The 288,358-nt window shown below is 43.9% G+C and overlaps 1 protein-coding gene and 1 non-coding gene across 2 annotated transcripts; both read left to right on the top strand.

The window, feature by feature from the left end:
* The first annotated feature begins 50,166 nt into the window (after positions 1 to 50,166).
* Positions 50,167 to 195,945, top strand: LOC124622941 (ankyrin repeat and SAM domain-containing protein 1A-like). Its single transcript, XM_047148731.1, has 9 exons — positions 50,167 to 50,280; positions 61,306 to 61,309; positions 65,329 to 65,670; positions 104,177 to 104,292; positions 121,182 to 121,574; positions 172,867 to 173,121; positions 179,183 to 179,341; positions 190,098 to 190,235; positions 195,541 to 195,945. Exons 1-9 carry the CDS (start codon positions 50,167 to 50,169, stop codon positions 195,943 to 195,945), a joined length of 1,926 nt encoding a protein of 641 aa, XP_047004687.1.
* A 44,469-nt stretch (positions 195,946 to 240,414) lies between these two features.
* Trnas-cga lies at positions 240,415 to 240,489 on the top strand. The gene has a single exon. It is a non-coding gene; the product is annotated as a tRNA-Ser (tRNA).
* The last annotated feature ends 47,869 nt before the right edge of the window (positions 240,490 to 288,358 follow it).

The following is a 288,358-nucleotide window of genomic DNA, read 5'->3' as shown; positions in this document are numbered from 1 at the left end:
AAATCCGAGGAGGCGAATGACAGTGAGCCAATGGTGCAGCAAGTCGTGTATTTTGTCAACACATAAAACTCATAATTATTACAGACTGGCGACCTACCTCGACATCTTATGGATAGCACTAAATATCCACGGACGGACGACGAGTCCGTTGTAGCTTTAATTTTGTTTACGGGCCACTGTGTAGAGTCATGATTAAAATTCAAAATGGTTCAAATGGCTCTGAGCACTATGGGACTTAACTTCTGAGGTCATCAGTCCGTTAGAACTTAGAACTACTTAAACCTAACTAACCTAAGGACATCACACACACCCATGCCCGAGGCAGGATTCGAACCTGCGACCGTAGCGGTCGCGCGGTTCCAGACTGTAGCGCCTAGAACCGCTCGGCCACCCCGGCCGGCATTAAAATTCAGAGAACAACGTTAGGTAACTGAATCAGCTTTCATATAACTCAAATGAAATAAAAATTCTGTTATTATCAGCTTAATATCAGGTAAGTCCTGCATTGCGGTTTGTTTAGGCTGTCTGTCATTCTCGTGTTGTACCGAAGCACGTAACTGAATGGAACATGTCCAACTGTCAATCTGTTCCCTATATGGTCACCCAGTTACTTAATTCTTAGTGCGATGAATCGATAAAAATGATTTGTGCGGAAAATACGTCGACGATGTGTAGCTATGGTCCTGTAGCAAGTATTACATGACAGCGTCGGCGACGGCGTCATCAACCACGAATCACTAGCTCAGCTCATCTCGGGAAGAAGAAAACTGCTGCCTGTGATCGTCTCGAAGAAAACATCCTGATACCTCCTGAAGTTATTTAACCTCCTAGAATGTAAACCGAGACGATCCGACAGCGAAATGAACTCCGCACCTCGCAAATCACGAGCTCTTGGTATTAATCACTGCCGCCATGTCACTTTTAAAAACGTAATTCACTATGGAAGACAGAGAATATGTGCACCTTAAGGTACATAGGCACAATGACTCTATTTTCTAGTGCGATAGTGCAGATACGCGAGGAAAAGCACATGCCTCAGAACTGGGTGAACGCCTGCAATGAACCATATGCGCGATAGCGTCCACGCGCAACCTCAATTCCGAATGATAACGTATTTCTGAGTGAAATTTAGTTTCGTTTCATTACATTTCAGTTTCAGTGTGATTATGTTGTTTCACGGCACTATTTCAGGTGTACAAGAATAATAGAATAATAGAATAAACATCACTTACTACTTTATCTACTGTTTGTGTTGGTGCTTGTAGCTAAGTCGGCGAGTGTCGTGCCAGAGGTCCTAGGACCGAGTTCTGAGCTTGAAATATAACATACTATGTATTAAACTATATGAAAGTTTTCAGAAAAGTAACTGAGATAATACTGACCTGTCCAAAATTCGAAAAAGTAATGCTAGAGGAGGATGTTCCGTTACAGCTTCCATAATAAGAGTGTAGTGCTGAGTTATTTATAAGATTTGTGTATATCATATTTGTGTTAGCTCGCTATAAAGCGTAACCTGTACGATATTTTCAAATAAAGCACATTTTCTTTTCCGAAAATATGGCTATATTCTGGCCATTTACGTAATTATATTTTTACTTTAACATTCGTCTTTAGTAAAATTTAGTAAATATAGCTCGAACTCATTCACAACTACTATATAGTCAGAATTTATTGTGCGGAATGGACGGTGTTGTCAGGTGTAAATGGCTTCAATTTATTTCAAAACTTTTTCCTTTTTCTGTCGGCACATTTACTTCACAATGGCTACATTCTTTGCTCCTTTACGTGCAAGCGCTTTTATGCTCAAGTGGTAGGTGGTGAGGCAACAATTTTCTACTGTTATATTTATAATAAAAAGTTTATTGCAGCCAAGTGGCCTTAAAAATCGAAGTTCAATGGTAATAATAAACGAAATTAGACATTTTACGCACTGTTATCTGCGTAGTCACTTATTGACCTTATGCTTCTGGTACAGAGTTCTATATGGTAATGTTCGCAGATTTGATGGCACAGTTTACACTCACACATTGAGCTTGGTTAATGATATGATGTGTTGATGCAAATAGGGTGGTGGATACCGTGGACTGCCATTCTGGTGATCACGTGTCTCATTTTGAAGTTTCCCTTTGTCCATGTTCGGTCAATCACGGCGCCTGTGCTGTAAAATTTTGGAGGCACGTCTTCCCTTTTTTCCTTCAATGTTTTAAGTAGAATTTCTAAAGCGCTGCTGCTGGGTAGCACCAGGTTTGTCCGCAGGTACACAAGTCTGGATCGTGTTGTTTTGGACACTCCTGTTGCTTTCTTTATATACACTCCTGGAAATTGAAATAAGAACATCGTGAATTCGTTGTCCCAGGAAGGGGAAACTTTATTGACACATTCCTGGGGTCAGATACATCGCATGATCACACTGACAGAACCACAGGCACATAGACACAGGCAACAGAGCATGCACAATGTCGGCACTAGTACAGTGTATATCCACCTTTCGCAGCAATGCAGGCTGCTATTCTCCCATGGAGACGATCGTACAGATGCTGGATGTAGTCCTGTGGAACGGCTTGCCATGCCATTTCCACCTGGCGCCTCAGTTGGACCAGCGTTCGTGATGGACGTGCAGACCGCGTGAGACGACGCTTCATCCAGTCCCAAACATGCTCAATGGGGGACAGATCCGGAGATCTTGCTGGCCAGGGTAGTTGACTTACACCTTCTAGAGCACGTTGGGTGGCACGGGATACATGCGGACGTGCATTGTCCTGTTGGAACAGCAAGTTCCCTTGCCGGTCTAGGAATGGTAGAACGATGGGTTCGATGACGGTTTGGATGTACCGTGCACTATTCAGTGTCCCCTCGACGATCACCAGTGGTGTACGGCCAGTGTAGGAGATCGCTCCCCACACCATGATGCCGGGTGTTGGCCCTGTGTGCCTCGGTCGTATGCAGTCCTGATTGTGGCGCTCACCTGCACGGCGCCAAACACGCATACGACCATCATTGGCACCAAGGCAGAAGCGACTCTCATCGCTGAAGACGACACGTCTCCATTCGTCCCTCCATTCACGCCTGTGGCGACACCACTGGAGGCGGGCTGCACGATGTTGGGGCGTGAGCGGAAGACGGCCTAACGGTGTGCGGGACCGTAGCCCAGCTTCATGGAGACGGTTGCGAATGGTCCTCGCCGATACCCCAGGAGCAACAGTGTCCCTAATTTGCTGGGAAGTGGCGGTGCGGTCCCCTACGGCACTGCGTAGGATCCTACGGTCTTGGCGTGCATCCGTGCGTCGCTGCGGTCCGGTCCCAGGTCGACGGGCACGTGCACCTTCCGCCGACCACTGGCGACAACATCGATGTACTGTGGAGACCTCACGCCCCACGTGTTGAGCAATTCGGCGGTACGTCCACCCGGCCTCCCGCATGCCCACTATACGCCCTCGCTCAAAGTCCGTCAACTGCACATACGGTTCACGTCCACGCTGTCGCGGCATGCTACCAGTGTTAAAGACTGCGATGGAGCTCCGTATGCCACGGCAAACTGGCTGACACTGACGGCGGCGGTGCACAAATGCTGCGCAGCTAGCGCCATTCGACGGCCAACACCGCGGTTCCTGGTGTGTCCGCTGTGCCGTGCGTGTGATCATTGCTTGTACAGCCCTCTCGCAGTGTCCGGAGCAAGTATGGTGGGTCTGACACACCGGTGTCAATGTGTTCCTTTTTCCATTTCCAGGAGTGTAGGTCGCCTTCACTCTTTGTAGAGCCGTTAGATTTTTCACTGTAAGATGTGGTCCGATAATTTCTGTGCCGTACGTCAGTCCTGGTAAGATTTTGGTTCTGAATAGAGCCATTGCTGTCTCTAGGCTAAGGAATCTGATGTATTGTATTTCATGGATTGTCATTATTGCTTGCGTTGCTGTCACATGTTTTGTGAAAAATTTTCCATTGTTTGTACTGTGACCCTTAGGTACTTGAAGTCTGGTACAGTCTTCACTTTTCTCTCGCATATGAAGATCTCAGCTGATTCAGGTGCTCTTCCTCCAATTCTGAGTACCATTATTGCTGTTTTCGCCACATTTATTTCGAAGCCGTGTTCGACACACCAATCTTCCACATCATTTATCGCTTCTTGTAACTTTGCAGTGTCCTTTGCGCCTATTACAATATCGTGTGCATATGCAGATGAGATTACACCCTCCATTTGGGGTATTCTTACAGTTTCTTCCGCTGCAAGGACAAATAACAGAGGACTCAGTGGGTATCCATGTAGCACTCCGTTTGATTGGAGTATCGGCTCCGATAGGGAGATGTTGTCTGAGATCCTTATTTCGTTCCAGCGCAATATTGTGCTTATCATTCATGTACATATATTGATTTCTCCCGGGGTTTCCTCTAGCTTTTTGGTCATTAATTTTCTGTTTATGAAGTCAGTGGCTTTTATAAACCACATAAAGTTTTCCTCTGTCTTCAAGGTCTTCCCATACGCTCTTTAGCAGGAGTTCTATTGCAGTCAGAGTTGATCTTCCCTCCCTGAATCCCATGTGTTTTTCGGAGAGGTATTCATCGATTGTTTTCTTTATTTTTTTATATTATTTTTGTGGACCTTTTGAAAGGTAAGTTTTCCAGAGTTATGCATGTGTATTTGTTAGGGTCCTTGGGGTCTCCTTTCCCTTTATATAGCACTTTTACTATTGGCTGTCTCCACTGTTCTGGAATGGAGGCTGTTTCTGTGTACTTATTGTAGAATTTTGTCCATATTGCCGTTAGTATTTGGGGAATGTCTTTTAAATATTCGCTATAAAGTCTCTCAGGGCCTGCATATTTTTTTGTTCTTGGTGCTGTGAATGCCATCTTTGATCTCTTCTGTGGCCAATGGGACCTATTCCATGGTTGTTTGTGGCACTGTATCCTCTCTGCCCTCTGGCCTCCCTCTTAGTCCCTCCTTGTTCAGTATGTTGTCGAAGTGCGTCTCCTATATTTTCAAATCGATGCTATGTGTTTCAGCTAGTTTTCTGCGGCGTATCGCAATATATGGGTCTTTTTAGTCTTCCATTACTAGTTTCTTTCCTTCTCTTGCCCAGAATGTTCTCTTCTTTTCTTTTAGCCTTTTCTTATAGATATTTGCTTTTTCGTCGTAATTCCTGAGAAGTATAGGGTTCTGTGTGCATAAATGTTAATTTTATTTTAAAATTATGACTTATTCTTCACAATAAGCTTCATGGAGAGAGCATGTATGTTGTGAGGCTGATAGTATTCCTAGTTTTTTATATAGCTGTCGACGTGGGGTTCATGGATGCGCTCTACATAATTATTAGCCTTACATCACGTTTCTCTGCAGTGAATACTTTTTGCTGCACGAAAGGGTTTCATCTGATATTAATGAGTAAATTAACGACTTTGCGAAGGTTTCATCAACAAAATCAGCAGTTACATATAGAGCAAATGCTATTGAATCCAAGCGTTTCTAGGAGATCCGTAATTTGTGATTTTCAGTTCTTCATCAATACACGCTCGGAATTTTGAAAATAAAGTTTTACAAGTTTCCTCTCCTCATACTGTGTCGCATGTGTGAGCAATTCTGCTTTGTACAGAACTAAATGAACTCTGTTTTTCTAAGTTAAACGATAGGCCATTTAATGAGAACCAATCAACTTTCTTCTGAATACTTCATTTATTGTTCCTTTAGTTGTTGCACCTCTATTGGGTCGGAGTATCATGTTTCGTCGCGGACAGAGTAACTCACCGAAACAATAGCAAAGTACACGTGCACGTTTTTGTAAAACAGAGCACGACAACCTCAAGGGAAGTAATGTGCTTTAATGTGCACTGTTTATTTTCGACTACGTGCAGAGCCGGTCGGAGTGGCCAAGCGGTTCTAGGCGCTACAGTCCGGAACCGCGCCCGCTACGGTCGCAGGTTCGAATTCTGCCTCGGACATGGATGTGTGTGTTGTTCTTAGAACTACTTAAAACTAACTAACCTAAGTTCTAGGGGACTTATGACCTCAGCAGTTGAGTCCCATAGTGCTCAGAGCCATTTGAACAATTTGAACTACGTGCAGACGCCTTCGTTGCGCTGCGGAAAGCGCCGACCTCAAGTGGATGCATCCTGACAAGTTTATTCGTGAACACTCGCATTAGCTTAGCCTCATAAGGCTCTACGCGTAGAAGGAAGTAGGCCACTGGCGAGGGCTTATCTACTGGCAATGACGGGCGACAGGCGTAAGGACAATGGCAGGCGGCGGTGGCGATAGCGTTGTGGCTTCATGCGCACCTCAGTTCAGGTAGTGAGCGAGCGGTATGTTCCTTCTACACCTGACCGGGCTGTCGCCGACCGTCTTTTGCAGCCTGATGCTAAATCGCTTCTTCCTCTCTACAACAGGTAAAGACTGTATAACGAGGTACTCCAAGTTAATACTAAACTAATTCTGTTAAATTTTGGTTACACGACAAATCGCGCAAATTTGAGATGTCGATGTCGATGCAACTAAATAAGTTTGTACCACTCCACCCCCCCCCCCCCCCCCCCCCCCCCGTGCGTATTCAAGTACAGATATATGTAAACGGGCAGAATACGCCGCTGCGGTCGGCAACTCCTCTATAAGACAACAAATGTCTGGTACATATGTTAGATCGGTTACTGCTGCTGCAATGGCTGGCTATCAAGATTTAAGGGAATTTGAAAGGCCGGCCAGTGTGGCCGAGCGGTTCTAGGCGCTTCAGTCTACAACCGCGCGACCGCTACGGTCGCAAGTTCGCATCCTACCTCGGGCATGGATGTGTGTGATGTCCTTAGGTTAGTTAGGTTTGTGTAGTTCTAAGTTCTAGGGGACTGATGACCTCAGGTATGTTAAGACCCATAGTGCTCAGAGCCATTTCGAATTTGAACATGATACACGCGACGCACGAACGGTTGCACACAGCACCTCCGAAGTGGCGATGAAGTGGGGATTTTCCCTTACGACCATTTCACGAGTGTACGTGAATATAAGGAATTCGGTAAAATATCAAATCTCCGACATCGCTACGGCCAGAAGAAAATCTTGTAAGAACGGGACCAACGACGACTGAAGAGAATCGTTCAACGTGACAGAAGTGCAACCCTTCCGCAAATTGCTGCTGATTTCGTGGTGCCGCGCGGGGTAGCCGTACGGTCTATAGCGCGTTGTCACGGTTCGCGCGGCTCCTCCGTCAGAGGTTAGAGTCCTCCCTCGGGTACGGGTGCGTGTGTTGTCCTTAGCGTGAGTGAGTTTAAGTTAGTTTAAGTAGTGTGTAAGCCCAGGGACCGATGACTTCAGCAGTTTGGTCCCATAGGAAATTACCACAAATTTTCAAATTTTCATGCTGAGCCATCAACAAATGTCAGCGTGCGAACCATTCAACGAAACATCATCGATATGCGCTTTCGGAGCCCAAGGCCCACTCGTGTACCCTTGACGCCTCCACGACACAAAGCTTTACGCCTCGCGTGGGCCATTCAACACCGACAGTGGATTGTTGATGACTGGATACATGTTGCCTGCGCGGACGAGTTTCGTTTCAAATTGAATCGAGCGGATGAAGGTGTACAGGTAAGGAGACAACCTCATGAATCCGTGGACCCTGCATGTCAGCGGGGAACTGTTCAAGCTGGTGAAGGCTCTGATGGGACCCCTGATACGTCTAGTTACGACTCTGACAGGTGAAACGTACGTAAGCATTCTGTCTGATCACCTGCGTCCGTTCATATCCATTGCGCATTCCGATGGACTTGGTCAATTCCACCAGGACAATGCGACAACCCAAATGTTCATAATTGCTACAGAGTAGCTCCAGGAACACTCTTCTGAATTTTAACACTTCCGCTGGCCTCTAAAATACCCAGATGTGAACATTATCGAGCATATCTGCGGTGCCTTGCAACGTGATGTTCAGTTGAGACCTCCATCCCCTCCTTCTCCCACGGATTTATGGACTGTCGCGAGTAATGAGGATAATAAGTAAGGAGCACAACATTAGTTGCGTTGGATAAGCTAGGAATCTGGGTGTGGCGTGAGGCGTGCTAGGAAAGTCCGTGCAGCTGCGATTATCACTGTGCGGATGGCGCAGTATTCTGCGCATCTACTTAGTAAGCAGGAGAATCTGGTTTGAATCCTGATATTGCACAAATTTTCAACTTCCCCAATTGATTTGATTCAGTGTCAGCTCGCAGTCGATGTTTGTAATTCCTTTGTGTCAAAATACGTGTGGCTTGTAATTGAGAACAACTTCAACTGGAACTTTCACGCGGAAAATGTAGTGGGGAAGGCGAAGAAGAATGCGTTTTATTGCCAGAACATTTAGAAGGTGCAACTAATTTGCTAAAGAGATTGCCTACAGTCGATTGTCCGTCTTCTTATGGAATACTGGGATCTGGTATGGGATATTCACCATATACGATTGGCGGAGGACATCGAAATAGTTCAAAGAAGAACAGCTTTATTTGTATTATCGTGTAATAGGGGAGAGAGTGTGTGTCACGGATATGATAAGCCAGCTGTAGTAGCAATCACTAAAACAGAGATTTTTCCGATGCAATGAAATCTTTTCATGAAATTGGAAACACCAACTTCCTCCTCGGAATGGGAAAATATTTTGTTGTGCCCCTCTTCCATACGGAGTAATGAATCATCGTGATAAAAAAAGAAATCATAGCTCACAAGATTTAGGTGTTCATTTGAAGACTGTAAATGTCACACATTCTAAATACCAAATAACAGGAGAATCAAGAAGCAATCTCTCTCTTTGTGTACATAACCTACTGGTATCCGAAAAACTGAGAAGATACCCTGAGACTACAGAATTATGTTGCCCATCTCATCACTGTATGAAATAATGAGACAAATTACAAAACAAATAAGTTATTAGGAACGTTCTGTGTGCCACACCAAGAAACTGACTGGGTCTAAATGCCAATAAGAAAGCTTTCGTTCCAATAGCCATCAATACTGAAGCAAAACGGTTTATTTGTGATAATACAATTGATACAGCAATAATGTTCTGATTATTAGAACTGTAGTCACAAAAATCATTTCTCATATTTTTTTAAATTTTTAAAGAGAATAACAAAATGAAATTCATGAAAAAAATCTCTCTGAATTGTTTTTTGTGTCTTACAGAGCTACATTCTAGGAATTAGCTGTTACGAAGTTTACTTAGAACTCTTTGTGATATTGAGGAAGGAATGGCAACATCGTCAACAGGTCTTTCTGTTTTGCAGCTGATAAACATGACTAATCTTTCAGATGAAATACGATATGGCATACACCGAACATGGTCTTTCCTCTTTTGAATACATTGAAATTCTACAATCTTCCTTCCAGAATAAGAATTTTTAATAGCTGTTTGAGATGGATTAGTGGGAGACACTTCTCTCATGTTGGATTTGGAGATCTAGCACCTTGCATTGACAACAATGTTTCAGCAGCATCTTTAAAATCAAAGAATTCAGTTCTTTGCATTAGAATTACATGGAATCGGTTCATAACTTCAGCTGACTCAACTATCATGTAAATCTTGCTGAACAAAGGCCTTGCTTATCTTTCTTCGTTACTCTATAATAGTTAAAACGCCCTCCCAGCACTAAAAGCTGTACCTACTCACCAGAAACTTGTATGATACCTCTTCACTTAACGGGAATATCATCAAAAACGAAAAGATGGGTACTCTTTCGCGTGATGCGCCATGTAATAATGTGTGTTTGAAACGTTGTGACAGTTGAAATATATCTAGGGACATGCAAAAGAGTCTTGAAATGCATTTTATGAAACAATAGCACTTAGAACGTTTGTCATTTCCAATCCTCTACATCTACACGTATATCTACGTACATACTCCGCAAGTCAACATATGATGCATAGCGGAGGGTACCTTGTACCACAACTAGTCATTTTCTGTCCTGTTTCACTCGCAAATCGAGCGAGGGAAAAATGACTGTCTATATACGTCCGTACGAGCCCTAAATTCTCTTCTCTTTGTGATGTTTATGCGAAATGTACGTTGGTGGCAGGAGAATCGTTCTGCAGTCTTCGCCAAATTCCTACTCTCTAAATTTCCTGAACAGTGTTTCGCCGAAAGTACGTCATCTTATCTCCAGCGACTCCCATTTCAGTTCACGCAGCATCTCTGTAATACTCGCTTGTTGATCGAATCCACCAATAACAAATCTAGCAGCCCACCCGTAAATTGTTTCGATGTCATCCTTTAATCCGAACTGGAAGGGATCCTAAACACTCGAGCAGTCCTCAAGAATGGGTCACACTAGTGTTCTACACGGGGTCTCTTTGCAGATGAACCACATTTTCCCAAAATTCTTGCAATAAACCGAGGTCGAACATTCGCCTTCCCTACTACTGTTCTTACATGCTCGTTCCACTTCGTATCGCTTTGCAACGTGACGCGTAGGTATTTAATCGACGTGACTCTGACAAGTAGCACAGTACAAATGCTGTATTTGAACATTAAAGCATTGTTTTTCCTACTCATCTGCAGTAACTTACAGTTTATTTACATTTAGAGCAAGCTTCCATTCTTCAAGCTGATTAAAAATTCTGTCTGAGTCATCTTGTGTCCTCCTACAATCAATCAACGACGAAGCTTTCCTGTATAAAACGGCATAATAACAAACAACCGCAGACTGCTGCTCACCTTGTCGGCCAGAACATTTACGTATATAAAGAATAAGGGCACCCTATAACACTTCCGTAGGACACTTCTGACAATATCCTTGTCTCTGATTAACATTTGCCGCCGAGGACAACTTACTGAGTTCTGTTACTTAAGAAGTCCTTGAACCATTCACAAACAGCGAGATGGCAAAAATCATAGGATAGTGACATATACAGATGGCAATGGTATCGCGTGCACAAGAACTGTGTATCCACGGAGCTGTCATTCCTACTCACATGATTCGTATGATTCCATTCCGGAATTGTTAGGGAATTCAATATTCGGAGACCCAAAGTGTCAAGAGTGTGCCGAGAATACCAAATTTCAGGCATTACCTCTCACGACGGACAATGCAGTGAGCGACGACCGAGAGCAACGGCGTTTGCGTAGAGTTGTCTGTGCTAACAGACAAGTAACACTGCGAGAAATAACCGCTGAAATCAGTATGAGACGTACGACGAATGTCTGCGTTAGGACAGTGCGAAATGGGGCTTTAGCAGCTGACGACCGACGCGAGTATCTTTGCTAACAGCACATCACCTGCAGCGCCTCTCTTGGTCTCGTGACGACTGAAAGCTGTGGCCTGGTCAGATTTCAGTTGGTAAGAGTTGATGATAAGGTTCGAGTGGCACAGAACCGATGAAGCCATGTACCCGAGTTGCCAACAAAGCACTGTGCGAGCTGCTTGTGGCTCCATAATGGTGCGGGCTATGTGTGACCTGATAGTCAAAGGAAGGCAGGATTCGGTTACGATTGTGGACGGGGCTATAATCAGTTCCTATTGGTTGCCTTTTACAGTTACACACATTTATTTTTAAAACAGTAATTCCAGACTCAACAATAAATAAAAAAAATGCCACACGTTATTAATGAAGGAATAAACAACTGTGTAAATAATAGAGTTTTCAATGCGTCACAGCTTAGCAGATCACTATAAAATACAGATGCAGCTAATGTTTAAAAAAACAAGCCACTGTGATCACGGCTGAAGGCCTTACACGCCAAGAATGGCAATAAATTAAAATTGTTTAAGAACTCGCTGCAGTTACAACTTACAGGTATTGAAATATTAAAAAGTAAGTGGCCACAAACACAGCAGAAGGTGTCAGACGCCAGGAATGGCAGTAAATAAGGTTTTAAGGCTTACTGCTAAAACACAAACATCGTTTTTTTTAAAGGAAATGACCTCAATCACGGCTGAAGGCCTTACACGCCAGGAAAGGAAATTATATAAAAAATTAGCAACCTGTTGTAGAACAGCAAATACAAGCAAACGTTAATTAAAAGAAACAAGCTACGTGAGTGTGATAGACCCCTTTCCTCGAACACCAAACGAGTGAAATAAGATGATGGTAACCTTCTAACATAACCCTTACACTACCCGATTATTTCAGAAGGTGACCGGAACTATTAACTAAACATACATAAACTTAATGTAGGCATTACAAGCTATGGTAATAAATAATACAACAATGAAACACAAGGACCAGTCACAGACGGTGCTCCAGGAATCGAACTCTGAGAAGGTCCGGCAACAAAGTCTTTGGCGAGCAATGGGACAGGCAGCCAAGAGTCGCATTCACTTCAGAAGATGATAACTGAGACTAGTGGCAGTCTAACAAATGACTAATGACAATCTTGCTGAAGCTACCTGACGTCCAGTAAACCAAATGCAAGAATGGAACAACATGCCAAAGCCGGAACTGGCTGACTGCACTACGCCTCCAGAATACTGTGCATGGAGCGCCCAGAACGAGAAAGGAATCACTACCACCAGACTAGAAGAATCACAAACGGCCTACAATCAAGAAAGCTGTCAAAACTACACGCCTTACCGGGCAGCAGCGGCAAGGCTAGGAAACGTAAACTGCTGTTACATACACTAACCCCCAGGGCAGGTAACTGTGGCGTTAGCGGCTACTAGGCAGGAAAAATACCGCAGGTTGAACTTAACAAATTGTAACAAGCTGAACGCAGTACATAGTAATAAGAAGTCGAGGAAAGCTAATCAGATCCGCCTTCCCCAAGCACTCCACTCGGTGCTCTTCGCCTCGGCGACACTACGAGCAGCAACACGAACCCTAGTCACTGGAGAATCGCGAGATGTCACTATGGTGGAGGTTTCTCTACTTGAACTGAAATGCGCTCACCTTAAAGCCTGCAAGATCTGATTTACGACGAAGTCGTGCACCCTCGTGACCTTCCATCCGGCAGCCCATGCGCGCCCCCAGCGGTCCAGGCGTGTGCTCGCACTGCATGGACCTGGTGAGTCCCCAACTGCCGCACTCACACGACGCGGAAAAACAACGACGTCGCCCCAAAGATAGAGCAACAGTTACTACATATCGATAACCGCCGCTGCTGCCACTAACGGACAGGCAACTCTTGCGAAACGAGTGGCGCCAGTCAAGACGAAAAGAAGACAAACAACTGCAACCATGCCAACTAAAGGATGCGGTCTGGCCTCCAACAGAGGGTGGAAACCTACAAACAGCACCAAAGTAAGCCGCAGCACGGTTTACTATATTTACCTGGAATGGACTGGGTCGTCTAGTCCACCTGAACAGATCATTGGTTGGAAATGGTTATGTTTGGTTATCTGGAGACCTTCTGCAGCCATTGATTGATTTCATATTCCCAAAAAATGATGGGATTTTTATGAACGACAATGTGCCAGGTCACCGGGCGACAGCTGTTTGGGATTGGTTTGTAGAACATTCTGGACAGTTGGAGCAAACGATTTGGTCAATTACATCGCCCGACATTAATCCCATCGAACATTTATGGGACATAATCGAGAGATTAGTTCTTGTACAAAATCCTACACCGGCAACACATTTGCAATTATGGACGGCTACAGAGGCAGCATGACTCAATATTTATTTAGGGAACTTCCGACGACTTGTTGAGTCCATGCGATGTCAAGTTGCTGCTCCACGGCAGGCAAAAGGAAGTCCGACACGATGTTAGGAGGCATCCCATGAGTTTTGTCATTTCAGTGGAAGATTTCCTTGAAAACAATACAGAACCTGTATTTATCGATTCCGACACGACTAGAATCTGTCTTGAACGCCAACAGGTTACCTTCGCCTATGAGACATGGTAATTTTTTGTGTTTTTGATGTTTCCATATTTTTATCTAGTGCCTGTAAATGTAAATGCAGAGTAATTATGTTGACGTACATAGCTTCGGATTAATGAACTCTCACCGCGATGAAGAAAACATAGTTTTGATTACTGAGGTTGCTACGAGCTGGGCTGTATGGCGGTGTTTTAATTGCCGCCGGCAGCGGCCGTTAGTGGCTCGGACCGGAGGAGCGTCCGGTGCTGCGGCCATACGGCATTGCACGCAACGGGGACAGTCGCGCGCGGCTGCGCGTGTGTATACGCAATGCGTGCGTACATACATCATCGGCGACCGGCGTGGACAAACAGGCGGCGTGTGCACAGGGCGGCAGCTGGGCGTTCCACTGGTCCGTGCCGTCTCGCCCGCTCCACGTCTCGGCCGCTGCTACAGCCGCTGCCGCTGCCGCTTCCTGGACATTGTCTACTGTGTCCCGGCCTGCGGCTGTGTGCACGGCAGACACCGCCGCGGAGCGCCGGCTGGCCGTTCCCACCCCGTTCAGGTGGGCACCGGCTAACCACGGCCGAGGATGCTTCCCAAATACCAGCCCTGAATTACGCACCGCGTTCCGCTGTACCGACTACAGTGGAGAGAAACTTCGACCCTTAGAAAATGTCGCAGATCACCGTGCAACATTCCCAAATACCAGCCCTGCATTACGCACCGCGTTCCGCTGTACCGACTACAGTGGAGAGAAACTTCGACCCTTAGAAAATGTCGCAAATCACCGTGCAACACGAGTCAGCTACAACACTGCTCAGAAAGACTTAACACTGAAGAGCCAAAGAAACTGGCACAACTGCCTAATATCGTGCAGGGCCCCAGCGAGCACGCAGAAATGGCGCAATACGACATAGCAAGGACTCTTCTAATGACTGAAGTAGTGCTGGAGGGAGCAGACACCGTGAATCCTGCAGGGCTGTCCATAAAACCGTAAGAGTACGAGGTGATGGAGATCTCCTCTGAACAGCAAGTTGCAAGGCGCACTAGATATGCTTAATACCATTCATGTCTGGGGAGTTTGGTGGCCATCGGAAGCGTTTAAAGTCAGAAGAGTGTTTCTGGAGCCACTCTGTAGCAACTGTAGACGTGTGGGATGTCGCATTGTCCTGCTGGAATTCACCAAGTCCGTCGGAATGCACAATTGACATGAATGGACGCAGGTGATCAGACAAGATGCTTACGTACGTTTCACTTGTCGGAATACCTAGAGGTATCAACAGGCCCATATCACTCCACGCCCTACACCATTGTACAGCCTCCACCAGCTTGAACAGCCCCTGACATTCGGGGTCCATGGATTCATGAGGTTGTCTCCATACCCGTACACGTCCATCCACTCCATACAATTTGAAACGAGGCTTGTCCGACCAGGCAAAGTGTTTCCAGTCAGATTATATTAGATTAGATTTACTTTCATTCCAATTGCTCCGCAGTGAGGAGGTCCTCCAGGATATAGAATATGTCAGAAAAACATTAATACGTGACAAATATTTACAACTCAAACAACTAAGCTAATGTACCATTCCACAGGTCCCAAGTGGAATGATCGTCATTTTTTAATGAATACTATATGAAAGAATCATTTTACAAACACTAATGCACTGAATTTAAAATAAAAATAGTTTTTCATTTATAAGATAATAAACATGTAATACAACTACTATAATACTCATTTACAGTGAACACATTACTGCACTGAAATGGTGCAGAAGCTAGATTGTACTTACACACACACACACACACACACACACACACACACACACACACACACACACACACACACACACACACACACACACTTACTTACAATGAACACATTACTGTAGTGAAATTGTGCAGAAGTTATATATATATATATATATATATATATATATATATAGATATATATATATATATATATATATAATCAACAGTCCAATGTCTGTGTTGACGGACCCAGGCGAGTAAAGCTTTGTGTTGTGCTGTCATCAAGGGTACACGACAGGGCTTTCGGCTCCGAAAGCCCATACCGGTCATGTTTCGTTGAATAGTTCACTCGCTGACACTTTTTGATGACCCAGCATTGAAATCTGCAACAGTGTGCGCAAGATTTGAATTTCTGTCATTTGAACGATTCTCTTCAGTCGTCGTTGGTCCCATTCTTGCAGAATCTTTTCCGGTCGCAGCGATGTCGCAGATCTGATGTTTTACCGGTACGCTCGTGAAATGGTCGTACCTCAGAGATGTTGTGTCCCACCGTGCGTGCTCCGACTATAACACGACGTTCAAACTCATTTAACTCTTGCTAACCTGCAATTGTAGCAACAGTAATCGATCTACCAACTGCGTCTGACGCTTGTTGTCTTATACAGTGTTGCCGACCGCAGCGCCGTATTCTGCCTGTTTACATATCTCTGTATTTGAATATGCATGCCTATACCAGTTTCTTTGGGGCTTCAGTGTATTTATGAGATGAATAAAGTACCATGACTTATTAACTACCGGGTGGAAAGAATGGGAGCACGAGAGCATGTAGCCAGGGGTGTCCAAGCGGCAAGCGAGAGATGTGGGGCGTTTTGGTGTGCGTCACAGAATGTGTCACTACAGGTCTTACCAGTTGCAGCGACCATCTCTTGCGGGAAGCGAGTTATTACACTGCACAACAAAATTACCAAGTTATTGCCTCCCAGTGCGATGAGTGAGTTTAAATTATGCACAGAGGTGTCTGCAACCTTCGTCTATAATAATTCGGAAGTGTGGCGCCCTACGATGCCACCCTCGGTCTCGGCAACACTTTAAACAGCGAGGTGTCGACATACGCGAAAAAAGGGCCACAGCTCGGATGTTTATGTGAGCTGTAATATGGGTTAATGATGTCACATTGGTATGAAATTTCACCACGGTTCTGCCCAACGCCACCGGGGACGTGTTACACAAAGACAAGGGCGTTACAGTCCCTCTTCCTCACATGTCACCCCTTCTTTTAACGTCTCTCCGATAGAGAAGAACCGCGACAGCCAGCCTTCTAATCACTCGTTTTTCTTGTGGGTAGCCGAGCAAAAGAAGCCAGACACACTGTGTAAAATTGGCTTTACAGCCATCATATTCGATTACAAGAAGCTCTTCTTAGAGTAGATGAGAAGGTTGCAATGGCAAGATGACGCAAAATTGATGTGACATACCGCTCACAGATGGTTTTCTCGGTATGAGTATTGCGAGAACGACCGCCTAAGTTGTCCTTCCCCGCCATTGGGTGCTGCGTTCGGAAATTTCGCGCCAAAATGATAATCTTCTGTTATTAACAGTTGGCCGTCCACACGTCTCGTACAAATTTATTCGCTTGGCGCCGGCAGCGCCAACTCGGATTATGAAACGATCCCTTGGAAAAATTAATGAATTACTGTACTGGTAAACCCCTTACGTTATTTTATTTTCAAACAGCTGACCAAAACTGAACGTACTTAGACATTTCTCTCTTTACTTATTCTGATCGTCACTAAACTGACACACAATATTTTTAGCACAATGCAATCTGACTTTCAATACTCCCTACAAAAGAATGGCCCTGACTAACAATAACCTATACCTTTCATTAATCACTTACCTCACAAAAATCTTCGTTACTCGAACTACTGCAATACAGCGAGCGCCAATACTGCCAGCTAAATAAAAGATTCTAACTACAGAAGGCACTAACTACTGATAGGCATAGTTAGCAAATGAAAGATTTTGATAGAGAACAAACAATGTATTTACCTTAATAGTGTTCTAAAGTCATTGTTGTTGTTGTTGTTGTGGTCTTCAGTCCTGAGACTGGTTTGATGCAGCTCTCCATGATACTCTATCCTGTGCAAGCTTTTTCATCTCCCAGTACCTACTGCAACATACATCCTTCTGAATCTGCTTAGTGTATTCATCTCTTGGTCTCCCTCTACGAGTTTTACCCTCCACGCTGCCCTCCAATACTAAATTGGTGATCCCTTGATGCCTCAGAACATGTCCTGCCAACGGATCCCTTCTTCTGGTCAAGTTGTGCCACAAACTTCTCTTCTCCCCAATCCTATTCAATACTTCCTCATTAGTTATGTGATCTACCCATCTAATCTTCAGCATTCTTCTGTAGCACCACATTTCGAAAGCTTCTATTCTCTTCTGGTCCAAACTACACTCCTGGAAATGGAAAAAAGAACACATTGACACCGGTGTGTCAGACCCACCATAATTGCTCCGGACACTGCGAGAGGGCTGTACAAGCAATGATCACACGCACGGCACAGCAGACACACCAGGAACCGCGGTGTTGGCCGTCGAATGGCGCTAGCTGCGCAGCATTTGTGCACCGCCGCCGTCAGTGTCAGCCAGTTTGCCGTGGCATACGGAGCTCCATCGCAGTCTTTAACACTGGTAGCATGCCGCGTGGACGTGAACCATATGTGCAGTTGACGGACTTTGAGCGAGGGCGTATAGTGGGCATGCGGGAGGCCGGGTGGACGTACCGCCGAATTGCTCAACACGTGGGGCGTGAGGTCTCCACAGTACATCGATGTTGTCGCCAGTGGTCGGCGAAAGGTGCACGTGCCCGTCGACCTGGGACCGGACCGCAGCGACGCACGGATGCACGCCAAGACCGTAGGATCCTACGCAGTGCCGTAGGGGACCGCACCGCCACTTCCCAGCAAATTAGGCACACTGTTGCTCCTGGGGTATCGGCGAGGACCATTCGCAACCGTCTCCATGAAGCTGGGCTACGGTCCCGCACACCGTTAGGCCGTCTTCCGCTCACGCCCCAACATCGCGCAGCCCGCCTCCAGTGGTGTCGCGACAGGCGTGAATGGAGGGACGAATGGACACGTGTCGTCTTCAGCGATGAGAGTCGCTTCTGCCTTGGTGCCAATGATGGTCGTATGCGTGTTTGGCGCCGTGCAGGTGAGCGCCACAATCAGGACTGCATACGACCGAGGCACACAGGGCCAACACCCGGCATCATGGTGTGGGGAGCGATCTCCTACACTGGCCGTACACCACTGGTGATCGTCGAGGGGACACTGAATAGTGCACGGTACATCCAAACCGTCATCGAACCCATCGTTCTACCATTCCTAGACCGGCAAGGGAACTTGCTGTTCCAACAGGACAATGCACGTCCGCATGTATCCCGTGCCACCCAACGTGCTCTAGAAGGTGTAAGTCAACTACCCTGGCCAGCAAGATCTCCGGATCTGTCCCCCATTGAGCATGTTTGGGACTGGATGAAGCGTCGTCTCACGCGGTCTGCACGTCCAGCACGAACGCTGGTCCAACTGAGGCGCCAGGTGGAAGTGGCATGGCAAGCCGTTCCACAGGACTACATCCAGCATCTCTACGATCGTCTCCATGGGAGAATAGCAGCCTGCATTGCTGCGAAAGGTGGATATACACTGTACTAGTGCCGACATTGTGCATGCTCTGTTGCCTGTGTCTATGTGCCTGTGGTTCTGTCAGTGTGATCATGTGATGTATCTGACCCCAGGAATGTGTCAATAAAGTTTCCCCTTCCTGGGACAATGAATTCATGGTGTTCTTATTTCAATTTCCAGGAGTGTATTTATCGTCCATGTTTCACTTCCATACATGGCTACACTCCATACGAATACTTTCAGAAATGACTTCCTGACACTTAAATCAATACTGGATGTTAACAAATTTCTCTTCTTCAGAAACGCTTTCATTGTCATTGCCAGCCTACGTTTTATATCCTCTCTGCTTCGACCATCATCAGTTATTTTGCTCCCCAAATAGCAAAACTCCTTTACTACTTTAAGTACCTCATTTCCTAATCTAATTCCCTCAGCATCACCCGACTTAATTAGACTACATTCCATTATCCTCGTTTTGCTTTTGTTGATGTTCATCTTATATCCTCCTTTCAAGACACTGTCCATTCCATTCAACTGCTCTTCCAACTCCTTTGCTGTCTCTGACAGAATTACAATGTCATCGGCGAACCTCAAAGTTTTTATTTCTTCTCCATGAATTTTAATACCTACTCCGAATTTTTCTTTTGTTTCCTTTACTGCTTGCTCAATATACAGATTGAACAACATCGGGGAGAGGCTACAACCCTGTCTTACTCCCTTCCCAACCACTGCTTCCCTTTCATGTCCCTTGACTCTTATAACTGCCATCTGGTTTCTGTACAAATTGTAAATAGCCTTTCGCTCCCTGTATTTTACCCCTGCCACCTTTAGAATTTGAAAGAGAGTATTCCAGTCAACATTGTCAAAAGCTTTCTCTAAGTCTACAAATGCTAGAAACGTAGGTTTGCCTTTCCTTAATCTTTCTTCTAAGGTAAGTCGTAAGGTCAGTATTGCCTCACGTGTTCCAGTGTTTCTACGGAATCCAAACTGATCTTCCCCGAGGTTGGCTTCTACTAGTTTTTCCATTCGTCTGTAAAGAATTCGTGTTAGTATTTTGCAGCTGTGACTTATTAAACTGATAGTTCGGTAATTTTCACATCTGTCAACACCTGCTTTCTTTGGGATTGGAATTATTATATTCTTCTTGAAGTCTGAGGGTATTTCGCCTGTTTCATACATCTTGCTCACCAGATGGTAGAGTTTTGTCAGGACTGGCTCTCCCAAGGCCGTCAGTAGTTCCAATGGAATATTGTCTACTCCGGGGGCCTTGTTTCGACTCAGGTCTTTCAGTGCTCTGTCAAACTCTTCACGCAGTATCATATCTCCCATTTCATCTTCATCTACATCCTCTTCCATTTCCATAATATTGTCCTCAAGTACATCACCCTTGTATAGACCCTTTATATACTCCTTCCACCTTTCTGCTTTCCCTTCTTTGCTTAGAACTGGGTTTCCATCTGAGCTCTTGGTATTCATACAAGTCGTTCTCTTATCTCCAAAGGCCTCTTTAATTTTCCTGTAGGCGGTATCTATCTTACCCCTAGTGAGATAGGCCTCTACATCCTTACATTTGTCCTCTAGCCATCCCTGCTTAGCCATTTTGCACTTCCTATCGATCTCATTTTTGAGACGTTTGTATTCCTTTTTGCCTGCTTCACTTACTGCATTTTTATATTTTCTCCTTTCATCAATTAAATTCAATATTTCTTCTGTTACCCAAGGATTTCTACTAGCCCTCGTCTTTTTATCTACTTGATCCTCTGCTGCCTTCACTACTTCATCCCTCAAAGCTACCCTCAAAAGTCATTATATATATATATATATATATATATAAGTTCATGACATCCAGTCTTACAAATTTACTCTCTCTGATGGACACACGTCCACATCCTCCGCTCTCAAAACTCCGCCACATCACTCCTTACATCCACCACTGCTGGCGGCTCACCTCCAACTGCTCAACGCTACGCGTTGTTAACATCCAACTGCCCAACACTACAACAATGCAAACCAGCCACAGACTGCACACAGCACAGTCAGTGATTTTCATATAGAGCGCTACGTGGCGTTACCAACATAAAAACCTAAACAGCCTGCTTACAATTACTTGGCTTGTCGCCGGGCGCTTGTCACCTTTCCGTTGCTGACAAGCTTCAAACACATTGACTTTTGCGAGCTTTAATTTTTCCGCAAAGTCGAATTTTCTTTTCAAGTAACTTCTCTGCAAGTTCTACACTGTTATAATAATTATCCATGTAGAGGTGATGCCACTTTCCATAAGAAGGTGTCAGTAGTTCCATCACTATTTTTCCTAAAAGTTGTCCGGCGCCGAAATATATCTTGAATGAAGAAATGTATCCCGTACTCGAATCACACAGCATCCCAATGAGTATGCCATATTTCGTAATTTTCGACGGATTGTACACTATAAAATTTAACTGTCCGCAGCACGGTATCATTCCTTATGATTTATATTAAACGTTTCTTTAAACTTTTTGGAAAAATAATCAATTACGAACTGCACGGTTTCTGTCTAATTCGTCTGATTCATCCGAATCAGTTGGCAACCGTAGCGTTCGCCGAATTCTTCTTGGACGTATTTCACTATCTTCCGACGATTATGCTTAACTTTCATTTTTTTTGTTGATATCCAATGTCTTCTTCCCAATCGGCCAAGTCGTCAAGAACGTCAGACAAGACGACCGCGCATTCATCGTAAATAATCGTATCGTCTCTTTCGTCTGCCATGATGAAAGTGCACAAGTACTTATAAAAACAAAAAGCTTGTTGACGTGTGTAACTTATTGTTGCCTAAACGAAACACCAACAGCATGAAAAAGATAGGAAAGTGCTGTCGCTGACCACTGCGCGAAACTATGCTCACGACTCCACTGTGGTGTCGCCGGCCGTTGACTGCTGTTTCGCTCACGACACCAGTGTGGTGTCGCCGGACTGCAAAGTGTTAATATTAGAAAAACTAAACAGCATATTTACTTGCATTTCATATCGAAGCATCTCTCAATAGCGTGCTATCATTCCATTATTTCGCAACTTTTAATAACCAGCAGAATAATAAACAACTGTTAAACGAAAAGGCAGACGAAGCACTTCGGTGATCTTGGGATCGCGCCTAACTTGGATGGCGGGCGAAGTGGTTCGGCTGTAAGATCAAAACTGGTTCAGCAGTGTTGGAGAACACACGTGTTGTCTGCCGCGGTCGGCATCAGGTTAAGACTTTATTATCAATGTATGGTTATTGAGACATTTATTTGAAAATAGTGTGATAGTAATTACGAAAATACGCAGTTCATTATTTTGTTGAACAATGGAAATTATTTGTGACTCTATAGTGGAATGTAATTGTACAGTTTCTCATGTGATGCTAGTGAAAAGCAAATGGCATCCCGTATAAACAAAATAATTGAAAATTTGATTATTCACATAATATCAGTTCCTTGCTAAGAGTTTCTTACAGCCTCAAGATAACGGATTCACGACCTAGGTGCTGTTTTCTGCGCAGGGTACAACAATTATAGAAGACTGCAGGTTGGTGAACATAGAACTGATACATTCCACTCAGGGAGGTGGAAACAAATTGGCACCTCGCATGTACTGCAATCTTAGTCAAAATGAGATCAATGACACATCGTCTGTGGTAACACAGAGGAGGTATGAAGGGCAGAAATTTTCGAGGGAAGGGGTTATCACACTCTCGTATATATCTCCATCACTCTCCCCCTCTCTTTTTTTACTTGCTGTAACTGCCGACTAGAAATGACACGAAAAGACCTCAGGGGGTGCTGTAAAGATCGTCAGTGAAACCACTCCTGTCCGTGTTGCGTTGATTTACACACATTTCACGCTCGAAAACAGTGCGAAGAGCAACAGGATGAAGATGTTCTCGACAACCCTTGATAGTGCTGACACCCTCGTACTTTCCAACCCTCTAAGGAAACTGAAGGGTGCACGAACATTCGGCGTTATCGAACCCCTTTGGAGTGGAGTGTGACCGCAGGTTTTTGCTCTCGTGTAGAGGCTGAACAGAACGACGACGGGTCCCTTCAAGACCCATCATTGGCTGTCCAAAACATCTGACAATTTAAATTACATTACTCAGAAAATTTGCATTCTTTTTAGTAACTGAATCACAAGAATGAGATTTATACAGCAAGTATTATCTAACGTCACTAAAAAAGGATAAAAATCAAATTATCAGATTGCATCACCCGAGTTCGAGTTCTCGGTCAGGCACACAGTTTAAATGTGTCAGGAAGTTTCATATCAGCGCACTCTCCGCTGCAGAGTGAAAATATCATTCTGGAAACATCCTCCAGGCTGTGGCTAAGCCATGTCTCTGCAGTATCCTTTCTTTCAGGAGCACTAGTTCTGCAAGGTTTGCAGGAGAGCTTCTGTAAAGTTTGGAAGGTAGGAGATGAGTTACTGACAGAAGTAAAGCTGGAAGGACGGGGCGTGAGTCGTGCTTGGGTAGCTCAGATGGTAGAGTAGTTGCCCGCGAAAGGCAAAGGTCCCGAGTTCGAGTCTCGGTCCGGCACACAGTTTTAATCTGCCAGAAAGTTTTTACATACACCTGTGTTAACAAATCTTAGAAACATTACAAAAGGGAAATATCTAACTAGCCTTTACATGAAATCTGTTTACGTACATTCTGGGTTCAAAAATGGTTCTAATGGCTCTAAGCACTTTGGGACTTGATATCTGAGGCCATCAGTTCCCTAGACTTACATCTACTTAAACCTAACTAACCTAAGGACATCACACACATTCATGCCCGAGGCAGGATTCGAACCTGCGACCGTAGCAGCAGCGTGGTTCCGGACTGAAGTGCCAAGAACCGCTCGGCCATAGCGGCCGGCTTACGTTCTGGGAATACTCATCACTTGGAAATTATCAGCCAACTCATCTACGCTAATGCGTTGGGAGGACAAAAGTCATAGATGTTTATCATCTTTACCTTGCTTGCGAGAAGATTTATGCCTCCACGTTCCTATTTCCAATAATACACGTACCCGTAATTCCTACATTATAATCTAACACTTGGTGGCTTCCCAGAGCACACCACAAAAACTGTCTACTCCATCCTCTTTCGCTCACCGACAGCTACCCACTACTGTGCGCAAAGCGTTCTCTTACTAGAACACTACAATCTCAGGCCAGAAGCAGTATCTTTGGCTCTGCGGTCGTGCCCAGTCAACGATCCGCTTTATAAAGCCTGTCAGAGACATACATCGTATATAATATAATAGTTACATTTTAGTTTACATTTGTACTATTATCATATCCGGGTGCTGCATACAAGTGTACCCCACTAGACTCCTTTCAGTTCGACCATGAATTCATTTTTCTGGATGACAAAGTGAGACGGCATCGAGCAGTGTAGGTAGGGGAGCTTTTGGGACGAGAGGATGTTCGGCTAATGGACTGGCCTACGCGTTCCCCCAACTTAAAGCCCATTGAGCACATGTGGGCCGCGTTTGGGGGCCTATTGCAGTTCGTCTACGTGCAGACCATCCATGAGTTATCAAACGCGCCTGTAAAAGTTTGAACGCTCTGCCACAAGAATTCCTAACCAGTCTTGTGATCAGTATGGGAGCATGTTGGCGAGCACGCATTGCCGTCCGTGATGGCCACACACTCTATTAAGAACAACCTCCCACCTTTTCTAATGTCCACGGAACTCACGCGAGCCGGCCGGAGTGGCCGAGCGGTTCCAGGCGCTACAGTCTGGAACCGCGCGACCGCTACGGTCGCAGGTTCAAATCCTGCGTCGGGCATGGATGTGTGTGATGTCCTTAGGTTAGTTAGGTTTAAGTAGTTCTAAGTTCTAGGGGACTGATGACCTCAGAAGTTAAGTCCCATAGTGCTCAGAGCCATTTGAACCATTTTGTATCCACGGAACCAACCAACCAACTCGCGTACGCGCGCCTTGACCGTGACATCGCTGGCCACAGTTCCTGTCGCGGCCGTCGGCGTCTCAGTGCGTTACCGCCGACGGAAGAGGTCGCGCCATGGCTGAGCTCGGGGTCCGCAGCGCCCTCTGCCTTTCGCATATAAGGAGGAGCGCTGGTCCCGAGACGGACAGTCTATTGTCGATTGTCTATCGCTAGCCTTTCGTGGAGTTAATAGCGGAGCCATTGCAGTGTGATATTTGCTATTGTATTCGACTAGGCTCAGTAGACGGATTACTCTTGGATATTACTTGGACTTGTATTGCTGGTGCACGTTTCGTCAGAAATAAAGATAAGTTATCTCTTCATTAGCTGGCGCAATTCTTGGCATTAATTATTTTTCGGCCAACAGACATAGCTACATCCTGGTCACTACCCACGCTTTATACAACTGGTGGTGGCTGCTCCAAAAGTACCGCCGAGGACCTTGGGTTAGGGAGCCGTCACAAAAACAATAGTGCTCAGATCCATTTGAATCATTTTGACTCACGCGAAACGCGGTGACTTCGGTGTAATTATTGTCTTTGGATAAAAATGACATTTCTTTTCGTCTCATTGCGTATTTATTTCAATTAACCCCTCTACCACACTGTAACAAATGGTTCAAATGGCTCTAAGCACTATGGGACTTAACAGCTGAGGTCATCAGTCCCTTAGACTTAGAACTACTTAAACCTAACTAACCTAACGAAATCACACACATCCATGCCAGAGGCAGGATTCTAACTTGCGACCATAGCAGCAGCGCGGTTCCGGACTGAAGCGCCTAGAACCGCTCTGTCACAGCGGCCGGCCATACTGTAACAGTGCGTTCTATTTATGATTGAAGTCTCGTCGAGCTACCTTACTAGGCAGTGAAAATTCATGCGAAAGACACTAGCGATTGTTACCAGTCACCATCACACGCAAGAAGATATTCAGTTACAATATCCATGACGATATCTAGATCTTCTTTCATCCCGCTCTACGTTACGCAGAGTTCGTGTTTTTCATGTATGTACTTTATCTGATGAAACTATACGGACAACCCGTATGTAACGTGGAATTGACCACTAGGTGTCACGAGAGAGAGATCCAAAGGACTTAAAGAACACGGCGAGTATTGTGCTGTCAGTAGAGAAGGACTAACAGCAGAATCGGCAAGACAGCTCAGTGAATTCGAACGTGGATTAGTCATCAGATGTCACCTGAGCAACAGTAGCTCGCCTACATAAATGTAACGTTACAAATTATCAATAAGTAAAAAATTAACCACCCAATTTTATTTACTTATTTAATTTTATTTCAGGAGAGAATTATACTTTTATGACCATCCCTTCCACATAATCTGAAGCGCGTAACGAATTGGTATGGACATGCATATTCACAGATATGTAAACAGGCAGAATACGGCGCTGCGGTCGGCAACGCCTGTATAAGACGACGAATGTCTGGTACAGTTGTTACTGCTGCTACAATGGCAGGTTATTAAGATTTAAGTGAGTTTGAACATGCTGTTATAGTCGGCGCACAAGCGATGGGACACAGCAGTTCGAGGTAGCGATGAATTGGGGATTTTCCCGTACTGCCATTTCACTAGTGTACCGTGAATATCAGGAATCTGGTGAAGCATCAAATCTCCGGCATCGCTGCGCCGGAAACAGATCCTGCAAGAACGGGACCAACGACGACTGAAGAGAATCGTTCAGCGTGAGGTGTGCAACATATTTCAGTGCTGTGTCAACAAATGTCAGGGTGCGAACCATTCAGAGAAACATCATCGATATGGGCTTTCGCAGCCGAAGGCCGACTCGTGTACCCTTGATGACTGCACGACACAAAGCTTTCCGCCTCGCCTGGGCCCGTCAACACCGACTGTTGATGACTGGAAACACGTTGCCTGGTCGGACGAGTCTCGTTTCAAATTGTATCGAGCGGATGGACGTGTACGGGTATGGAGACAACCTCATGAATCCATGGACCCTGCATGTCAGCAGAGGTCTGTTCAAGCTGGTGAAGGTTCTGTAATGGTGTGGGGCGCGTGCAGTTGGATTGGTATGGGTCCCCTGACACGTCTAGATCATACGCTGACGGGTGACACGTGCGTAAGCATCCTGTATGATCACCCGCATCCATTCATGTCCACTGTGTATTCTGACGGACTTGGGAAATTCTAGCTGGACAATGCGACACCGCACAAGTCCAAAATTGCTACAGAGTAGCGCCAGGAACACTCTTCTGAGTTTAAACACCCTCGCTGCCCAGCAAACTCCCCAGACATGAACATTATTGAGCAAATCTGGGATGTCTTGCAACGTGCTGTTCAGATCTCCACTCCGTCGTACTGTTACGGATTTATGGACAGCCCTGCAGGATTCATGGTGTCAGTTCCCTCCAGCACTACTTCAGACATTAGTTGAGTCCTTGCTACATCGTGTTGTGGCACTTCTGCGTGCTCGCGGAGGCCCTAGACGATATTAGGCAGTCGTACCAGTTTCTTTGGCTCTTCATAGTAGATGCTGTTCCGTTTCAGTACATAAGATGCCAAAAACACAAATTCTGTTGCCCAGGAGTTTTTGTTGTTGTCATGTGTAGTGAGACGGAACGCCATCCACGTTGAAAGTGTAGTTATAAAAGTTTAATTATCTCCTCGAAAAAAGGAGACGCTCTACGGATGGCGCGTATATTAGGGGTGTAAAGCTCTCTCAGGCGCGCGCGCGCCTGCACACACACACACACACACACACACACACACATACACACTTACGAATAAGTGCCCAAAACCGCTAACCATTATGCACTTGGGCATTATTAATCAGTATTATTGTTCCGTAATCTTGTATAAAGTGATAGAAAAATATGTGGCTTGAAAGGTGGAATTATTTATTTATTGCACCAAGCGGTCCCATCTTGTAGTTTATTGAGAAAATAAAACAGTACAAACGAAACAAATGATGATGTTCTCCCTCTCAAAGAATTTCGCTCAAGAAATATCGTCAGTAACAATGGAAATATCGAATAATAGATATCCCTTCGTACAGCTGTAGCTAAATATAGCACTGTAGTAGAATGCCCGCTGCTCGAGTTTAAATGAATGTGTGTCCCAGGTGGAGAAACTAACGCTTACTCATGGAGGTTATAGGGCTTTTCAAAAATATATGCAAAGCTTTGCTGTATTAATGTACGTTTTATTGCCGTACGTGCCTGAAACATGTCTGATAAGCCGTTAATCGTTTGATTTGTGTCTCGCCGATACATTCCACGCAATTTCAATCCCTAGTAGTACGTGAGTTGATGCCGTGGACACACGTCGCTAGAATCGATTTATGCCAAACAGCGATATCGCGTGCCCTCCTGTAGTGAGCATATATTTGCCCACTGCGACTCTGTTTGCTGTTGTGACCATATTGTAGGCACCTACAGCGCTCTATTACCGTGACAACGTACGGTTCTAGGGGCAGTCTAATTCCGTGGATATAAATTGATCTTATTTAAACTTGATGTCGCTTCTATTTCGTAATGATTTAATTCCCCTTCCTTTGTATTATCATATCCTAAGGCACATTCTCAAAATAACGGTAAGAGGACAGTAAATCACTTTTCTGAAGACAGTTAAACTAATAGTCTCTGAGACAGACTTCCTTATGGAAGTCGGTACTTGAATGATTTGAAGAGAAATTAGTTGCAGGTTTAAGCCAATAACTCCTCATTTTCTGTAGCGACAACTTAAAAGAATGTGTCTGAATTAGCGTCTGCTTCCGGCACAAAGTACGTTTCCTTTTTATTGAACTGGAATTGCATTTTTTGATTAATATTTCAAAAATACCTACACTCCTTACTGCTGCAGCTAAATGAAAAGATAGAATCTAGCTACAAACAACGGTAGTTATGAAACTATTTATTACATTAGTATAACAATAACAGAGCTTATATGAGTGAATTATGTCAATGTAAATTGATTACTGAAATTGAAAAGCGAGGTAAATTAGAAGACATTATTAGAACCTTACAAAGAACCAAAAAGAGATCGCAAACAGGGCAGGATAAATAAAAATGGAAATATGACATCATGTGTGGAAAAGAAACGGAAATAGTATGTAAAGGAGTTATATAAAGAACAAAGACATCACAAAATCCAAGGACTGGATAATGACTTTAAATGTTATGAGATGGATCATGGTTCAAGCACAGCGATAAAAATGTTCAAATGTGTGTGAAATCTTATGGGACTTAACTGCAAAGGTCATCAGTACCTAAGCTTACACACTACTTAACCTAAATTATCCTAAGGACAAACACATACACCCATGCCCGGGGGAGGACTCGAACCTCCGCCGGGACCAGCCGCACAGTCCATGGGAACTGTAGCAGTAACTAAGCTGACTGACTTTATGGCTAATTTCATTTCGAGGGCATTCCAACTGAAAAGTTATTTGAAACCGTTCCAGTCCCTTTATCAAAGAAACAATACATACACAGTAATTATAGGACAACTAGTTCCTTATTCCACCTTGCAAAGATTGTGTGTCGTCTTATATTCAGGTCTCAGAGAAAAATGAAGACAGGGGGAGGACAAATTTACATTCACGAAAGAAAAAATAAAGGAAAGGATTGCATTAGGTGTATGAAGATCTTACGACATACTATTTTAGGAGTTCACAGGGATATGTTGTTGTTTGGTGAAGGGAATTTCACCCAGTTCCCTGGAGTTTCCTTCTGGAAACCTTGAAGGACGTTTGTTGTTGACTGGAAGGATGGAATACAAAGGCACTGGGCAGAGGACAAAATGTGGCGGTAATGATTGGTAAGAAGGAAACAGATAAGACGATCATGGGAAGTGCTGGACAAGGATCTTGTTTGCCACGAATGCTCTTGAAATACAGGGTGTTTATAAATGATTATCGTGGTTTTAAAGCTTTATAATACTTATTACATTAAACATAAATGATATGTCAGATGAAAGAGCAACTCAAACAGTTTTACCAAGAACCTTATGAATGTTCAATGTGAGCGCCATTTGTCTCTGCATAAGAGTCGAGGAGGTGAGATCCAAATACAGATTGGATTTCTGCCTCGTATGAAATGGGTAAAAGTTACTAATTCTTGGGAACAAACTCATATTGTTAACTACAAACGGCATTAAAGAGAATATATATCGAACTCCGAGACTTCTGAACACGGGGCGATAAGAGGTTCGCGAACTTACACCACAAGTTATTCGAACTCCCCATTTCTGAGCCAAAAATACCCTTTGTCAATGGGAAGAGCTACCCCTAGATTTGATGTCATATGTTATAGGAAAATGAGATTAAGCAGAATAGAGTATTTTTCGTGTTGTACTATCACTAACGCAGAAACTCTTCTAATGGTAAATATAGCAGCGTTCGGTTCTTGAACAAGGTCCTGTACGTGAGCTTTCCATAAAAGCTTATCATCGATCTGAATACTTAGGAATCTGTACTATTCAGACTCACTAATAATATGCCTATTCTGAGTAATCAAGAAGTATGTTTACAGGGTGAGTCGCGTAACACCCCTTTTATTTCGTGAACGGCTACACGTATCGAAATGTGATTTTCCTAAATCATAGAGAGTCGAGAGGTGCGTATGTTTTTGTTTGGTTAATGTCTTTAGCGCTGATATCAACCGAGATCGTGAAGTAAGTACTTTTTTTTAATGGAACCTTATACTTTTTATAACTGCATTCGATAGCTCTTGAGAAGCATTTACAGTGATATAGCGTTTGTTAATGTTAACGTTGAAACCTGTCTTAGAAAACCTAAATGGCTCCAAGCACTATGAGACTTAACATCTGAGGTCATCAGTCCCCTAGACTTAGAACTACTTAAACCTAACTTAACCTAAGGACATCACACACATCCATGCCCGAGGCAGGATTCGAACCTGCAACCGTAGCAGCAGCGCTGTTCTGGACTGAAGCGCGTAGAACCGGTCGGCCACAACGGCCGGCAAATCTGACTTTAAAAAATTCGAGAAATGTCCTAGAATGTGAGAGTACGGGGCCAGAAACGGCATTTGCAGCGCAGACACTGGCGAGCAAGCATCTCGGACATGGCTGCGTTCTTGTTTACCGTGCCTGCGCTACGACAATAAAGCTTTATTTCCCCATGAGCCAACTTATGACCTAGGTGCAGGTTCATCTACGAATGTCTTATATGGATTTACGGCATGGGCTAGAATCTAGCGCATCACAAAGTCACATTTGTGTATATTCCCAGATTTACGTGAGCTGAAACAGAGATATCACTTACTCATGGGCTAGAATCTAGCGCATCACAAAGTCACATTTGTGTATACTCCCAGATTTACGTGAGCTGAAACAGAGATATCACTTACTCATTATTCAAAAATAAAGAGGTCTTATACGCTGCAAAAAGCAATTACTGTATTAAACTTCTAAATGTTAGAAGGAAGATTTGACCTATCTTTTCCTGTACGTGGCTGTATGCTTCTCAGAGGTAAAATACACGCTGTCGGACAACTGTCTCTACCTACACTGTTCTAAATTATACCATATGGGATACATTCGTTGAACTAAACATTTTATGAAAAACACTTTAGTGACAACCTGCACGACGCAAAATAAATATTCTTCTTAACGAAACGTCGTTTCACGATGAACGTAAACGCATAATGTCAGTGTCTCCAGCTACTTGCAATATACGCTGTCGACTTATTTGATACTGCAGTGCGATTTCGTATACACATAAATGAAGCAAACAATTTACTAATAATGATTTGGTAACTACCCAAATCACATAATATAATCTTTGTCTTCCAAAAAAATAACTTTACCCTTTTTTAAGCATATGTTCAAACTGTTGACCATGGACTAAAAGGCACATTTGGATTCATCGTTCGAAAGAACGAGAACGATGAACAAATGTAATTACGGAGGATGATATGGCAGAGCATGGACTGGCTATTCGCCAACAGACATCGTCTGGCGTAGTTGGGGCTTCACCACAGACTGCGTTTTTTGGCGCTCTCAGAAAAAAAAGTTAAAAAATGTTAAAATGTGTCTGAATACCTAAGAGACCAAGGGACCAAACTGCTGAGGTCATCGGTGCCTAGACTACTTAAACTAACTTAAGCTAAGAACAACACACACACCCATGCCCGAGGGAGGACTCGAACCTCCGGCGGGAGGGATCGTGCTATCCGTGACAGGGCGCCTAAATTCCGCGCGGCCACTCTGCGCGGCTGAAGTAAGGTTCCATAATGTAATTTTGTACGATGACGCGCGATACGTTTACGCCCCACGGCCGTTGATGTTGCACCTGACAGCGTCAGTGTGTATTTTCGGTTGCCCAGTAGTGCATGTTACGGAAATTTACTTTAGCGTGGTTTGTGAACGTTGCTTTATCGGTAAGGAGCACACGTTGGAAAAACATATGGGCGTCTCTCAGTTGTTGAAGGGCAAACAGACAAAATTCTGCACGACGTTCGAAATAACGGTCGTCGAGTGCCTGATGTAGTGACAGATGATAAACATGGACATTCTGTCGATGCAGATGTGCATGACACTCGCCTGGGTGATTCCACATTCCTTGACAATATGTCTCGCACCACTGTGCGAATTCATTAGCGTCCTAGCCAGAATTCTTTCTTCGTGTTGTCTGTCAGTTGCAGTCTTCTTTCTTTCTCTCTTTTTGATGTTCAGGCAGCGTCTTGTAATTCGCGCAGTTGCCTGACGCGTGGGACATTGGCGATGGGGATGGATAGCCCTATACCGCCGTACGGCATTTCGCTTACATTCACCATATAAAAGTAGTATATCGAACTTATCTCACTGGTGTACATGTCTGCACGCAGCGAATGTTGAAGCATAAATGAGCGGCCTGCTGTGCAGACACGCAAACAGGCAAATGTGTTGTTGACATTCTGACAGAGCACAGCACGAGAGCTGTGCTTGGCGGTGTTTGCACCGCTAATGCCGATTCCGGACAGCGTGCTGTCAAATTCTCGAACATTTCTCGAAGTTTCACGACATGTTTCAACATCAACGTTGACAAGCGCTATATCACTCTAATTGTCTCCTCAAGAGCCGTCAAACGCAGTGATTATTTATATATATATATATATATATATATATATATATATATATTATATATATGCTTCAATATCTCCTCTGTTGATACCAGCGCTAAGAACATTAACCAAACAAAGAAATATGAGCCCCTCGACGCTCTAAGATTTGCCGAAAACCACGTTTCGATAGGTTCAGGGGGCCGCGCGGGATTAGCCGAGCGGTCTTAGGCGCTGCAGTCATGGACTGTGCGGCTGATCCCGGCGGAGGTTCGAGTCCTCCCTCAGGCATGGGTGTGTGTGTTTGTCCTTAGGATAATTTAGGTTAAGTAGTGTGTAAGCTTAGGGACTGATGACCTTAGCAGTTAAGTTCCATAAGATTTCACACACATCTGAACATTTTTTTGATACGTTCATGAAGTAAAAGTGACGTTACAGTTTACATTATATATACAGTTTACATGATATATAACAGCGTTAGTCCCAGGAATGACCCCTCAGGCAATTTCCACAATTACCACTTAACAGTGGCCTAATCAGACTCCACGTCATGGCCGTTTTTTGTTCTTACTATGGAGAACACCTGTTGCTATCTGTTTTTAAAGCTCGAGATGAACCAGCTGTGAGCTAATCCTCTTATTTCAAAAAGACTGAACTTCTCCAGTAATATTTTGTGATCAACACAATCAAACGTCTTAGCACAATCAAAGATGAATCCTAATATTCGCAATTTTTTGTTTAATCTATCAAATGCCTCATAGATAAAAGAGAACTCAGCATTTTCAATTCTTAAATCATTCCTAAAGCTAAACTATACATTTGACAGCAATTTGTGTGGACTTAAATCATAAATTAACCATCCATAAAACCTTTTCAAAAACTTAGCGAACAGTAAAATTATGTAGATTATTACTTCCTTTTTGCTAATAAAGTGGTTCCACTAATGAGTACGTTAATCCTTTGGGAAACTAAACGTGCCTGTAAGAAAATTTATAAATTTGGCTGGTCAGTGGGGATACGCAGCGCAGTGCAGTGCTTTATCGTTTACTTCCACCTGTGTCGGTACTCGCTTTTAGTCACGGTGCAGCCTGTTCGACGCTGGCGTTTTACTGTGCACTAGACGTCGCCGGAAGTCGGTCTGCTGCATAGTGCCGCCTGCCAGTGACGCACTATCTCGAGCTCACGCGAGTCGCCGTCTCCGTCAGTGCACAACGGCGCTTTTTCCACGCCTGCTCCTCGCATCGTAATGAAGACAGCAACAAGGCCGGCGTAGCGCAGCGACAGGTCGGAGTTCACACGCTTCCCCTTACGCCGAGCCTGTGGGACCCACAACTGGAGTTCCGGCAGCAAAAAGAGCGCGCCTGACGTCACCGCCGCCCACGCGGCATCACAGTGGCGACACGTGCCCCTGCCGACTGTCAACTCCCAACTCCCCCCCCCCCTCCCGGCCCCCAACCCCTGCCCCCCCCCCCCCAACCCGAGGCGACGAACTCTGTTGTCACACGAGGGTTGTTGACCGCGGCGGTACGCCACTGAGCCAGCGTCCTATGTAGGTATGCGCGCTTCTGCTCTGGCACCACCTTGCTGACCTATGGCCAGAGTCCGAAGTTACGATATTGTTTGGATTAGGTAATATTAGATCGCTTTCTGAGATTACCATTGATCGACTAACGACAGCCGGAGTGGCCGAGCGGTTCTAGGCGCTTCAGTATGGATCCGTGCGACCTCTACAGTCGCAGGTTCGAATCCAGCCTCGCTCATGGATGTGTATGTTGTTCTTAGGTTAGTTAGGTTTAAGTAGTTCTAAGTTCTAGGGGACTGATGACCTCAGATGTTAAGTCCCATAGTGCTCAGAGCCATTTGAACCATTTTTTGATCGACTGACGATCCTCCGCCAGTATAACAACCATTGTATTGTATTGTATGTGAACTGGGGACCTAGAAACGACAAAGAGGCTCCGTCTCCGCCGCAGCCGCAGTAGTCCCCAACGCTACCACGACTACCACAGTCGCCGGCCGCGGTGGTCTAGCGGTTGTAGGCGCGCAGTTTGGAACCGCACGACTGCTACGGTCGCAGGTTCGAATCCTGCCTAGGGCATGGATGTGTGTGATGTCCTTAGGTTAGCCCCTCCGCCACCCCACACCGAACCCAGGGTCATTGTGCGGTTCGACCCCCGGTGGAACCCCCCTCCCCTACCCCTCCTCGAGTCTAACCCCTACGTTTGCGTGGTAGAGTATTGGTGGTGTACGCGTACGTGGAGAACTCGTTTGCACAGCAGTCGCTGACATAGTGTAACTGAGGCGGAATAAGGGGAACGAGTCCGCATTCGCCGAGGCAGATGGAAAACCGCCTAAAAACCATCCACAGACTGGCCGGTTCACCGGACCTCGACACAAATCCGCCGGGCGGATACGTGCCTGGCAACAGGCGCTCCTTCCCGCCCGGAAAGCCGTGCGTTAGACCGCGCGGCCAACCGGGCGGGCTTAACAACCATAATCGTACACAAAATAAAATATCGTGTCTTAGCTTGGTATTCAACTTTCTATTGCAGCATGCTGATTCGTAAAACGCGAACCTTCTCTTTGTAAGCCATCAGTTACCACATATGGTATAAATAATGTGGATCTTTAACATTATATTATTACATTTCTCTCCGCTGCGAGTTATTTTACACTAAAGTGCCAAAGAAACTGGTATAGGCATGCGTATTCAAATACAGAGATATGTAAACAGGCAGAATGCGGCACTGAAGTCGACAACGCCTATATAAGATAACAGGTGGCTGGCGCAGTTGTTAGATCGGTTATTCCTGCTACAACGGTAAGTTATCAATGTTTAAGTGAGTTTTAACGTGGTGTTATAGTCGGTGTACGAGCGATGGGACACAGCATCTCCGAAGTAGCGATGAATTGGAGATTTTCCCGTACCGGCGGAGGTTCGAGTCCTCCCTCGGGCATGGGTGTGTGTGTTTATCCTTAGGATAATTTAGGTTAAGTAGTGTGTAAGCTTAGGGACTGATGACCTTAGCAGTTAAGTTCCATAAGATTTCGCACACATTTGAACATTTTCCCGTACCGTGAATATCAGGAATAGTATCTCCGACATATCTGCGGCCGGGTGAAGATCCTGGAAGAACAGGACCAACTACGACCGGAAAGAATCGTTCAACGTGACAAAAGTGCAACCCTTCCGCAGATTTCAATGTTGGGTGATCAACAAGTGTCAGCGTGCGAACTATTCAACGAAAATCATCTATATGGGCTTTCGCAGCCGAAGGCCCACTCGTGTAGCCTTGATGACTGTACGACACAAAGCTGTACGCCTTCTCTGGGACCGAGCGAGGTGGCGCAGTGGTTAGCACACTGGAGTCGCATTCGAGAAGAGGACGGTTCAAACCAGTCTCCGGCCATTCTGATTTAGGTTTTCCGTGATTTCCCTAAATCGTTTCAGGCAAATGCTGGGATGGTTCCTTAGAAAGGGCATGGCCAATTTCCTTCTCCATCTTTCTCTGTTCGGAGCTTGTGCTCCGTCTCTAATGAACTCGTTGTCTACGGGACGTTAAACACTAATCCCCACCCCCTTCTCGCCTGGGATCGTCAACACCGACATTGGATTGTAATGACTGGAAACATGTTGCCTTGTCGGACGAATCTCGTTTCTAATTGTATCGAGCGGATGGACGTGTATGGTATGGAGATAACCTCATGAATCAATGGACCCTGCTTGTTAGCATTGGATTGTTCAAGCTGTTGGAGGCTCTGTGATGGTGCGGACGTGTGCAGTTGGAGTGATATGGGAATCCTGATACTTCTAGTTACGACTCTGACTCGTGACACGTACGTAAGCATCCAGACTGGTTACCTGCATCCATTCATGTCCACTGTGCATTCTGACCAACTTGGGCAATTACAGCAGGATAATACGACACCTCACACGTCCAGAATTGCTACAAAGTGGCTTCTCATTTTAAACACTTCCGCTGGCCACAAAACTCCCCAGACATGAACATTATTAAGCATATATGGGATGCCTTGCAACGTGTTTTTCAGAAGAGATCCCCACCCACTCGTGCTCGTGGACAACCCTGCATGATTCACGGTGTCAATTCTCTCCAGCACTACTTCAGACGTTAGTCGAGTCCATGCAACGTCGTGCTGCGGCACTTCTGCGTGCTCGCGGAGGCCCTACACGTTGTTAGGCAGGTGTACCAGTCTATTGGCTCTTTCAGCGTATATTGTTTGGCTACGAAATTCACTGTAAAATTTCGTTTTTGCGTGTTTTGCAATCGAACACCAGCTCACTTGTGTGTGCATCATGCTGCCGCCTCACCTTCACTTCCCAGCTTCATTTGTCACTCAAGACGAGGAATAAAATATATGAAAACGATCTAAAATTGTATTTATTGGCTTTCGCGCTTGATTGAAAACAGATACGCTCTCATTAATTTTGTTAGTAGTTATTGAGATGTTTACAAGGATAATAAAATGAGAATTCAAAAAACCAGTTACATCAAGAGTCAGCAAGCATTGCAGCAACAACACACAAATAACTATTCGTATTTTGCCATCGAAAATATTCAAGTTGTTTGTATCGAAATAAACAGAAGTGAAAAAAGAAGCACACAAGCTTGAAGAGGAATACGATACCACTCACAGACAGTAAAGTTACAAAGCATTTATTAAAAAATCTGTGAAACCTTATATGACTTAACTGCTAAGGTCATCAGTCCCTAAGCTTACACACTACTTAATCTAAATTATCCTATGGACAAACACACACACCCATGCCCGAGGGAGGACTCGAACCTCCGCCGGGATCAGTCGCGCTTCGCCTAAGAAAATTACCTAACTCATTCATACGGAAATATAGTAATATCTGCATGGAGGAGTGGTACATAAATAATACATATAGCAATAGAACATACATCCTTAAAGTGTATCTGGTCTAAATTTGTTGACTGTATGCTTGCGACTACGCTGAGTATTTCCCGCACCGTACTCAAACATCCTGCATTTGTCGGGCAACTTCACTGCAGTCCATCGACGCTGATAGCGTGACTCCACCGCCGTGATGTCCTGATGAAAAACTTCATCAATTTCTTCAATGACTGAAAGATGAAATACTTATAAGATATTGCATGAATAATAGCTTAACATTAAGAATAAAATTCGGTGAATGGCTTCACCTACATCAACATCTGTATCTATACTGCACAAGCCACCTTGCGGTGTATAGCGGAGAGTACTTTGTGTAACACGGTCACTTGCCCTTTTTGTGTTGCCATCGCGAATGGTTCGATGAAAACTGAAAATCTGTGGCAAAATTTGAAGGGGTAGAGCGAAACGGCTTTTGCATTTCAAATAGGCATGAAAAATTGCACTCGAATACATAAGCCACCAGATTCAGATCCGTCGAACATGGAGTCATCCAAATACAGTAAGTCTAATTTTGGGAGCACCGTGACTATACGGTAGTAGTCGGGAGTGAGTTCAATATTCCTAGTATCCACAACGGACAGACAGTATCTCTACGTATTATAATAATCTCATATTTCAGACAACTGCCTCCATTACGTAATACGACAGGAGATGCGCGAGAGAAATATTTTAGACCTTCTAGCTGCAAAAAGATCTGATCTTTTCTAAAGCGTCATCAAAGAGACGAAGATTTGTATCTGTTGTGCTTGTTTGGTGGAAGTGATTGACATTCACCAACTTTCTGGGTAAGAAATTGTCAGAGATCACTTAGTTCAAGCCAGCCGCTGTGGCCGAGCGGTTCTAGGCTCTTCAGTCCGGAACCGCGCTGCTGCTACGGTCGCAGGTTCGAATCCTGCATCGGGCAGGGATGTGTGTGATGTCCTTAGGTTAGTTAGGTTTAAGTAGTTCTAAGTTCTAGGGGACTGATGACCTCAGATGTTAAGTCCCATAGTGCTCAGAGCCATTTGAAATTTACACCACTATCTGGCAAATGTAAAAGAGTTATAACTGAGGCTCAAAAATATCTTAAACTTTGCTCTAAATAAATACGTTTACCCTCCTTGGTATAACAGTGCTATTGTGAAAAAACATTCCCATACCCTAGTTATAAAAGATAATACAGGCAAGCTAATTAAAAAACTTAATGGCAACTCGTGCATCCGTAAAAATTGGCTACACATGAAACTTTCGTCAATTTGCACAATCGTTTGCCCGCAATACACACGTACCGTAAAATGTGAAGAAGTTCTGGTTCTACGTATATTCAACGTATACATGAAAATTTTTCTTACAGTCTTTCGTGGATGAGTATGGTGTTGCAATTGGAGAAAGCAGAAGACTTAAACATTAAATTCCATATTTGAAAATACTTTCACTCATGAAGATACCTACTGTATCGATGTGTGACCATTCCCACACTCACAGAGCTATTGAAATATGCGCTTTCGGCACTGAAAAATAATTAAGAACATTCAAATTGATCAAGGAATCTGATCCTGACAGAATGTCTGTTAGATTTTGCATTGAATACGGCACTTAAGTAGCATCTTTCTGAGCTTATGTTTATCGCTAATCCTTCGAGTATCGACCAGGTCTTCACGCAAACAAAAGAGCGCATATCATTTTCGTTTGTGAGGACGAGACAAGGAGCGCGCTGAGTTACAGGCAAACATCGCTAACATACCTGTATACTGATTTATGTGGCACCAGTGGCTCTCTCCAACCGTGAGATACGAAGTTTTTCATACTCACATCCACACTCTAAATGGCCAAGGGACTTTGCTCCTACCTAAGGGGATTGCCTTTTCGGAATGTTCACTGCATTCAACAATATCAAATTAAAGTGGGGCGCTTGAACCTACCGATACGGGACGTCCGCTATGTGCCGGTAGCTACTGATTTTGTGGCGTCTGAGGCTATACACACAGAAACCGATAGAATAGAACGATTATAATTATTTTTATCCTATACAGTTTTTTATAACGTAGGCTGCGGTGACGAAATGATGTTTTGAGGTCAAAGTTAGGATGGCAGGTAACTGCTTCAAAGTGATGATGAAATTCAGAACTGTAGCGTAAACCGAGGTCTGGGTTATGATGGAAGATGATTGGTGCGAGCTGTGATGTTTACCACTGCTGTTTCAAATGAAGACATTTGTGTTTTGTCTAAATATGAGTAAAATCGCAACGCAAAACCTATGTAAGTAGCAGTTTTCAATCTTTGACCTTCTCTCTTGTAAGGGCATCTACCATTTCGTTGTGCCGAATTTCTGAGTCAGGTTAATATGACGATTTTACTTTCGTTTTTGTCTTTCACTATTAAAAAATGGTTCAAATGGCTCTGAGCACTATGCGACTTAACTTCTGAGGTCATCAGTCGCCTAGAACTTAGAACTAACTAAACCTAACTAACCTAAGGACATCACACACAGCCATGCCCGAGGCAGGATTCGAACCTGCGACCGCAGCGGTCGCGCAGATCTAGACTGAAGCGCCTAGAACCGCTCGGCCACTCCGGCCGGCGTTAGTCGATCAATGGCAATCTCAGAAAGCGATCTAATATTACCTAATCCAAACAATCTCGTTACTTATTGATACATAACCAACACGGTTTCAGAAAATATCGTTCTTGTGCAACGCAGCTAGCTCTTTATTCTCGTGAAGTAATCAGTGCTGTCTCAGATCGATTCCATATGCCTAAATTTCCAGAAGGCTTTTGATACCGTTCCTCAGAAGCGACTATTAATCAAATTGCGTTCATATGCAGTATCGTCTCAGTTGTGTGACTGTTTCGTGATTTCCTCTCAGAGAGGTCACAGTTCGTAGTGATGGACAGTAAATCATCGAGTAGAACAGAAGTGATATCTGGCGTTCCGCCAGGTAGTGTCGTAGGCCCTCTGCTGTTCCTGACTTACATAAATGTTCTAGGTGATAATCTCAGCAGCCCCCTTAGATTGTTTGCAGATGACGCTGTAATTTACTGTCTAGTAAAATCATCAGACGATCAATTACAATTACAAAATGATCTAGAGAGAATTTCTGTATGGTGCAAAAAGTGGCAGTTGGCACTAAACAAAGAAGAGTGCGAGGCCATTCACATGGGTACTAAAAGAAATCGATTAATTTTGGGTATACGATAAATCGCACAAATGTAAGGGCTGCCAATTCGACTAAATACCTAGGAATTACAATTACGAGCAACTTAAATTGGAAAGACCACATTCATAATATTGTGGGGAAGGCGAAACAAAGACTGCGCTTTGTTGGAAGAACACTTAGAAGATGCGACAAAACCCACTAAATACACAGCCTACATTACACTTGTCCGTCCTCTGCTGGAATATAGCTGCGCGTTGTGGTATCCTTACGAGGTAGGATTGACGGAGGACATCGAAAAACTGCAAAGAAGGGCAGCTCGTTTCGTGTTATCGCGTAGTAGGGAAGAGAGTGTCACTTATATGATACGCGAGTTGAGGTGGCAGTCACTGAAACAAAGGCGGTTTTCTTTACGGCGAGATCTATTTACGAAATTTCAATTACCAGCTTTCTCTTCCGAATGCGAAATATTTTGTTGACACCCAACTACGGAGGGAGAAATGATCGTCATAATAAAATAAGAGAAATCAGAGCTCGAAAGGGAAAGGTTTAGGTGTTCCTTTTTCCCACGCGCCATTCGAGAGTGGAATGGTAGAGAAGTAGTATGAAAATGATTCGATGAACCCTCTGCCACGAACTTAAATGTGAATTGCAGAGTAACCATGTAGATGTCCATCCCGACCGCGGCTATGGGGTCACAGCACCAAGTTTCGACACCTGAAGATGGGCACATAACAGCTGGAAACCGGTTGTGTGTTAAGTAAAGGAACCTTACAACTGTAGCGGTATTTTCAACCTCTGGTATCAGCAGAACAACGCAATGTGTCACTCAGCTCGCAATGTTCGTACGTGGTTCTAAGAGCACCAGGGTCTGTTAATCATAGTCCCCTAGCCACGAAGCTGTCCGAGAAAATCTGTGGAATCACTTCTGTCGGGCTGTTCGCGCCATGATGCGTCAACCGAAACACCGAGCGCAGCTGGCCACGGCATCTCTGTCTGCACATTGCAGAACCTCACTGACTCTTTTCCTGTACATCTCGAAGCGTTCCGCGCTGCAGAAGGTGATTATTCGGTTTTTGACTGGTGGCCACATTAATGCGACTGAACAGCGTACGTAGAAGTCACTGGAGGGTCTCAAATCGCTGGAAACATGCCGTTACAGTATTTAACATAACGTATACATAAAACTTCCGTGATTTTTTTTTTTGTAGAACTATGCATTAAATTTTCTACATGCATATAATTCTTTTTTGAGGCCAAATAACTTACCTGTAATGATCATGACTACATCTTTAATTCAATACCAAGCTTGAGGAATTTAGTGTAACGCATCTGTAGTATGACGCAACGTGAAGTCCCACGTTTAAATGCACGTGAGGGCAGATATCGTTGCGGAATGGCAGCGCGTCATCGTTAAGACAGAGCCATCGCGTTACGGCGCCTCATGTCAACTGCGCAAGCGGACAATCTTCTCTGTGAAAACTAACACATTAATGGCTCGCAGCGAACACCCAAGAAGAAATGGGAATCTTGTAGCGTTGCTCTTGGGGGGGGGGGGGGGGGGGGCGAAAAGAAAAAGAATTGTTATTTTATATTTTTTTGAAAAATGTCGAAAAAGTGAATATTTTGGTGGGTCACTTGGCAACAGAATCAGGGCTTGATTACACTATTATAATAACATACGTTGAGCATTAAATACCTGAATAAGAGCAGCATATTGATATATTTGAGATCGTTCGGAAGAAACATTATCATTTCTGTGCATTTTTATAGTCGCGATGTAGTCATACCCGGAACAACACTAAGGGACCAGAAGATTTATAGACTTTAAAAGAAATGCAACACTACACAATTAAAAAAAGAGTTGGTTCAGAAATAACAGGAAAGCGATAATGTTCCTTCTGCCTCATGCTGCGTTCGGCCCATCAGCGTAATCGTAATTTCTGGCGATGAACTAACACAAAATAATTGTCATTCAAGTAAATAAGGTGATGGAAATCATCCAGGTTAATTTACTAAAATAAGCACACTTATCATTAACACACCTTTTTTTAATGCTACGTACCTTTTCATATTAAATTACAATGGATGATCATTGTGGTTAAATACTTTATACATAACAGTCAAAATGTCCCCTTAATGCTGTCTGTTCGTAATCAGTTACAAGAAACTACATGTTTTCTGATTGGAAAAATAACAATTAGCATATTCACTCAATATTTTCACATGAAATATAAAATACCGTTGCGGAACACAGCAAGTCCGCGTCCGCCTTTCATAGAATACAAACAGTAAAAGGTGAGGCGCCTAATGCCTCATTTGTCTTGAAAAAACAGAATTCTTTTTTATATCGTTAATCGATACATGTACATAGAGATTTACAGGCACCGCGCAAGAACGGCAAAGATAAAGAATAATAGATTCTGTCGCTGCTATGCGATGGTTCATTTCTTTTACTTTACAATTGTTCGATAACTTTAGGCCATCAGGCGTGTACTATTGAGAGTATATTAATGTTTGTTAGGCGAAAATTACTAATATTACAATCTTTAATGAAGACACAAAGCACTTCTTTGCCTCCTATCAGACTCTGTTTGCATTACTGCAACAACTGCTGCTTCTTTTCCTACGATGCTAACATTTTTTACTAAGTATACGATTTTCGGAGGAAAAGTTCCCGTTTAGAGACGCTTTTTGATGGGACTGATGAAGGCGGGAGCAATTGCAAATCATCTACCGAGAAACCGTTCTACATAAGGTTTTATTAGTTGCGGTGCATTTTTATGATGTTTTGCATAAATTTAAATATGACATGAATGAATTATTCGTTTATAAAAATTCTTTTTCATCTGAAAAACGTATAATAACTTATAACAGTTCGACTGCATAATTTTTTTACGAAGAACACACTGTAAATTCACATCGGCGTATGTCACAAAGGACTTACACATAGACACTTTTACCTTTTAGTAATTTTAATCCTTCGATGGATGATCCTTAATTGATGAAGTATTTATTATCTCAACGACAATTATTCCCGTTGATAAGAGTACACATTTCCTAATAGCTCTCAGTGTAATGCATCACAGCAAGAACGATATTTTCCCATCCTTGTTCCAAATTTTTTAAATCTACGAAATATTTGCATCACTAACTGTATCCCCTCGAGCCCTGCTTTTCTGGAACAAATAGATAACACAGTCTTCTTTGAAAAAGGGCAGCTGGTGAATTCATCTCACCAGTTAATAAAATTATAAAAACATCGGGTCACTAATTTGAGCCGCGTCTGACTACTCGTCTTGATGAAAACAAAGAATGTACCACAAAATGTTTGCAGTGGAAGTGTTTATTGTGGTTACTTGCATACGAAACATCTATATGTTTGAAATAATAATTGCCCAGTGTACTAATATTCGACAATTGTACTAGGTTGTATTAGAATAACCAAATATTTAATGAAGTCAGCTTCCTCACCTTACGTGTACCACAGCAGTCCCGCTTCGCATAGATTACTGTGCTCCGCTGCTTCTAGAAGAAGGCCGCCGAATTAGATACACAGTTATATCTCGTTCGCAACGAGTAATTATTTAAGAGTAAACATTGTTTAATTTGAATTTATTTTGGTTTTCATATTTAGTGTGCCTATACTGCTTTTTCTTATAAACAACACATGTTATTTGAAATTCTGATAACTGCCTAGATTTTCAATGTCATAAACATAGAAAATTCTATTTAAATTTTCTTAATATTATAAGTTTCTTTTAAACCGTCAGCTACTAGTTTCAGTCGTGTCCACTCTCACCATAAAAATATTAATAAATCGTATTTCTGAACATTTTTCTGTGCTAGTTGGAGAGCCCCGAAGTAAACAGAAATTTTCCGAGGTCTAAAGTTTAGAAGCCTAATCAGACAATCTTGGTAACGCGAATTGTTTCAAAACGGAGAAACTACTGATTCATTCTTGTGTCATTATGTTCCTAAATCAGTTAGTAAATAAACAGCGGAAAGAGCTCAAAACACGTTAGTTTCGGTTTGCTTACATGTAGCACAAATCGTGCCCTTGACAAATTTAATACATTCTTTCACGTTAAAATCAGATATCTTTCAATTCTATCAATGAGTGAGAAATGTGTAGGGTAGTGAGTATGCGGATTTGTTGTCACTCTTGTAGAAACTATTTTCACTGTTGTTGTGGGAAGAACGCTGTGAAAACAAAAGAGTCTCTGTCCTGGAACAGCAGAATATGCATCAGGAACATTTTGATTGAAAAGCAGGAAAGGGAAGTCTGTGCCATTAAGGTACAACTGGAGTAAACGAGGGAAACAGATCTGGACCAAGGGAGATAGAATGGAGGAGGGTAGGTCAGAACTGGTAATCGGTAGGAAAACAGGGAAAAGGAGAACTTGATTTGACAGTTGATTATGAACACTACAAAAGGTATCATCCACTATTACATCTGGCATCTGAGTTGTGATGACTTTGCGTCGTACAATTTTGAGAGACACCATGTTTGTATTATGTTTTCTCTACGGCATAAATGATGACAACGTCGTTTATAAACATTCCTGACTACTTATGGCTCCGTACCAAGCCCTACATTCCGTAAGTTGGGATTAATCCTACTTACGTTTCGCGGAAGTTCACGCCTGGAAATTCTTTACGTATTTCTGCAATTTTTTCTTGTTTTTATTTTGCTTTAATACGAAGCAGTTGTGAAATCTTTGTGGATAATTAACGTATTCATCGTTGAGAGGTATATATATGTAGTGGCGTAGCAAGACAGCCACGCCACTCGGAAGTAGCCGAAAGGCACGCGTTAAGCTCACGCAGGCTGGCGTGAGGTCTGAAACAGGATACGTAATGAATGCTATAAAGAAAAGTACGTAGCTTCTGGAATACTTAACTTTAATCCATAATTGTAGAACATCGCTCTTGATGATACATGCTTCACAATATTAATTAGCAATTGAATACGGCGCCTTGCTAGGTCGTAGCAAATGTAGCTGAAGGCTAGGCTAACTATCGTCTCGGCAATTGAGAGCGTATTTGTCAGTGATCCCCTTCTGGCAAAGTCGTCTGTACAACTGGGGCGAGTGCTAGTACGTCTCTCTAGACCTGCCGTGTGGTGGCGCTCGGTCTGCGATCACTGATAGTGGCGACACGCGGGTCCGACGTATACTACCGGACCGCGGCCGATTTAAAGGCTACCACCTAGCAAGTGTGGTGTCTGGCGGTGACACAATATATATATATATATATATATATATATATATATATATATATATATATATATATATATATATAAAATCGTAAGTTCCTTTTTGCTATGTGTAGCTGGTGTCAGCTCAAACAAATAGTGCTCATCATGTGTCCTTTCGATAGAGCGGTCCCAGATTAGTCTAGTGCGATACTTGTTTTATCGATATGTGTTAACAGAACAGTAAAACTCGAAGAGTAAGCAGCGTCCCACCAAAGACGGCACTGCCACGACCAGCGCTGAGTTCTACCGCAAACCAGGTGGCGCTACTGAGTCGCTACTGAACTGCTGCTTATTCTTCGTGTTTTACTGCCCCTGTTAATACACATCGATACAACAAATATCTGACTAGACTAATTTGGGAGTGTTGTATCCAATGGGCCCGTTAAATTCCTCTTAAAAATCATTTTGTTTGAACAGGAAACAAACCCAAGCTTTCTGTCGACATTGGGCGTCGCGTGAAAGACGTGATGAGCATATTTGTTTGGCCAGATTCCAGCTACACAATGCAAAAACAAAATTGAAAATATCTGCTGAAACGCCGAAGAAAATGCACCTGACGTCTCTCATGAGAGACATGTACGCTATTATTACCTATTCTGAGTCAGCACGATTGATCGTAACAATCGTGAATAACGGAATACCGAAATTCATTTCGCAATAACCTATGCCTTCTTCTCTACAGAGACCTCTGTCTTCACTAATGTTTTTTGATATTGGTTGATTTCGAACATTAACTGTACACTTAATTTGTTAAGTTTCTCTGTTGTACTGTATTATTATTGATACGAGTTTATTTTTCTCCAGTTTCCCCAACATTTATCAGATTCACCCGAACCAAGACTTTGTTCCGCGTATAGAGTTCCAGACATTTCTCCCTACGCTCCACGTAGTTATCTGCTACCAGCAAAGAGCTTTCATTCGAGAAATATAGTTTATACTATTTTTGTTTTTGGACGACACAGTCTGTTATTTCCATGAAAATGCACGAGAAACGCGTTATGGAAATACTGCTTGTATCCGTTCCAGGCCGATTTAATTATGCGCTCTAGAAGACACACCTTTGTGTTAACTGCGACGAAACTCACACTTAAAGCAAGAAGCTACATGGGCAGCAATCTTCTGTAGTGGTAAAGTAGGTTAATTTCGGCGTTCTGACCATAGGTGGGCCAATCGGACCCGACCGACCGCCGTACCATCCTCTGCCAGTGGCGTCATCGGATGGGGTACGGAGAGATGTGTGGTCAGCACACCGCTAACCCGCTTGTTGTCGGGGTTGTTGATGCTGAAACAGCTACTAATCGACCGAGTAGCTCCTCAGTTGGCCAGAGGCGACTGAGAACACTCCGTACCAGTTCTCCCACCAAGAAAAAATCCCTGGAAGTACTGGGAATCGAAGTTGGGTCCCCTTATGGTATACAGCTGCAATGACCACGCATCTGCGGAGGCGGACTCTTAACATTAATGTAGTGGAAATAAGAGAGACGGTTATTCTCAGTTAGGTACAGAGTATTTCTACGCGTCTGAGGACATAACTAATTTTGCAAAGGCATCTGTTGAGAGTAGTGCTTGCCTGAACTGGGTTAAATTTTCTTTGTTTTTTAGTTGGAGTGAAAGAAACGAGTAGAATTTTTTTTTTCCCTTTCAAAGTGAAGGTCAGTATAGGGGATTTCAAGCAAAGAATATAAGTAGTTGGCTCATGTGATTACTCTGTAATGGAAATATACAGGATGAGTCAGCTGCCCCTACCGATCAGTTTTATGCAACCTGCAATGCGTTCAAATACCACACACGAGTTTCACATTCTATAGCTCCTATACACAAACTTCCAGTCTTAGAGAAAAAAAATGGATAGTACCTTTTTGTAGAAAATTTAATGTAGGCCGCTGTTATCGAACTATTCAAGAAAAACGTACAAAAGTGACCTTCAAACGTGATTTTCTGAATATTTTGGTAAACATTTTTGGAAAGCAGTGATCAATTAATTGTTATATTTTGACTAAAGTTCAGTCTTGATCACATCATGTATGTTTTAATAATATAGGTAACCGGTTTCGGTTCTTTCTACAAAACCATCATCAGACCCATGGCTCCCTTAGGATGGTAGGTGGAGCTCTCCTCGCTGCTACGCTGCTACCATCCTAAGGGAGCCATGGGTCTGATGATGGTTTTGTAGAAAGAACCGAAACCGGTTACCTATATTATTAAAACATACATGATGTGATCAAGACTGAACTTTAGTCAAAAAATTTTCTGAATAGCTTGAAAACCATGGCCTCCAGTGAAAACGCATCCCAGTACAAAATTTAATTACATTAAATTTCCTACAGAAAGTTCCCATTCATTTCTTCTGTAGGACAAATAGTTTGTGCATAGCGAGTAAGAGAATACGAAAATCTCATACATAGTACTGGAAGGTGTTGCAGATTGCATAAAATCGATGGATAGGGGCAGCTCAACCACCATGTATATCCTTAGGGATGTGAAATTAACTGTACCACCCTTGGCTTAAGTTTAAAATAATCAGTGATTGCTGTGTGGCAGAAGGCAGGTAACAATAACGTATCAGCCTCTCCAGTCAAATTTACCATTCGCATTATTTAGTAGTGACTTGACCAAGAAATAATCAGCGACTGACATTTCCTCATCTGAACATCGCCACATACGTCCAACATAATATAAATATATGTATATTATTTTCTTAAACAATGGGACATTTAGCATGGAATAATGACAATTTTATGAAAAGGGTAAATAGCCACTCACCATATAGTGGAGATGTTGAGTCGCCGCAGACAGGCACAACAAAAAGGCTGCTGGACAAGTAAGCTTTCGCCCAAAACGCTTTCTTCTGAACTAGACGCTCAAACGAGCAAATACAACTCACACACACACAAAAACTCTGAGACAGTGGTTATGAGTGTGTGAGTGGCATTTGCGTGTATGTGTGCGCTTGTAAGTTGTCTACTTCAGATGAAAGCATTTCGGGCGAAAGCTTCCTGTCTAATTTAGAGGAAGGCCTGTTTACCAAAAGCTTACTTGTCTATCAATCATTCTATTGTGCCTGTCTGCGACTCAACATCTCCACTGCGTGGTGAGTAGCAATCTATCCTTTTCATAATAATATACTATTTTCTTCGTCGACAGCAGAAAACATCGTTCCAAAAATAAATTGAAATTAGTTCCAATTCTCGGCTGCGATATAGGTTTTTGGGAGGTTACCACTTGGTCATAAAATGAATACTGGAACTGAAAATCACTCCAAATTATTCCCAATTAGAAACCCGTCTGCACCACTCCCAACGCATAGAACGAAGTTCTGTTACAGTTTGCCCAATTCTCATGGGTAAGAAATGAATGTTGCATAAAGAGGGAAGTTAGTTGGAGGCACTTAACAATAATTTGTTCTTTCTCACTGTCAAAAAATCAGTAATCAGAGAGGTCCTCGGGAAAAGAACGGCGAACAAGAGCTTATATCATTCTCAAAATAAGACGTAGTCAGCTGAATTTATACATATTTTTCACCAAATTATTTCCGTTGATTGCTCTGCGTCCAGTGGGAGTGGTACTGTATAATTATAGCCATTTCAGTTCGACGCTCGCACAGAAATTCAATAGTGTCTCGAGGGAGAAGGGAGTGTGCGGTGGAAAAATCGGAGATCATGCCGGAGCTGTGCAGGGGAGACAGAGTGGCGAGCAGTGGTTGCCAAGGAGCACCTGCTTCCTGGCCGCCGGCGGTCTCCATGGAGACGGCGCACGCCAGAGCGCGCTGCTCGGTAAACATAATATAGCGGCCCGCTGACATTATTACCTCGGACTGGTGTACTCGTATTGTGGGCCTGCCACTGGCCGCAGCCGCCGCCGCCGCTGCCGCCCGTTGTATTTACCTGCTGGCTTTTTCGCTTCTCTCTGTACTCGTGTCTCCCGTCCGTGCCGGCGGGAGAGGAACCCCACGTGTGTGTGTGTCTGTGTGTGTCGACGCGACGCGTACACGTGACGTTGCATTTTAATTAAAAGGGACCTTTCTGTGCGTGCTACGTCCTGGCGGACGGGCGGCGTCCGGTGGTGGCGTCGCAGCCGCCGCCGCCGCCGTTGCCGCCCCCCGCCCCCAGGCCAGCCGGCCAGACGCGGCCGGGTCCGGCCCCCAGCCCCCGCCCCTGACGCGGACGTGCGCGGCGCGTTGCGGCGCTGCGCCAGTGTGGAGCGCTCGGCGGCCCTCTCTCGTACGGCGCGGCACCGCGTCCTTTCTACCTCGCAAAAATTTCGGACGCGCGCCACGAAAAGTTGGAAATTAATAAATTAAAACAGCAACAGATGCCGCCAAGCGTGAAGTGCGCAAACTATGCAGATTACATTCTGGGGCGCGCGGCGTGGCGTCGCGTGCAGGTGGGCTGCTCCTGCCCGGCGCCGTAATTAACAGAAAACACAGCGGCCTGGTCTGTTTCGCTTTTTGTTGGCGCTGCTGCCTGCTGTGTCTCGCGCCCTCCTCCTCTGATTCTTCCGTCCCTCTCTCTCTCTACGTCTCTCCCTCTCTCATTCCCTCCAGCTCTCCCTGGGACTCACCCCTCTACACCGAACGTCGCCGCCAGCTTTAATGTCAAATTGCAGTGCTCCACTAAGAACACTACCCATTTCGCTCTCGTCTATTTGGCAGCACTCTACCGCTTCTAGCATGGAATGAAGAGTAGCTAGAGGAGGGGAACAGCAAACTGCGAGCTTTGGAAACATCTGTAAGTTTGGTGCGTTTGTCCTGCGGGACATAGAGGCGGGATAAAGTCCTAAAACTGTTTCGAACTGGACGTCAACGGTATGGAAGATGACGACACCTTCAAACGGTGGTGTACTCACACTACACGGAGCCTCAACGCAATGGCAGTCTGCTTACCCCTGACCCAAACTGTGCTAGTGAGATCATGACATACCATCTGTGATACAAAAAGTCGGAATAGAGTATCAGAATTAAAAAATTAGCAGTGATAATTTTTACAGTGCGTCGCACGAAATGTCACCATTTGTTTCGGGCATAATTTACGAGTTTTACTAGATATCCCATTGAGCATCTCAGCAGCAATAGCAGTGGAGATTGCAGAACCAAAAGAGTTACGAAAAGACGCGTAATTCACGATTCCGTCGCTAGGAGACCAGTGTTTACAACATGGCCGACAACGGATGACTAACAACGCAAAAGCGATCAGCAGTTGTGTTACTTCTTCACGAAATGAGAAGACCTGTTGCGACTCTAGCTGGTTTAGACAATTCATCCCACTTCCCTGGGGCACTCCTGACGATACCCTTGTCTCTGATGAGCAGTCGCCATCGAGGACAACATACTGGGCTCTATTATTTAAGAAGTCTTCGAGCCACTCACATTTCTGTAAACCTATTCTTTCAACAGTCTGCAGTGTGACACCGTGTCAAATACTGGGTGATCAAAAAGTCAGTATAAATTTGAAAACTGAATAAATCACGGAATAATGTAGGTAGAGAGATACAAATTGACACACATGGTTGGAATGACATGGGGTTTTATTAGAACCAAAAGAATACAAACGTTCAAAAAATGTCCGACAGATGGCGCTTCATCTGATCAGAATAGCAATAATTAGCATAACAAAGTAAGACAAAGCAAAGATGATGTTCTTTACAGGAAATGCTCATTATGTCCACCATCATTCGTCAGCAATAGCTGTAGTCGAGGAGTAATGTTGTGAACAGCACTGTAAAGCATGTCCGGAGTTATGGCGAGGCATTGGCGTCGGATGTTGTCTTTCAGCATCCCTAGAAATGTCAGTCGATCACGATACACTTGCGACTTCAGGTAACCCCAAAGCCAATAATCGCACGGACTGAGGTCTGGGAACCTGGGAGGCCAAGCGTGACGAAAGTGACGGCTGAGCACACGATCATCACCAAACGACGCGCGCAAGAGATCTTTCACGCGTCTAGCAATATGGAGTGGAGCGCCATCCTACATAAACATCGTACGTTCCAGCAGGTGTTTATCAGCCAGGCTGGAGATGATGCGATTCTGTAACATATCGGCGTACCTCTCACCCGTCACGGCAGCAGTTTTGCTGTCTAGCGCCATCTGTCGGACATTTTGTGAACTTTGCTTTTTTTTTTGTTCTAATAAAATCCCATGTCGTTCCAAGCATGGGTGTCAATTTTTACCTCTCTGTCTACATTATTCTGTGTTTTATTAAGTTTTCAAATTTATACTGACTTTTTGATTACCATGTACTTTAATGAAATCTAGTAATATGGAGTCTGCCTGTTGCTCTTGATCCATAGTTCACAGGTTATCGCGTGCGAAAAGGGCAAGCTGAGTTTCGCACTAGCGATGGATTCTAAAACTGTGAGCTTTTCCCTCGCAAGGGAATATGTTATATTCGAACTGAGAATATGTTCAACGATTCTCGTACCCTTCTAATATCAAAGATGGTAACAGGTTGAAAGTCGCACCGATTTCGTTCATTCCATGCTACTAACACGTTCAAGACGAAATTTACATGTTCCACTAAATTTTTTGCATATATCGTCGTTGACATTTACATTCACTGGAAGTGCCGTCAGTTACAGTGAATCTCTTTACCTCACTATATTATCTGCATACGCCGCGGATGACAGATTACCCGCCCTGATAGACGGTCACGTTAGCGCGCCTTTTACGGGAATCGGGTGGGCGCGTCCTGAGGAGGAGGATATTAGTTCAAATGGCTCTGAGCACTATGGGACTCAACTGCTGAGGTCATTAGTCCCCTAGAACTTAGAACTAGTTAAACCTAACTAACCTAAGGACATCACAAACATCCATGCCCGAGGCAGGATTCGAACCTGCGACCGTAGCGGTCTTGCGGTTCCAGACTGCAGCGCCTTTAACCGCACGGCCACTTCGGCCGGCGAGGATATTAGTGTTTAACGTCCCGTCGACAACGAGGTCATTAGAGACGGAGCGCAAGCTCGGGTGAGGGAAGGATGGGGAAGGAAATCGGCCGTGCCCTTTCAAAGGAACCATCCCGGCATTTGCCTGAAGCGATTTAGGGAAATCACGGAAAACCTAAATCAGGATGGCCGGAGACGGGATTGAACCGTCGTCCTCCCGAATGCGAGTCCAGTGTCGCGCGTCCTGCACTGGATAGAATCCACCTCACTGATTAACGACGAGACTGCTGCGCCGGAATCCTGGATGTGGTTTTTAGTCGGTTTTCCACGTCCCAATAAACGAATACCGGTCTAGTATCCACTTCCCCCGCAGTTATGTAAATTCTCACTTCGTAATTGTAAGTGATCTGACCGCGATCCGGTTGTTGGGTATTGGACCTTAGGGATAGAGACATACTTCACAACGATCACATAGAAATTTTAACTGCACCCTAATTGTACTTGAAGAGACTTTTATCATTTACTACAAAATCAATAAAAAATCCTTTAATGTCATTTATTCGGCTTTCAACAACAGAAAACACACCTAACCGTATCACTCTCATTCACTTTCATGAAACTGGCAAATACCAAAAATCATTCATCCTGAAATAGTCACGGGCGATTCAACATGCCTATTTCAACGAAATGCTATTATCAGTTCACTATTAAACACTTTTATCTTTATCAAATGGAAGTATACGGTTCTAGAGACCTTCGGAAGTATTAGACATGCAGACATGTGTATATATGCAGACTGGAGAGAGAAATGGAAATTTGTACCAAGGCGAGGGTTAGAACCAACGTCTCCTTCTCACTGGGTAGATGCGCCTACGCGTGGGTTTCAAGGAAGACTCCCCCGTGAGGTGCTATCGGGTTCAAGTCCCGGTCTTGGTAAAAATTTTCATTCGTCGCTTCCATTTTTATCGTATTACGAGTATATACTTTTATTTTACTTTCCACTATTGCTGTCTCACGACTATTTCAGAACATGTTCGCTCGAGCGACTCTACCCTACTGCTGCCTACGCGCGCTCGCTGATAACTAAGGTTGTCGATTCGACACGACCATGTCCTGCCCGCCGGAAAAGGTGGGGGAATAGAGAAAGTACTAGAAACCGACGGAAAGTACTAGAATTTAAGGCTCGCCAGCGAGCGCCTGCTGCTATGACGCTCGCTGGCAGTGAGACCTATGACGGTATTCTTACAGTTACACTGCATGCAAACACTTTAGAAAATGTACTCACTCTTTAAAATGAGATTTAGTTTGGACGCAGACTGATGGGGTACACTAATTCCTTGCTGGCGAGAGTAATGGAGCCATGAAGAGCTTCTGACCACCATCTACCGCTAACAGTGCCACAACCCATACAAGAATTCTAACGCCACAGAGATACGGGAAAAGGCGAAGAAGGAGAAGAGGAGGAAAAAGAAGAAGAAGAAGACTGTGATTTTGTGAGGTTATTATCGTGTGCTCAGCGTACCTGATCAGTAAACAGATCGCTCCACCCACGAAATCCTGTGAAATTACTTAATGAAAAGTCTCGAAATAAGCAACTTCGCGGCCCCGTCGTCATGGTACGCGTAGTTGCTTCCCATTCTCACGATACTCACACGGTCCTGCCGTAGCGGGTGACAGAGGTAGTAGGTGCGGATTCTAAATACGGCCACAGCATTTGCATCTGTTTTGCAACAGAGTCTAAACCAAGCAAGACGAAGGCGGAGATTGCCGCTGAGGTGCCAAAGTCGAAGACGTCTCGGCTAGCGTCTGAGATGAAGTGTGTGTCTCTGCTCGCTATTATAGAAATTGTGCTGGCTCCCCCAGTGTCGTAAACTCTCTAGCCAATTACGGTAAAGATTGCGAGCTCTGACCCACAAAGAATTCAGGAAAATGTTACCAAAATCCCTTCTCTTACGTACTTGATTAACCAATGGTGGTGAAAGTCTCTAAAAAGCACGTTTATAATGAATGACTTTTTTGATTAATATTTATCAGTTACAGAGACACCAGGCGTTGCCCAGGTATTAGTTAATAGCTGTGCACCAACGCCTGTACCACGCAGCGACTTGCCTTTTACTTAATGTTTCTGACATCGTATCTAGTGAACTACTAGTATATGTCGCAAAAATGGTTCAAATGGCTCTGACCACTATGGGACTTAACTTGTGAGGTCATCAGTCCCCTAGAACTTAGAACTACTTAAACCTAACTAACCTACGGACATCACAAACATCCATGCCCGAGGCAGGATTCGAACCTGCGACCGTAGCAGTCACGCAGTTCCAGACTGAAGCGCCTAGAACCGCTCGGCCACCTCGGATGGCTATATGTTGCAAAACGATATAATTTTGTATTTTCTTTCAGTGCTATATGTCCATACTTTCTGCAACATCTTTACAAACACAGTTAGTAGTAAAAAATTAGTAACGTGATACGGCACATGTGATACTTTACTACATTAAAAGCAGAGAATCTGTAAGGATAAACTCTTTTGCTTTTTCATTTTGTAGGACATGTCAGAGAGAGAAAAAATCGTAGAGGATTGAAATTATGTGTAAAGTCTATTGCAAGTCAGTACGTACTCTCATTCACAAATTCTGGGTGAAGAAAGTCCGGGAATTCACGAGTCGCGGGCTACGCTTTTTTGTCATCCCCACCCCCAACCCTGTGATAGGGAGATTGGTCTAACCCCCACAGCGATTGTTACCTGACGGTAAGGTATATGTGTAACAAATCTGATTGAAATTGGTCCAGTGGTTTAGGAGGAGATGTGTAACGTACACACAGACACACACACACAACCACACACACACAAACACACACACACACACACACACACACACACACACACACACACACATACACGTACACACGTGTATATACAGGGTAACAATTATTGAACTATATGAAATGAAATCGTCATAACTTCTGAACGGTTTGCATTAGGACGTTCAAACTGCACTGTTGGCCACGAGGCATGATGGGAATTAGTATGCAGCATGCACGGTTTTGTTTAGCGACGAAGTCCGCTTTCATTTGGATGGGTTCGTCAATAAGCAAAATGGACACATTTGGGGGACTGAGAACTTGCATTTCGCGATCGACAAGTCTATTCACACTCAACAAGTGACTGTGTGGTTTGAAATGTCCAGTCACGGAATAATCGCTGCGATATTCCTTGATAGCACGGTGACTACCGAACGGTACGTGAAGGTTTTGGAAGATGATTTCATCCCCATTATCCAAAGTGACCCTGATTTCGACAAGATGGGGTTAATGGAAGACGGAGCTTGACTCCATCGAAGCAGGAGAGTGATGACCTGGAGGAGCACTTTGGTGACCGCATTCTGGCTCTGAGGTACCCAGGGGCCACTGACATGAGCCTCGATTCGCCGCCATATTCACCCAATCTGAACAGCCATTCAGGAGGTCATTGACAGCATCGATATTCCGACACTTCAGCGGGTCATGCAGAATTTCGCTATTCGTCTGCGCCACATCATCGCCAATGATGGAAGGAGTATCGAACATGTCATAACCCAAACCCGAATATCTGTAGTGACGTTTACAAATAGGATAAAGTTTGTGCACGCCGTAGTTTGTAAATAATTTACGTCTTTTTCATATAGTTCAATAATTATTGTAGTATGTATGGAGTCCCAGTTTACACATACTCTCCATGAGGTCTTTACATACAATCTCCTCTTGCAATGAGTTACGAAACATTACTAATCACTGCACAAACGATGCGTCTGCCAAAGATTGCGCTAAACCAACGATAGCTGATGTAATTTAACAACATAACTGATCTACAAAATACGTTTTGGGCTTTAATATAAGAACTGCAAACTCATCAAATAAATATTTGATATTACAAAGCGAGATGTTTAACTTATATGTTATTTGAGCAAAATATAGAAAAATTATAGTTTGGAGTACATTAATATTATCACTAAACGTCTAGGACTCGACCTTGCATCTGGAACATCAGATTAAATGAGGAAAAAAATTTTTAATTATTTACACAAAAGCTGTAAATTATTTATTGGCCAACGTGTTTCGGCCAACGGCATTGTCTCAGTGATAACACCAGTTCCCGTCAGATCACCGAAGTTAAGCGCTATCGGGCTTGGCTAGCACTTGGATGAGTGACTTTCCGGGTATGCTGAGCGCTTTTCGCAAGAGGGGTACACTCAGCCCTTGTGAGGCCAGTTGGGTTACTTGACTGAGGAACAGCGTCTCCGGTCACGACAACTAAGAATGGTTGGAAGAGTGGTGTGCTGATCAAATGCTTTTCCATATCCGCATCCAGTGACAGCTGTCGCCGGACGGTGACACGACACGGCTGTCGGCCTGTGATCAGACGATGCGCACAGTGCGTGAAAAGTGCGTTGAACATGACTGCCACACTCATCTTTCGCCGCCCAGTAAGTCAGCCATAGTCGAGCATTGTATCAACACAATACATTCCATAGATTACTCTGCCACGGAATCTTGGTCTTCACGAGATCCTTCTGGGACTCAATTATTAAGGAATCGGTAGAAACACGTTTAGCGTAAGATGGTGGTTTTCAACTAGATAAGGCGTGGAACCCGGTACTGCCTTTAAATTCTTCAGGAAGAAAACATTTTATGACCAATGACACGTCTAGCGACATTTAATTTTATTAATTTTGACATCTGCATTTTAACTCCGCGAGTGCGCATTCCGACAGAGAGCGTGCATGCAGTATTACATTACGCATGCGCCTGCGCGCCAAAGATGGAGTAGTAGTCCAAGAGAGCGCGGAAGTCGACGGAGGTCACTCATGTAGCGGGTGCCTTTGCGCATACTTCTTCGCGCCTATTTCTAATATAAAAGAACAATCCCTAGTGCAAAACACTCACCTGAAGACGGCGGAATGGTTATCAGCCGAAATATCGCGCAAGAAGTCGACGTTATCAGGCTGCATGCACAAAACCTAAGGGACTGCTATTTAAGCCAGGAAAATTTCTTTTCCTTCTGTCTGTAATAATTCCGAGATTCCGAGACAGCTAATTTCATCCAGCCGTACACGGTTTCTCGCCCAGGCATACATTTAATCGTGCAGTAAATACGCCTACTGACGCACCATTAGCTTAACTCTTTTTTTATGTTTTCTTGTAATAATACATAACTGACGATAGGAATATCATACGCCTACTCCTTTTTTTGTGTTTTCTTGTAATAATACATAACTGACGACAGGAATAACTGAAGTGCTTCATGTGTATGTCACGTTTAAGAAATATATGAAAATGAATAGCCATAGCCAATGGTTTGTATTATAGTTCAAAATTTCTTTCAGTCATTCTCAATAACCAGCTTCATATGAAATAAAGTGAAATCCACCTATTTCACTTGTTGCTGTTCTAGAGAATTACAGGGATGTGTTGAAGGTATTTTAAATCCGTCAGTGCAACAACAAGAAGGTACATGTTTTTGACACCATACGCGTTTCGTTTTATTGATATAAAACTAAGTTACTGATATACAATGAATATTTACAGTTTGACTTGCTTTTTAAAAACAGTTCGTAGCAAAAGATATTGAGATGCGATTTTACTAATGGTATTTTATGACCGACATCTTTTGTAAGGAACTGTTTTTGAGATTTAGAGAGCGAGACAAATTATGAATATGTTTTATCACAAATCATTGATTACGTTTTATCTCAATAAAACTAAACGTTTGGTGACAAAAATACGAATATCTTGTAGTTGCATGAATTTAAAATAATTTCAGTAATTTTAAAGCGACTACGGACACTATGGCCGCAAAAATGAAGAAATTCTAGGGCTGTGTTTGCCGGTCACTATCAAACTGTTGATTGTCTACAGGTCTCTGGCTTTCTGAAGAGAGCTGCCCTAATTTCGTATAAATGATAGCCCTTTTTCACTACTCTTATTCCAACGTGACTCAATTCCAAGATAAACGTCTGCATCGCATCAAATATTTTAAACATTTATAGCACCAAAAAGCAGTATGGAATCGAAAGAACATGTAAAATCGGAGTAGTAATGGCGAATGGAAGACTTGGATTTGTTGGCAAGGTTCTGGGAAATTCCAGTGCATCTCTGTGGGAAATAGCAAACAAGGTTCTGGTGCGGCCAAATCTAGAGTACTGCTCTAGCGTTTATTTTTTTCGAGTAGCCATGTCAACAGACATGTAACGAATACAGAAGTGCCGGTATAGCCAGTACGAAAGAGTAACAAAGGCGTTCAGATGACGTAAATGGGAATCTGTGAAGGAAATGCCACTGTTCTCGCGACACTCTGTTGGATAAATTTGGAGAACACCCGGCCGAGGAAATCTGTGCAAAAAATGCTGCTGTCTTCATCGTATTCCTCTCGTGGGTATCATGAAATAAGACAGGAAACGTAATGTCTCTTACCGAGACGTATAGACCCTCATCTTAACTCGCGTTCAAATATGAGAGTAATACACTCCTGGAAATGGAAAAAAGAACACATTGACACCGGTGTGTCAGACCCACCATACTTGCTCCGGACACAGCGAGAGGGCTGTACAAGCAATGATCACACGCACGGCACGGCGGACACACCAGGAACCGCGGTGTTGGCCGTCGAATGGCGCTAGCTGCGCAGCATTTGTGCACCGCCGCCGTCAGTGTCAGCCAGTTTGCCGTGGCATACGGAGCTCCATCGCAGTCTTTAACACTGGTAGCATGCCGCGACAGCGTGGACGTGAACCGTATGTGCAGTTGACGGACTTTGAGCGAGGGCGTATAGTGGGCATGCGGGAGGACGGGTGGACGTACCGCCGAATTGCTCAACACGTGGGGCGTGAGGTCTCCACAGTACATCGATGTTGTCGCCAGTGGTCGGCGGAAGGTGCACGTGCCCGTCGACCTGGGACCGGACCGCAGCGACGCACGGATGCACGCCAAGACCGTAGGATCCTACGCAGTGCCGTAGGGGACCGCACCGCCACTTCCCAGCAAATTAGGGACACTGTTGCTCCTGGGGTATCGGCGAGGACCATTCGCAACCGTCTCCATGAAGCTGGGCTACGGTCCCGCACACCGTTAGGCCGTCTTCCGCTCACGCCCCAACATCGTGCAGCCCGCCTCCAGTGGTGTCGCCACAGGCGTGAATGGAGGGACGAATGGAGACGTGTCGTCTTCAGCGATGAGAGTCGCTTCTGCCTTGGTGCCAATGATGGTCGTATGCGTGTTTGGCGCCGTGCAGGTGAGCGCCACAATCAGGACTGCATACGACCGAGGCACACAGGGCCAACACCCGGCATCATGGTGTGGGGAGCGATCTCCTACACTGGCCGTACACCACTGGTGATCGTCGAGGGGACACTGAATAGTGCACGGTACATCCAAACCGTCATCGAACCCATCGTTCTACCATTCCTAGACCGGCAAGGGAACTTGCTGTTCCAACAGGACAATGCACGTCCGCATGTATCCCGTGCCACCCAACGTGCTCTAGAAGGTTAAGTCAACTACCCTGGCCAGCAAGATCTCCGGATCTGTCCCCCATTGAGCATGTTTGGGACTGGATGAAGCGTCGTCTCACGCGGTCTGCACGTCCAGCACGAACGCTGGTCCAACTGAGGCGCCAGGTGGAAATGGCATGGCAAGCCGTTCCACAGGACTACATCCAGCATCTCTACGATCGTCTCCATGGGAGAATAGCAGCCTGCATTGCTGCGAAAGGTGGATATACACTGTACTAGTGCCGACATTGTGCATGCTCTGTTGCCTGTGTCTATGTGCCTGTGGTTCTGTCAGTGTGATCATGTGATGTATCTGACCCCAGGAATGTGTCAATAAAGTTTCCCCTTCCTGGGACAATGAATTCACGGTGTTCTTATTTCAATTTCCAGGAGTGTATGTCTTAAAAATCGTAATATTTGTAGGCCCCTGCAAGTCACTGTCCGTCATGCAGTGTATAGTGGTTCGCGGAATATGCATGTAGATGTATATGTAGGTACGACGTATTTTGGAGTAGAAATATTTGTTGTGCCACTTTGTTTTGCAATTTAATCTGTAAGCGCAACACTAGTCGTATGGACACCCCACCGCCAAAGTACTTAGGCCGCGCGCTGCCGATGAGTGTCAACAAGACGTGTATGGTAGTCAGCCAGACACTTATTTGCCCATCTGAAAAAAAAAAACACTGACTTCAAAGTCTTTATGAATATGTCACGATACAGTTGTCTGTGCTCCATCTGGCAACAGTGTGTTCTCACACACTGATTTCAAAGCATGAGAAAGCACTGACTTCAAAGTCTTTATGAATATGTCACGATACAGTTGTCTGTGCTCCATCTGGCAACAGTGTGTTCTCACACACTGATTTCAAAGCATGAGAAAGATTTTCACGTTGAAGCGAAATGCACCTAATAGTTAAATATGAAAAAGAAATGAAGGAAGAAGAATTAGGTTGCAGAAATCGAGAAGTGTCTGATTGCTTTATGTTAACACTTCATCCTACAGTATGCGGATTAATTCATTTTTCAATTAATATGTCATTAATGCTGCGTAGTAATCAGATTCAAGGAAACTTCTGAAGATCATAAGATAATGTTACACTTTTCATCGAGTCTATGAAGTCTGTACATTGTCAGAAACCGGTGGAAAAAAACCAGCGAGTGGGGCTTGTTGCTGCAATTTAGTCGTGATTAAGGTCCAAAAATCTGTCATTTAAGTTCTGTTTCACCATGTAGAGAGGCACTGCAAGTATCACCAACATAATTCTGACAATGATGGTATGTAATCCACGTAGAATGCACTTCCTGTGTCTTATTCACACTTCTGTTGTGAGATTACATTACATCATACATGTACGAGGAATAAACGTGTGCGCTCCTGAGTATTCGAGACCTGTAGCTGCGCTTACTCGTCTTACACTGAGTGTGTATTTGCCTCCGTAACTTGACTTTGCGTATATTCAGCACTGACGTCAATTGAGACGAAATAGTCTGCTAGGTTTACAAACAGACAGCGCAGAATCGACGGCTGTCCGCCACACACCGTTGGGTGGCTTGCGGAGTATCAATGTAGATGTAGATGTAGATGAAAGCAACCATGGCCACGCCGAACAAATTTAGAAAGACGGAACAGTTTCTGCCAGTGATACGTAGCCTAGACAAAGTCTTCATGCATGTTTTCAGCGTCGAATATTTTTGTGGAGTACCAAACAGATATTACAGACGTGCTGAAGTTATTGTGGTAACAACCATTGGCTGAAGATCCTGAGACGATTACTAACAGGCAAAAGTCAGTAAACGGTCACGAAAACCTCAGCGATTTTATATTCTAGAATTTTTAAGTTTTCTTTCAGTATCCATCATTTGCATTATTAGCTGATTCCATAAATATTGTAGTTTGTTACTGTACCTCTTTTCCGAAAAGTATAACGCCCCTCTAACGTTTTTAAGTTCGTGCAGACGCAGAGACGGCGACTTGAATGTAAGTGGTTATACATCAACAATTTGAGTTGATAGAAGTGGAAGAAGAATGTCGTCAGTTAGGAAGTTCATAAATATTGCCTCGGCACTTAGTGCAATCATAGGGCTGCTACACTTTTAAAGTGACACATGAACATTTACGGCGTTACTCAAACTCGGATTTCCGGTTTTTCATGAGTAGTCGTCTTAAACGATACGCTACATTAGAGGTTCCCAAACATTTTTGTCTCGTAGACCACGTGCCAATATTTTGTTTTGTTTTGTTTGGGTAGTTCGGGTAGACCCCGTGCCTTTCGTAGTGGAATGTTTACAAATTGATCAACTTCAAATGTTTCGTTAAAAACAACAGTCGAGATCGCCGTAACATTCGTTTGTTATGACAGTGTACGATTGTGGTATCACATGAAAACCGAGGAGCCGCCTGCACCAGCGTATTGTGCTGATTCGTAAATTAATACACTTCTGATGGGTTTCTGTCCCATCAAATGCAGCGCCAGATACTCTTTCCACTACTCGGAGAAGAACAAGGGGTAGAACTTTACAGAGTGGAGTTAGAAGAATAATTAATAATGTCACTGAAGGTTGCGAGCAGGAGAGCGAAAATAATTGCCCCATCCTCTATTTTAGCTGATCAGAGGAACAGTGATGTACACAGGAGCACGCTGTGAGTAATCGGAATCTTGGAGGCAGCCTGCCTAAATGGGATCCACTCTCCTGGACCCCCATTTACATCTAAAGCACCGACACTTTTTTCCGTTGTTAAGGAGTCCTTGCATGTCGGAGTCGATCTCTGGGGTTCGATATGGACCACTCCTGGAGTCACAGAACTACCTGGTTCAAATTACCATTGTCAGTCGGTGGATCCCTCATAACTTCCGAGCATTTGTACGTAGAGGTTCTTCCAACAAGGGTAGGCCCTAGCACCATTGCATGGAATATACAGAGGTCTATTCAGAAAGAAGGAATAGATTTAAAATATGTATTGCTTCCAAATTACAGAAGATAGAAGCACAATCACAACGTTCCTGGAAAGAGAAAAGTTCAAATTTTTATGCGTTTAATGTGAACACCATGAGAAATTCTCTGAGCGCGTCTGACGTTACATGAATGACACCATTCCAGGACGCTGGGTTGTAAGAGGAAGAGCAGAAGACGAACTTAATCTCCGGTGGCCTCTCAGATCTCCAGAACTCACACCTTGTGCATTTCATCTGTGCGGTTACGTAAAAGGCCGCGTTTTTATCTCCCCTATGCCTCCGCTCTTGAACGTCCGCGACATTGCATTGCTGAAGCTGTGAATTCGATAACGAAAGACCAGCTGCTTCGTGTGTGGCAGGAAATGAGCCACCATTTTGATATTTGTAGTGTATGACATTGTGCTCGCATTGAATGCATAAAAATTCGAACTTTTCTCTCTCCAGGAACGTCGGAATTGTGTTTCTATCTTCAGTTGTTCGGAGGATATATTCCTGACCCTTGACAGTCAGACCGTGTCTACGTTATCACTCTGTGCAGTGAAGCTACTATTGTGATAAGAGCATAGAAATTCTTCCAATCCATATGAGGCATACAGCAAACCAGTGCTTAACAATATTAGTTGAAAACAGTCTTGGTTGCAATTTTAGTTTTTTATTTTTCAACGACGCGTTTCGCCTTATTTAGGCATCTTCAGGTTATCTTTTCTAGATGGACGCGAGAGGCATTATGCTTACTACCTGAGCCTCCATCTTACTCTGTTACTCGCTCCTGTGAACGGGAACGCGTTATGCAGATCTCGGTGCCTCTCACGTCCATCTAGAAAAGATAACCTGAAGATGTGTAAATAAGGCGAAACGAGTCGTTGAAAAATAAAAAAACTAAAATTGCAACCAAGACCGTTTCTAACTAATAGTGATAAGAGTATATTGCTATCACAGTTTAATTAATTTTAGGCAATCGGACTGTTTAACTAGTAGCAGAACTCACATTCGTTGGTTGGTTTCCTTTTTTCTGGCTATATAAATTACAGATTTTGTGGTGTGAGAATACTTCACGGCATAAAAATGTTTCTTCATTATTTTTAATTGTTACTAAACAATGCGTGCATCTTTGAACCACTTACACACGTTTGCAGCTCCCGAAGGTAAGGTTAGTGGCCACCCCTGCCGCACAACTGGTGCAGCGGTAAGACGCTGGACGTGTTCAGGACAACGGTTCGGCAGTACAGATCGCCGTCCGACCCTGAAGATTTAGGTTTTCAATGATAGCCCTAAGTCGCTTAAGGTGAATTCTGGGATGGTTCCTCCGAAAGGGCACGGCCGATTTCCTTCTTCAATCCGATCTTGTGCTCCATATTCTGATGTCCTCCCTACACAGCCCCTTTAAAGCGAGGGAGATTTCTTGCAGGTGTTTCGCGGCACGGCAGGACCGCGTTGACGAGGGGCTGTCGTGTTGCAGGGCTGTACAAGGGCTCGACGGCGCAGGGCGTAGAGTGCGGGACGCGAGCCGAGCGGCCGCGGACGCTCCGCCGCCTGCGCAGCGTGTACGAGGGAGGCGGCGCCGGAGGCGGCGTCGGGGGCGGCTCCGGGGGCGCCGCGGACGCCGGGGCTACCGCCAACGGCCGCGCCTCTGGCGAAGACGCTGACAAGCCCAGTGCCGGCTCGCTGTCCATCTTGAGCCCGTTCGACGAGCAGGAGGAGTGGGCTAAGATCTCGGAGATCATGGCCTCGTTTGGCACCGGGCTCGTCCGCGAGTCCGTCTTCGTCAGCGATCTCGAGAAGGAGTTTCAGAGCAGGCTCGGTGAGTTAGCCGCGCCAATTACTTCCGCGTTCCGTCTTCCGTTCCAGACAGCAGTCCACTTTGCACCCGTTACGTATTTCTTATTATGGAGATAGAAAAACTGGTCAAAAACTGGTCACGAGATGTGAGACAAGGGGGCAAATAACACGAAATTATGACGTATTATCCGCAAGTCATAGTTCTTTGGTCAGAAGAATATCGTAGATGTCCATGTCTTGTAGGATCCTAGACCATGTTGTAGGCCAAACACTGCGACCTTCCTGGTGAAATGTACAAGTGACAGAGGTTAATTTCTAACGTCCCTTCAACGACGAGGTCATGAGAGACGGACACGATCTCGGGTTTGGGAAGGAATCGGCCATGCCCTACCAAAGGAACCATACAGGCATTCATCTTAAGCGATTTAGGGGAATCACTGAAAACCTAAATCTGGATGGGGATCTGAACTACGTCTTCCCAAACACGAATTCAGTATCCTACTACAGCTTTTGTATTGTCTGGGAAAAGATGTAGCACGTGCTTGCGTAGGTGGGTGCCTCATCACATCTAATAGCACTGATCAGAACTCTATACAGTAATGACCCCGCAACTGTGAAGACAAGTGCCATCACGTCTGATTTCTTCAGCATGTCTGAAAGGTGCCAGACAAGGTCCACCGCTACGGCCGCAGGTTCGAATCCTGCCTCGGGCATGGATGTGTGTGATATCATTAGGTTAGTTAGGTGTAAGTAGTTCTAAGTTCTATGGGACTGATGGCCTCAGAAGTTAAGTCCCATAGTGCTCAGATCCATTTGAACCATACTCTCCCCTCGCCTGTACATCTCTTGACTATCTCAAGTCTAATATTAACAATCTCCTGTTTGTGGATGACACGTGCTTGTAGCCAGCAGCAAAGAAGAACTTACTCAGCTATTGACAAAAGTCAAGAACTTAAGTCTGTCATGAGAGAGAGATGAGGTCCCATACTCTGAAGAGCATAGGGGACGGTGCGGGAGATACGCACCGCTGTACTACACAAGGTCCTACTGGAGATGGTTTGCCATAGCCTTCCTCCGATAGTAATGGGGATGAATGATGATGATGATGAAGACGACACAGTATCACCCAGTCTTCTCGAGGCAGGAAAAATCCCTGACCATGCCGGGAATCGAACCCGGGACCCCGTGCGCGGGAAACGAGAACGCTGTCGCAAAACCACGAGCTGTCATATGGATTAGAAATCAATGTCAGAGAGTCCAAACTCCTCGGAGGAGGACCTGTCCAACTCACAGGTCATTGAAAGCAACTGAAAGTCATACATTCTTTCATCTGTCTTGGATCAGCCACCTGCGACACGGTAAGTTGTGAAGATGAGATAAGAAGTCGAATTGCAGGGAGAATAGCTATAAAGCAACTCACCAAGGTCTGACAGAACATGGGGGATAACAAACAGTACAAAGATCTTGCCGGTTGTGACTCTCGTATTTTCCATCTTATTTTACGGTTGTATACAAGGGTCCTCAAAACCAGAGACAAGCAAAGTATTGCCGCATGATGCTGGTATAGGATGCTGTGGATAAAATGGACCGAAAGAAGAAATGGGAGGAAACATCGAGGGCACAAGCCGAACTCAAGAGCAGCCAGCTGGTGGATGGATCAAATCAAGGTCTCTAGACTCTTCGGTGTACGCTAAGAGAAGCTGGTAACCACCCGGAATTGCGACTGCGTTTAGTTCATGGGGTCACGACGCTCAACAGTTAGTTTAGCGACTTGTGATTATGATGATCTTACCACTGCGCCACTTCTCCCGGCGAGCTAACTATAGTCTTATTTCAAAGAATCTCAACAGATTCAGGGAGAACCGCTCATTCGAACACGGTTTACTTTACTCTTTCACGATATATTGCTAATAGTAGATGCAGAAGAATAAGAACATTTCATCTTCCTGAATTTCCGAAAGGCGTTCGTCACATTTCATCGTCTACAGCTACCCAAGATATTATCACACGGATATCTTGAGAGGTATTCCATCTGGTCGATGAATTTTACTTTTAGACCTAGTATATTGTTCTGGACAGCGAATGTTCTACAGATACGAAAGTTACAGCATAGGTCTTCAAAAGAAGCGTAATATAACCTCTAAAGTTTTCAATACGCATAAACGATTTATCAGATAGCATTGGCAGCACTATAAGCGCTTTTGCTAATGATGCTGTTGGGAGTAGGGAAGTGTCGTCTTTCGGCGATCGTAAGGAAATGCTGAAAGTCTTGCATAAAGTTTCCTCTTTGTAAAAAATTTTCCGTTCTATTGAGACAGGTTGCTACGCAACCGATTTCGAATTATTTCAGAATAAAAACAGTCTATGTTGCGATGTTACACTACTTTGACACAATATGATGACAGCCCAAAAGGGTGAAACGCGTAATTGAAATCTCAATAACGCGTTCCACTCTTTCGGGCCGTCATCAGATTGGGTAAAAGTAGTTGGATATCTAACCCATCCGTCATACGGCTTTATGACAGATGGTTTCCATATCCAGCTACTCTTACACAATCTGCCCCAAAAGCGTGAAACGCGTTATTCAGGTTAAATAACCTCGTAACCAAAACTGTTTTTATGTTGAAATAATTTCGTCTTTGTGTTAGGAATGACAGTTCTCTTTGAACACGAATAAATGAAGTATAATGCCTATAACAAAGAGGAAGCTCCTGGTACTACTCGAGTGCAAAATCAGTGATAAACAACAGGAGCACATGTCGAAGTGATATGAAATGAGACGCGCACGTATTAAGGAAGCCGAATGGAACGCACCTGTGGAAGTAATCGAATATAAGACGCCAGTCGACACAGTCTACAATTTTATTTCAATTGTCTGGAATACAGGTAAAGACGACAGCAGACGGAAAAGGATTCAGACACTCGCTGCTACTATCCCATCAGGTCAGCGTACCCCTTACGAGAGTCTAACAGTGATGATAGGCAAAATTAAATGGGAAACTCTGGAAGATATTCGATGTAGTTCTCGCGAAGCCTTGTATGTTGAGTTTAGAGAAGCTATATTTGAAGAGTACTGTGCGAGCATTGTGCTGACACCAACGTATATGTCGCTTAGAGATCGTTAAGATTAGAGAGATTAAAACGCGTACGGAGGCATATAGAAACTTACGTTTTTCTTGCTCAATAAGCGACTGAAATAAGACAGAAAAATGGTAGTACAGGAACGATATACTATCCACCACTGATTTGGTGCGTAATTTTGTGACTGAAAATTTTAAAATGTTCTAAGACGTCCAGTTTTCAGCTTTTGTTTTGTTTACGTTGGATCCTTAGGCCGTTTTCAACATTGTCAGCAGTATGTGGACATCGTAGAACATTTAGAAAATTTCAGGTACAAAATTGCATACCGAATCACATCCATACAAGACAGATAGCGAATACGCTGGAGTTCTCAGTGCCTCCGATAATCTTTGGCTTAAACCTCTTATTTCGTATTATTTTCTGCTGTCCCGTCAAAAACATCATCTCCCCAAAAAGTTGTTAAATTATTCTCTTTTCATTATGATTTACGTAATCTTTAGCAGTAGTAATAAGCTTATATTCTTAGAGTGTAATTTTGTTTCTCAATGCATGATACCCGTAGAGTAGAACTACTTTAAGCAAATGTCTATGGCCACACAGGATGTTTATTTTTTTATGTCAATACCTCAGTTAATTGAAGATACGTTTGCAATGAAACCAAACAACTTAGAGAAATTTCACCATATCTCATCCGTTATTATTATTATTATTACCACTGTGTGCATCAATTACAACAACAAATCCAATGCAGATTTAACAAAGACATATACATGAGCAACTACTTATAAAGATTAAATACCACAGACTACACATGAGTGTCTGAAGAGTCAATCCAATGGAACACCTCGTATGCTTCATGTATTAGGTCTACAACTTTGCTTTCGCCGTTTTGCAGTAGACGGCACTAGTGGTATGTAGTGGCGCAAGTCGTAGGTCGTTAGTGCCATACAGTAAGCTTAGGCATTTGAGACTATAACGCCATCAAAATATTAGTCGATTTTTGATTGAATCTTAAAGTTATTCTCGGCTAAATATGTCAACTTACGAGCCCAATTCTCGTCATCTGCGGGAGGTTTTAATTTTCTACTTTGATATGAAGAAATCTGCGGCTGAGACTCATAAAAAGCTGGGTAAGACCTATGGTGAGACGCCTGTTAGTGACAGAACTTTGCAGAAAATGGTGTCCTGCTTCAGGAACTGTGATTTTGACGTTGAAGACCGGCATGGTTGTGAAAGAGAGAAAGCGTTCGATGCTACTGCAACCGACGGGAACAATCGCAGCAGATCGTTATCGAAAGCAGTTGATGCGTTTAAGCCGATCACTGAAAGACAGACGGCCACAATACAGCGATAGACATGAAAAGATGATTTTGCGGCATGACAGTGCTCGACCCCATATCGCAAAACCCGCCAAAACATACCTGGAAACGTTGAATTGGAAAATCCTACTTCACCCGCCGTATTCTCCAGACATTGTTCCATTTGACTACCAACTTTTTAGTTGAATGTCACACGACCTGGCTGCCCAGCGCTTCCTGTCATATGAACAATTGCAAATTTGGATCGATGCATGGATCTTCTCGAAAGACGCCCAGTTCTTCCGCCGAGGGATTCGTATGTTGCCCGAAAGATGGAAGAAAGTAGTGGCCAGCGATGGCCAATACTTTGAAACGTAATTTTTTTGTAAGATGCTCGCAATAAAGCCTTGAACTTTGAGAAAAAACGGCGGAAGCAAAGTTGTAGCCCCTGTAGATTCTTGATCACTACAGGGAATGGCCTATTAAGGACACTCAGTTACAATTTGACTCTTCTCTGAATACTGCCACAGTCACATGGACTGTCAGTACAAAAACTCCACTTTTGCATGTTACATTTGCAGGTATCTTCTCTAGTCTGGTTAAGCTGTACCCACACCCCCCCTAGGATAATGAAAGCCTGGAACTTCAACAGTTGGGTTGTCAATAAATTCATTGTACAGCGTATTCGTGGCTTGCCACTCACGTTTCCATTCAGTGTCACTGTTGACCCAGTGGAGAGCATTTGGACTCCTTCTTCGTTATTTGCTGGTCTTTGAGGCGTTTCCTAGGCAGCGAGAGTTAATTTTCGTGAAGCAAGATTGACTCATTTTTAGAAACTTGCTAGCGAAAGTTATAGAGAGCCACTTTTCGACGAAATCGAACTATACAGATGTTTGATAGTACTGGCAGCAAATACATAGGTGTAAATCTGAGTCTGCCACTAATGGTTCTCATAGAGGCATTCAAATGAACATCAGCTTTCTTCACATGAGCACCACGGAGTCAAACTGCTGCACAATATTCTGCTGCAGTGTATACCAGCGCAAGGGATGCTCCACCGAGAACTGATGTACTCGTATTTACTCCCCATGTGCTACAGACCTGCTCATGTGCTACCTGCCAGCGTCCTGGCCAGGTTCACTCTTGTTTGTACCTTCTTACAAGGGAAAGATGGCCCACTGGATAGTCCTTGAAAAACTGAAGACAGATCAAGCATGAAAACAGGAAGAAGGTGTACTGAACCGTGGGAAAAATAAGCGAAACACAAACTGTGAATCGTCTTAGATTAGCATGTGCAACATTGAGCGACTCTGAATGACCGTGGCGTCGCGGTCATGCGGTCACGGTGTTGAACTCACGGTGCTGAACTGTAAGATGGGAGATCCGGGTTCAAATCTCCCTCACATCCAACCTTCTCTCCTTTTACAAAATTAAGAACTGTCCGTCCGGTCATCGACCTGTCTGTTTGCTGTTTTCAAATTTATGTATGTATCGTGGTGTAACGTCCGTTGGCACTAGCGACGTGTAACGAAGGGACCTACAGTACATACCTCCTATCCCTAGAGTTCCGTTTTGCAAGTTTTGAGCCTTGAATTTCTTAATTGTCACACAATTCACACCCTCTTCTTTGTTGTTTTCATTTCTGTTAGAGGTCCATTTGGCATCTCGCCTGCTGTGACTATTCATCACATTTAATTGTGACGGTAATATGTTCTCATCACATGATTCATATGCTAAACCAGTGTATAGTATGACGCCACGACTACAGAAGAAGAACAGACACATCTATGACCGGATGGACAGTTCATAAATTTGTGAGAAAAAAAAGGGGCCCGAGGGAGGTTTGAACACATATCTCGCTTTTTCGCAGTCCAACACCGCGACCACGCAAACACGACGTCGTGGTTCTAGCGAGTCGCTCGATGTTGCACATTCTATGTTGCTTCTTTCTCACAGTCCAGTGCACCTTCTTCTTGTTTCCATACTTGATCTGCACTCAGTTTCTGACGGGCTGTCCACAGGGCAATTTTACCACTAAATCTGAGGGGGTTGCAATGGGGAGTTTCCCTCGTTAGCTGTTTTGGAAAGGTGTTTATGATACATCAGCGTACTGTGATACAAATTCTCGCAATATGCAGGAATTTTCTAACACTGTAGTTTTTTTTTTTTTTTTTTTTTTTACTCATAAGGTTTCCTCATTATATAACAACATAACATTTCTCAAGTGTGACTGCTTCGTCAACACATAACGCAAAACCTCAATTAAAGCTTGGAAACTTAACAACGAAGTTTTCGATCTGAGATTCGTGTTAGAACTGAAAACTTAAATAACCGAAGTACAGACAGCCGACGAACTTTTATTCATAAATTGTAGATACTTCTACACTGCCCACTCCTCCGATTTGACATATGTATGCGTCACTACACTAGTCAGAACGCGTACTTTAGTGGAAAGGTGCGTCGAGAGGCATTTACGAAAGGGGCAGTGAAATGAAAGCGAGACAGACCGTAGAGTACATATGTACGACACGACTTTGATATACTAGTCGTGTATCACCAATTGAAGCTGAAGCTTCCTCAATTACAATCAGTCACTCAGTTTTGCAATGAATACAGACCATTTTATTCTGTAACGTTATTCAGAAAATTACTTGTAAAAGTTGCTAGTGATCCGGACCATTGCATAATTTCTTGTTTTTGTATGTGTTTATGCTAGGTTGTTTACTTGGCTAATACCTTCCACATAAGCCACACAAAGACGTGGCGTTCGGTACACGTATTGGTCGCGCAGGATACAGTGGCCAATGTGTAGTGACCAGGTTTCATCCAAAGCGCTGGGAGAGTTCATTCGTTTGTTCAGAAGGGGAAGGCGACAATCGTTTGCCACGTTTCGGCCAGTCGGCGTTCGCCCTGCAGTCTTTCTCATACGATTTTACAGTAACTATTGAGTAAAAAAACTTCATTTTTGCTTTGTAGCTTTATATGTCAGTTTCATTATGATATGCCCACAATTGCGTTAATGCGAATAGTTATTGCGGTATTTGCGTGGAAATAATACGCTGCACAAAATTCTAAAAAAATTGAATGAAAAATAGGGATCGCTATGATATTTGTTTGCCGCATATTATGCAATATGTTGTTGCGTATGAAATTAGGCTAACATACTGAATTATTCTTTGGAGTTTAATCGAGGTCTCTGTCACCAGTCTCGAGAAAGCTGGTCTGATGTAGCGCACTCGTTAGCCTTCGCACCGCGCCAGTGGTAAAGCCAGAGTGAAATATTCACGTCCCTCGTATTTCATAAACGGTTTGAAATGTCGAAATGAAATTTTAGCAAATGATAGCACACAAAGAGGAGAGTATTTTGCTGTATGGTTATTATCCAACATTTGCGTCTACCGTGTTATTTCACTAACTACAGATTTTTCCGATGAAAGAACGTAATTTTTAAGCGTCATAGGTAGATGGTGAAACGAGAAATGCTGTGCGTTTTGGAACAACATAAGTGAAGTCATTACATGTTTATTTTGTATCGGGATACGCTTTTTCATAAGATGCTGACGTTACTTTTCCTCACTTACTCACTTAATAAACTTAATAAACCACTCTTTCAGAATTATCCCGCGATTACATCTGCACAAAGTGTTAGTGAGGTGAGACTGTGTAAATTCCGCTGAGTTTTCGCAAAAGAAACAACTTTTAACGTGGTAAAAAGAGAAATGTGTAGGTTTTACTCAAAACTCTCCACTCATGACACTTCTTTGAAAGTAACAAATGATTAACAAACCAGATGAAAATAAATCCCTCCACTTTCGGTGGAATTCGTTTTGGATACTCGCCAAGGAGGCGGTGACAGTAGATTTTTTTCAATGGTCACCAAGCAAGTACAGGCGTGGAGTGCCCCGCTCAATATTTACGAAAAATGCGAGTGTAGGCGTCAATTTAGAGCGGCACTTCCCCTCCAGAACTCGGCATTTCCCCTACAGCGCCTGCCCACAACCCCCACCACTACTGCTATCTCCACACACAAGTCCACAGCTTGTGGTCTTGTGGCTAGCGTTGCTGCCCCTGGACACAGGGTCCCGGGATCGGTTCCCAGCCAGGTTGGGGATTTTACCTGCCCATGGACTGGGTGTTTGTGTTGTCCTCATCATATCACCCTCATCATAATTCTTGATCGTGCCTACACTGGACTGTGGAAAAAACTGGAGTATGAAAAAATGGGGACTTTGTACAGGCGCTGATGACCGCACAGTTGAGCGCCCCACAAACCAAACATCACCATCTCCCCACACATGCCATGCCATCTGCGAATCTACCGGCCACAGTATTCTGCATGCTCTATATCTGTGCTCCAGTGCCATCTAGTGGGATCCATACCTTCTTCTGCAACACAGACAGTTCGGCTTGACACTACAGTTCGAGCCTTACATATGTTGGGTTCCTTGCTGGCATTAAGTTTTTCACTGATGAACCTTAAGCTTCAATTGATGATATGTGACTGGAATGCCAAACCCGTGTTGTGCATATGTACTCTGTGGTTACTCTTGACTGTTGTTTTATTGTGACCTTTATAAAAGTCTTTTAAATTTACTCGATAAGTAATTGACAAAAAGTCATCGAGTAAAACAGAAGTGACTGTGGCGTTCCGCGAGGCAGTATTATAGGCCCTCAGCTGAAACAAACGATTTAAGAGACAATCTGAGCAGCCTTCTTAGGTTGTTTGCAGATGATGCTGTCGTTTATCGTCTACCAAAGTCATCGGAAGATCAAAACCAATTGCAAAACGGTTTAGATATCATAACTGTATGGTGCCAAAATTGGCAATTACCCTAAATAATGAAAAGTGTGAGATCATTCAAATGAGTGTTAAAAAGATTCCGTTAAACTTCAGTTACACGCTAAATCAGTCAAATCTAAAAGCCATATATTCAACTAAATATCTAGGAATTACAAATACGAACAACGTGAATTAGAAAGAAAATGGCTCTGAGCACTATGCGACTTAACTTCTGAGGTCATCAGTAGTCTAGAACTTAGAACTAATTAAACCCAACTAACCTAAGGACATCACACACATCCATGCCCGAGGAAGGATTCGAACCTGCGACCGTAGCGGTCGCTCGGCTCCAGACTGCAGCGCATAGAACCGCACGGCCACTCCGGGCGGCAAATTAGAAAGAACACATTGAAAATGTTGTAGGGAAGGTGAACTCAAGACTGAGTTTCATTGGCAGAACACTTAGAAGATGCAATAGATCTACTAAAGAGACTGCTTTCATTATGTTTGTCTGCCCTCTTTTGGAGTATTCCTGCACGGTGTGGGATCCTTACCAAATAGGATTGACAGAGTACATCGAGAGAGTTCAAAAAAGGGCAGCACGTTTGTACTACCGAAAAACGGGGAAGAGAGTGTCACGGGTATGGTACAGGATTTGGGCTGGATATCATTGAAAAAAGGCGTTTTTTGTTGCGGCGGGATCTTCTCACGAAATTTCAATCACTAGCTCTCTCCTCCGAATGCGAAAACGTGTTGTTGATGCCAACCGACAAAGGGAGAACCATTCATCATACTAAAATAAGGGAAATCAAAGCTCGCACGGAAAGATACAGGTGTTCTTTTTACCGTGCGCTGTTCGTGAGTGGAGTAATGGAGAAGTTGTGTAAAGGTGATTCGCTGACCCTCTGGAAGGCACTAAAGTGTGATTTGCAGAGTAGCCACGAAGATGTAGCCGTAAAAAGAAATTTTTATGATTTGTCAGGTCATGAGATCATGCGATAATCTCGAAACGAGTCGTGACAAGTAACTATAAAGAAATTCTTCAAGCTTTCCTGGCGAGGCGCTGTCATATTAATTAATCGGGTTGCTGCCGGTTATCGCGTCTTTCCTGCACGATATTTCAACTGCGTAACTCTCAGTCTGCTGGCCGTAGTGGCCAAGCGGTTCTAGGCGCTTCAGTCTGGAACCGCGCGACCGCTACGCTCGCAGGTTCGAATCCTGCCTCGGGCATGGATGTGTGTCATATCCTTAGGTTAGTTAGGTTTAAGTAGTTCTAAGTTCTAGGGGACTGATGACCTTCGATGTTAAGTCCCATAGTGCTCAGAGCCATTTGAACCATTTTTGAACTCTCAGTCTTCTTCAGGTGCTGTCTGATGCGGATTCCAGCGCTTGCTTGCTTTCTGTCATCTCGAAGCTGCAGTTTCGTTGGGATGAAGGGTTCGCAGGTCTAGCTGCTTTTCCTTCTTCTTCCTCTGGTTTGATTTTCGGCTCATCGCGTGTTGGTTTGTTTCTTCTGGTTTGACACTCTTCTTTTTCCTTCCTCTACTCTGCTACTCTCTTATCAAGTCCTGCCATCTTGTTGTCTCAGTGAATCGGATTCCACTGTTTTTTTTTTCTTTTTTTTTTAAAAATACAGGTGGAGCGCCTCCACGCCCACACCGGCATGATGGCCAACTCAAAAGGTCTACTGCCATCTCTGCATAAAGGGTTAGTTTTCACTAAAGTGAGGTGTCGCAGGATGTAGGTGCTGCGATGTTTGCGTACGTCTGGTTACGGTTAACCATTAATATGCGCTCATCTGGAAATACATTGGGTCAAAGTCAAACGAAGGGTAGCGGTTTGAAGAGCAGAGGAAGAAAAAGTGCCAAGGCAAGAGACAAAGGAAAAAAACCTCTGCGATAGTTAGGTCGGGTGGTAAGTGCAGTAACGGATGTCTTGCTGCCAGCGGTAGGTCGTGCAGGGGTAGGCTTTGTTAGTGGTGGGTATCATGCATGTCGATACCTTTGACGTAGTGCGGTGGTGTTGCTCGGCGGCTGCCGCTGGGTGCCGGTGTTGAGCTCTCGTTCAGCGTCAGCGACCTGCAACAGTTAGGTTTACTATCGTCTTTGTCTCCGATAGGTCATATATCGGATGCACAGTGTAGGGTGATGGCGAATTGTGTGTGCGTCAGTGGGCGAGCGGGTCGGTTCACTGCTCTGGCCTGTTGGTCGGCTCTAATAGCAGCTGGTGATTACCAAACAGTGTTGCTGATATGCAGGGGCTTGCCGACGTTTGTCGCTTGCTAGTGTATGTTAATTTACCATAGGTGACTATGCCCTAGCTAGTAGTGTCTTTGGCCGCTTGTGCTTCCACCTATGGTTATGATCGTAGTTTCCCAGAGTGAGAATGAAAGGATTGTTCGAGTATCTCGAGTTCCTGTATAGTCGTGTGGCGCGTTTTTTGAATACTTCCTTGAGGGTTTCAAGGCGGTATTCTTGGTGAAGATCCACGGTGCGTGTGTAGCGTGGAACGTTGCTAATGATTCGTAGCACTTTGTTCTGTATGATTTGCAGGTGGCGCAGTCGTGTAGGAGCTGCATATCCTCAGACGGGAGCTGCGTACGTCATTAAATGTCTAATCAGTGTCATGTATGTGGACCTCGACACCCTCCAATTCAGGGTGCTTTCCACGTTGAGCATTGGGTAGAGCTGTTTGAGCCTCGCGTGCGCTCTGTTGGCAACGTCCTCGATCTGGTCCCCCCATGTAAGTTTCCGGTCCAGCCAGACACCTAGGTATCTGGCTTTCTCTCGGAAACGTATTGGGCGTGTATGTAGTGTTATCGGTCTACTGAGTTGATGTTTTCTGATTCCACTGCTGAACTAGTCCGGTATTTATGCCTACGTTGTGCTAGGGGCTTCCTCTGCGGTCCGCGCCGCGTCTGGCGTTCTGTCCGTGGTGTGCGCCGACCAATAGCAACGGCTGTAGCGTTTCCTTCTAGCCACGGCTGTTCCGAACGCTGTGCGCGTACTTTGTGGTTATTATCCCTTGTCAATACAGCCGAATTAAGTTCTGATTGGCTTCCAAGCTATGCTAGACGTTTAATCTTCCGATTCTCGTCATTTGAGTTCTTCCTTGTGTTAGGACGTTCTGTTACCGTGCTGTGTCGTGTTAGGCGTTCCGTCCGAAGTTCTTGCCCCCCCAGGAGCGGCTGCAGCGTCACTTTCAGGCCGATTGTGTTCAAATCGTCGCTCGAGACTTGGAAGAGCGTCCTCAGATACTTTGTCTGTTGTCTGAGGTGCCATTTCACGTACGTCTTCAGTTACATGTGCTGGGCTGTCGTCTCTAGTTCCATCCTTATACTTGTGTCCCTTGGGGTCTGGATGTTGTCTATGTTGCTTCTTCAGAAGATCGAGTGCTGGGTTCCAGGCCGAACTCAGCTGGAAACCGGTGTCCCGGTTAATGAGACTCTCCGCAACCTTAATATCAATAGATTCTTTGATGACGCTGTCCCAGTATCTCGATGTTTGTGTTAAAATGTTGTTATCATTATACCTCATAGAATGATTGAGTTCTAAACAATGTTCGGCAATCGCTGACTTGGTTGACTGTCTCAGTCTTGTGCGCCTTTGGTGCTCTTTGCACCTGATGTCAACTGTCCTGGTCGTCTGGCCGATGTATACCACACCACATTCATATGGTACGTGGTAAATGCCCGGTTTCTGTAAACGCAGGTCATCCTTCACATTCCCTAGCAGAGCCTTAATCTTGGTGGGTGGATGGAACACGCTTTTAGTGTTATGTTTGCTGAGAATTCTACTAATTTTTACAGATATCGGCCAAACATTTGGCAAATGTGCAATCTTTTGCGTTTCTTCTTGTATCTCTTCAGGATCCTCTCGTGGAGAAACAGGGCGCAGCGCAGAGGGAACGCCTAGCACAACGTAGGCATAAATACCGGACTCGTTCCACACTGAAATCAGTATCGGACAGCACTTGAAGAAGGCTGCGAGTCACGCAGTTGAGATATCGTGCAGGAAAGACGCGAAAAAGCGGCAGAAACCCGATTAATCAACATGACAACTGTAAAGAAATTCACAAAAATTCTTGCGCGAAGTCAGTCCAGTGTTCAAGTGCGACGTGCATACCATCGTCGATTCAGCAAGAAGCCGCCTCAGCACAAGCAGATTTATGACTGGTATACCGAATTCTACATCTACATCTACATTTATATTCCGCAAGCCATCCAACGGTGTTTGGCGGAGGGCACTTTTCGCGCCACTGTCATTACCTCACTTTACTGTTCCAGTCGCGTATGGTTCGCGGGAAGAACGACTGCCGAAAAACGTCCGTGCGCGCTCGAATCTCTCTAATTTTACATTCGTAATCTCTACGGGAGGTATAAGTAGGGGGAAGCAATATATTCGATACCTCATCCAGAAACGCACACTCTCGAAACCTGGACAGCAAGCTATACCGCGATGCAGAGCGCCTCTCTTGCAGAGACTGTCCATTGAGTTTGCTAAACATCTCCGTAACGCTATCACGCTTACCAAATAACCCTATGATGAAACGCGCCGCTCTTCTTTGGATCTTCTCTATCTCCTCTGTCAACCCGACGTGGTACGGATCCCACACTGATGAGCAATACTCAAGTATAGGCCGAACGAGTGTTTTGTAAGCCACCTCCCTTGTTGATGGACTACATTTTCTAAGGACTCTCCCAATGAATCTCAACCTGGCACCCGCCTTACCAATAATTAATTTTATATGATCATTCCACTTCAAATCGTTCCGTACGCATACTCCCAGATATTTTACAGAAGTAACTGCTACCAGTGTTTGTTCCGCTATCATATCATCATACAATAAAGGATCCTTCTTTCTATGTATTCGCAACACATTACATTTGTCTATATTAAGGGTCAGTTGCCACTCCCTGCACCAAGTGCCTATCCGTTGCAGACCTTCCTGCATTTCGCTGCAATTTTCTAATGCTGAAACTTCCCTGTATACTGCAGCATCATCCGCGAAACGTTGCCTGGAACTTCCGACACAATCTACTAGGTCATTTATGTATATTGTGAAAAGCAATGGTCCCGATTCTGGGAAATCGGTTGCGTACGCAGAGAGAAAAGTATTGTTCTGGCACGCACGTCTCAAAATGTTGAGCGTATCCGAGATGCACTCACACGCAGCCTTCGGAAGTCCACAAGACAGGCTGCGGTTTCGATGTTTCTCGAGCAACGCATGGAGTCTACGGTATAGTGTCTGCGCGAATATAAATATTTGAACCTTCATCTGAGCAATGTATTTCTACCTTCCATTGTTTGTCTGCAATAAGAAAATTAAAATCTTTAGTTTTGAATGATCTTGCAAATAGGAGGCCGGCCGGTGTGGCCGTGCGCTTCAGTCTGGAACCGCGTGACCGCTACGGTCGCAGGTTCGAATCCTGCCTGGGGCATGGATGTATGTGATGTCCTTAGGTTAGTTAGGTTTAATTAGTTCTAAGTTCTAGGCGACTGATGACCTCAGAAGTTAAGTCGCATAGTGCTCAGAGCCACTTTTGCAAATAGGAAATGAACTTTACTGAAATTTTGTTTGACAGACTGTCTCACGTTCTACGGTACTCTTAACAAATTAAAGATTGTAATATCTACTTTATACATCCTTTAGAACTACTGACAGCCTTGGGAGAGCCAGTTCTGACAATACTCTACCATCTGGTGAGCAAGATGTCTGAGACAGGCGAAATACCCTCAGACTTCAAGAAGAATATAATAATTCCAATCCCAAAGAAAGCAGGGTTTGATAGATGTGAAAATTACCGAACTGTCAGTTTAATAAGTCGCGGCTGCAAAATACTAACGCGAATTCTTTGCAGGCGAATTGAAAAACTAGTAGAAGCCGACCTCGGGGAAGATCAGTTTGGATTGCGTAGAAATATTGGAACACGTGAGGGTACACTGACCCTACGACTTATCTTAGAAGCTAGATTAAGGAAAGGAAAAAACCTACGTTTCTTGCATTTGTAGACTTAGAGAAAGCTTTTGACAATGTTGACTGGAATACTCTCTTTCAAATTCTAAAGGTAGCAGGCGTAAAATACAGGGAGCGAAAGGCTATCTACAATTTGTACAGAAACCAGATGGCAGTTATAAGAGTCGGGGGGTATGAAAGAGAAGCAGTGGTTGGGAAAGGAGTGAGACAGGGTTGTAGCCTCTCCCCGATGTTATTCAATCTGTATATTGAGCAAACAGTAAAGGAAACAAAAGAAAAATTCTGAGTTGGAATTAAAATCCATGGAGAAGAAATAAAAACTTTGAGATTCGCCGATGACATTGTCATTCTGCCAGAGACAGCAAAGGACTTGGAAGAGCAGCTGAACGGAATGGACAGTGTCTTGAAAGGAGGATATAAGATGAACATCAACAAAAGCAAAACGATGGTAATGGAATGTAGTCGAATTTAAGCCGGATGATTCTGAGGGAATTAGATTAGGAAATGAGACACTTAAAGTAGTAAAGGAGTTTTGCTATTTGGGGAGCAAAGTAACTGAGGATGGTCGAAGTAGAGAGGATATAAAATGTAGACTGTCAATGGCAAGGAAAGCGTTTCTGAAGAAGAGAAATTTGCTAACATCGAGTATAGATTTAAATGTCAAGAAGTCGTTTCTGAAAGTATTTGTATGGAGTGTAGCCATGTATGGAAGTGGAACATGGACGATAAATAGTTTAGACAAGAAGAGAATAGAATCTTTGGAAATGTGGTGCTACAGAAAAATGCTGCAGATTAGATGGGTAGATCACATAACTAGTGAGGATGTATTGAATAGAACTGGGGAGAAGAGAAGTTTGTGGCACAACTTGACAAGAAGAAGGGATCGGTTGGTAGGACATGTTCTGAGGCATCAAGGGATCACCAATTTAGTATTGGAGGGCAGCGTGGAGGGTAGAAATCGTATAGGGAGACCCATAGATGAGTACACTAAGCAGATTCAGAAGGATGTAGGCTGCAGTAGGTACTGGGAGATGAAGAAGCTTGCACAGGATAGAGTAGCATGGAGAGGTGCATCAAACGAATTTCAGGACTGAAGACCACAACAACAACAACAACAATATCTACTGTCTCTAGCTCACTACGCTGTCCACAGCTCTCATGTTACAGTACCAGTTTTCACACACACGACTAATGGACCAAACGTGTCCGGCTCCACGAGCGTGTAGCCGCAGTGCGTTGCGAGTGTGTGCCCACGGCCGGAAGACTTGCCTAGTGTGCTCAGCCTGCATAGTAGCCGATCGTACTGCGGCGCCGGGCGCGTGCGGGGCGGAGCCGGAGGCCGTGCCCGGCTGCTAATGACGGGGTACCTGTGGCTGGTTGCCATTGTCGCGGTCGCAATTACTGCCATAATGCGGCGCCGGCCACTCGGCTCAAAGGCACACCCCTCTCCCACCGCCCACTGCCGCCCCCTGCGGTAATGATCATCTAATTAACGCTTACGTCATTACTGCGGAGGGCGCTCGTAATTAATTCTAAGGAGGCGCCGCGAGCCGCCAAAAGTAAGCGCCTAACAGGCAATGGATCGCCGCCACAATGGCGCGGCACGCGCGCCGCTCGTTTGGCTGCCTCCGCCGCTGCCGGAATAACTGTTGTCGCTGTTATTCTTTGTCGCCGCGCAAGGGGCCGGAACGTAGCACCCCGCCCACACCGCCCCCTCCGCTTTTAACTGTGCCCCGCTCGCGTGCGGCCACTGTAGGCGCCCGCTTTCGAGCCTTTATCCGACACCGGTCTTCAAACGGCCGCCGTATTCTGCGAATAATTTTATTTTGACCAAAGACTTGGTTTGTGCGACGTGAGAACTCGTCTCTGTGGGCTACAGAGAGAGAGAAGGGTTGTTCCGGCTGTTCGTGCTCTGCGGCCGCTGTTCGCTCATTGTCGGCTCAGCTAGTGGGAGCGGACAGAAGCGGCGCACGGCTCTGTAATACGCTGTGTCTTCTCGAGTCCTTTACCTCCCGACACAGGCATCTGCTGCTTTCCTTTAATCTTTTTAATATACAGGGTTATTAAAAAGATAGACTAAATTCAATTATTTTTATTTCATGAAATATAAATTATTTAAAAAATTTTTTTTTATTCTTTTGAGGATCTACAGCCTCAACGTGTTTCGAGAACGAAAACATGGTCCAAGAAGGCTGTATTCCTTTTATTATCTGTTATGATGACGACGAACCAATCGTCGCCAGTGTTGAATGAGTGGTGGCCAATGCTAAATAGAAACATACAAATCTCTTCTCTGCATATACAGCAAGTTTGTCAGTGAAGTCGGTAAGGAGCTGGCTGCGTGGTCTGGGTCTACGGCGACTAAAATAATTGGATGTCGTGTCCCTGAATGCAGCTAGGGATATTCATTTCATTCAAAAAATAATATATTGTACTTAACTGGTGATTCAGGAATCTTCATAGTCAGGAGGAATATAATTACAAACAGAGAGCTGTAGACCCATCACATAGGCCATGCATTGTAATGCATCGCTGGTACATGTGCACGGGTATAAATCATATTTCTGTTCGTATGTGGTACAAGAAAAACACAATAGTGTACACGATTACGTTCATTAGCCGACACAGACAGAAAGTTGCCGTAACATAGTACGTGAGAATAACGAACATAATATGCCAGTCAATTTTGCGCTCGCGGGGTAGCCGCGCGGTCTTAGCCGTCTTGTCACGGTCCGCACTGCTTCCCCCGTCGGAGGTTCGAGTTCTTCCTCGGCCGTGGGTGAGTGTGTCGTCCTTAGCGTAAGTTACTTAAAGTTATAGTAAGTAGCGTGTAACCTTAGGGACCGATGACCCCAGCGGTTTGGTCCCATAAGACCTTACCACAAATTTCCACAATTTTGCGCCAGTTGCTTGCTTAATGTTATTGACCATCGACGGATATGGTTCGAAACATCTTTGGTCATACCGTAACAGCTATGGTATGGCAGCTTCCTGTTTTTGTCGGCTGATGGGCGTTCAAATGGCTCTACGCAGTATTAGACTTAACATCTGAGGTCACCAGTCCCCTAGACTTAGAACTACTTAAACCTAACTAACCTAAGGACATCACACACATCCATGCCCGAGCAGGATTCGAACCTGCGACCGTAGCAGCAGCGCGGTTCCGGACTGAAGCGCCTAGAACCGCTCGGCCACAGCGGCCGGCCTGATGGACGTAACCACGTACATTTTGTATTATATTTGTATTTGTATTATAATATTATATTTTGTTTTTGTGCCTCATAAGCACAGAAATACGATGTATTCGCGTCCACATGAACCAACGACGTATTGCCGGCCGCGGTGGTCTAGCGGTTCTAGGCGCGCAGTCCGGAACCGCGCGACTGCTACGGTCGCAGGTTCGAATCCTGCCTCGGACATGGATGTGTGTGATGTCCGTAGGTTAGTTAGGTTTAAGTAGTTCTAAGTTCTAGGGGACTGATGACCACAGATGTTAAGTCCCATAGTGCTCAGAGCCATTTGAACCATTTTTTTGAACCAACGACGTAGTAGTATGTGACATAACGGTGGAAGCTTAAACTACGTAAGTAACTTGGGTTATAATGTGTATGTATGTGTGAGAGCTCATAGACAATTGATGTATAAATCGGCGTCAAAATTTTCGAAAGTATTATAGGTGCTTCAAAATGACTCATTGTGTAAGTTGGGCAATTGCACAGATAATAAAAAGAATACAGCCTACTTGGACTGTGTTTTCATTCTTAAAACATAAATTTGGTATGATTATGATTTCTCTATTACTTTTAAAAGGGGGATGTTATTCGCGGAGCTATAGCTGATAAAGTTTTTGTTTTGGAAATAGACGCTCCACAGCCTACTCTATTAAAAAAATATGTGACTTTCATTCTTTGCTAGTACGAGAACGTTCTGTAAAGTAATGCCACCGAATTTTTTCTGTGAACGATCCTAAAGATTTTTAAAGAAAACAGACGATATTAACATTCTACACCTTTATCTTCATGTCTACACATCCGTAGCCCTCTGCCATTAGAGGGCTCCGAATTATAGCGTGTAACATGTCAGTGAGTAACATAACTACGTCGGTGCGTGAGAAAAGAGTGCTGTTGTCGAGATTCTAACCGTCCACACACGGAGCACACTCTCCTTTAGCATGACAATGTCATACCGCACACAAGTGCAGCGACATCTGAAACAATCCGACGGCTTGGGGTCATTGCCATTGATCGTCCTCCATACGGTCCCGCTTTGCTCCCAACCAATTTTCGTCACAAAACTTACAGAACGCCTTCGAGGACTACACTTTGATAATGATGAAGCGGTGCAAGCAGAGGTGAGATTGTAGCTCCGTGACATCCTACAGTGACGGTCCCAACAAACTGATTTCTGTTTGGAGAGATGTGTTCGTCGCCAGGGTGACTATGTTGAGAAATAAATATGTGGACATAAAGATCGAAGACCTAGAATTTTAATAATATTTGTTTTATTTAAAAATCTGTAACAGTTTTTACATGAAAATTTGGAGGCATTACTTTCCAGCATGTTCTCATAGTTTGAGGGTCGTTGCCCCATATTCAACCACTCATTCCTACCAATACCCAAGCCTGGGAACCGTCATCACCACTGTGATTTCTTCAAAATTGGGTAAAGGCCTTGAAACTAATCGCAATGAATGAAACATAAATAAAATAAAAACAGTGTTCTGACACAACGTCTATTTCGATAAAAATACGAGGGTGAGTCAAATGAAAACGTTAAATATTTTTTAATATTATTTATTGTGTAGAAGTGGTACAAAGCTGTATCACTTTTCAACATAATCTCCCCCACGCTCAATGCAAGTCCTCCAGCGCTTACAAAGTGCATAAATTCCTTTAGAAAAAAATTCTTTTGGTAGACCGCGCAACCACTCGTGCACCGTGTGGCGTACCTCTTCATCAGAACGGAACTTCTTTCCTCCCATTGCGTCTTTGAGTGGTCCAAACAAATGGAAATCACTTGGGGTAAGGTCTGGTGAGTATGGTGGATGAGGAAGACACTCAAAATGCAGGTCTGTGATTGCAAATGGAAATCACTTGGGGTAAGGTCTGGTGAGTATGGTGGATGAGGAAGACACTCAAAATGCAGGTCTGTGATTGTTGCAACTGTTGTACGGGCAGTGTGGGGCCTTGCATTGTCATGTTGCAAAAGGACACCTGCTGACAGCAATCCACGTCGCTTTGATTTCATTGCAGGCCGCAGATGATTTTTTAGGAGTTCTGTGTATGATGCATTGGTGACAGTGGTCCCTCTAGGTATGTAATGCTCCAAAATGACGCCTTTTTCGTCCCAAAAGGGAGTCAGCATAACCTTCCCTTCTGATGGTTCTGTTCGAAACTTCCTTGGTTTTGGTGATGAGGAATGGCGCCATTCCTTGCTCGCTCTCTTCTTTTCCGGTTGGTGGGAGTGAACCCAGGTTTCGTCCCCAGTAACGATTCTTGCAAGGAAGCGATCACCTTCTCGTTCAAAGCGCCGAAGTTCTTCACAAGCATCAACACGTCGTTCTCTCATTTCAGGAGTCAGCTGCCGTGGCACCCATCTTGCAGACACTTTGTGAAATTGAAGCACATCATGCACAATGTGGTGTGCTGACCCATGACTAATCTGTAAACATGCTGCAATGTCATTCAGTGTCACTCGGCGGTTTTCCTTCGCTATGGCTTCAACTGCTGCAATGTTCTGTGGAGTCACAACTCGTTGTGCCCGACCTGGACGAGGAGCATCTTCCACTGAAGTCACACCATTTGCGAACTTCCTAATCCATTCGTAGACTTGGTGCTGTGACAAACAGGCATCACCGTACTGAACCTTCATTCGTCGATGAGTTTCAGTAGGTTTCACACCTTCACTACGCAAAAACCGAATAACAGAACGCTGTTCTTCCTTGGTGCAAGTTGCGAGTGGGGCGGCCATCGTAATACTGATACTGCGACGGGATGTGTGCATCTGCACTATGCTGCCACCTACAGGCCATTCTGCACGTTGTTTGTAGCACGCTTACCAACTTACAGGATAACTGCGCGAAATTTCGATTTGTTTTTACAAATTTAAGGTTATCATTTGACTCACCCTCGTATGTATGAATAATGTACACACTACTGGAGAGAAGAGGACCAAAAAGTTTCGATTACCATCGCTAGCACTGATAGTTGCGTAAGCTACCGCTAGAGTGCTTGCGGCAACAGCTAGTTTGTGTTCGTTGAGGCTAAGGCCGTTTCGTCTCTGACTCGACTTCCAAATAAGAGAAGCGCAAGGTATTGTGTCAGCAATTTCAGCAGATTGGGTATCTCTGCAAAGGACGAAGCGCGAGCTACCAGCACGTGTCAGATAAGGATGTGAAACGAGTTGACTGAAGTGTGGTGCGTAGTTCAAGTAAGCCAACGTTGTACCTTTACCAAAAATTCGAGCAGCTCTGGCCCTCGTGTGGAACCACGTGACAGTTCAGTGTGCTTAGTAACATAACACATGGTTTTTCGTGTATGGAACGAGCTCGGCTACCGTTTAGATGTTCGTTGTACTGCGGGAAAGGTCACACTGGAGACTTATAAACTGTATTTTAAAAATTATTCCAATCCATTGTGGCACGTTGGTACTGCAAACTTATTTTGTGATTAATATTAAAAAACAGTCCTAAGTTACAGAATGTTTTTTATTGGCTCAGAAAAGACGCATTTCACCCGTGTAGGGCATCATCGGCTTATCTCGCGATGTGAGTCATCATTCGAAGCACAGAGTAAGACCACGTCACAAAACTGTAAACATTGCCCCGGAACAAACTGCAGTGGTCCGATGCGCGCTCGCACGGTGTATGCACAATATTATTAACCAGTATTTTGGTACGTTAATATTTTAGCAGCAGCACAGTCTGCGGACTTGAACCGTAGCGGACGGACTTCACAACTCGCACTGGCCATTGGAATGCGCCCGTATCTAAAACACACACACACACACACACACACACACACACACACACACACACACACACAAACACACTCGTACACACACACACGCACACACACAGCGCAAATCTCTTTCCATGTTCCTGCTCTGCTGAAGTTGTCATTGTTTTCCATTGAAACCTTCCCGTCTCCTCTGTATCTCTTTTGTTACGCAACCTTCCCTTCTACAATAACGTATGAAACCGTCCCTTAGGATTTCTATCTCTTGCTTAATAACAACAAATGAAATCTTCCCTTTGAAATTAATTCTCTTTCTCAATAATAATAAGTGCAATCTTCGCCTACAAATTTAAATGCTGCTTATTAAAAGTCATTTGCTGATTATTTCGACGAAACATAGAATGTGTCGTCGTCGTGGCCCTCAGTTGTTACCTGCAACAACCCGTAACTGTTCCTTACCATATTTTACTGTTACTGGATCGCCATCTGACTGCTACATCGAACTGCGACATGAATATACTTACTCTGTTTTACTATACTCTATTAGGTACTGGTGGGCTGTCATAATAATAAAATGGTTGAAATGGCTCTGAGCGCTATGGGACTCAACATCTGAGGTCATAAGTCCGCTAGAACTACTTAAACCTAACTAACCTAAGGACATCACACACATCCATGCCCGAGGCAGGATTCGAACCTGCGACCGGAGCGGTCGCTCGGCTCCAGACTGTAGCGCCTAGAACCGCACGGCCACTCCGGCCGGCAATTATTCCTAATTAATCCTATTAATAAAATATAAACATCTTTCAATTGTGGTTTGACGATAGACAATAGAAATATACACGTCTTAACACAATATTTTCGTTTTTCCGTCAATTCATCGGGGAACTGCTTATTCCTTATCTTATTAGCCCACCTAATTTTCAACAGACTTCTGTAGCGCCACATCTCAAACGCTTCGATTCTCTTCTGTTCTGGTTTTCCTTCTGTCCGTGATTCACAACCATACAACGCTGTGCTCCAAACGTACATTCCCAGAAATTTCTTTCTCAAACTACGTCCTACGTTTAATACCGGTAGACTTCTCTTGGATAGCAATGCAATCTTTGTCTGTGCTAATCCGCTTTGCATATCCTCCATGCTTCGTCAGTCCTGAGTTATTTTGCTTTCAAGGTAGCAGAATTCGTTTACTCCGTTTGCATTGTGACCACCAGTTTTCATGTTAAGTTTCTCGCTGTTCTCATTTCTGCTACTTTTCATTACATTCGTCCTTCTTCGATTTACTCTCAATCCGTATTCTGTGCTCATTAGAATACTCATTCCATTCAACAGATCCTATAATTTTTCTTCACCTTCACTGAGGATAGCGACGAAGTCAGCGAATCTTATCATTGATATGCTTTAATCCTGAATTTTTATCCTACCCTTGAACCTTTCTTTCATTTCCGTCATTGCTTCTTCGATCTAGAGATTCAACAGCATGGGTGAAAGGTGGAAGCCCAGTCTTACACTATTTTTAATCCGAGCACTTCGTTTTTGGTCTTCCATTCTCATTGTTACCTCTTAGTTCTTGTACATACTGTGTATTACCCATTTTTTTCTAATTGCTCACCACAGTTTTCCAGGTAATTTCGAAAATCATGCTACATTTTACGTGGTAATACGTTTTTTTCCAGATCGATGAATGCTATATATGTGTCATAATTTTTCTTGTTTCCGTTATCAAGTGCAACTCAAGGACTGCCTCTCTGGTGCCTTTATTTTTTCTACAGCCAAACTAATATTATTTTTGTCTGGAACTCGGATGCACGAGGTGTTAAGCTGATTGTGCGATAATTCTCGCACTTACCTACCTTGCAATCTTCCATACATTCGGAGACGCTATCACGTTTTACCAGCAGCCAACGGCCAATCACCTCCCCAGGCACGCACTTCAATATTCCGCGGTTTCTCTGCTGCCGCCACGCGACACTTGCTGACCCGTGCTTCTTGCATACGGATCCGCTCAATCGTTTTGTCAGTCTCCAAGCCAGACTCGTCACCCTAGGCAGTTCCGCTGCTCGCTGACCAATTCAGGGACCAAGTACTCCGGGACAAAGGCAACAGCGGACAGCGTTCCATCCGTGCGTCCGACGCTGATCAAGTGTAGTCCGTCAGCTGCTGCCCACGGTCCCACTGCTGGCTTCAACTGTGGCTACTCCGCTATCACACATAAGTCTTCTTCCTGCCGTCCTGTGTTGAGGTCGGCTACTTGCTGCCTCGCACGCTCTCTGCCGCCACAGGAAAAAGTCACTAGGCCTGGTGCTAAATTTTCATATACAGCAGAAGCCCGCAAATCCGAACACCGCAGATCGGAAATTTCGTATAATCGGAACAAAATCCGGAATAGTGGAACCAATAAATGAAAACCTCATTTTTTTGTGCAAAGAAAGAATTTTATTGTATTGTAGAGCTGATCAACTCATTAAAGAAACACAATTTATCAGAACGAAAAGTTTATCGCACTGGTAACTACAATACTATATTATATGTTTATGCAAAGGAACTGTGATTTTCACTTAAAGTAATTTGCAAAATCGGTCATCTTCATTTATCGTGAAGAACTGAAGCCGCTTAATGATGCGATGTGCCAGCATTGCATTAACATCATGTCGGTTGGTGTGCCAATGACGTGCTGTACTACGTAGCTTAATGGCAATTTAAGGGCATCTGCAACGTCATAATGTGACACAATATGTTTAGAGGTGTCTTATCCTTCTTTATCTTCGTCTTCGTAGTTGTCATCAGCTTCATTCTGGACTATAGATGGAATAGATTCAGCACTGATTTCTTGATAACCTTTATCTACAACTGCTATTTATTCTTGAAGGCAACTTTCCCCTTCATCTTCGCACCCCGCGCATTTTTGCAACGAGCTGAAGGATATCATTATTGTCTGATGCCGTGTTTCTTGAAACACGAGACTTGACCACAGTGTCTTCCACGATGCCTGTCTTAAACGTTTGTTCGAATTGCCCAAGATTCAATTAGCAGTAGATGACATCCTTTATTATTATGTTTTTTTCTTTATTTGTTCTAAGATGGAACAGTCCTAGAAGCATTTTTCAATAATTCAACTTTACGTTTTGTAACACATTGGTCGAAAGTAGAGTTTACATTTGGTGGAAAAAAAAAATGCTTTGACGTCTCCATTCACTAGCTGCATTTCTGAAGGATGGTTCAAATGGCTCTGACCACTATGGGACTTAACTTCTAAGGTCATCAATCCCCTAAAACTTAGAACTACTTAAACCTAACTAACCTAAGGACATCACACACATCCATGCCCGAGGCAGGATTCGACCCTGCGACCGTAGCAGTCGCGCGGTACCAGACTGTAGCGCCTAGAACCGCTCGGCCACCCCGGCCGGCTTTCTGAAGGATGAGATGGAGCACTGTTAGTCAAAAGTTGGGCTCGAGGTGGCAGTCCATTTTCTGTACTGAATCTTCTAACAGAGGGAACAAGTTGTTTCTCGAACCACTCACTAAACAGAATACTGATCATCCAAACTTTCCTTTGATTTTTGTAATTTACAAGGAGAGCGTTCATATTCATGTCGCTTAGAGCTCGTGGCTTCGCAGATTTTCCAATTACCATGAACGGTAATTTGTTTGTTGCTGCGGCTTTGCTGTAAGCACCAAAGCGTTGCTTATTCATTTTAAAAACTGGAGCAGGAGACGCCTTTTTCTAAGCAAGACTTTTTGTAGGGAGTGCTTTGAAAATCAGTCCAGTTTCCTCTGGTCTATAAAATAGATGAGATGAGTAATTTTTTAAGCCTGCAGACTCGTCTAAGAATGCCTATGCGGCGACAACATCGGTTGATAATTTTTCTCCAATTATGTTAGCTGTCGTATCCGTATTTCCTCTTTGACTGGCCTGATTAACCTTTGCTGGCAGTAAATGCTGCATTACCATTCATAATGTTTTTAGCTTCAATGTCTTTTCTTGAATCATTGTACGACTAACAGGGACGTCTTTTTGTCTTTCCCTAGTAAACCACAAGAAAGTCGCTTCGTCAGTTCTATCATACGACGACACGGTGGAATTGTGGCGTTTTTCTGTATTTTTTCGCTAGTTGTGTTGCAGAAGCTTTCGGTTTTCCTCAGATTTTTCCAGTAACTGATTGTGGCGCCGGCCGGAGTGGCCGAGCGGTTCTAGGCGCTTCAGTCTGGAACCGCGCGCGACCGCTACGGCCGCAGGTTCGAATCCTGCCTCGGGCATGGATGTGTGTGTTGTCCTTAGGTTCGTTAGGTTTAAGTAGTTCTAAGTTCTAGGGGACTGATGATCTCAGATGTTAAGTTCCATAGTGCTCAGAGCCATTTGAACTATTTGATTGTGGCGCTCCCATCAGGAAATTCAAAAGCCAGTTACACTGTTAAGTCGCTTAAGCGCTTCTGGTTTTTCTTTTAATGTACAGGAACTATGTTTTCGTTTAGTTGACATTGTGCTGTACGGAATGGCTCTGAGCACTATGGGACTTAACAGCTGTGGTCATCAGTCCCCTAGAACTTAGAACTACTTAAACCTAACTAACCTAAGGACATCACACACATCCATGCCCGAGGCAGGATTCGAACCTGCGACCGTAGCAGTCGCACGGTTCCGGACTGCGCGCCTAGAACCGCGAGACCACCGCGGCCGGCTGCTGTACGGAATGACAACTGTTTTATACGAACAGTGTTAACTCAATTTATGAACGAAAAGCATGAACACAGTACTCCGTAAGTTAACCCAATTTATTCTGTATAGTGTAGGTAGAATATCCGTTAACAGTAGCCAAACAAACTGTGCTTTTCCTTCTCTAAACATGGTAGCAACAATAACGCATGTGATCGGCTATGTAGTTGCCTTTGAAACGTCCCCTTTGAACAATTATACAGGACTGTGCTTAAACTGACACACAATATTTTGTTAGCGCAACGCAATCTGACTTTCAAAATTCCCTACAAAAGAATGGCCCTGACTAACATTAAACTATACCTTTCACAAATCACTTACCTCACAAAAATCTTTAAACTATACCTTTCACAAATCACTTACCTCACAAAAATCTTCGCTGCTCAAGCTACTGCAATACAGCGAGCGCCACTACTGCCAGTTAAATAAAAGATTCAAACTACTGAAGGCACTAACTACTGATAGGTATAGTTAGCAAAATGAAAGATATTAATAGAGAACAAACAATGTATTTACCTTGATATCATCATATACAAATATAGCAGTTCATGACAAATTTCAAAACTCCGCCATCTCTCTCCCCACATCCACCACTGCTGGCGGCTCACCTCCAGCTGCGCAACGCTACGCGCTGTTCACAGCCAGCTGCCTAACACTACAATGGCGAGTATTACAACAATGCAAAGCAGCCACAGACTGCACACAGCACAGCCAGTGATTTTCATATTGAGCGCTACGTAACGTTGCCAATAAGAAAACATAAACAGCCTACTTACATAAAGAAAACATAAACAGCCTACTTACATAGCCCCCATGCTCCCCACAAAAAAATTTACAAAATATTTTTGGGCAGTGGCCAATAATGATTTGATAAAATTTTTCATAATTGCAATAACAAACATATCAAATGCACAACTTATTGATACAATGTTGGTCAAAAGCTAAAATTGTCTCACAGTCCATAAAGACAGTCCTAATCGTACATAACAGGAGAATAGCAGTGTTTTTCTCAAAGTCTGAGCAGTAAAAGAAAATGCATACGGAAGTAGTGGATTTCCTTGCAGTCTTGAAGAAGTAGTGTTGTCCTTCCAACGGAAAGACAGTGCTGACTCTTGACATGCTGACAGGTAATGGGCCACAACATAGCAAACCCACAGCAGAATCATTCGACGTTTTGAAGAATATTGGTAGGTAGGTCATCACAGAACAGACCCACTGTAGTCCTGGTAGAGATTACGGTATTGGTGGGCCACCAGAGGTGCAGACCCACTGCAGGCCTTGTAGAAATAATGGTACTGGTGAGTCAGCAAAGGTGTAGACCCACTGTAGTCCTTGTAGAAATGGCCAGCAGCAATCTGTTGCGACTGTGCAGGTGCACAATCACCATCGAAGAGTCTTGCAGAGAATATAGCAAGTCCATAAACCACCACTTGTGCACTCACAAAGTGTTTGGAATTGTCCTTAGAACCAGCAATGCTGTTATCCAGTCCCTTGCTGAATCATTAACACACGTGCAAACACTATCAGTCCCTACTTCTCACATATTGTCCATATACTATGACCAACAGAAACGTGTGCAGTGAAATGTAACTAACAAGCTAATAATATCATGAACTGGTGACAATTACAATTTTGTAACATAAAAATACAATAACAAAGGTACAAAATACATCATTAAAGAACATAATAATACAGATAACATTTGTAGTACAGGCTTTACAAAAGAATCGAAATAACATATACGTCAGTGTTCCAGGAATTATGACATGAGTACATACATAAAGGATCACAATAACTTTTGAAACATCAACTTCACACATGAGCATTGAACAGAACAGATTTAATAATGTCTAACATCTTTACAAAGTAAATAACATATCATTAATGCCAATTATATTTGAGGATAACAGTATTCCTCATCATAGTGAATGTAGCTTAATATTAAAAGAGAAAAAAATTCTATGAAACTACACAGAGACAGGAAGAAAACAAATACACAAGGGTACACAAACACATAGTGGGATAACACAAAAGGAAAGGACAGGGTTCGTTTTCAGTGTAACATTTGGTACTGCAGTCCATCCCAAAACTTCATTCCATAGATCTTTCGTCTTATTTCAACCTTTGCTTCCACCAAAAAAATCTTATCCAAGCATGCTTTCTGTATTTATTTCACATATGTCTTACCTCATTATTTATTTCCAAAAAGTCCTATCTAAGCCTGCTTTCTGTATTCTGTTCATATTTCTTTCAAAATAATTATTTCTGATTGTACAATACTCATTTGGGCCCAAATCTTTTTTATATAACTTCGCAATGCATTCTTTACCTATTCTCCATAGTCAGTTTCTCATATAGTCTACCCCCTCTTAAACTAACTTAAATCTACTGAGCTCAGATGCTAAACTAAGGGACGAGGCAATGCAGCATCACATAACAAATCAACACAAACAGCAATGCAAAAAAAATGCAAATTGGCAAAGCTAGCAGCATAAATTAGCAAAAGTCAAATTCAATAACACTATGCCTGGCAAACAGCAGCAACTTATACCTAAACATGACATAGCTCAAGCAGAAAAAATAGTACACTAAAGATAACAATGCAGATAAGGGAAATGTATAATCACATCTTAATGTCTAACTAATTAAAGTGGTGCACCACAACAACTGATTGTAAAAAGAAATATTACCGTGTACTTGAAAAGAAAATTATGTGTTACTGTTACTAGTTCCTTCTTATTGTTCTTTCCTTTCCAAGTGCTCCTTTTTTAAAGAACGTGGATCATAAAATAACTATTTAATAGATCTGTTGACAGAAAGTGTTCACATTAGCAAATGCATTTCATTTTATAAAAGCAATGCTGCAACACAGCTGGAAACCAGATATCAAATGAAATAAGCAATTACGCAAACCAAAGCATAAAAACATCATTCAATAGCTATGTGGCATTTCGTAAGTCAGTAGCTCTCAATTCTCGTAGAAAGACACTTGCCATTATCAGGTTTGCAGATGTAAGAATATTTCCAAGGATAATGGCCTCCCCTTTTTTTTTGTTCTACCTGTGCCGCTGAAAAGGGCTCACAGTAATGGCTTTTTCTCCAGACGTCTGACACAGCTGGGTGCCCGCGACGCATTACGTGCAGGTGGTCACTTAACTTTCGTACGGAAATATTTACGACAGCAGTTTCTGCTACCGTGGCAGTCTCATATAAAAATATTTCACAGGTCAAGAATTAGCGTTGCAAATCTGTAGAAACAAAATCCTATAAATATAAGTGTCCAAAAAAAATATTGGTCAGCATTGTGATACAGTCACACATTTCATAACTCTTAAAGTACGTTTCTTGGTTTCCAACATCCTTTTCATAAATCCTTACCTCATTATACATATACATATTCGTCGACACTTCTTCAATATTTCATCATGAGAAATACGTAGCATAATAAACATTCCTCAACAACATAATACACATCGTCGTCATAATAATAACATCATAACACTTTAGTCAAATCTCAAAATCGTCGTAACTTCCTCCAATAATTTCTAAGCCTAAAAAAATTCTCTGCTCATGTCAAAAGTGTCAGCTGCCTCAAACGTACTTTAAAAATCATGATCTCATACCAAATACATCATTCAAAGCTCTCATAGTATCACAATGGTTTCGAAAAATATGAACAGTTTACAAAGTACAGACAAAATACAGTTTCATAAGTGTGAAGTTATCCAACTGTGTAATTGCGTAAACATCTGTCACTGATGTAATAAAAAAAGTTTATCTCTCAGTTACATGATCAGATAGCTGTGTAATTTGTGTGTTAGAGAAATATGGTACCGATGTGTAAAGTTGTATAAGCAAATACCATATTAGCTAGGGTTCCTTGTGGTTGCCAAACACATGGTACACAAAGTAGGCGTGTACCCCCCTGAGGATTAATGTAATTATACCCTCAGGTGTTACAGATTACACCAATGGAATGAAATATATCACGGAAAACTTTCTTTGTAATTCAAAAATCTTTAAAAATAAATGTTTTAAGTATAAAATTGATCACTGAAATGCGTGTCCTGTAGCGCTAAATGTACATCTTGTTGTAAGATAATCTCTGTGGAAGTGTCGTAGTTATTTTCCTCCGAAAGCTAAGTTCTGCAGAAGCCAATGTACTTACCTCATGATAAACAAAAGTGAAATGCTTTGCGTATAGAGATCGTAGTTATTATGCTTATTGGCGTGATGAAGAAAGTACTGTACAGTAACGTAATGTTGTGCCACGAAAAAGGCTGTCTCATTGTTGCTATACCACTAAAGTTACTACTAAAACATGTTTTTCTTTCCAGAAGAATTCAGAAAACTGTGCAGATATAAAACAGATACACCGCAAAAGCAACATTGTAAATTGTCACTCATTAGTAGCGTCGTGATAAAAATCGTGTAGCTGTCACATAAACTAACCTCTGTGTCATCTGGTATCTCTCAGAAAGCACTTTAAATTCAGAATGTATTTTCAAATAAACCAAAATGTTGCATTAAAATCTCATTAGCAGTACTGGTAAATGTTCTAAGTATGTGAGCCTTATAGTCGTTACGTAATCGTGCATCAAACAAGCAAGAATGTACACACACAATAACACTGTGACGTCTGTTTACTATAACAATGCATTCGTCATTTCTGTTTAAATAAGTTCTCTTGGTTCTTGATTGGATATTTAACTTCAAACATTGTTGTATGTTAACAGATTCTAAGTCTGACAAAGCATATTAGTAATGTGAAGCGAAAAATTTTATGACAAAGACTAAGTTAAAAAGCAGATTATCCTGGCAGGGTCGCCATATGAAACGTCCCCTTTGAACAATTATACAGGACTGTGCTTAAACTGACACACAATATTTTGTTAGCGCAACGCAATCTGACTTTCAAAATTCCCTACAAAAGAATGGCCCTGACTAACATTAAACTATACCTTTCACAAATCACTTACCTCACAAAAATCTTTAAACTATACCTTTCACAAATCACTTACCTCACAAAAATCTTCGCTGCTCAAGCTACTGCAATACAGCGAGCGCCACTACTGCCAGCTAAATAAAAGATTCAAACTACTGAAGGCACTAACTACTGATAGGTATAGTTAGCAAAATGAAAGATATTAATAGAGAACAAACAATGTATTTACCTTGATATCATCATATACAAATATAGCAGTTCATGACAAATTTCAAAACTCTGCCATCTCTCTCCCCACATCCACCACTGCTGGCGGCTCACCTCCAACTGCGCAACGCTACGCGCTGTTCACAGCCAGCTGCCTAACACTACAATGGCGAGTATTACAACCATGCAAAGCAGCCACAGACTGCACACAGCACAGCCAGTGATTTTCATATTGAGCGCTACGTAACGTTGCCAATAAGAAAACATAAACAGCCTACTTACATAAAGAAAACATAAACAGCCTACTTACACCTTGTTGAAAAGTATTGTGCGTGGGATTCGCAACATTGGCACTTCCTTATGTCACTATATTGCCACATTTTCACAACGCTAAACTACGTTGCCTTGTGGCCGGTTGCGCTATTCAGTAGCTGTATTTGTCTAGGTACAGTACATATTTTTCCGGATAACCCGAACATTTCCTAATCTGAACTGATCATACCCCCAATTAGATCGGAATACCGGGTTCTACTGTGTCTTTTGAGAGGTATTGCGGCTCCACCCTTTTGAGAGATGTACTTTGGCGGAAGATCCTGGGAGACGCCATAGTGGATTTTGTCAAGCTCGTATTTGGTGTGCTTTATATTATAATTTACGTCATATGAACAAACGCTGTTTCAAAACACCAGCGCATTGAGGGTTTTTCAAAGAGGTGTCCGAAAGGGTACAATCTGTCTCAGTAAAATATCAGGTAATGACTTACGGCAGTTAAAGGTTTCACGTGATCTATGACAACAGTACACAGTCACAATTTGTACGTCATCACTGTGGTGTATTGGGTAGAGCCGTCGAGTTAAAAGAAATTGAAAGCTGTGGTTCGCAGTTTGCCAAATGCAATTTTTTTTATTCACCATCGCGTTTCTAAAACATTCTGGGACGGTTCTTGATAATTTAATCGAAGTATGAAAAATCCGATGTTACGAGCATATAAGAGCGCTCTCTCAGGAATGAGTTGCCATTGTCAATAATTTACAAATTAAGTATGAAACAAGAAAATAAATATTCAAAACACGTCGATTATTTGGTAAAACAAACTATCACTCAGAATAATAATAAAAAGGGAAACATAGGAAAGACTGACACATGTGAAAAAGGATTAACAGGTGACTTAATTGTCCATAAAGTATAAAAAAATTTACAAGCTAGTTATTTGGGAGACTTCTTCTCTGTGGCGTGCGTACTGTAAGACCTTCGGTACACACACCATCAGATTATTTGACTTGTCGCTCTAGCGAAGTAGGCGAGTGTCAGCAATAGGTCTCGTGGTCTTATCGCGGCGTGTTTATCTTCTGCCGTTAGGTCAGACGATAGAAATGCAACTCGTACGCTTAGAGTAGCAGATTGACGGTGACCAACTTTAAACAGAACTTGATTAATTTACACACACATTTATTAAAATAATAACAAGCATAAAAATAACTTAACTTGGTTCTGGATGCTATTTACAATTGACAATCTGAAGTTCCTTTGATCTTAGTACGTTAATCTTATTCTCACATATCTCTGATAGTTGACAAAGTGTCTATACATTTCTCTTCATGGCTATGTACAGGAATATGATAATCTTATTAGGCGCAGACTGAAACTTGACTATAGACTAATGCAGACTGATGCAGACTGATGCAGACTGACTAATTGGAGGTCTGTACCCCCGTTATAATACCTCGAGCGTTCAGGTATTACTGCGCGAGTGTGATCCGCGAGGAGAAAAGGTTCTACATTAGCAGCAATCTCATTGGTTGCGTTACATATTAATACGCCGATCGGCGGAAGCAGAATGTGGTCCGTCTCTAAGACAGCGCCATCTCGTAGTGCGGAGACGGACGAGAACTGCGCCTGCGCTGTTGTGCTTAGCGGGGCGCGCTCTATTGGGAAAATTGTGTACGCGCTGACTACGCGGAACTATGTACACAACATCCTCAAAACAAGAATGTATTCAAATAAAGTTCGTATGCAGATGAAGTATATTCTGGTCTAGTACCGGAACATTCCTGCTGGTGTTTTTATCGTTTTTTGAGTTACTTTCAAGTGCCCAGGAAGACGTTTACTCTTCAGGCAGTGAATTGTAACTTTTACCATAATTTAGAACATACTTAACACAACCAGCATTCTTATTTACAGTTGGAGGAGCTTCTCGTTAAGTAATTTCCGTAATACATACCGATATGTAAATAATGAATATGAACTTGGCAGGTTATCACTTCAAAGAAAGACAAAACAACAATAGTTTCCAAAATTGCAACGAATCCAGCATCTGGACGTATAATGATCTGCTGTTTTAATTCGTCAGCTAGGATGGCTACCGTAGTCACGACGATACCTTGATAAGAGAAACATCTATAGGTGTGTTCGTCAAAGCCAAAGTACATCTTTGAAAGGAGAGGCGTCGCAGTACCTCTCGTAACGTATATGTTGTGTGTCGTATTTGTAAATAAAGGCACGTCGTGCCGTCTCCCGAGCGGGGCACGATTTTAACTGTCTCAAGTGCCACAAAATCTCAGTATATGAGCTTTAGAACTTCCTCTTTCCATATGTGTGTAGATTACTTGCATCCAATCCATATATCATGAAACAAAAATTAATTGAACAGAATCCATCTTTTTGAATAACGAGACGGCCGGTGTGGCCGAACGATTCTAGGCGCTTCAGTCTGGAACCGCGCGACCGCTACGGTCGCAGGTTCGAATCCTGCCTCGAGCATGGATGTGTGTGATGTCCTGAGGCGAGTTAGGTTTAAGTAGTTCTAAGTTCTAGGGGACTGATGACCTCAGATGTTAAATCCCATAGTGCTCAGAGCCATTTGAGCCATTTGAACCATTTGAATAGCAGTTTGTGAAAGAAAAGGGATAGTCTTCGGGACACATCATTTAAGAACTTAGAATTACTTGGTATCCGTACAGGGTGTGACAAGACTATGCGGACCAACTACGGTCGCCCGTATAGCGTTTTCTGAGGAGCAAAGTGAGAATAGGAACCCTTGTTCAGAAGCCCCATCGAACGGCGATAAAGAGCGCCGGCCTCTTGCCCAACGCCTGCCACTAGGCAACCACTCCGGCAGCATCTGTATGCACGCAGACGGATCGCGACTGGGACTGCTTGCAATGGGCCTGACAAAATTTGTTGGCTGGCGTTAACCGCTTGCACGCCAGTCGCAGCTGTAGCCAACATTCCTATAAAGTGCGATGCAACCCTATAAGGCTGCCGTTATTATATCTGTGCCGTGATATGCCGTGAAATATTTATATGTACTTGATGTTGGCAAAACGCCGAAATTGCAATAGCAGAATAAAAGTTTCTACATCCACGTAAGGAAAATGTTCGTGAAACATCCTTCTTTGCTAGTCCGAGTGAGCCTTCAGGGCAATGACTATGCATCTTTTGGCACATCCGCGTGGTATAGTTACTTGACGTTCAGCATTAGTTTCGTTTCATACTAGAAAATCAGTTGCTAGGCTTAAGAGATTGCTAACTATTCCGTGCAGTTTGATTCTATTTGTCACAAGTTGTCACATGTCCAACTGAGAAGCAAGAATGAACTTCATAGCTAAAGCATTTTTCCCGTAAAATCTCATCTTCTCTGTGAGATTTTTGGTGCATTCACCTCTAGTTTTTATTGCAATTGATGTTTAGTTTTTCTGCAAACAGATGACTATCAATATTTTCAGTTTTGTCTGTTCTGTACAAATGATGTGTGAATCTTATTTCCCAAGGCTTGTTTCTTCAGTTTCATATAAAAAGTTCTTAACTTTCATTGAAAGGAAAAGGTTACGAAATGTTTTAGACAGTCTGTAACTGTTGATTCATTTAATGAGCACATAAAATTTCAATCTACTTTTATTGAAAGTTCTAGAGACTGCGCCAGGATTTGTGAGATTCTGTAGATTTCCCCGTGTCGTCTGGCCTGGAAGGTTTTCTTAATAAGGGGTCACCGATTAAAGAAACTTAATATTTATTAATGGAGAAGTATTAGAAAGCAGAATTAAACTGCAAAATAATAACAGAATCTTATAGCTTTAGTTATGTCATTAGAAATATTTTATTGTCCGCCGCATGGAAAACATACCAATGATAGATCAGTTCGTCAAAACCCTATGTAAGATATCTACGTTGACAGAAGTCACTGATGTTCCTATTATGTTCTTCAAGGGTATGAAAACACTTTTCTTCACACATGCCCACACGAAAAATATCAAAATATTATGGGGGCATGTCTGGAGATCTTGGAGGTCAAGAATATAGATCAGTGTCCCACGTCCCGTGGACCCTATCCAGCTTGATGCAGCGTGTCACCGAGAGGAACTATCGTACAGTTTTGTGCCGGGATATGAAGTCATTAGAGTCCTAATCAAATTGTGGGCAAAGCCCAGTTAGCGGCATATGAAATAATCTTGATCACGTTGAGCACCGCAGGTGACACTAATGTTAAGGCCAATGTTAACAATGCATACGACAACCAGACCATATTTGTCATAGCTTTAGCACAACGCGGCAACCTGAAGTTGTTCTTGGAATGAAACAGGTCGTAACACGCTAAACGTCTAATAATACAGCTAAGGTGGTTTTCATTAAACATTGACGTTCGAAGATCATTCCAGTCACTTTTTACTGAAAAAAGTAGCAACCATGAATTTTTTCATAAGAAATGGCACAAAAAATGTTCATTTGGGCGAGTCTATTTCATGGTGAATTGTTGCATGATGGTTCTGAAGTCCGCATATGCTAACGTTTTGTCGATTCTCTTTATCGCTTAGTTGAGATGTAGCTTCATCGCTGAAAACTAACCGTGATAGAAACCTGTCGTCTTTCATGCCTTTCAGCAGAGTTTTGTTTAGTCACCATTCGAACTTGCACTAATGTATTCTGTAAGGTTTATAGACAAAATGTCACCACAGCTTTTTTTTTCCTTTATCTGGTGTCGATCCCACCAGATGGGGGAGGGGGGGGGGCGGGGGGCTGGCAGCAGCCTACAGAAATGTTAAAAACAGAATTAGCAGATATAAAAATAAAAACAGGCGATTAAACAGTGACTGATTAAAACTGGAACAAGGCGAAAAATTGCAAAGAGAATATAAAAACAAAGGGTCAGTGATGCTGATTAAAACATATAGTAAATAGACAGGCACAATTAAAAAGACAAGACGACAGTCTAGTGTCTGTTTGCAACAGTTTAAAAACACGTCTAGTGACAGTTTGGTGTCTGTTCGCAACACTGACAGGGGACGCACAACACTAAACACACACTTAAAACAGCACTATAGAGTTGACACGGCGGCACATGGCGGGGAGGGGGGGGGGGGAAGACCCAGACCGATGAAGGTAAGAAAAGGGGGCAGGAGAAAAAAGGAAAAAAGGGGGGAGCCGATGGAGGGAGAGGACATAGGAAAAGGGGAGGGCAGGGTGGACGCGAGGAGTGGGGAGGGCAGTGGAGGGGAAAGAAAAAGGACCTGTGAGGAGAGAATGGAGTCAAGGAGTGGATAGGTGGCGAGGAAAATACGGGATGGGAAGGGGGGGGGATAAGGAGCTGAGGGAAAGGACAGAGGGAGGGAGGGGGAGGTACGGATCATAGTTGATAAGAGGGATAAATGGAGGGAGAGAAGGCATCATCTGGGAGGGGTAGTTGATGAAAGCCACCATGGGAAAGGAGACGAAGGATGTAGAGGTGAAGGGTAGGGGGCGCACAACGGTGAAGGTGCGGCAGTGGGCAGGGGTTGGAGAGGAGAGGAGCAACCAGGGGATGAGTGGGATCAAGTCGGGGAGGGGGGGGGGGGGGTGTAGAGGACATGGAAATGTTCGAGGGCAGGGAGCAGATAGGGGAAAGGAATCAGGTCATAGAGGATCTGAGTGGGGGACAGGAGGTGTATACGGAAGGCGAGGCGGAGTGCATGGCGCTCGAGGATCTGGAGAGTCTTATAGAATTTGTGGGTGGGATAGCCAGGCGGGACTGCCATAACAGATGATGGAACAGATTAAGGATTTGTCACCACAGCACTCGCAAGACATTTAATTATTTCCACTACTTCATCAGAACTACAGGGTCGACCTGGATTCCTACCTTTGTATGAACATCCTTTCTCTTCAAATTGGCGATACCAACGACGAAAGCTTTTCGGTGAAGGCGGATCTATCCTAAAACGCCAGCGAATCTTACATCGGACTGTAATCACTGACTCACTCTTACCAAACTGTAGTACACAAAACGGTTTCTGTTGAGTGGACGCCATCTTGCTTCAAACTGACTAAATAGACACATGAACTGGCACCTATCGGCGATTCTTTGAAACTCTAGATCACATCCAGTCATTCGACCCACATTTCCTCGCCGGCATGACCCTTGTTCTATAATTATTAGACTCGTAAAAAAGGTTATTCTTTTTATATATACGAAATTTTTCTTTCTTGCTTTTCTATACTAGTATGGAATAGTATTAATGTATTAGTAGCCGTTAACAACTCAAAGATAATAGAGCAGAAAGATAAGAGCACATGCGCCACGTGTGGTGGGTTGCAGGCCTACACAGCCCGGGCGGCGTGCAGACGCCGGTCGGCGAGTGGCTGGCCTCGCTGGGGTTGGCCGGCTACGAGCCCATGTTCCTGTCCAGCGGCTACGACGACATCGACTTCATCGTGAGTACCACGGCTGTCTGTCGGCACGCGTGCGCCTCTTTCCATAATATACTAACGCTTAACGCTAAGAGAAATCCCAGAATGCTGCAACTGTTAAAATGTTTCTCACAGTTCTCACACTTATTACGGTCAAGGCCGACATGACATCAGCAGTGAAAATGAGATTACCATTTCCGCTGTTTACAGTTATACTGTACTTGGAACTGAGAGAAACATTACTTAGGCCAATCGGGAAAAAATTCTGACACTTTCCCAATAGCATACATATCGCAGAAACAAAAACAATATTTTATTTGTTTATTTCACCTGACAGCACACTCGATTTTGGGCCCTCTTTTACACCTAAGTAGATATCCTTAGTGAATTAGCCGGCCCTGTGGCCGAGCGGTTCTAGGCGCTTCAGTCTGGAACCGCGCTGCTGCTACGGTCGCAGGTTAGAATCCTGCCTCGGGCATGGATGTGTGTGATGTCCTTAGGTTAGTTAGGTTTAAGTAGTTCTAAGTCAAGGGGACTGATGACCTCAGATGTTAAGTCCCATAGTGCTTAGAGCCATTTGAATCTTAGTGAATTAAATTTACGGTATGCGTTAAATACACTGAAGAACCAAAGAAACTGATACGCCTGCCTAATAATCGTGTAGACCTCAGCGATCACGCAGAAGTGACGCAACCCGACTTGGTAATGTCTGAAGTTGTCCTGGAGGGAACTGACGTAATGAATCCTGCATGGCTGTCCATAAAATCATAAGAGTACGAGAGGGCGGAGATATGTCTAGAACAGCACGTTGCAAAGCATCCCAGGTAATCTCCGTAATGTTCATGTCGGGGGGAGGGGGGGGGGGGGGGGGGGTTGGTGGCCAGCGGAAGTGTTTAAACTTTAAACTCAGAAGAGTGGTCCTGGAACCGCTCTGTAACAATTATAGACGTGTAGGGTGTCCCATTGTCCTGCTGGAATTCCACAAGTCCATCGGAATGCACAATGGACATGAATGGATCCAGATGATCACTGATCAGACAGGATGCTTATGTACGAGTCATGTATCAGAGTCGTATTTAGACGCGACAGGGGTCCCCACACCATTACAGAACCTCCACCAGTTTGAACAGTCCACTGCTGACATGCAGGGTCCATGGATACATGGGGTTTTCTCCATACCCGTCAACGTCCATTCGCTCGATACGATTTGAAACGAGACTCGTCCGACCAGGCAACATGTTTCCAGTCATTAACAGTCCAGTGTCAGTGCTGACGGGCCCAAGTGGGGCCTAAAGCTTTATACCGTGCAGTCATCAAGGGTACATGAGTGAGCCTTCGGCTCCAAATCCTCATATCGATGCTGTTTCGTTAAATTGCTCGCACGCTGACACTTGTTGATGGTTCAAAATGGCTCTGAGCACTATGGGACTTAACTTCTGATGTCATCAGTCCCCTAGAACTTAGAACTACTTAAACCTAACTAACCTAAGGACATCACACACATCCACGTCCGAGGCAGGGTTCAAACCTGCGACCGTAGCGGTCGCGCGGTTCCAGACTGTAGCGCCTAGAACCGCTCGGCCACTCCGTCCGGCACGTGTTGATGGCTCTGCATTGAAATCTACAGCAGTTTGCGGAAGTGTTGCACTTGTGTCACGTTGGACGATTCTCTTCAGTCGTCTTTGGTCCCGTTCTTGTGATGTCGGAGATTTGATGTTTTACCGGGTTCCTGATATTCACGGTAGATTCGTTGAAATTGTTGTAAGGGAAAATCTCCACCTCATCGCTACATCGGAGGTGTTGTGTCCCACGGATCCGTCGCCAACTATAACACCACGTTCAAAGTCACTTAAATCTTGATAACTTGCCATTGGTAGCAGCAGTAACCGATCTAAGAAGTGTGCCAGACGCTTGTTGTGCAGCTGCAGCGCCGCATTCTGTCGGTTTACATATCTCTGTATTTGAATACGCATACCTATATCAGTTTCTTTGGAGCTTCATTGTATGTCAGTACATAATAATAATAATAATAATAATGTTGTACACCAGACAGATAAAATATTGTGAATTTTAATCGACGTCTCAGTCACGAATGACAGGAAGTTGAAACATAAGGCGGCTCAGACGAAATTAAAGTATAAGGACGTGTGCTTGGAAGTCTGTCGGATGTGGAATGTCTATAATCCCAGAAAAAAAAGAAAAAGAAAAAAAAAGCTGCAAGGATCTGTACTGTACGAAACCATATCTTACGTAAAGCATCGTAAAATCACTTAAGTCACCACGTCTACCAGGAAACTGAAAGTAACCTGGAGGAAATTTGACACTATCAAACAATGTAATCTCTATTGCGAGAGTAACAACAAAGACTGGTAATGGTATTTCAGTGTAATTAGCACTGTATTGCATAGTTTTTTCTTTGCGTTTTCCTCAAATGGGACTCCGTTTTCAAACGTTCCTTTTCAAAGGAAAATCCAACAGCAAAGATGAGTAATATACTTATTAGTGTCAGTGGCGTTGAGAAACAGATTTTATTTACTTAATCGTGTCAGAAGCATCGTACATAAAATCAGAATAATTAACACATACATATAAAGTATATAACAAATACAAAAAGAGTATAAAAGTATACAGATATATAAGCAGGGTCAAGTAGTTTTTTGTTTCATGAAGTCTTGGCCCGGAACCTGGCCACGTCCAGCGCTTTCGAGGTGGCATTCATCAAATCCTTCAGGGTGCATGTGCTTGGGCACAGCACACACTGCGTGAGGTGGATGGTGGTTTGAATGTGTCCACAGTCACACAGCGCCGGTTCATTTCAGAGGCTCCATTTGCGCATATTCTCTCTGGATCGTGTGACACCAGAGCGCAGCCTATTAAGAGATTTCCATGTCGTCCATCCTTCCATATGACCGGGAGGGAGTTCTTCGCAAGGTGCGCGTTTTCTTCTCGCCACATTGCCAGCCTCACTTGCTGCGGTGTCCCGACGATGTTTTCTGCTGTGTGCAGGAAGCTTTTTCTAGATTTTAGTCGGCGGCGGGCTGGCGGGTGTTTGCACAGCGGGTGGGCAGGTGAGGTCAGCGCCTTTGTCTTTTCCTTCCTGGCCGCTACTTTCCTTCTAATACCTGGTGGTGCCACGCCTGCCAGGCAGTACAATTTATCAGTCGGGGTTGGTCTCAGACAGCCTGTGATGATGCGGCAGGATTCATTAAGCGGTATGTCCACTTGCTTGGCGTGGCTAGAGTTGTTCCACACTGGGCACGCGTATTCCGCTGTTGAATAGCACAAAGCAAGAGCTGTGGTTCTCACTATTCCAGTCTGTGCCCCCCATGTAGTGCCCGTTAGTTTACGGAAAATGTTTCTCGCGGCTACTTTGTGTTTAGTGTTCATGCAGTGCTTTTTATAGGTGAGTGCTCTATCCAAGGTGACGCCTAAGTATTTTGGTGTTTCGCAATGTTTCAGGGGCACTCCTTCCCAGTTAAGTTGTAGTCTTCTTGCAGATTGTCTGTTCTTTAGGTGGAAGACGCAGGTTTGGATTTTCCCTGGGTTGGGTTTGAGATGGTTCCCCTTGTAGTAGGTGGCAAGCTGTTCGAGGGCTTATGAGAGATTCTGTTCAACAGTTTCAAAGCTGTTTGCTTGAGCGGTAATGGCGCAATCATCTGCATATATGAAGCTTTCGGTGCCTTAGGGGAGGGGCTGGTCATTAATATATATATTAAAAAGTGTTGGGGAAAATACGCTACCTTGAGGGAGGCCATTTTTCTGTATCCTCCACCGGCTTCTCTGTCCCTGAAAATCCACGAAGAATCTTCGATTCTGGAGTAGGTTTCCAATCAGTAAGGTTAGTCTGTAGTCCCTACTCATTGCGTATATTTTCCCCAGGAGCAGTCGGTGGTTGACTGTGTCGTAGGCTGCTGATAGGTCTAGGAAGACAGCCCCGGTGATCTTCCTGTTCTCGAACCCGTCCTCTATGTGTTGCGTTAATGTTAGCACCTGTGACGTGCAGCATTTGCCCTGTCTGAAGCCTGCTTGTTGTGGGATGAGGAGGGGCTCGATGGCGTCCGTGATTCTGTGGAGTATCATCCTTTCCAAAACCTTGTACATATGGCATAGCAGAGAGATCGGCCTGTAGTTTTTGGGATTATCACGTTCTTTGCCTGGTTTTAGGATGGCAATGACTCGCGATTTTCTCCAGATTTTTGGAATTTTGCAGGATTTCATGCAGTTGTTCATCATATCGACTAGCCATTTCCTTGTTACAGTTCCAAAATGCTTTATTTGCTCGACGCATATATCATCATGGCCGGCTGCTCTCCTCATTTTGCACTTACTGATCTCCTTCTCCAGTTCCGCCAAGGTAAATGGCTTGGATAGTTCTTCGGTCTCCTGAGGGGGGTTTCGTTCTATGCCCCTCTTTTTTGTCTTTAGGTTGTCGTATCTTGGTGGTTTCCCATTTGTGAGAAACTGGTGTGCAATTTGGTCTGCTGTGACGTTCGCGTGTAGATTTGGTTTGGTGGGGTCATTGACTAGGCGTTTTGTGAGTTTCCAGGCCTTTTGAATATCTCTGCCAAAATTAGTTTCCTCCATCAGTTTGGTCCATTGCTCCCTTCTCACTTCTGATATCCGGAAGGTAATAGCTCTTCCTTTGGTGAGGGCTTCTTCACTGAAGGGGTTTCTTTCGAAGAGCATTTGATACTCTTCCCGTAGGGCTACTGTTTCTTGGGTGAGTGCTGGTGTGTAACTTGTTCTGCATCCCCCCCCCCTTTTTTTTTTTTTGCTCCGTGGGAGAATCTCATGGAGATGCTACAGAAACTGAACTGGCAGGGACCTGTAGACAGATGTAAATTATCCTACGAAAGTCTATTTACAAAGTTTCAAATCCACCTTCAATGAAAAATCTAAAAATGTACCAAAACCCCTACGTATCGCTCCTGTAAGGATCGTAAGGTCAAAATTAGATTAATTACAGAGTATGCAGAGGCATTTAAACAGTCATTATTCCCGAGTCCCATGGGTGAATGGAGTATAGATGTAAAGTGTGGAAGTAAATGTAGATGACAAAAGTGTGTGGCACCAGTGCAGATGTAGTGAAATATTCTTTTTACCTGCCTACACACATGTGCCAGATGGACCGCTGCTGGCACTTACGAACTAACGAGTGATTCCTTGCGATGATTTCATGCGGTATTTTGAACCCACCCTCTGCAATGCTCCACAGTCTCTGTTCGTCAATACATGAGGGGTGCCTGGTATTGGTTTTGTTGTGATTGTTCCCTCCCGTTTCCACTTCACAATCACATCACTAACAGTTGATTTTGACAGCTGAGAAGGGTTGAAATTTCCTTGATGAGCGTGTTACTCATGTGACATCCAGCGACTAGTCCACGTTAAAAGTCACTGAGCTCTCCCAACCGACCCATTCTGCTGTTACTTCCTCTCTGCTGACAACGCAGCACCGCCGCCTCCTTTTATTCTGGCGGATCCGCCTCTCGTGACATCTAGTGATCAGCTCCGTACTACATAGGGGTGTCAAGATACTTTTGATCACATAGTTTGCGATGTCCACCTGCTGTAGGGACTTATTTATTTCGCTACACTTACCTGTGTTCGGATGTATCCGTCGTCCTGTTGCTGATGCTTTCGAGAATTGTCTAAGTACGATCCGGACAATCAGATTAACTGCCCTCTAGTGGATCTTGGCCAGTTGTTGTTAGTATTTTCTAACTGTATATACAATAAAATCTGTTCACTGAAGACGTAGCGTAGTGGTTTGGGGCACTCTTTATGAAAAGGTACCATTCAATAAGGAAAAATTCCATTGCTAATTGCTTTTCTGTTCTTCCTACACACTTGAGAGTCGTCATTATGTTTGCGATCTAGAAGAAAATACTTCATTACACTTACTTAATGCCAGATTGGATTGGATTCATTGGGGGAAGAGACCAAACAGCGAGGTCATCGGTCTCATCGGATTAGGGAAGGATGGGGAAGGAAGTCGGCCGTGCCCTTTCAGAGGAACCATCCCAGCATTTGCCTGGAGCGATTCAGGGAAATCACGGGAAACCTAAATCAGGATGGCCGGACGCGGGATTGAACCGTCGTCCTCCCGAATGCGATACTTAATGCCAGAACGCTGAAATGTGGGTTGGGATCGGGGTATTGGTACTATTTTTAATTTTTTTTCGGGACAGTTATCTCTATTGTTGCAGACGAAAGTTAAGAATGTGTGTGTGTGTGTGTGTGTGTGTGTGTGTGTGTGTGTGTGTGTGTGTACCTGGTGGTTATAACTACAGCGCAGCAACTCACGGAGGTCCAGTGTGAGCTGCAAATGCATGGCAGCAAAACTTGGTAAATATACAATTGAGTTAATGCGTAACCGACTCACAATGGAAGGAAAATTAGTTGCACCTGTGGCCACTAGGTGCAAATTTGGTGCAGTACGCTATTTGTGTGACATATCCACTGTGGCCGCGCGGAGTTGCCGCGCGGTTTGAGGCTCCATGTCACGGATTGCGCAGCCTTCCCCGCCGAAGGTTCGAGTCTTCCATCGGGCATGGGTGTGTGTTGTTTTTAGCATAAGTTAGTGTAACTTAGTTTAAGTAGTGTATAAGTCTATGGACCGATGCGCCTCAGCAGTTTGGTACCTTAGGAATTCACACACATTTCAACACATCTGAACATCCACACTGTCATTTGACAGGCTATAACGTGAGTGAACAATATGGCTATCGAGAAGTGGGACCGTGAATTGTAAGTGAAAATGTTTTATGAGATCTGCAGCAATTACAGTGCTGCATTGAGAGAGTATCGCCGACTGATAGGTCTGAGGAAAGGCCAAATGTCATTAAATGGTTGAAAATTGATGATAATAAAATTCGAAAACACCTGGAAGAGGAAGGCGTCCTATCCCGGCGGAAGTTATTGACGAGTTTGCTGTTGCTATAATGGACCATGCAGCACATGCCCCCGGTAGTACTAGTGCTCGTGCAGCGCCACGAGAATTGTTCAACTGATGGACAGCAGAACTGAAAGTTTTGCGGTACGTGTGGAGTCACAAGCACCTTTATTCTCGCCCGTTCTTCTTTGAAGAGAATACACCCAGAGGGACTATCAGGTGTACTGTGACGTCTGCACGTTATAGAGACCTCCTTGCACAGCATGTGATTCCTCCTCTGGAAGAGCGCAGTTGTATGGAAACCACTCTTTTCATGCAAGCTGTGGCAACACCTCATGTCACTCGCCCAGTGAAAGGTCTACTAAATGCAGCCTTTCACCAACGTGTTATATCCAGACGTTTTGCAGGTGCATGGCCCACAGGGTCTCCTGATCTGAATATATGTTGCTTTTGGCTCATGGGATATCTAAAATAACGCATTTACCAGGGGCACGTTCGGTCTCTGCCAATACTGAAACACGTTGCTCAGATTCCACCAGAACTACTGCTAGCAACTGTTGATCACGTCGTCTTACGGTTGCAGCATCTTGTCGACGTCTTCGGTGCTCATATTGAGCCAATTGTGTTAGCGGCGGTTAATAATGAAATCGTTTTTTCTCTTGTCTGACCATTTCTGCCCACGTCCTATTCATAATCCATCACATATGGAAACATTTCTATACGTCTTTCTTGCATTCACAGCACCAGATTTGCACGTGGCGGCCAAAATTGGAACTAATTTTTTTCCAGCGTAAATCGGTTCGACTTTAACCCATTAGAATATCTACCAAGTTTTGCTGCCACACGGTAAAGCCCACAATGGACCTCTGTAAGTAGCTGCACTTTAATTACAACCACTGGGTACATGTGGCAAGAGTAAGCATTATTACTTATTTTTCCCTGGGCAGCATGTCAGGTGTTGAAGCGTGGACGCGTAGACGCAAAACGGTTAGTCTACACTGACAGACGCAGTTCACGTAGTGGTGCAGTTACGGCTGTGCATGAAGCATCAGGTCGTAAATCATGTGACGTTTTTTGCGGGAACACACTTAGACCCAGCGAGAAAACAAGTAACACACTGAAGTGGGTACATGTTAAGGTACTTATGATCACAGTATCAGAGGTACGCGAAAAGATCATAGACCTTACCCATTCGGAAATTGTGCTGGGCTTCACCTGAAAGTCAATTGTCCATTTCTTCCTCGGTAGGATACGAGTAAATCACTATTTTAATTCGTGGCGACAGTGTATGACCGCACACCCAACGTCGTCACGACTGCACAGATATCGCTTCGCCGTCCCCCCCCCCCCCCCCCTCTCCCTCTTCCCCTCTCCCCCCCCTCCCCGGCAGCGGAGCTGATATCAAAAGTTTGTGTACATATTGTCCCGGCTAGTTAAGAACCATGCCCTACCGTGTGGATCGGGCATAAAACATCTCTGAATCACGTTGTGAGTCTAGTCGTGTGAACCAGCAGTTGAAAATTGATCGTGCTTTTCCAGAGATAATTCATACACTTTCAACCACGACGGATCCAAAGACAGTTTTGTTTTTTATTTCTCTGGAGTAAGATAAGATATGAATTGAGTTCCAGTCTATTTTTACTAATTTGTTTCCCTGAGTAATTTTATTTAGTTACTTTAGCAGTCTGCATGCATTCGTTGAATCCTATTAAATCTGTTTGTAAAAAGGTTTATCAGCTTCTTTCGATAACCCTTGAATGTTCACAGATATTATTGTCTATGTACTAGCTGACTATGGAATTTAGTAAATACTGGGAGTGTCTCGTATATTTCTGTTTTATTGACGCAATTAAGTTCTTAAATTAATGAGAGATGGCACTGGGGGATCAATGAAAGGAGACTTGATCCTAGTGTGTATTTTTCGGTATGATAACAGTCAGTCATATTTATAATTATGTCCCTGGGCCTTACAATGTCTAAGCTTCTCAGTTCTCACGACACGATATTAATTATGAGTTTGAATCCTTTTAATGTCTGTTCAGCACAAGTTTAGTCTTATAACGGGCACTATTTTCACTTCACGTTTGTTAGTGGAATCACCTTGATAACGAGCGACAAAGATACTAGTGTGATAAGATCCGAACTATTTTCGGTCCCAATAATTCGCATACAGCGAATAAAATCCTAATTCAACATAAAAGTTTCCGTATTGTTAATAAATCTCTTCACAATCGTAAGTATACGATTGTAGCGTCTCGTTTAACACAGACAATCACCATTCACTTGAATATCAATGTTCGTACACCCAATCACCTCTAATTGACTCCGCCTCTGAATTTATCCAAAAATAATCTGTTCTCCACCACTCTAATGTCTAAGCCAGTTCTAAGAACGCAATTTAATTAGGCTTCTAATTCCAAAATTCCGACTACCATGGAAGAACTTCGAATACACTCGCCACCGCTGAAAACAAAAACTCAAGAGACCTAACAATGCTGCGCATTGGTTTATATATTACATTCAAAACAAAACGCACCTCTGTTAAGTCTTTCTTGGATTCCCTTTGTACTATTTTGCGTTACTCTATTTCGAATATATACTCTTTGTAAAATTTTAACTATTACTTCGAAATACTACTACCGATTTTTGGCTCTTAGGTCACTTCGTATTGCAGAATTTAATCTAACACTCGTTTCTGTATAACCACTCTCTAAAGAGCGGTTACAAGTAAAAAAACTGGGTAGGAACAGTTCATCGTTCTCCTACTTTACGTAGACAGCCAGTGTACGTACCGTGACGTACGTCATGAGCTACTGTGGGACTTTAGACGTCAAATCCAAGTACTGGTCGTGATAGCGAGACACGAAATGTGTTAGGGCCAGGAGAAAAATTCTCTGCCTAGCGGAGAAACGGCTCTGATATCGAAGACGACGCAGCGACAGTTGCCATTAGTATTCAGATAAAAGAACCACATAAATCGTAGGTGACCTGTCGCTGTTTTATCTGAATATTAAAATGGAATACGGTTTTCTTCAGTATAGCTGTCACGGGAATCGATTCAAAGTTGGTGAAGGTTTATTAAAATTCTAGTTTCTCATATTCCACAGTTAACAAATGTGTCACCAACTGCGACATGGTCGCGTATACAAACAGTGGTCCAATACCGTCAAATGTTTGTTTATTCCAGTCTTTGATCATAATATGAATTCTTTAGATGATGACCGGTTTCAGTCCGTAATGACCATCCTCAGATCTTTTTTACATCATGTCGTAAAGTGATAAGGCCATAATGGCATCGTCAAAACACACAAATATAATCAGTATAGCAAGGTCATATAGATCTAAAATAAGGTGTAGACTAGGCCGCAATAATGACTGTGTGGACGATGCGGCCTATAACGGTATTGGGGCGTATTTCGTGGTTAGGATGTGGTTCCCTAATCGCGCTTAAGAAAACACTAACACAGTTTGTAGTCTTTTTTATTGCGGGCAGAAGAGGAGCAGTTTGGAGAGATGATTGTATCAGCATGACAATACCCCCTTCCTTAAAGCAGCGACTTTGAGACAATGGTATGCGGAGAATAACATTCTCGCATTCGGGAGGACGACGGTTCAATCCCGTCTCCAGCCATCCTGATTTAGGTTTTCCGTGATTTCCCTAAATCGTTTCAGGCAAATGCCGGGATGGTTCCTTTGAAAGGGCACGCCCGATTTCCTTCCCAATCCTTCCCTAACCCGAGCTTTCGCTCCGTCTCTAATGACCTCGTTGTCGACGGGACGTTAAACACTAACCACCACCACCACCACCACCACCAATAACATTCCTGAAATGGACTGACCTGCCAGAGTTCCGACCTGAACACAGTAGAACAGCTTTGGGACGAGTCAGAATGTCGAATTCGCTCTAGATTCCAGGGTCCAATATCACTTTTTTTTTTTGGTTTCGTGTCTTGCCTTTTCTCCACAGGCAGCCACCTCACTGAAAGTGTCCCCAGCAGAGTTCAAGCGCCATGTTAATGTCCAGCAATAGGTGTCCGGATACTGTTGATCAGATAGTGTAGCTCCAAATAGCGTAAATGATGGACGCGAAAAGACAATCTGATGAAGAATATCGCCGTTTGTTCTCAGTAGGCATTCACGATAGCTGATGATGGAATAGCTGACGAAGGCATTATGCAACATACAGTGGCATAAGGCAGCTGGATAAAATACCGTTTCATTTGGAATACCATGCATAAACAGTTCTGCCGACATAATGCTGATGAGCCGCCTGCGTGATATTGCTACACACGAGAGACGAACCTAGCTCAAAAATTTGTCTTTCTCCACCTGCTTATAATGCAAAGTATTTTCATACAACCGCGTTTAACTGTCAGAAAAGTCATTCTTTGGAAAATGGTGCAACTGTTGCTTCGCACTGGCTTGAATGACGGTTGTATAGTCAAAGCGTTGAATCTCCATGTGAACTTGTGCACTTTGTTGTTTTGTGGTAGGTTCGTAAAACCAAGTCTCATCGCCTGTGGTGATCTTTTCTAGAAAAGAACTGTCCTCATTCTTCATTTCAATCAAGTTGCGGCAGGCGTCCTAGCGCCGTCGTTTTGGTTCGGGGAGGAGGTGTGTGTGGGAGGGGAGGTGGGGTGGAGGGGGAGGGCGGACATATTTTACATACCACTTCTCATGGAAACATTCTGACTGATTTGGAGAGGTTGCTATATTGCGATTTGTGACTCAACAACATTGACCCACTTTGATCCCATGTCCACCACTTAGCACTCCCTGCTCACAACTGACTGGTGGGGTTGTTAGTTCAACCTCCGTAGTTACTGCACTGACGTTGCTTATCCGCCAGGAATAAAATCAGCTCGGGACTTTTTGGACGCATGCTGAATAATATGTGCGTTTACGTGAAAATAAATAAAAGGTTTGTGTTTATGTCATTTAACCCGCGTCATTCAATTTTTTTCTGAATTTCTGTCCGGATTCTTGATAATCTGTATGACATGTTCGCACCTAGTCCGGATAAACGAAGTTCCAATGTACACTCAACAATCTTCCAAACTGTAGCAATAGGTAGCGTCTAACGGTCACAGATTTTAATCTTAACTTGTTCTCTTGTACGTAAGCTCTTCACTTATAACAAAATACACACACCAACAAAAGTTCTGCATTACCTCTTTACTTCGAAATTCATAGCACAAAAAATAAAAGTTGGCTCTCAGGCATGCGGTTAGAGAGTGGTCAGAAACAGTCTGAAAAGCTTGTAAGTATGTTTCAGGGTAGGTTGCGCTGAGAAGTAACTGCTAAGGAAAAAAATCGGTATGTTGTGTCGTCTACGAGTGAATAAGCATTGAAGTTAAACAAAGAGGCCGGTGCGCGCAAATTCCCGCCAGATACAATTAGTGTCAGTTTTTCTCATGGCGTAGACGATAGCACACGAGACTGCTTGAATTTGCGCGCAACCGCCTGATGGTCGCCGGCACGGTAACTCAGCGTGTACGGTCAGAGGGTTAGCTGCCCTCTGTAATAAAAAAAAACTGAGTTAATGGATCAACGGCGAACTGAAACGGGGTCTTGCGACATCCGCACCGAGCAGATGAAACGAAGGAAAGCGAAAAAAAAAAAGAAGAAGATGGTGGCTAACTTCAGAGCTAATTAACTCGCAAACGGGGCACAACGTATCTGATTTTTTCTTAACAATTATTACTCATCACCACCTACCCTGCAACACCCTTACAAGCTTTTCAGACTGTTTCTGACCACGTTGCATGTTCACTTGTAATGTGCCCAGATTAAAGAAAAAAAAAAAAACACTCATTTTTGTAGCGACAAAGTCGGCTGTCTCCTGTGGGCGTTTTCTCTCAGCATTCATGAGCAACGTCAACGCGTAGTGGAACGTTCCCTTACTCGGATGCACGCTTGGCATACTACCGATGACATCATCAAGCCAGCCCTGATCCAGATTGTCCCACTCTTCAATGAGCGATTCTGTGTAGGTATGTGATTTGAATCGACCTCAGACATGTTTGGTTGGGTATATGTCCGCAGAGCAGGCAGGCTACTCCATTTTGGCGATCCTAGCATCCTGAAGGAATGTGTTCACGGAAACTGCACGATGAGCACACGAGTTATCGTGTACCATGACGAAACTGTCACCAAAATCATGGCGCTACTGTCCGGTTGTTGGTTGCAGAATCTCGTCGCTGTGCCGTAGACGGTGAGACGGCCCTCAGTGACCAAGAGAGGCTTACGGTGGCCCCGTGTAATGCTATCCCAGAACATCACTCCTCCACCATCTTGTTACACATGTCGAACGCCGGGTTGGAGGCATTAGATATTACCGGGTTCGTCCCCGAAATGTTATCTGTGATTAGCAAGGTTCAAACACCCGTGGCGTGCGGGGTAGCCGCGCGGTCTCGGGCGTCTTGCCACGGTTCGCGCGGCTCCCCACATCGGAAGTTCAAGTACTCCTTCGGGCATGGGTTTGTCTGCTGTTCTCAGTGCAGATTAGTCTAAGTTACATTAAGTAGTGTGTAAGCCTAGGGATCGATGACCTCAGCAGTTTGCCGGCCGGAGTGGCCGAGCGGTTCTAGGCGCTACTGTCTGGAACCGCGCGACCGCTACGGTTGCAGGTTCGAATCCTGCCTCGGGAATGGATGTGTGTGATGTCCTTAGGTTTGTTAGGTTTAAGTAGTTCTAAGTGACTGATGACCACAGCAGTTAAGTCCCATAGTGCTCAGAGCCATTTGAACCATTTTGAACCTCAGCAGTTTGGTCCCATAGGAATTTACCACAAATTTCAAAACACACCCGAGTTTCGTTCATAAAAAACACCCGACGCCACTCCCGGGGCGTTCATTCTGCATTCATATGTAACGGCGTCCATCGTGTTGTGGTGTACGATAAAATAACCGAGCGAGGTGGTTCAGTGGTTAGCACACTGGACTCGAATTCGGGAGGACGACGGATCAAACTCGCATCGGGCCATCCAGATTTAGGTTTGCCACGATTTCCCTAAATCGCTCCAGGCAAATGCCGGGATAGCGTTTTTGAAAGGGCACGGCCGCTTTCCTTCCATATTCTTGACACAATCCGAACTTGTGTTCCGCCCCCTAATGACCTCGATGTCGATGGAACGGTAAACCCAACCTTCCTTCCTTTTTTTACGATGAGGTACTCGTCATAGTCGTCGGGAATGGGGATTCGGATCATACAGTTGTCTTCTAAAGTTTAGTACGACACATGACAGCCTGTAGCCTCTTCGAACGCTGAATTCAGTTATGGAGCACTCAGTTCATGATTCCTTCGAATCAAAAGTCGTAGATACCGATCATCTCGTGCAGCCGTCGAACTTTGGCGGCCTGTGCATTGAAGCCTTCAACAATATCTATCAACTGGAACCTATTCCACGTCCGGACATCACTTTGAGCCTGGTGCACACACTGAGCTGTTTCCAAGCTCCGCGTAAATTGTTGATTCATATCGACCAGTGGTCCCGACCGTCCTTCGTGGCATGATGGATGTTCACCCTGCTGTTATACTGACGCTTCTAATGCATCCCTAATGGTGCTTTACTTTCAGCTGAAGTGTGCAATCCATTCGAGTGCGGCATCCTGCTTGTAGGAAGCGCACATGGTAACTGTGAGTGTGTTTACAAACAATGTCAAGATCTGTACAGGAAGTCTCAATAGCAATACACATGCACGGCTTGTCTGGGTGCTACAAAAATTTTGTTGGTGTTTGTAACAGCCGATGTTAAAGTTCATGGTGAAACTTTGAGCTGTCCTTTATTTTGCACAATTCGCTACTAGTTTCGGTCAATGACTATTACCAAGCTTAGCTGGCAAATCTTGATTGGAGGGACAGAACATTAATCTGGAACCTGTATAAAAGGCAGGAAGCAGAGATAGAAGTGAATGGTGTGAAGAAGAAAGGAAAAATAAGGAGGGGAGTAAGGCAAGGATGCCCATTGTCACCATGATTGTTCAACTTATTTATTGAAAAAAACTATTGAAAAACTGAAAAGAATAACCAAAGGAATTAAAATTAACAGGGAACGAATACACTATCCGTTTTGCAGATGGTATAGTAGTATTTGCTGACTCAGTAAAGGGAATGGAGTTTATGTTGCTAAAATTTGCCAAAATACAAAAATAAATAAGAAGAAAACAAAAACTATGGTAGTAGAGAAGACAAAAGAAAATGGTAAAGTTAATATTAAACTAGAAGATGATGTTAGAGAGCAGGTTGAGAACTGTTATTTGGGGAGCACAATCACTGACGACAATAAATGTATCACAGATATAAAGAGAAGAATAGGCTTGGTAAAGCAAGCTTTCCAAAATAAAAGGAATTTGCTAACAGACAATCATATAAGCCTAGAAAGTAGGAAAAAGTTTGTCAAAACTTTTGTCCGGGGTGTCTTAAAATACGGATGTGAAGCGTGGATTCTGGGATAGGTAGAGAAAAAGAGGCTGGATGCAATGGAAATGTGGATATGGAGAAGAATGACGAAAACAAGCTGGGTAGATAGAAAGAGTAATGAACAGGTTTTAAGAGAAGTGAATGAGAGCAGAACGCTGCTAAGTTATATAGGAAGAAGAAAATCAAATATGATAGGACACATAATGAGACACAACCAGTTCCTAAAGAATGTCTTTGAAGGAAAAGCTTTAGGGGAAAAAACCAAGAAGCAGCCCAAGAGCAGCGTATTTTAATAACATTAAAAAAGTTATGGGGATAAAATCGTGTGAAGAATTGAAGAGGATGACAATGTAGAGAGGGACGTGGTTAAATCGACAAGGCACAGCCTTTAGTTTATGATGATGATAGCTGGCAAAAACGGCAGAAAACGGAAGAAAAGTAATTTGCTCTTCAAATCAAATGGTTCAGATGGCTCTAAGCACTATGGGACTTAACATCTGCGGTCATCAGTCCCCTAGACTTAGAATTAATTAAACCTAACTAATCTAAAGACATCACACACGTGCATGCCCGTGGCAGGATTCGAAACTAAGACCGTAGCAGCAGCGCGGTTCCAGACTGAAGCGCCTAGAACCGCTCGGTCACAACGGCCGGCTAATTTGCTCTATCGAGCACACAATAGTACATAAAAAATTTTCATAATAATAGATGCGTGCAATAGTTTTCATTGAGAAGTGTGTTACGAGCTGTTCTTGACGAAAACTGTTGTACACAGTTATCATTATGAAAAACTTCTACGTGCTGTGATAGGATCAAAAGAGCAAATTACTGTTCTTCAAATTACAGTAGAGCATCGATTATCCGAACGTCGGTCAACCGAACGACCGCTTAACCGAACTGTGTACTCGCTCGCACCTGTTACTCTCCCACCCTACCGTCCATCATCCCCCTCACTCCCAAACCAAGTTTCCCACAGTAGTCGCCGTACTGGGCCACCGCTGGCGGAACATTGCTTCTAATGGGGCCTTCGCAAGGTGCTGTTGACCGACCAAGCCGCCAGTCGCTGTGTTTCAACAATCAGCACACTTCTGTCGGCTTGTATACTGTGTGTAATGTTCATGCAAAATGCGTATGTAATATGTATTTTTGTTTAATAAACTGTGCCACATATTATTTATTCTTACTGAAGTTGCCTTAGTATGGTACTTTGTAATACTAAAAGAGATGCCTGTTTTTATGAATAAATTTACTGTACAGTACTTCTTTTTGGCAAACAAACATGTACAGGTCGATTATCCGAACAAACCAGTTTTCCGAACACCCATTACTTCGGATAATCGACGCTGTACTGTATTGTGTAACTTTCACTGCCATTTATGGGAGCTAAGATTGATGGAATTAGTAGCGAATTGAGCAAAATAAAGGACAGCTGTAGGTTTCGCCACGAACTTTAACAATTATTTGGCGGCTGAGTATCCTCACCTGCAAACATACATTAATATCGGATGGCTTTTAAGTAGAGCAGCGACCGCCAAATGAACCTAAATGTAGCGAGACGGGAGGGGTGTTACGGAGAGAGGTGTGTTTTGTGGTGTGTCAGAACGGCGTGCTGGAGGAGCGCGACCTGAAGGAGATGGGCGTGGACAGCGAGCGCGAGCGCGCGACCATCCTGCGCGCGGCGCAGTCGCTGCCGTGCCGCGTGCCCGCGGTCGCCGCCGCCGCCGCCGCCGCGACGCCGCCTCCGGGCGCCGCCCCCGGGGGCCCCTCCGGCGAGGTGGACGCGTGGCTGTCGTCGCTGCGGCTGGACTGCTACCGCGACACCTTCCGCCGCCACCTCTACTGCGACATGGCGCGCGTGCGCCGCGTCTGGGAGGTGGAGCTGTCCGCCGTGCTGGACATCGGCCGCGTCGGGCACCGCCGCCGCATGCTCGCCTCCGTGGGCGGCGCCAGGCCGCCAGACCTCGAGGGCCTCAGCGCAGACCTCGACCAGCTGGTGAGTCCGGCTAGCGCCGCTGCCAGTCTCTCCACAGCTCAGCAACAGCTATGTCGATACATGACGTTACTTCACTTGAAAGGGAATTGTGCAGGCTCAGTCTACACTACTGGGCATTAAAATTGCTACACCAAGAACAAATGCAGATGATTAACGGGTATTCATTGGACAAATATATTATACTAGCACTGACATGTGATTACATTTTCACGCAATTTGGGTGCATAGATCCTCAGAAATCAGTACCCAGAACAACCACCTCTGGCCGTAATAACGGCCTTGATACGCCTGGGAACAGAACTTGCATGGCATGTACAGGTACAGCTGCCCATGCAGCTTCAACACGATACCACAGTTCATCAAGAGTAGTGACTGACGTATTGTGACGAGCCAGTTGCTCGACCACCATTGAGAAGACGTTTTCAGTCGGTGAGAGATCTGGAGAATGTGCTGGCCAGGGCAGCAGTCGAACATTTTCTGTATCCAGAAAGGCCCGTAATGGACCTGCAGCATACGGTCGTGCATTATCCTGCTGAAATGTAGGGTTTCGCAGGGATCGAATGTAGGGCAGAGCCACGACTCGTAACACACCTGAAATGTAACGTCCACTGTTCAAAGTGCTGTCAATGCGAACAAGAGATGACAGACGTGTGACCAATGGCACCCCATTCCATCACGCCGGGTGATCCACCAGTATGGCGATGACGAATACACGCTTCCAATGTGCGTTCACCGCGATGTCGCCAACACAGATGCGACCATCATGATGATGTAAACAGAACCTGGATTCATCCGAAAAAATGACGTTTTGCCATTCGTGCACCCAGGTTCGTCGTTGAGTACACCATCACAGGCGCTCCTGTCTGTGATGTAGCGTCAAGGGTAACCGCAGCCATGGTCTCCGAGCTGATAGTCCATGCTGCTGCGAACGTCGTCGAACTGTTCGTGCATATGGTTGTTGTCTTGCAAACGTCCCCATCTGTTGACTCAGAAATCGAGACGTGGCTGCACGATCCGTTACAACCATGCGGATAAGATGCCTGTCATCTCGACTGCTAGTGATACGAGGCCGTTGGGATCCAGCACGGCGTTCCGTATACCCTCCTGAACCCACCGACTCCATATTCTGCTAATAGTCATTGGATCTCAAACAACGCGAGCAGCAATGTCGCGATACGATAAACCGCAATCGTGATAGGCTACAATCCGACCTTTATCAAAGTGGGAAACGTGATGGTACGCATTTCTCCTCCTTACACGAGGCATCGCAACAACGTTTCACCACGCAACGCCGGTCAACTGCTGTTTATGTATGAGAAATCGATTGGAAACTTTCCTCAATCCACCGCCGCCAACCTTGTGTGAATGCTCTGAAGAGCTGATCATTTGCATATCACAGCATCTTCTTCCTGTCGGTTAAATTTCGCGTTTGTAGCAAGTCATCTTCGTGGTGTAGCAATTTTAATGGCCGGTAGTGTATATGTAGCGAGGGGCAGTGAAGTGAAATGAAAAAATAGACAAAGATTTATGATCAGACTAGCGTAGGGTAATACCAACAACAGCAGAAAATCGTATAACAGGCTAACAGGCGTAGGTTTCGTTATGAATAGGAACGTAGGACACAGAGACAGCTGCTAGGAACAGCTCAGTGACACGGTTGTTCTCATCAGAATCGACAGCAAACCAACACCGACGACAATATTTCAGATATACATGCCGACGTCGCAAGCAGAAGATGAAGAGATACAGAAAGTATATGAGGATATTGAATAGGTAATTGAGTATACAAAGGGAGATGAAAATCTGTTAGTCATAGATGACTGGAATACGGTTGTAGGAAAAGGTCTAGAAGAAAGGGTTACGGGAGAGTATGGGCTTTGTAATAAGACTGAGAGACAATTGCGACTAACTGAATTCTGCAATAAATTTCCTCCAATAATAGTGAATACTCTGTTCATCAATCACAAGCGGATAAGGTATACTTGGAAAAGACCGGTAGATACGGGAAGGTTTCAATTAGATTATGCCGTGGTCAGGCAGAGATTCTGAAATATCAGTTACTGGACTGTAAGGCGTACTCAGGGGCAGATATAGATTCATATCTCTTAATGATGAAGAGAAGACTGAAGTTTAGGAGACTAGCCGGCCTCTGTAGCCCAGCGGTTCTAGGCGCTTCAGTCCGGTACCGCGCGGTTACTACGGTCGCAGGTTCGAATCCTACCTCGGGCATAGATGTGTGTGATGTCCTTAGGTTTAAGTAGTTCTAAGTGTAGGGGATTGATGACCTCAGATGTTAAGTCCCATAGAGCTTAGAGCCTTTAGTCAGGAGGAATCAATGCGCAAAAGAGCGGGATATGAAAGTACTAAGGAAGAGATGTGCTTGAATTTCTCCGATATTAAATAGCTCAGGAGGCAGATCAGTTGAAGAGGAATGGACATCTCTATAAAGGGCAACCACAGAACTTGGAGAGCTAAATGTAGGTGCAAGGACGGTAACTGCAAGGAAAACATAGATAACAGAAGAAATACTTCAGCTAATCGACGAAAGAACAAGTGCAAGGAAGTTCGGCAAAATTCAGGAATACAGGAGTACAAGTCACTTTGGAATGAAATAAGTGGGAATAGCAGGGAAGATAAGGAGAATTGGCCGCGTGGCAGCATGCAGAAAAGTCGGAACAACCGTCGGTGAAATTAAAAGCAAGGGCGGTATCTAAAGACAGCAATGATAACTCCGGTATCAAATGGAAGGAGAGAGCGGGTAGGTGGCAAGAGTACATTGAGGGCCTCTATGAGGGGACGACTTCTCTGATGAGTGATATAAGAAGAGACAGGAGCCGATTGGGAAGAGATGGGAGATCCAGTATTAGAATCAGAATTAAGAAAAGCTTTGGAAGAGTTGAAGTGAAATAATGCGGAAGCGATGGATAACATTCCATCAGAATTTCTAAAATCATTGGGGGAAGTGGCAACAAAACGATTATTCACGGTGGTGTGTACAAAGTATGAGACTCGCGACAGACCATCAACGGAACGGAAGAAAGCAATAGTAATATCCATATTTAAAAGAGGATCAAATACGGCTTGTAGAAATTATGGAGGTACAAGTCTCTTAAATACTGCATACGAAATATTTGCGAAGATAACAGTAAACATGGTGGACAGTATATTTCACGAACAACAAACATATTTTCGAAAAGCAATTTCCGGCTCACACAATATTTTCTTATTAAAATAAATAATAGAAAATAGGAAAGGATACAATTTAACAACATACACTGTCTTTATAAGTTATATGTCGCTTTTGATAATGTTCATAGAGGGAAATATGTCTGCTCCGATAGCTGAATGGTGAGCATGATGGACTACCGTCCTAAGGGGCCCGGGTACGATTCCGGGCTAGGTTGGGGATTTTCTCCGCTCAGGGGCTGGGTGTTGTCTTCATCATCATTGCATCCCCATGCGGCGCGCAGGTCGCCCAATGTGGCGTCGAAGGAAATAGGACCTGCACCAAGGCGGCCGGACCTGCCCCGTAAGGGGCCTCCCGGCCAATGACGCCAAACTCTCATTTCCATTTCCATAAAGGGAAATACGGAAAAGAGAAATACCGCTATATTTGATCGAAATTGTATGATGATGATAATGATGATCTTTAGTTTGTGGGGCGCTCAACTGCGCGGTTATCAGCGCCCGTACAAATTTTCGATATTTACTCAGTCCAATCTCGCCACTTCCATGACTGATGATGAAATGATGAGAACAACACAAACACCCAGTCCCCGTGTGGAGAACAACTCCAACCCGGCCGGGAGTTGAACCCAGAACCCGTGATCCAGAGGTGAAACTGTTCGAGATATGTGTGTATACAGGAACAGAGATAAATGTAAAGTAGGCAAACCGCACACAAGGGGAGTCGAAGGTATTGCCTAGCCTTCAGGCGTTAGATCAGCTGCCAGGCCGTATTAGTCACAAAGTTATTGACAGGTACGTTTCTAACGTGCTCAATAAAATTTTGTGGTTGGCGCCGACGGTGTTGTAGAACCGTTTTTCGTTCTATTCACATACATGTCAATGGTGCACTCCTGCGTGATCACGCCACCGGCGAGCGGAAAACGGAGGACTGTAAAAGTATAAGTATCGTTTACTGCTTCGGATCACTTTCAACTTGCGTCGAATGGTTTTGAATGGTACCTAGTGGTTCCACCCTGTACACGAGAACAAAAATTGCGACCCCGCTGCGCTCCAAACGAGTGCGATAATGTTCTGCGGGGATACAACCCCACAATGTCCCTAGAGAAGTGCCGGCGGCTGTGGCCAAGCGGTTCTAGGCGCTTCAGTCTGGAACCGCGCTGCTGCTACGGTCGCAGGTTCGAATCCTGCCTCGGGCATGGATGTGTGTGATGTCCTTAGGTTAGTTAGGTTTAAGTAGTTCTAGGTATAGGGGACTGATGACCTCAGATGTTAAGTCCCATAGTGCTTAGAGCCATTTGAGCCTAGAGAAGGGTTGAAACGCCCTAGGGTGTCAGCAGTGCCAAATGTTGTCGAGAACATCTACCTGTCGCTTATCGAACTTCGAACTTTCGTTTTATATCGCGAAATGTGTGTGAATCAACGCCCTAAGGACAGGGGTGGTTTCATTGATGCCCTTTGCGCTGCGCCCTATGGCTTATTATAGTCAATTGTGAGCGGCGGTGTGTCTGAACGGTTTTCCTCGGTCATCCGTAAGAAAATCCCGAGATTTCGCTGCTGGGTGTCGCGGTTGTGACGTCCATTGCGGAGACGTCAAGAGAAGGGGTGAAATGTGGGTAAGAGGGGTTGTGACGACGTTCTCATGATGTGACATGTTCACGGTGGCGTTGGACAGAACTGTGGTGAAGTTTAGTGCCAATGTGACATTTTACTGCCCACATGAACTTCCCAGCTATTACCGTTTTTCCACACATGTCAACACCTTTGAAGCGTCACTGAGCCTGAAGATGACGTCGCTGGGCTCTTCGCTTTTGAACCATTGCAGGGGAAGGTTGAGCTAAATTTCAAACTTATGAGTCGCAATGGGAGGCAATTACGGAGTCTCGAAAAAGTGATCTCTTAAGTCTGTTGCGCCGTAGATTACCCACATTCGATATTTTTTTAACTACATTGACTGGGCTTATTACGCCACCGTCTTAGTAGAGCACTTATAAATCGTAAAACTGACATTCGTGTAAAATTTACCCAACAGTTTTGTGAATTTTAACTGACATTCGTGTAAAATTTACCCAACAGTTTTGTGAATTTTAACAAAATAAAATAAACAATTACATCGATGTATTCGTATGGCCTTCTGGCTGCCAAACTGCTGTGCTTGTAAGGGTTACGTTTAGATCGAATTCTCAAAGTAATTATGTTTAGGATGATATTTACAGAAGTAATTTTCCTTTCATTACCCTCACTGACACATTTAAATTAATAATGTTTACGAAATAGCTGACTACGCTGGTGCCGTAATGGTCCAATCAGTAGAGACCAAATAGGTGGAATATTGGGATTAGTTCATGCAGTCGGAAGTTTTTGTGTGGTGGTAGAAGGGAGTCCCAAGGACAGCTTACTAGACGTTGCGAGTGGTGGGTGGTGAGTGTGGGGGTGGAGATGCGTTTGAAAGTCACTTTTGTTAAGTTTTACTTGAATAACTCTAAAACCGTGACCTCCAGCGAAAACGTGTCCCAGCACAAAATTTAACAAGAGTTAATTTGCTACAAAAAGGTCCTGTCAATTTTTTCTGTAGAATTAATAGTTTTCACGTAGAGAGCGAGAGAATATGAAAATCTCACACATAGTTTTTAAAGGCCATACATAACATTGCGGGTAGCATAAAACTACGTCGGTAGGTGCAGCTGAATTACCCTGTATGACTTCACTCGTGCAAAACGGCAAACCCTGTAAGCAGCAACTTCAGGCATAACAAATCGATTGCACGTACGAAGCTGGTAACGGATTTACTTTTTAAGGCTGCAAAACTTTTGGTTTATAATGTACGCATATTTAGTATTTCAGCTAAATTTAGATTGCACGGATCGTAAAGTATTACATTTTCTTGTACTTTTTTGACCTGTTTGATACCAGCCGTACTAAATACATTTACTCGTGCGGATACGAAAAAAGTGAGTACAACATAAAAGTCCAGTTCTTTATTTTGTGTGCACGTCAGATTATACGAACATTTATTGCAAGACAGCGGTACACGTAGTTCGTAGTGAGATGATAGCTTTTTATTGAAATGCTGTATGAAACTGATCCATCACACCGGATATGTAGTGATTTACTGTCCATGGGTCGTGTTTTGCCATTATGAGTGATTGTGCTAGTGGTGTCGGCGCACGGCGCGAAATAAGTTCTGTATAGCCAGTCGAATGCAAGTAATAGGCTATACTGTAATTAATACTTAATTAATTTTATAGCCACATTAAATCATTAACTGGATCATGAACATACATCACAAAGAAGCTCTTACTGCCAAAAACCACAATTTCATTCAAAACACAAGCCAGTGAAATGGAAATTGGAAATTTGTAACAAGATCCTACGGGGCCAAACTGCTGAGGTCATCGATCCCTAAGCTTACACACTACTTAATTTAACTTAAACTCACTTACGCTAAGGAAAACACACACACCCATGCCCGAGGGAGCACTCGAACTTCCGACGGCTGGAGCCGCGTGAACCGTGCAAGGTTCCTGAAACCGCACGGCTACCACGCGCGACCCAATGAAATGCATCAACTGATTATTGTGATAATCTTAAATTTTATATGAAAATTAGATTTACGTGTCACGCATGTTGTCTTCCTGTTGAAAAAAAAATGGTTCAAATGGCTCTGAGCACTATGGAACTTAACATCTGACGTCATCAGTTCCCTAGAACTTAGAACTACTTAAACCTAACTAACCTAAGGACAACACACACATCCAAGCCCGAGGAAGGATTCGAACCTGCGACCGCAGCGGTCGCGCGGTTCCAGACAGAAGCGCCTAGAACCGCTTGGCCACAGCGGTTGGCTTTTCCTGTTGCAAACACAACTTAATCAAATAATTATAAACATTGATTTCTTACAGAAAGAACTCGCATTCTGCGAAGAAAACAACTTAAAATTGTGATATACTTATTTGTGTGTTAATCTGGTATTTGGCCAACAATAATGGTAGTAAAGATTCTTTTTGACGCGTAAATAATGACGCAGTATTGCTGTTTTTACTTAGAAGCCCCTCAGACAGAAAGAGCAGTAGATGCTAAGCTCTTTTATGAACGACAAATAGGTCTGATATCGCCGTCTTCTAGATAATTCATCTTATGAACTTTAAGGTGGCAGAGTCTTAGCCATGTTTGTTTGTAAATAAGTGTGATGTCCGTATTTTATTTACAAAATAAGCACGTAATAACTTGGAAGTGTTTCTTCTTTTTTAAGTAATGGGATGATATCCAATGAATTAGTTATTTTCGAACAACGTACCTGTCGTAAGTCAATCTACAACCTGGACTATGTAATCGAGTACAAATATACGTGTTTCAGACATTTTTAGCACTTGTGACTTTCTCCTGACATATTTCAACAAGTGTCTAAAAATTTGTTGGAACTGGGCAAGAACGTTCAAATGAGAACGGACAGCTTTTGTGCTGTTCTACTCCGTATGCTCTTGTGATGTAATTTCTTTCAGAATTACCTTTCCGAAGCGGGCAGGGTAAGGCAAGGGTTGATGTCTTGCAGCAAAGCCCGGCGGTGATCAGGGGCGTACTGGGACGGTGACCATCTTCTTCTGGTCACATTTGTAATGTGATCGTTTGGCAGGTCATTATGACTGCTGGTTAATTGGTGGGACAGTCTACGTGACTATACTTGCTTATCGTTTAGTTCGTTTACAGTACGACCTCTGGTATCTCAGAGGGCAGTCACGCTTTTTTCTCCCACCGTCACAGCTAATAAACAAAATTCTCTCCGCCTTTCATCACCTCACTGTCGCTGAAGAATTGTCTACACTCACAAGTCGTATTCACCCCATTCCAAACAGTTCTATTTTGAGCGCCTGAAGTAGCTATCAGTATCAGTTCGCCGAGAGATGCTTTTCTTCTGACGAACTCCGTGTCGCCTCGGAGATTAGAGGTGTTGCTGAAAGTAATCTTTATTACATACCAACTTGGATCAACACATCATCGTAAAGGTATACAAAATAATTATATCAGGATGCATGGCAAAGTTCTTACTGCGACGTCAAAAATGAAATGAAAATAAGAAATCATCCTGCGTCACTGAAACCAACGTCAATGGTGAAATGCATTAATACAGTCAACCCATACTCTTGAATACAGTTCAATAATCTTCGTACGCTGTCATGTTCTGGTTCTGTGTGGCACACACAACATATGGTAGCCGATATCAGTGGTTTTCTGGGTATGGTGCCGCTTAATATTGTAAAATATATATCACTAGATAAAACCGACGATTCGCCACGGTTACAGTATCCTTCTTTTGTACCTGCTGGTAACTTCATTGTGTAGGGCTGTCCAATTCACCCTGACTCCTGTATTTAGCATGACACATCACATTTGAAACCGTTGATACTGGTTTCCTGTGGTGACCCTCACAATGTACCATCTGAGCTTACAATTTTGCGATAAACATTACTAGCCAATGTTTACAACATCAGATTGTTGCACAGTTATGGGAACGAATAAAAGAACGCAGGACAGACAGGACATCCAACTAACAAGAGGAGGGTACGACGTTCGGATCACGAATTTACTTCAAACTTTGTACATTTTTAATAGTTCATTAATACAACATAATGCACCCGTAGTAAGGCGTACTGCTTAGGCGAAAGTTTACGCGCCATTAATGTACCGGTGCGTTGCAACCCTGAGCGCGAACTGGTGGCGGAGGTGTTGTTAGCGCTCAAGCTCCGTAATCCGTGTATTGCTGGACTGAGTCACACTCATCTTTTTTTCCTTTAATTTATATTTTTTCCAACACTAATCATGTTATAAGGTACACATTGCATTTGTAAGTTGATATGATGAAAAGAAAGGTGTATTTGCATGAACGTTTACTGAATTTCCGTTACGTGACTGCCCCGATAGCTGAGTGATGGCGGCACGGTAGGTCGGCGTGTTCGGTCAGAGGGTTTAGCTACCCTCTGTAATAAAAAAAAAACTGAGTGAACGGATCAACGAACAACCTGAACCAGTGTCATCGGACGTCCGCCACGAACAAATTCAACGAACAGTATAGAACAAAATGAGATTTAAAAAATAAAAAAAAGTGGTCAGCGTGCCGGATTGCCGTCCGACGGGCCCGGGTTCGATTCCCGGCTGGGTCAGGGATTTTCTCCTCTCAGGGACTGGGTGTTGTGTTGTCTTCATCCTCATTTCATCACCATCTGGCGCACAGGTCGCCCAATGTGGCGTCGGATGTAACAAAACCTGCACCAAGGTGGCGGACCTGCCCCGGAAGGGGCCTCCCGGCCAATGACGCCAAACGCTCATTTCATTTCCATTATTACAACAAATTTAATGCTACTTTTATTTATACAGGCTCGTTAAAAACTTTATCAAGCGCCTTCAGACTTGTTCTTAGTCGATTGGCAACGAACAAGAAATTGTTTCTCATGAAGATTAATTAAAATACATTCAATCGTGCGTCGCCAGTTTTCAGCACCGATATTCATAAAAATGTTGCCTTATGTATGGTTTGCATCCAAATTTCCGGAAGAAAGAGAAATTTTTCAAAATTTCTCTGATCTTTGTTTTCCCTTAGAAACTCGGAAGATTCCTTGTGCTCGCGGGAAATTGCATTAATTCGATGAAGTAGATGTCGTTTTAATTTATGTTTTCCGTGTCTGTATGAACAATGTCATCGTGCAATCTATAATGCCTAAAACACATCCGACGATTAACCGTACATTGCACTCACGTTCTGGCATATTGCAGCTCGTTGTATTACTGAATTAAGATATTTAAACCTTTATTTATCGATGTTTCACTTGGGCTTTCCAAGCCTGTCTGTCGTTGAGAAATGTGTCTCCAAATCGAAGCGTCCAGGTGCAAAGCAGTTCTCGTTATCTTATCCAATTTCAGGCATAAGAGATTTCGGAAATCACGACAAGCATCGCCCAGATTGTACGCCTTACTACTTGTTCGAAGTAAATCACTGATCTGAACATCGTGACCGCCTTGTAAGTTACAAGACAGCCATTCTTGCTGGTTGATGACCGCTAGTAGCTTGTTACATTTTTATTTTACTTCTGGACCAAAACTTATTCCAGGTGAAGAAGATAAATGGGACACGCCGTATAGCGATTGCTAAAACCGAAGTATTACCTGTCACGCATAACAATGCAAAAAATACATGTTCGGAAATTCGCGATAAAAAGTGTGTAGTCCAAATTCCAGGTGAGGGGAGGGAGAGGACAATCGCGCCCTTTTGCGCCCCCCTTGATTCGGACGCATATGACAACAGCCAACTAGCTATCTTATAATTTTCAGCACTACCGTCAGGAGTAATTTCGCTTTCAGTTTATTGGCGACCGGTTACGCGACACACTTCGCCATCACAGGCCCTCTAAATGCGTAATTTTCCCGAAAGACGTCATTCAGGATGTCCCATGTGAAAATAACCGTTACCCGCATCAGTTCTAGTGGTAAGCAACCACACACGGTGAGACCGCAGACGGCTCGCTAGTAAATTCATAATGAAATTACAGCTGAAGGTAGTGTTGTAAATTGTGAAATTCCTATCGGTTCTGGTCCTCTTCTCTATTTAACGAGGATGGATATGCCGGACCTAGCTATCTATCCCAGCAATAAAATGGTACATCGGTGAGGCGAGCTTGAGCGGGATTTAGCAGAGTGAGGGAGCACGGCGCGATGGCGAAGAATATCTCTCGGGTACGCCTCTTGCCGGTGTCCACGCCTTTTGGAGCACGCGCGTGCTCGCGAGAGCCAATTCTGCTCTTTTTTTTCCCCCATCCACCGACAATGGCGAGGCTGCTAATGAGCGAAGCCACCGCCTCTGGATGGCCCTCGAGCGAATCGGATGACACGGGCGCCGAGGTCAGGTGTGAAGGGCGCGCCGGCGTAATTGGCGTCGCGACGCCGTGCCGGTGTTTTCGTTAAAAGAGCGACGCTATCGGCGCTGCGGGAGGCGGCGTCGGCGGCGGCGTCGCGCACATTATTCGCGGCGCGGCGCGGCGCAGCCGGTTAGCAGCTGGCGCGTCACGGGCCGCTGCGCAACCGCCGGCGCCGTCGCCGGGCCCGCCGCCCCCGCTCCGCCCCCGCCGGCCGCCCCCGCGCAGCGCCGCTACCGCATTTTACACCCCCCTTCCTTTATTCTGCGCATTTCGCGTGATGCTGTGCTGCAACGCGTGTCAGCCAATTAACCTGCGCGCCTGTTCACGGCCAGAGGAGCACGCACAAACACATTTCATCACGCCACCGCCATAATTAATACAATTCGCTACAGTTGTCGTCGGAGGTGGGCTCGTTCCTGGTCAAATTTCATTCTGTTTAATTATACAGCGGGTTGCGCCCGGACCGCTGCGCGCGTCACCGCCAACTCGCGACCTTCTGTCCGCCCTCCCCCCTCCCCCCCTCTGAACCCTACACTATTCTCTGTGTCGCACCGAGGCCACATACACACACCACCTCCGCAGCCGACAACGCCGCTTTTTTTTTATTCCCATCTTCCCTTCCCCTCCCCCCGTCCTAGCCCGCGCGACAAACAGGTTAATTTCGTGTTAAATTTGTTAGGAATTATTATAATTTTCCGCATTAAATAAACTGTTTTTTTTTTTATCCGAGTTCTACCTTTTTTCCGTGCGGTTGGCCGCGGGCGCAAAATAACGTAAGTTAATTGTGTTTCAGTAATGCCGAAAAAATTGTTTTCCATTTTCTGCACGGATTGCGAAAATACGAGGGCGCGTCCGATGCAGTCGATTTCCTGCGCAAACCGGCTTTTGTTCGGCGAGCGGGCGCGCGCGCCTGATTTTCACGTTTATGCTCTTCCAGTCTGCGGAACAAACGAGTGCAGAAACAATAATAATAATAACAATAAAAATAAAAAAAAGAGTGGCGGCCAGCGCATATGCGCGGCAACAGCCAGTTCCGGTGATCGGCGTCGGTCTCAATTGCCTGACGCAGTCGATAGCACAAAATGAAACGACTGATTGGAATAAATATACAAATTATTCACGGGTTTCACTTCTCGTCATACAGCGAGCGGCACGGAGACCCCTGGTCTACAGCCCGCGCTAGCCGATGCTCGTGTAGCTAGCCGCTCCGCTGGTGGTAAGCAGAGAACACTCTAGCTCGAGAAAATTTACCGTGGCTAGTTATTCCTCTTATCACGTGATTTTCTAGGTTTCAGACGTTTTGTACAGTCAAAATTAACGAGCTTGTTATTTGAGTCCTACAGGTTGCGCCCGAAAACTTCGGTTAACGGTCACAGTAAACAAAGGAAACAAGAGTTACAAACACTATACATTTACTGGCCTTCAAAGTATTAGGTTGGTACACGAGTTTGTAGCGTTTTTGTTTAGGATGTTGGTATTCCGGTCACTATGGGTTTATTTATCGATTGTTTTTTTGTTATTTGTAGTTCTCTGTAGCTATTTGAGTTTACATATTATCGTTTTGTTATTTGGAGATAGTGAGTGGAGCTGTGTACGCTAGAAAATGGAATACCAAGTGGAGAAATCGGAACATTTCCGACATATTCTTCTCTTTCAGTTCAGCAGAGGGGTAGCAGCAAGTTTTTAAATTTATATATGACTTTTGGTAGGTTTTATATATGACCAGACAGAAGTGTACTTGTGTAACTCGGCAGTCTCAGAATTATGTACAAGCCCTAATGACGTAGTGTTACCACACACGCACACACGCAGAGCCTGTTATGAGGCGAGCTGCTGTGACATTCATTGACGCCTCTTCTGCTAGCGCCATCTCACGACGCGGCCTGCAGTGTAAGAACAGAGCCGGAGTTGCGGTAGTACCTAGCTTGCGCTTGTACGTGATGGAGACACTTAACATTTATAATGTCATCTCTCTTGGGCGTCTATGTGCTACTTACGACAATTTTGTAAGGCCTGCGTGTTATAGGCAACTATTAATATTACCATTGTCTGGTTGGTTGGTTGATTGGTTGCTTGGGGAAGGAGACCAGACAGCGTGGTCATCGGTCTCATCGGATTAGGGAAGGATAGGGAAAGAAGTCGGCCGTGCCCTTTCAGAGGAACTATCCCGGCATTTGCCTGGAGTGATTTAGGGAAATCACGGAAAACCTAAATCAGGATGGTCGGACGCGGGATTGAACCGTCGTCCTCCCGAATGCGAGTCCAGTGTCTAACCACTGCGCCACCTCGCTCGGTTTCCATTGTCTGCCTTGGTGTTGTCGCCTTTATGTGTTGTAAGTTATGTACCTAAACTTATATGTATGCATGCTATATAAGTGAAATCCAAGCCCATTTTTATAGTGTTTTCTGTCCTCCCTAGATCCGATGGTGGCGGCTTTAGTTTTGCCGAAACCGGTAATCATCGAATAGAAAGAATACCTGCGATTTTGGCTACCAGTTTGTTTTACAACCATCTAGATCGCTCCCACATGAGCACAATGTGGTCCGTACAAAACACTATCGGGGTTTCATGAAGATCCTGTAAAATCATTAATCGATAATGATCTAAGTCAGTGTAATCGAGAACAGGCAAATGTGATGGACTGTGGTCTTTCCACCATCGTGCGATGTTTGCTTGCAATGGGAAAGGTTAAAAAATCGGATGTATGGAACCGAATGCTCTAAGCCAAAATCACAAAATCAGCGGGTGGCCATACGTGCATCTCTGTTCGCTCGTCATTAATTGGCTCGTGGACAATAGCGACCATTCCTGTCCTGTTTCGTTACCGGTGACGATAAACGGTGCCATTATGCTAACGCAAGTAAAAGAAAGGTATGGTTGAGCTCGAACGAAGCAGAAACTCCCCGTACAAAGACCTAAGCGAATTCACAAAAGATGGTATTATGCATCTAGTGGAACAGCGATGGTGCTGTGTACTACACATTGCTTACCCGATGTTTAACCGTCATTCCTGACTTTTATTGTCAGCAACTGAGACGCCTTGCAGACTCAGTCCAAGAACAACGACCAGGCAGAATGCGTAAAGTGATGCTAGCGCGACAACGCCAGCCAGCGTTCTGCTAGACCAGTGGTTTCCAACCTGCGCTTAGTTACCCCATGCAGGGTAAAATGTAATTTTCTGAGGCGTAGAAACAATAGGGTTGATCTGTGTTTAGGCCATGACACTAAATTATTTTTGAAATCGATATTATCTCTATTTCGTTAGACTGTAATACTGATTACATAAGTAGCCAATAATTGCAATTCTTTCAAATACTAGCAATAATGTGTGAAACGAAAGTATGAACAACGTCTCCCTCACGCAGTCCACCCATTACATAGGTACATTGTGCCTTGCATCTATGACAGTAACATTAAGACGTATAGATCACGAAAATACCTTGTCCAAGTTGTAGGTTATGTCCATAACAGATCATAAATTGCTTCTTTACTTCCTTCGTAAAAATAAACAAACCAATAGCGCAACACAACAGGAACTACGTAATGGCTACTAAGCTGTTGTAGGACCTACACTGTATTAATAATAATAATAGTGGCAATGCGGATGCACAAACCATGGCAGCTTGATGTCTTCCAATTTGTGCCAGTTCTGAAGTAAGGAGTCCAGCAATCAAGTGATGTACAAACAGCAGGTGAAAGTACAGAGCACATATTTTACTTTGGTTGATTGTAAAGAAGAGCACAGAGAATCGGTTAAGCAAGTGACGCTAGGAAGAGGATTGGTGCATACGAAGCATGGTTTGTAACAAATGTCAATCCTCAATGTGGATAGTTAGATTCCTTTTCTGAGAAGGAGTTAGAGGTTCAGAAAATGTTCTCAGAAGGAACAGGAACAATTGTCTCACTGAGCCATTAATTCTTGGTTTCGCCAAGCACCTATAAAAACTAAATATAATTTATCTTCTGTCATTTTAAAAACGAAAGTGTTCAAAGAAAAGTCATTTCTTTTCTAAAGTTAAGTTAGGCGGTAATGTTGATGATGGTGGGAGGAGTGCGGGGGTTACTTGGGAATACCTGGTTGCAGTCAGGGGTAATGGTCTCAGAAAGGTTGGAAACCACTGTGGTAGGTTGACAAAAAACACTATACGGGAGTTGGAGCTGTAAGTAGGCTGTTTAGTTTTTCTGTTGGTAACGCCACGTAGCGCTCTGTGTGAAAATCACCGACTGCGCTGTGTGCAGTCTGTGGCTGATTGGACTCATTGTTGAAATATTCGCTTGTGCTGTGTTGCGCAGTTGGATTTGAACAGCGCGTGGCGTTGTGCAGTTGGACGTGAGACGCCAGCAATGGTGACTGTGGGGAGAGAAATGCCAGAGTTTTGAGTGGACGATCTGGACGTGTGTCCGTCGAAAAAGGATATTTGTTTAATTGGATGTCACATATATATATATATATATATATATATATATATATATATATATATATATATATATATACAGGGTTATTACAAATGATTGAAGCGATTTCACAGCTCTACAATAACTTTATTATTTGAGATATTTTCACAATGGTTTGCACACACATACAAAAACTCAAAAAGTTTTTTTAGGCATTTACAAATGTTCGATATGTGCCCCTTTAGTGATTCGGCAGACATCAAGCCGATAATCAAGGTCCTCCCACACTCGGCCCGGCATGTCCCCATCAATGAGTTCGAAAGCATCGTTGATGCGAGCTCGCAGTTCTGGCACGTTTCTTGGTAGAGGAGGTTTAAACACTGAATCTTCCACATAACCCCACAGAAAGAAATCGCATGGGGTTAAGTCGGGAGAGCGTGGAGGCCATGACATGAATTGTTGATCATGATCTCCACCACGACCGATCCATCGGTTTTCCAATCTCCTGTTTAAGAAATGCTTCTGCTTTAGCCTTTTCCGTAAGATTTTCCAAGCCGTCGGCTGTGGTACGTTTAGCTCCTTGCTTGCTTTATTCCTCGACTTCCGCGGCTACGCGTGAAACTTCCCCGCACGCCTTCAACCGTTTCTTCGCTCACTGCAGGCCGACCCGTTGATTTCCCCTTACAGAGGCATCCAGAAGCTTTAAATGCGCATACCATCGCCGAATGGAGTTAGCAGTTGGTGGATCTTTGTTGAACTTCGTCCTGAAGTGTCGTTGCACTGTTATGACTGACTGATGTGAGTGCATTTCAAGCACGACATACGCTTTCTCGGCTCCTGTTGCCATTTTGTCTCACTGCGCTCTCGAGCGCTCTGGCGGCGGAAACCTGAAGTGCGGCTTCAGCCGAACAAAACTTTATGAGTTTTTCTACGTATCTGTAGTGTGTCGTGACCATATGTCAATGAATGGAGCTACAGTGAATTTATGAAATCGCTTCAATCATTTGTAATAGCCATATATATATATATATATATATATATATATATATATATATATATATATATATATATATATATAATGATTTTTGAACATTATTAAGGTAAATACTTTGTTCGTTCTCTATCAAAATCTTTCATTTGCTAACTATGCCTATCCGAAGTTAGTGTCTTCAGTAGTTTGAATCTTTTATTTAGCTGGCAGTATTGGCGCCCGCTGTATTGCTGTAGTTGGAGTAACGAAGATTTTTGTGAGGCAAGTGATTCTTGAAAGGTATAGGTTATTGCTAGTCCGGGCCATTCTTTTGTAGGGATTATTGAAAGTCAGATTGCGTTGCGCTAAAAAAATATTGTGTATCAGTTTAGTGATGATCAGAATAATTAAAGAGGAAACTGTTTGAGTACGTTGAGTTTTGCTCAGCTGTTTGAAAATCAAATAACGTAACAGTTTTACTAGTACAGTCATTCATAAATTTTCTAAGGGGACGTTTCAGTGTCACTCCACACCCCGTTATGCACCTGATCTTGGGCTCTGAGATGTTCACTTCTCCGCTCTCTATCGAACGACCTTCAAGGAACTTCCTTTATGGATAAAAATGCGCTCCGAACTTGGCTCGACGAGTTCTTCGCTTCGGAACCAGATGATTTATAAAGTTGTGGAATCGAAAAGTCACCCCAGCGTTGGCAGACTGTGGTAAATAGTGAAGGAGAATACATTACTGGTGAATAATGATTCTGATTATTAAACTTAGGGAAAAACACCACGAACTTACATGTCAGTGCAATAATCACCATTAGCTACAACATTTTTCTGACATCGATAGTAAAGCTGCTGGAAACTATCGGCAGACCCTTCTTATGGAATCCCTCGAAACGCCGTGGTCACGCGTTGTTGCATATTCGCAATGTCTGCGAAGCGTAACTCTTTCAGGACTACCTTAACCCTAGAACAATAATGGCGGAAAATGTTTTGTTGGCACTAAACCATCTTAAAGTTTACTGCTATACATTTTATTCGACAGAAGTCATAATTTATAGGTTATGAATTAGTTAAATACAGTTTTTAGCTCTTCAATGGTAAGGTACGTGCTAAATTAAAGTACAAAATGTCCTGTTTTATACCCTACTGCTGTCGTAAATTTTACGAGGGTTTAACAGTCTAGGGTTAAAGGCGCGGAGGCAAATGAAGTCTGCCGGCGCCAAATCTGGAGGGTAAGGATGGTGTTGGACAGTCGCCTTGCTAAGAGCGAGAAAGCTGAGCACGCGGAAGGCAGTGTACGGGCGGGCGTTGGCGTGGAGGAAACTTAACAGTCCACTCCAGGTACATTTGTGGCCGAACCCAGCGGGTGCGTTGCAGCAGTCGTTTTAAAATTCGCTCGTAAGCTTCCGCTTTGAGAGATTGAGCCTCGGGTAAAAATTCACGATGGCTAAAGCCCTTGCTATCAAAAAACGAAATCAAGATCGTCTTAATCTTGGATTTTGTCAGCCGGCCTTGTTTGGGAGGCGGAGAAGACAATGAATAATCTTTTTTTTTCGGTTAACACATAATAAAACGGTCTGTATTTTAGATTACAGAGTACAGACGTCTAATTAACTACTGTGCAATTCTATCGTTTTCTAACTTGGTTAGCAGTGGTTCTGCTAAGTTATAATTTTATAATGCTTTTTTTAACAATATCTCATGCCTCTTTTCATTGCTGCCAATGAGTGCCCTCCCGCACACACGACTTTTCTCTACTACTTTTCACCATGTTGCAGCATGTGTCTGTGATACAACTGCTGCATACGGATCGAAATTTTGTCTGTTAAAGCACAAAATTTTGTAAACAATTCTCTGTCACGTGCTATTTAAAATACATCGTGCTCAGTCATGGATAACCTCTCATGAGAGGCAACTTGTGCATACACAGGACACGTGAAGATTACGTGTTCACAGCAGCCAACCTCTTCCTCACATTCAACTCCTGTACTCAGCCTTTTGCCAGTCCTGTTCAGATGCACAGGATACGGCCCGTAACCCGTCAAGAAGAGCACATTTCCCCGACTCGGTTGAAAAATGTTTCATTTTCACTCTTTTTTTAACTGAAGGTACAAAGCTCTGAACCCTGCGGGCTGTGTCTGAGCTATCCCACCCCGTCTACGAAACATAAATACTAGGTTTTTAATTTCCCTATCTTTTGACGTACTCTTTCCCATTACGTTTTCTGCTTTTATAAACTCATGTCTTTATAGCGAATAAATAGCTCCTCTTTGGCGCACAATTAAATGCACGGGACGAAGCTGCTTGGTCTCCGTATCGTATTGGTAACACCGGGTGTCATGTCCTGTAATGAAGGTTTCCAAAAACTTCCGGTCAGACATGTCAATCAAACATCCAGACGTTTCCATCGAAGTTTGCTTCTGCTCGTCCGTCGACGTGTCCGGTACAAACCTTGTAAAAATCTTCTGCCTTTTAAAAGGTTCGTGAACAGTAGTGCTCACATTGTCTTTGCCTGCGTTCTACTCATCTGCTATCGTTCTCAAAGACAGCTACCAATCATCGGTAACGATCCGTAGCACTCGTTCGATGTTCCCTGGGGTTGTACTTTTTAACGGGCGGCCTGGAGGCAATTCATCCTCGACACCTTCCTTTTCGTCTCTAAAATGTTTAAATCTCTCAGACATAGGTTTTTTACTCACCGCTTTAACGCCGTACACTTGCAGTAACATTTCATTAATCTCTGTCGCCTTTTTCCTTAATCTGAAGTTCAGGTTACCTCTTTGCTCCATTTTGCAATTACACGAGTTATCACACTTAGCTTGGTCGCAGGGTGCACCACTGCTTCACTTTGGTAATCTGCTCTATAGGAGGCTGTTGGTGACATGTGTCTCAATGCGTATGTGTCAGCGCTCAACCTAACCAGTGCGATTTTTAACATATGCGACCATTCACCGAACTTTTCAGGCGTACCTTGTATAGCATTGACTGAAAGAACAGTTTATTGATGACGAATAAAAGCGTTGTGTTGAGAATGAACCGTACAGGGCAAGGGTAAGTGGGAAGGGAAACGTTTAGTAGTGTTATGTAGGCGCAGGGGGAGCAGAGTAGTGTAAGCGGTTAGAACTGGTTATTCTAGAAGCCACAGTGGACGAGTTATTTCGAACAGAATGACCTTCACACCAAACATGAAAATAAAAATATCGATCGTGAGAAACCAACTCTGGCTTTTCTTACAAGGTATGCTGGAAGCCATGGATCAAGGCAGCAAGTAGAGGCAGTGTCGTATGACCTCAGAAAAGTGTTTGAACCAGTGCCCTCTAACGCTAATTAATGGAAGTACGATCATATCGTGTATCATACGACATTCGTTACTAGGCTGAGTATCAGTTTGGAACCGCGTGACTGCTACGGCCGCAGGTTCGAATCACCGAGCGAGGTGGCGCAGTGGTTAGCACACTGGACTCGCATTCAGAAGGACGACGGTTCAATCCCGCGTCCGGCCATCCTGATTTAGGTTTTCCGTGATTTCCCTATATCACTTCAGGCAAATGCCGGGATGGTTCCTTTGAAAGGGCACGGCCGATTTCCTTTCCCATCCTTCCCTAACCCGAGCTTGTGCTCCGTCTCTAATGACCTCGTTGTCGATGGGACATTAAACACTAATCTCCTCCAGGTTCGAATCCTGCCTCGAGAATGGATGTGTGTGATGTCCTTAGGTTAGTTTGGTTCAAGTATTTTCTAAGTTCTAGGGGACTAATGACCTCAGATGTTATGTCCCATAGTGCTCAGAGCCATTTGAACCTATTGTACATTTATGACCTGGAAGACAACCTCAAAGTTTCACTAAACGATGCAATAATCTGTAGGGGATAGTGTTGTACATTGGCACACTTTTCAGAATGTTACCTGTAGGAATCTTCATCTACATGATTACTCTCCACTTCACATTTGTCTGGCAGAGATATTTCTGTACCGTTCCGCTCTCGACAAGCGCGCGGAAAAAGCGAACACTTAAACCTTTCCTTGCGGGCTCTGATTTCTCTTATTTTAATGTCATGATTATTCTTCCCTATGTAGGTGGGCAAATATTTTCACACTCTGAGAACAACGTTGCTGATTAGCTTTACATGAGAAAATCCTAGGCTTTAATGATTGCCACCCCTAATCCGCGTATCATATCTGTGGCACTCTCTCCCCTATTTCCCGACAATATAAAACGAGCTGCCCTTCTATGAACTTTTTCGATATCCTTCGTCAATCCTATCTGATGCGGGCCCCACATCGCACAGCAATATTTCAAAAATAGCAGTCTTTGGTTTGTTTTCCCCACCACATTATCTTTCCGATAATTCCATTTTAAGTTGTTGGTAACTTTAATCCCAAAGTATTTAGTTGAATTCACAACATTTAGATTTGTGTTCCTTTTGGTCCTCATGTCGAAGACCTCACACATTTCATTATTTACAGTCTTTGCACCATTTAGATATCTTGTCTAACACCCTTTTGCAATTTGTTTTGATCTTCTGATGACATTATAAGATGTTAAATGACAGCATCACCTGCAAACAATCTAAAAGGACTGCTCAGATTGTCTCCTAACAGAAGTTTAATACATATTCTAATTCCGTTTTTAAAAGATGGAATTCCCTTTTTATGTGCTGCAGTGGTTTTCTGAAAACTGTATTTAATCGTCTATCTGCTAAATTATTACTCTACTACACACCAGTAACCAGTAAGTGAAATCCAGTCAAGCAGATGTATTACAAAAAAAGTTACAAATTAAATACATTTTGAAATAGAAGCTATTGGAAACTAACACAGGTTTCCATTATCAAGAGCGGTAAAGTTTTTAAGACGTTAAAGAAGCTAAGTTTATTTGCAAGTATCACATGTTCCACGGTTAACAGTCTTCTTCTGTTTCAAGGTACAAGATGATTCACGACCGACGACGTTCCGGTTAACTGTTCACACGTCATATAAATAGTTCTAAAAATATATAGAATTTTACTCACCTTAAATTCTGTACATGAAGAACTAACAAAATATTCCAGATAACTTTAATGTATTATACACCACTTAAATGTGTAGAACTCGAAATGTTTACAAAAATGCTGTGCGAGAGTCCTATCTCTTCAGATGCAGTAACAGTCTGACTAACTCCCAATAGATTCTCCTCACAGTAATTATTAGTAACTGTACTGAACGAGCAGCTCAACATCTTCACTTTTTAATCTTCACTGTTTATACCAAGACTCACTCTGATTTAGGTCATCGGTATTCCATGGAGTAGCGTAAGGCGCAGACGTCTCCCTGCTGCACTAATGGGTGACGTGAGGCGCAGTTCGACCAAACTCGGCACCGCACAAAGCCCAAAAGAAATATCTCAGACAAACAAACCACAACAATAACAACAAAACGTAATCTAAAGAAAATAAGATGCCAATAGGGAAAACTTTATCTCCGCGCTCCTCGTACTACTAATGCGAAACTTGACACGCTTGTTCATTTACACGCTACTATAGTACGTGATTTTCGCGTCAGTTCACTACATCCATCAGAATGAATACTTATAAAATCATAGGAAACTCGTATCCTCACAGCTGCACAAAACATAACCAAAGGTCCAACAACAGCAAAAACTGTGGAAAATGGCGGAAACTGCTTATGGCGGTCTCTAGTATGCATTTCTTCATGTGATTGTAAGAACAGTCACTAGACTGAAGTACCGGTCATAAGACAACATGTAGTCCTAATTACACTATCCTCACCGTACAGTACTCTCTCCTGTTGAAACACTTGCGCAAATATTAAGTCAGAATTTGACAAAATTTCAAAGTGCTTCAAAGATTGCCAGTTTACTGTAAATGTTCAGATATATAAAATTGTGCTCTTGGCAGCTTCAGAAAATGAATAATTATATTACTCTATGACAACAGTATCCATGAGTCACAGTCGCAAAGAGACAAATCATACAAATACGAGGTCATGCTGAAAGGTAACTCCTCCGAATGTTTTATGTGAAAAATCTCAAACATTTTTAAAGAGGACAAGTGTTATAAACATTCTATACCTTTATTCTTCGTGTCTACATATTTGTAACCCTCTGCCGCTAGAGGGCTCCAAATTGTTGCGTGTAACATCGCGGTGTGTAACGTAACTACGTTTGTACGTGAAAAACAGCGACCTGTAGTCGATTTCGCCCCTATTGTTCAATCTGTCCACTGAAGAAGCAGTGATGGAAATAAAAGTAATGTTCAGGAGCAGAATTAAAATTCAAGGTGAAAGGGTATCAATGATACGATTGACTGATGACATTGCTATCCTGAGTGAAAGCGAAGAAGAATTACATGATCTGCTGAATGGAATGAATAATGTAATAAGTACAGAACATGGATTGAGAATATATCGAAAAAAGACGGAAGTAATGGGAAGTAACGGAAATGAGAAGAGCGAGAAACTTAACATCAGGATTGGTGGTCACCCCCAGATGAAGCTAAGGAACTCTGGTACCTAGGTAGTAAAATAACCAATGACGGACGGAGCAAGGAGGACAGCAAAAGCAGACTAGCAATGGTGAAAAGGGCATTCGTGTCCAAGAGAAGTCTAGTAATGTCAAAGATTGGCCTTAATTTACAGAAGAAATTTCTGGGAATGTGTATCTGCAGTACAGCATTGTATGGTAGTGAAACATGGTCTGTGGGAAAACCGGAACAGAAGAGAAACGAAGCATTTGAGATGTGCTGCTACAGACGAATGTTGAAAATTAGGTGGACTGATAAGGTAAGAAATGAGGTTCTTATAAGAGGACTGATAAGTAGAAGGACGATAGGACTTCTGTTAAATCGTGAGGGAATGACTTCCATGGTACTATAGAGGGCAAAAACTGTAGAGGATGACAGATATTGGCATACATCCAGCAAATAATTGGGGGCGTAGGTTGCAAGTGCTGCTCTGAGATGAAGAGGTTGGCACAGGAGAGGAATTCGTGGCGGGCCGCATCAAATCAGTCAGAAGACTGACGACACCAAAGAAAAAGTAAACAGGTTCAAGTGAATGAGGGTTGCACGACAACAACAAGAGCAGAGGTAATGGGAAGTGTTGGCATAAGAGAGTACAGAAGACACGGGCTGACAAGCTTCTCGCCGATTCACAATAAGTTACCAACAACCAACGAGCCATATCAGCCCTAAAAGTCTTACACGCATACTCTTCGTTAGAAACGCACAATACTGAAGCACCTACTCCCAAGATGAGTAAATTTGTGTCCTGAGGATGGTAGCTGCAACATATTCAAAACGTCAATAACTTTTAATTTTACTATGTTAAGCATTTCACACGATGATTTGACAGTACAGCAGGAAGGAGTTTAGAGTGTGTAGGTCTTCTGAGTTCAGTTTGGCCAAGGTGTTTATGGATGCTCGAAATGCGTAATGGTGAAAGGAACTTAATGAGCTGCTCGTGTGGAGAAAAAGTAAAGTGCTGTGAAAGGTGCGATGAAGGTGGGGGCTGTGTTCCCTTGTATTCCTCTCCCACCTTAGTTAACTCGATTCCCCTATTACTGACAACTGTAGCTACAACAAAATTCGCTCCACTGCTAGCATTAATACAAGACCAAAATTTGCTACGACGTTTGGAGATGTCTTGCTACAGGGATTTTCTTCTCTTGTTCCGATCGAAGCATGGAAGAAAGAAATATTAGGGTTTAGCGTCCCGCCGATATCGGACTGATTAGAGATGGTTGTTCCGATCGAGGTTGCACAGCCTTTAATATATGGTACTCGTTCTGCCACGTTCTCGACATTCTTTACCCACTTTTATAGGGCGATGGTCTCTTCATCTACATCTACATCTACTAACATACCCCGCAATCTACCATACGGTGCCTTGTACTAGTGTTAATCATTCCCTTTTCTATTAAAATCGCAAATGGTGCCAGGGAAAAACGGCTGTCTACATGCTTCCGTACGAAGCCCCATTGCCCTTATCCTTTCTTAGCTGTCTTACTCGAGGCCTATGTTTGTGGCTGCAGCCTGAGAGTGTTGCACAGCCAGTCCCTCTTCAAAGTGCAGGTATAGGATTACAATGAAGTGGTCAAAGTAAACTGGAGCAGAACAATATGCGCATCTGATAAACCCACTTTTTCACATTCAGCATCACTTCTGCATTAAATCCGTTCAATATCAAACACCCATTCATCACATTTTCAAACGATGGTATTGAATTGCTTGAATGAAGTGATGATGAATGTGAAAAAGTGGCTTTAGTGAGTTTGCATATTCTTCCACTTTGCTTTGACCACGTCACTGAAATACCGCACCAGCGCTTTGAACACTGAATAGCCGTGCAATACTATCAGGCTAGTAGAAAAAGATTGTTGCTCAGACAGCGCAATTGTTTTAAGCAGAGGGAAATATATCAATAAGTCACAACGTCCAAATATGTGTGGTTTTGGTTCTATTATATCGCTAATTCGTTTCTTAGCGTTACCAAAGTTCCTCTATTTGACTGGAATAGCTGATCATTCAGATGCCTCTCGTGTAAGACGCGCAGTTTTGCATTCGAACGCCTGTTTTTGTGATGATTGATTTATATTTTAAGTACATTATCATGCGTTTCTGAGCGTTAGAGGTCATGCAATTACCTTGCTAGTAATTCGGAACATGTATTTACGTCGCTCTGCTGTAAAACCTTCAGTGTTTGAATAGTTGTTGCATTACGAGCCCACGCCTCACTGCCGCACGAGGATGGTTTGATAAGTCTGGGAACTTGCTTTATTATCCCAAGGATTCTATAAAGAGTTTCAACCATGTGCAGCGTACAGCTCATTATCGACAGACGTCTAAACTGGCCAGTTTGTCGACCGCGATTGAAAACCAGGTTCTGTGCTGTTATTAAACATTCTCATTTGAATGGTTGGACTGGCCCAAAAATTAAAACAGAATTGAATGAAGTTAACGCGGACTCTGCGCGATCATTGAAGAGCGTTTACTTTTTGATTAATGAGTTTAAACGTGATCGGACATGCACCGAAGGGGAAGCTCGCTGCAGTCGTCCAGATGAGATTACCACAAAGGAAAACATTGATAAAAGCCATGATACGGTAATGCAGGACCGCCGAGTAAAAAGCCGTCAGATTGTTGAGACTGCTGGCATTTCAACTGAGCGAGTGCGTAACATCCTGCACGGACACTTGGCTACGAAGAAGTTGTGCATCTTCATATTTTCGCGGCGGAAATACTGTTCCATAAAATGTTGGGCATGCAGCCGCATAAATTTGACTTCTTCTTCTAATATTTCGGCCGAATACCGTCCAGCCATCTTCAGAGTGAACCGAGGTGACTGACGCTCGGGCACTTGCTCCGTCCTTCTAAAGCCGTGGACCGCACCACTGCGCATGCGGCCACAGATACACAAGGCGCCAGAGACGTTAATTGGCGGCAAAGACGTATGGCATATGCATGGAAATAGATCTATGGTTGCGCAGTCCATCCACACGGTGATATCGATGTATCACTGGGAGCTGCACCGTCGCGACGTGTTTGTGATTTTATTTTAGAACTTGCCGGATTCCAAGATTTTTCCAAGCTGAAGCCGCTATCTCTATTAATTAAATGCGTCGCCAAGCGAATTTCAATTGCTTCCTTCTCTACTGAGTGCCAGAAGTATGGAGTCGACGCTAAAATTTCGACGTTATCGTACGCCATAGAGGGTCAATAAAGTGTTTAATCGCAGTCCGCAAGACCGTTTGCGCTGGTTTGTGACTGTTGATGAAACTTGGACCCATCATTACACACCAGAGTCAAAACAGCAAAGAAAACAATGTACAAAGGCTGGTAAAAGTGCACTGAAGAAGGCAAAGACTATTTTAGTCAGTTGGTAAGGTTACAATCACAGCTTTTTGGGATTTCGAAGGAATAGTCTTCACAGATTACTTGGAAAAAAGCAGAACCATAACTGGGCCCTATAATGCTTCGTTGTTCGATCGTTTGAAAATTCCGTTGGCTGAAAATGTAAGACAAATCTGATAACTCCCACCTATTTATTTATTTGTTATTTATTCATCCATGGACCATGTCACAATAATACAGGGTGTTTCTGCAAGAGCGTGTAAAAATTCAACAGGACATAGAGGACATCGAGGTAGGGAAACTGGGGACGGAGAAGCCAACTTAAGGAGGTAACAGGCATAAAATCACGTTACTGTATAATTTTTTTTACATTACTTATAGTTAACTGCAAATACCATCATTGACACAATGAACCAACAATTTGTACTGGATCTTACAAAATCTGCTGAAACTGACGGCCATAAACGTCAATGTAATCATGACATCGGCGAACAAGATTCTCACGCCCCCTGACAAATATCTGTGATGTATATCGTATCACAGGCGGCTACAGTTCTCCGTATCCACTGGAGTCTCATACAAAACTGACTTCAGATATCCTCCAAGGAAGTAATCAAGAAATTCAGGTCAGCTGACCTCGTAGGCCATGGAATAGGAGCTCCCCTTCCAATCCAGCGACCAGAAAATACAGCATTGAGATGGTTGCGGACATCCTCATTGAAGTGAGGCGGTGCTCCGTCGTGTTGTATCCACATCCTCACGTTCTCCAACAATTCAGGTTGAACACTTTGCACGAACCTAGAGTGCGGGTGGCCATACAGACGGCCAGATAGAAGATATGGCCTTATGAGATTGTCGCCTACGTTGCCGGCCCAGATATGTACAGCAAAACGTACTTGGAGGTGTGACCCTACTACAGAGTGAGGATTTTCTTCATCCCACACATGGCTATTCCTGCTGTTCGAAATACCATCACGATAAAAAGAGGCGTCGTCAGTAAATAGCACGATGTGGAGGAAATCTGGTCGATCAATCCATTGTTGGAGCAATCACTGACACAATGCAACTCTTGGTGCAAAATCAGTCTAGCATTGCATGGACTCGTTGTGGGTGATATGGGTGTAATTGTTGTTCATGGAGTACTCGCCACAGGCTAGTACGTGCAGCGCTCATTTCACGTGCAATACGACGAGAACGGGGTCCGCTGCAATACATTCCAGCACCTCCTCTTCTGAATCACGTATGCAAATAGTCCTCAGTTGCCAGGTTCCTCGTTTCTTCTTTGCAATGAACCAGTTCCCGCATCCACTGATCGGGAGAAGTGAACACTCGTCGTGACGGATGATGCCTGTTAGGGAATCGTTTCCTGTATAGCCTTTCAGCAGCGAAAGCATTGCACCGTCAGTGAGTCCTGCGAAACTGTACCGGACTGCTCCACCTTATTGTACTGCACTTCTCTAAAAAGCAAAGAGTAATGAATGGATCTATCGTTGATCCATGCACGTTCTTTCTGTCAAGGGATAATGTAAATACGGTACAACAGAGCCACTTTATGTCCGCGTAAAGTAAACAAAACCTGCATTGTGACTTCCTACTAATCAGGCTCGCCCTCCTTTGTTTCCTTGCAGGAAATAAAGAATATAAACGTAAGTAAACACCACAGTGAGTATAAACTTGTACGCATGTTAGTTGTAAATAAGCTGGAAAACAGTAATGGTAGACAAAACGGTAGACAAGTTTACGTCCATACCTCCTCAAGCTGGCTTCTCCAGCCTGAAATTGTTCAGTGGAGCATTCTCTATGCCCTGTTACATTTTTGCACGCTCTTAGGGGGAACACCCTGTATAATGAAAATAGATAGGTCAAATATGCATACACGCGGAATAGATAAGTTTATTTTTACGAGGATATGACAGGTGGTCCGTGTTGGCCTTGCTGTAGGAACCATTCAAGCATTCGCCGGAAATCATTTAGGAAAACCACGGGAAACCTAGAACAGGAAGGCCGGACAGAGCGAACTCACCCTCTTGAATATGAGGCCAGTATTTTCACAGCTGCATCAGCTCTTTCTGTTAGTACACTGATTGTGAACTTTCGCTTTAGAAATATCACAAGCTTACTTATTAGAGGCGTATGGTCATGAATATCTTCCGCGTCTCACAAGGACAGAAAGTAGTTTCACACAGAATGCAAATTATTACGTATTGGCAACCTTTTTATACAACGTCCTTCCAAGACGTTCGCAGACTGATTTCGCGTATAAACGACGTGGGCGAAGAAACTACGTTGGAACTTGAACTAACAACTGTAAACAACAGATGTGCATTCGACCCATCTGTTGTGAACAGGCAATGTTAAGCAGTAGACGAGCGGCCGCAGTGTGTCAACGTTATTTGTGACAGTTTGCAGTAGAGCCTCGAATACAACGTCTTTACATCAAGTGTTGTATACATTCTCCAGAATGTTTTGAAGAAGGGATAAGTGTGTGCATAGTTTGTCCCGCAACCCTGATCCCAAGTAAAAAGAACGGCGATTGGACGCTTAAAGCGAGTTGATTGAAGTAAAAAACGCGGACAAAGACTTTCTGCAAAAACTCGTCATTGGTGACGAGACTGAACGTTGTCAGTATATACCTACCAAAAACGATGAAGTGCAAAACGGGTCCTTGCTGGTTCTCCAAGACCGAAGAAAGTGCGAATGTAATGCGTGATTTGAACAACATCTGTAGGATGGGCTTTTCTGACGGTTCCATATGGTTGTATTAACTTCCTGTGCATTGCAATCAAGTGTACGTATGTGTGTGGAGAGTGGAACACTATGTAGAAGCCGGCCGGTGTGGCCAAGCGGTTCTAGGCGCGTCAGTGTGGAACCGCGAGACCGCTACGGTCGCAGGTTCGAATCCTGCCTCGGGCATGGATGTGTGTGATGTCTTTAGGTTAGTTAGGTTTAAGTAGTCCCATAGTGCTCAGAGCCATTGAACTATGTAGAACACCGGAAGCGTTAGACCGCCATCTGAACTTTTCTCCGTTATTCTTGTAGCATCTCGGCAGTAAGTTCACACACTAAGAGAGAAAAAGCTCTCCACTTGCAAAAACTGGTCTCGATTCTGAGACGTAAATATGTCAGTGCAACCATCCCAACCGTCACCATAGTTGTACTTTTCAGGTAATAATTATGGGCTTGTGGAAGTACATTTAAGAGCGAAGTTGGCAATCGGAATAAAATAATAATAGGATCCTTTTACCGACTTGCCAATTCAGATGGTACTGTCGCTGAAAGGTTCGAAGAAAACTTGAGTTTGATTTCAAACACGTACCCGACCCATGCGATAGTAGTTGGTGGTGACTTTAATTTACCCTCGATATGTTGGCGAAAATACATGTTTAATTCCGGAGGTAAGCGTAAAATATCATCCGAAATTGTGCTAAACGCATTCTCTGAAAATAATTTTTTCATGAGCCCACGCGAATAGTAAACGGTTATGGAAACACACTTGACCTCTTAGCAACAAATAATCCAGAATTAATAACGAGCATCAAAACCAATACAGGGATTAGTGAACACAGAGTTGTCGTAACGAGATTGAATATTGTAACCCCCAAATCCTCGAAAAATAAGCGAAGAATATACCTATTCAAAAAAAGTAGATAAAAATTCATTTGATGCCTTCCTGAGAGAAAATCTCCAATTCTTCAAAATTAATAATAAAAATGTAGACCAGATGGGGCTTGAATTCAAAGAAATAGCATCGGCAGCAATTGAAAGATTGATATCAAATAAATTAACAAACGACGGAGCTGATCCTCTTTCGTACACGAAAAGGGTTAGCACAATGTTGCAGAAACAACGAAACAAACATGCCAAATTTAAACAGACGCAAAATCCCCAAGATTGGCGATCTTTTACAGAAGCTCGAAATTTAGCGCGGACTTCAATGTGACATGCTTATAATAGTTCACACAACGAAACTTTGTCACGAAACCTGGCAGAATATCCAAAGAGATTCTGGTCGTAGGTGAAGTACGTTAGCGGCAAGAAACAATCAATGCCTTCTCTGCGCGATAGCAAAGGAGATACTATTGAAAACATTGCTGCCAAAGCAGAGTTACTAAACACAGCCTTCCGAAACGCCTTCACAGAAGAAGGTGTAGTTAATATTCCAGAATTATAATCGACAACAGTTGCCAACATGAATAACGTAGAAGTAATGAAACAACTTAAATCACTTGATAAAAGCAAGTCTTCTGGTACAGACTGTATACCAATTAGGTTTCTTTCGGAGTATGCTGAAGCATTAGCTCCATACTTAACAATCATATACAACCGTTTGCTTGACGAAAGATCCGCACCCAAAGACTGGAAAATTGCACAGGTCACACCAATATTCAAGAAGGGTAGTAGGAGTAATCCACTAAATTACAGGCCCATAGCGTTGACCTCGATATGCAGCAGGATTTTAGAACATATTTTGTGTTCAAACATTATGAATTACCTCGAAGGAAACGGTCTATTGACACACAGTCAACATGGGTTTAGAAAACATCGTTCCTGTGAAACACAACTAGCTCTCTATTCACATGAAGTGTTGATTGCTATTGAAGAGGGATTTCAGATTGATTCCGTATTTATGGATTTCCAGAAAGCTTTTGACACTGTACCACACAAGCGGCTTGCAGTGAAATTACGTGCTTATGGAATATCGTCAGAGTTATGTGACTGGATTTGTGATTTCCTGTCAGAGAGGTCACAGTTCGTAATAATTGACAGAAAGTCATCGAGTAAAACGGAAGTGATTTCTGGCGTTCCCCAAAGTACTATTTTAGGCCCTTTGTTGTTCCTTATCTATATAAACGTTTTGGGGGACAATCCGAGCAGCCACCTTCGGTTGTTTGTAGATGACGCTGTCGTTTATCGTCTAATAAAGTCATCAGAAGATCAAAACAAATTGCAGAACGCTTTATAAAATATATCTGAATGGTGCGAAAATTGGCATTTGACCCTAAATAACGAAAAGTGTGAAGTCATCCACATGAGTGCTAAAAGGAATTCGTTAAACTTCGGTTACACGATAAGTCAGTCTAATCTAAATGCCTTAAACTCAGCTAAATACCTAGGTATTACAATTACGAACAACTTAAATTGGAAGGAACACACAGAAAATCTTGTGGGGAAGGCTAACCAAAGACTGCGTTTTATTGGCAGGACACTTAAAAAATGTAACAGATCTACTAAGGAGACTGCCTGCACTACGCTTGTCCGTCATCTTTTAGTATGCTGCTGTGCGGTGTGAGATCCTTACCAGATAGGACTGGCGGACTACATCGGAAAAGTTCAAAGAAGGGCAGCACGTTTTGTATTATCGCGAAATATGGGAGAGAGTGCCACAGAAATGAGACAGGATTTGGGCTGGACATCATTAGAAGAAAGGTGTTTTTCGTTACGACGGAACCTTCTCACGAAATTCCAATCACCAACTTTCTCCTCCGAATGCGAAAATATTTTGTTGACACCGACCTACCTACGGAGAAACGATCACCACGATAAAATAAGGGAAATCAGAGCTCGTACGGAAAGATATAGGTGTTCGCTCTTTCCGCACGTTATACGAGATTGGAATAATAGAGAATTGTGAAGGTGGTTCGACGAACCCTCTGCCAGACACTTAATTGTGATTTGCAGAGTATCCTTGTAGGTGTAGATGTAGAAGTTTCTGTGAGTGTTATGTGAAATATCGTTTCCCAAGAGTATTTGCAGTGCATGCGAATAACACTAACTACCAACCGATTTGCATCTGGTGTGTGGTATTCCCATGTTTTTTGTGGAATATAAATGTATTCTTAGAAGTGTGGTACCACGTAAGTTTTCTGAGATATTTCAATTTACGTACTATTTACTTTACATGTCAGTCGATTTTGTTACTTTATTATTGTATATATTAGAAATATATAAAAATGCCATTATTTTTGCGTTGTGTGAGCAGCGTAACCTTCAGAATTGACGATTTTTTTGATATGTCTGAAAATAGCTTAAAACGGGGTTATTGCATAATGGCTATAAAGTTGCTTAGAAGCTTTGACTCGATAAGAGAACGCGTAAGAACATGGACGTGTTACTGTAGGCCATCAAAAATGAAGATCGTTAGTGTATGATCTGCTCTGCTGTAAAAGTTGTCTCACTACTTATCCGTTTACAACCTGATTTCAAAAAGCAGATTGTTTTCCGCGTTTTTGGAACAGCGGAGGCATAAAAGAGCACCACAGTGCCAAGGAAAGGTCTACGAGACAAACGTATATGGCTGAAAAGAACAGGATTGCGAAACTGAAATTGCATTGTCCAGGGAGAGTATCGATGTATCTTCATCGAAGTTTTAGTTAATTAACAGCAATGAAAACATCATCTTTTAAGTAACACTAGTTATCAGAATCGAAGTATTTTGACCACATGCTTCGACTTAAATATCTTAAGTGCTTGAAAAAGCTTTTCTAAAAAACTGTCAAAATTAAGATATTAAGTGTTAGGTTTTGCAAGATTATTTCACGGAAGCTTTTTTAATTTTTTTTGTTTTGAGTCATCAGTCTTCTGAGTGGCTGATGCGGCCTTCCACGAATTCCTCTCCTGTGGAATCCTTTTCAACTCGAAGAAGCGCTTGCAACCTACGTCCTCAATTATTTGCTAGACGTATTCCAATATCTGTCTTCCTCTACAGCTTTTCCCTGTACACCTCCGTCTAGTACCATGGTAGTTATTTCCTTGATGTCGTAACAGATGTCCCTTCTTCCTGTCAGTGTTTTCCATGTATTCATTTCCTCAACAATTCTGCGAAAAACCTCCTCTTTACTTGCCGTATCAGTCCATCTAATTTTCAACATTCTTCAGTAGCGCCACATCTCAAATGCTTCGATTCACTTCTGTTCCGGTTTTCCTATAGTCCATGTTTTACTACCATACAATGCTGTACTCCACGCGTACATTCTCAGAAATTGCTTGCTCAAATTAAGGCCTGTGTTTGAAACTGCCAGACTTCTCTTGCCCAGGAGTGCCCTTTTTACCAGTACTAGTCTGCTTTTTATGTCCTCCTTGCTCCATATATCATGAGTTACTTTGCTACCTAGTTAGCAGAATTCCTTAATGTCGTCTACATCGCGATCACCTATGTCTTCGATTTACTCGCAATCCATGTTCTATACTCATTAGATTGTTTATTCGATTCAACAGCACCTGTAATACTTCTTCTCTTTCGCTGAGGACAGCAATCTCATCAGCGAATCTTATAATTGATGTCCTTTCATCCTGTATTTTAATCGCATTTTTGAACATTTCTCTTTTTATTTCCGTCATTTCTTATTCGATGTGTACACTGAGCAGTAGAGGCGAAAGACTACACACCGTCTTACATTCTTTTTATCCGAGTGCGTAGTTCTTGGTCTTCCAGTCTTATTGTTCCCTATTGGTTCTTTTACGTATTGTACATTACTCGTCTGTCCCTATAGCTCACCCCTATTTTTCTCAGAATTTCGAACATCTTGCACCATTTTACATCATCGAAAGCTTTTTCCGGGTTTATAAATCGTATGAACATATCTCGATTTTTCTTCAGTTTTGCTTCTGTTATCAACTGCAACGTCAGATGCTTCATCGTTCCTACGGCAAACAGATCGTCATATAAGAGATCTTCAATTTTCTTTCCCATTCTTCTGTATATTATTCTTGTCAGCAACTTTGATGCGCGAGCTGTTAACTTGATAGCAGGTAATTCTCGCACTTGTCGCCTGTTGCTATTTTCATCTTCGGAATTGTGTGAATGATGTTTTGCCGAAAGTCCAATGGTATATCGATAGTCTCATACATCCTACACATCAACGTGAATAGTCAGTTTGTTGCCACTTCCCCCAATTATCTTAGAAATTCCGATGGAATGTTGTCGATCCCTTCTCTTTTATTTGATCTTAAGTCTTCCAAAACTCTTCAAAATTCTGTTTCTAATATTTGATCCCATATTTCATCCCTGTGGCCTCCTGTTTGTTCTGTTTGTTCTGTGACGTCATCAGACAAGTCCTCTCCCTCAAAGTGGCATTCAATGTACTCTTTCCACCTATCCCTTCTCTACTATGCATTTAACAGTGGATTTCCCATTGCACTTTTAATGCTATCCCTCTTGCTTTTAATTTCACCAAAAGCTTTTTTTTACTTTTCAATAAGCTGAGTCTGTCCTCAGGAAAGTCATTCCTTTCTCGATTTCTTCAAATTTTCCATGCAGCCATTTCGCCTTAGCTTGCGTGCACTTCTTATTTATTTCATTCCTAAGTGACTTGTAATTCTGTACTCCTGAATTTCTCAGAACATTTTTGTGCTTCCTTCTTTCGTTGATCAGCTGAAGTATTTCTTCTGTTATCCCTGATTCACTAGCAGTTAACTGCCTCTTACCTATGTTTTTCTTTCCAGCTTCTGTGACTGCACTTGTAAGCGATGTCCATTCATCTTCCGCTGAACATTATTACAGGATCCATAGTCTCGAAGAACTTCAAGCGTATCTCTTCATTCTTTAGTACCTGCCTATCCCACTTCTATGTGCGTTAAGTCTTCCTGACGTGATCCTTGAATTTCAGCCTTCTCTTCACCATTACTAACAATCCAGTGTCCGATTTCGGGAGCTCTGCCTGACCATTATGTATATTCTAATTGGAATCTGAAACTTCCTGGCAGATTAAAACTGGGTGCCGGACCGAGACTCGAACTCGGGACCTTTGCCTTTCGCGGGAATTGCTCTACCGACTGAGCTAGCCAAACATGACTCACGCCCCGTCCTCACAGCTTTAATTCCGCCAGTACCTCGTCTCCTACCTTCTTGCCCGCGAAAGACAAAGGTCCCGAGTTCGAGTCTCGGTCCGGCACACAGTTTTAATCTACCAGGAAGTTTCATATTAGCGCACACTCCGCTGCAGAGTGAAAATTTATTGTAATTGGAATCTTCTGGTATTTACTGACCTTTCCCTTGTGGTTCTTGAACAGAGTATTCGCTTTTACTAGCTGAAATTTAGTGCAGAACTCAATTAGTCTTTATCGTTTCTCATTTCTAGTACGAAGCCCATCCGCTTCTACTCCTTCCCCTATAACCGCACTCCAATCTCCTGTGACTATTAGATTTTCATATCCCTTTATATACCGAATACCCTTTCTGTATTCTCATATACTTTCTCTACCTCATCATCTTCTGCTTGCAACATCAGCATGTGTACCTGAACTATTGTTGTCGGTGTTGGTTTGATATCGATTCTGATGAGAACAATCTTATCAGCGATCTATTCACTGTAACACACTCTCTGTCCTATCTTCCTATTCATAGCGAACAACACTCCCGTTATAAGATTTTCTGCTGCTGTTGATTTTATCCCGACCAGAAATTCTTGTCGTCTTCTTTCCATTTCACTCCACTGACACCCCCCCCCCCCCCCCCAATAAAATCTAGACTGCGCCTTAGCATCTCGCTTTTCCGGTTTTCTAGCTTCCGTACTACGTTCAGACTTCAGACATTCCACCTCCAGGCACGCAGTACGTTACCCTTTCGTTATTTATTCAATTTTTTCTGATGGTCTCCTCTCCCTCGGCAGTCCCGTCTCTGAGACCCGAATGAGGGGGACTGTGGATTCTTCCGCCTTTTAGGTGCGGTTCCCCACCCCAAGGGCAAGAGTGCCCTGAATCTCTGTCCACTCCTCCGCCCTCATTGACAAGGCCGTTGGCAGAATGAGGCTGATTTCTTATACCACAAGTCTTCGGACGACATTGATGATGATTTTTATTCAAAGTTTAAGCTGTGGCAAGGTTCGTAGCCGAGACCTAGGACATTTTGGTTGCCAAACAATGACGCTAGACCTAGGCCACAAGTAACATTCTGGAAGTTATCCTCCTCAAAACCTGTTATGTCACTCGAATTGGAAAGAGATGGTTGTGACATCCAATACACGAAAGTTAGTAAAGCTGGGGATAATTTCTAAAAGAGAAACCAGATACGAAAATTTGAACCACATGAAGAAAGCAGATAAATTAAATACAAGTAAAAAGGTGGATGCGGAAATGGACGGAGAATTTGAAGCAATTATATTGTGGCGGCAAGTGTCTGTTATGTCACGTCAGAAAAAACTTTTATTGGGTAGACTTTTAGGTTATATGAGGGGTATTCGGAAAGTAAGTTCTGATCGGCCTCGAAGCAGAAACCATTATGAAAATAAAAAATGTTTTATTTGAAACATTAGCTACAACGTCCAGCTACTTATCTACATAGTCGCCGCTCCGACTTAGTCATTTGTCATAGCGCTGTACCAGCTTTGCAATACCCTCTTCATAGATGGCAGCTGCCTGTGCTTTCCGCCAATTCTCTACGCTGATCAACAGCTAGTTGCCTGTGCCAATATGTTGTCTTCATAGTCAGCGGTTCATGTGAGAAAAGATGAAACTCAGAGTGAGCCCTTTACGAGATGAACTGCGGGTGATCAAACGCCGCTCCGACTTAGTCATTTGTCATAGCGCTGTACCAGCTTTGCAATACCCTCTTCATAGATGGCAGCTGCCTGTGCTTTCCGCCAATTCTCTACGCTGATCAACAGCTAGTTGCCTGTGCCAATATGTTGTCTTCATAGTCAGCGGTTCATGTGAGAAAAGATGAAACTCAGAGTGAGCCCTTTACGAGATGAACTGCGGGTGATCAAACACTTCCCATCGGAAATGATGCAGGAGCATCTTCATTCCCCCTGCAAAATGTCTTGTAGAAGGAAACGTATGACAGTTACGTTATGTGGGATGCATAGCTTCAGGCGAAATTTCTCACCAGGACCTCGTACTTGGCTGGAGACATTATTTTCTAGGCATTTTACGTGCTCACCGTGCCCTCAGAACTGAAGAGAGCGAAGTGCCGTGATCGACGGGCATAATAAAGACACTGCCCAACGCGTCTGAGCAAAACGTCATCGGATTTTCACGGTGGTTTCCATTTCGCTACCGATCGGTACTTACATTGCGAATAGCTCTCGTACTTTACAAAGGGGTTTCTACATCTGAGTGATTACTCTGATATTCACAATAAAGTGCCTAGCAGAGGGTTCAATGAACCACCTTCAAGCTGTCTCTCTACCGTTCCACTCTCGAACGGCACTCAGGAAAAACGAGCACTTAAATTTTTCTGTGCGAACCCTGATTTCTCTTATTTTATCGTGATGATCATTTCTCTCTGTGTAAGAGGGATCCAACAGAATGTTTTCGCAATCGGAGGAGAAAACTGGTGATTGAAATTTCATGAGAAGAACCCGTCGCGACGAAAAACGCCTTTGTTTTAATGACTGCCACTGCAATTCACGTATCATGTCTGTGGCACGGGTTCGAGTTCCGGTCGGGGCACACATTTTCACCTGTCCCCGTTGACGTATGTCAACGCCTGTAAGCAGCTAAGGATGTTCATTTCATTGTAATTTCATTCTAACGAGCTGCTTGGTCATCGATGGCTCACCGGTCACTTGACCATCTTCTTCTTCTGTGCGAATGCACAAAAAATGCCCGAACTCTTACGGGAATTGGCAAAGCGCCGCGAGTAGTGAGTATAATGGGCGGGGCACTACGAATGTAGTGCGGAACAATACGTTGAGAATGTGGGTTTCGCGGGAGGCGTGCCAGAGATAAATCCCTGCAGTCGCGCTGTTCTCTGTGTCCTCGTGGGGCTCAGATGGATAGAGCGTCTGCCATGTAAGCAGGAGATTCCGGGTTCGAGTCCCGGTGGGGGCACACATTTTCATCTGTCTCCGTTGACGTATGTCAACGCCTGTAAGCAGCTGAGGATGTTCATTTCATTGTAACTATTTCCTCTATTTCGCGATAGTACAAAACGAGCCGCCCTTCTTTGAACTTTTCCGACGTTATCCGTCAGTCCTACCTGATGCGGATCCCACACCGCATAGCAATACTCCAGAATCGTGGTGTAAGCAATCTCTTTAGTAGACCTGTTGCACCTTCTAAGTGTACTGCCAATGAATCGCAGTCTTTGGTATGCTCTACCCGAGGCAATATACTCGGAATAGATCCAAAGGTCGCAGTCGATTCTGGATTTATAAGAAGAGCGGCGTGCTTAGAAGAATTGTGTCATAGTGTCCGAATAATTTTCATGTTTTGTGTAGGATAATTTAGTTTTACTAATGTTAGTCACTCATTGGAAATGTAATCTATACGATTTTGTTTTTTCTTTGTATATCAGGAATGTAAAGTTTTTGAGGGAAAGACGTTGTTGCACCTCTGAATCAAGTAATCCAAAATTAGGTGAAAAACGTTTTCAGTTCGCCAGTGTAATTGTCACCTCCATTTCACTGAGCAGCGCCAAAGGCATTGTCCGCGTGGCGCGGTGAGAAGTGCGTTAGGAGCGCTCGCAGGCGGATTAACCGGGCCCGGGCAGCGGCCGCAGCCGTAGCTCCGTGCGCAGGTGGAGGGCCGTCGGCGGCCTCACAGGCACTGCCGCCGTGACGTCACGTGCGCAATCGCGCTCGGTCGCTCGCGACGTAACAGGCTCAGCGCCGGTCCGCTGCACAGCCCGCCCCCGGCACTCCGCCGCCCCCGGACGCTTCCAGCTGCCGGCCGGAAAATAATGCAGCCAGCCCGCGGGCTCAAGGCGCTGCAATAGCACGCGGCGCAGAGGCGCTCGCACAGACTCCCATACTCCACCGGCACATTGTTTCATCACCTGCGTAGCTTTTCTTCGTGCACCGTGACAGTCCTCCACATCTCCACATATCTCCTCCCTGTCAGTACGACCAATCGCTCTTTCGAACTTCGTGGTAGCTTGGCGTGTCTGAAAGTTTGAATTTCCGTCGTTTTGAGGTTACGTGCTTTACTGTCGCTACAGGAGACGCCTTTTTGGAAAATTTCTTTATTTTTCCCTCAAAACTAACAGCCTGACGAAAAATGTGACACACCGACAAGGCGAGGAGAAAACGAAATGATACTTCACAAATGAGAGGTTATCATAGTGGTGACAAAGTTATGTAAAGGATGAGCCAGACAGTATGAGATTTTACTTTATTATATGAACTTGCAAACGATAACTTCATTTTTCCATTGCGGCCAAACCACGTCCGGCAGTGTTAGCTGCCTGTAAATTCTTTCGTCCCACGGTCTAGTAACAGGAAGTCAGCACCGAGGAAGTGTACCTTGGACACGCGCCTCTCTCCTTTGCTGACGAGGTAACGCCGCCCCAGACGTCGCTTAACAGGCAACGCTCTGGAAAGTTCCATGCCGCCCGCACGGTTTGCTCGGTCCTGACCAATCAGGGCGGAGGAAGCCGCGTGGTACGTCGAATATACCCGGCCGCCCTTCGTCGGGCTCGCTCTCTTGTATTCTTGCTCACCCGCGAGTCGGATGCGCGCCCTTTAGCATTAAACATCGCCCGCTTCTCCCGGTGCTGCGGCACTGTGGACTTAGTTTTGGCAGACAACCACTTTCGGTAGCTTCGCGAACAGTGTTTCGCCAAACTCTAAGCTCTGGCTCACCCTCACCTCCCTAGGCCTATGTAGCCGCTTTCAATATGCTTTAGCCAATAAATGGCCTTTCTCTAAAAATTACCCTATTATTCTATAAAGCCCACCGTCTGCTCATACGCTCATCCTGTGCAGTTAAGTCAACTTTGCAATAATAGCTCATTTATGAGTACGAGACCGCAGCTTTTCTGGCGTGGATGCCTCCACTGCTTCAGTTGAGAAGTGTGTCATAAAGCCTGACACAAGGTGGACCACAATTGTTGTATTTGGTGCCTGATATCCTCGGTATTAGCACTAGTACGAAGTTGACGAGCGAGCTGGTCGCATACGTGTTCTATCAGGGGCGGATATGGAGATCTCGCTGGCCACGGGAGTAGCACAACATCACGCAGATAGTTCATAGAGATACGTGTCGTGTGTGAACGAGCATTGTCATGTCGGAAAATGACCGTGATATTGTCTACATCTACATATATACTCCTCTAGCCACCAAGCGGTGTGTGGCGGAGGGCACAATTCGCGCCAAAGTCATATTCCCCCCCCCCCCCCTCCCTCTGTTCCACTCGCGGATCGCGCTAGGGAAAAACGACTGTCTGAACGCCTCAGTACGAGCTCTAATTTCCCTTATCTTTGAATGGTGATCACTGCGCGATTTGAAAGTTGGTGTGAATAATATATGCTCCACATCCTCGGCGAAGATAGGATTTCGGAATTTAGTGAACAGCCGCTTCCGTTTAGCGCGTCGTCTATCTGCAAGTGTGTCCCACTTCAAACTTTCTATGAGGTTTGTAACGCTCTCGCGATGGCTCAGTGTACCAGTCACGAATCTTGCCGCTCTTTTTTAGACATTCTCAATCTCTTGAATCAGACCCAACTGGTAAGGGTCCCATACAGACGAACAATACTCTAAGACTGGACGAACTAAAGTACTGTAAGCAATTTCCTTTGTTGGAGGACTGCATCGCTTCAGGATTCTACCAACGAACCGCAATCTTGAATTCGTCTTGCCCGTTACTTGTGTAATCTGATCATTCCATTTGACATCATTTGGAATAGTCACACCCAGGTACTTGACGGATGTTACTGCTTCCAATGACTGGGTATTTATTTTGTACTCGTACATTAATGGGGATTTTCGCCTTGTTATACGCAGTAGGCTACACTTGCTAATATTGAGAGATAACTCCCAATCATTACATTATTTTCTGCAAATCCTCATTGATATGTTGACAATTTTCGTGTGATACTACTTTCCTGTAGACTACAGCATCATCGGCAAACAGTCTAATGCCGTTGTCAATACCATTATCCAGATTGTTTATGTAAATCGTAAATAGCAGCGGACCTATTACGCTGCCCTGGGGCACACCTGAAGTTACACCTGAAGTTACGCTTGTTTCTGTTAAAGTCGCCCCATTCAGGAAGACATACTGCTCTTTGTCTGTTAGAAAACTTTTTATCCAAGCGCGTATGTCATCGGATATATCGTAAGCGCGCAGTTTTTGGAGCAAGCGACAGTGCGGAACTGAGTCGCACGCCTTTCGAAAGTCGAGAAATATGGCATCAACATGGGAGCCGGTATCTAGAGCCTATTGTATATCATGCACAAAGAGGGCCAGCTGCGTCTCGAATGACCGCTTTTTCCTAAAACCATGCTGGTTTCTGCAGATGAGCTTCTCAGAGTCTAGGAAGGTCATTATGTCTTAACACAGAATACGTTCCATGATTCTACAACAAATCGATGTCAGTGAAATTGGCCGGTAATTATGTGCATCCGATTTCTACCCTTTTTATAGATTGCTATGATCTGGGCCTTCTTCCAGTCCCGTGGAACTTTCCGCTGTTCCAATGATCTCTGATAGATGATGGATAAGAGTGGTGCTATATTTGTAGCATAGTCAACATATAATCTTACGGGGATACCATATGGGCCACCTGCCTTCCTGGCGCCTAAGGATCTTAATTGTTTTACAATCCCAGATACACTAAACCTTATGTCCGCCAGCCTTGCGTCTGTTCGATAATTGAAAGGGGGAATGGTGCTGCAGTCCTCTACCGTAAACGAATTTTGAAAGCTAGGTTTAGAATTTCGGCCTTTTGTTTATCATCATCCGTTACATTACCCGTAGTGTCAGCAAAAGAAGGTATTGAATTATTAGTAGATTTTACGTACGACCAAAATTTTTTGGCGTTCTTTTTAGAATCTACAGGTAAAATATTGCTTTCAAATTCGATAAAAGAATCTCTCATTGACCTTTTGACACCTGCTTTCATTTCGCATAATTTCTGTTTGTCAGCGGGGCAGTGACTACGTTTAAAACTACTGTGCAAAATTCTCTGCGTTATCAGTAACTTCCTAATATGTTTGTTGTGCCAAGGTGGATCCTTTCCCTACCCTATATATTTGCTAGGCACACACTTCTCTAGCACGTGGTGGACAATACGTTTAAATTCCGACCAAAGATGCTCAATATCTTTGTGTCCCGCGGTGAATGCTTGGAGCTGACTATGAAGATATTCATTAAGGACAATTTTATTTGCTTTCCCAAACACGAAAACTCTACGCTGTTTCTTTGGTTTTTTTGCAACTTCCACTGACATAAAAGCCACAACGACATTATGATCGCTAATACCTTCTTCTAGATTAACTTCCTCAAAAAGGTCAGGTCTGTTTGTCGCCAAGGTATCTAATAAGGTCCCATCTCGAGTTGATTTTCTAACAAGTTGCTCAAGGTTGTATGTTGAGAGCGCTCTTAGAATAACTTCACACGAGTCGTTGCTTCTACCCCCTGTGATAAACGTGTAATTTTCCCAGTCAATGGATGCCAGATTAAAGTCTCCACTTATAACTGATGGATAATTTGGATATTTATTTCCTACGTACTCACGACGTTCCCTGAAACGTTCTGCGACGTTTGTTGCGGATGCTGGTGGTCTATAAAAACATCCTAATACAATGGTCAATCCTTGTCTGATTGACATCTTTATCCAGACGACCCAGTATCGATCTCAAGAGATATAACACATGAAGACGCGGAATGTCCATGACGTCTTGTGTGTCGTATGAGTTCCGTCAACAACTATTAGCCGTGACGTGAAGCCATACTCAACAGCTCCTCACACCATGACATCAGGAGTAAAACCGCTGTACCTCTCGAAAACATCGGCGGAATGGGATCTCCTCCAGTTCGCCACCATATTTGCTAACGATGGTCATTCGGTATAGCGCAGAACCGCGATTCTTCACTGAACACAGCAGTTCATGCTCACCGATCTCGACAACACTTCAAAAGCAGCCGTCTGTGTCGTGTTAACGGCAGTCTGCGCATGGCTGCCAGTCTCCAACCAGTGGTGTGGATTGACGTAGACTGTTGCAGAGAACCCACTGTTTATTCTCGGATGGCAGGCGCAGATGCGAAGGGTATAAGATCTGAATACTGTGTACTGTTACTTTTATTGTATTTATGATTTTATAGACAAGATTAGCACGTATTTTTGGTTTTCGAGCGGTGAATTGAAATGTCCACTGAAACTAAATACACCTTATGTATGTTTTGTCGTGTGGTAATGTGTTACTAAAGAGCTGTGGCAGATTTCTTGTTTCGTGCTCTTGAGTCAGTTGAAAATCGCCTTGTTTATTTGCAGGTTTGTTCGCCAGTTTCCACAGTTTCTCTCCTACTCCACAACGACGCAGTGTAGCTGAAACTTTCAGTAATATTTAGAATGACTAGAAAGAGTAATATTTACGTTCGAGACTCACCTAATTGTTTATCAGAGATGAGAATCCGTTTAATTCTTCCTCGAATACAACTTTTCCTCATAATACCGAGTTGTAAAACGTAATTTTCACGATTATAAGTTCCCTCCGTCAAATTGAACAAATTTCAAATGGCTCTAAGCACTATGGGACTTAACATCTGCCGGCCGGGGTGGCCGAGCGGTTCTAGGCGCTACGCTCTGGAACCGCGCGACCGCTACGATCGCAGGTTCAAATCCTGCCTCGGGCATGGATGTTTGTGATGTCCTTAGGTTAGTTAGGTTTAACTAGTTCTAAGTTCTAGGGGACTAATGACCTCAGCAGTTGAGTCCCATAGTACTCAGAGCCATTTGAACCATTTTTTTGAGAAAATCACACGGGGAAAGAGGTGGGCTGTGAGAAGGATGCTATAGTGTTTCCCAACTAAATCGCTGAAGCGTAGCCTTCGTCTGATTGGTAATGTGGGGTCGGGCGTTATCGTGCAACAGTATGATTCCATCCGACAGCATTCCTGAGCGCTGCAGTTTCTGCAAAGTGCCTTCAGAGCGCTGGGTATTGAAATGATTGTGGTTTCATCCTCGAGGAACACGACGGGGAAGGAATCGTCCTGTTGCACGATAACACCCTTCCTCCTGCCCCCAACCTCCCCCAGTCCCCAACTGGACGAAAATTACGCTTCGGCGATTTGGTCGGGAACACTGCAACATCTTCCGTACTGCACGTACCTCTGTAAGTGGGCTGTTTAGGATTTTATGTTGGTAACGCCACGTGGTGCTCTGTATGAAAATCGCTGACTGCGCTGTGTGCAGTCTGTGGCTGGTTGGACTCATTGTTGGAATATTCGCTTGTGTAGTGTAGGGCAGTTGGATGTGAACAGCTCGTAGCGATGGGCAGTTGGAGGTGAGCCGCCAGCAGTGGTGGTTGTGGGGAGAGAGATGCCAGACTTTTGAGCGGACGGTCTAGACGTGTGTCCGTCAGAAAAAGGAAATTTGTAAGACTGGATGTCATGAACTGATATACACTGCTGGCCATTAAAATTGCGACACCAAGAAGAAATGTAGATGATAAACGGGTATTCGTTGGACAAATATATTATACTAGAACTGAAATGTGATTACATTTTCACGCAATTTGGGTGCATAGATCCTGAGAAATCAGTACCCAGAACAACCACCCCTGCCCGTAATAACAGCCTTGATACTCCTGGGCATAGAGTCAAACAGAGCTTGGATGGCGTGTACAGGTACGGCTGCCCATGCAGCTTCAACACGATACCACAGTTCATCGAGGGTAGTGACTGGCGTATTGTGACGAGCCAGTTGCTCGGCCACCATTGACCAGACGTTTTGAATTGGTGAGAGATCTGGAGAATGTGCTGGCCAGGGCAGCAGTCGAACATTTTCTGTATCCAGAAAGGCCCGTACAGGACCTGCAACGTGCGGTCGTGCATTATCCTGCTGAAATGTAGGGTTCCGCAGGGATCGAATGAATGGTAGAGCCACGGGTCGTAACACATCTGAAATGTAACGTCCACTGTTCAAAGTGCCGTCAGTGCGAACAAGAGGTGACCGAGACGTGTAACCAGTGGCACCCCATACTATCACGCCGGGTGATACGCCAGTACGGCGATGACGAATACACGCTTCAATGTGGGTTCACCGCGATGTCGCCAAACACGGATGCGACCATCATGATCATGTAAACAGAACCTGGATTTATCGGAAAAAATTTGCCATTCGTGCACCCAGGTTCGCTGTTGAGTACACCATCACCGGCGCTCCTGTCTGTGATGCAGCGTCAAGCGTAACCGCAGCCATGGTCTCCGAGCTGATAGTCTATTCTGCTGAAACGTCGTCGAACTGTTCGTGCAGATGGTTGTTGTCTTGCAAACATCCCCACCTGTTGACTCAGGGATCGAGACGTGGCTGCGCGATCCGTTACGGCCATTCAGATAAGATGCCTGTCATCTCGACTGCTAGTGATACGATGCCGTTGGGATCCAGCACGGCGTTCCGTATTAACCTCCTGAACCCACCGATTCTATATTTCGCTAACAGTCTTTGGATATCGACCAACGCGAGCAGCAATGTCGCGATACGATAAACCGCAATCGCGATAGGCTACAATCCGACCTTTATCAAAGTCGGAAACGTAATGGTACGCATTCCTCCTCCTTACACGAGACATCACAACAACGTGTCACCAGGCAACGCCGGTCAACTGCTGTTTGTGTATGAGAAATCGGTTGGAAACTTTCCTCATGTCAGCACGTTGTAGGTGTCGCCACCGGCGCCAACCTTGTGTGAATGCTCTGAAAAGCTAATCATTTGCATATCACAGCATCTTCTTCCTGTCGGTTAAATTTCACGTCTGTAGCACGTCATCTTCGTGGTGTAGCAATTTTAATGGCCAGTCGTGTATATTACGACTTTTGAACAATATTAAGGTAAATACATTGTTTGTTCTCCATCAAATTTTTCATTTGCTAACTATATGCCTATCAGTAGTTAGTGCCTTCAGTAGTTAGAATCTTTTTTTTTAGCTGGCAGTATTGGCGCTCTTTGTATTGCAGTAGTTCGAATAACGAAAATTTTTGTGAGGTAAGTGATTCATGAAAGGTATAGGTTATTGTTAGTCAGGGCCATTCTTTTGTAGGGATTATTGAAAGTCAGATAGCGTTGCGCTAAAAATATTGTGTGTCAGTTTAGTGATGATCACAATCAGTAAAGAGAGAAATATCTGACTACGTTCAGTTTTCCTCAGCTGTTTGAAAATCTAGTAACGTAGAAGTTTACCAGCACAGTCATTATTAATTTTTCAAAGGGGACGTTTCACTTCCACCGTGTGATTTTGAGATTTTTGGCAACCAGGACAAAGAAACGCGTCGATGTCGGTTTCCGCCGGATGAGAAAGTGCTAGAATGGATGCGGTTATGAATGCTCAACAGCCGACGGCGTTCTACGAAACTGGAATAGATCGTCTCGTCTACGAGTGGGATAAACGTCTTAACGCGTGTGATGATTACTTTTGTTTGGAACTATTCCATGGCCCCGCTGTGGCGGGTGTTCGCTTTCCGTTGGACTTCTCCTCATACATTCCCCAGTAGGAATCGAAAAAAATGTAAATATCTCAGTCTTGGAGCGTACCTCCAAACTTAACGCCAGATTTACTCCATTTTCCCGTATGCATTTGCATTTTCGGCGTTGTTGATTCCATTTTCATTTTTGTCATTGTAAGTGCATCTGTTACTCGTCATTGTAAGTGCATCTGTTACTCTTAACTTTTCCAGCTCCCAAAATCACGTACGTTACTGTGACTCTCTAGCTGCTTGCAGTGCGTTTAGTAAGCATAAACTGATCGTTGTGATGGCACTATGATTCTTCAACTTCAGTATTTTAAGGGCACGCACTATTTGTATGTAAATGTTTCATATCAGTCACTGTGTCGATGATACGGAGAACACCAAAGAGCTTTCACATTCTAAAGATGAGGTGGCTTAGGCTGCTGAATAACACAGCAGCTGACAATGTTTGGCTCAATAGATAAGCTCCTTATGGGCGGTACACAGTTTTTTTGCTGCCGCTTGTGGAATTGACCCTCCTATTGATGCTAAGGCTTGGATGATAGTGACACAGTACCGGCACTGAAAGCATAGTAGGTTGACGGTGTCCAGCGACATCACGCTGATGAAGTTAAGCTAAGAAAGGATGTTCTGAATAACAAAATATTCATTTTATTAAATAGAGTAGATAATGAATTACTTAAATCGATAATACTGTGAGTCTTAACTGTTCTTCATGAACAGCTCTACACTTCATTCATTCAACTATCCTTCTGTGTGAAACCACATTTCGAGCAGAGAGTTCGGATCCTTCGTTCCTTTCAACTCCTCTCGGGGAAGTTGGCATTCGGGAATCTCTCCTGGTGTGTGCACAGCATATTCGAGAAGATTCTCGCATGCTTAACGACCTATGATGAAAGGTTCTGCTCTTCTTGAGATCTTATGTATATAGACTATTAATTCTATCTACTTATGTTTCCAGACAGAAGAGCTGTAGTCAAGAGTCGGTCGAACGGTCCATAACAGAACTTAAATTCCCTGATACCTCATGATGTGTCCTATGAACCGACACCTCATTTAGGCAAGTTGCGCCGTGAGTTATTTTCTCCGCAGTTCAAGTCAGTACCACCTCATCGTTATTCGCTGTACCCAACTTATCTTCAGCATTCTCCTCTAGCACAACATTTCAAAATCTTCCATTCTGTTCATCTGAACTGTTTATTGTCCACGTTTCGTTTCACTCCAGAAAAATACCTCCGGAAAAGGCTTCCTAATACTTAAATTTATAGTCTATGTCGTCAATTTTTTTCTTTTTCATAAACGCTTTTCGTGCTACTCTCAGTGTGCATTTTATATCCACTCTACTTTGACCAGCTTTAATTATTTTGTTGTTCCAGTAATTAAACTAATCGACTACATTCAGTGCCTGATTTCCTAGTATAATTCCTACAGCAGCGCCTAATTTAATTCGACTACGTTCCAGTAGCTTTGTTTTAGTTTGGTCAGTGTCCGTCTTACAATTTCTTTTCAAGACACTACCTATTCCGATCAGCTGTTCTTCCAAGACAAATGCCGTCTCGGACAGAATTAAAATGTCACTGGAAAACCTCATTTTTTATGCCTTCTTCTTGTACTTTAATTTCGTTTCGACATTTCTCTTTTGTTACCTTTAATGCTCGTTATCTGTCCGGAACGACACCATCCGTAAACTTACTGGCAGTAGCTGGGGCTCACATGAAAACGTGCTCTGTATATCTGCCCTGGAACTATGCCTCCCTGTAGCAGAATACACAGCACCATTTTGATGAAAGTCCACACGCCAAACAGGAGGACACTGTGCTGAATGAGAGTGGCAGCCTACGACCAATTACTGGTACCTACATTTTCAAATTATGGCATCAGTGGCATCTGACATCCCCAAAAGAGCAGTCACAGAAATCAGGAACTCGATCCCAAGCACCCCCTTTTTGTCTCTGTCAGATGGAATTTATCTGTTTAATGTATCACCGACACCTGAGGTAAAGGCAAGATTATCCACATTTCGTTCAGTGCTGAGGTGGTACTCCAATGTTGGAGAGCTTCTGCTATGCAAATATGAGTTAAGATGGGGAGCATCAAGATGGGCTGAGGTCTGAGTTTGTGTTATGGAGGAAAGGAAGACGTACTACGGTAATTCATTCAGCTGGGATAGTTGCACTCCCAGTGTGGCGCACTGGTCAGCGCGTGTGCTTAGTGAACAGCACACCCGTGTTCGAATCCTAGCGTTGGTACAAATTTTAATTCGCTGCTTCGGTCTCTATTCATCATCATAGATAAATTTGAGACTTGATATGTCTCTGGAACATATAATTTATCTGATTAATATACTAAGGAGAAACTCCATGCATAGAACATCAGCAATTCCATCAGTTCTAGGAACTCACCAAACAAAGCTATGGCAAAGTTCAATAACCGAAAAGGTCTCAGCAATGCTGTACTGATCCTCATGCCATGTGTTTGTCGCTCGTTTCTGTCGGCATTGTTATTAAAATAGCATTGATAGCTTTTCCCATTTGCTGTAAGAAAGCAATATTTCAAAGAAATGGAGCCAGCCGGTGTGGCCAAGCGGTTCTAGGCGCTACAGTCTGGAACCGCGCGACCGCTACGGTCGCAGGTTCGAATCCTGCCTCGAGCATGGATGTGTGTGATGTCCTTAGGTTAGTTAGGTTTAAGTAGTTTTAAGTTCTAGGAGACTGATGACCTCAGAAGTTAAGTCCCATAGTGCTCAGAGCCATTTGAACCATTTTTTGAAAGAAATGGAAATTTTACGAACTCTTTAAAGACGCTCATTTAAAAACGAAAAATTTTAGCACTACTGTTATAGTTAATATATATTTTGGTTTTTAGCCTAGTTGTTGTTGTTGTTGTTGTTGTTGTGGTCTTCAGTCCTGAGACTGGTTTGATGCAGCTCTCCATGCGACTCTATCCTGTGCAAGCTGCTTCATCTCCCAGTACGTACTGCAGCCTATATCCCTCTGAATCTGCTTAGTGTATTCATCTCTTGGTCTCCCTCTATGATTTTTACCCTCCACGCTGCCCTCCAATACTAAATTGGTGATCCCTTGATGCCCCAGATCATGTCCTACCAACCGATCCCTTCTTCTAGTCAAGTTGTGCCACAAACTCCTCTTCTTCCCAATTCTATTCAATACCGCCTCATTAGTTATGTGATCTACCCATCTAATCTTCAGCATTCTTCTGTAGCACCACGTTTCGAAAGCTTCTATTCTCTTCTTGTCCAAACTATTTATCGTCCATGTTTCACTTCCAAACATGGCTACATTCCATACAAATACTTTCAGAAACGACTTCCTGACACTTAAATCTATACTCGATGTTAACAAATTTCTCTTCTTCAGAAACGCTTTCTACATTTTATATCCTTTCTACTTCGACTATCATCAGTTATTTTGCTCCCCAAATAGCAAAACTGCTTTACTACTTTAAGTGTCTCATTTCCTAATCTAATTCCGTCAGCATCGCCCGACTTAATTCGAGTACATTCCATTACCCTAGTTATTACTACATCTACATCTACAAGATTACTCTGCAATTCACATTTAAGTGCTTGGCAGAGGGTTCATCGAACCACAATCATACTATCTCTCTACCATTTCACTCCCGAACAGCGCGGGAAAAACGAGCAGCTAAACCTTTCTGTTCGAGCTCTGATTTCTCTTATTTTATTTTGATGATCATTCCTACCTATGTAGGTTGGGCTCAACAAAATATTTTCGCATTCGTAAATAGATCTCGCCGCGACGAAAAACGTCTTTGCTTTAATGACTTACATCCCAACTCGCGTATCACATCTGTCACATTCTCTCCCCTATTACGTGATAATACAAAACGAGTTGCCCTTTTTTTGCACCCTTTCGATGTCCTCCGTCAATCCCACCTGGTAAGGATCCCACACCGCGCAGCAACATTCTTACAGAGGACGGACGAGTGTAGTGTAAGCTGTCTCTTTAGTGGATTTGTTGCATCTTCTAAATGTCCTGCCAATGAAACGCAACCTTTGGCTCGCCTTCCCCAAATATTATCTATGTGGTCTTTCCAACTGAAGTTGATCGTAATTTTTACACCCAGGTACTTAGTTGAATTGACAGCGTTGAGAATTGTACTATTTATCGAGTAATCGAATTGCAACGGATTTCTTTTGGAACTCATGTAGATCACGTCACACTTTTCGTTATTTAGCGTCAACTGCCACCTGCCACACCTTACAGCAATCTTTTCTAAATCGCTTTGCAGCTGATACTGGTCTTCGGATGACCTTACTAGACGGTAAATTACAGCATCATCTGCGAACAACGTGAGAGAACTGCTCAGATTGTCACCCAGGTCATTTATATAGATCAGGAACAGCAGAGGTCCCAGGATGCTTCCCTGGGGAACACCTGATATCACTTCAATTTTACTAAGAAAATAAAAACACCTGTTATAACTGAGACCAAACAAATACCGAAAAATACCGGTTATTCAGTACTCAAATACTGCTACCGTTGTTAACCGGTCGTTTTTTCCCTTGTATACTTACTGGTAGCGCACCTACTTGTTGATTAAGTGACCTGGTCGCGTGGCCGCTAACGCCGCCCCCGCTTCTGTCCGCAGAAGAGCAACATCCAGCAGCTGAAGGACGAGATCCGCGAGAAGCTGCCGGCGTCGGCCGCCTCCGCCTCCGCCCCCGCGCCGCCGTGCGGCACGCTGGGCCGCCCCCGCAAGGCGCGGCCGGCGCCGCAGCCGCCGTCCGACCTGAGCATCCGCGAGCCGGCGCAGCTGCTGGTCGGCGTGCCCTCGGCGCTCACCACGCGCTGGCGCCACCGGCCGCACGCGCTCGTCTCCGGCGCCGTCACCTACGTCGCCAACGTGAGTCTCCGGCCGGCTGTAGTCCCGGCCGGATAGGACGAAGCCAGGGTGTACCACTGAACTGTTAGTTACTGCATATCACAGTCTGCATTCCGGAAGTCTTGTTCCACTGAGAATGCTATTTATACATTCACACATCAAATACACTCATGCTCGTAAATTGAGGATAACGCTGATAGATGGCGAAACAACGCTCTGGTGGGCGGTTGTAGGGTTTAAATCACCTCAGGGTATGACCGTGCGGTGCAGTTGACCTGCGGTCGTCGCATGGTGGCGCTGGCAGCAGTCCACATACGCAGAGGTGTGTTGGTGCATGTCAGAGTACGGTGCAGTACTCATGTGTGCAGACGTTTTCAGACGCAAAATAATTTGATGCTAAATCACAGTAAGACTCAGTTTTTACAGTTTCTAACTCACAATTCAACAAGAACCGATATTTTGATCAGGCAGAATTGGCATATTATAAGCGAGACGGAACAGTTCAAGTTCCTAGGGGTTCGGATAGATAGTAAACTGTTGTGGAAAGCCCATGTTCAGGATCTTTTTCAGAAACTAAATGCTGCTTTACTTACCATTTGAACAGTATCTGAAATAAGTGACAGTTCATATGGTATTATTTTTTCGGGTAATTCTTCTGATTCAAAAAGGGTATTTTTGGCTCAAAACCGGCCTGTTAGAGCTATATGTGGTGTAAGTTCGAGAACCTCTTGTCGACCCCTATTCAATAGTCTGGGAATTCTGACATTGCCCTCACAGTATATATTTCCTTTAATGTCGTTTGTTGTTAGCAATATTAGCTTATTCCCAAGAGTTAGCAGCTTTCACTCAGTTAATACTAGGCAGAAATCAAATCTGCATGTGGAATGCACTTCCTTGACTCTTGTGCAGAAAGGAGTGCACTATTCTGCTGCATCCGTTTTCAATAAGCTACAACAAGAACTCAAAAATCTTAGCAGTAGCCCAAACACTTTTTAAGTCCAAACTGAAGAGTTTCCTCATGGCTCACTCCTTCTATTCTGTCGAGGAACTCCTGGAAGAGCTGAAAAATTAAACAATTTCCAGTGTTACATTGTTGATTTTCTTTATTTAAACTTACGAATTGTCGCAAGAATACGTTTCTATTACTTCATTTTATCTGTTTCTACTATCGTGTTATAATTTCATGTATTAACTCGTTCCATGACCATGGAGACTTCTCCTTAATTTGGTCCCACAGAAGAATAAATAAATAAATAAATAAAAACGTGCTAATGGTGACTATGTGTTGAAAATGGCTCAAAGATCACATATTGATGACGTTATGAGGGGTAGAATACTACGGTGACTGGAGGCTGGTCAAAAACAGCAGGTCGGAGCACGGGCCCTCCATGTGCCACAAAGTGTGATCTCAAGATTATGGCAGCGATTCCAGCAGACAGGAAACGTGTCCAGGCGCTACATTACGGGACGCCCACAGTGTACAACACCACAAGAAGACCGATATCTCACCATCAGTGCCTGCAGACGGCCACGGAGTACTGCAGGTAGCCTTGCTCGGGACCTTACCGCAGCCACTGGAACAATTGTCTCCAGACACACAGTCTACAGACGACTGAACAGCCGGCCGCGGTGGCCGAGCGGTTCTAGGCGCTACAGTCTGAAACCGCGCGACCGCTACGGTCGCAGGTTCGAATCCTGCCTCGGGCATGGATGTGTATGATGTCCTTAGGTTAGTTAGGTTTAAGTAGTTCTAAGTTCTTGGGGACTGATGACCTCAGAGGTTAAGTCCCATAGTCCTCAGAGCCATTCGAGCCATTTGAACGACTAAAAGACATGGTTTATTTGCCCAGAGACCTGCAAGATGCATTCCACTGACCCCTGGTCACAGGAGAGCCCGTAAAACGTGGTCTCAAGAACAAAGAATATGATCATTGGAACAGTGGTCCCATGTTATGTTCATGGACGAGTCCAGATATAGTCTGAACAGTGATTCTCGCCGGGTTTTCATCTGGCGTGAACCAGTAACCGGATACTAACCCCTTAAGGTCCTTGAAAGGGCCTGAATGGGGGTTGTGGTTTGATGGTGTGGGGTGGGATTATCATTGGTGCACATACACAAAAAAATGGCTCTGAGCACTATGGGACTTAACATCTGAGGTCATCAGTCCCCTAGAACTACTTTAACCTAACTAACCTAGGGACATCACACACATCCATGCCCGAGGCAGGATTCGAACCTGCGACCGTAGCGGTCGCGCGGTTGCACGTACACCCCTGTATGTCTTTGACAGAGAAACTGTTACAGGTCAGGTGTATCGGGACGTCATTTTGCACTAGTATGTCCGCCTTTTCAGGGCTGCAGTGGGTCCCACCTTCCTCTTGATGGATGATAACGCACGGCCCCACCGAGCTGCCATCGTGGAGGAGTACCTTGAAACAGAAGATATCAGGCGAATGGAGTGGCCTGCATGCTCTCCAGACCACAACCCTATCGGGGCATGTCTGGGATGCTCTCGGTCGACGTATCGCTGCACGTCTTCAAACCCCTCCGACACTTTAGGAGCTCCGACAGGCACTGGTGCAAGAATGGGAGCCTATACACCTGCAGTTGCTCGACCACCTAATTCGGAGTATGCGAACCCGTTGTGCGGCCTGCGTACGTGTGCATGGTGATCATATCCCATATTGATTTCGGGGTACATACGCAGGAAACTGTGGCGTTTTGTAGCACACGTGTTTCGGGACGGTTTTCTCAACTTATCACCAATACCGTGGACTTACAGATATGTGTCGTGTGTGTTCCCTATGTGCCTATGCCATTAGCGCCAGTTTTGTGTAGTGCCACGTTGTGTGGCACTACACAACGATTGTGATGGGTTTACGTAGCCATTGTATTAAATTCCGTTTCGTTATTGCATGTTCTGGTGCTACTTCGCGTGCACTTCACGCAGAACTTATAGGTGGAATGCGTTGGCGGAGAGCTGACAACCTGTTGCTTGTCACGACAAATATTTACATTGTGAACCAGTAATACCAAATTTTTTGTGGGTATGACGATGAGCATAGTTCTAAAATTGATGGTTCTTATCTTGGTAAAGGCATCTGGTAACTGAAGGTTAACAATATGTTAACTGAAAGAATACTAAACATAAAACGTGTGCTACGTGCGCGTGAGAAAGATCTAATCGATGGGACACGGACGTCGAAAAATGAATAACATAATAATTAAACAGGAAGAAGATGAGTTGGATCCTTCATGTCGGATATTAGAACGACGTAGGCTGTCATTGACGTGACAGAAGTAGCAGATTTCAGGGATAATTTCACGGTCTGGGAGAGAAAGGAGATTAAATTTCCCTGGAAAAGGATGTGGAGTGTTTGGAGGCGCAAAGAAGGTAGAATTTGATGTTACAGACGAGTCAGCGGACTGGGGTGCTCGAGGACAGACACCTGTTACATGATAGGAGTGGAGTGCACAGAGCAAGTGTGGCAGGCGTTTGAGGAGGTGTGAAGATTTTATTAGCAGATACGTGATGTGGGTGAGAGAAGGTAGTCGGACATAGAAAGCGAGACAAAGTGCATCTCATCAAATTGTATGAAGAGAGTAATAACAAATGAAAGGGGACTAGGTCCAAAGAACGTTAACAGGGATGATAACTGAGAAAAATGAGGCTCTTGTATGTGTGGATAATGGTCGTGAAATTTAGTGCCACGTCCCATCAATTAGTAGCTTCAGTATATACTGGCCCCATTTTCTTTCCTTGGAGGGGTTGTGCTATATCCACATACACAGTGATAAGAAGTGACAAGAATAGACATTTATTTGGATGTCCTCTCTGTCACAATTGCGACCTATCGCCATGATGTAGAATGAGTCAGATTCACAATTATAGTACCTTTTGTCAGAGAGAAATATGGTAATGGCCGACCATTTACACGATTCGTCGTAGGGTATTTTTTAAAACAAACATTCAGTGTTTTATACTTAAAGATGTTCAGTTTTTGTCTCTCCTAAAACACAAACACTCTCCATATCATTACGTATTGAGAAATTCTTCTACGGAGTGGAAAGGGTTGTCAAGTCATTTTTCACGTTTTCTTCTTCAAAATTTGATAAGAGGGGGAGTCGGAAAAGTAAGTTTCCCCTGTTGACTGTGGGAAGAGTTGTGTGATGTGGGTGGAAGACGACACGGCAGGTGAATGCGCACGTGCAAGACACCGATACACCATTGGGTAGAGGTCGACTGCGATCAAGCAGATGGCGCTGTCGCTGTGCCTGCGCAAAGCGGAGGCCAGCCGCTCAGTCTTTTCCCCGAGCTATGGAGAAAAGGTGCGTTTTGGAGTCGTGGTCATAGGCGAAAGTGAGAGCTGTTATCCACTATGAATGGGCACGTGGAGTATCAGGCACCGAAATTCATAACCACGTTGTTGAGGCGTATGGGTCAGGTGTTATGTCGGAGCAAATGGTGCGGAGATGGTGCCAGCAATTCAGTGATGGACGTCAGCAAGTTCAAGGACATACCGAGACCTGGACGGACGCGCACGGCCACTGCAGATGCAAAAAAATGTTCAAATGTGTGTGAAATCTTATGGGACTTAACTGCTAAGGTCATCAGTCCCTAAAAGCTTACACACTACGTAACCTAAATTATCCTAAGGACAAACACACACACCCATACCCGAGGGAGGACTCGAACCTCCGCCGGGACCAGCCGCACAGTCCATGACTACAGCACCTTAGACGGCTGGGCTAATCCCGCGCGGAACTACAGACGCAAATGTCAGGAAGGTGGATGACATGATTAAAGCGAACAGGCGTATCACCATCCATGGAGTAGCGGCAGAGCTTGGAATCGGACATGAGCGAGCTCACAAGATCATCCACGACATTCTTCGATGCAGGGAGGTGTCAGCACGTGGGTGCCCCGCCAACTGACCCCGACACACGTGGAACAACGCAAGGCGTTCAGTCTGGAACAGTTCGTGCGTTACCATGAATCTGGCAATGACCTTCTGTTTCGGATTATGACGAGTGATAAAACGTGGGTCCACCATTACACTCCCGAATCGAAGGCTGCATCCATGTAGTGGAAACATCTGACGTCACCTGTCCGAAAGAAGTTCAAAAGCGCCCCATCTGCAGGTAAAGTGCTGCTCACCGTTTTCTGGGACGCCAAAGGAGTTTTGCTGCTGAACTTTCTGGAGGATGCAACCATCAATGCTGCGTGGTACTGTGCCACCCTGACGAAATTGAAAGAGGTGATTCGAAAAAGCGGCCTGGCTGTCTCAGATCTGGCATTCTGCGCCTACACCGTCCGCCTTACAGTCCGGATCTCGCACCAAGTGACTTCCATCTGTTTCCTGCTTTGAAGAAGACTCTCGGCGGAAGGCGCTTTGGCGGCAATGCTGACGTCAGACACGCCGCTCAACGCTTCTTCCGTATGCAACGCCCTGATTTTTTCCTGGAAGGCTTTTTAAAGCTTATAAAGTGGTATGATAAATGTCTCAATGTACTTGGAAATTACGTAGAAAAATAAAGATATGTCTTACCTTTAATGTCTCATTCTCTTGTTTTTCCATTCACACACAACTCTGACCACAGTCGACAGGGGAAACTCATTTTCCAACTCCCCCTCGTATTATTCGCAAGGTAGCAATAGTATATGTTTTTATAGAGAGCAAACGTCACTAATCTTATTTGCTTTAGTTAGTGTACCGTACATCTGATTTTTAACCCTTCTTATATAAACGTGAAAACACCAGTCTAGGAGAGCAAAATAAATGTAAATGCCTAAAAAGTGACTGGTTGCTACAAATACGTACTCGGAGATGTTTAGGCACGACATTGAGGTGACCCTGAAACCTGCTATAAAACATAATTTTTTGGTTTAGAAATTTTATCAGGAAAGATTACATGATTTAGTAAAATAAATAATGTCTGCCGTACCCCAGGAATAAACATGTGCCGATTTACAAATATTATTACGAATATCAATACCATTACGCGTATAAATACAAAAAATTTGGAAGTTTCTAACACTTGCAACAGCAGCTGAGAGCTCCTGCTTGATTTTTCTTGCAGTACCTGGGTTCGACGCTGGTTAAGGAATTGCGTGGCACCGAGTCGACCAAGAAGTCCATCCAGAAGCTGAAGAAGACGCCACGGGAGTCTCGTACCACGCCCGACATTGCGCTGTGCATCTCGTACCGCGGCGTCAAGTTCCTCAACACCGTCACCAAGGTACGGCGCCTCACAACGGCTGCGGGCCAGCCCTAGAACTTCTCCTGTGTTGGACAGGGTGGTGTGACGACCTGTTCTGTCCATAGAGAATCAATTTTATAGGAGGATTACCAAACGGCCAACCAGAGGCCTTAGACAAGGCCCTATGGCACCTGTTCGGTTAAAATTTTTCTGAACGAAGTTGTTAAAGAATGGATGAAAAGTATGGAGGAATGGGCCTAACATAGACGAGGATTATCTATCAAGTTTACAATTCGCTGATGATCAAATAATGTTAGCTTTAGATGACTATGATATTGAATACACGATGAAGAAAATCTTAGAAACACACACTTAACGCCGTACTGATAATAATTTTTTCTAAAACCAAAGATCTTTCTTTGGGTAGTAACAATATGACAGTATCAGAGATGGAAATACTATTGGCGCATTCCGGAATTATAAATACCTGGAAATTACGATCCCAGATCAGGGTTCCAATTAGCAAAAAATAAGATAGTGGACAACAGAAGCTAAACTAGCAATCACTCATCCTTGTTTATTCCTTTCTTACTTCAAAATTTCGTAATCATTGTCGTCTCCTATTATGAGTGACAAATCGTGCCTTTTATACTGCTTACTATAACCTTGAATGGCTGTCATAGTGTCTGACTACGAACCCGCAAATATTAATACAGTTTGTATTTTGAGGACTGCTTTTACTTAAACTGAAATCTTTTATAAATGTTCCGTGTGTAAACCTGTCAAATTATTGTTAAGACTTCGTAATTGCACTGGAACATTTAGTGGCAATTTAGGAGGTATTTCTGTCTAGGATGTAACACTGTACTCCACTGTTATCTTAAATGTAGCTTTCCCACTAAAACTGAATGTCAGCATTTACAACTGAGCCAAAAACCAATACAAATGCGCCTCGAATATTATAAGGTACTTGAAAAAGAAAGTAGAACTATTGACAACAAATTGTTACTGTAATGTCCCCCCCCCTTCCCCACTCGCCCCCCCCCGTCCCCCACCCGAAAAAAATACTTTTTAAATTGTCTGTCTCTTCCGTTACAATTCTAACTCAGAAATAAAATGGTCGGGCCTTGCCTTGTCACATGCCTTGCAGTTGAGAATATGGTGCACATGTGGTTTCATAGTAGCTTTACGTCTCATACTATTTACATAAACCAGAAACGCCATATTGTCTACCTTTTGGAACTATTTTTGGCCTAATATTGATGGAATTCTTATGGCAACGACTAGAGTCTGGAAATATCTGGTATCCACGACTACAGTTTACGCAAAATAACTTATTACTGTAAAAAATTCTACTTATCCCATTCCTCCGCAAATTGTACGAGTACCATTATAATCACAAAATATCAAATCTTATGGACTGCACTATTACGTAAACCTTACTCAAGCACTGCTTGCTGGCGTCTCCCTCCTCTACACTCTGTCTGTCAGAAAGGATGGTAAATATTTAGTGAAATCATTTATCCAAAAGTAAGAAATGAAATAGAATAAAGGAACAACTGATGTGCCTTTGAAAGGTGCCCAAAAATGATGTACTACTTTATCGGGAAAAGAGAGTGAAGAAGAACAATGATCATGATAGCACTTGTACGGGAGAAATCACTTCTCGCGCCACATGCATTCTCTTTCCTAATATTTGAAGGCTTCTATATTGAACCATATTTGAGTCTGAAAGATTGTTGGAACTTTTTGCACCTCCATGCACAGATGATACAAATATCTCAAGGCCATGCAACAGCAAAGTGCGTGGCCCACATAATCCACCAGACTACTCTTTAAACTCCACAAATTCTAAACATTTAACTTTTAATTTTCAGTTGGCACCTCATTTCCTGTACATTATTTCGAGCAGCATTCAAAATTATATCAAAAGTTTCTCCAATCTGTTTTGTTTCTTATTTTTATATAAAAAATATGACAAAACATTAGATCATTTATTCAGCTTGTTTTATTTTAGAGTCTTCTTCAGAAAGCAACTAGCAGCGTTGTCGCCATCTATCAACTGTGAAGCACTTACGGCTGCAGGAGGAAGAATAGCCATCTATAAATCTCCGACAACACTCAGGCGCTACCATAGAGACGTTTACAAAATCGCTTTCGTGGCGTCTTCTATTTTCTAGATGTTCTATATTTAGTATTTGGTTCACAGGAAGCCTTTTTGACAGTTACGTATCACAATAATGGAAATTCTTGTTCGCGAAACTGCTAGGCCTTAACGAGATGAACGTTTTGATACCAGCTGTTGACCGAGATACCCTATGTGATCAAAAGTATCCGGACACCCCCAAAAACATACGTTTTTCATATTGGGTGCATTGTGCTGCCACCTACTGCCAGGTACTCCATATCAGCGACCTCAGTAGTCATTAGACATCGTGAGAGAGCAGAATGGAGCGCTCCGCGGAACTCACGGACTTCGATTGGGTGTCACTTGCGTCATACGTCTGTACCCGAGATTTACACACTAATAAACATCCCTAGGTTCAAAATGTGTGGGAAATCTTATGGGACTTAACTGCTAAGGTCATCAGTCCAAAAGCTTACACTCTACTTAACCTAAATTATCCTAAGGACAAACACACACACCCATGCCCAAGGGAAGACTCGAACCTCTGCCGGGACCAGCTGCACAGCATCCCTACGTCCGCTGTTTCCGGTGTGATAGTGAAGTGGAAACGTGAAGGGAGGCGTATAGCACAAAAGCGTACAGGCCGACCTCGTCTGTTGACTAACAGTGACCGCCGACAGTTGAAGAGGGTCGTAATGTGTAAAAGGCAGACATCTATCCAGACCATCACTCAGGAATTCCAAAATGCATCAGGATCCACTGCAAGTACTATGGCAGTTAGGCGGGAGGTGAGAAAACTTGGATTTCATGGTCGAGCGACTGCTCATAAGCCACACATCATTCCGGTAAATGCCAAACGACTCCTCGCTTGGTGTAAGGAGCGTAAACATTGTACGATTGAACAGTGGAAAAACGTTGTGTGGAGTGACGAATCACGGTACACAGTGTGGCTATCCGATGGCATGGTGTGGGCATGGCGAATGCCTGGTGAACGTCATCTGCCAGCGTGTGTAGTGCCAGCAGTAAAATTCGGAGTCGGTGTGTTATGGTGTGGTCGTGTTTTTGATGGAGGGGGCTTGCATTCCTTGTTTTGCGTGGCACTATCACAGCACAAGTCTACAATGATGATTTAAGCAACTTCTTGCTCCCTACTGTTGAAGAGCAATTCGGGCATGGCGATTGCATCTTTCAACACTATCGAGCACCTGTTCATAATGCACTGCCTGTGGTGGAGCGGCTACACGACAATAACTTCCCTATAATGGACCGACCTGCACAGAGTCCTGACCTGAATCCTAAAGAACACCTTTGGGATGTTTTGGAACCGACATCATACCTCTCCTCAGTGCAGCACTCTGTGAAGAATGGGCTGCCATTCCCCAAGAAACCTTCGAGTTCCTGATTGGACGTATGCCTGCGAGAGTGGAAGCTGTCATCAAGGCTAAGGGTGGACCAACACTATATTGAATTCCATCATTACCGATGGAGGGCGCCACGAACTTGTAAGTCATTTCCAGCCACGTGTCTGGATACTTTTAATCACATAGTGCATTAGATCGATGGTACAAGCTTCTTCCGTTGTCGAAATGTCGTAATCTGTTAAGTCAACGAAGGAAAATTCATGGCGAAAATCGTATTGTTGCAAATTTTTGTACAGTGGCAGGATGGAGTGTCATAAACAACGTACTAAAAATCCTCGTTTGTGGGGTGTGAGCTTCAGTGTGGGGTGAGGGGGGGGGGGAGGCGTTAAAAGATCAGTTTTGTTTCTTAAATCCGGAAATTTGTGGTAAGGATTATGGGCCCAAACTGCTGAGGTCATCGGTCCCTTAGGCTTACGCACTACTTAATCTAACTTACGCTAAGGACAACACACATCCATGCCCAAGGGAGGGACTCGAACCTCCGACGGGGGGGAGCTGCGCGAACTGCGACAAGACGCCTTAGACCGCACGGCTACCCCGTGCGGCCATCTTGTTTCTTAAAACTGTGGCTTCTAGAGACTATATTTCCCAGCACAAAATTAAGTGACATTAAATTTGCTGCAAGTCCTATTCATTTTATCTCTGGGGCTATCACTTTCCGCGTTCTAGGGAATGGAAAAATCGCAATAGTGATTTAATGGTTTAAAATTTGTGTTTACTGTTGAAAGAAGTGGATTTAGAATAAATATTAAATGTATACGCCACATCTGAGTGCAGCCGTATTAATGGATAAATTGTGTTCTGGGGAGGGGAGGGGGTGAATGGTAGAAAGGAAAGAGAAAGTACTTACACATTTATCAGTCCAATTCTTTTCTTGCGTTAGTGTTATTAGAAACTCATATCTGTATTCCAAGTAGTGTTAATGCACTTTGCGGAAAATAAACAGCCTCGGGTACGTCTGCGCAATGCATTGCCAGTGATCCACGAGGGACGCTTCGGAGGCTCGTTATAACTTGGGGAAAGATCCTGTAGTTGCTTGTTGTGACGTAGTGGGACACACAACGTCGGGAATCACCTGCTCGCTCCTTAGTTTGGAGTCGTATAAATGAGGGAAGCACACAGCCGCAATCCGGTGATTGCTTATGAAATAACTAACAGTTTACTTATTTTTCTCCATATTTATCGTTTCCATTTCATTGCCCCTTGTAGTTAACGAAACTCTAGTTAATAATCTGGGTAATAGTTATGCGATCTGAATCTTTTCGGATGGAAGAATTTGTTTTACAAGAAGAGAGTTAACGACGTGGACTCTGGCAAGTTTGCTTTAGCGAACGCACAGACAGGGAGCCAAAGAAAGTTTCAGTTGAAGAGCTTTCTACCTCTTCACACATACTCTTGGTTTCAAGATGAATGTACGTTGTAGAATCTTTGTTATTAGGAAATGCTTTTCTCCAATATACAGGAAACCCTGAGAGTTCATGACGAAGTTTTAGTGTGGAGGAAGACATCTTTTTCAAGAATAGTAGCGCCAAGAAGAGAAGTTTTAAGAACAGTCTCGGGGTTGAAGCACACTGTAGCTTCAGACAAATTCACTGTTCCTCCAGACTTTAAGTTTCAAGCGCAATTTTCGTTTCAAAAGTTTGTTATCATGTAGAATTCGTACAAAATGTCTGGAAGATTTTAGTCTTTCAAGGAATTTGAATATCCATTTTCATGAGAATTTTAACTCTCCACTAGATTTTTATTTACAAGAAGTTTTCATAACAGAAGGGGTACGTTTCGCAGTAATATTCCTTCAGGAGTTAAGAAACTTTTTTACTTCAGTGTTAGAAGGCTATAATTCATCCTGTATCTTCCTCCCATTTCCTTTTTTTTTTTCCGTAGAAAACCTCTGAACACTGGAAGTGCATTCCAGTGCCGAAACTGTTGGAAGCAAAATTGGCGAGCAAACAGTTCAAGGGACCCAAAAAATTAAAATAAAAAATATAGCAGCAGTCGTCAACGCATGCTTGCACAATAGCGCTCAAATCAGAGATAACAGGTTCTAAACCTGGTGGAGGAAGAAATTTTCACCAGTATTTGACCAGAAAAGGCGATGAGTGGTGTTGGCCTACAGTTCTTGAACACTAGACTTTGCATAAACGCCGTGAGTATAATTCCAAACCACTCCACAGTGTCTTATGGAGTGAGAGCATGTGGAAATCTTGGTGGTGATCCATCCACTGACAGATTATACGCTCAGAGGTCACCTTGCTGCTACTCCAGAGGGGTGTGTTATGTAATGGTAATGCGTTTCCCGTTCTTCTGTTCAAAATGGTTCAAATGGCTCTGAACACTATGGGACTTAACTTCTGAGGTCATCAGTCCCCTAGACTTAGAACTACTTAAACCTAACTAACATCACACACATCCAAGCCCGAGGCAGGATTCGAACCTGCGACCGTAGTAGTCGCGCGGTTCTGGACTGAAGCGCCTAGAACCGCTCGGCCACCTAGGCCGGCACTTTCCTATTCCAGCCGTGGATAGACCACAGCGGGCAGAACGACTGTTGGTAAACCTCCAATATAACCTTCATAGTTTTTTCACGAGTACGAAGTACTTTTCCAAAAACGAACGATCTCGGAACTTAAACAGTAAACCCACTGTGGTGGAGAATGCCTGTCTAGCAGTGTCTGCCACTGGAGTTGGATGAGCATCTTCCTGATGCTTTCGTGCTTACTAAATGAATCTGTGGCGAAACGTGTAGCTCTGATTTGGATTTTCTCTGTTTCTTCTTTTAATCATATCTGGTACTGATCCAAAACTGACAAGCAATATTCCAGTATTAGTCGAACGAGGGTTTTGTAGCTGCTTTCTTCGTGGGCACACTATACTACTAGATGATTGTTCCAATGAATGTCATTCTGGCATCTGCTTTGCCAGTGATCAGTTTTATTTGGTCGTTCCTTTTTAAATCGGTCCGTAGACTTCCTTCCAGATATTTAATGCATATGACAACTTCAGTGGTTTTCCTATAAGCGTTTGATCATAAAATCATGGGTGTTTCTGCTCATCTATGAGCAATACGTTACATTTGTCTATGTTGATGGGCAACTGAAAGTTCCTACACCAAGAGTCGATAATCTGGAGTTCTTTCCACATTTTTGCCCAATTACACTGTATACAACACTATTTTTAGTGGATCGAGCATCCTTCAAACGCGTTCTCGTAACAATTGCTCCTTTTTCTTGTGCACTGCATGGTCATATAGCAGCGGACTTACTTAAAATCTGTTCAAAATTTTTTTCTACAAGGTGTGCAACTTTGCTTCCGCCGTTTTTCCCCAACATTTGAAGCTTTAATGAAACAAATTGGTTACACATGTGTCATTCAAAGTAGTTTTCATCGCTGGCCACTGCCTTCTCCCATATTTAGGGCAGTGTACGAATCCCCCGTCGAAAAAATTGTTCATCTTTTGAAGCGATCCACGAATCGAACCCATCTGTGACTTCTTCATGAGATCGGAAATGTTGGTCAGCCAGGCCATGCGCCATTGATCTAAAGAGGTGATAGTCAGAGGGAACAAATCTGGTGAATACGGCGGGTGGGGTAGGTCTTCCCATTTTAACGTTTGCAAGTACGTTTTTGACCTCTTTTGCAACGTCGTGCCTCTCGCTGTATTGCGGCCGTTTGTCTATTAATGCTCTGCTCAGACGCATTAATTGCGTTCGATAACGAGCACCTCTAATTGTTTCACTTTGTTTTAACACCTCATAGTACACGACGCCAAGCTGGTCCCACCAAATCCAGAGCATGATCTTAGAGCCGTGAATATTCAGTTTGACCGTCGATGTGGAAGCATGGCCGCGATATCCCCATAATTTTTTGCGTTTAGGGTTATCGTAATAAACCCATTTTTCGTCCCCGGTCACAATGCGATTCAGAAATCCCTTCCGTTTTTGCCTCTGAAGCAACTGTACACACACACACACACACACACACACACACACACACACACACACACACACACACACACGCTATTCAAAGTCTCTTGGTTTCAGCTCACACGGGACCCAAGTTCCTTCTTTCTGAAACATGCCCATAGCCTTGAGACGTTTTGAAATGGCTTGCTGTGTCACTCACACTAATCGTGTCAATTCTTGTTGAGTCTGACGCGAGTCTTCACTCAGCAATGTCTCCAATTCTGTATTTTCGAAAACATTCTCTCTTCCACCACTATGGCTGTCTACGACGTTAAAATCACCGTTCTTGAAGCGTTGAAACCACTCACGACACGTTCTTTCACTAATAGCGTCCTTACCATACGTGGTTGAGAGCGGTCGATGAGACTCATCCGCTGTTTTCTTCACATTGAAACAAAACGGTAACACGAGAATTAGGCTCGTAAACTCACACTTTCAATCAGGAACAAATTTATGATGCAGACACAAATCGACTAATGTTTGAATCAGGTTATGTTGGCCGAGGTCCAAGCTAACTGCCTGACGTGTGCGATCTGTTTCTTTCGACCGCTACTTTTGTCGCCACCTATTGACAAACGGTGGAAGCAAAATTGTACACCTTTTACTATTCTGCGGATGATCTTCCATGTGCATAATTACGTTTAGACCTGCTGCTTAGACAACGGTTGCCCCGTACTACCTCGCTTCCCACGCCCGGATTCCCGGGTTCGATTCCCGGCGGGGTCAGGGATTTTCTCTGCCTCGTGATGACTGGGTGTTGTGTGATGTCCTTAGGTTAGTTAGGTTTAAGTAGTTCTAAGTTCTAGGGGACTGATGACCATAGATGTTAAGTCCCATAGTGCTCAGAGCCATATGAACCATTTGAACCCCGTACTACGTTTCACTGGAGACGGCATTTGCGTCTCACTGTCCGACAAGGATGATGAACTACATTGCTCGACACCCGTTTCAGTATCACTAACACTTGCTAAGCACGTATCGTCGTATTGTGTTTCTCATGTACATTGTCCGCACAGTCGGGCGTATGCGACACCACATATTCCGCTGACTCATCTTGCAGAAACGCTAATGTTTCATCTATCACTTTCTTCTCACTCTGCGAAATTCCTTGGGTTCCTTTCTGACGAAATGTCAATCGGCAAGTGAGTTACTCGTCGACTGAGCAGTTCCGTAGTCTCATGCTGCGCTCACCATCGTATACCTCCAGCCACGCGCCCTGTTGCTATAAGCAGCCAATATTGCGGTTGCATGGTAATCAGTATGATGGGTGTCGGATGCCGTAAACATAATTGGCGTTTTGAGACCTCCCACTCAAAGGGTCCCTTTTTATAGATTTCACAGAGTAAGTTGTATGTATCGTCTACCCCAAGAGCACTGCGCAACCATGTGGCGCAGTCTCAGTACCTGTTATATAAATAGTTCTGCTGCGGTACACAGCTGTGTGAGAGGGAGCGAGTGAATAGTGCAGCAGCTAGAAAGATACTCCAGAGTTGAAGTACGCGGGACCGTACTAGTCTTGTCGGTAATACGTCTAAACTGCACACAGATTCACCTTGAAATTCTGTAGGCACATGAACCATGTGCAACGTCACATCCAGCCGTAGTGATATGGTGCCGACCATTTGACCCACGCCGCAATGGCGCCAATGTCCGTAGAACTGATTCACAACTATCCCAGGGGAAGGAATGTTTCCAACGATAAGTACGTTCACGTAGCGGTTCTCGGGTCTCTACTTAACCAGGGAGCTGGTTTCTGTCGTCGAAGAATTGAACATCCGTCCACTGTTCACTCTGAGACTTCTTGAGTATGTTGAAAAATAAAGTCTCTGTCACTTTGAAGTGTAGTGCAAAAAAATGGTTCAGATGGCTCTGAGCACTATGGGACTTAAACTTCTGAGGTCATCAGTCCCCTAGAACTTAGAACTACTTAAACCTAACTAACCTAAGGACATCACACACATCCATGCCCGAGGCAGGATTCGAACCTGCGACCGGAGCGGTCACGCGGTTCCAGACTGTAGCGCCTAAAACCGCTCGGCTACCCCGGGCGGCAGTGTAGTGCAACATGCAATCAAAGTTACTAGCCCTGCCTGCCATGATATTATGTAACTCACTTTTCTAAGTCTCCTCCTTTATTGTGAAAAGTAATAGTTTTATGACAATCCCTTGGGGTACGCACGAAATTACTTTTATGTCTGAAGATTTCTCTCTGTCACACGCTCGTCGTAAGCAGTGTCCATATTAGTTCCTCCAAAGTAGTTGGAGGAACATATTCTACATCTACATCTACATCTATATCTACATCTACATGGATACTCTGCAAATCACATTTAAGTGCCTGGCAGATGGTTCATCGAACCACCTTCACAATTCTCTATTATTCCAATCTCGTATAGCGCGCGGAAAGACTGAACGCCTATATCTTTCTTTCCGTACGAGCTCTGATTTCCCTGATTTTATCGTGGTGATCGTTCCGCCCTATGTAGTTCGGTGTCAACAAAATATTTTCGCATTCGGAGGTGAAAGTTGGTGATTGGAATTTCGTCAGAAGATATCGTCGCAACGAAAAACGCCTTTCTTCTAATGATTTCCAGCCGAAATCCCGTATCATTTCTGTGACACTCTCTCCCATATTTCACGATAATACAAAACGTGCTGCCTTTCTTTGAACTTTTTCGATGTACTCCGTCAGTCTTACCTGGTAAGGATCCCACATCGCGCAGCAGTATTCTAAAAGAGGACGGACAAGCGTAGTGTAGGCTCTTACATTTTCTAAGTGACCTGCCAATAAAACGCAGCCTTTGATTAGCCTTCCCCACAACATATTCTATGTGTTCTTTCCAATTTAAGTTGTTCGTAATTGTAATACGTAGGTATTTAGTCGAATTTACGGCTTTTAGATTAGACTGATTCATCGTGTAACCGAAGTTTAACGAGTTCCTTTTAGTACTCATGTGGATGACCTCACACTTTTCGTTATTTAGAGTCAACTGCCACTTTTCGCACCATTCAGGACTCTGTGTCGTCGAACGACGTGCAATATAAATATGCTCTTCATATGATCAGTCTTGTCGAATAGTATACGAAGGTTCTGATGTTAAAACTAGTATGTGACTTCTCAGTGTGGTCCGTATAAGTCAAGGGCGGAGGATATATACGAACTGGAAACGGGATTTCAAACACTGAAATGAACGACATGCCACAACTGCTCCCATGTGAGTAATCTAGAGCTTGTCGCCTTCCCATGCGCGGCTATGAAGCATTATGCCATGTCGTGTTGGCAGGAGCTGGTCTGCGAGCACGAGATTCGCAACATCCACTGCGCCTGCCAGGACGCGGACGACATGACGCACTTCGCCTACATCACCAAGGACCACGGCAGCTCCAGCCACTTCTGCCACGTCTTCTGCGTCGACACCATGGTGAGTACACGCTCCGAGCGCACGACCTCCCTGGGCGAGGTCTTAGTGGCATCAGCAACGCTTACAGGGCATTTCCCAGTCCGCTAAGTTTGCCGGCGGATAGTGTTGTCTCAAGTGTGAAACACCTCACCACTTTGTAATGTAAAGGTGAAAAACCGAGGGCAAACTCTATAAGGCATCTGGCGTGTTTGGTCATTTGCTTTTCCCAGGTCTTTTAAGCTACAGTGTGGCGCACGAAATGTGTTACCAATTCTTTCTTTCATAATTTACGACGCACATTAGATACCCCGCTGGGATCTCTACAGCAGTACCAGCAGAGCTTGGAAAAACAAATGAGTTACGAAATGACGTGTAATTCACGATACTGCCGCTAGGAGACTAGTAAGCAGCAATGGCGGACAATGGAAGACTGACGACACAGCAACGATCAGCAATTGTGTTACTTTTTCATGAAACGAAAAGCCTTGTTGTGCCTCAGAGGCGTTTTCGACAACAGTTCAACATACGATGGGTCCCTTGCAAGAAGACCATCCACAGGTTGTACGATAAATTTGTACAGGAAGGCGCAGTATTGGAAGCGAAGCGACCTCGACCTAAAGCCGTCGGCACACGGACCGTGCATTTGAGCGTTGAGCGTGCCGAGTTTCTAACGTCATAGCGTGGAAGAGCACGTTCGGGAGTCTTTCCGAACGTGCAGAGCAATATCTAGCCTGTCAGATAGTCTGAGCGTGCGTCTGAGCGTTGACCAATGAGATGGCACGACGCCACCCACGTCACGGTCACGCCATCTCCCTTCAGCACAAAGTTGTGAGGCGCCATATTGACATTTATTTCAAGCCTACACGTATATATGTCGTTTCTGAGCACCAGCAAACTGAGAATCACTGGAAAACCCGTTACTAACTGTGTGATCCGCTGCAAGAAAATAATGAGAAACATCATAGTCGTGGCAAAAAAATTATTGTAACTTGCGTATTATGAGACTATGCTATTTGAAGGCAGCAATATACTGATGATGCACCCAAAACGCAATTTTCTTGGTACAATTTGCTATAATTAAATTTCATTTAGTTCCGATTAAAGCTTTCACCAAGTGCTAAAGTAGGGAAATGACAGTTGTCATTAGATTGTTGGTTTAGCGTAGTAAATAGCGTCGTTGGTTAATGAAATTTTTATGTTCGGGCGGTGGTTCGCAACTCGCCAGCAAGTAATTTTTTTTCCTAACTTTTGCGTTTTTATTAGGTTTTGTTACTTTATTATCAGTTTAATATAAGTATATCCTATAATTTTTGATGTTATTTAAATGTAAGTTCACCTTTCTTTGGGTGTTCGCTTGGCTTGATGTACAGGACTCCTTGCGCTACTTGTGTAAAGCTATTTTGCACCGTTTTCTTTTACGCTTCATAATTCACGTGTTGCAAAGATTCTGTTACTGGGTAGGAACAGTGATCAAGTAATACTGACCTTAGAGTTTTATTAAAATTTGGGAATGATGAAATAATGTTTATCTTAAGTGAAGTATTGCAAATCTGTATCGCACTATTTGTAAAGGTACTTTAATAAGCCTGTGCCCTTATTGATTGGAGATGGTAATTTCCTTTTCATGGACAATGGAGGAAATGTGCGTTTTAATAGAGTTAATGTGGGAATTTAACTCGCGCCCGTTTAGTAAACAGTGTGATTTACAAACTAGAAACTTCCCGCAACTGCCGCCGGAATGCGTTGCGATCGCGTGTACCACGTTGGGGCCCACGTACCGTATGCACAAGTCGCATCGTTTCTGAGCGTTCAGCAGCACGTTGAACTTAGCATGCTCAACGTCGACGTTCGACACCACGGTCCGTGTGCCGACGGCTTAAGCCTGTTTGTTCGCCGGAGAAAACTGAAGCGGTACGAGTTGCTGTAGAGAGAAGTCCTGGGAAATCGTGTAGAAAGGCAGCAGTGCAACTGGGAATATCCAGATGCTCCGTTCAACGCGTTCTTAAAAGTGACCTCCATATGTACCGATACACGATGACCTGTGCACAGAAACTCACTGAAGAACACAGGCAGCAGAGACTACTGTTTGCTCAGTGGGCGGAGGAAAGGGAATAAACTCTCAACAACGTTTGGTTTTCAGCCGAGGCGCATTTTCATTTAGACGGTCTGGTTAACAAACAAAATGTACGCTTTTGGGTCACTGAAAACCCGCAAGTGCTTTATGAACGACAACATTATGCTCCGAGGATTACATCGAGGGCAGTAGTTTCCAGCCACGGACTTATTGGACCCTTTTTCTTTGAAGAAACTGTGAACAGCGAGCGTTATTTGAGCATGCTTCGCAATAGCTTCATTTCACAGCTTCTTGCTACTGCCTTGCCCTTCCACACGCAAGATGGAGCAAGGCCACATACTGCAAACACTGTGTTGGAGTTTTTTACACGAGCATTTCGACATGCGGATCATTTCACTCAACTTTCCAGGTCACTTCAATGACGGACAAAATTGGCTCCCAATAATCCAGACCTCAATCCATGTGACTTTTTCTTTGAGGGTACCTAAAGGAAAAAAATTTCCCGAAAGATTTAATGAAGCTCAGAAGACTTATTCTTCGATCGTGCAGTGAAATTACGGAAGACACGTGCCGTAGAATAATCACTAACTTCAGTGTTCGTTTGAAGGAAGTTAGGAAAAGAAATGGTGGACATATTGAGTATGTGCTAAGTTAGAACAAATCTCCATGGACGGCTCTTCATTGTAGTATATGTTTCTTTCAGATTGTATTGACAGTAAAGTTTATATTCAAAAACAAAATGGTAACACATTTCGTGCGCCACCCTGTATGTTACAGATAATAAGCTGTAGATAAAAAACATGTCCTTTGAAAACGAATCTTTTAAATTTTCTTGTGTATGAATCACACTGTTATAAACCTTTCTAAAAGACCCCGTTATCACCTCTTGACCGCTACCATTATACTTCGTGCTTTATCATATGGCAAAATCTGAAAACATCACACATTTGTACAAGGCATCATCGCATCTTCCATCTCCATTGGCTGAGTATATAACGTTTGTGATTTCCCAGCGTTCACCAGAAAATGGCTCAAGGCTGAAACTGTAATCATAGATTTCACATAACATTATTTTAACAATAAAAAGGTGACTATAAAGTCTTTCAAAGACCTTTCACAAAGAAACTAGATTACAAATTCACCCTGAACTTGAATTAACTATTTTTTCCGTTCGGAATCAGTTTCTTGTTTTTCGTGTCCTTTTCATACAATCATTTACAATTTTGCAGGCATGTTCTTATTAATTTCCAAGTGAGATATCCCTTTTAAACTAGCACATTTCGAATAATCACACAAAGAAAATTCAAAAGAAATAGAAATCAAATAAAATACAGTTTGCTAACAATAGTGCAAACAAAGAATTATTTCTTCGTGTGAACCGTTTGTGACAAGAACGCAGCCAGGAGCTAGCACCCATAATCATAGAATAATATAAAGCTCTTTCCAAACCGTGTATTCTGAGCGTTGATATAACACGAGCACTAATAAGTATGCGGACTCGAGACATTTGCCAAGCAGAGTGTAGCGTCTCCTTTCTCCTGACGACAGCGAGACAAGGTAGTGTCATACAATCTACACGTCACCGGAAGCATTTAGAGAGCCATCCTCTTCAATGCCTTGCGATCGCTGCTCGCGTAGATTGACTGGAACTATGTCCGAGGGAAGGAAGTTTTGTGTTTAACGTCCCACCGACAATAAGGTCACTATGGGCATTGTTATCTTAGCATATTCAACCGTGTTGTCTATGCTCATATAGAGCGCATAAACAATGTGTACGATGCGTAGTGTGATAATACGTTCGTTAATGCCTAGCAGTAACACAGCAGACATTTTATGTCAGTCACTCACCTTCCGATGATACACTGACATCAGTAAGACTCCGCAATACAGTAGATCATAGCTCAAAGGCAACTTAGGCAGGAGGGTAAATTTCGAATAACATTCCCCAACTTAAGAAATATACTCGAGTATATTTTGACAAGACTTAAATGAAATTAAGTAGTTGCACTGTGCATATGATGACAACTCCTTTAGGCAGTGAATCACATTTAAGGCCAGAGCGGATTATTGATCCCTCATTACTGAAAACATTAAGCCTGAATATTTTTCAGCACAGCATCGAAATAAAATATATGATATATTTATTTCTATGGTCATCTTCAGTAGCAGCTGTTATGTAAAAATATTATTTGTATTTCATTTCCAGGTCTTAAGCGTAGTGGATAGCGTTACACCATAAGTGTTTCACCTTTAGTGACAAAACATCATCAGTGGTGGTTCTGCAAATATTGCATACCTAACACTTTTTTACGTTTTTAATCTTACAGATAAAACATTTTTGCCTACGAAGGAAGCATACGCGTTACTCTCGGTGTTCGTTGCTCCTTTTTATATACTGGAAAGACAACAGGTATTTTCCCTCGTTCCTAGAAGACGATGTAGTCTAAATAAACTCGATGTAGCTCACACGATCCTCTTCTTCTCGACTCTTACGCTCCAGCTTTTCGTTTTGCTGGAAGAAAGCTGAGTAAGGACTGATCCTACTCTGTAACAGCCGGGCGACAAATGATCAGTGTCAGTAAAAACACCATTTTGACTGCTTGTTATCAAACACAAATGTGATTAACATTTTGAGTACGCCTTGACGCGCATGACCTATATCTTAGTCTGCACAGAACACTGAATTGACACACCAACCGACATCTAATCGGAAAATTCACAAATCGAACCGGTCTAGCTAATGCAGATTTACACAAAATGAAGTTTCAGAGTACACAGGCTCCACTACAGTTCAAAAGAAATAAGCTGAAATAATAAGTACAATCAATAAAGAAGCCTCAATTACTATCCAGCAGAGGAAGAAATTGAATAACTGCTGGAAACCGGAATGTTCTGCATAAATATCGACAAGAAGGCTTTCATTCAAACCATACAAACATTTGTCCAGATGGGAAAAGGTCAATATATTTTTCTTCTTACATTCTGCACCCATTACTGTTGCGGAAGTTGTCTAATATTTTGTATACTGACCCTGTATTATAGCTGCAGGTACCCTGGGGAGCATGGTAGACAGGCTCAGAGCCTCTTGTCTAAGCTGTTCCTTGAAAAGTAGATGCTGATTGACGATCTGACTGATGTGCCCATTTTCTTGTTACTTGAACAAAAAGCATTGTGAAAGTACAAGTAGCTGTGCAACCGGGGCGAGTGGTAATATGGGGCAGTGTTGTCTAATGGGAGTGTGGCTGCCCGCAGGACCAGGCGACGGAGGTGATCCTGACGCTGGGCCAGGCGTTCGAGGTGGCCTACCAGATGGCGCTGCGCGACCAGCTGACTCCGCAGCACAACCACCACCACCACCCGCACCACCACCACCACAAGCAGCAGCCGCACCTGCAGCAGCATCACCACAACAGTGCCGGTGTCAATTCTAACAACAACAACAATAATAACAATAACAACAACAACGGGCACACCCGGTCGCAGTCGGCGTCGCAGCCGCCGGCGTCGTTGGCGGTGCAGCCTCCGCCTCAAGGCCACTCGCGTTCTCACTCGGCCAACGACATCAAGGTGGGCGCGTCGCCCCACGCCGCCCCCGCCGCCGCTTCCACCCCCGGCGCGACCTCTCCCGCCCCCGAAGCCCTGGCCGAGGAGCTGTAGCCCCGTCTGCAGCGTCGGCGCGCCGTCCGCCGGAGGCGGCGTCGACCACTCCGGACGGCTGCCCCCGGCGCCGCCCCCGCCGCCGCTCAGCTGAGGGCCTGCTGACGCTACCAGCCGCCAGCGAGTCACGGCCTCACTTCGCTTGCGACATCTACTTGCTGTTACTGCTCGACGTGCAATTCGCGCTGTAATCTGGCAATGGTTCCTTCGCGTTAGACTGGTGCATATCAGAGTATGTGCTGTGTTCCAGAAATATCCAGCTTCAGTGTGTCACAAAAGTTTACATTCCTGACGAACCCTGTACGATTTTGAGTGTTTACTGGGGATTGTAGAAACGCCCGTATCCAATGCGTCTAAAAAAAAGCCGAAATCGTCGGTGCCGCATTCACAACGAAAGCTACATGTCTTCAGAGAAGATATCGATGTTCTACCAGTCTTACTTTGTATCCATATGAGCCCCATTTTGTAGTATTTAACTCAGGATATAAACGATACCAGTGACGTAAAAATGTGGGCGAAATTTTGAAATGCAAAAACCTCAACGACGCACAGGGACTGTGAAACAAGTAGGAAATCCAATTCTACCGAAATTCCGAGTACATCACGTACAATTTATCTATGTGATATAACTGAGTAATGTTATTTCTTTTCCATAATCAAAGAAAGAAATAATGCGGTCAACTTCGTCACCGAAACGACTGACCTCGATTAATGGAGCTGCTGTTAAACTTGAGCATCCGTTGTGATATTATTCTACGCTCCTACGTTCATCAGATGCGTTAAGTAGACATAGAGAAGTATTTCCTTCAGCACTTTCACCAATTCTTATGAATATCAGGTTCCACTTACAAAAGCCAACGACAAAAGGTGCACCAGAAGGAAACGAACAGGGCAGTGATATCGTTGATTCTCTAGTCAAAACAACACTGAAGGACGCATAGATAAACTGTCTCTGATTTTCACTAAAGGCATCGTTATTCTCAGTAACCGTCTCTATCTGTGAAAGATAATCTTCATCTCCTTCCTACTGCTCCATTCCTTCTTCTGTCGAACAGAAATAGTAGTGTTATAAAGTATTCTTTTGTATCACGTGCAGTGCTGTTTTTAATGATCATCCCCCAGTTGTAGTTTCCTGGCTGAGTGCTAAGTCCTTCGTTTGCTCTGATCGTGACTTTTGTTCTCGATTGAGGATCATCTGCGGTTATTATCAGATACACACATCATCCTGAAAATTTATGGGGTCTGTTCCGCCGGCGTATGTGATAACGTCCTACAGAGGCCACTTTGATTTAATCTTCTAATTACTCGCACTTTGTCAGGTTTATGATTTCCTGTACTACATTTCAGTGGCACTGAAGCGTTCATCATGACATCTGTCGTAAAGGTTTTTATTGATAATTGATTATAATCAGTTTTATTCATCCCAATGCATCAGATGTCTGGATTGCAAAACAATGACATGATAACATTTTTAATAAGATTACACGAACCTTCCCAGTAATATGTGTAATACTGATGCATTAATTTTGCTAGCAGTCTCATAACGTGACCTCGTAATACGCAGAATACATGGCATTTCACCTACATCTGTCATTTGTATCTTCAGTGTCACATTTCAAACTAATCAGTTGTCGTCAAAAGTCTCTAAAGTCTCCGGGTTCAGTTTTCCAGAAGTCATAATAAACGGGTGGTTCTTCAAGAACTCATGCTGGATCATTTCCTTTCGCTTCTTTATTTCATGCTGATCATTTACTCAGGTAATCTGTGCGGAGACATATCAAGTGGAGTGAAGATGATGTCAGATTCTATAGCTGGATTCCAAAGTCCAACCGTCTCAGTCTCTTTTATTCTGTGCACCTGATCAAAGGTTTTAGGTTCTGGTTTATGCCACACTCTAAATAGAGAACTGCACATAATTTAATTACTAAAATGTTCGGTTCCAATTTTAACCTCGATGCAGAATTAAAATGAACTCTAAGGCCATTTTAAACTGCCGTTACGTTAGTAATTATGTAAAAGCAAGCAATAATAACTGCTTTGGTCGGGTAACGACGAAATTTCAGCAAAACATATCACATTTGAAATGTACTGAGTAATCACTGCCCGTACCAGAGCTTCACTTAACAGTTATTTTTAAAAAACCAAATTTTTTCGAAAAATATGCGCACAGATGAGGCACGTCAGATTTATTTTTAAGCTTAAGTTTTCCCGGTAGTCTATAGGAATATCTAGTAAAAGTACGCCGACACGGGACTGCATCGCGATCTTGTTTTCCAATAGTCACAACGCGTACCGCTCCCATCTGCTGGTGTATTGTGCTAAGCTAATTACGCTTGTAGGTTGTGTACTCGGCTAAATTGATCTGATTGTTGTTTGTGGTACCCCTGTTTGCCAGCCTGAATACCAGATTATGTTTTAGGGTAATCCGTATTAAACACCAGGGGATTAGAGCTAGAACTTATCATCATAACGTGCAATGCATATCAATTCTCGGAAAATGCAGAGTAACAGCGCAGCAGTTTTCTTTCTTTGTTTCTGTTTTAGTGTTGATCAGAATAAATCCTTTCACTGTTGAAAGAAAAATATTCCTCCTCGCATACCTGCCATCATATCTGGAAGCTAAAAATTTTTTTACTCATTGATCTTTTGTGGTGGACCACTCACTATTTGAAATGTGTTCTGCGAATTGCCGTTCTGAAACCACACAGAAGTTTGTCAGCCAAGTGAAAACGTTTCTTGAATGCTTCATTCCTACACACTATTTGTTTCTGCCACGTCCGAAGTGTTTACGCCTCCGAAAATTGTTTTTTCATTCAAAGACGTGTAGTATTTCTCCGTAGGCGGTTCATGTTACTAAATCTACACAATGCAGCCTCCTCTTACAAGAAACCAAAGTACGCACAACCAACACTTCCAGGTATAAGTTGCTTGTATGTCTGACTGTTTTTGTCCTGAGGCGGCCACATTATCTGGTTATTTGTTGATTAATGGTCTACGTCTTACGTGGTGTAAACCAATAATCCTTCCCATAACATCATCATCCCCACATTAAAAAGTTCGTATAAACAAAATCTGATTGTTCCCATAAAGATATATGCCTGTGTATGGAAGCGCAGTGGCGGTAAAGAAGCTTATTGTGCTGTATTATCAGACGTAAAAACCAAGCAAACTATAGATTTTCCAATAACTACAATCTTTAAAAAGCTGCTTTATCTCCCTGCTTCTAGCAACTGACACTACTGGAAAACACCTCAACGTAAAAAAGTTAATGTGAATTTTCATTTGTAAATATTTGTTTACATCTAACACGACTCTGACTATACTCACTGTAAATCTATTACTGTCCATCAGATGTTAGACTCTGTTCACTGTGTGAAGAGTGACACCGATCCACTACGTACTGATTCAGATACACATTCCATTTTATACGCTATTATAATGATGACCAATCAACATACTACGATATTTCTAATAAAGAAACACAACAAGACGGATTTTTATTTTTTGCGCGAGTAACAATGTGATCAGTTAAATTATTGTAACAAAGAGAAGCGACGGTACGTGTTCCATTTCCGTGGCTTTGAGAAACAAAGCAAATAAGCATATAAAAAAAGTTCTCGAAAGAGATCGAAGGATAAAACGCCTCATGTGAAACATTTCCAACAAAAGCAAGGTAATATTTGGGGCCACGTTAATTCGAGCATTTAAAATCGCATTTATAAGAAAGACAATGAGTGATACTGGATTTTGTGTATTACACGGTTTTCTTCTGATGTATACGACGTGCGCGTAATACTGTAGACGCAGCGTCTATGTGATAACCTCGTGATTCATTTGTTCGCAACAAAGTGAGTGTCAGAACACTCAGCCGCCTCTCAGTCAACGCATTTTTAATGAAAATTTCAGTTTCGTGTCAAAAGAAATTCATAAATGCACAACCCTTACTTTTCTGCATTATTTTTTGGGATAGGGAAGGGATCAATTTAATTTATGGTTATGAAGCAAATCAATATTAGTCCGTTTCCTTTCTATATGTTTCTCTGCGTGTAGGTATGTTCTTCCTGGCAGCTTAGCTGGAAAACACTTTTCCTTCGATATAACTGTAAATTTGTTTTGTTTCATAATTATTTACTGTAAGTTTCCTTCACTGCGAAGAACCAGTAATCAGTATTATAATGAATAAATCGTCTTTTATTTCTATGTGAAAAATCCCTTACACGTTAGAGTGTAGAATACGAGTTTGAGTAAGTTGTACGAAGCCTGGTTTAATTATTATTATGATACCTCGTAAAGGTACGACGTAATGCAATAGTAGAAGGTATTTCAAAAGTGGTATAAAACACCGCAATTTTCCCATATTGAGATTATTTAGGTTATTACCCGCAAGATGAGTAATTGAGTTAAGTAAGTAAAGTTTGATACATATCTAGTTTTCCATCCATATTCCAATATTAATGATCATATATTTTTAACAATGGAAGTTAGATTTTCGGAAAGCGCTCTTAGGATTAGAAACATTTAGTATATTCTGTGTGAAGTGGTTACTGCCATCCCATATTTCGTTATTTTACGACACGAATACTCATTTCAAAAAGTAATTTCCTTGCATTTAAGTAATCGGTACTTGTCGACAGACATGTATAGAGACTGATACAAAATGTGGTAGACTTACCCTTGAAATAACTTAGGAACCTAAGCAATTAAGTCAGGAGGACCGTGTGTTGCTGCTTCCATCAAGGTTGGTGACCTCTGGCTGTAGCAAATGTCACAGGCAGCTCTCCTTTACTTTAGCGAAAAGAAAGTTAATGTAGTGACAGAGATATATTTCTGTGGTATTAATCGGCAAGTACCAAGTGCTTTTTCAGAAATATTAAATGATGGGTTAGATAATTATCAACAATTGTATGTAAGCTTCTGAAGCGATACAGCTTGTTGTGTATACCAAAATTTTAAATGATAACATTAACTGCTATTTATTGTTGCTGATATGTGAATAAAAGAGTATCTCATATATGTAGGTGAAAGTGAGCTTTAGCGTAATAAAGTTGCATTGCCTCTTTGATGCGTGTGCTGCATGTAACAGAGGTCTATTAAAAACAAATAAAAAATAAAAAGCTTTACAATGCACAAACAAAATGCCAAATTTGTATATACGTAAACAGCGTTAGAGGCTGTAATAGTGGCCCATGCTTGTAAAAAGTTATTAGCTCTATGTTATTCTGCACCACAAGTTCCTCTTTAATTTCCTCTTGTATTTGTTATATGTCAATGACTTACCATTACTCTTTCTGTTTATTCTGACGCTAGTCAGAATACCAAAATCAGTGCTTTAGTTTCATTGCATTGCCATGTAGGCTTTAAACAAATAATAAACGGTATTGTCAGTTTGACGGGAGCAACTATTTTGTGTTCTACTGAAGACTGTTCTAGCTTTAAAAAATTGTGTAATGTCTGCTGAGTCATCGATAAAGTAATGTTGATATTTAAATTATATTGCTGTGAGTATCTGAAGTTTAACTTGTTTGAAAAATGTATTTGAGTGGGATGGTTTATGTGAAAGAAGTTCCTTGTCAACAGACATCTCTAACAAATTATCAATATTATGATGTGTGATTTCTTAAACGTGGTTCTCAGGTCTACGTGGAAATGGTACAGAAGTATTTCATATTATCAGCCTGAGCTGTAAGACATTTGCTCATGATCTATTTAGTATTCATTGTGTGTTTATGAAACTCTTTCAATCTTCATGTATCTTACACTACATTCTGAAGCTACTGTACAATAATCTTTTTCTCTTGTGACTTTACTATAGTTTTATCTAATTACTATTTCGATTTTCAAATAACGTCTGCAGCTCTTGGATAATGATAATTACTTTATCTGGACGTTTAAGTGTATGTGTTTACTTTACACCGAATTTAATGTACAGAGTCAATAGCGTGTGGTAGAAAGATGAAGTGATTGTATTAAATGAAGTAAAGCTTTCTCTCTGTTTGTGTGTGTCTGTGTGTGTGCGTGCGTGCGTCCATGTGTGTGTGTGTATGTGTGTGTGTGTGTGTGTGTGTGTGTGTGTGTGTGTGTGTGTGTGTGTGTGTGTGTGTGTGTATGTGTATGTGTGTTTGTGTGTGTATGAGTGTGTGTTTTGAGAGAGTGAGGGTGGAAGATAAAAGATATAGCTAGAGAGGAAGGGGCATGCAGGAAAGTCACTAGTTACCATTGTATTAACAATTATGTTTAATAAAGTTTTATGTTGAGAGACTTGTCATTTATTTCGTATCAACTCCTGTTTCAATTTTGTATTGTGTACCCTCAGCAGCATGAAAGAAAATGTGATTCAAATGTATCAAATGCTAATAAATAGTTAAATGTGAGACTTAATCCTTTCATTTGTTGTTACATGCACTTGTAAAACCCAGAAAAGTTGTTTAAATTCGAACCTGGAAAAAACTCTGTTAGAACTGAAAGTTATGTAACACTATCATTTCGGCATTTAATCTCACGTAAAGGTACACGTTGAAAATTTCTTCCTGTTGCAGAGCAGGTAAAGGAGAGTTAAAACTCAAAGCGACCTGCAGCGTAGTGTCTACATTGCTCTTTCCACTGAAATAAAAAATAAAATCATTGTAAGGTGGAAGAGTGGTGATGTTGGTCAACTGTCACGTAAAATTAGAACATCAACAGAAACTTCAAACCACAACAAGAAAATAAATAACAAGATTACGTGAAAAGTATTCAACAAGTAAACTGCTGTTTTTTATTGTTGCAGAATATGGATGGGATCGAACATTGAAAAACACTTTCGATCAGAGAGAAAAACTAAATATGTTAATTCTAACAAGCCTGTCCGTATAAGTTCTGTAGGCAGAAAGGAGTCTATATGGGTCCAGCATCAATGGAAGACACAAAACCAAACCTGTTTTCAGACTCAGAGAATGTTCACTTTTGTTTTACATGCTTAAACTGGCAAAACGAGTTAGTAATGCTTGCTTACGGAACACATATGAACCAGTTTACACAAACTGATAGCCTAGGATGCAGATCAATTTTGACAAGGAACGGAAGAACTTAGAACGGCAAGGTTGAAAGTATTGTAGAAATGAAATAAAACTGACATAATACATAACTAACAAAAACAAGTGCCAACTAGGCGCTAAGTCATGGGTTCTTGTTGGATGGACAGCAAAAGAATGAAATACAAGATTAAAAATGGGCTCGAGGGCTCTTAGTAAATACAATGGACACTTTTGCTAACTCGATGCATGTAACATAATACCATTGTCCCACCTGAAGATGAGAGTGTGAACTCTCGAAACGCGTCGTGTGATGAATTAAAAAGGGTGACTGACTCAGATAATTGTTTTTTACGAACTTTTATTGTCATAAATAGTCGCAGCTCCTTACAACAGCCCAGCATGGACGACATAAGGAAATGAAATGGGGTTTTCAAAACTAAGTTACAAGCTTTGACTTTTAGCAGTGTAACATTATGACGAGAGCATTAAAAAATTTGATGGTTGTTCGACGAGCAATGGAGAGTAGCTTGTTCGGATGTACTGGGGGAGACAGGAAAATAAGCAGACAGATCAGGGAGAAGACTATAGTGGAAGAAGTAGTTATGCCTACAGTGAAACTGAAATAGAGATGGTGCCAGGAGAATTGATATAGATAGACCAAGGAAGTTCTTTGTTAGAATTGGAGTGACAAGGAAAGACGAGAGGTGAGTAGCTCACACCAGGAAACCTATAAGAACTAGATGGATGCGAGTAGTTGAAGATATGAGGAGCAGTCAAATGGAAACGAGACAGATGTGAAAAAGTGAACTGTTTACTGTCTCAAAAGTAATCGCTAGAACTGTTAATACATTTATACCATTGTGAGACCACACGGTCGACGCTTGCATGGAACCATCATTTTACCAAGGTATGCACCTTTTCTTCGGAATCGAGGCGACGCCCATGAAAGTATTGTTTTTTAGGGTTCTAAAAATATGGAGTTCGTCCACATGTTGTTAAAGACTGTTTAGACTACGCTGCAGGAGTTTCATTGGGAGGCTCCTACGCATCCCCCATAGAATCACGGTCTCTCCCCATCCCATGCGTTTTCCACTGTTTTGGAGCCCTGAACAAAGACATTGGTGGCCGTCGCTTTGGTTTGGACGAAGATGTCCACGCCTGCGTACTATCATGATTCCACAGGCAACCGCAAACATTTTTCCATGAAGACATTGGACATCTTGTCCCACTGTGTGTGAGGTTTGTAAGGTCTCTAGCTTATTTTTGGTAATCGACTAGAGTGATGTGAGTTCTCTTTTTATTCGATAGCTCATACTTGTACGGTGGATATTCTTCAGGCAGATGTCCTTAATAGTCGATATGTTACGCCACAGACGTTCTGCGTACAGGCAATGTGATCTTTGGCTGTCAGTAGTTTGTCGTTGCCAGTATAGCATTCGTGTGTACACCGATAAGTCAAAACATTATGAGCACTGCCAACGCGATAATGGATGCCACCTGGTGGCGTTTCGGGCACATGACGCGGTAACAAAACTATGTAAGGGGGTATCATCATAGCACAGATATAGACTGCAAATGGGGAAATCCTTTGAGATTAGCGACTTTGATAAAGGGCAGCAAGCCTATGAATGAGTATCTGGAAAACGGCGAAGCCGGTCGAATGTACACGTGCTACTGTCGTGAGCATCCACGGAGCGAGGTAGATGGACAGTGAAACTACCGCTAGGCGCTAAATGGTTGGACATCCAGGACTCTTCACCGAAGGTGGGATTCGGAAGCTTGTCTGCTGTGTAAAGTAGGATAGGTGATCTGTGGCATCTCTGCCGAAAGAGCAGAATACTGGTGCACGCACAAGTGTTTCAGAGCACACCGTTCATCGTATATTGTTGAACATGGAGCTCCGCAGCGGAACACCCGTACGTGTTGCCATGTTGACTCAGCGACATCGTCAACTACGATTGAAGTGGGCATGTGACCATCGGCATTCCACCGTCGATCAATGGAAACGTGTTGTGACATTTTTGCTACACTAGGTCGACTATCGTCTCCATAAACGCCGTCATGGAGGTGAACGGCGGATCAAAACGTGCAGCGCGCCACGGACGCGGGCTGGTGAGAGCGGTGTTGTGCTATGAGGGACATTCTCCTGCCCTTGCACGGGATCTCTGGTAGTAGTCGAAGACACGCTGATAGCTGCATATCACTTGCATCCATTCATCCTTGATGCCTTCCCTGACGGCGATGTCATTTTTCAACAATGTATTTGTCCGTGTCTCGGAGGCAGAACCGTGTTACAGTGGTTTGACGTGCATTATAGTGAACTCATGTTGATGTTTTGGCGACCAAATTCACCTAATGTAAATCCTATGGAACCCATCTGAGTCGTATCGGGCGCCATCACCGCGAACGCAAATCAGTGGTCCGATATTTACGCGAATTACATGACCTGTGCGTAGAGATGTAACGCCACGTACATCCATGAACCTAACAACAAACTGACGGATTCTTGATACGCAGAATCAGTTATGTATTTCGTTCCAAAGGCGGAGAAATACGCTGTTAAGCAGTTGGTCGTAATTGTTTGGCTCATCAGTGACAGAGTCTGGTGTCGGTCAAGCTGCTGAGCGATTGGGGAAAATGACTATCAGAATACTCGGATGCAGACGCAGTGGATGTTTGTTTTTGGAAATATGAATTTCAGAAGCATAAAGATATTCAGGTAACGTTGCTGCTGGATTGCTTGCTCGCTCGTAATTTCCGATGAATTTAAGAATGCTGAATTTTCCGTATGATTTTTCCTCGGTGATTCGGGTCGGTTAGTTTGACTGTCGAGAAGAGATTCAACAAAATTATCTGGTCACACGGCTTGGACTCAGAGTCATATATTCAGCACTCCTTTACCATTTGAAAATAGAGTTATATTTTTGCATAAGAAGCTAATTTTTTAAAGACTGTAATATTCGCTACGTCAGTTCCATAATACCTTTTTTTTCAACTCTAGCCTCGTCTACATCATCCAGTAGGTTCAGTTTCTTTCACTGTCTCCTTACTGAAGCTTTATTTTGTAATCGGGTGTCACTACACTGCACTGAGCGTAACACACTTGCTTAAAGCTTAAAATATGACGTGCTTAGCATAGTTACTTTTCCTCTCATTGCACTTGGACAAGGTTTCTTCAGCTGGTTTGGTGCAGCGCTACATCCAAACATTCACCACCTCCAAGCATACTGAGTTTCTGTTACCACAAGGTAAGTCACTAATGTTTGTTAGTGCCAGTTTAACTTCACTATTACGAAACGAATTATTTACATTCAAGCATTGTATTACAGATTATTATCAGGGTCAGTTCAATTAAAATTTAGTGCAGATCTGATTTCTTTTGTCAGACATCCTTACACTAACAGTGCAGTTTTACATGTCTGTGTGTGTGTGTGTGTGTGTGTGTGTGTGTGTGTGTGTGTGTGTGTGTCTGTGTGTGCGTGTGTGTCTGTGTGTGTGTTATTCAGTGTTCGGAATTTTACTTAGTTTGGTTACATAAATTTGCAGGGCATTTTAACAGAAGCATTTTGGCCATTTACTCTTTCGAAGTTCAGTTTGTAAGTTTACGCAGGATTTTTACTCTGTTAGTTTTGTGTGTTAGAATTGTAACATTCGAGGGTTGTCTAGAAAGTAATGCACCGCATTTTTTTCCCCAGCCGAAAACAATGCTATGAATGCGAAACGTTACGTATGTATTATCTGAAGTCTCCTGAGCGAGCGCGCCAAGTTTCCGTCACTTCCGACAAAATGCGTAGCTGCAGGACAGTTTCAAAATGGCGTCTGTAGGTGATGTATGTTACAAGCAACGTGTCGCCATTGAATTTCTCACTGCAGAGAAAGAAACTGTGGGGAATATTCATAAAAGCTTGTGCAAAATCTATGGAGCATCTGCGGTCGACAGAAGTACAGTTAGTCGACGGGCATGGAGGGTGAGGTCATCAGAAGGCAGTTCGGCGTAGTTCCACGATTTGCAGCGATCGAGGGGACCATCCACGGCTGTCACATCTGACACACCTGACTTAGCCCCCTCGGACTTCCACTTGTTTGGGCCATTAAAGGATGCTACTCGTGGAAAACATTTTGGGGACGATGAGAGGGTGATTCATACAGTGTACGACTGGCTCCGCAACCAGGACAAGGATTGGTACCGACAGGGCATACAACGGCCTGTTTCGCGCTGTAGGAAGGCCATAGAACGAAATGAAGATTACTTGGAAAAATAGGGTGTGCAGATAAAACACCACTCTTTTGTGTGTGTAATTCTCATTACGTTCAATAAACAATTGTTAAAGAAAAAAATGCGGTGCATTATTTTCTGGGCAACCCTCGTATGTACTGTGACGTCACGCGTTGTCGCACTTTTCACTGCACTGCATACTGTAGAGTTTCACTATGCAGCCCCTCCCACCAAACGTTCGAGTCCTCCTTCGGAAATGGGTGTGTGTGCTGTTCTTTGCATAAGTTAATTTAAGTAGTGCCTAAGTCTAGGGACCGATGACCTCAGCAGTTTGGCCCGTTAGGAATTCACACACATTTGAACACATTCACTATGCAGTTTCAGATTTTTTAATTATTTTTAGTAAAAGTTAACAGGAATACAGTTACATAATTTCAGACTGATTTGACGACTCCGACCATGAGACTACGCTTACGTAAACGTACCACTTGCATTGATCAGTTGAAAGAACTTTTACAATATATATGCAAACGAAAGTTAACCATAGGAGAACTTTATACAAAACGAAACAAATAAAACAGTTAGAAGTGGGATAAACGTATTAACAGTTATGGCGATTACTTTTGGTATAATTACCGTCTGTTTATTTCTTCCATCTGTTTCGTTTCCATTTGACTGGCCCTTATATATGTACTCTGATTATGACCACCGCTGCTGCCTGCGCGGGTGAAAGCACCTAACGCTGTAGGGGAATTACATAAGGGAAGTAGAGATGAATGGGGTAATCATTCAGTGATGTTATGAGTCGTAAATGAGGAAGCCTCCTGATATAAGCCACTTGGTTGAACGTCACATTATTGTGCTGCTAACGGACTTCGTTACTTTGTTTATTTTTGGTTAGTGAAGCCAAGGTTCTACCACTCTATGCACTGAAACTTCGCTTCGTATTTCATCTCGAGTCGTGTTAAAGTTTTGCTTGTGTATGGACAAGAATTTAGTCTGTTCGCCTAACCGACTTGACTATTTACTTTGAATGTCTTTTACAATGAAGCGTCAGTCAGCAACGTTGCTGGTGACGCTCCTTGTTACTTCATCTTACTTGAGCGAATGCATATATGCAGATGGCGGTAGTATTATGTCGTACACAAGATATAAAAGTACAATGCAATGCCGGAGCTTTCATATGTATTCACGTGATTCACGTGAAAAAGTGTCTGACGTGATTATGGCCGCACGACGGTAATCCACAGATATTGAAGGCGGAATAGTAGTTGGGGCTAGACGCATGCGACGCTTTATTTCGGAGCGCATTAGGGAATTCAGCATTCCGAGATCCACAGTATCAAGAGTGTGCCGAGAATATCAAATTTGAGGCTTCGCCTCTCACCACGGACAACGCAGTGGCCGACGGCCTTCCCCCAACGAGCGAGAGCAGTGGCGTTTGCGTTGAGTTTTCAGTGCTAACACACAACCAGTACTGCGTGAAATAACCGCAGAAATCAATGTGGGACGTACGACAAACGTATCCGTTAGGACAGTGCGGCGAAATTTGGTGTCAATGGGCTATGGCAGCAGACCGCCGACGCGAATGTCTTTGCTAACAGCACATCACCGGCAGCGCCCCTCCTGGGCTCGTGACTATATCGGTTGGGCCTAGACGACTGGAAAACCGTGACTTAGTCAGATGAGTATCGATTTCAGTTGGTAAGAGCTGACCCCATGAACCCATGGACCCAAGTTGTCGACAATGCACTTTGCGAACTGGTGATGGCTTCATAATGGGGTGGGCTGTGTTTGCATAGAATGAACTGGGTCCTCAGCTCCAACTGAACCGATCAATGACCGGAAATGATTATGTTCGGCTATTTGTTCCCAAATAATGATGTTATTTTTATGGATCAGAATGCGCCACGTCACCGGGCGACTATTACTCGTCATTGGCTTGGAGAACATTCTGGACAGTTCGAGCGAATGGTTTGGCGAGACAGATCGCCCGACATCAATGCCATCGAACATTTATGGAACGTAATGGAGAGGTCAGTTGGTGCACAAAATCTTGCACGAGCAACAGTTTCTCAAGTATGGACGGCTATAGAGGCACCATGGCTCAGTATTTCTGCAGAGGACTTCTGATAACTTCGTTCAATCCATGTCACGTTGAGTTGCTGCATTACAGCGGTCAAAAGGAGGCCCAACACGATATTAGGAGGTATCCCATGACTTATGTCCATGACTTATGTCACCTCAGTGTATTATGTCCTCTAGCTGACGCACTATAAAACACCAGCAGAATTCGCTTCACTGAGGGTCGTAAAAGACACATACACACACACACACACACACACACACACACACACACACACACACATATGGAGAGAGAGAGAGAGAGAGAGAGAGAAAGACCGCCCTGGCACACTGAAAGTCACAAGTCGTCCAGGCAGGCGAACTCTCCTTTTCACTGCATCACCCTACCATTTCACCAGCCATGCTTAACTATTCGCTATGTAACATTTTATGTATGCTACAATCACTCCTATCTTTCAACAAAGGTTCTGATACCGTTTACTGAATTCGCGATTAAAATTGCTGTAGACAGTACTGCTAGCGAGATTAATAGTGGCTCCAGCGGGAAACAACACCAGAAATTTAACTTTTCAGATTACAGTCAGTCAGAACATTTATCGGTATTTATATCGTCCACTCACTTGATGCCTTCAGGATGCTACTCTCTAGATGTGGTATCAGGCCACGTACTACCTGTTCTCATCTAGTGCCCCACTCAGAGTTTGTAAGTCAAGTGTTAATGCTTATAGTTTGTAATGTTTATATGTTTGTGGAAGAAGAGTTAGTAGTTCAGAAAAGCCGTACTGAAATTTTACATTCCCATGAGTCATCAGAAACATTTTTGAACCAGCATTGTATAGTTGATTACCCCTATTGGAAGGTGATCCGTTATCCTACGCATTAACAGTGAAGTGCCCCAGTGTGGATAGCCTTCTACAGTGACAGGGTTAGGTAGCTGTGGTGGTCGTTCTCAGGATATTGCCCATCACTGACTCAAGAAAACAGCATCAATAGTCAAACATTTTATTCAGACTCAAGCATCAACGCTCATAGCATTCCTTCACAGTGACCACACTCCTCTTTGTCATGCAGTGAAGACATATAACTTGGAGCACCACTGAGGCCAACTGGCAGCCAGAATGCAGAAGTGAAATGAACGACCAGAGTAATCCTGATGCCTGGAGTGTGCTCAGTGACACATGTACTGGCTACGCACGGTGCAGCTGCTGCTTGAGGTGAGGCTTGCCATCAGCAGGAAGGTTCAAATGGCTCTGAGCACTATGGGACTTAACTTCTGAGGTCATCAGTCCCCTAGAACTGAGAACTACTTAAACCTAACTAACCTAAAGACATCACACACATCCATGCCCGAGGCAGGATTCGCAACCTGCGACCGTAGCGGTAGCGCGGTTCCAGTCAGCCGGAAGGCCTGCCGTAATTCTTGCAGGGCATGTCAGACCTTAGAAGTGACGCTCACCCACCAGCATAAGAGAGCAAGCAACTGCACCGCCCAGAGGTCGAGCCAGCCGCTGTGGCAGAGCGGTTCTAGGCGCTTCAGTCGGGAACCGCGCTGCTGCTATGGTCGCAGGTTCGAAATCTGCCTCAGGCATGGATGTGTGTGATGTCCTTAGGTTAGTGAGGTTTAAGTAGTTCTAAGTCTAGGGTACTGATGACCTCAGATGTTAAGTCAAATAGTGCTTAGAGCCACTTGAATCAGAGGTCTGCTGTGGCTGGAGTGAGCTAGAAGGCGGTTCGCCAATTAAGATGCCAAGTCAGAGGATATGCACCCAGGGCTTGAAGCTGGACCATTGGTAGTGAAGGGCCAGACTCGTGGTGCCTTCTTGCAATACCATATCATCCTATCAGCTGATGTGGCCCTCTCTTCATGGGTGATGCTGTCAGAATGGAACATCTTTGGCTAGAAATGGTGGCTATTCGTAATGCTAAGGTGCTCATTTCTTGAGCCAATATGTCACTTCTAACCACGCATGGTATAACAAGTCCATCACTCCAAGGTGTGGAAACCAGTCAGTCGATTCCAAGGTAGCGCTGTCCTTTCTTCGTGTTGTCGTGCTGTCCGTTAAGTCCCATACCGCTTAGAACCGTTTGAACCATTTGAACCTAGCGCAGCGGGCAATGTTACTGGAGCCGTCATGCTGCCACAGCCTTGCCAGTACCTTCCAGAACCTGCATCGACCGTGGTGTTCGAGCGGTTCAAGGCGTTACAGTCTGGAACAGCGCGACCGCTACGGTCGCAGGTTCGAATCCTGTCTCGGGTATGGATGTGTGTGATGCCCTTAGGATAGTTAGGTTTAAGTAGTTCTAAGTTCTAGGGGACTGATGACCTCATAAGTTAAGACCCACAGTGCTCAGAGCCAAGCCCAGAACCTGCAGAAGGTGGTCATTCAGACTGCTGACAGATTGTCACATGAACGTGATTGGACCTTTTATAATGTGATTTAGGATACTGAAGCAAACGGATATTAGCGTTGTTTCTTTGTAACTCAGTGCACCCTTTTTTTTTTTTTGAGAATTAATGGCGACTTGTTTATTATCACCAGGTTCCATGTAGACGTGTGAGCCAAAGCTGTATGATTATTGAATGACTCGATGCATAGATCACAGAATCCTGATAAGGAAATTTATGAACGAAACAACAAATAACACATTACAGAGAAAAGTTATTAACTACTGCGAGGCCGAATAGGAGTGTGCCACAAGAAAACCTGTCAGCTTGGGTTTGATGACATCATCTTGATGCTGAAGCTCTTTTGTCTGTGTTTGCTTTAACAATACCATATGTTTTTGAGTGGGGTCCGCCTTTAGCAAAACAAGATTTTGTTTTTTATCCCAGACATGTTTCACTGCAGTTGCAGCATCATGAGTGTTTTTTTTATTGTTATGGCTATTAAAAATAAGGAATGTTCTTTACTTGTTAAATACAAATATTAGTTTCTAAATCGTAATTACAGGTTTTTGAAGAGCACATAAAATTGAGTATTCATGCCTTCTTTCCACGTGGTGTGGTTTTCCTGCTCTATTAGGTTTATATTGTGTCTGTTTTTCTTTACAGTTTTTCTGTACAGTTCGTCACCTGCAACCACATACAACTTAACGGAGGCAAAACATTTACGCAAAAATTACGATTTCCAGACTGTTGTGTCTACGCCTGAGATTAATAATTTATGTGAAATGTCGTGTGTATGTGTGTGTGTGTATGTGTGTGTGTGTGTGTGCATCTATTTACATTATGTTTCACTTCCGGTTTCTTTTTTTGTCATCTTCTTCATTGTCAGGTTCACTGTTTCGAGTTGTCACTGTCACCGTCACTGTCACTGTCACACTCTATCAGCTGTGATAGCAAGATGGCGGACAGTGGAACAGTAGAAGCTGTGAAAACAAGATGGCAGACAGTGGAACAGTAGAAGCTGTGAAAACAAGATGGCAGACAGTGGAACAAGTGAAGATGTCATTTGCGGTTGTTCTGAATTTCTCAGTATGTGTGTGTGTGTGTGTGTGTGTGTAAAGAGAGAGAGAGAGAGAGAGAGAGAGAGAGAGAGAGAGAGAGTGTGTGTGTGTGTGTGTGTGTGTGAGAGAGAGAGAGAGAGAGAGAGAGAGAGAGAGGGAGGGAGGGAGAGAGTAGGTTTGTGTGTGTGCATGTTAGGACTGCAGATCAGTTTATATAGGACAGACAAGCAGAAACTTTAATACCAGATACACAGAACACAGGAGACCGTTAAAAAGCAACAGCTGTCACTCCACATTTGCTGAACACCTCATCAACAGTAAACATATCCCAACAGACATCAATCCTGATTTGAAAATTCTCAAATGTAGCAACAGCCCCCCCCCCACAAAACTAATAATTGAAGAAAATTATCAAATACAAAAAGCCATAGTTGAAGGAAAGCAACTAATAAATGGAACTCTGTTCTCTGCCCTCAAAGAATTAATAGATAACACCAGCCTATAGAACTTCCCTCCCCCCCCCCCCCCCCATCCCCCCTGACATGCACACACAGACACATATATCAATAAACACACATAAAACTAAAAATAAATAAATAAATAAATATATGTATAATTATAATAATAATGATAAATCCTCAAACCTACTCTCCCTCCCTTCCTCCCTCTCTCTCTTTCTGTCTCACCACACCACCACATACGCACGCACTCTCTCTCTTCCTCTCCCTCTTCTGTTACACACACACACACATACACACACACACACACACACATACACACACACACACACACACACACACACACTCTCTGAGAAATTCAGAACAACCGCAAATGACATCTTCACTTGTTCCACTGTCTGCCATCTTGTTTTCACACCTTCTACTGTTCCACTGTCCGCCATCTTGCTATCACAGCTGATAGAGTGTGACAGTGACGGTGAAGGTGACAGTGACTGTTGTGGGTTGGCAGGAGAGCCAACACCGGGTTACTAGAGGAAGCCGAAAGGCACGCGTTTTAGCTCACGCAGGCTGGCGTGAGGTCTGGAACAGGACAAGGAAATTAGAATTTAGAAAAAACGGTCGTAGCTGGTGGAATAATTAATTTTAATCCATTAATGGTGAACGTCGCTCTGGACGGTACATTATTACAGTATCTGGTACTGGCGCCTTGCTAGGTCGTAGCAAATGACGTAGCTGAAGGCTATGCTAACTATCGTCTCGGCAAATGAGAGCGTATTTTGTCAGTGAACCATCGCTAGCAAAGTCGATTGTACAACTGGGACGAGTGCTAGGAACTCTCTCTAGACCTGCCGTGTGGCGGTGCTCGGTCTGCAATCACTGATAGTGGCGACACGCGGGTCCGACGTATACTAATGGACCGCGGCCGATTTAAAGGCTACCACCTAGCAAGTGTGGTGTCTGGCGGTGACACCACAGTGACAACTCGAAACAGTGACACACACACACACACACACACACACACACACACACACACGACCTTTCACATAAATGATTAATCTCAGGCATAGACACAACAGTTTGGAAATCGTAATTTTTGCATAAGTGTTTTGCCTACATTAAGTCGTATATAGTTGGCAGGTGACAAACTGTAAAGAAAAACAGACACTATATAAACGTAACACAGCAGGAAACCCACACCCTGTAGTAAGAAGGCATGAATACGCAATTTTATGTGCTCTTCGAAAACCAGTAATTACACTTTAGAAACTAATATTTATATGTATTTAACTAGTAAAGAACATTCCTTATGTTTAACAGCCATAACAATAAAAAACCCTCTGATGGTGCTGCAACCGCAGTGAAACATGTCTGGGACAAAAAACAAAATCGTGCTTTGCTAAAGGCGGACCCCACTCAAAAACATATGTTATTGATGACATGGAGTTTTTGTCACACACTTTTTCAGTTTTATGGAAGACAATGAGAGGCGGTGTCCGCCTCCGTAACTGATTGGTCATGTAGATGGCTGCCGTGCGGAGGCCGTGGGTTTGATTCCCATTACTGCCAAGCATTTTTTTCTTGTTGGGGGGATTGGTGAAGAGTGCACTTAACGTCGTGATGTCAATTGGGGAGCTATTTGACCGAATGCTAACGACTGCACGGTCTGCAAAATCTGCATAATGGCCGGATGAATGATCCTTTATACAGCAAACACATGACGTCAAATGGAAAAGGATTATACGGCGGCCGGTCGACATCGTTTTGTCCTTTCGGGCTTGGGCGAGGAGTTGGTGTATGAGAGGTAGTTCACGACCTCGAAAAAATAAAGTGTAAGGGGCAATCAAATGAAAACGAGACGTGCCATATAACGAGCATGGGGTGGATGTTGGTAAAGCAAGCAGGTGTGTGTATGGAAGTACCGTCTAAGGGGAATAAGGAAGGAACAGCGCGAACATTCATCGCTGTGCCATTTGTCTATTAGACGTGTTCGAAGTGAGATCAGCGAGTCGTGTGTGCGTAGGACTTCACTATGGAGGCAGCGAAAGAGGAACAGCGAAGCCCAAAGCGGTTATTGACTGCGGAACGAGTGTCAGGAAATGAAATTCACACCCGAACGTTGCGGTGTACAGCGAACACAGTATTTCAGGTTCCAGTGTGTGCGTAGAATTATCGATTTCGAGAAGTTCGGGAGTCACTGAAATAGAGCAGCCGGCTAGCACAGTCGCTTCGCGTCATTACCCCGTCTGTCACTGCTGCGGTGGATGCTGGCGTCACAAATCACTGACGGCGGACGGTGGAAGAAGTTCGGCTCATGTTGGGCATCAGTCGCGGTACATGACAGAGTGCTTGACGATCCAGGAAATCTGTGCGCAATAGGTTCCCCACAGCACCAGAAAGTAAACAGAGTAGTAGTTGAACAGACTGTAGAAATCATTGCAGCATCTGGAACGGTATCACGACGAAAAATATTATTTCCTGTTCCGTATTGGCGCATGAGGTGAAACTTTGTATCATTATTTTGAGTCGGAGAGCACGCGTCAGAGCCAGCAATAGAAGCACATGAATTCAAACCCACCGGAAAATCCAAAGCCGTACATGCCAGCTCTGACAAAGTCATGATGATCTTGACCTTTGACAGCAAGGGCTCACTGCTCACTAACTTTCCGGATCACAGTGCTACAATTAACGCGCGGTGGTTCGTGGACACTTTGCAAAAGCTGAAGCGCGCCATCAAGTCCAAACGCCCAAGAAAGTTTACGGACGAAATCATACTTTCGCCGGATAATGCCCGGCCACGTGTTTTCGAGGTTATTTCGAGTACATTTAGTAAGTTTCGCTGGAAAACTCTTACGCTGGTAAGTCCGATCCCTCCCCAAGCGATTTCCATGTTTTTGGATCCCTTAAGAAAGAAATTCATGGCCGTCGATTTGCTTCGGATGAAGAGGGTCACGCAATGAAGGCATTCACGACCGGATGTTTCCGCTGCTGAGAATTCTTCCGGGTTGTATATAACCGTGGTCCATGGAACTCTTTTATTCCTGACGTTTCGTCCAAACCTACGTTGGACATCTTCGGACAAGATTTACCTCTGTTGTCACTTGAAATCCAGACCACGCCCACTGTCCACGGTATTTAGGCCGTTCTTCGATGTTCGACTGCTAAGTCGGCAAGACTCAGCCCAACCAGGAGCACCTCCGAAGATGTCCAACGTAGCTCTGGACGAAACTTCATAGATAGAAGAGTTCCATGGGCCAGACTATACAATCCGGAAGAATTCTCGGCAGCTGAAGAGGGTCACGCCTGGGTACAATCATGATACCTTAGGCAACCGCAAACACTTTTCCATGAAGCACTGACCGTCTTGTTTCACAGTGGGATGGATGTATTAACAGTCGTGACGATTACTTTTGAAATAATAATCAATTTACTTACTTTTTTTTCATCAGTCTCGTTTTTATTTGGCTGCCATTGTGGTACACATTTAAGACTGAGCGTCACAGCACCAAAACAAAACGATGCACGTTACTGATAACATGGAAATGGGCTGCGCTTTTCTTTTTGGCTCCTCTAGTGATGTGCTACAGTACTGATGAGCGGGTGTTTCAATGCGTACCAAGATTGCAGACATTTACCTGGAAACCAGAAAAGAAACTAACTTCGTAACATTGTTTTTTGGAGGTTGACAGTGAAAATATTATGACCGTCCCTCTTAACATGATGAAACCTGCTGAATAGTGCACGTCTTTCTTTACAAAGCTTAAGAAAGTGTTATCCAAGTGGAAACAGTTTTTGTGTCTAGTGTTCACTCAATGAATGGTGCAGTTTCTTCTGGATGAGTCAGTATTGATAACAACAAATTGTACGATGGAACACTTTCAATTATTTATGGCACAAGAACACAACATTGTACAGATGTCATGCGTATTGCATTTTGAAGAGAAACTCTGAAAGGTTTTTTTTTTTTTTTTTTTTTTTCTTCTATGAGTGACCCGGCAGGCGTCAATACGGTAATCGAATTCTTGCCATACCCGTCCCAGCATGGCATCGTCGACTGTGGCAGTCGCTTCCCGTGTTGTCTCCCAGAGCTCTGCTACACCACGCGGTAGAGGCGGTATATACACCAGATCTTCAATGAGTCCCCACAGAAAAAAGTCACACGAAGTGAGATCTGGTGATCGGGGAGACCATTTCATGAAACAGCTCGCTCCGCACCTGAACTCACCATGTTTGCGACTAGTGCTGACTATCGGCAGATTACCAAACTACGCTTTCAGAGTTTCCCTTCAAAATGACGTACGTATGATGTATGTAGAATGTTTGGTTCTTGTGCAATAAATAATTGAAAGTGTTCCCGGACTTTATGTACAACCTGTATGTACGCGGTGGCAGAGATACATTTTGGAGAGACCTAAAACGCGGCCTACACGTACCTCGCAAATTGATGTCTCCTTTTCTGGACTAAGAATTAACAGTGCATCAAAAATAACTTTACAACTGTGAAAACAATTTGATTTATTGATTTACCTTACAGACATGGTTTTGATGTTATTTTATAGCAAATTACGCTAAGTTTTTTTTTTACCTTGTAGCTAAACAGGTTCAACCTAACACCCATTGGTTATGTGTCACTCATCCCATCGGATGTCGATTTCTTGCTAAATTCGCTAGAGCACGTCAAGTGTGTCTTGTTCAATAGCGAGGTAGCTTCCAGATCTGCGCTCTGCTACAGAAACTCATAAGAGTGGAACAAAAGTGATATCCACGATGAATCTTCAAACGAAATAGGCAAGAGCTGTCAGATTCGGTGAAAGTGGGGGCCGTGCAACTGACGCACCTTGGCCCATCCACTTGTCTAGAAAGAGAGAACATTTACGAAATCTCGCATGTTGGAAAGGTAGTGTGGTGGTCCGGCATCTTGCATAAACTGCACGCAGCGTTCTCATTCACCAACGTCAGAGTGGGAGATTGAAAAGTTTTTCAGCGTATCTAAGGCGACTTCGACTCTTCACATCAAAAATCACACCGAGCACGTTCTCGACCGGTAAACACAACCATCTTTGCTGTAACTGTCACTAGTGCTTCCAGTGACGCAATTAGGTACTAGCGTATCAGGTGAGTCAAAGCTTGATCTACTTTCCTTCAAAATGACACCAAGACTAAGTATATGAGTCGTATGAATAAGTTTGTAGGTTAAGTCCGGAAGAGATGGGCCACTTTTTTTCTTCATCATAAAATTTGTGTGTATTTCAACTTTCTTCATTTCTGGCAGCTTGTTCGTATAGAGTGTCATATAAACTTAAGTATAATACATTATTGAGGCACTGATCCTTAAAATACAAGAGATATGATAGAATGAAAATATACCGGGTGATCAAAAAATCAGTATAAATTTGAAAACTGAATAAATCACGGAATAATGTAGATAGAGAGGTACAAATTGACACACATGCTTGGAATGACGTGAGGTTTTATTAGAACCAAAAAATAAAAAAGTTCAAAAAACGTCCGACAGATACATAACAAAGTAAGACAAAACAAAGATGATGTTCTTTGCAGGAAATGCTCAATATGTCCACCATCATTCCTCAACAATAGCTGTAATCGAGGAATAATGTTGTGAACAGCACTGTAAAGCATGTCCGGAGTTATGGTGAGGCATTGGCGTCGGATGTTGTCTTTCAGCATCCCTAGAGATGTCGGTCGATCACGATACACTTGCGACTTCAGGTAACCCCAAAGCCAATAATCGCACGGAATGAGATCTGGGGACCTGGGAGGCCAAGCATGACGAAAGTGGCGCCTGAGCACACGATTATCACCAAACGACGGGCGCAAGAGGCAAGAGATTTTTCACGCGTCTAGCAATATGGGGTGGAGCGCCAGCGCCATCCTGCATAAACATCGTACGTTCCAGCAGATGCTTATCAGCCAGGCTGGGGATGATGCGATTCTGTAACATATCGGCGTACCTCTCACCCGTCACCGTAGCAGTTACAAAACCAGAATCACGCATTTCCTCGAAGAAAAAAGGCCCGATAACGGTAGATGTGGTAAATCCAACCCATACCTTGACTTTCTCGTCGTGCAATGGAGTTTCCACGACAGTTCTAGGATTTTCGGTAGCCCAAATTCTGCAGTTGTGGGCGTTGACAGACCCTCGGAGCGTGAAATGAGCTTCGTCGGTCCACAACACGTTACTGAACCAGTCGTCATCTTCCGCCATCTCTTGAAACGCCCACACCGCAAATGCCCTCCGCTTCACTAAATCTCCAGGTAACAGTTCATGATGCCAATGGATTTTGTACGGATAGCATCGGAGGGTACGCCTAAGTGCCAACCAAACAGTTGTGTATGGAATGCCGGTGCGACGTGCGACTGCACGAGCGCTGACTTCCCCATGCATAGACGAACCCGCTACGATCTCCATTTCTTCCTGAACTGCCTCAGCAGCATTGCGCCTAGTGCTCGGTCGGCCACTACGCGGTCTATCGTCTAAACAGCCCGTGGCTTCGACCTTCGAAATCATTCTCACCACAGCTGCATTTGTCAACGGACCTTTACCCGTTCGAATCCCCTTGCTATGGCGATAGGAACGTAACGCTGAACTAGCACATTCCCCATTCTGATAATACAGCTTCACTAAAAGCGCGTTTCCAGGTAATGTCAACATGCTGCGACTGCTGGCGCATCTGATTCTCTCTCTCATTACAGCTCCTTTTATACACGATTGTCATGCGCAGTCACTGACGTTTTGCTGTCCAGCGCCATCTGTCGAACATTTTGTGAACTTTGTGTTTTTTTTTTTGTTCCAATAAAACCCCATGTCATTCCAAGCATGTGTGTCAATTTTTACCTCTCTATCTACATTATCCCGTGGTTTATTAAGTTTTCAAATTTATACTGACTTGTTGATCACCCGGTACATGAGTGGTCCATCCGACCCATAAGTGTACGGGTGAGATGGATGGCACTGAGAGAGACGAATCATATAAAATTGGCTGTACATGAAGAAAAGATTCAGTAAAATTTCATATTTTTTTCCGGGCTACGTTGTAATGAATACAGAATTACTCTAGTAAATATTTTAGTTCAAAAAAAATTTATCAGTTTATTATAAATCCTCATTGAACATTGGTTTTTCCAATGAGTTGTTGGTTTTGTTGAAGCGTTAGCCCGTCTTTCTTTCACTACAGCAATTACACTTGCTTCCAAATGTTGAACAACATTCATGTGACTATCGTGAACAGGAAACGTACTGAATCGAGTCGTCATTTTTATTAGTTTCGTATTGGATTTGACACACCCAACGCATTCATCCTCATCCCAATCTTAACGTTATTTTCATAATCTTCTAGAATGTGTGCATTTGATGAACACGGTGAGCTGTTTGCAGTACTTTTCTATTTTAGCTTTGATCGTTACTAGTACTTAACTTTGGCGATCTTTTTGTGCCTTTTTTTCTGTTTCCTTCCTTTTCTTGTCCCTCTATTTCTTTACAGTTTCAATATTTTCAGCAGAATTTAGCCCTCTGGATACAGCTGCTGCCTTCCTTTTAAAATCCATGGTTTTCTCAATAGAAGGGACAGGTGGTATTTCTTCCAAAAGGTTTGCCTGTGTGGGTTTCAGAATAGTCAGTTTTGTAGTGGGCATCTAGAAAGTTTTAGGTTTAGTAGGAATTCGAAGTTGTGTCATAAAGCAGTTTGACGTCATAAAGCAGTCTGACTTGTGTAAATAACTCTGCTCTCTTTATGTCTTGGGATCAGTAGATCTTTTTATGAGCTTTGAACTGCTTGGTTGGCCTTTTTACGAGATTCTGATCTTCCGTTTGTTGGCACAGATATGTCTTCCGAAAAATAAGCATAGTCCAAGACTGCAGCCATCGTCAATGGAATTACTGCACATGCCTTGAAGCTATATTTAATTGTGCTCCATCTTTCTCACATTAAAGCAAGTTGTCCATCTTCAACAAATAACACTGGTCCATCTCTCCTGATTTTCTGGAAGAGATGAATAACCACAACTCCTATCTGTAGGCAGCGAAATCGGTGTCCATATTAGGTTAGTTTCATGCCCACACTTTTTCCAAGCTCGCAGTATAAAAATATAAAATAAACAAATAAATAGATAAAGATCAATATTATACAAACTGAGCCTTAATATTAAAATTATGCAACTAAACGATAAAGCTTTTCAGCTAACTAGAACAGAGAATGTTAGCTTTCTTCAGATCTAACATGAAAATGGCAGCAACACTTCTGCACTACGTTTGGTCACGAAAGAGCATCCTCGCAATTAGCGGCAGCTGCTCTGCAGGGCACATGTGTGAAACACGCCAGTGGTCTGTCTCACCCAGTGGTCCAAATCTCCTGGAATTACCCTATGGACTTTAGAATTTTTTTGACGCAACCTATTCCTGGTAAGAGCAGAAAGTTGTCCCAGCTAGACAACAGACAGGTCACAGTTAAAGGTATAAAATGAAGTATACAGCATGGTGCATTACCGTGCTTACGGTCCACGGAACGAGCGACAAAGCGGCTTCCGGACCAGAGAGGCCGCGGCGCTCCCTTTGTGTCCGGCCGGCAGTCCGAACTGCGCGTCGCCCGGGGGCCCCGGGGATCGAAGGACGGCCCGGGGCGTGCGTTGCCATGGCGACCAGCGTCAGGTGCTTCCGGCGGGCCACGCCGGGCCCGTGTACTGTCACCGCCAGCGGACGAGCAACACGATGCAGCCTGCGTACGCGACAGCAAACTTACCGGGGAGGTCTGTTTTTCACCCTGTTGTAAGTGCGCGTGTCGATGGCCCCTATATTACGGGAATATTTGGCCGCAGTAGCTTTGCCACCAACACTGCTGCAATGGACGGCAATTTTGAGCTATGGCTGGACAATTGTGATGTTGCAGGTAGTTGCCGACGTACTGCTAAGGGGTTTTCGGTGTTATCCGCCAAGGATGGTAACATTTAGTATTGCAGAGCAATATCAGTCTCTCTCCTTGTCTGTAAACGTTCCCGTCTAGCTCTGATCTTCGTTTCCTTCTTCTGTCACGATATCGCTGCAGGTACGTGTCTGAGCGAAAACAATGTCGTCTGCTCTTCATCGAACGTTTGCGCTCGCACATGTAGCTACCTGTTCTGTTAGGTGTTTATTGTTGTGAATCTGTTGTGTACAGCAACGGGGAAGTCGATAAAAGAGATGTATGAAGTAATATACAGTGTGGTCAGGAACAATCTGAAAAGTTTGTAAAGGTGCTGCAGGTTAGGTTGTGATGAGAGAAAATTGTTAAAAAAAATTCTATACGTTGCACCGTTTCCGATATATTTAGCATTGAAGTTAGCCAATGAATCCGTTGCGCACGTAAATAAAAGTGGCTCGCGTTTGGTTTCCTAAAACTGAAAAAGAGCGCGGTACAAAAATTGGAAACGGGACGGCAGTAAGGATCGAACCAGTGCCAAAGGCTGAGCAGTCTCGTACGGTATCGTCTACGATATGAGGACAACTGACACGTCTTGTATCCGGCAGACGGCTTGTATTTGCGCGCACAACGCTCTGATTGGCGAACTTAATGCTAATTAACTCGGAAAGGGCGCAACGTATCGAATTCTTTTCTTAACAATTATTTCGCAGCAAAACCTACCCTGCAAACACACTTACAAGCTTTTCAGACTGTTTCTGACCATTCTGCGTGAAAAGATTGCAATCAGAAAAGGGCAGTTGGCAAGCTGTTGGTGACCAGCTCGGAATTCCGCGTGTCGTAGTATACAATAAATTCTGAACTCTTTGAACCTATTCCAGATGTGAGCCAAAAAACTTGCATAGGATGAGAGCAAGCGCGGGTGGTTCTTCATCCAAATGGTTTGCATTTGACGCCATGAGTTTCATACTATCTCGAGATTTACCTAAAGCAGAAAGTGATAGTGAAAAGTAACCAGAGGCAAAACAAAAATTGTATTCTTATTTCAAACTTCCGTAATGAAACCTTTCAGTTCTTCTACCGAACTATTGAAAACATCTGGTACCATAAGGCTTATTGATAATAAAGAACTGTACGAATCACCAGCAGCTAAAAAGCGAAGCGTAATCGCAAATCGGGTTGTAACTGGTACACACTCTAGCATAATTGTATCGGGTTTAACAGTTATCAGGCTTCTACGAGATATCCGCAATCGTGTTTCCAGTTTATGACTAAAATTTTCTGATGTATTCGGCTTACTTAAAAAAAATGTGTCCACAAAGTCCAATAGCTCATGTGTTTTCCAGCTTGCTTCCTTGTGTGTCTTGAGAGCAGTAGAGTTAAACTCACCTCCACTAGATCGCATTCGTCTGTTTTGTGGCATTAGTGTGGCCCAGTATAATCACTTCTGGTCCGGAAATGTACTGTCGCAAACTCTTCTGGGCAATAGTAGCTACTACTGTTGTAGTACATGAGGCTGCAATTTGTGTAGTCACAAAGTTTCCAGAAAACGTTGTAAGGATATATTGTCAATACGCCGTTTTTATGGCCCATGTAAAGTTACTTTAACGAAAATAGAACTAACTTACGTAATTATCTTTAGCGATGGTTAAACATGTTCAAACTATACTATTTTTCAGTATTACTTCGGGTCTGACGCTTGGGAGCAGATTGGCCACATCCCACACGAAACTCAAGCGTAATATCACTTTCCATTCAACTCGTTCAAGCTCGCAAGCTGCTGAATGTACAAAGATAGAAGTGGCACAATTGTGTTTTGGAAGAGCTACTCTATGTTTTTAACGTAGTTTGATTTACAATCATAAGCGAGGGCTACTTGTTTTTTAAGGTGCGATCGGACTCAAAACCACAGTGAAAATACGATGAAGCTTTGCACAGAGTGTTTTAGCAGTGCCTCTAGTATGGGCCTCTCAATCGCTTCACGTCGCACTTTTCAATTCGGGAGAGAACAGTGAACACATAAATATGTCTAGATTCACTACAATGCCATTGTATTTATGGCATATGCCAGCAAAACATTAAAAATATTCGACTTCGGTCTTAATTGCGATGAGTCGATCCAATGAGCATCTACAGAGGCCTAGAACAATAGTGTCTCCTGCCAAGTGTGAACTGTGCGCTAACATTCGATTTCCTCATGCTGAGGGGTTCCGCTTGATTTCATGCAACCGACATAACATAAGTGTCACGTGTGACAACAAAGTGTGGCAATCGTGCGGGAACCGTGTAGCAGAACATACAGACGTCCGCGTGGAATGTGGCCAGGGGAGGAAGCGATGTTGCTGCTCAGCGAGTTACAAGGATGACAGTACTGATGATTTATATCAGATACAGGAAAAGCGGAAAAGCATCATACACTAAGTCACAACATGGACGAAAGTATGTGTGTTGATTGATCATGACGGACTGTCACTGAAGAGGACTGTCAAGAAAATCAGAAAAATGGTTCAAATGGCTCTAAGCACTATGGGACTTAACATCTGAGGTCATCAGTCCCCTAGACTTAGAACTACTTAAACCTAACTAACCTAACGACATCACACACATCCATGCCCGAGGCAGGATTCGAACCTACGACCGTAGCACCAGCGCGGTTCTGGGCTGAAGCGCCTAGAACCGCTCGGCCACAGCGCCTGGCAAATGATTAATTACTCATTAGCCTTAGCTCGTTTCTTGTGAACAACCACATGACCAATTAAGTAACATGGTACTTTCATTAGCAGCATCAATGATCAACCTTCATATTTAAAAGCAATAAGGAGCCCGACACGAAAGCTTCTCTGACATTGAAAGAAACTCGACTTGTTATTTTAATTCACGTGAGTCAATAAAATGTGTGGTTTTATGTATGTACGTACGTGTACATGATTGTATGTTCAACATCTTAACTACTGGCTCGATTTCAACCAAACTTGGTACACATATCACTTATTATTTGGAAAGAAGTACTGTGGGGCTAAAAACCACCTACCTCTTAAATTGGCGGGGTTGAGGGAAAAGAGTAGGTGCAATGTACCGCACGGTGGCTTGCGGAGTATGTACGTAAATGCAGAAAGCCATTGGAAAAAAATATGTTAGTTTGAAGATTTAATATAAGGAGCAGCAAAAAAGAAACGAGACAGATGGGAAAAATGTAAGTGAACTGTATATTATTTCAAAAGTAATCACTATAGCTGTTAATAATACATTTATCCCATTCTGAGACAAGTCCGTGCTTACCTTCGTTTGGTTTCGGTAGCCCACAGAATGTCGATTGTGCTCAGGCGAACACCTCTGTGTCCGAAGCAAATCGACGCCCACGAATGTTTCCTTTAGGGCTCGAAAACTAAGGGCAGTCGTATGTGGAGAAATACAGGCTGTATCATGGATGTGTAAGGGCTTCCCAGTGCAACATTTGCAGCGCAGCCAGCACAAACTGTGAATGTGCGGGTGGGTCTACATCCTCCGTACAGTCCCGATCTCTCCTCATAATATTTCCATATTTTTGGGGCGCTAAAGAAAGATATTCGTGTTGTCGATTTGTTTCGGGCGAAGAGGTTCACTCCTGCGTCCAATCATGGTTCTGTAACAACCGGAAACCTTTTCGCACAAATGTTGTCTCACAGTCTGATAAATGTGTTAACAGGTATGGATATTACCTTTGAAATAATAAACAGTGTACTTACTTTTCATCCGTCTGTCTAATTTTCATTTGACTAACCCTAATACACTGAACCGCCAAAGAAACTGGTGTAGGCATGCGTATTCAAATACGGAGTTATGTAAACAGGCAGAATACGGCGCTGCGGTCGGCTATGCCTATATAAGACAACAAGTGTTAAGAGAAGTTGTTAGATCGGCTACTCCGGCTACAATGGCAGGTTATCAAGATTTAAGTGATTTTGAACGTGGTGTTATAGTCGGTGCACGAGCAATGGGACAAAATGGTTCAAATGGCTCTGAGCACTATGGGACTCAACTGCTGAGGTCATTAGTCCCCTAGAACTTAGAACTAGTTAAACCTAACTAACCTAAGGACATCACAAACATCCATGCCCGAGGCAGGATTCGAACCTGCGACAGTGCGGTCTTGCGGTTCCAGACTGCAGCGCCTTTAACCGCACGGCCACTTCGGGCGGCAGCAATGGGACACAGCTTCACCGAGGTAGAGATGAAATGGGGATTTTCCCGTACGATCATTTCACGAGTGTACCCGTAAATCATCAAATCTCCGCCATCGCTACAGCCGGAAAAAGATCCTGCAAGAATGGAACCAACGACGACTGAAGAGAATCGTTCAACTTGACAGAAGTGCAGCCCTTCCGCAAATTTCTGCAGGTTTCATCCATGGGCTGTCAACAAGTGTCAGCTTGCGAACCATTCATCGAACCATCATCGATATGGGCTTTCGGTACCGGATGCCTCTTGATGACTACACGACACAAAGCTTTATGACCCCCTGAGCCCATCAACACCGACATTGGACCGTTGATGACTGAAAATATGTTGCCTGATCGGAGGAGCCTTGTTTCAAATTGTACCGAGCGGATGGTGGTGTACGGGTATGGAGACATCCTCATGAATCCATGCCTGCATGTCAGCGGGGGATTGTTCAAGCTGGTGGAGACTCTGTAACGGTGTTGGGCGTGTGCAGTTGGAGTGATATGGGACCCCTGACACGTTTAGATACAAGTCTTACAGGTGACACGTACGTAAGCATCCTGTCTGATCATTTGCATCACGTACGTAAGCATTCTATGAGATCACCTGCATCCATTGATGTCCATCGTGCATTCCGACGGACTTGGGTAATTCCAGCAGAACAATACACACCCCACACATTCAGAATTGTTTCAAAGTGGCTCCAGGAACACTCTTCTGAGTTTAAACAGTTCCGCTGCCCACCAAACTCCTCAGACGTGAACATCATTGAGCGTATCAGAGATGCCTTGCAACGTACTGTTCAGAAGGGATCCCCACCCCCTCGTACTCTTACGAATTTATGTAGAGCCCTGCAGGATTCAAGATGTCAGTTCCTTCCAGCACAGGTTCAGACATTAGTCGAGTCCATGGCACGTCGTGTTGCGGCATTTCTGCGTGCTAGCGGGGGCCCTACAAAATATTAGGCAGATGTACCAGTTCCTTTGGCTCTTCATTGTACGTAGTGCGTGCCGTGATTACGCGGCACAGTTGAAATCCGTCCGGCTCAGCAGTTGATGCCAAGGCTGATGGCGTTTTCCAGCTGCCGCCGTGGGCGTGTGGGACATCAAAGTGATTGAGCAGCGCCACGGCGAGTCGACGAGCGCGCGAGAACGAAAGCACGTAGGAGTCTTGAACGTGAAAATAGACCAGCTACAACTCGAAACCAGTGCCAGGGCGTGGGCTGGAGCTGACGGCGACACATCTTGTGAAACTTCGGAAGCCTGGAGGGCGTTCAGACCGGTGTGTCCTTTCCGGAATAGTTGGTTCCGGAATTGTTTGCGAACACGAAGTCGCTGAGTCGTGGAGCGTCCGTCTGGGGGAAGGAGTTGTGGTTGACAGTTGATAACACGGGTGAGTGACCCGGTATGTAAGGAGCATAGACCGACAGGTGTTGTCTTGCTGTACTGCAATATGGCGGGGAGCAGTGGAACTATGGAGTGTTGGAGCGAAAACCTGGCAGATTGGTGACGCATGGCTGCTAGCAACTTCTGGTAGCGGACCCGTGCACTAGGAGAACGGAGTGGCCGCTGTTATCTTGCGACCCGGAGTTTGTTGTGGAGCTCAAGCATATGCTTAAGAAGTGCGTGGCGGCACGCAGCTGTAGACACCGAAAGAGCGGAGTCAAGCACAGGAACAGTGGGTCAGTTGGTGTTTTCCTAGTTCCCAGGAAAACTGTAGCCGGCGAGCACGGACGTGGCTGTTGTCAGTGCTGCATATTCTGTACGTAAGACTGCTTATGGAAGATTTCAGTCAGTACAGTGTGCAATTAGCAGTCCTTGAAACTTCTTATGGGTTTCGTGTCTTACCATGGTGGACTGGACTTTGAAACAGTGCGGCTGGTTTTGTTCACGATCTACTGCGGACAATTACAAACGAATTATCGTTAGCACTGTGACCTTGCCAACCTTGTTCAGTCTTATTGTCACTGTTTATGGCGAGGCCTTAGGCTAGATTTGTGTTTGTAGTAAAACGGTCCGCAGTTGATTGCAGAGACGCCTGCTGTCGGCCCACGACTTACCGCTCGCTGCCAGTTGGCGAGCGCGCAGCGCCGGAGCTTAAAGGAGGAAAGAGCGGACGCTAGAGGCAGTGTGAAGTGTAGTGCTTAATCGAAGCTGAGTTTACGGTAGGCAATAGGTGGTGTGGTGCCGAAGTATACTTCAAAACTTGTAGTAGACAACAGCGGAACCGAGCAATGTTGGCGACGCGTTATTGGTTCAAATGGCTCTGAACACTATGGGACTTAACTTCTGAGGTCATCAGTGCCCTAGAACTTACAAGGGAACCTCCCCATCGCACCCCCCTCAGATTTAGTTATAAGTTGGCACATTGGGTAGGCCTTGAAAAACTGAACACAGATCGATCGAGAAAACAGGAAGAAGTTGTGTGGAACTATGAAAAAATAAGGAAAATATACAAACTGAGTAGTCCATGCGCAAGATAGGCAATATCAAGGAGAATGTGAGCTCAGGAGCGCCGTGGACCCGTGGTTAGCGTGACCGGCTGCGGAACGAGAAGTCCTTGGTTCAAGTCTTCCTTCGAGTGAAACGTTCAACTTTTTATTTTCAGTTTATGTGACAAACTCTTATGTTTTCATCACTTTTTTGGGAGTGATTATCACATCCACAAGAAAACCTAAATCGGGCAAGGTAGAAGAGTCTTTTTACCCATTCGCCAAGTGTACTAGTTAGGTGGGTCGACAACATATTCCTGTCATGTGACGCACATGCTGTCACCAGTGTCGTATAGAATATATCAGACGTGTTTTCCTGTCCAGGAATCGGTTGACCTATAACCTTGCGATCAAATGTTTTCGGTTCCCATTGGAGAGGCACGTCCTTTCGTCAACTAATCGCACGGTTTTGCGGTGCGGTCGCAAAACACAGACACTAAACTTATTACAGTGAACAGAGACGTCAATAAACGAACGGACAGATCATAACTTCGCGAAAATATAGAAAGTAAAATTTTCAGTCGGGGGAAGATTTGAACGGAACACCTCTCGTTCCGCAGCTGCTCTCGCTAACCACGGGATCACGGCGCTCCTGACCTGACACTGTCCTTAATATTGCGTATCTTGCGCATGGACTACTCAGTTTGTATATTTCGTTTATTTTTTCATAGTTCCAGACAACTTCTTCCTGTTTTCTCGATTGATCTGTGTTCAGTTTTTCAAGGCCTATCCACTGTGCCAACTTATAACTAAATCTGAGGGGGTGTGCGGTGGGGATGTTCCCTCGTTAGAATTACTTAAACCTAACTAACCTAAGGACATCACACACATCCATGCCCGAGGCAGGATTCGAACCTGAGACCGCAGCGGTCGCGCGGTTCCAGACTGTAGCACCTAGAACCGCTCGGCCACCTCGGCCGGCGACGCGTTATTGAGCCGTCGTGTACGGACTTACGTGGACAGACGGCACTCGGAGTGAAAAACGTTCCTCTTAGCAAGGATTGAGTTGGCCATTGTAAATGTACTGGGTGACGGTGTTTGGTGACTCGCTAAAAATGGAACACGATCAGTGCTAAGCGCCTTTACACGCTGTAACAGTAAGAAAGCGTTGTGTACTCATGAAAAGGGGTTCTGTGTGGTTGAACAGAACTGAGCTTTGCTTCGGAGTGATATGAGTGAGCTTCTGCAAATCTGTCAGACTTTCTTCATTGCCAGTGCTTTAATTGTTTAGTGTGTTTTGCCCCGCTCCTAACAGCACTGAGCTTTAATAGCCCAATGTTAGTTCTATATGTCAATGTGCTGGTTGCTTTAAAAAAGGTGTTTTCTTTTTGTATGTGTGTAAAATTCCTTTTAAAGCTTTTGTGTGACTCCCATTTCAAAAATGGTTCAAATGGCTCTGAGCACTATGGGACTAAACTTCTGAGGTCATCAGTCCCCTAGAACTTAGAACTAATTAAACCTAACCAACCTAAGGACATCACACACATCCATACCCGAGGCAGGATTCGAACCTGCGACCGTAGCAGTCCCGCGGTTCCGGACTGCAGCGCCTAGAACCGCAAGACCACCGCGGCCGGCACTCCCATTTCATTGTGCTATCTTAGGCTAATCGAGTTTATCGAAAATAAACTCTTGTATAAACTTAAATTTTCTTATCACAGCAACCGTCCGCTAATTGTTAGCTACTGGACGCTAATTGCTAGACGGTATGTTGCTTTTCAAAAAAAATGGTTCAAATGGCTCTGAGCACTATGGGACTTAACGTCTGAGGTCATCAGTCCCCTAGAACTTAGAACCACTTAAACCTAACTAACCTAAAGACATCACACACATCCAAGCCCGAGGCAGGATTCGAACCTGCGACTGTAGCGGTCGCGCGGTTCCAGACTGTAGCGCCTAGAACCGCTCGGCCACTTCTGCCGGCGCGCTTTTCATACTATTAACATGTGATGTTATTCATGTTACAATTAATGAAATGTTTCCGACTACTATGCCGTGGTCGAATAGATTTCACATTAAAATCCAACTTTTGGTTCCAGTTTGTGGAGACCATTTTCAAGGAGGATCGTAGCTTCTTTAAATCGTTTCACACCTGGGCTTGCTACCGACTGCAGCAAAATTCCGCTTCCGCACGTTTCCGCGCGATGGCGTGACGTCACAGGTTTTGAATACCCGATCTCACTGTTGCTATCATCCCATGGTGGAAGACTGGTATACGTCTTCTTCAGTAACGGAATCCAGGTGTAATTCTGTTTCACGCCCTCCTCCTTCCTGTTGAAACGCTGGGTGCTTTACAATCTCTATGGCTCTCTGTTTTGCCTTTCATGGTAATCGCTTGTGGCTGCCAGTACTTGAGCCCTATGAAAATGCGTGTAGTGGTCTCCTGTTCGTATAGCATGTTCCGCAACAGCTGATCTGTCAGCCTCCCCTCCTCTGCAAAATCCTCAACAGCTGATCTGTCAGCCTCCCCTCCTCTGCGATTGTCCTTGTGCTCTTCTAGTCGTTTTTTGACCTTTCTTTTTGTGGCATCCACGTACACCTGCCCACAACTATACGAAGCCTTATTGGCCGCATGCTTTTTCCAGCGGTTGGCGAGCATCTTTTACCAATTTTAGGTGATCTTGTGTCTTACGCCTGGGTTTGTGGATTACTGCGATGTTCGACTTTTTCCAGATTTTTTCCTATGCAGTCAGCAACGTCCTTAATGTAAGGCAGGAAAACTTACGATTTCGCCGGCGCTTGAGCATCTCAAAGATTTCTACGCGGTGGTCTTCACGCTCTTTTTACCTCAGCGAACGAATAACCATTCTTCAGCAATGCATTGGTATCCTGCTTTCGCAGATGGAAGACTAATGATTGTGGTGTAGGGTGTTGTCCACAGTGAGCGATGACGACACAGTTGCGTGTCGCAGAGCGACGTCACTTAATAGAGAGGCCCAAGCGCAGCTGGGCGGAAGGGAGCGCAGTGTAAGCAAGACAGCCCGGCACGCGCGGCTAATCGCGTTTGCTGTCGCCGCCGCCGCCACTTGCGCCTTCTGCAGCAATCACATTAGCAGCGGCCCCCCACGGCGGCTATCAATAGCACCAATTTGACCGGCCGCTGTCGCAGCACGATAATGGGATTAGATTAGCGACACGGCTCGGCACGATACGACAGCAGCCACACTCGTCTCGCAGTTGCGGATCCCGTCTGCAGCGGCAACCCGCGATGCATGAGCTGGCGGGGTGTTGCATTTACACTTCTGTCCACTAAAATAGCAACATCAGGAAAGGAATGGCTAAATAGGAATGGCTAGAGGACAAACGTAAGCCTATAGAAGTATGTATTACTACGGGAAAGACAGGTACCACCTACAGGAAAATTAAAGATGCCTTTGGAGAAACGAGAAGCAGCTGTGTGAATAGCAAAAGCTCGGGGTCGATTCTAGAGTCTGATTCCACATGTCAACTTTGAGCAGTGACTTCATACCTAGGGAAGAGACACTACTTAACGGCAATCTTTGAAAGTAACTGATCATATTCGTAAACAAACAAATGTACCTCACGATAAAATTACAATCACAAAAATGGTTAAAATGGCTCTGAGCACTATGGGACTTAACTTCTGTGGTCATCAGTCCCCTAGAACTTAGAACTACTTAAACCCAACTAACCTAAGGACATCACACACATCCATGCCCGAGGCAGGACTCGAACCTGCGACCGTAACGGTCGCGCGGTTCCAGACTGTAGCGCCTAGAACCGCTCGGCCACCCCAGCCGGCTACAATCACAATTCACGTAATTAATTACTTAACCGCAAATTATATCAAGAGAATTGAAGGTAATGAAAATAAATAAGAACAAAAAAGTATACGTGTTTGAAATAAATTACTATCGAAATATGTGCGAGTAAGAAAAGCACGCGGAACCTTTAAATGCATTGCAGTGTAGCGTTAATTCTTCATATTGAGTATTGAATCTAACGAGACTAGTACACAAGTAATGAAAATTCACAAAAATTAGGGTCTAATAAATATTGGAGTCGGTAATTAGAATTGAGTGATATTGGTCAATTTCAGTTACCGATTCCAAGCATTCCATGGTACATTATTTTGTTCGTTTTTACTGCGGGTGTGTGTACTGTAATGTAACAGGATTTCTGTATCTGCAAGTACTCTATGAAGTACTGCGGAGAAACGATTAATATTGGAATCGGTAATTAGAATTGACCCATATAAGTTAATACTAGTTACCGATTCCAACCTTTCCACTTACACCCTTTTAACAGCAAGTGTGTGCTCTAAAGAGTTACAGTACTTCTACATTTGGTATTACTCTCTTCACTACTATGAAAGGGAGAAAAATTTGGAATCTGTACCTACAATACTTTGTCGTAGTGGTTCTGTGATCAATAAGAAATCTAGATATTCCACAGAAATCTAGTTCACAGATATGTTGCAAAACTATGAATCAGCGAATAGCTGGAATCGGTAACTAGAATTGTGTACGGATGATTGGAAAAACTAGTAGAAGTCGAACTCGGGGAAGATCAGGTTGGCTTCCGGAGGTCAGTTGAAGTTACCGATTCCAGCCAGCCGATGATTACATCGTTTTCTCAGCGGGTGTGCGCACTAAAACGTTGGCTAATAGGGATTCGGTACTTCTAATTTCTCTCTGAACTATTGCGAAAAAGTTAATAACATAAGAGTCGGTATCTAGAATTGGGTCAATTGTAATTACCGATTCCAATATTCGTTACTTCAACGCAGTACAAATGTAGAAATATCATTACGTTTCATAGCATACAATTCCTGCAAATATACGAGTAATTTGCTTATGTATCATGGAACAGTTAGATCGGGAACTGGAATTTACCTATATAGGTTAATTCTAGATATCGATTCCAATATTCGTTACTTTTTGTGGGTTTTCATTAGTTGTGTACTGACTTTACTTTTAGAATTTAGTGTGTCAATTTCTCCACGTCTCATGCTACTCTTTCGTATTTGTTGTCATTCACTTCATTTTCCCGTTATTCTGTTACGTTTTAGACTCTCAACGTCCAACATTCCAACTTTCCCGCGCATCTCCAGTTATGTTCAATAATTAATAGCAAAATTAATGCTATTATATAATAGTGTGATTTCACCATCTCTTTATTGTAATGCAACATGCTTTTCTTTTCGCATAAATTACGAGAATAATTCTTATCAGACACGAAAATTTGTTTTTAATTCTTGTTCTTATTTTTTTCGTTATCTGCGATTTGTTTCGACATAATTCACGACTGAGTAAATGACTGCATGAAGTGTGATTGTAAATTTAATCGTATGCTACTTTCGTTTGTTCACGAGTATGATCCGTTGTTTTCATTGATTGCCTGTACGTAGCGCCTTTGCCTTAGGTATGACGTCATTGCTCAAAGCCGACGACTGGAATCGGACACTAGAATTTATCCAAGAGCTCAGATGGAAAACAATTTCTAAGTAAAGGAGGGGAAGCTGAAAGGGAGAAGGAATATATAGAGGGACAATTAAACCAAACGAATTTGGAAGGAACATTTGAAACGTCCCCTTAAAATAATTATTGAATTACTGTGCTGGTAAACCCTTTACGTTATTTGATTTTCAAACAGCTGAGCAGAACTGAACGTACTCAGACATTTCGCTCTTTACTTATTCTGATCAACACTAAACTGACACACAATATTTTTAGCGCAACGCGATCTGACTTTCAAAAATCCCTACAAAAGAATGGCCCTGACTAACAATAACCTATACCTTTCATGAATCACTTACCTCACAAAAATCTTCGTTACTCGAGCTACTGCAATACAGCAAGCGCCACTACTTCCAGTTAAATAAAAGATTCTAACTACTGGAGGGACTAACTACTGATAGGCATAGTTAGCAAATGAAAGATTTTGATAAAGAACAAACAATGTATTTACCTTAATAGTATATATATATATATATATATATATATATATATATATATATATATATATATATATATCAGTTCATGAAATCCAGTCTTACAAATTTACTGTCCAGATAATCCGCTCTCAAAACTCCGCCATCTCTCTCCCCACATCCACCACAGCTGGCGGCTCACCTCCAACTGCGCAACGCTACGCTCTGTTAACAGCCAACTGCCCAACGCTACAATAACGACTATTGCAACAATGCCGACGAGCCAGTGATTTTCATACAGAGCGCTACGTGGCGTTACCAACATAAAAACCCAAACAGCCTACTTACACATTATAGAAAGAGAAGATGATGTAGATGATGAGATGGTACATGGGGTACTGCGAGAAGAATTTGAGAAAGCACTGCAACACATAAGCTGAAACAAGACCCGTGGAATAAACGACATTCTCTCAGAACTGCTGATATCATAAGGAGAGCCAGCCACGACACAGATAAGATATATTAGACACGGGAAATACCCTCAGACTTCAGGAAGGCTATAGCAATTCCAATTCCAAAAAAAGTAGGTTCTGACAGCTGTGAATATTATCGAACTATCAGTTTAATCAGCTGTGGCTGAAAAATAGTGACACGAATTGTGTACAGAAGATTGGAGAAACTTGTAGAAGAAGCCGGGGAAGAAGATTAAGTAGGCTGCCGCAGAAATATTGGAACACGCGAGGCAATGCTGACTACGTCTTATCTGAGAAGATATGACAAGGCAATCTTACGTTTATATCTTTCGTAGCCTTAAAGAAAGCTTTTACAGTACTGACTGGAATACACTCTTTGCAGTTCTGAAGATAGTAGTAGTAAAACACAAGATTCTAGAGGTTACTTACAACTTACGTTATTTCCAACTTGTTCAGAAACCAGGCGGCAGTTACGAGTGTCATTCGACAGGAAAGGGAAGTGGTGCGTGAGAAAGGAGTGAGGCATGGTTGTAGTCTATGACCCATGTTATTTAATCCGTACATGGAGCAAGCAATAAAGGAAGCAAAAGAAAAATTCGAGAAAAGGATTAAAGTTCAGGGAGAAGAAACAACAGCACTGAGATTTGCGGGCGACGTTTCAATTCTGTCAGGGACAGCAAAGGATTTTGATGTGCAGTTGAAAGGAATGGGCAGGTTCGTGAAAGGAGGATATAAGATGAACAGTAAAAAAAGCAAAACAGGGGTCATGGAACTTCGTCAAATTAAGCCAGGTGATGCTGAGGGAATTACATTCGAAAATAAGACGCTAAAAGTAATGAATGAGTTCTGCTGTTTTAGCAGCAAAATAATGACGATGGTCGAAGTAGAGAGGATATAAAACATAGACTGCCAATGGGCACTAGCAGTCGAGATGACAGGCATCTTATCCGCATGGCTGTAACGTATCGTGCAGGCACGTCTCGATCCCTGAGTCAACAGATGGGGACGTTTGCAAGACGACACCCATCTGCAATATCAGTTCGACGACGTTTGCCGCAGCATGGACTATCAGCTCGGAGACCATGGCTGAGGTTACCCTTGACCGCCTGCGAACCTGGGTGCACGAATGGGAAAACGTCATTTTTTCGGATGAATCCAGGTTCTGATTACAGCATCATGATGGTCGCATCCGCGTTTGGCGACATCGCGGTGAACGCACATCGGAAGCCTGTATTCATCATCGCCATACTGGCATATCACCCGGGGTGATGGTATGGGGTGCACGTCTCGGTCACCTCTTGTTCGCATTGACGGCACTTTGAACAGTGGACGTTACATTTCAGATATGTTACGACCCGTGGCTCTACCCTTCATTTGATTCCTGCGAAATCCTACATTTCAGCAGGATAATGCACGACCGCATGTTGTAGGTCCTGTACGGGCCTTTCTGGATACAGAAAATGTTCGACTGCTGACCTGGCCAGCACATTCTCCAGATCTCTCACCAATTGAAAACGTCTGTTCGATGGTGGCCGAGCAATCGCCAGTCACTACTCTTAATGAACTGTGGTATAATGCTGATGCTACATGGGCAGCTGTACCTGTACACGCCATCTAAGCTCTGTTTGACTCAATGCCCAGGCGTATTAACGCCGTTATTATGGCCAGAGGTGGTTGTTCTGGGTACTGATTTCTCAGGATCTGTGCACCCAAATTGGGCCAAAATGTAATCACATGTATGTTCTAGTATATTTGTCCAATGAATACCCATTATCATCTGCATTTCTTCTTGGTGTAGCAATTTTAATGGCCAGTAGTGTAGGTATGTCATTCCATCTTCCCTTACTTCTATGACAGAGTTCAAAAATCGCAGTCTGGCGAGTATTGGTGTGCAAGTATATCGGTGAGCCACAACCATATGTTTTCACTGGGTGCTGGTTAGGGCAACAATGGAGCAGCTTCTGAACTAAGGTAGATCAAGGCAGCACGGGAAACAGGTGGTCTCACGTTATTTTGTTGAAAGACAACGAACCTAACGTCGAAGATACAGTTTAGCCACCGGCCTTAGCACGTCGAAATGTAAAGCTCTTAAAATTACTGGCTGTACGAAACAGAGGTGATCGTGCTGTGTGCCCGACGGTATTTCTTATCATTTCACTAAGGTTTGGTCTCGTAAAACATATACGATGCGGCAATGTTTATTCTCTTCGTAGCTTCCATATGAGCAGTACACAGATGAGGGATCCGTCTTTCTCGACAATGCTATGCCACTCCCTTGTCCAGAATCGTTGTTGGGTGCAGCACTGTCAGTATATTACTCGCTGTCGCGTCATGGGGTCCTGCAACAATGATCGCCATTCTGATAGTCCGTGATGCTCCAAACATATCCGCACAGTCCGTGTGAATTGAACAGCAATGGACCCAACTCAGCACACTGAGAGACATCTACGAAGCTACATACAGGGTGTCCCAGGAGAAATGGTCAGCATTCAGGGATATGACAAGAACGATCATTCCAAGCAAAAAAGGTCTACTAAACATGGGCTTCGAAATGCATACGTTAAGAGCTATGAGCACACGTTCATCCTCGCTACTCTGAAACATATTCCTTCTACTGAACAACTACTCATGCCTTTTAGAGCCCGTGTTTACTAAACTTTTTATCTTGTTTTGTCCATACCACCTCCTCCCGAAATATGGAAAACAGCGTGCTTGCAGTAGATCTGTTTCACAGTATCGAAGATGAAGAAGTCGTTCTTAAGGTACGCGTTTTAGAGCCATTTGATCTTAAGTCTTCGAAAGCTCTTTTAAATTTTGGTTCTAATACTGGAGCCCCTATCACTTCTATATCAACTCCTGTTTCTTCTACCACATCATCAGACAAGTCTTCTTCCTCATAGAGACCTTCAGGTACTCTTTCCACCTGTCAGCTTTCTCTTCTGCATTTAAAGTGGAATTTCCATTACTCTCTTAATGTTGCCACCCTGCACACAATGGGGGATATTCTGATACCAGAAAACGACGTTTCTTCTGTGTGAACCGCACTGTATTACGCATTCTTCAGAAAATAACATTCTTGAGCAATACGCGGGCATTTAGAAATTGTGCCAAAAAAACATTGCAGGTTACAACTCGCTGCTCCATATTACTGCCGGCTAATTCATCCACATATAACTGTCTACACCCTTTAATTTTCCAGTATTTTTTAATGGGATCAAGAATTAATGACCGGGTTATTTGAAGTGCAACTGCTCATTAGTGAATGAATTTCATCGGAGACAGCTCACCTGACTAAGCGATGGCGGCTCGCGTTCCCTCTTCCGCTTTCTTACATCCTTATCACGGCTTGTCTTTCTTCCAATACGCAGGGTTGCTTTATAGCGATCTCTAAACGCACCCATTATCACTGTCATTGTTTGCGCTGTGTCCAAATTCATGTATATACACACGCACGCACACACACACACACACACACACACACACACACACACACGTGACACCACTACTCGCGCATATACAGTGAAATTGTTTCCTCTCACATTAGCCATGGGTTTGCAACTGAAGCCATTTAAAACTGAAAGAAACTGTACAGAAGTGACAACAATGATTTCGTCAGCTACAAAGTAGTGATGTCAGTAAACAACCTTTTCTTCCCCAGTTGTACGAGAACTGTTCAGTAAGGAATTATCACTTTTTTTACGGTCATTATTTTCGCGCCAGACTTTTATCTTATGATATTCCCTTAACTTAATGTGTAACCAATACGCCGTAGCAGTTTCATTGTGGGCACTCATGATTCCCGTATGTTGGAGACGGACGAGTCAAGATATATTCAGTATCATCTACCGTAACAACGGAGGTGACTCGCGATGAACAGTATGCGGCTTTGAAGTGCTGCTTTCGTCTCAACGTATCTTCAGCTGAAGTGAATGCAGTATTACAGGAGGCCTATGGAGATTATTTTCTTCCCTACAGCACAGTTCGAGGGTTGTTTAAATTGTCTGTAAAGGTTAGACAATCAATTTAAAAGGAAGTTGGACCCATCGCTCAGTTACTATACTTGTGAAAGAAAACACCAACCCCGATGCTGTCATTATGAGAGTGGATCGCCGTATAACCTTACGAACACTTGGTGAAATATTGACAATTTCATTGGCTGCTATACAGAAGTTGGTTATAGAAAACTTACACGTAAGATATGGTTGTGCGCCATGGACTGCAAGACTGCTGATTTCCGAACATGCATAACATGCGTACAATTGAAGCTAATGTCACAGGGAGATTCAGAGTTCCTTTCAAAGGTAAACACTGCTGATGAAACTTGGCTACATCATATTGATCCTTAGAGCAAATAGCAAAGCTCAGTGTGAAGATCTATTTCATCAACAATACCCAAAAGAGCAAAACTGGTTACTGCTGCTGGGAAAGTTATACACATCTCATAATTTTACTAGTCCATATCAGATGGACTGATAAGGTAAGGAATGAGGAGGTTTTGCGCTGAATCGGAGAGGAAAGGAACATGTGGACAAACACTATGAAGCAGAAGGTAAAGAATGATAGGCCGTCTGTAAAGATATCAGGGAACGACTTTCATGGTACGAGAGGGAGATGTGGAGAGCAAAAATTGTAGAAGAAGATAGAGAGTGGAATATATCCAGCAAATAATTGAGGATGTAGGTTGCAAGTGCTACTCTGAGATGAAGTGGTTGGCACAGGAGAGGAATTCGTGGCGGGCCGCATCAAACCAGTCAGAAAACTGATGACGAAAAAAGGCAAAAAGCCCACATACTAGTGAAACAAGCTAGATACTGTATCTGCAAATGTTGTTACTGAATGTCTTACAAAAATCAGTGTGAAGTGCGTTATCTTCCATGCAGTCCAAATATAGACCCGTGCGACATTTTCTACTCCATAACCTGAAGAAACACCTTCGTGAAAGTTCCATCATCATATTGTAGAGAAGGCTGCAGAGAAGATCCTAAAGGAGCTTTCCAAAAATGGTTTCCAGCATGTCTTTGCAGATTGGCGGAAACGTTGTACAAGTGAATAGCATTCAAAGCAGACTATCTGGAGAAAGTCCAAAAAAATTATGAGGGTGAATAAAGGTATGTTGAAACTTCCTGGCAGATTAAAACTGTGTACCAGACCGAGACTCGAACTCGGGACCTTTGCCTTTCGCGGGCAAGTGCAATGTTCGCAGAAGAGCTTCTGTGAAGTTTGGAAAGTAGGACACGAGGTACTGGCAGAATTGAAGCTGTGAAGACGGGTGGTAAGTCGTGCTTGGGTAGCTCAGTTGGTAGAGCACTTGCCCGCGAAAGGCAAAGGTCCCGAGTTCGAGTCTCGGTCCGGCGCACAGTTTTAATCTGGTTCAAAATGGCTCGGAGCACTATGGGACTTAACATTTATGGTCATCAGTCCCCTAGAACTTAGAACTACTTAAACCTAACTAACCTAAGGACAGCACACAACACCCAGTCATCACGAGGCAGAGAATGTCCCTGACCCCGCCGGGAATCGAACCTGGGAACCCGGGCGCGGGAAGCGACGACGCTACAGCACGACCACGAGCTGCGGTCAGTTTTAATCTGCCAGGAAGTTTCATATCAGCGCACACTCCGCTGCAGAGTGAAAATCTCATTCTGATAAGGTATGTTGTCAAAAATTAATTACGATTATTCTTTTTTGACCAGCCCTTGTACAGAAATAAAGGGGTACAGGGCCCTCTCGGACACCTTGACCGCTAGTTTGTTTTCTAAAACTACGAACCTGTGCCGCTTCAGAGCGATAAGTCGTGCTCGTTCGTTCGCGTATGAGGGCAGCGGCACTGGCGACCGCGCCAGGAGCGCCGAGGCGTTTCGGGGGCGCTGGTCAGCATTAGCTGCGACAGACAGCGCGCCCACTCAGCGCGAGGCGCCACGCCGCGCCGGCGCATTTGCATACAAATCGAATTACTTCTGTGTATTGAGCTCCCAGATTGAAGAGCTCGTAAGGACTGGCGCTGCGCCCTGCCGGCTGCACTCAGCTCTCGAGACCCGCTTAGTCGACGTTTATGAGGACCTGTCCCACTGCTGTAGTCTGCCTGTACCGCCTGCCAGAGTGACTTTCAAAGCTGTCGCGGGCGAACCGGTTATGTGACAAATTTCTAGGTGTGCATATGCATGTACACTTCGCAAACCACTCCACACCGCAGAACGGGAGGTCGATTGTACCAGACTTTATGGATTTTCTTTCCACTTCCGTATATCGAACGAAGGAAAAATGGCTATCTATATGCCTCTGCAAGTGTCCTTGCCAATGAACTTGAAGGAAATATCGTAGGAAGTGGAAATAAATAAAGATGAGATGGAAGATACCATACTGTGAGTAGAATTGACAACGCACTGACCTGTATCCAAACGAAGCCCCTGGAGTAAATGACATTTGCTCAGAACTGTTGAGACCCTTGGAAGGGCAAACCATGATAAAAGTATTCCACCTGGTGAGCAAGATATATGGAACAGGAAAAATGAACTCTTACTTCGAGAAGAATGTAATATTCCCAGTAAGTCAGATACTGACAGTTGTGAATACTACCGAAATATCAAGGACGCAAAATACTGATATGAATTACCAGGTGTACCGGTATGAAATGAGCGTTAAGATACAAATGTGTCGATAGGGAACATTTGTTGTCAACGAGCCTTAATTTTTGTTTGTTTGGTTGGTACGACATCTGTCAAAGATATTTAGTATACATCAAGTCATGGAACAAACAACATCATATGTTTTCATCGTGTTAACAATGTCGAATTTTGTACCAGAAAGTGATGATTTGCGGAAAGCATTAATTTTTTGTTTTCATTTGAAAAAAAGTGCTGTAGAGTTGCATCGAATGCTTGTAGAGGCAGATGGTGATCATGCTCTATCAGAAGCAACATGCAAAAGATGGTTTCAACGGTTCAGAAATAATGATTTTGACGTAAGAAATGAAGAACGTGGAAGACCACCAAAACAGTTCGAAGACGCCGAATTGCAAGCAATATTGGATGAAGATGATACTTTGAAACAATTTCTGACCGATTGAAAGCTAAGGGAAAGATCCAAAAGTCTGGAAAATGAGTGCCACATGAACTGAATGAAAGACAGGTGGAAAATCGAAAAACCATTTGTCAAATTTTGCATGAAAGACATGAAAGAAAATCAATTTTGCATCGAATTCTTACTGGCGATGAGAAATGGATTTATCTTAAGAATCCTAAACGGGAAAAATTATGGGTTAATCCGGGACAACCATCAACATCGACTGCAAAACCAGATCGAATCGGCAAGAAGACAATGCTCTGTGTTTGGTGGGATCAGAAAGGTGTGGTGTATCATGAGCTTCTAAAACCCAATGAAACTTTGAATACTAATCGCTACAGACAACAAATGATAAATTTGAACAATGCATTGATCGAAAAAAGAACAGAATGGGCCAGAAGACATAGCAAAGTAGTTTTTTTACACGACAATGCACCTGCACACAAAGCAAAACTGGTTCAAGATACAATCAAAACACTTGGCTGGGAGCTGCTACCCCACCAGCCTTCCGACTACCATTTGTTTTCATCAATGGGACACGCATTGGCTGAGGAACACTTCGATTCCTACGAAGAAGTTGAAAATTGGGTGTCTGATTGGTGCGCTTCAAAAGACAAACATTTCTATTAGCGTGGTGTCCCCAAATTGCCAGAAAGGTGGTCAAAATGTATAGAAAGCAATGGTCACTGCTTTGAATAAAAGGTTTTTACTTTTCAATTCAAAATTAGTGTTTCATTTTCACAAAAACGCTCATTTCATACCGGTACAGCTGGTACATACATAGAAGAAAGGAAAAGCTCGGCGAAGGTTACTTCAAATTTCGGATAGATATAGTAATCCACAGGACAATAAACATCCTACGATTTATCTTAGAGGATAATTTGAAGAAATGCAGACCTATGTTTATAGCATTTGTAGACTTACAGAAAACTTTTACCACTGTTGCTTGGAATACACTCTTTGAAAATCTGAAGGTGCCAGAGGAAAAATACTGCAATCGAGAATTTATCTGCAACCGCAGTTATAAGTGCTGAAGAACATGAAAGAGAAATGGAGTGAGACAGGAATGTGCCTATCCCCGATGTTATTCACTCTGCACATTGGCCAAGAAAACGAAGGAGAAATCTGGAAGTGGAATTTAAGTTTAGAGAGAAAAATAAAATCTTTGAGGTTTGCTGATCACATTATACGAGGGCTGTTCGGAAAGAAAGGTCCGATCGGTCTTGAAATGAGAACTGCAGTGAAAATCAAAAATTTTGTATTCGCAACAGTTCGCCACACTTTACAGCTACCTCTCTAAATATTCACCACTTCGACATAGATATATCTCGTGGCGTTGTACAGACTTTCCAGTACCCTCGTCACAGAAAGCAGCCGCCTATGCTTTCCGCCAATTATCTACGCTGGTCTGCCTTTCGTTGTTTGTGCCAAAATGTTGTGTTCGTCGCCAGTAGTTCATGTGAGCAGATATGACCAATGGAGGGAGCTAATTAAGGGCTGCATTGTGGGTGATCAAACACTTCCTATCGAAAATGCTGCAGAAGCGTCTTCATTGCTCCTGCACAATGCAGCTGAATATTGTCTTGGAGAGAAAAACGCATGACATTTACGTTATGTGGCCTGCATAGATTCAGGCTAAATCTCTCACCAGATCCACATACTTGGGGCGAGACACTGTTGTTTGAGGTATTTCTACATGATCACTTTGCGCTCTGAACTGAAAAAAGCGACGTGAAGTCATCGACAGGCACCCTAAAGACACTGCCTAACACATCTGTGCTGAGCTCCATCGGAGTTTCACAGTAGTTTCCAATTCGCGCCCAATTGGACCTTAGTTTCCGAATAATCCTAGTAATTCTGTCGGAGACGACAAAGGACTTGCAAGAGCAACTGAATGGAATAGACAGTGTATCAAAGAGAAGATATAAGATGAACATAAAATAAAGCAAAACAAGTGCAGTCGGACGTTAAGCTATTTGCGCAGTAAAATAACAGATTGACGGCCGAAGTAGAAAGTATATAAAACTCAGACTGACAATAACAAGAAATACATTTCTGAAAAAGAAGAATTCTCCATCTAATACAAATTAAGTACTCTTCTGCATCTGAAACTTCCTGGCAGCAGCGCACACTCCGCTGCAGAGTGAAAATCTCATTCTTTTCTGCATCTGTTTGCTGGAGTGTAGAAATAATGGCACAAGTTGACTAAGAAAAATGATTCAAATGGCTCTGAGCACTATGGGACTTAACTGCTGTGGTCATCAGTCCCCTAGAACCTTTTTTTTTTTTTTTTTTTTGGTCATCAGTCTACTGACTGGTTTGATGCGGCCCGCCACGGATTCCTTTCCTGTGCTAACCTCTTCATCTCAGAGTAGCACTTGCAACCTACGTCCTCAATTATTTGCTTGCCGTATTCAAATCTCTGTCTTCCTCTACAGTTTTTGCCCTCTACAGCTCCCTCTAGTACCATGGAAATTCCCTCATGTCTTAGCAGGTGTTCTATCATCCTGTCCCTTCTCCTTATCAGTGTTTTCCCCATATTTCTATCCTCTCCGATTCTACGTAGAACCTCCTCATTCCTTACCTTATCAGTCCACCTACTTTTCAACATTCGTCTATAGCACCACATTTCAAATGCTTCGATTCTCTTCTGTTCCGGTTTTCCCACAGTCCATGTTTCACTACCATACAATGCTGTACTCCAGACGCACATCCTCAGAAATATCTTCCTCAAATTAAGGCCGGTATTTGATATTAGTAGACTTCTCTTGGCCAGAAATGCCTTTTTTGCCATGGCGAGTCTGCTTCTGATGTCCTCCTTGCTCCGTCCGTCACTGGTTATTTTACTGCCTAGATGGCAGAATTCCTTAACTTCATTGACTTCGTGACCATCAGTCCTGATGTTAAGTTTCTCGCTGTTCTCATTTCTACTACTTCTCATTAACTTCGTCTTTCTCCGATTTACTCTCAAACCATACTGTGTACTCATTAGACTGTTCACTCCGTTCAGCAGATCATTTAATTCTTCTTCACTTTCACTCAGGATAGCAATGTCATCAGCGAAGCGTATCAATGATATCCATTCACCTTGTATTTTAATTCCACTCCTGAACCTTTCTTTTATTTCCATCATTGCTTCCTCGATGTACAGATTGAAGAGTAGGGGCGAAAGGCTACAGCCTTGTCTTACACCCTTCTTAATACGAGCACTTCGTTCTTGATCGCCCACTCTTATTATTCCCTCTTGGTTGTTGTACATATTGTATATGACCCGTCTTTCCCTATAGCTTACCCCTACTTTTTTCAGAATCTCGAACAGCTTGCACCATTTTATATTGTCGAACGCTTTTTCCAGGTCGACAAATCCTATGAAAGTGTCCTGATTTTTCTTTATCCTTGCTTCCATTATTAGCCGTAACGTTAGAATTGCCTCTCTCGTCCCTTTACTTTTCCTAAAGCTAAACTGATCGTCACCTAGCGCATTCTCAATTTCTTTTCCATTCTTCTGTATATTATTCTTACAAGCAGTTTCGATGCAAGAGCTGTTAAGCTGATTGTGCGATGATTCTCGCACTTGTCAGCTCTTGCCGTCTTCGGAATTGTGTGGATGATGCTTTTCCGAAAGTCAGATGGTATGTCGCCTGACTCATATATTCTACACACCAACGTCAATAGTCGTTTTGTTGCCACTTCTCCCAATGATTTTAGAAATTCTGATGGAATGTTATCTATCCATTCTGCCTTATTTGACCGTAAGTCCTCCAAAGCTCTTTTAAATTCCGATTGTAATACTGGATCCCCTATTTCTTCTAAATCGACTCCTGTTTGTTCTTCTATCACAGCAGACAAATCTTCACCCTCATAGAGGCTTTCAATATATTCTTTCCACCTATCTGCTCTCTCCTCTGCATTTAACAGTGGAATTACCGTTGCACTCTTAATGTTACCACCGTTGCTTTTAATGTCACCAAAGGTTGTTTTGACTTTCCTGTATGCTGTCTGTCCTTCCGACAGCCATATCTTTTTCGATTTCTTCACATTTTTCCTGCAGCCATTTCGTCTTAGCTTCCCTGCACTTCCTATTTATTTCATTCCTCAGCGACTTGTATTTCTGTATTCCTGATTTTCCCGGAACATGTTTGTACTTCCTCCTTTCATCAATCAACTGAAGTATTTCTTCTGTTACCCATGATTTCTTCGCAGCTACCTTCTTTGTACCTATGTTTTCCTTCCCAACTTCTGTGATGGCCCTTTTTAGAGATGTCCATTCCTCTTCAATTGTACTGCCTACTGCGCTATTCCTTATTGCTGTATCTATAGCGTTAGAGAACTTCAAACGTATCTCGTCATTCCTTAGTACTTCCGAATCCCACTTCTTTGCGTATTGATTCTTCCTGGCTAATGTCTTGAACTTCAGCCTACTGTTCAACACTACTATATTGTGATCTGAGTCTATATCTGCTCCTGGGTACCCCTTAAAATCCAGTATCTGATTTCGGAATCTCTGTCTGACCATGATGTAATCTTTGAAATCTTCCCGTATCTCCCGGCCTTTTCCAAGTGTACCTCCTCCTCTTGTGACTCTTGAACAGGGTATTCGCTATTACTAGCTGAAACTAGTTACAGAACTCAATTACTCTTTCTCCTCTTTCATTCCTCGTCCCAAGCCCATATTCTCCTGTAACCTTTTCTTCTACTCCTTCCCCTACAACTGCATTCTAGTCGCCCATGACTATTAGATTTTCGTCCCCCTTTACATACTGCATTACCCTTTCAATATCCTCATACACTTTCTCTATCTGTTCATATTCAGCTTGCGACGTCGGCATGTATACCTGAACTATCGTTGTCGGTGTTGGTCTGCTGTCGATTCTGATTAGAACAACCCGGTCACTGAACTGTTCACAGTAACACACCCTCTGCCCTACCTTCCTATTCATAACGAATCCTACACCTCTTATACCATTTTCTGCTGCTGTTGATATTACCCGATACTCATCTGACCAGAAATCCTTGTCTTCCTTCCACTTCGCTTCACTGACCCCTACTATATCTAGATTGAGCCTTTGCATTTCCCTTTTCAGATTTTCTAGTTTCCCTACCGCGTTCAAGCTTCTGACATTTCACGCCCCGACTCGTAGAACGTTATCCTTTCCTAGATTATTCAGTCTTTTTCTCATGGTAACCTCCCCCTTGGCAGTCCCCTCCCGGAGATCCGAATGGGGGACTATTCCGGAATCTTTTGCCAATGGAGAGATCATCATGACACTTCTTCAATTACAGGCCACATGTCCTGTGGATACACGTTACGTGTCTTTAATGCAGTGGTTTCCATTGCCTTCTGCATCCTCATGTCGTTGATCATTGCTGATTCTTCCGCTTTTAGGGGCAATCTCCCACCCCTAGGACAAGAGAGTGCCCTGAACCTCTATCCGCTCCTCCGCCCTCTTTGACAAGGCCGTTGGCAGAATGAGGCTGACTTCTTATGCCGGAAGTCTTCGGTCGCCAATGCTGATTATTTATCAAAATTTAAGCAGTGGGGGGGATGGAACCTGAGACCGAAGACGTTTTGATTATGAATCAAAGACGCTACCCCTAGACCACGGGTCAGTGGGTCTCTACAACTTAGAACTACCTAAATCTAACTAACCTAAAGCCATCACACACATCCATGCCCGAGGCAGGATTCGAACCTGCGACCGTAGCGGTCACGCGGCTCCAGACTGTAGTGCCTAGAACCGCACGGCCACTCCGGCCGGCAGTTGACTAAGAGAAGGGGATGGTCGACAGGACACATCTGAGGAATATACAGTTTGGTGACGGATGAAGGAGTGGGTTAGTGAAATCTGTAGAGTGAGACTCTGGCAAGAATATGGTAATCAGGTTCAAGTAGATGTACATTGCAGAAGGTATTCACAGATGAAAGGGCTTAGACACGATAAACTAGCGTTGAGATCTGCATCAAACCAATCTTCGGACTGAAGACCACAACAATGATAACATGTATATCTATACTTCGCAAGCCACTGTTCAATGCGTAACGTACCAATATTAGAGATTTTCTTTCGATAGGATTCGTGAGGGGAAAAGGACTGTCTGTACGCCTCTGTAAGTGGCTGCAAGTCCGTTATTGTATTCTCACATTTCCTACGCCACACGAAGGTGGCATCATAATGGCCGCGCAGTCTTATTCGAATACAAGTTCTCGAAATTCCACCCAAAAGGATTTCGCGAGAACTACATCGTCTTTCTTCCAAGGATTGCCGTTCAGTTCTGTGAGCTTCTGTGTATACCGATATAGCAGTGCGTCTCAGGATTCGTTAGATGTCTCTTGATGTGCCTGCTTTGTAAGGACTCAAACGTTCTGGCAATGGTTTAAAATTACTCCCATTAGAGTACTGTATGCATTTCATTTTCCCAGAATCATTTTAACAACTTCAGGTCTTCCATTCGCCTACCCAGCGACTGATTTTTTGTGACTGTCCCATTTCATACAGCTTCTTAGTATTACTCCTAAATACTTATAAGATGTAGTATCATCAAGATGTTCTACACTACTCTTGTATCACACCCTATCGAGTTATTTCTCTTCGTTGTTGCTATTTTCTTCACATTATCACGCACATAAAGGGAGCTGCCTTTCATTATACCCAATATAAATTTTGTCCTTGTCGTTCTGTATTTCCTTACTATCGTATGGCAGCAATGCTTCCCTGTAGATAACACCATCGCCAGCGAGCAATCTTATAGCGCTGCAGATCCTATCTGGTAAACCGTTTATGCGTACTGAGAAGAATACACTTTATTGTGCCACATACAATTTACTTTCGTTTTTGTGGAGCATTCGCATTCCCGTATAACTGGATTCTATTGGTCAGATATAAATGGATCCAACATATATTTGCGGAAACATCCCTTACGATCGTGTCTTGGTTAGTAGTTGACGGAGTGGTACAGTGTCTAATGCCTTTCGGAAATCGAGCGAAGCGAAAACTGTCTATTTTCCTGCATTTGCTATTTGCAACGTGTCGTGTATCAGTGAAGTAAAATGAATAGCTTTGCTTGAATCCGTAATGGTTCTTTGAGAGAAGCCAATTGTCCTCCAGAAACGAATATGTGAGGAACTGACGTTTACACTGAGGTGACAAAAGTCGTCGGATAACTCACAATATTGTGTCGGACCTCCTTTTCTCCGTTGTAATGCAGCAGCTCCACATGGCATGGGCTCAAGAAGTCGTTGGAAGTCCCCCGCAGAAATATTCGTCCATACTGGTTCTATAGCCGTCCATAATTGCGAAGTTGTTGCCGGAGCAAGATTTTGTGCACGAACTGACCTCTCGATCGCGTCCCAAAAATGTCCAATGGAATTAACGTCGAGTGATCAGAGTGGTCAGATCATACGCTTGAAATGTCCAGAAGGTTCTTCAAACCAATCCCGAACAAGTGTGGCCCGGTGACATGGTGCATTGTCGCCCACAATAATACCATCGATTTTTGGGAACAAATGGTCTCCAAGTAACCGAACATAACCATTTCCGTTGTAAAAGAATGAAATGCCTACAGCTGTGCTTATGACCTTATTTATCGTAAAGCTACCAGTTATGGCGCTTCAATGCGCCATCTTCAGGCCTCAGTTGATGCAGAAAGGGTTGTCACGATCCATAAATATGATGCATCAGTGGCCAACACAACTGGTTTACGCATATTATCTGTAACTGTGATGTCGTCTCTCCAATCATCAACCGTCAACTTGACAGTTATGTTGGCCACTGTTGCATCGCATATATATATCGTTATAACTTCTTCAGGAAAAACTAAGTCCTGAAGATGGTACACTGAAGGGCCGAAACTGGTAGCTGCACAATAAATAAGTTCATAAGGACGTCTGTATGCGTTTCATTTTCTTACAATTGTGAACGGTAGTGCCCCCCCTCCCCCTCCCTCCCCCGACTTCCAGTCAAATGGAGGGACATACAAAAACTTGATAACCATTTCCAGTAAATGATCGCTTCTGCTGAATCTGAGGATCGAGTCTTTTCAATGTAAACACTGCTCACACCATTAGGAGCCACTGCCAGCTTGGACAGTGCCTCGTTGAAAACTTGGGATCATGGCCTGGAGACGTCAGGGCCACGCTGGAATCCTACCATCAGCTCTTACCAACTGATCGGGCTCATCTCACTAGACCATAGTTTTCTCGTCGTCTAGGGTTCTATATATGGCCACGAGCCCAGGAGGGGCGCTACAGGTGATGTTCTGTTAGCAAAGGCATTGGCGTCGGTCGTCTGTTGCCGCAGCCCATTAACGCCAGATTTCACCACACTGTCCTAATAGATACGTTTCTATTATGTCGCACATGGATCTCTGCGGTTATTTCACGCAACGTTGCTTGTCTGTTAGCACTGACAACTTAATACAGAGTCCGCTGCTGTCGGTCGTTAAGTGAATGTCGTCGGTCACAGTCTTGTCTGTGGTGAAGGTTAATGCCTGAAATTTGTTATTCTCGACACACTCAGGACACTGTGGATCTCGGAATATTGAATTCCCCAACGATTTCCACAATGGAATGTTCTATGCACCTAGCTTCAACTGCCATTCCGCGGTCAATGTATTGTTAGTTGCCATCGTGCGGCGATAATCACGTCGAAGCCTTTTCACTAGAGTCACGTAAGTACAAATAACAGCTCCGCCGAAGTACTGTTCTTTTATACCTTGTGTACACGATACTAACGTCATCTGTATATGTGCAAATCGCTATTCCATTAGTTTCGTCACCTGAGTGTAAAGGTGAAGGGTGGGCGCAGCCTACCTTAGTGTCCACTAACAGGTGTCAGGATACCTTTGATCGGATATTGTACGTCTAGCGACATCACCACGGCGAGAAAATCGAAGAAATTTATGTTCATACTGAGGATTACAGACAATGGTTCTTCTCACTCACACCCAAACCTCCAGATTTCAGACATTCAAATCGCTTTTGTTTGAATCTCTCTGATAGGCGCGTTGATGCCGGCACGGTAGCTCAGCGTGTTCGGTCATAGAGTTAGCTGCCTTCTGTTATAGAAAAACTGAGCAAATGCATCAACGATGAGCTAGACTAAGGGTCTGGGATGTCCGCCCCGAACAAATACAATGACTAATAACGAACAGAAAGAGATAAAAAAAAGTTGCTGGAACGTCAGATCGTCGTACTAAATGTTCCGAGTGCGAAACCCACGGATAGTGACTGTTTTAAACAGTTTACGCGTGAAATTGTTATATGGGAGAACTGTTCTTTTTTGACATGTAAAAGGACGTTTCGAAGTTTGTATAAATGTTCTTTCGACAGCCGGATTTCACTCCGTTAGTGGTCTAGGGGTAGCGTCTTTGATTCATAATCAAAACGTCTTCGGTCCCGGATTCGATCCCCGCCGCTGCCTAAAATTTGATAAATAATCAGCATTGGCGGCCGAAGACTTCCGGCATAAGAAGTCAGCCTCATTCTGCCAACGGCCTTGTCAAAGAGGGCGGAGGAGCGGATAGAGGTTCAGGGCACTCTCTTGTCCTAGGGGTGGGAGATTGCCCCTAAAGGCGGAAGAATCAGCAATGATCAACGACATGAGGATGCAGAAGGCAATGGAAACCACTGCATTAAAGACACGTAACGTGTATCCACAGGTCATGTAGCCTGTAATTGAAGAAGTGTCATGATGATCTCTCCATTGGCAAAAGATTCCGGAATAGTCCCCCATTCGGATCTCCGGGAGGGGACTGCCAAGGGGGAGGTTACCATGAGAAAAAGATTGAATAATCTACGAAAGGATAACGTTCTACGAGTCGGGGCGTGGAATGTCAGAAGCTTGAACGCGGTAGGGAAACTAGAAAATCTGAAAAGGGAAATGCAAAGGCTCAATCTAGATATAGTAGGGGTCAGTGAAGTGAAGTGGAAGGAAGACAAGGATTTCTGGTCAGATGAGTATCGGGTAATATCAACAGCAGCAGAAAATGGTATAAGAGGTGTAGGATTCGTTATGAATAGGAAGGTAGGGCAGAGGGTGTGTTACTGTGAACAGTTCAGTGACCGGGTTGTTCTAATCAGAATCGACAGCAGACCAACACCGACAACGATAGTTCAGGTATACATGCCGACGTAGCAAGCTGAATATGAACAGATAGAGAAAGTGTATGAGGATATTGAAAGGGTAATGCAGTATGTAAAGGGGGACGAAAATCTAATAGCCATGGGCGACTGGAATGCAGTTGTAGGGGAAGGAGTAGAAGAAAAGGTTACAGGAGAATATGGGCTTGGGACGAGGAATGAAAGACGAGAAAGAGTAATTGAGTTCTGTAACAAGTTTCAGCTAGTAATAGCGAATACCCTGTTCAAGAATCACAAGAGGAGGAGGTACACTTGGAAAAGGCCGGGAGATACGGGAAGATTTAAATTAGATTACATCATGGTCAGACAGAGATTCCGAAATCAGATACTGGATTGTAAGGCGTACCAAGGAGTAGATATAGACTCAGATCACAATATAGTAGTGATGAAGAGTAGGCTGAAGTTCAAGACATTAGTCAGGAAGAATCAATACGCAAAGAAGTGGGATACGGAAGTACTAAGGAATGACGAGATACGTTTGAAGTTCTCTAACGCTATAGATACAGCAATAAGGAATAGCGCAGTAGGAATGGACATCTCTAAAAAGGGCCATCACAGAAGTTGGGGAGGAAAACATAGGTACAAAGAAGGTAGCTGCGAAGAAACCATGGGTAACAGAAGAAATACTTCAGTTGATTGATGAAAGGAGGAAGTACAAACATGTTCCGGGAAAATCAGGAATACAGAAATACAAGTCGCTGAGGAATGAAATAAATAGGAAGTGCAGGGAAGCTAAGACGAAATGGCTGCAGGAAAAATGTGAAGACATCGAAAAAGATATGGCTGTCGGAAGGACAGACTCAGCATACAGGAAAGTCAAAACAACCTTTGGTGACATTAAAAGTAACGGTGGTAATATTAAGAGTGCAACGGGACCTCCACTGTTAAATGCAGAGGGGAGAGAAGACAGCTGGAAGGAATACATTGAAAGCCTCTATGAGGGTGAAGATTTGTCTGATGTGATAGAAGAAGAAACAGGAGTCGATTTAGAAGAGATAGGGGATCCAGTATTAGATTCGGAATTTAAAAGAGCTTTGGAGGACTTACGGTCAAATAAGGCAGAATGGATAGATAACATTCCATCAGAATTTCTAAAATCATTGAGAGAAGTGGCAACAAAACGACTATTCACGTTGGTGTGTAGAATATATGAGTCAGGCGACATACCATCTGACTTTCGGAAAAGCATCATCCACACAATTCCGAAGACGGCAAGAGCTGACAAGTGCGAGAATTATCTCACAATCAGCTTAACAGCTCACGCATCGAAGCTGCTTACAAGAATACTATACAGAAGAATGGAAAAGTAAATTGAGAATGCGCTAGGTGACGATCAGTTTGGCTTTAGGAAAAGTAAAGGGACGAGAGAGGCAATTCTGACGTTACGGCTAATAATGGAAGCAAGGATAAAGAAAAATCAAGACACTTTCATAGGATTTGTCGACCTGGAAAAAGCGTTCGACAATATAAAATGGTGCAAGCTGTTCGAGATTCTGAAAAAAGTAGGGGTAAGCTATAGGGAGAGACGGGTCATATACAGTATGTACAACAACCGAGAGGGAATAATAAGAGTGGACGATCAAGAACGAAGTGCTCGTATTAAGAAGGGTGTAAGACAAGGCTGTAGCCTTTCGCCCCTACTCTTCAATCTGTACATCGAGGAAGCAATGATGGAAATAAAAGAAAGGTTCAGGAGTGGAATTAAAATACAAGGTGAAAGGATATCAATGATACGATTCGCTGATGACATTGCTATCCTGAGTGAAAGTGAAGAAGAATTAAATGATCTGCTGAACGGAATGAACAGTCTAATGAGTACACAGTATGGTTTGAGAGTAAATCAGAGAAAGACGAAGGTAATGAGAAGTAGTAGAAATGAGAACAGCGAGAAACTTAACATCAGGACTGATGGTCACGAAGTCAATGAAGTTAAGGAATTCTGCTACCTAGGCAGTAAAATAACCAATGACGGACGGAGCAAGGAGGACATCAAAAGCAGACTCGCTATGGCAAAAAAGGCATTTCTGGCCAAGAGAAGTCTACTAATATCAAATACCGGCCTTAATTTGAGGAAGAAATTTCTGAGGATGTACGTCTGGAGTACAGCATTGTACGGTAGCGAAACATGGACTGTGGGAAAACCGGAACAGAAGAGAATCGAAGCATTTGAGATGTGGTGCTATAGACGAATGTTGAAAATTAGGTGGACTGCTAAGGTAAGGAATGAGGAGGTTCTACACAGAATCGGAGAGGATAGGAATATGTGGAAAACACTGATAAGGAGAAGGGACAGGATGATAGGACATCTGCTAAGACATGAGGGAATGACTTCCATGGTACTAGAGGGAGCTGTAGAGGGCAAAAACTGTAGAGGAAGACAGAGATTTGAATACGGCAAGCAAATAATTGAGGACGTAGGTTGCAAGTGCTACTCTGAGATGAAGAGGTTAGCACAGGAAAGGAATTCGTGGCGGGCCGCATCAAACCAGTCAGTAGACTGATGACCCAAAAAAAAAAAAAGTTCAAAGTAACAAATCTATAGCGTACATTTGTATAGATAACGCCATGCCTGGCGACACAAATATTCACACACAGCACGAAGTAAATCGGTGTTTTGGTTGATACTCTATCGACACACAACGTTTGGTACCGATCTGAGTGCTTGACATCTGGAGGTTTGCGTGTCAGCACACGTGAATGGAACAGAGAAGGATTGGGGGGGGGGGGGGGATTCGTCACATAAATGAACATTTGGAGAAAGGGAAAGGAAGTTTTTGTTATGAGATGTCTGAATTATAAATTATTTCAAGACTGTGTACGTGCGCGCGATGTGTAACAAATAGTAAAGAACGTAAGTTATTACTATCAAAACACAAATATCGATGTAATTATGAAAACACAGATTTTTTTGGTATAATCTCTGTGTAACATAGGCCATGAAGATCAGAGACAATGCTTTGATTCAACGAACTTTCCTGCTTTGTTCCGTCTAGCGGTAGGCCGCCATTGTAGTGCTGTTTGATAATTAACGTAAGTTGTATCTGTATTTTTGAAAAGTATAAAAGAAATTGCTATTAGAAAGTGTGTATTATTGACTTATTTGTCACCTCTCATGACCGCAACCATTAATTATAATTAACAAAGTTTTTACAGAACTTCGTAGCGCAGGGAGCTCATCTCCCCTAGCAGGATTTAGTCGGCCATTATGCTGACGATTCATTTTATTAAATGTAAATGTGAGAGACTTCTCAGTTTTGATATTTCATTAATTTCAAAGTTAAAAAGCGTAGTAATAAATTTCTGTTACTAAAATCCACAGCACTGAATGAGTTCAGTATGTTTCAATTTGGCCGCCTAACGGCAGATGATATTCTCTCCAGTTTCGCCTTGCAAATAATGGACAAGAAACATTGAAAATCATTACATTCCGCAATATCTCAGTTAATCTTTATGTAGTCTGGTACATAAATAACCAGTAGCCCCTGAGACCCATATTAATAGTTACCGTTTACGTAAGAATACGCGTATTTTCTTTTCTAAATAGCAGCGCTCACGCAAACTATTTATTAGAAGGCGGTGAGTCGCGCGTTGTGTCTTACGTACTTCGGGGCAGCCGATGTCCATACGAATGTTATCACGGTATAAGTTAATTAAAAGTCTCATGCTAGCCCACAATATTTAAAACCACCCCAACCAAAACCATAAAATATAATTACAAAAATAAAAATATATAATAATCCCGTGATTAAGTGCATTCACACCTATATTATATATACTGGGTCATCAAAAAGTCAGTATAAATTTGAAAACTGAATAAATCACGGAATAATTTAGATAGAGAGGTACAAATTGACACACATGCTTGGATTGACATGGGGTTTTATTAGAACCAAAAAATACAAAAATTCAAAAAATGTCCGGCGGATGGCGCTTCATCTAATCAGAATAGCAATAATTAGCATAACAAAGTAAAACAAAGCAAAGATGATGCTCAATATGTCCACCATCATTCCTCAACAATAGCTGTAGCCGCGGAAAAATGTTATGAATAGCACTGTAAAGCATCGCCGGAGTTATGGTGAGGCATTGGCGTCGGATGTTGTTTTTCAGCATCCCTAGAGATGTCGGTCGATCACGATACACTTCCGACTTCAGGTAACCCCAAAGCCAATAATAGCACGGACTGAGATCTGGGAGGGCAAGCATGACGAAAGTGGCGGATGAGCACACGATCATCACCAAACGACGCGCGCAAGAGATCTGTCGGACGTTTTGTGAACTTTGTTTTTTTTTTGGTCTAATAAAACCCCATGTCATTCCAAGCATGTGTGTCAATTTTTACCTCTCTATCTACATTATTTCGTGGTTTATTAAGTTTTCAAATTTATACTGACTTTTTGATCACCCGATATATATATATTGTTATACCGTGATAGGGTGGGGGGGAGGGAAATGATAATGGGACCAGAGGTACTGTCCACCACACGTGATAAGATGCCTCACGGAGTACAGATGTAAGTTAAGTGCAGAAGCGATAAACGGTGGAGGCTGTTGACGCACGGTGGTAAATTACTCGTCCGCCCGGTAGGGGAGGCGGCGCCGTAGTGTAGTGCGGGCGCTGCAGTGAGGTGGAGTCACAGCGCGTGCGGGCGGTAAGCGCGGCTCGTTAAGGGCGGGTAGCGGCCCGTGTCGGCGCCCTGCAGCCCTGCCCGTCCTAATTGCCGCCACGCGGGAGTCCAGGGGCGGCTGTGCGTCGCACGGCTGTGCGTCGCGGCGCGTCGAGAGGCCGCTAATTGGTGAGCCGCTGCTGATCACTGATCGCCCGATTGATTGCTGCGCGCCAAACTCCTGCCGCCCCCTCTGCGTCCTCCGCGGAGCGCTCTGGTCGCGCTGTTTACCCAACCCTCTTCATCACGCACTGCGCATTTGCCCTCTCGGCTCTCAGGGTCTGGCGAAAGGAAACGGTGACAGGCCATCTGTGTAAGTGTGGCGTGCGCAGTGCCTTTGGCTCTTCAGGCCAAGAAGGCTGTGTTCAGGCCAGACGACATTCGGACCTTGTCCTCGTGTGAGTCGTAATCATAAAGTTTTAATTACCAAAACTGGGCATACGCTGATGAAAAAAAATCGCAACATCAAAAAATAATTAATATAGAGCAATGAAATATCGGGTTTAAATTTGTCTAGGTAGCATACACTCCTGGAAATGGAAAAAAGAACACATTGACACCGGTGTGTCAGACCCACCATACTTGCTCCGGACACTGCGAGAGGGCTGTACAAGCAATGATCACACGCACGGCACAGCGGACACACCAGGAACCGCGGTGTTGGCCGTCGAATGGCGCTAGCTGCGCAGCATTTGTGCACCGCCGCCGTCAGTGTCAGCCAGTTTGCCGTGGCATACGGAGCTCCATCGCAGTCTTTAACACTGGTAGCATGCCGCGACAGCGTGGACGTGAACCGTATGTGCAGTTGACGGACTTTGAGCGAGGGCGTATAGTGGGCATGCGGGAGGCCGGGTGGACGTACCGCCGAATCGCTCAAAACCTGGGGCGTGAGGTCTCCACAGTACATCGATGTTGTCGCCAGTGGTCGGCGGAAGGTGCACGTGCCCGTCGACCTGGGACCGGACCGCAGCGACGCACGGATGCACGCCAAGACCGTAGGATCCTACGCAGTGCCGTAGGGGACCGCACCGCCACTTCCCAGCAAATTAGGGACACTGTTGCTCCTGGGGTATCGGCGAGGACCATTCGCAACCGTCTCCATGAAGCTGGGCTACGGTCCCGCACACCGTTAGGCCGTCTTCCGCTCACGCCCCAACATCGTGCAGCCTGCCTCCAGTGGTGTCGCGACAGCCGTGAATGGAGGGACGAATGGAGACGTGTCGTCTTCAGCGATGAGAGTCGCTTCTGCCTTGGTGCCAATGATGGTCGTATGCGTGTTTGGCGCCGTGCAGGTGAGCGCCACAATCAGGACTGCATACGACCGAGGCACACAGGGCCAACACCCGGCATCATGGTGTGGGGAGCGATCTCCTACACTGGCCGTACACCACTGGTGATCGTCGAGGGGACACTGAATAGTGCACGGTACATCCAAACCGTCATCGAACCCATCGTTCTACCATTCCTAGACCGGCAAGGGAACTTGCTGTTCCAACAGGACAATGCACGTCCGCCACCCAACGTGCTCTAGAAGGTGTAAGTCAACTACCCTGGCCAGCAAGATCTCCGGATCTGTCCCCCATTGAGCATGTTTGGGACTGGATGAAGCGTCGTCTCACGCGGTCTACACGTCCAGCACGAACGCTGGTCCAACTGAGGCGCCAGGTGGAAATGGCATGGCAAGCCGTTCCACAGGACTACATCCAGCATCTCTACGACCGTCTCCATGGGAGAATAGGAGCCTGCATTGCTGCGAAAGGTGGATATACACTGTACTAGTGCCGACATTGTGCATGCTCTGTTGCCTGTGTCTATGTGCCTGTGGTTCTGTCAGTGTGATCATGTGATGTATCTGACCCCAGGAATGTGTCAATAAAGTTTCCCCTTCCTGGGACAATGAATTCACGGTGTTCTTATTTCAATTTCCAGGAGTGTATTTAAGTGATTAGCACTGCAAGATCACAGGTTAATACACTACTAGCAATTAAAATTGCTACACCACGAAGATGACGTGCTACAGACGCGAAATTCAACCGACAGGAAAAAGATGCTGTGATATGCAAATTATTAGCTTTTCAGAGCATTCACACAAGGTTGGCGCCAGCGGCGACACCTACAACGTGCTGACATGAGGAAAGTTTCCAGAATGAGATTTTCACTCTGCAGCGCAGTGTCCGCTGATATGAAACTTCCTGGCAGATTAAAACTGTGTGCCGGACCCAGGCTCGAACTCGGGACCTTTGCCCTTCGTGGGCAAGTGCTCTACCAACTGAGGTACCCAAGCACGACTCACGCCCCGTCCTCACAGCTTTACTTCCGCCAGTGTGAGGACGGGGCGTGAGTCGTGCTTGGGTACCTCAGTTGGTAGAGCACTTGCCCACGAAGGGCAAAGGTCCCGAGTTCGAGACTCGGTCCGGCACACAGTTTTAACCTGCCAGGAAGTTTCATGAGGAAAGTTTTCAACCGATTTCTCATACACAAACAGCAGTTGACCGGCGTTGCCCGGTGAAACGTTGTTGTGATGCCTCGTGTAAGGAGGAGAAATGCGTACCATCACGTTTCCGACTTTGATAAAGGTCGGATTCTAGCCTATCGCGATTGCGGTTTATCGTATCGCGACATCGCTGCTCGCGTTGGTCGAGATACAATGACTGTTAGCAGAATTTGGAATCGGTGGGTTCAGGAGGATAATACGGAACGCCGTGCTGGATCCCAACGGCCTCGTATCACTAGCAGTCGAGATGACAGGCATCTTATACGCATGGCTGTAACGGATCGTGCAGCCACGTCTCGATAACAGATGTGGACGTTTGCAAGACAACAACCATCTGCACGAACAGTTCGACGATGTTTGCAGCAGCATGAACTATGAGCACGGAGACCATGGCTGCGGTTATCCTTACGCTACATCACAGACAGGAGCGACTGCGATGGTGTACTCAACGACGAACCTGGGTGCACGAACGGCAAAACGTCATTTTTTCGGATGAACCCATGTTCTGTTTACAGCATCAAGATGGTCGCGTCCGTGTTTGGCGACATCGCAGTGAACGCACATTGGAAGCGTGTATTCGTCATCGCCATACTGGTGTAGCACCCGGCGTGATGGTATGGGTTGCCATGGGTTACACGTCTCGGTCACCTCTTGTTCGCACTGACGGCACTTTGAACAGTGGACGTTACATTTCAGATGTGTTACGACCCGTGGCTCTACCCTTCATTCGATCCCTGCGTAACCATACATTTCAGCAGGATAATGCACGACCGCATGTTGCAGGTCCTGTACGGGCCTTTCTGGATACAGAAAGTGTTCGACTGCTGCCCTGTCCGGCTCATTCTCCAGATCTCTCACCAATTGAAAACGTCTGGTCAACGGTGGCCGAGCAACTGGCTCGTCACAATACGCCAGTCACTACTCTTGATGGCTGGTATCGTGTTGAAGCTGCATGGGCAGCTGTACCTGTACACGCCATCCAAGCTCTAATTGACTCAATGCCCAGGTGTATCAAGGCCGTTATTACGGCCAGAGGTCGTTGTTCTGGGTACTGATTTCTCAGGATCTATGCACCCAATTTGCGTGAAAATGTAATCAAATATCAGTTCTAGTATAATATATTTTTCCAATGAACACCCGTTTATCATCTACATTTCGTCTTGGTGTAGCAATTTTAATGGCCAATAGTGAATTTAAGTGATTAATACTGCAAGATCACAGGTTAATATAAGTACGAGGTAAGCTATTGCAAATGTGAAATACTATTACATTAATAACCGGGGTAACCGCCAGAGTATTGAAAGCAAGCTGGTTGTGGACGACGCTACAGTTATCGTCCGGCGATGCACAATGTTTGCTCGACTGGAGAGAGATCTAGTGGTGGAGCAGGCCGGGGCGACCTGTCGACACTCTGTAGAGGATATTGGGTTATAACAGCGGTATGTGAGCGAGCGTTATCCTGCTGAAAGACACCTCCTGGAATGCTGTTCACGACTGCAAGCACAACATGCCGAATCACAAGACTGGAGTACAGATTTGCAGTCAGGGTACGTGGGATAACCACGAGAGTGCTCCTGATGTCTTACGAAATCGCACATCAGATCATACCTCCATGTGTAGGTCCAGCGTGTCTAGCACGCAGACAGCTTGGGTGCAGGTCTTCAACTGGCCCCCTTCTGATCAACACATGGCCATTACTAACGCCGTGATAGTACCAGCTTTTGCCACAAACAGATCTCCACCTTGTTTTCCAGTGACCTCCCGCTGGAGTCGCAAATGGGGGTCAGTGGAATTCGCTCTACAGGGCGTCGGACTCGGAGCTGTGGTCGAAGTAACCAATTTGTAAGAGTTTCTTGTGTGACTGTGGTGCCAACTGCTCCACAAATTGCTACTGCGGTTGCGGTACGACGCGATAGAGCCATACCCCATACACCTATTGTCTTCCCTCTCCGGAGTACCACTGGCCATCAGGATCCCGGTCTGTTTTTCGACAGCACGTTCACGTGACCACCGCTGCCTACAATCATATACAGTGGCTACATTCTTGCCAAGTATTTCTGTAAAGTTACAGAAGGAACATCCAGCTTCGCGTATCCCTATTACACGACCTCGTTCAAACTCAGTGAGTTGTTCGTTATGACGTCTTTGTTGCCTTAAAGGCATTCTTGACTCGTCACGTCCAATATCAAAGGTACCTAACGCTCACGACCGTTACAGTTTGTATTTAAAGCAAACCTAATTTGCATCCTCATAGTGGCGCTACTAACGCCACTCTTATGCGACTGGTGCGAAATCTCATTGCACATCATATTTCAGATTCATACAACTACTTCCTGGTTCTGCGATCTTTTCTTTCCGGTCGGTGTAGGCATGGACTTATCTTCTTCTTCTTCTGCCTTTGAACGTTTATTCCTTTCAACCTGTTCTGGCCTCAGTTCAGTCTTTTAACTCATCGTCCTAAGCCCCCCTTTCATTTGGGTTTGTGTTATACAGATACTGGACAGGAATATGGAATCACCTGGAGAAATGCACGCTTGAATATAAATGCAGATGCTAGCCAGTCCAGCAAGTTAAGTTCCGCTGTTGTGTTTGATCATGCAAACACATGTGTAGTCTCCTCAGTATCTTACAATTGTCAGTCTTGATCAGAACAGTGTTCTGTGTAGTTGTGAGTGCGTTGTGTCGGATTGAAATTTCTCATAATTAGAGATGGGAAGAAGCGATCTGTATTTGCTTCGAACATTCTTTTAATTGCCAATATCACATTCAGTACTATTTATTCCTGATGACTGGTTTCAACACTTAAGACAGCCATCTTCTGATCTTGAAAAAATTGTTGTTATACTCCCTTTCCTATTACGTCTGTATCACACAAGCCACGTCGATATTGAATGTAGTACATTTCACATGGTTCTTAAAAATAAAGACATACTTGTCATGAATAAAAACAATGCAGAACGAAATTTTCACTCTGTAACGGCGAGTGCGCTGATGCGAAACTTCCTAGCAGATTAAAACTGTATGCTGGACCGAGACTCGAACTCGGCAGTCCCGAGTTCGAGTCTCGGTCCGGCATTCAATCTTAATCTGCCAGGAAGTTTCGAAAACAATACAGTTAAAAAGCACCTTGTGTAACTAGGGGCGCCCATACACATAATAATCCAGTGATGCTTGTTAAGTGTTGAATTGCGTAACAGAGCACATTTGTGCACAATGTTACATCCATATGACGAGTGAAATACATCACGGATTCAAATCCAACAAGAATTAGTGAAATAACATATGTACTGGTATTTCTAGGTACACAGGGTGCATTCAAATGTACTGTTTTTATTTGCAAAAAAACCTGTTCTTATTTTTAACCAACCTATGTGGAATGTGCTACATACTATACACTCTGATGTCAAATGGCATATGTGTAATGGAACAGGTCATATAATAACAAAAAGTTTTGAAGACCGGAAGATGACAGTCTTAACTGTTGAAATCGATCATCAGGAATAAATAGTACTGAATGCGTTCTTGGTCTTTAAAACTTTCTTCCTTATGTTGAAACTAAGTAAAAAAAAAAAAAAATGTTCAAATGTGTGTGAAATCTTATGGGACTTAACTGCTAAGGTCATCAGTCCCTGAGCTACACACTGCTGAACCTAAATTATCCTAAGGACAAACACACACACCCATGCCCGAGGGAGGAGTCGAACCTCCGCCGGGACCAGCCGCACAGTCCATGACTGCAGCGCCCCTGACCGCTCGGCTAATCCCACCCGGCGAACTAAGTCAGTTCGTGGATGGGCAAAGTGTTGGTGCTTCCGTAACTAAGGTCGCCGATGTGTTAGAAGAGGCACCATATCAAAGAATTTTACAGCATACAGGGGAATCGGGAAAATATCCTCCACTGAGTCACAATGCAGCAAAAGCGTGTTTGGATGATAGTTAGTCACGGCCATTGAAGAGGATTGTGACGAAAGGTGAAAGGACGACAGCTGCAAAACGTGTTACAGAGCTAAATGTTACACTCGTTGACATTGCCAGCAGCAAAACAACACGAAGGGAGCGTCGGCAGCAGGGAATTCCAGGGAGAGCTGAAATTTCAAAACCACTCATCTGTGATGGAAATGCCCGTAACCGGAAAACTTGTTACCGGGGGCATAAAACCTAGACTGCGGGGCAATGGAAGTCTGAGATCTGGCCCGACGAAACTTATTTGACACTGTTTCCAACTTCTGTCCGAGTTTACGTCCCAAGAGTGAATCATGGCGAGGATTCGGTGATGATTTGGGCAGCCACATCAGGGTATTCTGTGGGCGCGTGGTTACAGCGCAAGGTCGCATTACTATCAAGGATTATGTGACCATTTGATTGATCTGGTTCCCCATGGTACATTGCCTGTTTTCCAGTGGTGATTCTGGGTTCCAAGATGGCAGGTCCCCTGTTCAGACTGCCTGCGTCGTCAAGGACTGGTTTTGTGGGCGTGAGGACAAACTGTGGCATCTCTCCTGGCAACCAAAGTCGCGAAAACTCAGTATTATTGAGCCTTTACGGTCCACCTTGGAGAGAAGAGCGTGTGATTGGTACCCACATCCATCATTGCCATAACAGATATTCTGTGGGAAGAATGGATAAGAGTCCCTTGAAAATCATGTAGGACCTGTATTTATCCGTCCCGAGACTACTGGAAGCTGTTTTGAATGCCAAAGATTTTCATACGTCATATTAGGCATGGTAATGGGTTGTGTTGTTTGGTGTTTCCATATTTTCGTCTACTCCCGGTAAGGCCAGCTTCGGAATATTCGTTCCAGATGTTCCTTCAAGTTTTATTTTGTTCCCTTACTTTGCCGTTTACTGTAGAAATATTCAAGTCTAGTCTAATGTTTTCGTTATGAAACGTATCCGCCAAATGACAAATTTTGGGTTCTTGTAGAAGTTTGATTCCAGAAGCCTGAGCATTGCTAGAATCTTTTCTCTTCGTAAAATGTTTTCACTGACATTCAGTAGAATAGGTACAGCCATTGCCTTATAGAATTATTGAATTTCGTTTTTCTGTTTCTTCGTGTATTTTTTTAATGTTCTGCCTATAAAGCCGTATTTGTTCTGGTATCTCTGTAAGTGAATATCTACATCCTTGCCTTCGTCAAAAGTAATATAGCGCTCTGTAAACGCCGGCCGTTGTGGTCGAGGGGTTCTAGGCGCTTCAGTCTGGAACCGCGCGACCGCTAAGGTCGCAGGTTCGAATCCTGCCTCGGACATGGATGTGCGTGATGTCCTTAGGTTAGTTAGGTTTAAGTAGTTCTAAGTTCAAGGGATTGATGACCTCAGATGTTAAGCCCCATAGTGCTCAGAGCCATTTGAACCATTTGAGCTCCATAAACAATTCAAATGATGAACTTGTTCTAAAATATAATCCTCAGTTACAGTTTTGTTTTGTACCGTGTATTTCTCACAGAGTGTCACTGTCTTAATTTTCATTACTGCTGTCCTAAAATTATAATCCTTTACAACAAAATTTAAAGGACAGATTGTTTTTTGTAGGTCGTCTTATGAATTTGCCTTGAATGCAGTACGGTCAAATGGTTCAAACGGCTCTGAGCACTATAGGACTTAACTGCTGGGGTCATCAGTCCCCTAGAACTTAGAACTACTTAAACCCAACTAACCTAAGGACATCACGCACATCCATGCCCGAGACAGGACTCGAACCTGCGACCGTAGTGGTCGTGCGGCTCCAGACTGTAGCGCCTAGAACCACTCGGCCACTCTGGCCGGCGCAGTACCGTCAGCATGTATGTATATTGATACATTTATGCTTATTTATATGAATCCTTTCTGTAGCTCTTTCTTCAGTTTTCGGATGGCTTCGGACACATAAATATTAAGAAGAGGTAAAGTGCACCCACTTCTAATTTTGCCCTGTGCAGTATGGGATGTCAGGTGTAATACAGGTTCTGTTATACACATTCTTGATGTAGTTTATAAAATGATTCGGTTCCCCATGTTTCTCCATACTCTCCCACAGGTTCTGTATCCACCCTGTCAAGCGTTTTTCCAAAATCTATGAATTCCAAGATGGTTGGTAAATAAAATCCTCTTCCTTTCTGTATTATTTGTCTCACAGTAAGTATATTACCACTACATGATTTTCCTCTTATGAAGCCGCTTTGTTCTTATAGAAGCTGAACTTCTGTAATAATTTGTAATCTGTTTTCAATACATGTGAATGTTTTGTGAGTAGTTTTTAACATACTGACACCTCTAGAATTTGAAGTTTTTTAAAAGGGAGATTCCCACGAAGTTTATTTGTTCAAAATATACTTCATTTTCTGGTTGTCGACAAAAATCAATACACTGCAACATAAGGAGCCCATGAAGTATCACAACTTGAAATTACGGCTTTGTATCCCTCTAAACCATCGATAACGATGAGAAGATTTAATTGGATGATTTTGTCAACGTGATGGTGTCTATATAACGCAGTGATGGTGGCAGACAGCAGAAGCTCTGCTGAATAGACTCCACTCTGACGCCGACCCAACCACACATGCGCAGTGATCAATGTACATTAGTGGAGCCTGAAACATATATGTCTCTGTTGATAGCTCAATCCTAATACCAAAGAGGAAGTTGCTCTGGTACAAGATCTCAACAGCCCCATGCGCCTAGCGCCCGAGAGGACTGAAACATTGCTCATTCGGCAGTGAAAGATAGTAGAGTGACATCTAATACCTTTAGTCAGGAATGGCTTTGTCTGCAGCAAGTCGAGTATTTATACCGATATTTATTCATACGAATTTGGATGCAGGAGGTGCGTGGTCTTTGGCGGACCCAGCAGCAACACTGCGCACATTAGTGGCAACCAAGTCATCTTTTCAGGTGCGTCCTATTTCTATGTGCAGAATTACTATGGATTTATCCGTAATTGAAAGCTCAGAAGAGATTGCAGTTAGCCAGATTGGCTTCTTTGTCGTTATATTCGCCCAGCACGTGGTGTGATGGTAGGGAACGCCGTTGGGTACTCAATACTGTCCCTTCTGATTCGCTCGCATATGAGGTAACTGGGACAGCAGCCGTTACATTTCTGCCGTGTTAGCCCTCGCATTACTAAGAGGATGGGGCGGGGGAGAGTGTACTTTACACCATCTTTTGAAAATATCGTCATCTAGCCATGTACCTTACAGTTTAAATTTAAAAAAAAAATATTTGTTGTCTTTAATGGTCTTTTATACAAGATTTCGTAATTTATAGTGAAGTTTAAGCCTAAAATTTAATCTTAAAAGAGAACATGACTTTTTACAACAAATTTCTTATTTATATTTTCAGGTTCAGAAACCTTCTTACACATCTACACTGACGGAAGAAAATCCAGACATCAGAAAATAATGTAGAGTAACAAAATCTTGGGAATACGTTTGTCTAGGTATCATATTTAAGTGATTAACATTGCAGGATCACAGGTTAGTGCAAGCGCTAGGTAAACCACTGAAAACGTGAAATTCTGGTACATTAATAATTGACGTAACCGCCAGAATATTAAATGCAGGCACCAAACGTGTATGCATTGTGTTTTACAGGTGCCGGATGGCAATTGATGAGACGGAGTCCCACGCCTGTTGCACTTGGTCAGTCAGTACAGGGACGGTTAATGCTGTTTGTTGGTGACACTGGAGTTGTTGTACAATATTGTCCCACATGTGCCCGATTGGAGACAGATCTAGTGATCGAGCAGGCCACGGCAAGACATCACATTCTGTAGAACGTGTTCGGTTACAACAGCGGTATGAGGGCGAGTGTTATCCTGTTGGAAAACACCCCCTGGACTACTGTTCTTGAATGACAGCACAGTAGATAGAATCACCAGATAGGCGTACAAATTTGTAATCAGGATGCTTTTGCTGCCATACGAAATCGCACCCCAGACCATAACTCCAGGCATAGGTCCACTGTGTTTAGCACCCATGCAGGTTGGTTGCAGGCCCTCAACTTGCCTAACCAGCACACGGCACCACTGTCACCAAGGCAGAACCAACTTCCGTCATAAGAAACAACAGCCCTCCAACCTATCCTTCAATGAGCTCTCGCTTGACACCTCTGAAACCGCAAATGGCGGTGGTTTGGGGTCAGCGGATTGCACGCTACACGGCGTCTGGCTCGGAGCTGTTCTTGGATTAACCGATTTGTAACAGTTCGTTGCCTCACTATGGTGTCAACTGCTGCTGAAACTGCTGCTGCAGATGTAGTGCGATGCGGCAGAGCCACAGGCCGAAGGCGATGGTCTTCCGTCTCGGTAGAGCCACGTGGCCTTCCGGAGCCCGGTCTTCTTGCGACCCTACGTTCTCGTGACCGCCACGGCCAGCAGTCATGTACAGTGGCTTCACTACTGTCAAGTCTTTCTGCAGTATCGCAGAAAGGACATCCATCTTCTCGTAGCCCTTTAAGGTGTTGGCAATGGGGTCTTTGTCACCTTAAAGGCTTTCTTGACTAACTTCTTCTCACCACGTCCAATCTAAAAGATAACTAACGCTCACGATCGTTACGTTGTATATTTAAGTCGAACATGATTTGCATCCTCATGTTTACGCAACTAGCGCCACTCTTATGCGAGTGACGTTAAATGTGAACGGCTGCCAACTTTCCTTTGTGTCGCACAATTCCTTCTTGGTGTTGCAATTTCTTTTCCGTCAGAGTACTTGTCTTTAAAAAGTATGTTGCGAATAAAACTCAACAACAATTAACGAAATTTGTATATTTTTAGTTTTTTAGTTGTGGTCACAAATTGCCTCTCCTCTTCGGCGTATACATTTCAGAAAACAAGCTGGTATTACAAAAAGTGCGCTAAAATAGATTTTCAGTTTGTGGGCCGTACTTATAAATTAGTACCTTTTTAAGTATTAATAGAAGTTAACAACCATTAATGAAACTTGGTTCTTTTTTGTGGTGTGTGTAAAGTAACCCCTCCTCACACCTCTTAGAAGTACGAAAAATCTCAACACATTTAGAGGAAGTAGAGACTTTCTTTGCTTTAAGAGAAGAATGCCTCAAGGCACGTATGCCATGGGCATTTCTAGGTCCTGTTTATCTACGTTCTTCACTAGAAGCAGCCACTAACATATTGCAAATAGCGGCATTAGGTTTAAAATTATCGGTAGGTAATTCTATATGGTTATGGACATTGCAACATAGGAGCACTATTGACTTTTAGTATTTGCTGCACTCGACATACAACGTTCAAAGATTTTACGAGAGACAATAACATCGTTGGCGCCTGTGGCACATGCATTATGGGATAGCACTACCTATGTTTGGTGAAGGTAGCTGTCTTTAGTTTACAAATGACTGTTGCGAGAGTATGATGCGTCGACATGAGATGTTCAAGGAAAAGTTTGACAACCCATGTTTGCTGCTGCTTTTCTATTCTGATGGTGCCAAATGGCACAGAATCTTTAACATATGCTGTACTACAGGACAATACAAATATGTATTTAGTAGTCAGGATTTGTAGTGTAACTTTGTATTGATTTGTTTTCTTGTCTCACTGCACTGGAATAACGTAGCCCCGAAACACTGTGTGGTGTTACTAAATGTTTATCACACAGCTCACTATGCAGTACTGTAGTTGGTCATGTGAGTCTCCCCCGCTAAAATATGACAGTGAAGTGGTTCGTATATGCCATTCCACTGCACCGAATCATTGCAGTAAGACTGCAGTTATACGAGCCAGTGTGGAGAAATGATAGAACCTTTCTGGAAGATGAAAACTGTGTGCCGGACGGAGACTTCGCGGGCAAATGCTCTATCGACTGAGTTACCCAGGCACGACTCACGACCCGTCCTCACAGCTGAACTTCCACCATTACCTCGTCTCCTAGCTTCCAAACTTATCTATCAGGAAGTTTTGTATCAGCGCACACTCTACTGCAGAGTGAAAATTTCATTCTGGAAGTGACAGAAATCCAGAAACGAGCTGTTGTGCTCTAACGTGCTCATTACCACAACCTGAAGAAAGTTTCCCGATTTGCTGGAGTATCAAGGCGAACTGTTCAACGTGTCTGCAGGGAATGGTATACCGCTCGCAGTCACACGTTTCATGGTGTAAGATCAGAGGTTGTAAAAGGATCCTAACGGACAGAGACGGAGATGAGTGCCACGCCTTATCAATGACAGTCGTTTTCAAATCTGACAGGTTTTGCTGCTATTAGTGAGTGCAGGTCCACTTTATCAGTTTCCTAGCGAACATTGCGAAGGAAACTGCATACAACAGACACTTGCACTCAGCTACGTTGCAGGAGATCATTGCTCACTGTGCCTCATCAAGCTACACAAGCTGGCCAAACAACACAAACTGGCCAATAGCTGACTGAAGGCGGCGCGTGGTGTGTTCCGAAAGATTTGCTAATTTTTGCCTCTTTTCAGTTAATGTGATGTATCGACCGAACCGAAGAGCCACTGATGCGTTTAATGCGCAGTTTGTCGAGGTAGCTGGTCAGGCAGGAGGGAGTTTTGTGATTTTTTGGTGGTTTGTTTCGTACTATGACGTGGGTTCACTCCTTTAACTTACCTTGAAAGTTAACCAGGATGTTTTCGTCAACATTTACGAACAACAAGAAAAATACTAAATAATTACAGGGAAATTAGTGTCATGGCATCTATCAGCAGCCTTTTTAGTGCTACTCTGAAAAAATGGTTGGAGAATAAATTTAAGGGATAGATGCGGGAGGTACAGGAACGTCTTACGGTTGGACGATGTATCATATTTTTAGCCTTAGACAAATACGTGAAAAGGCGCTTTGTAAGAGTCACATAGTACACTTAATATTTGCGCATGTACGAGGGTTATTCCAAAAGTAAGGTCCGATCGGTCGCGAAATGGAAACGACTATGAAAATCCGATAAAGCTTTGCACAGATGTGTTGGGTAGTGTCTCTAGTATAACCCCAGTTAGCATCACGTCGCTCTTCTCATTTCTGAGCTCGCAGTGAGTGCGTAAAGATGTCTAGAAAATAGTGTCTGCCGCCAAGTACGAGGGCCTGGTGAGAAATTTCGCCTGAAGCTATGCAGCCAACATTACATAACTGTCGTGCTGTTTCGTCTTCACGACAATTCTCAGCCGCATTCTGCAGGGGCAATGAAGATGCTCCTGCATCGTTTTCAAATGGAAATGTTAGATTACCCACAATACAGTCCGCAATTGTCTCCCCCTGAGTTTCATCTCTGGTCACATGAACCGCTGTCTTTGAAGACAACATTTTGACACAGACAACGAGGTGTAGGCCAGCGTGGAGAATTGGCGGAAAGCACTGGCGGCTGCCTTCTATGATGAGGCTATTGAAAAGTTGGTACAACGCTATGACAAAAGTCTAAGTCAGAACGGCGACTACGTAGAGAAGTAGCTGAAAGGTGTAGCTAATTGTTACAAGTAAAACATTTCTGATGTTCACTGTGGTTTCAATTTGGCAATCAATCGGACCTTACTTTTGGAATAACCCTCGTAGAAAAGCGTATGATTCAATACCCGACAACGCACTGTGTGAAGATAAGGAGTATACAGACGTAGAAGCACAACAAATATAAAATCAGCGAAAAAACAGTCTTGATCGCGATGGTTATTTTATTAGTAAAATAACCATCGTGATCAAGACTGCTCATTTTACCGATTTTATATAGATTGCAAGATCGCTTTTTTTCCAAAAAATGTTGACAACAAATACCCCTATTTCTAAGAATATACCACCAAACGTACGCAATAGTTAAAGTAGGGAGAATGTTGAGTGGGACAGTCCAAATATCGAAAGGACTTAGACAGGGCTGCAGTACGTCACCGAACCTGTTTAGAACATACGAGGATTGCCCAGAAAGTAATGCATCGCATTTTTTCTCAGTCGAAAACACTGCTACGAATGTGAAACGTTACGTATGTATTATTTGAAGTCTCCTGAGTGAGCGCGCCAAGTTTCCGTCACTTCCAGCTGATATTGTAGCTGGAGCACAATTTCAAAATGTCCTCTGTAGGTGATGTACGTTACAAGCACCGTGCTGTAATTGAATTTGTCACTGCAGAGAAAGAAACTGTGAGGAATATTCACAAACGCTTGTGCAAAGTCTATGGATCATCTGCGGTCGACGGAAGTACAGTTAGTCGACGGTTATGGAGGGTGAGGTCATCAGAAGGCGATTCGGTGGAGCTCCACGATTTGCAGCTGTCGGGGAGACTATCCACGGCTGTCATACCTGATGTAGCCCCCTCAGACATCCACTTGTTTGGGCCATTAAAGGATGCCATTCGTGGAAGACATTTTGAGAACAATGACGAGGTGATTCACACAATGAAGCTCTGGCTCCGCCACCAGGACGAGGATTGGTACCGGCAGGACATACACGCCCTTGTTTCGCGCTGGTGGAGGGCCATAGAAACGGATGGAGATTACCTGGCAAAAAATTTATTTTTAATCGTATGCCTAGGGTCCCCCGTCGAGCAGACCGTTCGCCGGGTGCCCGTCTTTCACTCTGACGCCACTTCGGCGACCTGCAGTCGATAAGGCTGATAGGATGATGATGAGGACAGCACAACACCCAGTTCTTGGGCGGAGAAAATTCCCCGACAACCTTGAATCGAACCCGGGGCCAGAGGATTGACAATCCGTCACGCTGACCATTCGGCTACCGGGGGCGGACAACCCGGAAAAATAGGGCGTGTAGATAAAACACCACTCTTTTGTCTGTGTAATTCTCATTATGTTCAGTAAAGAAGTGTAGAAGAAAAACTCTTTGCATTACTTTCTGGGACACTCTCGTATATGCAGTGTATATTGGAACAGTAGAATGAGCCATGCGAAGGTATCGGAATTCCTTTCCAGCATGGTACTAACTGCTCATTATTATTTGCCGATGATAAAGTACTGATAGCACAAAATAGGGGGGATGTCAAATTATAGTAAAGTAGTTAATGGAAGATTTGAACGAGGTGAGCTTTGAATAAATATGAGGAAAGCAGAATATCTTGTAGTGGCAGAAGATGGAACGGATAGTAGTACCGCAAGGGTCTATTAAAGCTATAAAGCATTTTAAATATGTAGGGTCGATTATCCATTTCTCGGAAATCAGTGAAGCATACATGGAACGCTGGCTTCAGGGGGTAACAAGAGCAATCAAGATGCAAAATAATCTGTGTAGCTGGGCAATATCAAAAGAAGCGAAGAAGAGGATTGTGCAAACAGCAGTGGAAAGTACACTAACATACGATACAGAAGGATGGAGCCTGGGGGGGAGCGGCAGAGAAGCAGAGTACTGGCGGTAGAATGTGTAATAAGGAGGGCAGCCAGGATATCCAGAATAGGCGTAGGAGAAGTGAGGAAACTAGTGAGATAACGGGTATGGAACAACCAAAACAAAGAATTGGGAATTGTGCCATGTACGGCGAATGGAGCAATAGCCAAAAGCAACCTTGGAATGTTCGTCGCTAGGAAGGAGAAAGCGTGAAGGGATGAGGTTAACATGGAGAGCGGGAGTAAGTGGAATGATGAGGAAGAGAGATCTGAAAGAAAAAGACTGCCGTAATCGTGCAAGCTGGCGAATGGGTGTACAGGGCAACTGATGAAGAGTGGAGGAGCCAAACCGTATGTAAATAAGTAACGAAGAGTAAATTGTAATTCCTGATTCGAAGTGCGCTCAGATAACCTATCGCACGTCAAGTAGGCCACTAAATCAGTAAGTCTTAAACCCACAGATTATGCCTGAGACCGCATGGAACAGACGGTCAACAGTAGCAAACGACGCCCCCTACGGAATATAATCGACACTGTGTGCTATAGATCGTACAATTAAAGTTTCCCTGAGACATTTAAGTCTCATCTTTCTCTGTGATAATTATGGAAGCAGAAGAAATGAATTGGAATTTGTGCTACGGCCGGGACGCGAACCCGGGTCTTCTTGCTAACTAGGCAAAAATGTTAACTATCATCCCACCGCAGCACCACGGTCAACAACCCTGCACGAACTACCCAATGCGAGTGCCCTCCCCAACACAAACTTCAATTCACATCTTCAGGGTAAAATAAGCTGAAGATATGAACTGAAGTTTGTGTTGGGAGGGCACTCGCCTTGGGTAGTTCGTGCAGCAATGCTGACAATAATGCTGCGCTGGTGTAATGGTTTGCATTCCTGCCTAGTAAGCAACAAGACTCGGGTTCGAGACTCGGCCGTTTTAATTCATTTCTTTTGCTACCATCATTACCGCAGAGAATATGTGCGTTTGGATGGATATGGTAAACATTAAGAAAATTACGGGCACTTTTCCTCGCCGAAGTGAAGCCATTATAAAGGCTGGAAGTGATGCTGCACCGAATTATCGTGGTATCTCTTGGGATGACTAACCTTGTCTGACGTGATTACAGTACGCGTAGACAAGCTGGTACACAAGGAAATTGGATCAGCGGCTTCATGAATCACAATCATACGTAATGTATGCAGCACAAAATGTCTTGTAAGGAAAAATTGCTATGACAGAGACTCGTTTCGCTTCGTCCGCTCTTGAGAGGTGCTCGACTCTAAAGTTGGCGAACAAGCACCCCTCCAGGGAGAGGCGCTAATGGCAACAATTCCGGAAGCTAACTGCAGCGGGGGTCAAGTGCGGGTGAGTCAGCGAGTGTGTTCTCTGCCCCCGGCACGCGATTTGCGACTCCAGTGGGCACGACCCCTCCACCTCCGTCCCCCCTCCCCCCGTTGATAAACACGGAAAGTGGGCCTACCCTCACAGCTTCGTCAGCCGCACGCTGCACCAAATCCATCTGACAGGGGCTTCAAAAACACATCCTAACGCCCGACTCTTCAAAACAAAACAACTTTCGTGTTCCTATTCCAGAACTGATGATTTTCGAACACTCGAAAGTCCACGACGAGAATGGAGTTCTACCTTCATGGTATGGCATATTTGTTAGAAGTGAAATGCAGGCGTACATTTGGTAAATTCTTCGTAAACGAACTTGACATCATTCAGACATTTCGTTTCACAATTTTTAATGGGACGTAAGTTCTGAAATTCGGTTCCTGCTCGACATAGGGGAGGATCATTCGCATGTTGGTCTTGCCGACGCTGCTTTACCCCAACGTACATGGTTCTGCTAACTGCAATATTATTATATTTCATCAGTAAAGGTACATCTGTACTACAGAGCCAATGAGGACACATTAAATGATTAATTAAAAAGAAATCGTTCAAATGGCTCTAAGCACTGTGGAACTTAACATCTGAGGTCATCAGTCCCCTAGACTTAGAACTACTTAAACCTAACTAACCTAAGGACATCACACACATCCATGCCCGAGGCAGGATTCGAACCTGCGGCCGTAGCAGCAGCGCGGTTCCAGACTGAAGCGCCTAGAACCACTCGGCCACAGCGACCAGCAAATGATTAATTACTCATTAGCCTTAGCTCGTTTTTTGTGATCAACCACATGACCAATTAAGTAACGTGGTACTTTTACTTGAAGCATCAATGATCAACCTTCATATTTAAAGGAAATAAGGAGCCCCACGTGAAAGCTTCTCTGTCATTGAAAGAAACTCGGCATGTCGGAGTGGCCGAGCGGTTCTAGGCGCTACAGTCTGGAGCCGAGCGACCACTACGGTCGCAGGTTCGAATCCTGCCTCGGGCATGGATGTGTGTGATGTCCTTAGGTTAGTTAGGTTTAATTAGTTCTAAGTTCTAGGTGACTGATGACCTGAGAAGTTAAGTCGCATAGTGCTCAGAGCCATTTTTGAAAGAAACTCGACTTGCTATTTTAATTCCCATGAGTCATTAAAATGTGTGGTTTTATGTACGTACGAACGTGTACATGCTTGTATGTTCAACATCTTAACGACTGGCTTGTTTTTAATCAAACCTATTACACATTTCACTTGTTATTTGGAAAGAAGTACTGTGGGGCTAAGAACCACATACCTCTTAAATTGGGAGAAGAATAAGAACAATGCGCCGCACGAAAATACCGAGAATATTTTCGGCCAGTATTCGAGAAAGAAAGTGCTTAACGACTAGCAACAAACTCTACACATAATTTTAAACCTCTAAGAAATCTTTTCACGTTGACACCTCCTACAAAATGATGAGCAGAAAAAACTGCATCACTTACTACATTTTCGCTGTTTATGAAGTAAAACTCCCGCATCAGGCATGGCGATTTAATTTACTACTTGTTTACTACTAACACCATTCGCAAAACACTTCACAGACAGTATCCATTCATACCACTGAATATACTTCCATAATTATATCATTCTACGACTCATAATTCAAGAGACAAGTCGTCATAAACACTGATATGGCTGTAAATTTAGTTTTTCTTAAAGCGGAGCGCAAATTACCCAGGCTACTTTGCGGCGACAAAAGTTATAGGATACCTCCTAATATCATTTCTCATCTCCTTTTGCTCGGTGCAACTCGACGTGGCAAGGACTCCACAAGTCTTTTGAAGTCCTCTACAGAAATATTGAGCCTTCTAGAGCCTTCCGTAATTGCGAAAGTCTTACCGGTGCAGGATTTTGTGCACGAAATTACTTCTCGATTATGTCCCATGTCGGGCGATCTGGGTGATCAAATCATTTCCTTGAATTGTCAAGAATGTTCTTCAAACCAGCCGCGAACACTTGTGGTCCAGTGACATGGAGAATTGTCATCCATTAAAATTCCATCGTTGTTACGGAACATAAAGTCCATGAGTGGCTCTAAATGACCTGCAAGTAGCCGAACAATACCATTTACAATCAATGATCGCTTCAGTTGGACCAGGGGACACAGCCTATTTCATGTAAACACAACCCACACCATTTTGGAGCCACAGTGCCTTGTTGGTAACTTGCGTCCATGGCTTCGTAGGATCTGCGCCGCGCTCGAACCCTACCACCAGCTCGTACCAATTCGGGACTCATCTGACCATGTCACGCTTTTCGAGTCGTCTAGGGTCGATCCGATACGGTCATGAGCCCAAGAGAGGTGCACAGTCAATGTTGTGCTGTTGGCAAAGGCACTCGCTTCCGTCGTCTGCTGCCATAGCCCATTAAAGCCAAATTTCACTGCACTTTCCTAACGGATACTTTCGTCGTACGTCCAATACTGATTTCACGCAGTGATGCTTGTCTGTTGACATTGACAACTGTACGCAAAAGCCGCTGCTCTCGGTCATTAAGTGAAGGCTGTTGGCCACTGAGTTGTCCTTGGTGAAAGGTAATGCCTTAAATTTCGAATTCTCGACACGCTCTTGATACTGTGGATCTCAAAATACTGAATTCCCCAACGATTTCCGAAATGGAATGTCCCATGCGTCCAGCCCCAACCACCATTCCGCGTTCAAAGTCCGTTAATTCCTGTCATGGCGGTAACCTTTCCGCATGAGCCGGCCACTGTGGCCGAGCTGTTCTAGGCGGCAGTTCTAGGCGCTTCAGTCTTGAACCAGGCGACCGCTACGGTCGCAGGTTCTAATCCTGCCTCGGGAATGGATGTGTGTGACGTCCTTAGGTTAGTTGGGTTTAAGTAGTTCTAAGTCAAGGAGACTGATGACCTCATATGCCAAGTCCCATAGTGCTAAGAGACAATTTTTTCTGCATAAATTACCTGAGCGCAAATGGCACCTCCGCCAATGCACTGTCCTTTATGTCTTGTGATGATACTACCGCCATCTTCGTGCGTGCATATCACTATCCCAGGACTTCTGTCACGTCACTGTACACTCTCATCCAGTGTATGATAATGAGAGCACGTAGGTCGCTTCCAGCAAACTTTATACATAATTTCAAACCTTTCTAAAGTTATTTTTTCGTTTGTATGTTTAACGTCAAGTATTCAACAGATTAACTCATTTGCAAAATAATCAGAAGTTTGAAGCTTTGTGTTACAGGGGTGTTCGATTCTGTAAAGAATTGGAGGTTTATTGGTTACTTACTTTCGGGAAAGAAGCACTTTGCGGTTAAGAACCACCTACATAACATTAGGTGGGAATGAAAGGGGAGTGACATTGAACGAACGTCTGGAACACCTGGAACAATTTCAGCCAAATTGTAACACCCCACTCGTTGCTTGTCCCATTTTTTGCGTGTGTTCGCCCCTGACAAACAACTTACAGGGATATTGGGAGTGGAACTGTACGCAAAAATTGATAACGCTAGATTTAAATGTGGCCCTGTCACCCCTAATTAATCTGCGGTGGTTGACGATAAATCACACTTATTTTTACTTCCAAACATGAACGATCACGAACACTTACGGTGTTCAGTGACCTCAAACACATACACAAAAATAAAATAAAGCAAAAGGGTGAATTCAGGATCAACTACTGAAAGTAAAGGCTCTACTGAACCACAATAATTTTATTATAACCTTGAGATCAATTCTGAATAAAACACAATGAACAATTTACAAACTGTTATCCTAACTGACATTGGCAGTGAACTGCGTTAAAATCGGTCCAAAACGCGATCTCTTATAACTTGGCTGACCGACTGACATCGACACAAAACGTAAAATACGAAGAAGCATTACATCCCAAAGTACCGTGAAACCTCTGTGGAAACAGCAGTTGCACGTGACCCAACTATTTAACGTTACTCCTAACACAGGCCGAAGCGGGAGCGCTCTCACCGTAATATTCCTGTTGCAGCGGCGGTCTCCGACGGCGACGACGCAGCTGTGTGGTTGGCGTGTGGCGTCTCGGAAAGTACACTCCTACACTACTTGGACAAGAGACCGCTGTCCGTAAACTTCTCTATTTGCAACGATCTTCCCGGCAGCAAAGAGCTGGCGTGGCTAACGTCCTCTCATAACGAAAGAACAAGACGGGAGACGACTTAGCTAACGTCCTCTCACTACGAGAGCCCAGAACGGAAGACCTGTACAGAGAGTCGAGCAAGATCGCTCTTCACCTCTATTTTCCCAACTCAACTTTTACCGAGCGAATCACATTACTAGAAGCTCTCAACATACCCAGTTTCCCAGTGCCGACCAATGTACGGCCTGGGAATAGAACTCTTTTCCACAATTCTTCATACAAAATTTCACAAGTAAACTCCGCCCACGCCGGCTGGGAAGAACAACAACTGTGGACAATAACACGTTTACTGGAAGTTTTCTCCCAAGAGACCATTCGAGATTTTCCCGACAAGATTCCCCGTCGTAGCGAACACCGACTCCTGCATTGAAAGTTTTGTTATTCGGAACTCCTGGCCTGCCCCACTTGAGTTACTCGAAGGCGTAAAATTAGTGGGACATAGGCGAGAGCACGCACAGGAAAGCCCGTCCAGCTATCCACTGCTCTGTTTTGGTAAACACTTGAACACCTGCAGCCGCGCGTCCCTCAGAGGTTGGCGGCCGCTGTGGCCGCTCTAAACGGATTACAGAAATCTCCCAGTTCACCATTCATACCGTCAGGCTGTGGCCTTCGGCGGCTAGCCGGGGACGTAGCCGAGCTCTGTCTCGCATACTGCCTCTCTGCAAAGTCTTATAATTACAAAATCGCAGAATTCTCACTGTATTACGTAGCCAGCGTGCCGATGCGTTTCCACATAGATTTTCTACACCGTAATTTAGAGTATTATTCCAACAAGCAACAACTACTTATCTACAAAGCGATTGCGCCGCTATCAGTCGTTAAATGGACTCATGTAAGGTGCAAAATCGTTGCCACCTTACAAAATTTGTGACGTACGAGTACATGACATTTTTGTGTAACAATATTGTGACTGTAAGATGCGACATTATTAGTAAGGGTTAGGGTGTGGTTGACAAGGGATGAGGTAAAAATGCTCGAAAACGAACTGTTAGTATTTATTTCCTGCATTTACTTGACTTGGAATATTTCTTAAAGTATGAAGTGTGATTGGTCTCTCATTATTGCTGCTCAGTGTTGGAAGCAGGTCGCGGGGATGAGTACCGAAGTGAGCCCGTAATTGTGTCAATGTGCGTCGGGACCAAAGATCAAGCCACTTGGCTGCATACCACAAATAAATTCAACATCCTTTCAGAAGTCGTGTGACGTACAACAGCAGAGAATGAGACATCTGTTCAACAACTCTTTCTAAGCCCCTTGATCTATTTCACCGAAACTTGGTACACATACTATTTACTTTCTAAAAATAAATACTGTGGGATAGAAACCATCATCCCTTTGGGATGAGGGTGAGGATGACAACGAGGTGATGGACAGAGAAGAGGACGTGGGCAAAGGGGGATGAGGAGGTGGCTAGACAGGGAGGGGGGAATGGGCAGGTAGAGGGGGAGGAGGAGGTGGACAGTCAGAGGGGGAAACACATAGAGAGAGGGGTGGGAGGAGATGAAGTGGGGGAGAAAGAGATGGACAGAGAGAGGGGGAGAGTGGAGAAGGACAGAGAGAGAAGGGAGGAGGAGATGGGCTAATAGAATATTGCAATAAATAAATATTCGGGCAATGCCGGGGGTCTCAGTTGGGGATTTTAAACGGTCCACGGTGGAGGCATTAGCAGTAGAAGGTGCATAAAGTGTGTCATAGGGACGCAGAAAACAATGCAGTCGTTGTCGTAATGCGGAAACGGAGAGATTTAAGTCCAAAGGGACATGATCATCGGTTTTTGGGCCAAGTGTGGAAGCATTTCCGAAACGACTAAGTTTGTAAAGCGTGGCAAAAATAGCCCTATCCTAAATCGGCGCTGAGGCAACTGTGGTGCATCACAGGCCATAGATGACAGGGGTGAACGACGGCTGTGGTGACGAGTACCGGCGAATAGACGTGCACTGGTTGTACAACTGACCGCCCAGATGGACCAAGGGACAGCCGACAGTGTTCCCTCAACAGCCCTTCAGCAAACGTTGCTCGGTAAGGGCGTCTGCAGCATGCGCCTTGCTCATACATACAGCTATGGTAACTGTTGTTCAACGGCGACGACGGTTGAAATTTACATACCAGTATCGCTATTGGACGTCCACCGAGTGGCGAGAGGTGGCCTTTTCAGATGAATCACGTTTTACACTACATCGGACAGATGTACGTTGGCATGTACTACATGAATCGTCTGAAAGCAAAGACACTTCAACAATCGTCAGAAGGGTGCAGACCGGAGAAGAATGCATTATGGTCTGAAGAATTTTTCGTGGCATTCGCTGGGTGATCTCGTCATTCTGGAGGGCACAGTAGAAGTATGCATCTATCATTGGGTAGTTAAGCAGTTTGTTTTTCCTCGGCATGATGACAGGTACAAGGCAACATATCACACAGCTCGCTGTGTACATTCGTGGTTCGAAGAGCACCACGTTGTGTTTGCCATACTCCCCTGGCCAAAATGCTCCCCACATTTAAACTCAGTCGAGAATATATGGTACGACCTCGAGCAGGTTGTTCGCTCTACCGAAAAAACTAGAGGCTCCATGTCCCTCTCAGAACCTTCCAGAACATCTCTGGCTCTCTTCCCACACGCCTTGAAGCGGTTCAATGTGCAAAGTGTGGTTGTTCAGGCTTTTGACGGGTGGTCACATTGATATGACTGGACAGTGTACGGGGGTTATTCGGAAAGTAAGGAACGATCGGTCGCGAAATGGAAAATACAGTGAAAATCTGATGAAGCTTTGCATAGATGCGTTGGGCACTGTGTCTAGTACGCCCGTCGATCGCATCATGTCGCTATTTTCAATTCTGCGCTCACAGTGAGAACGTAAAGACGGCCAGAAAATAGCTTCTCCCCCCAAGTATGAGGGCCTGGCGAAAGATTTCGCCTGAAGCTATGCAATCCACATAACATAATTGTCATGCGGTTCGTTCTACACCACAATTCTCGGCCACAGTCTGCAGGGGCAATGAAGATTGGAAGTGTTTGATGACCCACAATACAGTCTGTAATTGGCTACCGCTGAGGTTCATTTCTGCTCAAATGAACCGCTGGTTACGAAGACAATATTTTGAGACAGACAACGAGCTGCATGCCAGAGTAGAAAATTGTCGAAAAGCACTGGCGGCTGTCTTCTATAACGAAGAAACTGAAAAGTTGGCACAACGCTAAGACAGATGTCTAAGTCGGAGCGGCGACTGTGTAGAGAAGTAGCTGGAAGCTGTAGCTAACCATTACAAATAAAACAGTTTTGATTTTTACTGTGGTTTCCATTTCGCGACCTATCGTTCCTTACTTTCGAATAGCCCTCGTATATAACTAAATTCATGACTTTGTTCATGATTCAGTATTCATTACGGCTTATTCTTACAGACCATTCACATGCGAAATTAGTTTTCATTATCAATAAATGTTATACTTATGCTGATCACCCAAAACATTATCACCACCTGCTCAAGAGGATGTTGGTACACCTTTTGAAAACAATACAGTAGCGATTCCGCTTTTCGGGGACGCGATATGCTCCTAGTAGATTTATGGAGGTCTGTGGAAACAGACGTCTATGCACAAGCAACAAATTTCCCATAAATTACGCCGGCCGCGGTGGTCTAGCGGTTCTAGGCGCTCAGTCCGGAATCGCGCGACTGCTACGGTCGCAGGTTCGAATCCTGCCTCGGGCGTGGATGTGTGTGATGTCCTTAGGTTAGTTAGGTTTAAGTAGTTCTAAGTTCTAGGGGACTGATGACCACAGATGTTAAGTCCCATAGTGCTCAGAGCCATTTGAACCATAAATTACGAGGTGGTAGCATGTGGGCGCGGAGCTGGCATCCGTTAGCGTAGCACATGTTCAAATGGTTCAAATGGCTCTGAGCACTATGGGACTTAACATCTGAGGTCATCAGTCCCCTAGAACTTAGAACTACTTAAACCTAACTAACCTAAGGACAGCACACAAATTCATGCCCGAGGCAAGATTCGAACCTGCGACCGTAACGGTCACCCGGTTCCAGACTGGAGCGCCTAGAACCGCTCGGCCACAGCGGCCGGCGTCCCATATGTATTCCGTCGCGATAAGATCAGGCGAAATTTTGGCGCGACATTATGAGTTCACTATGACTTATCCTGCTGGAAAACGCGTCTTTAATTTCTGCCACAGGTCTCATTGAATCGCAGGTGAATGTCTCTCATAGCATAAGAATGCCATGCCACCCCTCCACCTGCTTGCCTGCATGGCGTGGTACATGTTTCGAGGAGTTGGTTACGGAGATCACAGCGTACCCATACACGACCATCGATCTGATGTAACAACAAACGTGATTCATCCGTTAATGAAGGTCCAATTTCGATGATCCCGCGCACGCTGCAGTCGTAATTGACGATGTCGTCAGGTCAATATGCTAACACTTAGAGTTGGCTGTTGCGGCACGCTATGGTCGACAGTGTGCTGAACGGTGTGTTCTAATACACTCGTGGTTGCACCAGCATTGTACTCTATTGCCAGCTATGCCAGTCATCGTTATCTACCCCAGTATACTGACGGGGCAAAACTCTGCTTTCGGTGATGAGTAGACGATTAACGCCTTGCCATATACTGGCAGTTCGATCGACCTTCAAGCACTTTCACATGCACATTATAAAGGCACGCAAACAGCCAACCAGTTTCGCCGCCTCCGACATGCTTCCTCCGAGATGGTGGGACTCAACAATCTGCCTTTATCGAAGTTACTATTGTCAAATTTCTTCATTTGCATATCTTATTGCAGCTATTATGATTCCCCATTCGTTTCTGCACTGCTAACATATTTTTCTTAAACCATCATTTGCCTGCAGTCCCGGCAAGTGGCATTCAATGTCTCGGTGGGCAATGGCCTCATTGTTTTGGTTCATCATTTTATGTTCGTAGATTTCCACAAACCAATGTGCATAAAATTCTTTTGAATGTTTGGCTGTGTCGTTATGAAACACGAACCAAAAGTAAACCATCATTTATACTGAGGTCCTCTTCAGGCTTGTGAATGGTCTCCCCAGTACATTCCGTCTTATTTTGGTTGTCAGCTAACCACCGACGGTATATTCTGACATGCCATTGGACAATTCTAAGCAGAAACGTGGCTGTACAGAAGCTCTTCGTTGTGATGTGATGATGATGTTTGGTTTGTGGGGCGCTCAACTGCGGGGTCATCAGCGCCCGTACAAAGTCCCAATTTTTACACAGTCCAATTTTTTTTCTCACAGTTCAATCTAGACACTATCACGAATGATGATGATGATGGTGATGATGAAGTGATGAAGACAACACGAACACCCAGTCCCTGAGCAGAGAGACTCCCCAACCCGACCGGGAATCGAACCCGGGACCCCGTGATCCAGAGGCAGCAACGCTAGCCACTAGACCACGACCTGTGGACGCTCTTGGTTGTGTTACTCCAGCATGTGATTGGCAAGCAACAGCGGATCGAGACTTAGTACTCGTGAGCCGCTGCAGCAAGACGTCGATGTCACACGACAGTTCTCTTACGGCCTACCATTGATAACGTAAGCTCCGAGTCAAGTGGAGCTGATTGCTCGCTAACGCCTGGTCCACTGAACTGGGACTGTATGCAACGAGGCGGGTCGGCAACTTGTAGCCATCTTTCCTGATTACACTGTTGGTGCGCTTAATTATTTCAGTAGCTTCTCTTATTTTCTGTTGCCTCGAAAGCTAACTTCTTGAAAATTCTTGCAGATGCTGTGAAATAAAAGCTCGATTTCTCCACGGCGCAGCATGTTCCCTACGTGGTAGCTGACGTCTCTCACGTAAGAACAGCGAGCAACAGGGAACGTTCTCTTCTTCCTTTCTTTTATCTTCTCTGTACCCTACAGATCGCTATACGTTAATTCCTACACTGATGAACCAAAACGTGATGAGCTATGCCTTTCTTGAGAATATGTGACCAAGTCATTGATTTATACACTTCTAAAGTCCCATTAACGTGACCACCTATCAAAAGTCTGAATTACAACCTTTTGTCGCGCGGCCCATGTTTGATACCAGTAGACTTCTCTGGTCCAGGAAAGCCCATTTTGCAGGAAGAGAGTCACTGAGTCCCTGAATGGTACCGATAGGCATGCGGAGCCATGCTGACTCCAGTGTAATGGCCAACTGAGCTAACTGGCAGGAACAGCTCGAGCGAGGTTCAAATGGTTGTGAGCACTAAGGGAGTTAACTTATGAGGTCATCAGTCCCCTAGAACTTAGAACTACTTAAACCTAACTAACCTAAGGACATCACACACATCCATGCCCTGGGCAGGATTCGAACCTGCGACCATAGCGGTCGCGCTGTTCCAGACTGTAGCGCCAAGAACCGCTCGGCCACTCTGGCCGGCCTCAAGCGAGGTCGTCCCACAGCTGTCGACTGGTATAAATCCGGGGAGTATGGTAGCCAAAGGAGTACGGTAAACTTATCCTGGAGATCTTTGAACCACGCACTTACACTGCGAGCTGTCTGACACTTTGCATTGTCCTGCCGGTAGATGCCATTATGTCGAGGAAAAACAAATCACGTGTAGGGGTGGACATGGTTCCCAAGGATAGATGCATACTCGTGTTGATCCATTGTGGCTTCCACAATAACGAGATCACCAAGGGAATGGCATGGAACATACACAAGCCATAACACTCCCTCCTCCAGCCTGGATTCGGCTAACGATTGTTGTAGGGTGTTTGCTTTCAGACGTTTCACACCGTAAACGCCAACTACCATCTGTGTGATGGAGCATGAAACGTGATTGATCTGCAAAGGCCACATGTCGCCACTCAGTGGACGTCCAGTAGCGATGCTGGCGTGCAAATTCCAGCCTTCGTGACGTTGATCAGCAATCATCATAGGCGTTCGCTGCACGGTCATTGAGGAGGCGTTTTTGGTAGCCCCTTGCTTCATCTGGGCGGTCAGTTGCTCAACAGTTGCGTGTTTGTTTGCCCATACACATCTCCGCAGTCGTCGTTCACCCCTGGTATCCATGGCCCGTGGTGCACAACAGTTTCCTCGGTACCGGTTTTGGATAGTGCCATTTTGCCTGCTTGGTATGCTTTAACGACGGCGGAACGCTAACAGTTTACGAACTTAATGCTTCCACCCTTGACCCGATAGCACTTTTGGACGTCAGATAAATCCCTCCGTTTTCGCATTACGACGACGACTGCGCCATTTTCCTGCGTCTCCTCCCACCCCACCCCCCACCATCCTCCCCAAGATACTTTACATACCCTCCACTGACGCTGTTGTTACCTGTCGTCTGTGTGCACAGCTCCAAGCGGCCTTATTTCATTACGTTTGGCAGTCGAACTTCTTTAATTACTCTTTTTAGGATACATAATACAAAAATTAGGAACCTGTACAAATCGTGAGACGTAAATTCTCGTATTCCACTGGAAGATTTATACCATAATATGTTTGTCTTCTTCGGTATGAAGTTACACATTTCCAGGCCAGCGTTCCTTATCTAACAAACGCGCGTATAGGATTATTGATTGGGAGACCCGTTCTGGGATGTTCGGCCACAACAACAACAACAACAACAACAACAACAAGAACAGCATCAACGACAACAGCACATACACACACATAGTCCCGAGCAGAGAAAATCCCCGATCAAGAATTGTTGACACCGGCCGTTGTGTCCGTGTGGTTCTAGGCGCTTCAGTTCGGAACAGCGCTGCTGCTGCGCTCGCAGGTTCAAATCCTGCCTCGGTTATGGATGTGTGTGATGCCGTTAGGTTAATAAGGTTTAAGTAGTTCTAAGTCTAGGGGACAGATGACCTCAGATGTTAAGTCCCATAGTGCTTAGAGCCATTTGAACCATTTTTTGAATTGTTGACTCCTCATCCAAAATTGATATATGTGGCCTTCAGCATCATCCATAATAATTTGCATCATCACGGAAACACCCACTTCAAGGTGTAACGGGACCGTCGATATGTGCCTCCATGTCAACAGTCTCTCCAACATATACCAGCGTTCTCGCTTCCCGCGCCCGGGTTCCCGGGTTCGATTCCCGGCGGGGTCTGGGATTTTCTCTGCCTCGTGATGACTGGGTGTTGTGTGATGTCCTTAGGTTAGTTAGGTTTAAGTAGTTCTAAGTTCTAGGGGACTGATGACCATAGATGTTAAGTCCCATAGTGCTCAGAGCCATTTGAACCATTTGAACCATATACCTCCTTATTTCTGCAAAAAAGTGTCAAAATGTGTGTGAATTCCTAAGGGACTGAACTACTGAGGTCATCGGTCCCTAGACATATACACTACTTAAACTAACTTACGCTAAGGGCAACACACACACCCATGCCCGAGGGAGAATACGAACCTCCGGCGGCAGGGACCGCGCTATTTGTGCGCGGCTTTTCTGCACGCTGGCTTTACAATCCGTAGTGGTGTGGTGAATTTATAATGTGATATTGCTATTCGATAGTCCCTCTCTCTAGCGCCGCTTACGTTCTGTACGGAAAACTCTCTTCTTAGCTTCCTTTGGCCTCGTGGTATCGCTGGCCGAAGTGTTCTAGTCGTATTCGCCGTAGCCACGGAGACTAGCGTCTTCCGTATCTTCTGTCTCTATGGTGTTATGCCTGAGCGAACATAGTGACACAACATCTCAGTTACAAAGCATATTAGCTACACGCATCCATTAAAGACAAATCCTGCGTTTCTGCTGCCCTTCATTGTACGCACGATTCAGCTCTAGGACACTCAAGACACGTGAGCTGCTGCAGCCGCCAGTTCTCGCCACGACCCACATGCCTGTCCGGGGAGGAGGAAATCCACTGCTGTCTCTAAGCCTCGTCCTGTTGTTCACCGTAGCCTGCAATTCAACACAGCCTGTGTCTCTACTAGTCCAGGCAGAGCGCCCTGGGAAACTTTTGCTTTGTGAACAGCCATACAAATATTTCGAAATTTATTCGCTGATTGCGAATTTTTTTGACATCAGCTGTGTTAGGTATAGATATACTACCTATTAGTGACGTATGCAAATTTGGGCGGAACCATGACTCGAACCCGGATTTTCCGTTCATCGCGAGCGGTTGCCTTATTCGTGCACCCTCCCCAGAACGGTCCAAACATCCACAAACACGAAGCGTACATTCTTATGCAATAGTATTCTATATTCATCACCTAATGGTCGCCAACATTATTAATTGGACTTCCGCGCCATGGAGAATGTGACTACGAGGAATCGAGACTAATGTTGTTAACGCCGTATAACCGTCTAGGCTTGTAACACTTACTGTTCTTTGAGACATGCAAGTAAGCATATACGAGGGTTGTGTTCCAAAAATGAAGAGCATAGAGACAGAAATGATGACACTTTGCCCGCATCTCGTGGTCGTGCGGTAGCGTTCTCGCTTCCCACGCCCGGGTTCCCGGGTTCGATTCCCGGCGGGGTCAGGGATTTTTCTCTGCCTGGTGATGGCTGGGTGTTGTGTGCTGTCCTTAGGTTAGTTAGGTTTAAGTAGTTCTAAGTTCTAGGGGACTGATAACCACAGATGTTAAGTCCCATAGTGCTCAGAGCCATTTGAACCATTTGATGACACTTTCTGCAGGACCTCACCATCATTTTGCAGGACAATGCTCAAGCACATACAGGGCAAGCTGTTACTGATTGGTTTGGCTGATGGGGCTGCTAAGTGCTATACCACCTACTGCACTCCCATGACTTAAGCCGTCGTGAGTTCAACTCGATTTGTGAACTGAAAGAAGCACTTCCTGGCATTCACTTCAGAACTGCTACAAATTTGTCGGGCAAAAGACCGCGCAGCTCGAAGTGTCAACACAACTGGCACTGCTAAGAGTGTCCAACAGCTTCCTCGTCACTGGCTATTTTGAAGGTCAGCAAAACTTTGAAACACGTATCTATTTTGTAATAGCTGTAAATAAATAGTTGCCACTATTAAAGTTCCAACCCTCGTATTTAAACCAATTTACCGTTTCTATAATTGTATTATCACTGCTTCTGCTCTTCTTACGTTTTTTTTTGTTTACAGAAACAACAATTC

This window comes from Schistocerca americana, chromosome 7 (assembly GCF_021461395.2).
Source record: "Schistocerca americana isolate TAMUIC-IGC-003095 chromosome 7, iqSchAmer2.1, whole genome shotgun sequence".
In the NCBI taxonomy this organism is placed as follows: domain Eukaryota; kingdom Metazoa; phylum Arthropoda; class Insecta; order Orthoptera; family Acrididae; genus Schistocerca; species Schistocerca americana.
The sequence above is the reverse complement of the archived record's forward strand: the minus strand, read 5'-3'. Positions and strand labels throughout refer to the sequence as shown.

Coding starts and splice junctions, on each gene's coding strand:
- LOC124622941 (XM_047148731.1), top strand. CDS start 50,167: ATGCCGGAGCTGTGCAGGGGAGACAGAGTGGCGAGCAGTGGTTGCCAA. Junction 104,293..121,181: donor ACGACGACATCGACTTCATC/GTGAGTACCACG, acceptor GTGGTGTGTCAG/AACGGCGTGCTGGAGGAGCG. Junction 190,236..195,540: donor TCTTCTGCGTCGACACCATG/GTGAGTACACGC, acceptor GGCTGCCCGCAG/GACCAGGCGACGGAGGTGAT.